Raw genomic sequence first — 288,358 nt, forward strand, 5'->3', positions numbered from 1 at the left:
ATCAAGTCACTCCGACTCTTTGCAACCCCGTGGACTGTAGCCCACCAGGCTACTCTGTCCATGGGATTTTCCAGGCACAAATACTGGAGTGGGTTGCCATTTCCTTCTCCAGGAGATCTTCCTGACCCAGGGATTGAATCTGGGGATCACGTCTCTCCTGCATTGGCAGGCAGGTTCTTTACCACTAGCACCACCTGGAAGCCTACCATCTTGGACTGGGATTGTCCAAAACAAGAGATATTTAAACTGATCGTTAAAAATAAAAAATTTCTGGATTCTCTTACAATGTGAATGCCAATGTTCCCCTTGGTGTTGGGGGTGGGGCGGGGATCTGAAGAGACAAGCCTGGGCTTTCTTTGCCATCAATCACAGCAACCCACCCCTTGCCCAGGCTGGCTCCACCATTTACACCTGCCTGGTTTCTATTTTTTCCAGTTGTACTGTGATATAATTGACAAGCAACATTGTGTATGTTTAATATTTATAGCACAATGACTTGACATACATAATATTGTGAAATGACTACCATAAAAAGTTTAGCTAGCATCCATCACCTTACATAGTTACAAAGAAAAAATCTGTTTTCCTTATGATGAAAATTTCCAGGTTTTACCCTCTTAGCAACTTTTCCTCTCAGCTATTGAGTGCGCAATTTCTGGTTGGGTGATGGTATATGATATATATCACATGTACAATATAACAAAGATGCTTACAAGGTTATCACCTGGGGGTTGTGGCCACGGAAGGTGCCTGCTGCATGTGTGAACATGCGCGCACACACATACATACAATTCAGCGGTTAAAACTGAAGGAAAATCCACCCCACCCCCCAAATCTTGTGGAACATTTTAGCTGAAGATCATCTTGCCCCATCTTGTGGCCATTTGAGAACCACACAACCCAGACCACTCCTGTACCTAATACAGTAGAATGTAGCTCTATCTGGGGATAACAATTAGCACTCCTGTACCAAATACAGTAGAACATGGCTTTGTCTGGGGATAACAATTGGATTGATATAATGTTGTGTTCAATGTGTTTCAGCAAAAATCCCAAATCAGTAGCCCATAAAATTTGATCTGATCAACTGATGCATAGCTTCAAAAAGCCTGCCACTTTACCCAGTAATGAGTCATTCTTTTAAATGGTGTCTTCTTCTCACTCCTAGAAACAGACTAATCTCTGGCTCCAGAACTTCTAACATCCTCACTAAAACCTCTGCTGATGAGCTTAACCCCATAAATTATAAAGGATGATGATCATTGTATTAGGGGGCTCATCAAGTTTCTATGGGTCATGTATCCCCAAATAAAAATCTGTTCTTTGGCATCCATTATAATAGACAGACAATTTCACTGGCCACGTGTTAACCACCTTCTCTTTCAACGTCTGGGCTGCCCGTACATTCCATTTCTTCATCTATAAAATCCAGCAACAATAGTGGGTACCTCTCAGGGTTGTTATAGAGACCTACCATGGTTTTAGATCAGGGCTAGGCTCACAGTGAGTCACCAGTACAGGTTAGGTGGTGTTATGGGCAAAGAGTGCTCAGTACAAGGTTTTGTCTTTTGGCTGAATTAGAATAACTGAGATGAGGCAGAGCTTGCTAGTGTGGATGATCACACAAACGATGGTTTGTGTATGTCTGACTGCTCAAAAGGCAGATAGAAGCAGAGAGGGGCTGTCCACATTCTTTCTAATTTTGGATATGAGAGATCTTACCTTTTAAGAACCACTTTGTACAGGGGTGTTTAGGATGGTGGATCAAAGAGGAGGGAGATAGAAGTTTTAGGGAAAAAAAAAACATATATAGCTTATACTGGCCTGAAACTGCTCACTTAATACCTATAACAAACTATGGAGCTTCTGTGCTGTGGTTTATCTCATGAAAAGTATACGTCATCTGTCAAATTTGGTATATGTTTGTCCACATTACATTTGAGAAATTCATGAAACTGTCTGGAGAGAAAACTGTGTCTTGGCTGCCACCTCGTGGTTTCTGTGCTATACTGGCCTTCAGAATGGAGCAGGATACGGTAACCCACGCCAGTCAGTGTTCTTGCCTGGAGAATCCCAGGGACCGCGGAGCCTGGTGGGCTGCCGTCTATGGGGTCGCACAGAGTCAGACACGACTGACGCGACTTAGCAGCAGCAGCAGCAGCCTTCAGAAATGAAATATTTCATATGACAACAACCAATTTCTAAGATAAACTAACAATTGGAGTATGAATTTTTCCTTAGCATTGCTAAAAATTCTCCAAGTTGCAAAGAGGACTATAAATTAATTTCTGACCTCCGTTTACTGGCTAGCTAGGGCCTGAGATTAGGTAAGAGTTCACATAAGATCTAAATCACATAAAATCTACATTGAACTAAGCAGTGTGTGTTTGTGTTCATTACAAAGTTTCTTCACAATTTTTAAAAAGAAATTCTCTCATGCTTAAATTAGTAGATATGTTAAATAACTTACAAGCTATCCATTAAATGGAATATATAATCCCATTTGAAATACAGAATTAGAGAAAAATTATGGAAGTTTTCCATGCACATAATTATATTCTATATCCTAAGTCTTTGAAGGGTAACACAGAGAAGGGGTTAGCTCAAAAGCCCTAAATTTCTGGAACCCAGGATCAAATACCTCACTCTGACTAGCAGTTAGCTACACTAACTGGGGCATATGACATAGCACCTCGGCAGCACTCTCATCTAGAGAATGTGGACAAGCTCCATAGCATATACGTCACGGGGCCTTAGTGAAGATTTATATAGCTTTAAAAGCAGTCTCTGGCATCCAGAAAAGGTGACCTTTGGCCCTGGGTAAGCAAAATTAGGACAGCATGAGTAATTTTATTGCCAGAAGTCAGCTTCCCTCCTAAAAGCACTCCCCACTTCTACCTATGCTCAGGCAGCAATTTCCTCAGCTCTCTCACTGCTGCCTCCTTCTGCTAGCACACTGTTGTCTTGGCTGCTGCTGATCCTTGAGGGGCAATTTTCTGCTGGAGCCTCTGGCTAAGAGCACTCAAACTGATGAGCAGAGGGTCAGAACTGCTGCCCACCGGGCTTTGCGATATGTCTCCCATTCTACCCTTTCCAAACAGTATATATGTTTTGTTATTGTTACTGCCCTTCTGTTATACATTGAACAGACGGGGAACAGGTAACTTTTCCTGTAAGTTCATGAGGAGGTGCCACCTGGCACTTTAGTCTGTCACCCAGTAATCCTCAACTCTGGGCATGTGGCCAGGATAAGATGGAATTCTTGGTTGTCACTCTTGACAAAGGGATGAGTGTATTTTGTGTGTAGGAATGAGAGTGACTGAAGGGTGGATCTGGGGAGTTGTTAGTACTGTTCAAAAATAGATGACTTCCCTTTCTGGCAGGTGCAACCTTGAAGTTAGGAGTAGTCGCATGACTTGCTTTGACCTGTGAAAAGTGATGTGTCCCTGCAAGGTAGAAGATCTAAGTTGTGGCACATGATTCACCAGTCTTTATCCCCTGCTTTGCTGTTCATGCAAGTGTTAGTCAAATTATGTTTCTATCAACTGGATCCCAGGGTGATATGACCCTTCAACACTGAGCAGAATCCACCAGAGGCCCAGTTTGAGCAAGAAATAACATTTGTTATTGAAATGCACTGAAATCTTGGATTGTTTTCTCATCATCTAACCCTTTATAGAAAATTATTATCATCACTGTGCTGCCCTGGGAAGTAACCCAGCTCTCCCTGTTCTTGCTCCCAACTCAAACCCAAGGAGGCCCTTCCCCCAGTTCCTAATTCACAACAGAGACCCAGGCTGTAGTTTCATGCTGGCAATGGGAGGATCGTCAGGAAAGAACACTACAAAGCCTCTGGAGCCAATCTGTCTGGCTAACTTGGGACTTCACCACTTAGTAATTATCTGAATGATTTTGGCAAGTGATATACGTGTGTGTGTGTGTGTGTGTGTGTGTGTGCACGCATGCACGTGCTCAGTCGCTTAGTTATGTAAGACTCTTTGTGGTCCCATGGATTGTAGTTCACCAGGCTCCTCTGTCCATGGGATTTTCCAGGCAAGAAAACTGGAGTGGGTTTCCATTTCCCGCTCCAGGGAATCTTCCCTACCCAGGGATCGAACCCTCCTCTCATGTCTCCTGCATTGGCAGGTGGATTCTTTACTAGTGCCACCTGGGAAGCCCCGGGGAGTGACTTAAACTTTGTCAAATAGAGATAATGGGGCTTACCTGTTCCAGCTACTGTCTGTGTAGGAAATCTTATCAAAATGTAATGGTGTCCAATCACCATTTACCAGGTTCACGGACTGATCAGTCAGGAATTTGGACAGAGCACAGCATGATTGGCTTATTTCTGCTCCCACAGCTGAGGTCTCAGCTGGCAGACTCAGACTAGGAGCTGAAATCATCTGGTGGTTCACTGACCCCACACCTGGTGATGGACTCTGACTGAGACGGTGGCTGGGACTGACAGCCCTAACTCTTACACACGGCCTCTCCATGTGGCCGGGATTGCTTACAACACACATCTAGAGAGAAAAAAGCAGAGATAAAATGCCTTGTGTGACCTAGCCTCAGAAGTCACTTACTAATCGATTCTACCAGTCAAGGCACTCATAAAATTCTGCCCAGGCTCATGACGGTGGGAAAAAGACTGCCTTTTATTTTTTTTCCTTTGCGACCCCATGGACTGTAACCTACCAGCCTCCTCTATCCATGGGATTCTCCAGGCAAGAGTACTGGAGTGGGTTGCCATTTCCTTCTCCAAGACTGCCTCTTGACAGGCACAGCAAGGCTCTGGCAGTCTGTGGGACTAGAAACACTGATGTGGCCACTTTTAGAAAATAACATCTTCCCCACTTCCTCAGAGTGAAGGTTAACTCACTGAATGAGTTAATGCAATAAAGTATCAATACTAGACCAGTTGGTAGGTATGTGCTTGATGTTGTGGTTTAGAGCTATATGGAACTGCCTCCCTGTGGCTGCCTTTTTCTCCTATGAGGACCCCACTCCAAGGACCTATCAGACTTCAGACCAAACTAAGGCAACCTCTCACATATGTATGAGAATGTATATATATATATTCTCATATATGCATACATATATACATATATGTATATATGTGTGTATATGTGTATACACACACACACACACACAGAAATCTGTATGCAGGTCAGGAGGCAACAGTTAGAACTGGACATGGAACAAGACTGATTCCAAATTGGGAAAGGAGTATGTCAAGGCTTATATTGTCACCCTGCTTATTTAACTTATATGCAGAGTACATCATGAGAAATGCTGGACTGGATGAAGCACAAGATGGAATCAAGATTGCCGGGAGAAAAATCAATAACTTCAGATGCGCAGATGACACCACCTTTATGGCAGAAAGAGAAGAGTAACTTAAGAAGCCTCTTGATGAAAGTGAAAGAGGAGAGTGAAAAATCTGGCTTAAAACTCAACATCCAGAAAACTAAGATCATGACATCTGGTCCCATCACTTCATGGCAAAAAGACGGGGAAACAATGAAAACAGTGACTGACTTTATTTTGGGGGGCTCCAAAATCACTGCAGATGGTGACTGCAGCCATGAAATTAAGAGGCTTGCTCCTTGGAAGAAAAGTTATGACCAACCTAGACAGCAAATTAAAAAGCAGAGACATTACTTTGCTAACAAAGGTCCATCTAGTCAAAGCTTTGATTTTTCCAATAGTCATGTATGGATGTGAGAGTTGTACTATAAAAAAAGCTGAGCGCCAAAGAATCGATGCTTTTGAATTGTGGTGCTGGAGAAAACTTGAGTCCCTTGGACTCCAAGATCCAACCAGACCATCCTAGAGGAAATCAGTCCTGAATATTCATTGGAAGAACTGATGCTAAAGCTGAAATTCCAATACTTTGGCTACCTGATGCAAATAACTGACTCTTTTGAAAAGACCCTGATGCTGGGAATGATTGAAGGCAGGAGAAGGGGATGACAGAGGATGAGATGGTTGGATGGCATCACTGACTGGATGAACATGAGTTTGAGTAAGCTCTGGGAGTTGGTGATGGACAAGGAAGCATGGTGTACTGCAGTCCATGGGGTCACAAAGAGTTGGACACAATTGAGCGACTGAACTGAATATTCCAGTGTACACCACATCTTTATCCATTCATCTGTTGATGGGTGTTTAGGTTGTTCCCATGTTTTGGCTATTGTAAATAGTGCTGCTCTGATCATCAGGATGCATGTATACTTTTGAGTTAAGAGTTTTCTTCAAATATATGCCCAGGAGTGGGATCACTGGATCATATGGCAACTATTTTTCATTGAAGAACCTCCATAGTGTTCTCCATAGTGGCTGTACCAATTTACATTCCCATCAACCCACCAAGAGGGTTTCCTTTCCTTCACACTCTCTCTAGCATCTGTTATTTATAGACTTTTTAATACTGGCCATTCTGACCAGTGTGAGGTGATATCTCATTGCAATTTTTATTTGCATTTCTCTAATATTTAACGGTGTTGCCCATTAGCCATCTGAATGTCCTCTTTGGAGAAATATCTATTTAGATCTTCTGCCCATTTTTCAATTGGGTTGTTATTTTGGAAATTAGGCCCTTGTCCACTGCAACATTTGCAAACATTTTCTCCCATTCCATAGGCCATCTTTTCATTTTATGGTTTTCTTTGCTGTACAAAAAAGCTTGTGTGTTTGATTTGGTCCCACTTGTTTCTTTTTGCTTTTACTTCTATTACTTTGGGAGACTGACCTAAGATGACATGGGTACAATTTATGTCAAAGTATATTTAGAGACTCTGTAAAAATAAGCAAAGGCCTATAGCTCACCTTAAACAGTGTCCAGTTTCCAACTTACCGGCTAAATTCCTGGCCTGCTCACTCTTCCCATCAATCATTCTTGTATATACCCACGCACCAGGAGTTTCCCCTTCAAAAATTTCTAGTAACTAAACTCACCTTTAAAATAGATTTCACAATCTGGTCCCTAAACAATCAATAAGCATTCAAATGAAAATTGACCTGTTCATTGTTACATTTTCTCTTCCTCCAACTGGGTTCAGAATGCTTTTCCCTTTTATGAGAAATATGTGGCTCTAGAACACAGCTTGGGAAACTGGCCTATGGGCTGAATCCAGCCCACTGCTTGTTTTTCTAAGTTTTAATAGAACACAGCCATGCCCATGTGTGTGCCTATCATGGCCTTGCCCACGAATTTCCATACCACCTGTGGCTGCTTTTACACCATAATGGCAGAGCCGAACAGCTCCAACAGAGGTCTGTAAGCCCTAAAACATTTACTGTCTAGCCCCGAAAAATCCTGCTGACTCCCAATTTACACCAACAGTTCCAGAAGAGATGTCAGATCAACAGAATAAGATGTAAATTACTATCCATGGATGAAAAATGTTGCCTGATGTGTCAGTAAATGAAGGATATTGCAGCCATTAAGCTATCAGCCACCCGCCACCCAACTGTACACCCTGAGGGGTTCAGGATTGGAGAAAAGCAGGATACTGGCCCTTGATAGCTGAGGTGCACATCAAAGGAATCATTTCAGTGAGGCCAGACTCTTGCATCTCCCCATACCTAGAAAAGTGCTAAATCCATTAACTTGAGATACCTGGATTTCTCTACTGGTCATCTGTTGACATGCCAGACTACTTGGCCTTTGTGGCAAAAACTCCTGTATATCCTACCTCTTCCCTTACTTCTTTGGAGTGGTCCCTCAGAGCCGTCTGAGAGGCTGTCTTCAGGGCTTAAGTCAGAGACTCCACCTAATAAAACACAATTCTCAACTTTTAGGCTGTGCAATTTCCAGTCAACCTATTTTACAAAACAGAGCTGTCCAAGTCTTACAAGTTACTCACCTCTCCAGAGTGTAACTAGCCAGCTGTTGGGAATGCAAAGAGAACTAAGGGAGGAAACCAGAAGACGACCGCACTCAGATGAGGCGAGGACCATAAGGATGCCCTACTGGCATGAGACCCAGAAGTCTTCTACAGGAGAGGGTGTGTGAGGTCTCCCAGCCGTCAGATGGTTTCCCCTCTCCTATCTCACTCTCTACCTTCCTGTGATACAGTAAAAGCTGTTCAGTTTCTAGCTACCTCTGGTCACGGGGCTGTATGAATATGAATGACTACAGCAATGTCTTGGACTTAAGACTTTTATTTTTTCACACCCAAGCAAGCCTGGACGGTTGGCACTTCCTGCCCTCAAGACCCCTACCCTTCACAAGGAGAGGAAATGATTACTTTGACTCCAGGCCTCAGCAAGTGCCTAAGCTTTGGCAGAGGCCTTGTAATGCGTCAGAGTGCGGGCAGAAGGGTCTGTGGCGCTGGTCCACCTGGGCATCCAGTAATGGGGCAGCCAGTCGGCACGGCCCGGGTAGTGGTGTTCAAAGATCTGACGGTAGTAATAGCCTTCTTTTGTTTTGGGGGTATTGATGGGAAATTTCTGGGCTGCGCTCGCCATCGCTGCATCATCAACCTGTAAGAGTAACAGGATAGAAGCAAAATGGCCTTTTAAATGGCACAGAAATATATGTATTTAATCTGGTTTCACAAAAACAAAAATCAAACAAACAAAAAAAAAAAAGAAAAGACATCTCTGAATACTGAGAGACTCTTTTAATCCCTTAGCAAAATATGCTAAAATACCCTAATGTACATAGCTGCAGTGACCTTTAAGGAACATTCACATGCATAGTTCTCCAACGTGGTGGCTCTAAGTGTTTGATTCTTTTGTGCATAAGTCTGGCATCCAATAGGTGCCCCAAAATGTGTAAGATAAAAGTCAGAGAGGACCAGTAAGTCTCCTCTCTATTCTAGATGCTACTTATAATCCTTCATGCTACTTAATTTTTACAGAATTCTTGAAATTTAAAAGAAGTAATATTTATAGGGAATCCCTCCTACAGTCACAAAACATTTAAATTAAATACAAAATGAACAGTGATTACAACTTTCCATCCAATTGTCTTATTCCAGAAAATATACTTTTAAAAGATATGATACCTGATGTTCAATATAGTCTTGTAAAATCTGAAACCAGGAATTTTTAACTGAAGTTATTCCATCACTGAAGGCTTCTTTTGGTCGCCAGAGAATCTCTTTAGGTATCAGATTGGAGTCCTCAAATGTCTCTCTCAGGAGATGTTTTTCTATCCCATTCTGACATGAAAATGAAAGGAGTGTCAGTAAAAGTTCTAATATCACCAGCACCAATCGGCAGTTTTTACGTTCAGTTGATTTACCCACCTTGGGAACTCTCATATCTGGTGGCAGAGACAAGTAGTAGGAAGAGAAGCGATGATCCAAGAAAGGGACTCTCAACTCAAGGCTTAAAAAGGAAAAGAAAATCTAACTCCAAAGGGATCCTCAGTGCCCAACCGTTTAGATCCCGATTTAGTTTCCTAGGAATTCACCCAGTCTCTAAATAACGTTAAGATCATAAAGTCATTTTTATAGTCCTACATAACCGCCCTACACTAAATGCATGAGTACAAAAACCTTCACACAAAATATGTACTATGTCGTCTAGGGAGTGGAACAAGCTACTGGAGAATAATTACTTTTACTTTCCCTTCTGTAATCTATTAAATATCTCAAAAAGCAGAAAAAGAATTATGAGTGATCTGAACATTAAGAATGGACTTTGCCTAGACTTCTCTAAGTCATAGTTTTTTCTAGGTGAGACTATCTATTATCCTATTAAAAACTATAATGCCAATCTGTGACTATTATCCTATCTACCTGTCCTAACCAGGGTTCAAAAAACAGATGATGTGACCTCTGATGAAACACCATGGAACACTGATTTATACTGAATATAAGTTATTAATCAATTAGTAATAAAAATGTCTGAATTCAGTTCATTCTCCAACCCCCTGTTATTTTCTAACCTAAGTGTGATTTAGTAGAAGCAACCAAAAAAGATTGCTTATCACATACAGTTGTTGTTATTATTTAGTCACTAAGTTGTGCCTGACTCTCTTGCAACCTCATGGAGTGTACCCAACCAAGCTCCTCTGTTCATGGGATTTCCCAAGCAAGAATGCTGGAGTAGTGGGTTGCCATTTCCTTCTCCAGGGGATCTTTCTGACCCAGGGATTGAACCTGCCATTCCAGCACTGGCAGGGGGATTCTTTACCACCGAGTCATCAGGGAAGCCCCATCACATACGGTTAAGTCTTTAAATGACCAGCTTTAAAAAGTGGAAACTTTCAATGATCAGAAATGATACCAAAGAAACCTATTCTATAAGCTAATCAAATCTCTTGCATCTTCACTTCCCTCTCCCCTACATGGTCCCCACAGCATCAAACAGACATGGCAAGCCCTAAAGGCTCACTAAACTACATGAAGCTGTATAAGCTTTATTTCTCTTAAAAGGACCCAAAAGAGCTGCAAGTGCCTTCCCTCTCAGCTGCCCAGAAGTGCGGAGAATGTTATGTTTTCAAGACAGAAACTCCACCTGAAGCCACCTATCCACATACTCTCACCCTGACAATAGCACTCTGATTCCGCTTACTCCCCCTGCACTAAGTGACAAGCTTCATCTTTTCTATAAAAGGCACACTTCACAGCATATACTAAAGGAAAAGAAAGCCTTTTGTTTTCTGAGGTTATTTTTATAATCACTTCCTAAAATATCAAGATACCCATGGGCTGCAGTAGTTCGATCTGCTCGGAGAACATCAAACAAGTAGAGTTCCCTTAGAAGCCGCTCACTCTCCTCCTCAGCTTTCTCCGGGGAAGGAGCCTGCGTACAAACAGAGCTGAAGTTAAAAATACACCCTTCAAGCTTTGCTTTTGGTACATGAAATTTCTTATCTCTTATTCTTGCACACAACTCCAACTCTAAAGGTGGGTAAGACAAGAGACCACCCAAGCTTAGGGGAGAAAGTAAATACTTTATAAAGCATGCCTTCCCTCACTCCAAGACAGCTAGAACCAACAGATAAAATGACAGGTTCACGTTGTCCAAAGCCCATAAGACAGCAGGGGACTAAGAAATACCAGAAATGTGATTCTTATGTTAACTAGTTTTTAAAAGACGGGTATTATCTGACACAGTTGAGACTTCTTTCTCACCCAAACAAATACAGGCACTTATTAGATTTTCTCAAATACCTCACAAAATATTCCAAGTGTTAACTGTTGTATCAAAAAAGACAATAGAAAATGGTCAAATAATTCATACTTTTCTTCCCCTAGGACCAATATCCTTCCATTTGAGAATGCGTACCTTGTGAAAATATATATAACCCTGCGTAAGTTCATCTGAACCTTCTCCAGAGAAGATCACCACGCTATCTGTGTTCTTTCGAATGTACTTAGAAATTAAGTACATACCTTAAACAAGAGACAGAAATTATTGTTAATGTCCACATAACCCTCTACCAAAAATGCTTCTTATTTAGTTTCAAATGGCGGCAAGCTTTGCTATTAGATTAGACTCTGTTATTGTGAAGTCGTTTGCAAAATAATGACCTTTTATCTATAGTGCAAACCACTTATATGTACTTAATCTAAAAGTTGTACTGCTGGGACGACATAGCCCTTTCATAATTTTATATGTAGGTTTTTAAATATTCCTGCTTTCAGACCAAGAATGTCTATCTGAAAATTTTGCTAAACAATGTTAAAAATGCTAAAAAAATTCTGCTGAACAATGACTCAAATGTCTTAAATTTGATAACTCTCACACTAGTATCACTATATGAAAATAATAAGTTGGGATTTTGGTAGCTTAATTTTAATTTGGGGCTTCTTCCCTCATACTTACTCCCCATTCAGCATATTTCAAATACAGCAAAGCATGATATATCGTTAAAAGATGTTGGTTGGTTCCTGCTCCACAGCCCTGTAAACTAGTATTTGTTCTTAACAGGTTTTTTCATTATTACCTCCCTAGTGATACTTTTCAGATCTTTTCCCCTAATCTCCTTCACCAATGAAATATTAGTACCAGAAATACTGTATGTCTAAGTACTTTGGAAAGGCAGGAACCACTGTAATATCTAAGATTTTTGCCCTTCAAGAACTCATTTTTGCCCCTTTGGGAGAGAGAGCACCCCAGTGATGTTACTGAAAAGTTTAAAGCATGAGAATGCAGGCTCTAGACTTTGCAATGGAATCCTATTGGATTCTGAGTTCCTTAAAAGAGACGTGCGTCTAAGCCAGTAGCGTTCAGAAGCTCAGGAATATTTGACCAGTCTGATTTGGAGTGTAATTATGATCTCAGTATGTATTCACGGGGCAAAGCAAGTGTTTATTCCTAGATAATAATAGTTACTGAGGGACTGTTTACCAAAATATATCTAAAACAAGGATTCCTTACAGAAACTAGTTAGAACATATAGTCCAACAAACTTTTATACAGAGAAACAGGGGGAAAGAGGCTACAGAAACTATGTATCTACTCTTTGAAGAAATATAGTGATACCAAACGTGGAAGTTTAACTATGTATTCTTAATTCTTAAGGAATTAAGGAATTCTTAAATCGTTTCGTCTTCAACAATGGCTGACACAGGAATTTTACCTGAGTTCATTCTTAAGTACTGTTCTTTAAACAACTGCTTGAAATAGTAGTTTTTAAACCTTACACTCTTTTCAATATTAAAATCTTTGGGGGATCATAAAATACCTTACCTACTGAAGCACGGACTGTTGTAATATCATAAGTTTCCAAGGAAAATATGACTTCATCCAGGACCTGAATGCCTTCCTCAGAGTTAAAGAGGACTTCATGGTGTTCGCTCCCAATATGATTTGCCACCTGATTACATAAGGAAATATGCATATGCTTGTTCTTTAAAGAAAAGGACTACTCTTTCAAGAAAAAGCTGTGGCTTTTTCGGCCATTTCATATAGTATGTGAGATCTTAGGGCCCCGACTAGGGGCCAAGCTCATGCCCCTTGCGTTGGAAGCTCAGTCTTAACTACTAGACCACAGTAGTTCATAACACATCATGAATTAACAATGGTGGGAAACAAGTAAGACAAACTAAGAGGAAATGATTTCACAGGCCGCCACAGTAAGGGGAAATGATTCTCTAGGACACTGCATACAAGCCCCATTAGTCTGGCTCCCCTGGTCCCCCAGTGTCTGCCCTTCTCACTCCAAGCCTTCACCCTAACAAGTATGCCCTCCACTCCCCTTGTGCTGATTTTATCTCCTTTTGGCCCTCCTGCAATGCCTCATTGTACATCTAGAATGCCATTCCTAAATTAAATGGCCCCTCCCCTCATTCACTTTTCTCTGGCTCTTGTGGATTCATTCAGTATCAGTGATTCAGTGGCTTTTGGACCACTCTTGATCTTTCTCATCCACTCTATGGAAGCTCTATCAGAGTGGGAACAAGGTCTGCCACACACTGAATGTGTACAATGTTCTCTCTGCCCACAGTCCTAAATACAGTATCTTATAAAAAAAATGAAAAGCAACAAGAACAGCTAACATTCTAAGTACTTACTGCATGCTAAGTTCTATCCCACACACTTTATATGAACTATGTAATTTTCACCTCAGACCTGTGCCACAGTAGATACGAGCACTCCCATTACATGAGTGTGGGATTGTGTGCTAAAGTGAAGGTTTGAAACCAGCAATCAGGCTCCAAAGCCTTCAGCCTTCACCACTCTACCATGCCCTTATTCTTCAATCTTACCCAGGATTACCATCATTGGGTTTTATGAGGATTGCATGGCCCATAGAAGATAAAAGTACCCAAAATGCAGTGTACAGCACAAGTGATTTTCAATAGGTGTTTCATTCCATTTTAATATATTTAATTCAAAACAATTACCTAAGTCAATATAGCAGCAAAGTATAGAACCATCAATTATTAACAAGTCTGTCTCAACTACCTAACAGGAAGAGGCAGTGTCTTACCTTTCTAGCAGCTAGTAAATCGGGACTGTCTTCCATGCCAATCGCAAATGTCTGGAGAGGGTACTGTACTTGGGCCTCTTTTAGCTGCTTCAACAGAGTGGCAGCAACCAAACTGGAATCCAAGCCACCTATGAGCAAGACAGAAAGTGTGGTAGTTATGGGCCTTACCTAAGAGAGGAGCAGATACGATTTACATTCCTCCTAAGCACTAAGATTAGAGTTTTGCCTTTAAACTCCCCAAGTCTTATAAACTGAAAATCAACTTGAGTAAGAAAAATCTAACAGTTAACCTGTCATAATGGTAACAGTACTTGAATTGGTTAAAAGCCACTATGACAAAGAATTGATGCTTTTGAACTGTGGTGTTGGAGAAGACTCTTGTGAGTCCGTTGGACATCAAGGAAATCAAACTAGTCAATCCTACAGGAAATCAACCCTGAATATTCATTGGAAGGACTGATGCTGAAGCTGAAGCTCTAATACTTCGGCCACCTGATGTGAAGAGCTGACTCATTTGAAAAGACCCTGATGCTGGGTAAGATTGAGGGCAGGAGGAGAAGGGGATGACAGAGGATGAGATGGTTGGATGGCATCACCGACTCAATGGACATGGGTTTGAGCAAACTCCAGGAGATAGTGAAGGACAGGGAAGCCTGGCATGCTGCAGTCCATGGGGTTGCAAAGAGTTGGACACTATTTAGTGAGTAACTGAACGACAAAAAACTCTACACATTCTAGGGCTGACATCAAGACTGTGGAGTAGGAGGACATGAACATTCTAAAACATGTTTACTAGCTCACTCATGCCAATATAATTATAGTATAACTTTAAGTTGCTGTATTATTTTGAATATTGAAAACAACTTACAGAACTTTTTCATCCTATAATGGAGGAAAGACTGAATCAATAGTAAGTATTTTGTAGTCTAAGCCTCCAGGATAGTTATAAATCATTTAAATTACATATGCATGAAATGTAATTAGATTTTTTAAGCTGACTTCACCTGATAAAAGGCAGCCAATCCTTCTGTCCGTCATCAAACGTTTCTTAACGGCATTGTCAAAAAGAATCCGGAGGTTGCTCTTCACAGTTTCTATCTCAAAACCTATTAACACATAAAGGAAATGAAACAGCTGCAGAAAGGTCTGGGTGAATTATTTATTGACACAGGTATGCAATCATCCACCTCTATCATGGTGGCATTTGCTCAACAGTGAAGCAGGCCAAATTTCAGCGTGCCGTCACCTCCAAGTTAAAAAGGAAACAGATTTGCAAACTGATGTCATTTCAATGATGCGAGAGTACAGTTTTCCTCTGGGGGCAAGAGGTGGGAACAGGTGGATGGGCATCTGCTCTCACCTGGGAAGAGTTTCTCCACGCTGTCATACAGGGCATGCAGGGGCTCATCTCTACAGTGATGGTATTTCACCATTTCCACCGATGCTACTTTGCCATTTGGCTTTAAGTCTAAAACTTCATAATGTCCTGGGAAAAAAGGCTCCACTTTTAAAAACGGAGTCATGGAGTGCTTCAGGTTAACCAGTCCTACAAAATTAAAAAGATAAATTTATTCAAACGAGGATAATACTTCATAGTAACTTTCATGTCTAAATTCCTCTTTATTTTCTCTTTTTAATACAAATACAACGTCCATTGCATAAGCAAAATAGGAAAAATATAATTACCTCAAACCCTACTAGAAAGGTAATAGTGTACAGAGATATACAGAAAAATTACACTGATTTCTAATAATTTAAGGCAATAGGAAAACCTCCAATATTCAATTTCTTCTCCCTAGCTTGAATTTCTAATTTTAAAAAATCTATTTTCTTTACTAAGCAAACAAATGATACATTTATTAAACAAAAAGATGGACTTGAAATTTAATTTTATGATATCCTGGCAGTCATTTGTCATCACTGGGGTATTTTTAAAAAAACAGCTATGGTTCTCAGTCCTTTAATAAGCAAAACGATACACTGTTAAGGTACTTTAAACTCAGATATCCCTTATGTAGTTATTATATACTGTGTGTGATTTAAACGTTATAATTTAAATTTTCTAAGTTCTCACAGGAAGTAACCAACTTGACATTACCATGATTTTGATTAAAATAAAAAACTTTTATTGTAAATAGTAACAGCCTATCTACACAGAATACTTACAATGTACAATTTGAGTTTGTTAACCCAGGAATCTACTGTGTAGTATGGAATTCAAACAGCAAATGAGACCCAGATCCTACTACCCACCAGCAGACCTCAAGTGAGGCACACAGCCCCCGTGGAAGTTGAGGAGCAATTGTAATTTAAAGCACCATGACCAAGTGAGTTTTAGACAGTCTACTCTGGAAGCACTGAGAAAGGAAAACTGCTGTAGTACCCTAGATGAGATCCTGTTGTTTAGAAAAGGGCAGTTAAACATGTAAAAAAAATTACAAGTCAAGAAATTTCAGAGGGCAAACTAGATGTGAGATTACAAGTCCGTATCAAGGTTATCAGAGACAGAGTGGAAGGAAGGAGTCTACTTTTCCCTTGTGTTTTCTTTGCTGGGCTTCCCTAATAGCACTTTGGGTAAATAATGTATGTACTCGTTCTTTCTCGTATGATCACATCAAGTGAGAAAGGATTTAAACAATGAAGCAAAAAGGCAGACAAGGAGGTAGATCACATTTTAGCATGTCATTGCTGTCTAGCTAGGACATAAATGATGAATGTCTTCCTCAATTTTATTGTCAAAAAATGATAAATATGATGCTCAAGTATTTTCTTCCACTCTGTGGGTTGAGTTTTCATGTTCCTGATGGTGTCCTTTGAAGTACAAGAATGTTTAATTTTGATGAAATCCAATTTATCTATTTTTCCCTCATTGTTTGTGCTTTTGGTGTCATATCAAAGAAATCTTTGCAAAGTCGAAGGTCATGAAGATTTACCCCTATGCTTTCTTCTATGAGTTTTATAGTTTTAGCGCTTACTAAAGTTTTAGTGCTTAGAGATCAAATTTTAGAATTTGATCCACTTTGATTTTTATAAATGGTGTGAGGTAATGAGGTAATGGTTTAACTTTTTTTTTTCCATATGTCAAGTTGTCCCAGCATCATTTGTTGGACTATTATTTGTCCACTGAATGGTCCTGATACCCTAACGGACAATCAGTTGACTACAGATGTATGAATTCACTTCTGGACTCTTAGTTCTAAGGTCTATATGTCTATTTTTCTGCCAGTACCATACTGTCCTGATTACCCCTGCTTTGTAGTACATTTTGAAGTCAAGAAGGGAGAGTCCTCCTACTTTATCCTTTTTCAAGATTGCTTTGGCTATTCTGAATCCTTTGCAATTCCCTATGGATTTCAAAGCCAGCTTGTCAATTTCTACAAAATCACCTAGGATACTGGCAGAGATCATGCTGAATCTTTTTAATGCTATTTATAAACACAGAGTAAATCATGCAATCACTCCTAGGTATATACCCAAGAAAAATGAAACCACACAAAAACTTGTACCCATATATGTAGAGAAGCATTATTCATAAAAGCCATTTGTCCATCAACTGACAAAAGGATAAACAGTGGATGAACAGAATGTGGTATATCCAGGTAATGGAATATCTTCAGGTCATAAAAAGTAAATTAAAAAAAAGTAAATATGGATAATATATTACAACATAGACAAACCTTGGAAACGTTATGCCAAGTGAAAGAAGCCAGTAATCAAAAACCAGACCACATAGGATATGACTCCACTGGTATGTAATGGCCAGAATAGGGAAATCCACATAGACTAAAAATTGACTGGTGTTTGGCTGGGACTGAGGGTGGGGAAGGAGGAAGGAAGAAGGTAGACGGGACAGGAAGTTTAATGCTTAATGAATATAAAGGGATGGGGAGTGACAGCTTCAGAGTACAAGGTTTAGTTTTGAGATGATAAAAAAATAATCCTAAATTGACTAGCATTGAACGCAGATATCTATGAACATACTAAAAACCACTGAACTGTACCCTTCAAATGGATGAACCGTATGGCATGAAAATTATACCCCAATAAAGCTGTTTAAAAAGTGCTAAACAAAAATGACTCTGTGGGACAGCCTGGCACAGTACCAGAGCCGTAACTGCAGGGCTGGCCAACCTTACCGTCACCACGTGACACAGGCAAACTGGAAAACACACATGGGATCAAACCAGATGCAGAACCTATTAGCACAACAATAATTATATGACTTTACCACAGATCTATCCTTTAAGGATTACAGGATTTTAAGTGCTAAAAAGGAGACTCCAACTCTGTGGTTTAAAAAAAAAAAAAAGGAGGCCTAGAAACTCCATGACTAACATAGTCACTTGTAAAAAATTGGGTTGCCCCATTTGTATATATGGATTGGATGAGATTTGTAAATATGGTCGAGAAGAAAACACACAATCGGGACAATAATGAAAAACCACAGAAAAATTCTATCATTACCTTTAGCTTCTGAACACACAGCCAAAAATCCATCTTCAGTCATGGCTTTAAACAAAGGTCTCACTCCATAGGTATCTCTGCCCAAGAACACTTTCTTATTGGCAGTATCCAGTAAAATAAATGCAAATACCCCATCCAACATACAAACTGTTTGTTCAATTCCTCCTTTGTCATAAAGATGAAGGATTATTTCACCATCCACTTTGGTCTGGTATTCAAATTCAAAATGGTGTTGCAGCTTAAGGAAACAATAGCAAAATGAAAATGTTAGAATCCTGTGCTTTCACTAGTTTTTTATTGCAAAGTTGCTTCAGCATTTTTGTGCTCTATAATTTCATGTACCTTAGTGATATGATTTAAAAGCATCATGGCATTATCAAAATATAGCTTGTTTGAACTCAGAATCAAATTGTAACAAAGCTAAGCCCATGAAAACTTTAGGTGCATTCTGATAAAATAGAAGAGAAAGGTAATATACCTCTGTACTATATGGAGGGATGGAAATGGATATTATATACATACTATATATGTAATATATGTGTAGTACATGTGTAGTTGTTGCTGCTTAGTCTCTAAGTCATGTCCAACTCTTCCGTGACCCCATGGACTGTAGCCCGCCAGGCTCCTCTGTCCATGGGATTTCCAAGGCAAGAATACTGGAGTGGGTTGCCACGCCCTTCTCCAGGGGATCTTCCTGTCCCGGGGATCAAATCTGCATCTCCTGCATTGGCAGCAGGATTCTTTACTGCTGAGCCACCGGGGAAGCCCAATACATGTGTATTTACATAAATATGTAAGTTGAGGAAATAGATTGTCCAGGAGTGTCATGACACTAAAAATGTGTCCTCTGCATGGTTTTGGAACATGGTATTGGCTGAAGTTCTTTCAGTTCAGCCTCACAGACTTCCTATGCAAACAGAAAGCAAAAGGACAAACATATTTGACACTAATTCCTGATGGACGAGTCCATCACAATGATGGAGACAAGTGGTCCAGAACAGAGTTGCTGGCCCTGGGGAGGCCTACAGCATCCCGTCCTTCCACACAAGGCATTAAAGCTACTTCTCAGGGATGGACAGAACGATGATGCTGAAGCTTTATTCATCCACATCCTCCTGGGGAACAACAAAGATAGCATCACACCCACCACGTGTAGAGAGTTTCCTTAAATTAGGCCCGAACTCCTGTGGCTCTCTACCATTGGTAAATTGTGAGGGTGAAAAGTTCTCAGGGTGTCCCTCTTTCTTTGTACTTACTCATATTTTTGGCTGATAATAGAGAAAAGGTTCATATAAACAAAATCAAACGGAAATGCTGGGTACGTTTGAACACTTAAAACATGTCTTTAAAATTTAAGAAGTCTCCATGCTTGTATGACCTGTAAAGCATGCTTCACAACCACACTCACTCTTTAATTTCTTAACCTTTTGCCTAAAAGCTCAGAACTGCCCAAAGATGGGCTCTGGCCACTTTCAGTGACCACGAAGTCACCTCTTGGTCACTCTCCCTGCTTTGAGAGACTGTCCATGGTGATCTCTGTCACGAGGAGGTAGGGGTTGCAAAGGGTCTTCTGCTGACCCTTCTGGGCTTAAGTACCTGCAGGATAAATGAGCCTACAACACTCGATGACTTTCAGCCAGCAACAGCTTCCAAACCTACCCTCCATGACCACCGCATCACCATGGCTCTTTGGCCTAAAGCTCACAGGTAATTTACTGGATAATGATTCACATGTACACTGCCCAGTCTCTTGAAGCCCCCAATACCCTGCCACTATCCAGAAATCACACTGCCGTTTGACTTGCTGGCTGCAGGTTTCTGAAGCACTCCCCACCGCGAGAGGGCCTTCTCTCTGCCCAGCCTGCACTCACATTCTTCTCTCTGACGGGTCTCCATCCACTCTCCACACACTGCTGGCTATATTTTGTAGTAAATTCTATTTTTATAAAATAGGGGGGACTTTGAAGCTTATGCTGAAGAATTTTACATAAGCCTAAAATGTCAGTTCTACTCTTTAGACAGATTTTAGCTGTTTGCATTGGATAACCTGAACGATGGGTAGAAGGAATGGAACTCCTCTGCTTCTGAAAATACAACATACTTGGCTAATTTAGAGGAAAAAATGTTTTCAAAATATTTAACTTTTTAACAACGTGTTCACAAAATACACAAAAGCAGCTATGTTGTTCAAGGAAAACTAGGCATTTCCTATCTCATTTAAGGGGAAAGTCAGGCCACTACTGCTATGATACAACTTAGCATTCTTACATATATGTGCTAACTTGGCTTAGAAAGGAAGTTTTTTGGTTTTTGTTTGTTTTGTTTTGTGGCCACACCTCTTGCATGTGGGATCTTAGTTCCTGGACCAGGGACTAAACCCACAGACCCTACAGTGGAAGCATGGAGTCTTCAACACTGGACCACCAGGGAATTCCCAGTAAGGACGTTTTAACTGCTTCCTTCCCCTATTCCCACTAGCTTGAAAATCCATTTTTACCTTTCCTGTTCCACCTCACTTCCAAGCACCATGAAAATGACGTCTGGTGTACAGTAGGCCTTAATGAAACACAAGAAAGGAACCTGCTACATAACTACCTGTGTGTGTGTTTGTCTGTGTAGTGGGCAATAGCCCCTGTTGTGCTCAGCTGTCCAGTTCTGTCTGACTCTGTGCAACCCCATGGACTGTAGCCTGCCAGGATCCTCTGCCCATGGAATTTTCCAGGCAAGAATACTGGAGTTGGGTGCCATTTCCTACTCCAGGAGATATTCCCGACCCAAGAATCAAAACCCACATCTCTTGCATCTCTTGCTTTGGCAGGCAGATTCTTTACCACTAGCGCCACCTGGGAAGCCCTGAATTCTTCAAATGAGAAGCATTTTCCTTGAAGTATTTCTACAAGTCAACTAAGTGGACAACAAACAATGGCTAAAGCTATTGTTCAAAGATAAACATGACCAGAGGATGACTAGAATATAAATCCCTACTCATGAATTAAAGTCCATTCTAAAGGAAATCAATTCTGAATATTCACTGGAAGGACTGATGGTGAAGCTGAAACTCCAATACTTTGGCCACCTGATGCAAAGAACTGATTCATTTGAAAAGACCCTGAGGCTGGGCATGATTGAGGGTGGGAGGAGAAGGGGATGAGAGAGGATGAGATGGTTGGATGGCATCACTGACTCAATGGACATGAGTTTGAGTAAACTCCGAAGTTGGTGATGGACAGGGAGGCCTGGAGTGCTGCAGTTCATGGGTTCACAGAGTCAGACACGACTAAACGACTGAACTGAGTGACTGATTGACTGACTCATGAATGACAGGAATATATCAAGAAGGCTCAAAAAGTACCGAGAAACATCACAACCCAATGTATGAGCCTTGAATGAAATCTGAGTCAAATCAAAACAGAGCTATAAATATCAATATGTTCTTGGAACACCTGGTGAAATTTACTATGAACTAGATATCAGAAGGTATTACGGATTCTCAGGAGTTATATAATAGTATTGGTGTAAAGTAGAAGAAATGTCCTTCTTCTTAGGAGATAAATGCTTACATATTTTAAAGTGCCACAGTATTTGTTGCTGTTGATGTTAAGTTGCTCAGTCATGCCTGAGTCTTTTGTGACCCTATGATCTGTAGTCCACCAGGTTCCTCTGTCCGTGGGGTATCCCAGGGAAGAATACTGGAGTGGGTTGCCATTCCCTTCTCCAGGGGATCTTCCTGACCCAGGGATTGAACCCACGTCACCTACATTAGCAGGCAGATTCTATACCACCTAGGTATACTCTAAAGTGATTAAGCCCAGAATTGAATGTCTGTGTAGTACAGAGAGGTAAAGCCAAAAGGGCAAAACATTAGCAGTTATTCAATCCAGGTGCTCTATATTCTGTTATTTTCTATAAATGTGAAATTTTCAAAATTAACAGTTGGGGAGGCAAGCAACAAAAAATAACTTGCCAATTTTAGATTCAAAATTTTCTTATGAAACACTAGCCCCAAAGAATTCCATACTGCAATGCTCTTAGCAAATGTGGCTTCCTCGGGTCATAATTTTCACACCCTCACCACTCTCATTCTAAGAGTACGCTTTCACCAGATTAAAAGTTGTTCCAATTTTAGTGCTTCCTTCTTGCACTCCACTACATCTGGCTACCTGTCTGTCCCTTGGTTCTGATTAAGACAATTACGCAAAAGCATTTTAAGGGCAGTCTGAAATGAAATGTTTTGTTTTATGCTCTATAGTAAACAAGCCTTTTCCACATGCAAATTTCCAAGCCCAGGTGAAACAAAGCCAGCTATTTGGGAGCCATCATGTACTTCCTCTCCAGGAAGTGCAGAGGAGCTGGGAGGATGTGTGAGTGGGCCATTGGCCGCTTTTGCCATCTCTAATGGTAAACAAGGAATTAGTACGTGAACAATAAAGCAAGCAGGATTGGCCCCAGATACTAGATGCATACTGAAGAAATGATTTCAGCAAGCCTGGATGCTTGCATCTTCCCATACCTAGGAGATCCGTAAAACTCTTCATGTGAGAGATTTTGTGTTCTCTTAACAGTAATCTTTTAATATTCAGATTACCTGCCCCTTGCTGCAAACTTTTATATAGCCTGGCTCCTCCCCACCTCCTCAGGACTGGCTCTCTAGGAGTCACCAGAGATACTGTCCTAACATCCCCACAGAATAAAACTTAACTCTCAACTTTTAGGTTGCACGTTATTTTTTTAATCAACAGCAGGATCACCCACAAGCTATTACATTCTATCCCTGCCTTAAAATCTTCAAATCTCACTGCTATTAGAATTACATTCGACTGTCTCACCAAGTCCTGCTTGCTCTGGTGCTGCCCGACCTCCCCAAGTCCACCTGGCCCAGCTGCCCCTTGCTCACTTATGAACATCCCAGGGCTCTACACATGCTGTTCCCTCTGCATGGAATGCTCTTCCCAGCCCTGCTAGTCCATCCTTGTCCATTAGGTCTGAGTTTAAACGACAGTTCCTCAAGAGGCCTTCTCTGACAAACCTGTACTCAAACTGGATCTCCCATACCCATCAACTCCAAAGTCATTTTTTCATAAAGCTTAGTATATGTATGGGGCTTTTCTGGTGGCTCAGCTGGTAAAGAACCCGCCAACCAATGCAGGAGATGTGAGATTTGGGTTTAATCCCTGGGTCAGGACAATCCCCTGGAGAAGGAAATGGCAACCTGCTCCAGTATTCCTGCCTGGAAAATTCCATGGATAGAGGAACCTGGTGGGCTATAGTCCATGGGGTCGCAAAGAGTCGGACCTGACTGAGTGCACAAAAACACAAGTAAATGCACAATGATTTTTTTTGTCTGCTCCTTAATAGAATAAACTCCAGTAGTATGCAGACCTACCTTTCATATTTATTACTGCACCCCGGGTGCCTAACACAGGTTATAATTAATATTTAAATTAATAATAGGGAAAAAAAGATTCTTAAGAGTTAAAAACCTGAAATGGAATCCTCATTTTATTTATTTTTTGGTGAGCAAGTCATTCTACCTCTTTGTGCATCTGTGCCCTGTCTATCTATATATGATTGGAGCAAGTGAGAAAGAACATGGGAAGTGGTTGAAAAGTAAAAAACATTAAACAATAATAAAATTATTATAACCAACAAGCTCTGAGGCTTAATCACATCCAGATAGCTTCTGGTTTTATTCTGTTTACCTTCTTGTGGTTGTAGATTTCACCATTGTAACAGAGCCACAAGTACGGGTATTTCTTCACTCGAATTGGCTGCATTCCAAACAGCTGGTCAACGACCGCCAACCGGTGAAATCCAAAGCAGCAATTGGTGTATCCATTAACATTTTCAAAACGGAATGCATCCGGACCCCTGTGTGCAATCTTCATAGCACTCAGACACTGAACAGAAAGGCAGTCATCGCTGCCAAAGAGCGCCCAAATGCCACACATGGTGCGATGAAGCTCTGGGTTCTCTATGGAGACAAAAGCAGGCCAGTTAAATAGTCAATATACAACCCAAGTCTTCATTCAATCTCAATGCCCAAAACTTGCATAAGCCACTTCAAAGAGTGAAATATGTTATCTTATCCACAGCAATTTACCAGTAGGTTGGCAGGCACAGAGGGTAAGAGAATGATTTAATTTACTTATAAGTATTCAGGAAAGATGAATGACCTTTACATCCAGCCAGCTATTAATACACAGCAGTTTAGCCACTAGTCAAAGCCTGCTTCCCTCTGACATGATTTGGTCAGCTAGAGCTAGCAGTGTTCAGGCCATATTCTGTCTTCTATCCTAGGTTTACACCCAAGACACAGATACACATGCAGACTGGCTCCAGCCCACCCAGAGATCCTAGTCTACTCTCTTCATCCCAGAATCCCAAAAGCTCTGAAAAATCCAAGAGATGCTCCAGCATACTATGATCGCCTCTTAGGTCTTGAGAATAAATGTATCTCTCTTTCATTTTTTATTCAGTATTTTTGGCTGTGCCACAGGCATGCAGGATCTTGGTTCCCCCACTGCAGACTGCAGCCATGAAATTAAGAGACACTTGTTCCTTCAAAGAATAGCTCATAAACCTAGAAAGCATATTAAAAAGCAGAAACATCAGTTTGCTGACAAAGGTCAGTATAATCAAAGCTATGGTTTTTCCAGAAGTCAGTACAGAGTGAGAGTTGGACCATAACAAAGGCTGAATGTCGAAAAATTGATGCTTTTGAATTGTGGTGCTGGAGAGGACTCCTGAGAGTCCCTTGGACTGCAAGGAGATCCAACCAGTCAATCCTAAAGGAAATAAGTGCTGAATATTCATTGGAAGAACTGATGCTGAAGCTGAACCTCTACTACTTTGGCCATCTGATGCAAAGAGCCAACTCACTGGAAAACACCCTGATGCTGGGAAAGTTTGACGGCAGGAGAAGAGGGCAAAAGAGGATGAGATGGCTGGATGGCATCATCAACTCAATGGACATGAGTTTGAGCAAACTCCAGGAGACAGTGTAGGACCAGGAAGTCTGGTGTGCTGCAGTCCATGGGGTCACCAAGAATTGACAGGACTGAACAACTGAACAACTAAAACCAGAGATCAAACCCACACCCTGTGCAGTAGATCTGGGAGTCTTAACTGCCAGGGACTGCCAGGCAAGTCCCCTAAATGCATCTCTTTACCTGTTCAGTTCAGTTCAGTTGCTCAGTCATGTCTGACTCTTTGTGACCCCATGGACTGCAGTACGCCAGGCTTCCCTGTCCATTACCAACTCTGGGAGCTTACTCAAACTCATGTCCATCGAGTCAGTGATGTCATCCAACCGTCGCAGCCTCTGTTGTCCCCTTCTCCTCCCACCTTCAATCTTTCCCAGCATCAGGGTCTTTTCAAATGAGTCAGTTCTTCGCATCAGGTGGCCAAAGTATTGGAGTTTCAGCTTCAGCATCAGTCTTCCAATAAATATTCATGACTGATTTCCTTTAGGATGGACTGGTTGGATCTCCTTGCAGTCCAAGGGACTCTCAAGAGTCTTCTCCGACACCACAGTTCAAAAGCATCAATTCTTCGGCACCCAGCTTTCTTTATGGTCAAACTCTCACATTCACACATGACTACTGGAAAAACCATAGCTTTGACTAGACAGACTTTTACTGGCAGAGTAATGTCTCTGCTTTTTAATATGCTGTCTAGGTTGGTCGTAACAGACATTTAATGGGTAGAAAAGATGATCGTACATATTTCCTAAGTGTAATATTAACTTTCCTAGATATTATAAACATTTCAGTACTTCTAGCTTACTGCCAAGTGATTTATACAAATATTATCAAAGAAATGTAAAAAGAGAAGAGAAAGTACTATTATCTGATATCCTAGCTTAATGACAAAAAAAAATTTAAGTTGACAGAGATAAAAATGGTCACCATCAAAATGTTCTAAAGGACCAAAATATTCTTAAATACTTCTGTATCAAAGCCACCGCGGTCAGAAAGAAAGCAAAGTAGCCTGGACAAACATAGCAGTATCTCTGCAAAACAAGGTGGCTTGTCTTTGTAGGCCAAGAAGCAAGTACTTCCTATACAAAGACAAATGATAATTACTTTTCTATTCGAATTCAGTTCTCAACTGTGAAATAAAGAGACATTTTATTTGGATGCCGTCAACTCCAAATAGTTACTTTACTTAGGTAAAAATCTAGAACTCTGGGAAATTATTTTCGTATTTTTTAAATGCAAATTTGTAGCAAATGCCTAGATAAATGGCATCAAAAAGTATATAAATATTCAAGTTACATTAATCACTTGGAACGATCCTCTGAAGACATTTCATTCCTATTTAAATGAACCAAAGTAGGTGGGACAGACAGAGCAGTATCTCGGAAAACAATGTGGTTCATCCTCGCAGGCCAAAGAACCATAGCCTTGTTAGACCTTTTCAGGAGACCAGACCAAATTAATGGAAAACTGTATTAAAACAACTTGGAAATGAAGTATCACATGTTCTATGCGGACCCTTCCAGGCATTTGACCAAATACCCATAACCAGATACAGGAACACCTTTGAGACACTGTCAGTTTGGTTATAGTAATAAAGCAAGTCACTTAAACTTTTTGGTTTCCCAGTGCATATAAAAGTTTTATTTACACTATACTGTAGTCTATTTATTAAACGTGCAATAGCAGGATGTCTAGCAATGTACATATTATAATTTTAAAATATTGCTAAAAAAATGCTAACCATCATCTGAATCTTCAGCAAGTAGCAAGCTTTTTGCAATAGAAACTTCAAAGATCACTTATCACAGATTTGGGTAATAAAATTTGAAGTTACCAAAATGCGACAGACAAGAAGAGCAAATGCTGCTGGGAAACACAGTGCCCAAGCAGACTTGCCATGCACCTTCAATTTGAAGAAAAAAAAAGCAGTACCTGCAAAGCACAACTAACTAGGTTTGCTTGGATTTACTTTGAGATTTACTGGGAAAATTCAGTGTGATTTAAGTGAGTTGACTATCAATAAGCCATCTACCTCTGACTCTATACAATGAAAAATAGGCTCTGAAACTGCTTTGAAAATCACAGGAGGTCATTAGTGAATCATTTCCCTAGGTCTTCCTAATGCTAGTGAATCCCATTAATCGTGCTATAGCAATACACTTAAGCACTCAATTGGAGGGAAAAGAGGGATGACAAATGATTGCAAAGCACACATTTCTGCAGTAGGAAAAGCAAATTAAAACTATCACCAATTATTTTTATTGGAATCAGTCTTACTTGCAAACATCCTACTTGGCAAGGCTTTTTCCCACTGCTGTTACCTGTTCCCAGTAATTTTCCATATTTTCTCATAAAAGTCTAAAGCAGTGCTATCCAATGGAAATGTGAGCCACATATGTAATACTGAATAAACTAGCAGCCCCGCTAAAAGAGAAAAAAAGTGAAATTTTAAATAGATTTTAACACAATGTACTGAAAATAGTATTACTATTACTGCAACAGGTAAAATCAGTACAAAAATATTGACAAGATATTTTACATTGCTTTTCTCTATTAAATCGTCAACACTTAAAGCAAATTTCAATCCGGATTAACCAGCATTTCCCGTTTTCAACAGTCACCTGTGGCTAACTGTTACCGAATTGGAGTGTTGTTTCAGCGCATTTAATTACTTAAAAACTTAAACATTTAATTACATCAAGTGCTATGGTGAAGTTCAAGATCTCAGCAACGAGCTCCTGCACAGCTTCAAGACCTAGGTTACCTCTAGTGAATCTTACAAGAATGCGATCAATCAATGAAAAAGCTGAGTTACTGGTGCTTTTACATTATTTGTCAAGCACCAAGGGTAACAGACGGTGAAGAAATAATGTAGGCCACAGACTGGGGGCGGAAAGTGTTCCTTCACTCAAAATAGCAACATTAATTTGAAGCCGTTCCTATAAAACAGATAACCACTGAGAAAAGCCACGCCAGTTTTTCGGGTTTTTTTTTTTTTTTTTTTTTTTGCCTTTTCCCAGACCGCGCCGCCTGTCATCCTAAACTGATCTCTTCTGGGCAGGATTTGCTCAGCAAGTCACTTGTTGAGTCTTGCAACAAGAGATGGGGGGAGGGGTAGCTCGGAAAAACCGGGTGGGAAGCCGGAGGTAAGGAGTGTCCGAGGCCGTGACAGACAGCCCAGGAGACACTCTCTCCAGGATCAGAGCCTAGGGAACGCGTGGCCCCGCGACTCCCAGCTGCACCCGGACCACGTGCGCCCTCCAGCCCATCCAGGGCAGGGCCCTCAAAATGCAAAAATTTCCGCAGGCTTCGACGCAATATAATAATAGTAACAATAATAAAATAATGAAATTTACAGGCGCCAACTTAAACCGCCGCCGCCGTCTCTCCGGAGCGGCAGGGCCGCCGCTCTGGGGGGCCACGCGGCCCCTCTCTCCCGGACCACAGCGGAGGTCTTCCCGCCCCAGTTGGCTCCCAGGTGCGCAACAATCGGCCCCGCCTCCCCGGCCTGGCTAGAGCTGCAGCGTCCTGGGATGCCGGGATCCGCGTCTGCCCACCCTTCGGGCGGGCCAGGCTGCCGCGCATCTTCCTACCTCTCTGGGGGCAGCCCTGCGGCACGCTCGCTGCAAGGACGCCGCGACCCGTGGCTGCCGAGCCTACCTGGGCTCCAGTGGGGCGGGTGGGCCGGAAGGGCCCAGCTGCGGCTTGCAGGATGGGGGCTTTCTCTCACCCCTCACGTTACACCCTCCCGGCTCCTGTAATGCTTGCGGGAAGTTTCATCACTTCTGCAAAGACCAACCAACGCGCAGGGGCGTGGCCCGCGGGGCGTGAAGGCGCTGTAGCCGGGCCAGGACAGGATGCGGAGCTAGGGAGGCGGAGGAACGGCTCTTGTTTCCAGCGTCTTAAAGTGTTAGTGCCTCTGCGGAAGGATAACCTCAGAGGTCTGGCCAGGTACCCCACAGACACGTAAGATGGCCTTACCTGCTGTTCTGACAATTCATTAAACTTTCGTACCCGGTTTGTTCTTAGAGAAATTATCAGTAATTGATTGCAGTATGCCTTCTGCAGCGTATCTTCCTCATGTCCTTAACTGCCAAATCTTTAGCACTTTATTTCTTCCTTACTATAAGAGAGCATCTGATACATAGCTGTGGATACGCATATATTTGCCATATTAATAAATCTGAGGCAGATGGCTGGAAGGGTCTCCACCTTTTATTAAACGCAGGTTAGATTTCATTAGGTTCTTCTACCTCAGACAGAGTTACATTTCCCCTTCCTCTGAGCATATGGCTCAGTGTATTTGTCTTGTGACGGATCGTCAGATGTCTTCTGTGGTTGTATTGGTGCTCAACCAGAACGTCACCTTGTGTCGACTTCTTCACCTTTTGAGTCCCAGGACCGGCTCAGTGGATACATGGACTCACTTTGATTCAATTACTCATTACATTTGGTCGTTGACAAGTTATGCTTTCTGGAAAAGGACTGAGTTCCATTCCAGCCTGAATTTTATGACTTAGATAGTAATATGATCATTAGATACGTCCTATAACCTCTTTATATTTCCATCTTTAAAATAAGCAAGTGAGAGACTACTAGGGGTCCTTCCAAATTCTGAAATTTTCAAGTACTAAAGTGATGAGAGTTCTGAAGAGTTATAGCACCCAAGGAGGGAAATCAATTTTTTCATCCCCACATTATCAACTATCTCATCAAAAAACCCCATAGCATGTCAATCTGGTTATTTTTACATTAGACCCAGCTAGAAGAATATTATCTGAATTTACACACCTAATAGTTGTGGATCCAGGATGTAAAGCCATGTTTGTCTGGATCCCCAGGCCTTTTTCTTTTCATCACATCTGCCTGTGGAACAGAATGACAAGAAAATCTGGGTTATACTGGAAATGCTGACAGAGGAGAAAAGGGCTAATATAGCCTCTCTTATTTTTGCTAAACATGAATGGTTTCTGTTCAGGACAAAATATATTTTCTAGATTTCATCCCCATTCCTATATTGGAGAATTACCCTAAAATTAGACTTTTTCCTATTTATTATCTGCATGGAGACTCACCATTTTAAAGGCATTGTTGGACTTCTACCAGTACTGCCCTCAAATTTATTATGCAGAACCGGGAAAGACCTGCCCTCAGAAAAATACATTTAAGGCCTAATATTTCTTTGTAAGATTCAAGTCATGTTGATATGTAAAACCAAAATAGATGAGTGGCCCCTAAACCTTTTAAGTACAAAGATTCCTTATAGAATTTTGTTTAAAAACGTCTTCTTGACCTGCCCCCACAAGAAGGTAGTGTACTTTGAGAGTCTCTTTGATAGAGAAAACATGCTATGATAAAAATAAACAAGGCCCCGTGACTTCATTACACTCTATGATAAATTTGTATTTTACTGGTCACATCAGCACCAAAATAAGTTAAGAAATAGTAAAACTACATGTGCAGAGACATACTGAGGTCAGACTACAGTCAATGCTTGTCAGGGATACAGGTTTGATATCCTCATGTAATACATTCCCAACTAGTTCAGTAATTGCCAAGGATATACATTCCCTAAGAACAGTGGACACTGGTTGATGACAAGGATGATAGAGGACTAAGTTCTAAGGCTCTTTATTTCCCTAAATTGTCAGCATCAAATAGACTTTGCTACATCCTATTCTGTATACTACAGGCTTCCCAGATGGCTCAGTGGTAAAGAATCCTCCTGCCAATGCAGGAGACTTAGGAGACCCAGGTTCAATACCTGGGTCGGGAAGATCCCTTGGAGTAGGAAAAGGCAACCCACTCCAGTATTCTTGCCTAGAAAATCCCATGGACAGAGGAGCCTGGCGGGTTACAGTCCATGTGGTTGCAAAGAGTCAGACATGACTGAGCAACTGAGCACACACACATCTTCTGTATGTTAGTACTATCTCAAGCCTAAGGACAATTTGGAAAGTAGGTTTTCTACCCACATTTTATAATGTAAAAATAAGAGAAACTGAGAGATTTAGCCAAACACACACTGTTTGCATTAAATCATAAAGAACTGAATCATAATAGTATAAATCCCCTTTCCCTTTCTACCTCATCTAGGTAGCGGAAGACAGATATCATTTGATATGTTACCTGGTGCGGTTGGTGGTACTGTACTGGAAGTCTTTTGCTTGTCCCTTCAGAGCCACTTTCAGTCTCATGCCCTGCCTTCCCTGCCCTCCTCTTTCACTGGGAGTGGCTAAATGGTTCCACTTCAAGGAGCTGCAGAGGCTGGGAAGGAGAAGGACATCTCTTTTCCTGGCTCACCCACCGCAAAGCTCCTTTCCTGCAGCTCCTGTCTGCTGACCCTCTTTTCCTCCTTATCTGCAGATTCCAGGCACTGCTTCCTCCTCACCTCCTCAGGCCTAGCGCTGAGGTGCCGAGCCATCCTGCTCTCCTACGCCCTGTCCACACTTCTCTGATCAGTTCTAACTGGAGTGTGCCATCTGCTTCCTGTCACAGCCTGACCCCATACATCGGTCTTAAGTTATAACACTGAGTTTGTGGTGGATTAAACTACAGTAGGAGCTTCCCAGGTGGCTCAGCTATAAAGAATCTGCCTGTCAATGCAAGGGACATGGGTTCTATCCCTGGGTGGGGAAGATCCTCTGGAGACGGAAATGGCAATCCACTCTAATATTCTGAGAAATCCCACGGACAGGGGAGCCTGGTGGGTTACAGTCCATAGGGTCACAAAGAGTTGGACATGACTTAGCAACTAAACATCAACAACAAACTAGCATGGAGAATGATTCATGTTCTCTCAATTATCCAACAGAGAAGGCAATGGCACCCCTATCCAGTACTCTTGCCTGGAAAATCCCGTGGACGGAGGTGCCTGGTAGGCTGCAGTCCATGGGGTCTCGAAAAGTTGGACACAACTGAGCGACTTCACTTTCACTTTTCACTTTCATGCATTGGAGAAGGAAATGGCAACCCACTCCAGTGTTCTTGCCTGGACAATCCCAGGGACGGCGGAGCCTGGTGGGCTGCTGTCTATGGGGTCGCACAGAGTCGGACACGACTGAAGCGACTTAGCAGCAGCAGCAATTATCCAATGCAAATGAAAACTAAATTATGTTAGCCTATTTTCCCATGTCTTATCTCATTCTGAGATAATGATCTTATCTCATTATTGAATACTGAAATCTCACGCTAAAAGCTGCCAGGGAGCATTTAAAATTATTTGACCTTCAGTCCCTGGTTCTTTAGAACCAGAATAAAAGCCTCCTCTGTCAAGTAAAACCTGTAGGCCTATTCCCCATCCCCCAAATGTAATTGATAACACAAGACTGTACTTGTTAAGCCTTGAGAGCATTAATTAAAATAAAGTCTTTAAATTTCTTCGAAATATCTACTGAATTGTTTTTCTCTCAATTTTTTTGTAGGTAGATCCATTTTCTAGAATTTAAAAACTATATAGTTGTTAAGACAGTTACATGATAGTAGCTGTCCTTGGATATTTATTGACTAAGAAAAAGTACATGATAATAAAAAGCTTCATTGATGTTAATAACACCTTAAAGTAAATACCTGTTGAATTTAGTAATGGTGAGTTGCAGTGGAATAAGTGAGAAGAATAGAACGTTCTCCACTCTCTATAATGGACTGGATGAAACTTTCCTTGTGGTCCTCAGGAAAATGAATCCTTCCTTCCTATGGCTCACACGTGACTTACAGCTGATGTTCCAACCTTATAATGTTGGTAACCGAGTCTGAGTATGAGTCTTCTAGCTAGCTGTGAGCTCCGAACAGTTCTGTCAAAGCGTGTTAATGATGCCAGGTTAGAAAACTAGAATATTGAAGTCTATTCACAAGTATACAAATAGTTTATGTCTCTTGATCTTCTTGGGTTTCCACATCTGTAAAATAATGAGGCGGAAATAAACAAACTTTGGTGTTTCTTCTAGTCTTACAATTCTGTTAAAACTAAACAGACATGAGCTATTTACAGCATTCCAGTGTAGGAGTTCAGATCAGTAAGTGTTAATTTCTCATCTAAGAAACCCTTACATTTACCTTTCAATAAGATTTCCCCTTATTTAAAGATAATCGAGAATCAGAGATAGGACAGGACTTGGGATCACATAGTTATCAGGATTTGAACTCAAAGGGATCTGAACCCAGAATCCCTTGTCCACAACCCCACATGGCCTCTTGTCTGGGAGACTGATCTATATAAGAAGATTATCCTTTTTATTTCAGGGTACAAGTGAGACCCAGGTTGTGCTGTGTTAAAATATAGCATATTATCAAGTATAATCTCTTTTCTGGTCTTGCATTTTTTATTGGAAGCTAACAAAGATGCAGAGACACTTTTAAAATTGTTTTAGTTCAGTTATTAAGGATGTAGATATAGTTCCTTCTATTCCTGTTTTGAAAAGACTCTGGTATAGGTGTCCTCATCCTTCTCCATTCCCACTTACCCATCCCCACTCTGTCACTCCCATTTTACCCAATTCTATTATGTAAAATTAATATGCCCTATATGCAGGATCCACAGCCAGAGAACAGCTCTAGCTGAGAATATTAATTAAAACAAGAGTTTCACATGAGAATAATCTTGTTGGTATGTAGTTCTAAACAAGAATGTCTTTTTTAATGTCAAAATATTGAGCGGTTTATACATATAACAGTAGTTGTATATCAGCCTCCCGTTGATTGAGAAATATGTGATAAGCCACTTAAAATTCAGTGAAGACTTTGAAACTCATTTTGTGTTCTTCAGCATGTAAGAGCGTCCACGTATATCATATGTTAATAATTCATCACATGCATTCTTGATGCCTCCGATAGGCGAGAGTGGCAAGGACAAGTATAGGGTGATGTTGTAAATAGAATGGAAAGGACAATGGAGGTGACAAGGGTCATGAGAGGTTCGTAAGTGCAATGAAATGATCAGACTGACTTTTTCAAGAGCTAACCTCAACAACTGCGGGGAGAACCAACTGCAATGGGGAATAGCTTCCTACCAGCAGGAAGTCAATGAGAAAGCAGAGGAGAATGTCAGCGACGCTAGGATGCAGAACCTGATGGATGTGGAGACAGTGGCTATTAGGGAGAGGGAGAGGGAAAATCCAGAACAGTCTAAACTTGGGGACTGGATTGAAGGAGAAACCATAATGGGAAATAAGGAATATCAGAGGAGGAAATATTAGAACAGGGGCATCTGCAGGGTAGGGAAGGGGTTGGGTGATGTTTAGGTTAGTGCCTATTAAGATAGAAATGCCTGCATTCATGCTAAGTTACTTTAGTCGTGTCCAGCTCTTTGTGACCCAATGGACTGGAGCCCGCCAGGCTCCTCTGTCCATGGGATTCTTCAGGCAAGAATACTGGAGTGGTGGCCTGAGCTATGTCCATTAAGCAGTTGGATGGATATGCCAGTTTAAAACTAGGGCAATCTGAGTTAGACTTTTAGATGACAATAAAGCATAGTAACTATAACATCTTTAGAGTCAAGACAGACAGTGAGTTCAATCAACGCTCTGCCATTTGCTAACTCCCTGGGATTAGGGCAAGATTCAGAGCCTTACTGAGCAAAAACTTCCCCATTTGAAAATGAGGATAGTAATACTCAGAGGAGTTTTTAGTGTGGGTAGAAGGCAGACAAGGCAGATAAAGAAATTAGCAAAGTGCCTGACACATAATAGTAAATTCTCAGTAAATGTTAGATGCCATTATTATTACACAGGTTATTGAACCACGAATAGAGGTAAAAACTGAAACCAAAGGATTGGAAGTGATAGTTGTGGGAGGGAGTACGTGAGAGAGAATGATCAAAGGCAAGGCCTTGGAGATGCCTGAAGAGGCAGGCAGGGCATGAGCAGGCGAAATGGACTGAGAAGGTGTAGAGGTAAGGCAAAGAAGAGTCAGGAGAGAGTGCTCGCCTGAAAGCTGATGGAAGAGTTGGAACAAGTAGGAGGATGGATCAAAATCACCGCATTAAGGAGTTATAGAGCAGAAAATTAACAATTAGCTCTCTTAATGAGGACGTTGCTGTTGACCTGAACAAACAGAGCTTTGAAGAAAGGGTAGAGGCAGTTCACTGAAATAGCATTCAGCATTCCTAGGAGTCTAAAGCTTAATTACTAAAAATAGACATATAATTATAGGAATATGTAATCCAACTTAAAACCAGGAAGGGGCTAATTAGTAGTGTTAGCACAGCTGAAATGGTTCTCTCCAGGAACTTTTCCCTCAGTGTGTGATCATGGTATTATTTCTCTCATCTTAAAAACAGCAACAAATTCTTGACTCTGTAATTCTATTTCTTCCTCTGTCTACTGCTCCATCTCTTCTTAACCTCACAGCAAAATTCTTCCAATGGCTGAAATCCCCCTTCTCCAACTTTCTTCTACACTCACTCCAAAAGGACTTCTCTCCCACAATCCACAAAAATTGCTATTGTCAGAGTCACCAGTACCCTCACATTTCAAAGTCCAGCAGTCATTTCTTAGTCCTCACCTTGGTTGACCTTTTAGCAACATTTGATAGTCAATCATTGTCCTTTAAATGCTTAGCTTTCAGGATTCATATTCTCTTCATTTTCCTCTCTTTTTCCTAGGCACTCTGTCTCCTTTGCTGGTTCTTTATCATCATCTTGATTCCTTAATACCAGAGAGCCCTACAATTTAGTCCTTGGACACCCTTATGATTATTTTCTTAATCCATGGTCATTATTCACTCAGCAATCTAATCTAGTATCATGACTTTAAAAATATTTGCATGCTGATTCCCAAATTTATATTGTAAACTTAGATCTTTCCAGAAATTCCAGAATACTATGTCCATCTTCATTTCAGCATTTCCACTTGAAATATTTTTAAAACTGTAAATTTTTGAGCTGTGTATCAACTAAATCAATGCTTGTTAACCCTTTCAAGCATGTGGAACTCTTGCTAACTTAAACTTTAAACAATTCACATGAGAGTAGTTGTAATTGGCTATCCATTGACAGCAAAATGTATAATGAAACAACCTACTATGACTTTAGTCACACATTAAGTTTCTATTTCATTCACCATTATAGTCACTTGAAAAACATTCTATAGATGTATCAATTACATTACTTGTAGACAATGAAACAGCGACATCCACATTCACTAATTTGGGGTCACAAAGAGTTGGACACAACTGAGTGACTTTCACTTAAAAGCATTACAATTCAGAATGGGAAAAACAGAAATCCTTGTGTTTAACCCTCTCATCTTCAATCTTCTCTCATGATTTCCTGAAAGTACCACCAGCATCTGCTCACATCTTAAATACAGTTCAAAGGTCAAATAGCAGAAGATAAAATTTGAAAATACCCAATACACCATTAAATTGCCATGGTTTTGCTTTGTGATATTTTGACTGGAATTTAAAACTCACTTCCCTTTGTGTAAGACAATAAAAGAATGATTAATGTAAATCATGCATACATGTAAATCCATGGCTGATTCATGTCAATGTATGACAAACACCACTACAATATTGTAAAGTAATTAGCCTCCAACTAATAAAAATAAATGAAAAAAAAAAAAGAATGATTAACATAGTAAAAGACACTTCTTAGAAAAATTAAGGAGGCAGTAAGATGTAGGATGGAACTGTAGTGTGGAGAGACTAAAAGCAAGGAGGCTAGTTTGGAGGTGACAGGACATGTAAGTAGCAGCACAGACACCTCCCAGCTAAATTCCACAGGATTTGGAGCTAAGAGCAAGGGGAATGAAGGAGCAGAAGGATTCCAGGGTGACTCCCAACTGTCTATCTTTGTGTGAATGGTGACATAGTAACAATATCTGAAATACAAGCAGGGGAGATTTGAGAGAATGTAGGTTCAGTTTTGTTCATGTCAAAGTCAAAGTTTCTGGTAGGCATCTAGGTGATGACCCAATAGAAAGTTGAACATAAGTATCAAGTTCATCATTGTATTAATGGCATGCATCAAAACCATCTACCAAGATTTTTTATTCAGTAACAGTGAAAATGGACAAAGAGCATCTCTATTTAAAATAATTTTTACTGATGTCTCTGTAGTGCCCCAAAGGTGAAAAGCCCTGGTCTCAGGTTTAAGACCAAAATTGGGGTTGCTATTATATTGGGTGGCATATGGTAAGTTTAAAACAATGGTTTGTAGTCATATCTAAGACCAAATCCCAGATCTTTCAAGCTGTGATTTGAACAAGGAATGTAACATTTTTGAGTAAAACAGGAATACTATTAAGAGCCTTTCAAGGTTGTTATAAGATTTAAGTGATATTAAAAAATATGAAGAAATAAAAACAGTTCTCAACACATACTTGCTCAAAAAATGGTACATTTTATAAGTCGTAAGAGTGCTTTAAGAACAGAATTAAGCGTCCTGGAAGGACAAAAGGCGGGAATTAAAGGGCAGGCCTTGGAAACGCCAACATTTCAGGAGTGAGAAGGATGATCAAGCGAGAGGCTAGAGGGAATCCACGGAGAGCAGTGAACTAGAAGCAGTGGGGAAAACCGCTTCAGTAGTCACGGAACAGGCCAATAGCATCAATTTCAGGAATAAGGAAGACTAAAATAGAAAGTATATCGTTGGACTGGAAGACGAGGAATTCACTGGGGACTGAACAACAATTTTGGTAGAACTGTGAATCTAGGGAGTCCTCTTGACTGTACCCTTAGGGGAGGCACCTGAGGCTGATCCCTAAACAGGCTTGTGATCAGACATTGGTTTTAGTTTCTGATTGATGAATGTCTTCCCCAAGGGCCACCATGTCCTATATCTAAAATATATTGCTGCTTTTGAGTGGATTTTTCATGCAAGGTGGTTGTCAGAGCACCTAAGGGACAGAGAACTTGAACTTTATCAAGCTAATAGAAAAGAGTGAATACATGATTTTATGTCTCCTGGTACACATGGTAGAATGTGACCTAAGGACAACTTTCATTAAAACCCAGCTCAAGGTTTATCAGAAACTATAATTTTCTACCAAAACCATTCATTAAGGTAATCTTTGGGGCTTCCCTGGTGGCTCAGATGGTAAAGAATCTGCCTGCAATGCAGGGTACCTGGGTTTGATCCCTAGGTTGAGCAGATCCCCTGGAGAAGGGGATCACTACCCACGCCACTGTTCTTGCCTGGAGAATCCCATGGACAGAGGAGCCTCACAGGCTACAGTCCATGGGGTTACAAAGAGTTGGAGACAACTGAGCAAATAACACTTTCAGACTCTCAGGGTAATCTTCAGCTTTTGCCTGCTGTGTATTCCCTCCTTTTCTGTGGTGCAATTTTGAGATGCAGCAAAAGAAGAGAAGCAAAACGCAAAGGAGAAATGGAAAGATATACCCATCTGAATGCAGAGTTGCAAAGAATAGCAAGGAGAGATAAGAAAGCCTTCCTTAGTGATCAATGCAAAGAAATAGAGGAAAACAATAGAATGGGAAAGACTAGAGATCTCTTCAAGAAAATTAGAGATACCAAGGGAACATTTCATGCAAAGATGGACACAATAAAGGACAGAAATGGTATGGACCTAAGAGAAGCAGAAGATATTTAAAAGAGGTGGCAAGAATACACAGAAGAACTACACAAAAAAGATCTTAATGACCCTGATAACCATGATGGTGTGATCACTCACCTAGAGCCAGACATCCTGGAATGTGAAGTCAAGTGGGCCTTAGGAAGCATCACTATGAACAAAGCTAGTGGAGATGATGGAATTCCAGCCGAGCTATTTCAAATCCTCAAAGATGATGCTGTGAAAGTGCTGCACTCAGATATGCCAGCACATCTGGAAAACTCAACAGTGGCCACAGGACTGGAAAAGGTCTGTTTTTATTCCAATCCCAAACAAAGGCAATGCCAAGAATGTTCGAACTACCACACAATTGCACTCATCTCACACGCTACCAAAGTGAAAGTGAAAGTGACTCAGCTATGTCTGACTCTTTGTGACCCCAGTCCATGGAATTCTCCAGGCCAGAATACTGGAGTGGCTAGCCTTTCCCTTCTCCAGCGGATCTTCCTAACCCAGGGATGAAACCCAGGTCTCGCGCATTGCAGGCACATTCTTTACAAGCTGAGCCACAAAGGAAGGCCAGGAATACTGGAGTGGGTAGCCTATCCTTTCTCCAGCAGATTTTCCTGACCCAGGAATTGAACTGGGGTCTCCTGCGTTGCAGACAGTTTCTTTACCAACTGAGCTATCAGGGAAGCGCCATGCTAGCAAAGTAATGCTCAAAGTTCTCTAAGCAAAGCTTCAATAGTATGTGAACTGAGAACTTACAGATGTTCAAGCTGGATTTACAAAAGGCAGAGGAACCAGAGATCAAATTGCCAACATCCACTGGATCATCAAAAAAGCAAGAGAATTCCAGAAAAACATCTACTTCTGCTTTATTGACTACACCAAAGCCTTTGACTGTGTGGATCAAAACAAACTATGGAAATTCTTAAAGAGATGGAAATACCAGACTACCTTACCTGCCTCTTGAGATATCTATATGCAGGTTAAGAAGCAACAGTTAGAACCAGACATGGAACAATGGACTGGTTGAAAATTGGGAAAGGAGTACATCAAGGCTGTATATTGTCACCCTGCTTATTTAACTTATATGCAGAGTACATCATGAGAAATACCAGGCTGGATGAAGCACAAGCTGGAATCAAGATTGCTGGGAGAAATATCAATAACCTCAGATATGCAGATGACACCACCTTTATAGCAGAAAGCAAAGAAGAACTAAAGAGCCTCTTGATGAAAGTTAAAGAAGAGAATGAAAAAGTTGGCGTAAAACTCAACATTCAGAAGACTAAGATCATGGCATCTGGTCCCATCACTTCATGGCAAATAGATGGGGAAACAATGGAAACAGTGACAGACTATTTTGGGGGCTCCAAAATCACCACAGAGGGTGACTGCAGCCATGAAATTAGAAGATGCTTGCCCCTAGAAGAAAAGTTATCACCAACCTAGACAGCACATTAAAAAGCAGAGACATTACTTTGCCAAGAAAGGTCCACCTAGTCAAAGCTATGGTTCTTTCAGTAGTCATGTATGGATATGAGAGTTTGACCATAAAGAAAGCTGGGTGCCGAAGAATTAATGCTTTTGAACTGTGGTGTTGGAGAAGACTCTTGAGAGTCCCTTGGACAGCAAAGAGATCCAACCAGTCCATCCTAAAGGAAATCAGTCCTGAATATTCATTGGAAGGACTGATGCTGAAGCTGAAACTCCAATACTTTGGCCACCTGATGCAAAGAACTGACTTATTGGAAAAGACTGTGATGCTAGGAAAGATTGAAGGCAGGAGGAGAAGGGGACAATAGAGGAAAAGATGGTTAGATTGCATCACCAACTGGATGGACATGAGTTTGAGCAAGCTCTGTGAGTTGGTGATGAACAGGAAGCGTGGTGTGCTGCAGTTTGTGGGGTCTCAAAGAGTCGGACACGACCGAGCAACTGAACCGGACTGAAAGTCTGACTATAAATTCTGAGTGTGTGCTTTATTTTGCATAACGTGTTAGGTCGCTTTAGTCATGCCTGACTTTTTGCAACCCCATGGGACTGTAGCCCGCCAAGCTCCTCTGTCTAGGGGATTCTCCACTGCAGTGGGTTGCTATTTCCTTCTCCAGGGTATCTTCCCAACCTAAGGATTGAACTCGCATCTCTTACATCTCCCGCATTGGCAAGTGGGTTCTTTACCACTAGGGCCACCTGGAAAGCCACAACAGTTTGGTGTAATTTGGGAGGCGATGTGAAACAAAGACCTTGAAAATGGCAAAGGTGAAGTGCAGGGCAGGGACGTGTGAGTTCAGACTTTTGGGTGCTTTACTTTAGGTTCTTCCCTGAGTCCCCTCTGCACGCCCCCTTGGCAATACTACGAGTAAACTCTATCCTTGAAGAGTTTTCTGTTCAAAAAGACTTTGTTTATAAAGCGGGGGGATGGGAGGATTATAAACTGAATCTGTCTATTTATTCTTACCGCTTCTTAGCATTGCTATATGATCCCTTCAAAATGGGTGTCTTGTTTCTTGATGTTTATCTAGCTCAATTTTCTTCAGTTTTCCTCAATCCAAGGTTTAAGAAGGGTGTCTCACCCCTCCCAGGTACATGTAAAATCATCACTGTCTTTGGGTTATAGCAGCAACTCTCAAAATACAGTCTTCAACGAGATAAAAACTATTTTCTTAGTAATACTAAGACACAATCTGACTCATTCTCTAATGAATATACAGAGTATGAACTATTTATTGATATAGTTTCAGATTCCACACTACAACCAACCTTTAGAAACGATATTTGTCAAGTCTAGTGTATTATCAAAGAATAATATCCACAATTATCTCAAAAGGCTGCTAAAATACTCCTCCCTTTCCAACTACATATCTGCATGATTCTCTTCATATACTTATGCCAAACAACATATCACAATAGATTGAAAAAAGAAGCAGATATGAGAATTCAACTGTCTTCTAAGCCAGATACAAAAGAGATTTGTAAAAATATATAAACAATGCTGCTTTTATCACTATTTTTTGGAGGTGAAATTAAAATTATCTCTCATAAAATTATTATTTATGTTAATATATAAAGTTTTATAGTTTTATTATTCTAAAATGAATCAAGAATACATTTTTAAAAAATTCTCAGTTCTAATTTTTTTATACCATAAATATTGATAGATATATTCCACCTAAAAAAAAATCACCTAAATAGATACACCTATATTTGTATCTTTGAGCCAAACTGTTAGAACACAGTTGCAAGTCAGAATTATTAAAAATACAGGGCTAGTCTGGATTTTTTTTTTTCCCCAGAGATCTGCCACACTTGTTACTTGGAGTTTGCCTGGCTTGTTGCTCTTATAAAATAGTGAGCTTCTACCTTGTTTACATCTCTTTTAGGAGGAATTATAAATTCTTGTTGTTATTTGATTTCCAATCTTCTGCCTCCCATGCTTTAACTGTATACTGTTTTTCTCTTATTTTTCCCAGATGATGTCAAATACAATACCTGAAAAAGACATCTTATTCCAGATATATCTGTTAAATTAATGATGGGTAGGATAACTTTTAATCACTCTTCAGCAGGTTCCCTAAAGCCTTCTTTTTGATTCTCAGGCAAATCCCTGCTCCCTCTGTGTACCCTAGACCAAAAGAATGTTTAAATCCTGAATTAAAAACTCTGGGTAAAGTCCAGGTATGGATAAGCTTAAAGCCTTCCTCTAGATGACTGGTATGCAGCCTGTGCTATGAATTTCTGGGAACCACTTCAGATAAAGAAAATATTTTTATTCATCATGGTACCCAGCAGTACCAGCCCAAAGTCCAGAATTAAGAAGATTCTCACTTGTATGTTCCATTCAATCCCTTCAACATTTTATTACCATTTGATTGAAGATCAATTTTCCATTACTAGGGATAGACAGTAGTAGGCTAGGAGAAGACTCCTCAGGGTCATCCCAATTATATAACAATTGTATGATGTGTCCAGTAGACCTAGCATGGCCTCTTGGTATTTTCATGTTTGCGAAATAATGGACTAGGCTAAATAAGAGTTGGGGCTCTTCCTGGTGGCTCAGCGGTAAAGAATCTGCCTGCCAATGCAGGGAAGATCACCTGGCGAAGGAAATGGCAACCCACTCCAGTATTCTGGCCTGGAAATCCCATGGAGAGAGGAGCCTGGCAGGTTACAGTCTATGGGATCACAAGAAGTCAGACACAACTTAGTGACTAAACAACAACAACAACAAATACGGGTTAAGTTTCCTCCAGCTTTCGCATTTTGAGCACTAAATGGAAGTGCACTGTTTGGGCACATGGTACCATAGAAAAAGAAATCAATATTTGTTAATTTTTTCAAGTTCAATGCTATCTTATTTAAACTCCCAATAACCTTACAAAATAGGCTTTGTTCCTGTATTGAAGGTAAGGAAACTGAGGGGCACTATTTGGTGATTTTGTATAGAATTTTTAATCCAAGTAAGTCCAAGTCCAGAGCCCAGTCTCCTCTCTCACCACCCTTTACCAACCTAGGTGATCAATACTTGTCAATTTTAGATAATGGACCTGAGTACTGAAAGTCAAAGAAAAGAGTTTTATGTTCTTTTTGTGGTTCACAGTCTTGCCTATGGATGAATATTATAAGGAAACCATAAAAGAGTAGATGCTGGGATCTTAACCCCAAAACAATGAATCCACAGTTCTAGAGAGGAGCCCAGACATGGGTAATTTCAAATTTTCTCTCCTGATACATATGGGTATTGAAGTGAGAATAACCAATCTGTGTCCAGAACATTTAGGAATAAGAACTTGCAAAGCACTACAAAAATGATGGCAGTTGCTCAATATGGTGGAGTTCTGCACATTTTTTCCCTTTCTGTTTTCATATGTTTTATTACAACATTCTTTGTATATTAAACTTGGAAAATATTAGCTATGCGTGCATGGGTGCTCAGTCGCTTCAGTCATGTCTGACTCTTTGAGACCCCATGGACTGCAGCCCGCCAGATTCCTCTGTCCATGTGATTATCCTGGCAAGAATACTGGAGTGAGTTGCCATTTCCCCCTCCAGAAATATTAACTATAATTGCTTATAAGAAAAACAAATGCCTTCTGAATGGAGCCCAAGTAGCAAGAGAGTGTGTGCCTGGACAGGCAGATGGAGAGGGAGCTGTGACGAATGTGGACAGAGAAGTATCATCACAGGGAAGCCCTTTGTCCTGTCACCGCCCCCCTCCCAACTCTGTCCAATTCCAGCCCACAACCAAGCACTCACCTTGGTACCTATGTGAGGAAGAGCAGTGGGGCTGTGAACTCGGCAAGGCCAAGTATGCCCTTGACAGACATTGGCACTCTGTGTGGTGAGAGGGAGCGAGAGGGATGGCTGCTCCCTGCTTTCCCTTTTGAAACTTCCATCTCCTTTAAGACACTCAACAACCTTACAAAGTCAATATTTATATTAAGGCAAGGATCTAGAAAAATTGGAACCCTCAGACATTTGGTGGGAATGTAAAATGGCTCAGCCACAGTGGAAAACATTTTGGTAGTTCGTCAAAAAGTTAATTATAGAGTTATCGTCTGACCCGGCTATGTACTCCCCCAAACTGATAACAGGTACTCAAAGAAGTACATATACAAGAATGTTCATAGCAACATTATTCACGAAAGCCAAAATGTAAAAATAAATCAAATGTCCTTCAATGGGTGAATGAATAAACAAACTGTGGTATATACATACAACAGAATATAGGTGCAAATTTAGGTATAAAGTGGAATGAAATACTGATACATACTACAACATGAATGAACCTCAGAAGCACTATGCATAAGTGAAAGAAGCCAGTCAAAGGTTACATACTATATCATTCCTATTATATAAAATATCCTAAATAGACAAATTCACTTAGAGAGAATGCAGATTAGTGATGGCCAGATATTCAGGAGAGGAGTGGGAACAAACTGCTTAAAGGGCAAGGGGTCTAACTTTGGAGTGATGGAAATTTTTAGAATCAGATATGTGTGGTGGTTGCAAAACACTGTAAAGAAAAATAATAAAAATAATTTAAATAAAAAAATAATGACTATGGGAAAGAAAATACAAAATATGATAGCAGTATGAAGTATAGGATATTTGATCGATTAATTTGGCTATTATGAATGTAATATAATGATTTTTTTTAAGAATCAATATTTATTTTACAAATAAAATGAGTACATTTTTATAAAGTTGAAACTGAAAATGTTATGCTCAGAGCTGCCCTGATGGCTCAGTGGTAGAGACTCCACCAGCCACTGCAGAGGACACGGCTTCAATCTCTGATTCAGGAGGATCCTGCATCCTGAGGAGCAACTGGGCCCAAGCACCACAACTAATGAGCTTAAGACTAAGACTAAGACTGGGAATCACAACTACTGAGCCCATGTGCCACAACTACTGAATCTCAAGCACCCTAGAGCTGTCCTCTGAAACAAGAGAAGCCACCGCAGTGAGAAGCCCATGCACCACAAGGAGAGTAGCCTTCACTTGCCGCGACTAGAGAAAAGCCCCTGAAGCAATAAAGACACAGCAAAGCCAAAAATAAATAAATGAATAAATAAAATCAATGTTAAAAAAATGTTATGCTCTACAGATTAAAGGAACAGAATAGAGAGCCCAGAAGTAAACAGACACATATAGATAATTAATCTTTGATAAAAGAGGGAAGAATATACAATGGGAAAAAGACAGTCTGTTCAGTACGTGGTGCTGGGAAAGTAGACAGCTGCATGTAAACCAATGAAGTTAGAACACTCCCTCAGACCATACAAAAAATAAACTCAAAATGGCCTAAAGCCTTAAATATAAACATGACACCATAAAACTCCTAGAAGAAAATATATGCAAAACATTCTCTGACATAAATTGTACCAATGTTTTCTTAGATCAGTCACCCAAGGCAATAGAAATAAAAATAAACAAATGAAACCTAAGCAGACTTACAAGTCTTTGTACAGCAAATGAAATTATAAAACAAAAAGCAGCCTACAGACTGAGATAATTTATTTGCAAATGATGTGATTGACAAGGGCTTAATTTCCAAAATATACAAACAGCTCCTACAATTCAAAAACAACAAGAAAAAACAACCCAATACAAAAATTGGCAGAAGACCTAAATAGACATTTCTCCAAAGAAGACATACAGATGACCAACAGGCCTGAAAAAATGCTCAGCATTGCTAATTATTCAGTTCAGTTCAGTCGCTCAGTCGTGTCCGACTCTTTGTGACCCCGTGAATGGAAGCATGCCAGGCCTCCCTGTCCATCACCAACTCCCGGAGTCCATCCAAACCCATGTCCATAGAGTCGGTGATGCCATCCAACCATCTCATCTTCTGTTGTCCCCTTCTCCTCCTGCCCCCAACCCCTCCCAGCATCATGGTCTTTTCCAATGAGTCAACTGTTTGCATGAGGTGGCCAAAGTACTGGAGTTTCAGTTTGAGCATCAGTCCTTCCAATGAACACCCAGGACTGATCTTCTTTAGGATGGACTGGTTGGATCTCCTTGCAGTCCAAGGGACTCTCAAGAGTCTTCTTCAATACCACAGTGCAAAAGCATCAATTTTTTGGCGCTCAGCTTTCTTCACAGTCCAACTCTCACATCCATACATGATCACTAGAAAAACCACAGCCTTGACTAGACAGACCTTTGTTGGCAAAGTAATGTCTCTGCTTTTTAATATGCTGTCTAGGTTGGTCATAACTTTCCTTCCAAGGAGTAAGCGTCTTTTAATTTCATGGCTGCAATCACCATCTGCAGTGATTTTGGAGCCCAAAAAAATAAAGTCTGACACTGTTTCCACTGTTTCCCCATCTATTTGCCATGAAGTGATGGGACCAGATGCCATGATCTTAGTTTTCTGAATGTTGAGCTTTAAACCAACTTTTTCACTCTCCTCTTTCACTTTCATCAACAGGCTTTTTAGTTCCTCTTCACTTTCTGCCATAAGAGTGGTGTCATCTGCATATCTGAGGTTATTGATATTTCTCCTGGCAATCTTGATTCCAGTTTGTGCTTCATCCAGCCCAGCGTTTCTCACAATGTACTCTGCATATAAGTTAAATAAACAGGGTGACAATATACAGCCTTGACATGCTCCTTTTCCTATTTGGAACCAGTCTGTTGTTCCATGTCCAGTTCTAACTGCTGCTTCCTGACCTGCATATAGATTTCTCAAGAGGCAGGTCAGGTGGTCTGGTATTCCTATCTCTTTCAGAATTTTCCACAGTTCATTGTGATCCACACAGTCAAAGGCTTTGGCATACTCAATAAAGTAGAAATAGATGTTTTTCTGGAACTCTCTTGGTTTTTTGATGATCCAATGGATGTTGGCAATTTGATCTCTGGCTCCTCTGTCTTTCCTAAAACCAGCTTGAACATCTGGAAGTTCACAGTTCACATATTACTGAAGCCTGACTTGGAGAATTTTGAGCATTACTTTACTAGCATGTGAGATGAGTGCAATTATGCAGTAGTCTGAGCATTTTTTGGGATTGCCTTTCTTAGGGATTGGAATGAAAAGTGACCTTTTCCAGTCCTGTGACCACTGCTGAGTTTTCCAAATTTGCTGGCATATTGAGTGCAGCACTTTCACAGCATCATCTTTTGGATTTGAAATAGCTCAACTGGAATTCCATCACCTCCACTAGCTTTGTTGTAGTGATGTTTTCTAAGGCACACTTGACTTCACATTCCAGGATGTCTGGCTGGTGATGGATTGATCACACCATCGTGATTATCTGGGTCATGAAGATCTTTTTTGTACAGTTCTTCTGTGTATTCTTGCCACCTCTTCTTAATATCTTCTGCTTCTGTTAGGTCCATACCATTTCTGTCCTTTATTGAACCCATCTTTGTAAAATGTTCCTTTGGTATCTCTAATTTTCTTGAAGAGATCTCTAGTCTTTCCCATTCTGTTGTTTTCTTCTATTTCTTTGCATTGATCACTGAGGAAGGCTTTCTTATCTCTCCTTGCTATTCTTTGGAACTCTGCATTCAAATGAGAATATCTTTCCTTTTCTCCTTTACTTTTTGCTTCTCTTCTTTTCACAGCTATTTGTAAGGTCTCCTTAGACAACCATTTTGCCTTTTTGCATTTCTTTTCCATGGGGATGGTCTTGATCCCTTTTTTCCTGTACAATGTCATGAACCTCCATCCATAGTTCATCAGGCACTCTATCAGATCTAGTCCCTTAAATCTATTTCTCACTTCCACTGAATAGTCATAAGGGATTTGATTTAGGTCATACCTGAATGGTATAGTGGTTTTCCCTACTTTCTTCAATTTAAGTCTGAATTTGGCAATAAGGAGTTCATGATCTGAGCCACAGTCAGCTCCCAGTCTTGTTTTCACTGATTGCATAGAGCTTCTCCATCTTTGACTGCAAAGAATATAATCAATCTGATTTCTCTAATTATTAGAGAAATGCAAATCAAAATGAGATACCACTTTACACCAGTTATAATGGGCATCTTAAAAAGTCTAAAAATAATAAATGCTGGAGAGGGTGTGGACAAAAGGGAACCCTCCTATAGTATTGGTGGGAGTGCAAATTGGTGCAACCACTATGGAACACAGTATGTAGGTTCCTCAAAAAATTAAAAGTAGAGCTGTCATATGATCTAACAATCTACTCCTGGGTATATATCCAGACAAAACTATAATTTGAAAAGATCTATGTACCCCTATGCTCATAGCAGCAGTATTTACAATAGCCAAGACATTAAACAACCTAAAATGTCCCATTCTTCCAGCTGGGTCACCAAATTGTAAATGGAGTTGAGTTTGGAAAAGATAGGCATGTATATACATACAGTGGAATACCACTCAGCCTTAAAAAAAAGAATGAAATAATGCCATTTGGAGAAACATGGATAGACTTCAGGATTATCATACTAAGTAAAGTAAGTCAGAGAAATACAAACATCATGACATCACTTATATGTGGAATCTAAAATATTATACAAATGAACATGTAAATCCATGGCTGATTCATGTTAATGTATGGAAAAACTACTACAATACTGTAACGCATTTAGCCTCCAACTAATAAAAATAATTGGGAAAAGAAATTATAAAATAAAATAAATTCAGAGGAATTAAGAAAACTATTGGGTTCATGTTGAGGTTTGACAGAAAACAACAAAATTCTGTAAATTAATTTTCCTTCAATTAAAAAATAAATAAATTTTTAAAAAAGAAAAAATAAAATAAAATATTATACAAATGAACTTATTTACAAAACAGAAACAGACTGACAGACATAAGACAAGCTCCAATACTTTGGCCACCTGATGTGAAGAACTGACTCATTTGAAAAGACCCTGATGCTGGGAAAGACTGAAGGCAGGAGCACTATTTTCAACAGCCAAGATATAGAAACAACTTCAATATCCATCAATAGATGAATGGGACAAAGTTACGGTTATCAAAGGGGAAGGGTGCGGGAGGTATAAATTAGGAGCTTGGGATTATCAGACACAAACTGAACTGAAGCACTTTTGCCTTCATGGATCCTTACCTTTATAAAAATATTGACATTTATATTTTCCAAATGTGTTGGTATACAGACAAGTCTATTAATACTACATGTTAAAATATTTCCTTTGGTACACCTGAACCTAACACAACATTGTAAATCAATCACCAAAAAGAAAAGAACATCTCTCCAGAAGACCTAGGATGCCTCAGTTAAGAAGTTGAACTGAAAATCAGAAAAGAATTTTTTAAAAAATATTTTCTTTGAACTCAGTGTTCACTTTTTCCTGACTTTAAAAGAAATGGAAACATTTTAATTATGGGTTCTTAGCACTGTGCCTCAAGGAGAAGGCAGGCCTGCCCAGGTATGAGCACATTCAGGTAGTGTCCATGGCAAGAACTCACAGATGATAATCATATTTTTTTTCTCACCTTTTCAATCTAGGGTCTAACAAAATTTCTTTTTTTAGTATGTGAAATGCAGGTTTGAGAATGTACACTTCTGATCCTTAATTTTCCATTCTGTCAGTTGCCTCTCAATTCCTCAGTGTACTCATTGCTTTCAACCCACTTGATGAGTTTAAAAAAAAAAAAACAAAAAAACAGGATGCAATATTCAAGAAGATACTCTCTAATTTTCAGATACAGTAGTATATTGTCATATTTAGTTTCTGTCATTTTAGACAAGTTAGGGCCGGACCTCTTGGTCTCATGTGCATCCTATATAGGTTCATAGCAGAATTATTAACACAGTCATTCACAGACGCATTGCGTTTTACTTTAAGACAAATATCTCCGGAAGCAGTAGGAAGGAGAGCTAGAGTATGAACTGTTGGGAAGTAGGGAAGAGTGAGAAGGTGGAGATGATGCTGCATCTGCGGGGATGTCCAGACATTTGCAGGGTCAGCTCTGCAGGAAGTGGTACCAACCGCACGAGAAGATGAGGGAGGGGGAGCAGGTGGGATGGTTCCCCTCGTGTGGAGCAAGTCTCACTCATGGACTCACCCTCTAACACAGCTTCCAAGTTTAGAAATACTCTCAACCATGCCCTCTGGGCTTCCCAGGTGGTGCTAGTGGTAAAGAAAGAAACTGCCTGCCAATGCGGGAGACATAAGAGACACAGGTTCAATTCCTGGGTGGGGAAGATCCCCTGGAGGAGGGCACAGTGACCCACTTCAGTATCTTTGCCTGGAAAATCCCATGGACAGAGTAGCCTGGTGAGCTACAGTCCATGAGGTTGCAGAGTCAGACACAACTGAGCAATTTAGCATGCACGCAGGCACATGCCCTCTTTGGCATAAGCCACACAAAGCTGTTCCCGAAGTCCTCTGGTGCCCAGGCCACTGTACCTGTGCATCACTGTGGCTCCTGGTGTATTCTGTCTCCTAACCAACCTTCTGCTACTAGTTTTCCCATATGCCATTTGGCTCTCTGCACTGCTTCCAAAATTATCTTTCAGAAAAAAACAAGCAATTGAACTCTACCACTTTGTTTTGAAACCTCTTTGACTCCATTTTGCCTGGAGAACAAATTCTAAATCTTCTTGTTATATCTCCAAGGCCCTTAACAATTGGTCCTACCTCCCTGGAAGTTAGCTATTTCTCACACATATATGAGTGATTATTTTTCAGATGGATATAGATACTGTTGAGGTGAAGAAAATAAAATCTCACTTCAAAGCTTTACTGAACTCACATTGGTTTTATTCATGTATTTTTCAATCAATGGAATACAAAATCATATAACTGTTATCACTTGGAGTTGCAATTTTCTGATGTTAAAAAATATCATACTTGAAAAGTTGACAGTCAACATATCTTACGTTTTTTTAAGTCATTTTCCACTTTCATCATTTATTCAACTTTTAAAGGCAGGGGCATTCCAAGGATGTAGTCTTTGAGAACAATGATATATATGGGCTAAAAAATAAATTCGGTTTTTTATTAGTGTGAGCATATGTATACATAGTGTAGGTGACAATGGCTGGTGGAAAGGAGATTAGTCTACAGCTTATATAAATAGATTAGATATTATACTTTATTTTCAATAATTCAATTAAAACAAGCCTGGCTTCCTTGGTAGGCTTCGATAAGGGAACTGGAGCAAAGGCATTTCAATTATAGTATAGTACAATTTAAGCTTCCATAATGTCCTGTCATAAAAAGTAAACATGAAAACTGTTATCCTCCCCACAAAGTCACTAGCTCTTCAGCATCATCAGGATGCCATCTTGTATTGGAGGATCTCTCATTGAGCTCAGTCATTCAGTCGTGAACAACTCTTTGTCACCCCATGGACTGCAACACACCAGGCTTCCCTGTCCATCACCAACTCCCAGAGTTTACTCAAACTTATGTCCATTGAGTCGGTGATGCCATCCAACCACCTCATCCTCTGTTGTCCCCTTCTCCTTCCCTCAATCTTTCCCAGCATCAGGGTCTTTTCCAATGAGTCAGTTCTTCACATCAGGTGGCCAAAGTATTGGAGTTTCAGCTTCAACATCAGTCCTTCCAATGAATATTCAGGACTGATCTCCTTTAGGATGGACTGGTTGGATATTCTTGTAGCCCAGGGGACTCTCAAGAGTCTTCTCCAACACTACAGTTCAAAAGCATCAATTCTTCGGTGCTCAGCTTTCTTTATGGCCCAACTCTCACATCCATACATGACTACTGGAAAAACCATAGCTTTGACCAGATGGACTTTTGTTGGCAAGGTAATGTCTCTGCTTTTTAATATGCTGTCTAGGTTGGTCATAGCTTTTCTTCCAAGGAGCAAGCATCTTTTAAATTTCATGGCTGCAGTCACCTTCTGCAGTGATTTTGGAGCTCAAAAAATAAAGTCTGTCATGGTTTCCATTGTTTCCCCATCTATTTGCCATGAAGTGATGGGACTGGATGCCATGATCTTAGTTTTCTGAATGTTGAGCTTTAAACCAACTTTTTCACTCTCCTCTTTCACTTTCATCAAGAGGCTCTTTAGTTCTTCTTCACTTTCTGCCATAAGGGTGGTATTATCTGCATGTCTGAGGTTATTGATATTTCTCCCAGCAATCTTGATTCCAGCTTGTGTTTCATCCAGCCCAGCATTTCTCATGATGTACTCTGCATATAAGTTAAATAAACAGGGTGACAATATACAGCCTTGACATACTCCTTTTCCTATTTGGAACCAGACTGCTGTTCCATGTCCAGTTCTAACTGCTGCTTCCTGACCTGCATACAGATTTCTCAGGAGGCAGGTCAGGTGGTCTGGTATTCCCATCTCTTGAAGAATTCTCCATAGTTTGCTGTGATCCACATGGTCAAAGGCTTTGGCATAGTCAGTAAAGCAGAAGTAGATGTCTTTCTGAACCTCTCTTGCTTTTTTGATGATCCAATGGATGTTGGCAATTTGATCTCTGGTTCCTTTGCCTTTTCTAAATCCAGCTTGAACATCTGGAAGTTCATGGTTCACATACTGTTGAAGCCTGGCTTGGAGAATTTTGAGTATTACTTTGCTAGCATGTGAGATGAGTGCAATTGTGCAGTAGTTTGAGCATTCTTTGGCATTGTCTTTCTTTGGGATTGGAATGAAAACTGACCTTTTCCAGTGCTGTGGCCACTGCTGAGTTTTCCAAATTTGCTGGCATATTGAGTGCAGCACTTTCACAGCATCATATTTTGGATTTGAAATAGCTCAACTGGAATTCCATCACCTCCACTAGCTTTGTTCATAGTGATGCTTCCTAAGGCCCACTTGACTTTGCATTCCAGGATATCTGGCTCTAGAATCAGAAAGTGGTGGCTAGTAGACTCTGGATTTAAACGGATTTAGCTTCAAATCCTGACAATGCTGTTGGTAGCTCCATGACCTTGAACAAGTGACTTAGAGCTCTAAGTCTAATTTCTTCCTCTATGACACAAATAACAGGTCCATTGTACAACATGATGACTTTAAATGAAATTAAGTTGTTCTTGTAGATATTAATGTCTCCTATCTTTCCCTGTTGCTAAAATTACCATACTTCCAAATATCTCATATATGTTTGAGTCTTCACCCTGTGTCTGGAAAGATCCTTAGAGCCTATTTAGACAACCTTACTTAGTTCTCAGATATGGAACCCAGGTCAAGAGGTCAAGTAAGTTTGCTGTCATAGTATCGTAAAGTGATAATATTTGGAATAATCACAAAGGTAAATAAGGATAAAGTAAATAAAAAGCTTTTGAGAATTGCTAAAGTTATCAAGGCCATCAGAAATAAAATAAACAAAAACCCCACACATGTGTATCAGGGAAAGGATTTCCTCCAAAAATACATGTCAGAACCGGGAAGGAAGAAAGCAGACACTAAACATCCCCCTACCCTTGTGCCTGCTGTTGTTGGAAACGGTTATCTCAGTGTCTCTCTCTTTCTGCAGGTATTGCAAACAGAGTCACTGACTGCCTTTACATTAGCTATCTTTTCAAAAATGCTTGTGTAGTGAACAGTCTTGGGAAAGAAAGATCGTTCCTCCCTCTAGAGCAAAGGGAGATTTTGCTTGCTAACTTCCTTCCCATTATAAAAGACTAAGGTTCTCTAAGCTTGTAGCTCCTCTCTGTAACACAACTTAATCTATGCATGCGTAGCTGGCACCTAGCCCTCTTCACTACCCAGTGGGAATTTGGGTTTAGGGCACTGCAAGAAAATGCTGATAGTTGGCTACCGCTAGTACCATAATTAAATCCTTTGTCTCTTATCCAGAGGCGTTATATCTTCTGCCAGCATCCATGAAATTATCTGGCAAACTTGTTAGTTTGCAAGTAGGGGGCAAATCGCAGACCCTTCATGGGTCTGGACATTTGCTAAGTATAAACAACAATCAATGCTGTCTTTGAGTCCTTGAAGTAGAAACTGTATAATAGGCGCCCCTGACTGCCTCATGCAGACCCCTAGCAACTAAGGCAGACCCAGAAATAGTAATAATAACCACTCTTTTGATTCCAGCTTGTGCTTCTTCCAGCCCAGCGTTTCTCATGATGTACTTTGCATATAAGTTAAATAAGCAGGGTGACAATAGACAGCCTTGACATACTCCTTTTCCTATTGGAACCAGTCTGTTGTTCCATGTCCAGTTCTGACTGTTGCTTCCTGACCTGCATACAGGTTTCTCAAGAGACAGGTCAGATGGTCTGGTATTCCCATCTCTTTAAGAATTTTCCACAGTTCATTGTGATCCACACGGTGAAAGGCTTTGGCATTGTCAATAAAGCAGAAATAGATGTTTTTCTGGAACTCTCTTGCTTTTTCTGTGATCCAGCAGATGTTGGCAATTTGATTCTGGTTCCTCTGCCTTTTCTAAAACCAGCTTGAATATCTGGAAGTTCACGGTTCACATATTGTTGAAACCTGGCTTGGAGATAAGATTGCCGGGAGAAATATCAATAACCTCAGATATGCACACGACACCACCCTTATGGCAGAAAGTGAAGAGGAACTAAAAAACCTCTTGATGAAAGGGAATGAGGAGAGTGAAAAAGTTGGTTTAAAGCTCAACATTCAGAAAACTAAGATCGTGGCATCTGGTCCCATCACTTCATGGCAAATAGATGGGGAAACAGTGGAAACAGTGTCAGACTTTATTTTTCTGGGCTCCAAAATCACTGCAGATGGTGATTGCAGCCATGAAATTAAAAGACGCTTACTCCTTGGAAGGAAAGTTATGACCAACCTGGATAGCATATTAAAAAGCAGAGACATTACTTTGCCAACAAAGGTCTGTCTAGTCAAGGCTATGGTTTTTCCAGTGGTCATGTATGGATGTGAGAGTTGGACTGTGAAGAAAGCTGAGTGCTGAAGAATTGATGCTTTTGAACTGTGGTGTTGGAGAAGACTCTTGAGAGTCCCTTGGACTGCCAGGAGATCCAGCCAGTCAATCCTAAAGGAGATCAGTCCTGGGTGTTCATTGGAAGGACTGATGCTGAAGCTGAAACTCCAATACTTTGGCCACCTCATGTGAAGAGTTGACTCATTGGAAAAGACCCTGATGCTGGGAGGGATTGGGGGCAGGAGGAAAAGGGGACGACAGAGGATGAGATGGTTGGATGGCATACCGACTCAATGGACATGAGTTTGAGTAAACTCTGGGAGTTGGTGATGGACACGGAGGCCTGGCATGCTGTGATTCAAGGGGCTGCAAAGATTCGGACACGACTGAGCGACCGAACTGAACTGAACTGTACCACTCTCTTAGTGTATGGAAACTCTTAGTGCTCACATTAAAATCCCCTTGGGATCTCTTCTAGCAGCTCTGTATTCTAATCCCCCAATTTCTGAGGATCTTGCTGCTAACAACAGGTACCCGTGACCTTCTCCAGAGGCTTGATTTGGGCACCAGAGCCACCTCGCCTGTGCAGAGCATAGTAAGTAGCTGGGCAGCATGGGGGGATTATATTTCTTCCTGGAAACCCTGAAGATAACAATTGACTGAAGAAGAAGTACGGAAATCCTGATCGTTTTCCTCACTGGTGGACAAACTCTGTGGGTATAATTTATGTTCCAAAACTCTGTGGGATCAGGAGGAGACTGATACTTGCCCTGAAATAGCATCTTTGCCTGGCTCCTTTTCCCTCCCTGTCCTGCCTCCCCTCTGCCTTCCTGGTTTCTCTTTTGAACACATCCTTTATTAAATAAATGGCAAATGCTTGGTCTGAGGTCTGCTTCTAGGATAACCATTCTAAGATAGCCAGGATTCTCAACTCTGGCTGTATATTAGAATCAATGGGGGTAATTTTTAAACCATCGATATCCTGCCCTAGACAAAGCTCCCCAAATGATTCTAAAGTTCAGCACTGATTTAGGCCAGATGATGGCCTCTGGGTAGTTTGATTTCACCCTTCGTTATATTCCCAGCATTCAAATAGGCCTAGCAGAAATCCCATCTAGGAAACTGCCCAGCCCAGGAAATCCTCCAATCTGAAAACTTGGCAGCAATAGGCCTAGTTCAGGCAGCAGAAGAATGATGTTGCTCCTTGGCAGCCCCACTGGCATCTGGGGGAGTTCTGAGATGGGAAGGGCCTAGAGGGCTTCTTGAGGAAAAGGTTACACAGCTGGCAAGCAAAAGCAGGCCACCAGTTCCTGCCACCTTGAAAAGCCCACTGCTGCCCATGTATGGCTGCAAATCCATTTTACAGGGCTACCATGACACCATAGCCATAGAGTCTCTTCTCAACAATACCCCTTGACTCTGACCAGCAGGCAGCCGAAGGGTGCTGTGGTGGTTAAATTTTATTTCTCAACTTGGCTAAACCATAACACCCAGTCATTTGATCAAACAGTCTAGAGATTGATGTGAAGCAATTTTGTAGATGTAATTAATTTCTACAATCAGTTGACTAAGTAAAGCACATTACTTTTGACAATGTATTAATAGGTGGGCCTTGTCCAGTTAGTTGAAGGCTTTAGAAGCAAAAACAGATTTCTGGAGACTTCTGCCCCAAGATTCAAGATAGAAATCTTGCCTGAGTTTCTAGCATATTAGCCTGCCCCATCAATTTTAGACTTGTCATTCTCCCACATAATTGCATGAGCCAATACTTTAAGATAAATCTCTTTACAATAAATACACAAATCTCATATTGGTTCTGTTTCTCTAGAGAACCCTGACTGATACATGTATGTTCCACCATGCTCAGTATCAAAGGCCCCAGGAAAACATGACTGTGGCCTTGATTGTAGCCAATTCTTCAGTCACATTCAACCTAGTTGAACCTGACCTAACCAAGTCAAGGATTCTACTTCCAGTTGCCAAGGATATCCCTACCATTATCTATCTCCCCAGTGCCAAGGATATCCCTACCATCATCTATCTCCCCAGTGCCCGACTGCAGCCAGGCGCCCTTCTGCATTCTCTTTACATAGGTAGCTAATTACATAGCTTGGCTACCTATCCAGCCCCCTGGAATATGCCTAGAGCCAATCTCCACCTTCCCTCACACAGAACAGCCTCTAACCCCAAACTACATTTTCCCTCTGCCATCTCCTATCACCCCTTTCCTCCTGGAACCACAGATACAATCCAGTGCTTAGCAAACTTCCAGCCACACGGAGGTGCTCAAAAAAAAAAAAATCTAATGCAGGAAAGGTGGTCATTTAGCAAGCTCAGGCGCTCCAAGAGGATTTTTGAGAACTCTACTGGTGGACCAAAGAAAGTCAGAAAATCCATCTGCTTCCTCCCACAAGTGGTGGCTCACTGGCATCTCAGTGCAATGCTGTCCTGTTGGGCTCAACTCCTCCACACCTGGGTGTGCTCACTGGAGCACAGGCCAAGATTCACCTCCAGGCAAACTGTTTCTGCTAAGGGGAGAGGTGTCTAGGGCCTCCCTGATGGCTCAGTGGTAAAGAATCTGCCTGCCAATGCAGGAGACACAGGTTCAATCCCTGGTCCAGGAAGATTCCACATGCTGAGGAGCAAATAAGCCTGGGTGCAACAACTACTGAGCCTGTGCTCTAGAGCCCTGGAGCCTCCACTACTGAAGCCAGAGTACCCTAGAATCCGTGTTCTGCAAGGACAGAAGCCACCGCAATGAGAAGCCCATGCACCGCAACTACAGAGTAGCCCCCTCACACCACAACTAGAAAAAAGCCCATGCAGCACTGAAGACCCAGGGAAGCCAAAGACAAATAAATAAATAATTTTTTTTTTTTTTTAAAGAGGAGGAGAGGAGTCTTAATCTAGAACAGGTAAGTGGGCAAGAACAATCATATCTTATCTTGGCCATCATCCCATCCACCTCCTGTCCTTGTTCTGGTCTCCTTAGACATCTTTGGTCTACATACACAAGGATTCTCACTTTTGTCTCCTGTTTGGCCAGTCTTCTCTACCCAGCTTTGTTCTCTTACAAGCTCTCGCTTTGAGATTCCTGACTCTGGAATCAGAGATATACATTTTGGAATCCTAACTTTATCACTTACAAACTAGGTGACAGTAAGCCTTGGTTCTTTCAACTGTCAGGTGGAAGCCACCTAACAACCTTCCAGGACTGCTGTAGGTTTAGAGGTGATCAAAGAACCAGTGAGATTGAGCAGAATATCTGACACAGTAAGAGCTTTTAAAATGTCAGCCATTATTATTACCACTGAAGCTTCCCAGGTGGTGCTAGTGGTAAAGAACTTGCCTGCCAATGCAGAAGACATAAGATATGGGTTCAATCCCTGGGTCTGGAAGATCTCCTAGAGGAGGGCATGGCAACCCACTCCAGTATTCTTACCTGGAGAATCCCACGGAGAGAGGAACCTGGCAGGCTGCAGTCCATAGGATCACAAAGAGTGGGATACGACTGAAGTGACTTAGCACACATTATTATCATTATTGGGCAAAAGTTAATATTTAACATCCAGGCACCACCACAATTATTTTCACAATTGTTTTTTTAAAGACATTTTACACCTGGGTCAGAATAGCCTGCCCACCCTCCAGGCTAGAGAACATAAGCAAAAGACTTTCCAACTATTCCTATAAGTTTGCACAAACTTAAGAGGGGAAATATTTTTAAAAAAATCACCACTTAAGTTCATTATATTTTAAAATTTCAATTTTCTTAGCCATTTACAATCTGTAAGCTTCACTCCGTATGTGAAAGGAGCTGGCTTTTCAGCTTCCCCTTTTGGTAGCTCACAAAAACAACATTTCATGAGAACTCTTTCTTCATAGAAAACTGAATTAATTTCTGTGACTCTCAGCTCTAAATCCACATTATAAGTAATTTGTGTACAGCTTTATAAAATGTTCCCTCACTTGATCTCCAACTCCACTCCAAGAGTTCCACATCTATGGATCTCTGTGTGGCCCAGATGATTACATCTTTTAAAAGCCCTGATGAAGATTCTTGATGACTAACTGACCTTGAACACCACTGACCTACTCTCTGATTACTGTACAGATTACTGATTACTGTACAGAGGATGTGATGCATAAATAGATGCGGGCTTGTACCAAGGGGGCTGAGGGCAGCCCTCAGCTGTTCTCAGACTGCTCTCTGCCCGCCCCTCCTGCTCCAGGTTCTGCTTGTCTGGATACCTTAGTGCTGACTGCAAGCTACCCCATTGCTGCAGGATCCTGGCAGACCTTAAAGAGGCGGAGCACCTGCTGCCGCTAGGTAGATGCTGCCTCAGACCAGCAGTCCAGAGAAAAAAGGGGCTGGGGAGGAGGGAGCTGTGTGCAGAAAAGAAGGAGCAGAGGAAAAGGGAGAGGGTGAGGGGTAAAGCTGCATCTATGCAACTGGCTGTAGGAAAAGAAACGTGACCAAACAAGACCGGTTTCCACAGACAACAAGCAGCCCCTCCCAGCCATTCAGAGGCTGCCTGGATCTCTGCACCGTACATAATGCTGCTTTTGCTTTTGTTCACATCTATTTTAGAGGAAATATTGCCTAGCATTGTCATTTCCCCTGCATCTTATACATGTCCTCACTCTGTGACTGGATATTATTAGTAGGTTCTCTCTCCTCCTGTTCTCAGATGTGGTAGCAGGACGCAGTAGTTCACTGGTGCAGATGTGTTGCTTCGCAGATCTGTGTCGCCTTAATGAATGGTGCACTGATGGACCACCCTCCCCATTTACCGCCCCCACACTCTACTTTGTCTCCAGGCAGAAATGCAGCTCTCCTTCCTCTGGGTCCGCCACACTTGGTACTTCCCTTATGGTTATTCTAGTCTAATCTGTCCTACAGATGTTGGATTATGTCTGTGTCACCGCTGCCAGGCCATGAGCACCTCAGGAAGGCTGGCTGCTTTGTCTACCAGCTCTCAGCACAGCACTGGCATTAAGCAGGCTCTTGAATACCTGCTACATTCAGCCCAATTTTCTACCTCCATCTTATTTCATTGGCATCTGGTTTCCTCATCATTTGGAATAAAATCAGTGAACGGGTAAAAATACAGATATTTCCATATCTGTTCATCAACTGGACACAGGCAGCTCCAAGGACACTTCCAGAGGCTGAAGCACTAAACATAGGAGATAGCTAGAAGCATGGCACTGAAGAAAGCAAATAGACCTGTATAAATTTCCTGCAGATCAATCCTACTTCATAGAAATCTCGCCATTGTGTATTTTATTCCCATTTGAAGAACAAAAAAGAGCATCTCAGAGCTTTGAATTGTTCAAGGTCAGAAAGCATGCTTAGGACTGGAACTCAAACACGTTTGAACCCCCAGGCCACTCTCTCCACATGCTTTCATCAGTGGGAGACTGACCACACAAGACAGAGTCTTAGGTGCATTGCTAAAGAACTATGACTTCATTAGGCTGGAAGATAGTTTTTATCCTCGCTTTTATCACAGGTGGTAATAGAAGACAGAGTTTCACAGTGTGACATTTCTCACTAAATCTTGCCCTTTTCCAACTCTGCCTTTATTCCCCTATTGGACCAGCATCATTTAAAATTTTTTATTTGAATTATTGAGAAGAAAAAAATCATTCCTTGCTTTTTATGGGCTTTAGGGCATGTATACCTCTATCATCCTAACTTACAATCTTTCCCAGTTACTCCCTCTCAATACACAGAAAAATAAATTTTTCAGTCCAAGTACACCCTTGAAATTTAGAGTCCATATCTTTCTAATAACTTAGCCTAAGAAAGTTTCTTGAAATAAACTATGAATCCTGGAAGACATATTTCATGAGAATCTTATCTAGTTGGTTTCCCAATATTTATAATACGAGAATATCTTCCCTACCAAATATAAAAATACATCTCTGCCTGATAATAGTTGTGTTTAAAGTATTCATTGATTGAGAAAACAGTCAAAATGATAAAAATTCAAAATGAATTCCGTCAAGTGGGGAAATGTTTGTATTTTCTGCACCTCTATGGCATCTATAATCCATCTGAAAAGTAATCACTTGTAGATGCGTGAAAAATAGCTGACTGCAAGATAGGCCAGGCCAATCATCAAGGGCCTTGTGTGGCATACCAAGGAGATTAAAATATGAAAATTTATTTTGCAGGCAAAATGGAATCAAAAGAAGTTTTAAAGCAAACTGACAGGACCAGATTGATTTTTTCCAGAAGATAATTTTGGCAGCAATGCATGTACATGTGTGCTTAGCTGCTTCAGTTGTGACCAACTCTTTGCAACTTTATGGACTGTAGCCCACCAGGCTCCTCTGTCCAAGGGATTTTCCAGGCAAGAATGCTGGACTGGGTTGCCATTCCCTCCTCCAGGGGCTCTTCCCAACCCAGGGATTGAACCCACGTCACCTGCTTTACAGGTGGATTCTTTACCACTGAGCCACCGGGAAGCCCTTTTGGCAGCAGTACAGACAGCCAATTATGAAATGGCAAGAACAGTGCCAGGAGTTCAGGAAGGAAGTGGAAAATTACTTTGGAGCCACAGTGAGGGGAGATGCCTCTGACCTCAACACTGGAGGACTTGGTAAGCTAGCTGTGCAGGAGATGGAGGTCTTTAGAATCAGAAACTTTGAGTTTTTTTTTTTTAACCTGGAAAATAATAAGGAATACCAGAGGAGGTGTGTACTTTTTGAATGGGGTTGGGGTTGGAATTGGTGGAATGGCACGTGAGATTGAATAGAGTTATATGTATTAAGCTTCAAATAATAGGGTACATTCAAGTAATGTCTCTCCTGCATGCCACTGGATATTAAAGTCTTATAATGAGGAGATCTGAGCTGGATCTTTAGGAAGCTGTAAATGGCAGTTGTTATGACAATAACTTATAAGTCAGATAGTCCTTGGTTCAAATCCACTTATTAACTGGCTTGAGCAAAATCTTGAACTTATGAGCCTTAGCTTCCTCACTGGAAAATTGGGATAATGCCCATATCAAGGGCTTCTTACCAGAGACTGTAGGATCATAATTTTTTAAATTAAAGAGTGTATATATTAGCAACTCTTGTAGGCTTCCCTGGTGGCTCAGAGAGTAGAGAATCCACCTACAATGCAGGAGACCTGGGTTCGATCCCTGGGTTGGGAAGATCCCCTGGAAAAGGAAATGGCTACCCACTCCAGTATTCTTGCCTGGAGAATTCCATGGACAGAGCAGGCTTCAGTCCATAGGGGTCACAAAGAATTGGACACGACTGAATGACTAACACACACACGTATTAGTAACTTGAATGCCATATGGTAGCAGCTCAACATGTAGCAAGTTCTGTTATGTAGATTGCAAGTCACCAGAGGAGTGGTACTATCTCCTGAAAGAGTGGCATTTTTCTTGCAGAGCAAAAGAGAGAAAAATAAAAGGCAGGGCCTTAGGGATGTCATGCTAGAGAAAAAACCAAAGGAAGGGCATTGACAAAAAGGCTGAGAAAGCAAGAAGGAAATCAGGAAAAGAGGGTGACTGAGCAATCATTGGAGGAAACAGCTTCAACAAGAAGGAGGTGGTCTGATTCCTGAAGATTGGGACCAAATATTCATCTTGAATTAATAAGGAAACCATAATGCCCTGAAGAGTGATGTGAAGAATGGCAACTGACTGGGACAGTATTCAAGTGCTTCTAGAACTATGAGAGGTGAATTATCAAAGCCATTACATAACTGCAAGACAGAGAACATAATCTGAATTAAAAATGAGAGCATAACTAACAGAATAGACATTGCCTATAAAATGATGCATCTATTTGACACACTGGGAGCAATTAATGTCTGCTGCTAAAGTTTCCACTATGGATGCAAGAAAAAAAGTAATTCTTGTGAATTATTATACTGTATACCTGTAATTTATATGATGTTGTATGTCAACTACACTTCAATAAAAATAAACAACTGAAAGAAGTTTCAGAAAAGAATCTTGTAAAGAGTGAAGAGCCTGTTTTACTCCAAAAAAGGAATCAAAATTTTGAGTTAAAGAAAATCGTTCCAACAAAAAATGTGCAAATAACCCCCTCACTCATCTAACAGATACAATCCATCCATAACTGCTATTAGCTCTATTTCCAAAATCAACCACGAATTCAACCCCTTCTGTGGTGGCTAACTCCTTTGCTAATTTAGCTAAATCGGAGCTGCATTTCCCAGAATTCTCTTCCCTGTGTGGTTGTGGGTTACATTTTGATCTAAGAGAAAACTGCATGAGATTTCACCGTTCAAAGCAAAACAGCATCATTGAGGTCTAAGGTCACTATAGGGTACCCTTCAGCAGTTCACTTTGTTGCTACTGACTTGTCAGTGTACCTTGTTGGAGCCTGAAGTTCCAGCTCCCTTCATTATTCCTCTTCTGTCTTCTCCATGCCCCGGACCTGGTCCTGGAGGAAGGTCACCTGCATCATAAAGTTGGAAGCACTGAGAGACAGATGTGATCCCAGTTTTTTCCCAGTCTCCCCTGCTTCACAGTCAGCTTTTGTTCCCAACTCCTGGACCTACTGACTTCAGTGGCCTCGGGCCTCCACCAGACACAAAGGCACAAGTTTTCCAGAAAGTGCTCCATCTCTTACCACAACTGCATAAGGCCTAAGTCTGGCTTCCCAGGTGGCACTAGTAGTAAAGAATCACCTCCCAAAGCAGGAGACATAAGAGACGTGGGTTTGATCCCTGGCTCAGAAGATTCCCCTGGAGAAGGGAATGGATATCCACTCCAGTATTCTTGCATGGAGAATCCCATGGACAGAGTCCATGGCTACAGTCCATGGGGTCGCAAAGAGTCAGACACAACTGAGTGGCTAACACTTTCACTTTTTCACTTTCAAATCCTATAATAGATCCAATATTTCATACTAGGCACAGTGGTTGTTTCCCTGACTGAACCCTCACTGATACAGAAATTGATACTAAAAGTGATCCCAGGGAACAGAAACTTAAGGATGGTTCTCTAAGTTAGCTGTGGGTTATCTGGAACTGATTTCCTAATGCAGTTAGGCAGGCAACAGTACAGGAGACAGAGGTAGCTTATGACATGCAAAAGAATTACCTGAAGTATCACCTGGAGACATCAAGGTGATAATGTGTAATCAACTGTTAATAGAAGGCAAGGATTTGAGTGAATTCATTGCTACCAAGGAAGATTTTTAGTGAAAGTAAAAATGTTTGTGAGTCAATGAGTGCTTCTAAGTGCACTGAAGAATGTGTGGGAAAAAAACTGATGCTCTTAAGGATTTATAACTGTCCTGAAAGATAAGGATATCCTGGACCATAAGACCAAGGTTTCCAAAACCAAACATGAAATTTAATCCTGTGGGTGGCTGAATTACAACACAAGTTGACTTTGCAGGGTTTCTTATGTTAAAGTTAGGACATCGATTGAGAAGAAATATGACTTAAAATTTGGGACAGGAATGTGGGAGCAGATTTCAATGAGTCAGGGGACCTTGGAACCCCTAAATTCCTACTGATCCTCCTTTGCCAGGAGAAGCAGCCCTTCCTTCTACCACAGTCTGAGGACATCAGTCATCCCCCATTAGAAGAACCTATGTCTTCCCCTGAGGTGGTCACCTAGCATCAAACAGTTGATCTTCTTTGAAGATCATGCCTCTCATTACTTCTAGACCAGTATCCAGACTCCAGTCCCAGCAGGGCCCAGGAAGTAAGCCATGCACTGTGATTCACAAGGAGGTCAATGCACACCTCAAGAACTGCAATATTTTGTCAGTATGCACGGAAAGAACCTCAGTAATGTGCAAGAGAATGGATTTTAAATTGTACTGGATCTTGGAAGAAGAAAGGCAGTGTTGGACCCACTGAAATTAGTTAAGTGCGCTAAGCAGAGATTCTGAAATTAGTGTGTTAGCTTGAGCAGTTACAAATGATCCTAAACCTGGAGTAAAAGGGACTTTACCGTAAATGAACTTGAAGTTTCATAAGCTTCTTGGTATAATGATCAAGGGATCCAAAGGCTTTGGAGAAAATGACATGCTTCAGTGGATTTATTATGCACTACTTGTTCAGGTATCTCTAACTATGTCCCCCAGAATGGCTCAGAGGATACTCCTTCCACTACGGCTTTGAGAAATGCACTGGGAAAGGAATTACAGCTTCCATAAAGAGTGCTCTGGTGGCTATTCTCTAAAGGTTAGAAATGAGATGGGGAAGTGCTGCTATCAAACTGGAGTCTCTGAATCCAACAGGGATAATAAGATTCTGGGGTGGTATGAGCGAACTGGTAGGATTTAATCACATCATTTATTTCAAATCCTAAAACATAATGCTGTTAAAGTGCTGCATTCAATATGTCAGCAAATGTGGAAAACTCAGCAGTGGCCACAGGACTGGAAAAGGTCAGTTTTCTTCCCAATCCCAAAGAAAGACAATGCCAAAGAATGTTCAAACTACCACACAATTGTACTCATCTCACATGCTAGCAAAGTAAGGCTCAAAATTCTCCAAGCTAGGCTTCAACAGTATGTGAACTGAGAACTTCCAGATGTTCAAGCCGGATTTAGAAAAGGGATAGGAACCAGAGATGAAATTGCTAACATCTGTTGGATCACAGAAAAAGCAAGAGAATTTCAGGAAAACATCTACTTCTGCTTCATTGACTATGCTTAAGCCTTTGACTTTAGTCAAAAGTAGTGATGTATGGATGACCTTTTTTTTTTTCCAGTAGTCATGTATGGATGTGAGAGTTGGACTATAGAGAAAGCTGAGCACTGAAGAATTAATGCTTTTGAACCCTGATGTTGGAGAAGACTCTTGAGAGTCTCTTGGACTGCAAGGAGATTCAACCAGTCACTCCTAAAGGAAATCAACCCTGAATATTCATTGGAAGGACTGATGCTGAAGCTGAAGTTCCAATACTTCGGCCACCTGATGTGAAAAACTGACTCACTAGAAAAGACCCTTATGCTGGGAAAGATTGAAGGCAGGAGGAGAAGGGGAGGACAGAGGATAAAATGGTTGAATGGCATCCCTGACTCAATGAACACGAGTTTGAGCAAGCTCTGGGAGCTGGTGGGTGATGGACAGGGAAAACTGGCATGCTGCAGTCCATGGGGTCACAAAGAGTCAGACATTACTAAGCGACTGAACTGAACTTAAAGCCTTTGACTGTGTGAATCATGACAAACTATAGAAAGTTCTTAAAGAGATGGGAATACCAGATGACCTTACCTGCCTCCTAAGAAAGCTGTATGCAGGTCAAGAAGTAACAGTTAGAACTGGACATGGAACAACAAATTGGTTCCAAATTGGGAAAGGAGTATATCAAGGCTGTATATTGTCACCCTGCTTATTTAACTTATATGCAGAGTACATCATTCGAAATGCCAGGCTGGATGAAGCACAAGCTGGAATCAAGATTGCCGGGAGAAATATCAATAACCTCAGATATGCAGATTACACCACCGTTATGGCAGAAAGTGAAGAAGAACTAAAGAGCCTCCTGATGAAAGTGAAAGAGGAAAGTGAAAAAGTTGGCTTAAAATTCAACATTAAAAAAGCTAAGATCATGGTATCCAGTCCCATCACTTCATGGCAAATAGATGTGGAAACAATGGAAACAGTGAGAGACTTTATTTTCTTGGCCTCCAAAATCATTGCAGATGATGACTGCAGCCAGGAAATTAAAAGACACTAGTTCCTTGGAAGAAAAGCTATGACCAACCTAGACAGCATATTAAAAAGCATAGACATTACTTTACCAACAAAGGCCTATCTAGTCAAAGCTATGGTTTTTCCAGTAGTCATGTATGGATGTGAGAGTTGAACCATAAAGAAGTCTGAGTGCTGAAGAATTGATGCTTTTGAACTGTGGTGTTGGAGAAGACTCCGGCCCTTGGTTAGGACCACAAAACACTGTAATATCTGTGTTTTGCCACCTCCTTGTGGACAATATCACCCTCAAGGGGTGCAGGATCTGAGGTCTTCTATTCCCTCATTTCAACCAAAGAGCTCCCAGGCCTGGTGTGTAGACCACATGCTTAGACCCTTTTCTCCAGCCTGACTCTGACAGCCCAAGTGTCAGGCAGAGAGGACACCATCTTTACAATCACACAAACGAAGTTAAACCCAGCCTCTGCTATTTACAGGTTTTGGGACCTCCAGCAAATTTTCCCCTTGCTTATCCTAAGCATCCCAACTGTTAAATGAAATTAAAATATTCACACTGAAAAATTGTTGTGAGGTATAGAGGTGAAGAGAAATGACTGAAAAGCATAAATTATAATGCACAGCACAGGGCATGTGTTTGATAAATGGTCCTAACATGATGCGGCAATTGCCCTTCATAGTTTCATTGTTGTTGTTCAGTCGCTAAGTCATGTCTGACTCTGTGCAACCCCATGGACTGCAGAACATCAGGTTTCCCTGTCCTTCACTATCTCCCAGAGCTTGCTCAAACTCATGTCCATTGAGTCGGTGATGCCATCCAACCATCTCATCCTCTGTCATCCCTTCTCCTCCTACCTTCAACCTTTCCCAGCATCAGGGTCTTTTCAAATGAGTTGGGTCTTTGATTCAGGTGGCCAAAGTACTGGAACTTCAGCATCAGTCCTTCCAATGAATATTCAGGGTTGATTTCTTTTAGAGATTGACTGGTTTGATCTCCTAGGTGTCCAAGGGACTCTCAAGAGTCTTCTCCAACACCACAGTTCAAATTCAACTCTTTTACGTTCAGCTTTCTTTATAGTCCAACTCTCACATCCATACATGACTACTGGAAAAACCATAGCCTTCACTAGATGGACCTTTGTTGACAAAGTAATGTCTCTGCTTTCTAATATGCTGTCTAGGTTGGTCATAAATTTCTTTCCAAGGAGTAAGCATCTTTTAATTTCATGGCTGCAATCACCATCTGCAGTGATTTTGGAGCCCAAAAAAATTAAGTCTGACACTGTTTCCACTGTTTCCCCATCTATTTGCCATGAAGTGATGGGACTGGATGCCATGATCTTAGTTTTCTGAATGTTGAGCTTTAAACCAACTTTTTCACTCTCCTCTTTCACTTCCATCAAGAGGCTCTTTCGTTCTTCTTCACTTTCTGCCATAAGGGTAGTGTCATCTGCACATCTGAGGTTATTGATATTTCTCCCGGCAATCTTGATTCCAGTTTGTGCTTCATCCAGCCCAGCATTTCTCATGATGCACTCTGCATATAAGTTAAATAAGCAGGGTGACAATATACAGTCTTGACGCACTCTTTTTCCTATTTGGAACCAGTCTGTTGTTCCATGTCCAGTTCTAACTGTTGCTTCCTGACCTGCATACAGGCTTCTCAAGAGGCAGGTCAGGTGGTCTGGTATTCCCATCTCTTTCAGAATTTTCCATAGTTTATTGTGATCCACACAGTCAAAGGCTTTGGCATACTCAATAAAGCAGAAGCAGATGTTTTTCTGGAACTCTCTTGCTTTTTCAATGACCCAGCGGATGTTGGCAATTTGATCTCTGGTTCCTCTGCCTTTTCTAAAACCAGCTTGAATATCTGGAAGTTCACGGTTCACATATTGCTGAAGCCTGGCTTGGAGAATTTTGAGCATTACTTTACTAGTGTGTGAAATGAGTGCAATTGTGCGGTAGTTTGAACATTCTTTGGCATTGCCTTTCTTTGGGATTGGAATGAAAACTGACCTTTTCCAGTCCTGTAGCCACTGCTGAGTCTTCCAAATTTGCTAGCATATTGAGTGTAGCACTTTAACAGCATCATTTTTTAGGATTTGAAATAGCTCAACTGGAATTCCATCATCTCCACTAGCTTTGTTCATAGTGATACTTCCTAAAGCCCACTTGACTTCACATTCCAGGATGTCTGGCTCTAGGTGAGTGATCACACCATCATGATTAACTGGGTCGTGAAGATCTTTTCTGTACAGTTCTTCTGTGTATTCTTGCCACCTCTTCTTAGTATCTTCTGCTTCTGTTAAGTCCATACCATTTCTGTCCTTTATTGAGCCCATTGCGCCTTTATAGTTTAACCATTCCAGTGATTGTCTTAATTTCCATATCCTGAACCACTCCTGAAGTTTAGCAAGTGTTTATTGGTTATTTGTGTATTTTCTTTTGAGATGTGTCAAGTATTTTTTCGAGTTGGTTTTCTACTAATTCATATATAATATGCATGTATGGAGATACATATGCATGTATGGAGATATATATAATATGGAGAATATTTTTCTTTACATCTCATTCTCTTAATGGTGACTTTTGTTGAATAGAAGTTCTTCATTTTAATAGATCTCAATTGCTGCTGTTTTGTTGCTCAGTCGTGTTTGACCCTTCATGACCCCATGGACTGCAGCATGCCTGTCCTTCACCATCTCCTGGAGCTTGCTCAAACTCTTGTGTCAAATATAAGAGATATCAAATACCAGTTGTTAACTCGTATGGATAAATAAACTGAGGTTTATTCACAGAATGAAATACTATACAAAAGTGAGAATAAATGAATCAGAACTATCTGCAGCAATATGAGTGACTCTCACACAACACTGAGGAAGAGAAGCTAAACCCAAGAGTATGTATTTAGTTGTTTTTTTTTAATTCCAAAAGCAAAATAATTCCATATGTTAGTCAGGATATTGACAACTTTGGCTGGACTGTAATAACTTTGGCTGGGGTACAAATGGCTCCCTTGAGCTGCTGGTGATAATCTGTTTCTTGATCTAAGTGCTGGTTACCCAAGTTTGGTCAGTTCATAAAAATTCACGTTTATGACATGATATGTTCACTTCAATAAAAAGTTAATAAAAATAGAGGTTCATATGCCTGAGCCCTAGGCCTAGACAGCCCAGATGTCCACGTTTCCTAGTGATTCAGGTGGCAGACAGGGCCAAGGACCTTTAATCAATACTCTGACCATAAATGGGCTTCCCAGGTAGCTCAGTGGTAAAGAATCTGCCTGCCAATGTGGGAGCTGCAGGAGACAGTGGTTCAATCCCTGGGTCAGGAAAATCCCCTGGAGTAGGAAATGGTAACCCACTCCAGTATTCTTGCCTGGAAAATCCCATGGACAGAGGAGCCTGGCGAGCTATAGTTCATGAACTCACAGAGTCAGACACGACTGAGCACACACACACACACTGATGATAAATCTCTGCAGATATAAGGACTAGAAGCCCCATTTCTTGAAAAATGTATTTACTGTACACATTTAAATGGTAGGATTATAAAGAGCATTTGAAATGCTAGTAATAGGAAAAAAATTCTTTAATATTTTGTTAATAATTTTTACATATATTTGTATCCATCCCTGGTGGCTCAGATGGGAATGCAGGAGACCTGGGTTCAATCCCTGGGTCAGGAAGAGCCCCTGGAGAAGGGAATGACAAACCATTCCAGTATTCTCGCCTGGAGAATTCCATGGGCAGAGGAGCCTGGTGGGCCACAGTATATGGGGTCGCAAAGAGTCTGAGATGACTAAGCAACTAACACTCACTATATTCATGGAACCACGTGTGACTAGTGTGACTGAAAAGCTGAATTTTAGGTTTGATGTAATCTGTATTATCTTAAATTTAGTAGCCACAGGCAGCTAGTGGTTCCTACAGCATAGATGTAGAACATTTCTTTCATCACAGTAAGCTCCACTGAACTGCCTGGTCTGGTCTGATCTCCTGCTATCTTCCTCCTTACTTCCTGGATTTCAGTGTCTTGTTGCTGGTTGATCTTCACATGGCAGCCTTGTCTCAGCTTCAATGTCACCTCTGCAGAAAGGCTTCCCCTTTCACCCAAATGAAAGATTCCCCATTATGTTGTTGTCAAACAAAGCATTTCTAGTTAGATAAAAACATTTTCCATATGATTCATTTACATCTTTGTTGCCTGCACCCCTTTTGGCGTGTTATTTCCCCAAGTGCAAGAACCTTGAACTTCCAGTGTAGGTGAAGGACTTAAGCCTTAAATAATAAGAGGCAGAAATCAACACAACAATGTAAAGAATCATCCTCCAATAAAAATAAATACATAAATAAGAGGCAAGGCTGGCAAATGTGAACCTGCTGGGGATAAAGGGATTTGAGAACCTAGGAAACCTAGGAAGAAGCTGCTAAAGAGGATTTAACTATAACTAAGGGGGCCTATGAGCCTCACTGAGGATCCATGAGGGAGTGGAAATTATCAACATTTGCAGTACAGTCTGTAGTGTGACTTTTCTCCAATAAGAGGAACAGCCCAGATAGATATGCTTATCACATGCAACCCTCACAACAACCTCTGAGGTGTGCTAAAGTGTCCCCACGTTACAAGTGATAAAACTAGAAGGCAGAGAGATTTAGTAACCTACCTAAGACTATGAAGCTAATAAGTGAAGAAGCTAGGATTTGAATGCTGGCATTCAGAACCCAGAGCCAGCGTTCTTAGCCACATCATCAAACTGCCTCCTTCCTTATTAGAGTAGCACGTAGTGGGTATTTCATTAAAAATGTGATAAATGTCCATTGCAGGGCTCCAGGATTTCCCAATTCCTTCCAAAATGGCAATCCAGGCAAAAGAAACAAGATGAGACAGATAACAGTAACATTTGAATAAACTTACATAAGTCAAACTTCTGCCCACAAGCAATACATGTCATGTAAAGAAAGAAAGTGAAATTGCTCAGTCATGTCCGACTCTTTGTGACCCCATGGACTGCAGCCTACCAAGCTCCTCTGTCCATGGGATTTTCCAGGCAAGAGTACTGGAGTGGGTTGCCATTTCCTTCTCCAGGGGATCTTCTGGACTCAGGGATTGAACCCAGGTCTCCCACATTGCAGGTAGATGCTTTACCGTTGAGCCACCAGGGAAGCCACCATATCATGTCAGAATGCATACAAAAAACAGACATTAAATACTTTAGAATGTTTAGATTTAAAAAAATTACTGAAAAACAGGGAGTAAATAAATAAAACAAGAGAAGAGCCTTGCATGGACCTATAGAATTGGGCATTCGGCCTGAGGCTGGGGAGACCAGGGGCTGCCAGGGTCATCTCTCCAGATGAGAGGACCCAGATCAGAAGCTTCCCCCTCCCCTCAGAGGTCTCCCACAATTCTGATTTCAGAGGGCTTAGGGTGACATGGGCAAGATTTCAATACATACCGAACTGCTTATAAATATATATTTTTTTATTTTTTACTATTACTAGCAGTTGTTACTCAAAAATATGAATGCATATCAGTTTTAGGTGAGGCAAAAAATAGGCCTTCAAATCAAAAGATTATAAATAAAGATACTATATTCTTGATGGTTCTCATCTTTAGAAAAACTCAAATATTCTTTCATATCTTAGGAATCCACAGCTCTGAAGCATGGCCCAGCATTCCCAAGTGTGTGTGTGTGTGTGTGTGTGTGTGTGTGTATTAATATTAAAAGCAATCCTGAGATGATCTGCGTGACCAGCCACACTTGGGAAGCACTGCACTGTGGCTGAGTAACTATGCATTTCTCAGTCAGACGTAGAAGGGAGAGACAGTCCAAGGATGAACAATGACAGTGCAGCATGGACAGTCCTGGCAGCTTCTGGAGTCATCTACTAGAGCTCCAGTTTGTGGAGATAAGTGTTGGAAGCACAGGCGATGGGGTCAGACAGCCATCAGAGGCTCTAGGAGGCAAGGCTGAGAGTGCTACACGTCACCCTGGAGACGACAGGGGAGCACAGGTTTTGAAGCAGGAGGTGGCAGGACCAGGTGTGCTGGCTGGAAGCAGGACTCTGGCAGCCATTCCAGTGGACCACAGGGTGGAGGGACTGGTGAACGTGCTGAGTAGAAGAGGGAAGGCAGGGGTTTCCCTTGTGGTCCAGTGGTTAAGAATCCACTCTGCAATGCAAGGGACACCTGTTTGATCCCTGGGGGAAGATCCCACATGCCCCGGAGCAACTAAGCCTGGCGCGGTAACTACTGAGCCTGCACTCTAGAGCCTGCGAGTTGTAACTACTGAAGCCCGAGTGCCTAGAGCCTGTGGTTTGCCACAAGAGAAGCCACTGGAATGAGCAGTCCCTGCACCACAATGAAGAGTGGTCCCCGATCTCCACAACTAGAGAAAAGCCCGTGCAAGAACGAAGAACTCGGCACCACCAAAAATAAATAAATTTTTTTTTAGAAAAGGGAAGGCAGTCACGTAGACTTGCTGTCTGGCACATCAGGGAGGTGCAGGATAGCACTAATGCTTCTGCCATTAGAGACTGGGCAGGAGGTGGTCTCAATGCACAAACTCTGCATGGATGAGACCAGGAGGGATAGGCCACTGAGCCACCCCAGAAATAAATCAAACTCTTCCTGTTTTGAATCATGTAAGCCAGAACATGGACATTTAAACTGTTGTGTTCATTTCATCCCAACTCCACTCCTAGGCTGGAAGCCTGGAAGGAAGGAATAGCAGTTGCAGCTTATTTATTCCAAATACAAACACTGTATACAAGCAGCTGGGCTTGCTCAGTGTCTTGTGTTGGATAATCTAATTTCACCTTCGGGCTCCCTGGGTCTGTCTGGTTTCTGTGTAATGGTTTAGCAAATCTGCCACCCTCTTTAAGCCCTGAATCAGCTTGGTAAATATCACTGACCCACCTTACTACATCATTGGTCATGCTGGTTTTGAGCATCTATATCCCTTTATGTCTTAGTACTTTCTCTCTTCTGCCTAGATCATTCCCTTCTCATCAGTATTTTTTGCTACCCTTTTATTTTTCTTTGCCTCAGTCTCGCTGGATATTATAAACACAACAGTTATGATTTCTTGTATAAAGTACTGTTCTAATAAGCACGTTACAGTTCAGCTCAGCACCCTCTACAGTGGTGCCTGAGGGAGCCCACTGGGAAAATGTGTAATAAAGCAGCAAAGAGATGATGAGACATTGAAGGAGGGGTCAGGAAATGAGAAAAAGGGAAGAGACCCAAGAATTCACATGGAGACTGCAAGTAAATGCATTGAGGGGACAGGCCAAAGATATTTAAAAGACTGGAGATCACTATTCAGTGATTCGGATTCCCTGGTGGCTCAAGAGTAAAAATTCTGCCTGTCAATGCAGGATATGCTGGTTCAATCCCTGGGTCTGGAAGATGCCCTGGAGGTGGAAATGGTAACCCACTCCAGTATTCTTGCCTGAGAAATCCCACGGACAGAGGAGCCTGGCAGGCTACAGTCCACAGGGTTGCAAGAGTCAGACACAACTTAGCAACTGAACAACAAATTTAGGAAAGAAGATGTGACAGAAGATTGAATAATTATCACTGGGAGCAGAGATGTAGGTCACGCAAATATTTTCACTCAATTTTAGTATGGTAGAAACAGTCAACATGGCTGAAAACCTGAAAAGATTTCAAAAGAAACAGTTACTGTAGCAATTCTGCCTGCCTTAATCACTGTACAGAATTCTCTCTGGTTCAGTAACACACCAGACTTCAGAGAAGTTGCTCCTCGCTCTTAAGTTTAGGATCCCAAACTGTCTGGCCTCCCCTGCTAAGAATCCTACTTTCTTCTGACAATAGCAGGACAAACCAATGGAGTATTTAATTTACATTATATGTAAAAAATACAGAGTCCAGGATATAGCAATGGAAGAAGGAAAATGAAATCAATGAGGGTTGATGCCATTAGGGTTAACATCAGACTCACAGAACTGTGTCCAAATCTAGCATAATTTTTTTGCTACCCTTTTATTTAAAAAGGTTTGATTTATGCACCCTTTTCCCCATCTAGGATATTGATTCACACAGGCATATACTATGTTCTATTTAATCTTTGTATCTCTAGTAACAAATGGTGTGCCTAGCACAGAAAAGGCACTGAATACATATTTGATAAAGGAATGTAGTTATTTTCTTGACAAAATAATAATCATCGAAATTCTCAACTGAGAAAAAAAAAAAATCATTCTCAGAATCATCACCTTACAGACTTAAAGACTTTGAGAGTCTGTACACTGTGTTCCTGATTCTTTAAACAGAGCAAGTCCACCCTAGTATCCTACTACACCTGGCTTATAAATTGGCTTATAAGCTTTCTCTCCAGTTGCAGAGAGAAATTATTCCAGAAAATCTCTCTGGTATACTCCCCACTTACCCCAGATCTACTGCTTCTGCTGCCTCATTTGGCTGTCCAGACTCAGAGCTCAGTACCTCTGACCTGGATAGATGCTCTGCACGCCTTCAGGTTTCATGACTGAGGACATTTCCCCTGTGGTTCATGAGACCTCTTCTTTCCACCTGGCTCTTATCCCTGCTGCTGCCCAGTGATTATGACTTTATTAGGATCCAGAAATATCCTCAGGATAATCAAAGAAACTCTCAGAGTGCCAAGTCAAAATGGCAGCAAATACAAGATGAACTGAATTAACAGAGACACTTGTGGTCACTTGGGTTTCCCTGGTGGCTCAGACAGTAAAGAATTTGCCTGCAATGCAGGAGACTCTGGTTCAATCCCTGGGCCAGGAAGATCCCTGGAGAAGGGAATGGCTACCCACTCAAGTATTCTTGCCTGGAAAATCCCATAGACAGAGGATGGTCACATGGGTAAATGTGATTCTTCAGGGGGTGGGTGGTCTCTGACATGGCTGTTCATGGCAATCCCCTGGGAAATCTATGACTCCTGACTCCTGGTTCCCACCTCCATGGATTCTGATGTGATTTCTCTGTAGTGAGGCCTGGAAGTCAGAATTTTTAAAAAAATTCCAGGTGATTTCTGTGTACGATTTTTAAATAACTGCTTTGGGTTGAAAACCAAACCAGTGCCATTTTCCCGCCACACTGCAAAGAACAGGCATTACTAAATGAAAATCAAACAAATTCTTAGCAGTGTGTCCTAGTGTCTTGACCCAGTATATCATCGCATCTATATAAGGGTTACTAAATGACTGTGCACTGGCTTAGATGACATGTTAAAAACCACCTTGCAGGACTTCCCTAATGGCCTGGTGGTTGAGAATACACCTTCCAATGCCAGTTTGATCCCTGGTCAGGGAACTAGAATACTGTGTGCCACAACTAGGACCCGATGCAGCCAAAAATAAATAAATTAATTAATATAATATAAATAAGAATTAAAAAAAAAAAAACACTTTGCCAGTAAAATGAGCTATGTTGGCTGGATAGGTTTCAGACTTGTTAAAACAAACCAAAAATTGCAAAATGTTTTTGCCATAAGGATTGATTCTTCTCTCTAGTGTGAGAACCAGGGGTGAATTTTTTTCCCTTCTTTTTATCTTATCTGAAGGCTGAACACTGTCTCCTCAGGGTGTGGGCCAGGATGCCCCACTCCCCAGAATTAAGGCTTGGCATTCTCTGATCCTTATATCTGTCGGCACTGGCTGCTTTCAGAGATGCTAATCTGGAGAGATAAGGGCTGCAGCTCAGTTAAACGCTAGCCTCTGGGTCTGACTCATGCTTGAAACATGCAGAGGGAGCCCAGAGGCATGCAGGCCTCCTTCCTCAGCTATTCTTTAAACAGCTGACAGGGAAGATCACAGACACAACAGCTGAGGAAGCATGTGGACTCAGCTTCCATTCCTAAGACTCCAGAGACGAGGGCATGGCCCAGCCCTGGGTCCGGCATCTTCTGACGTAATTCCTGTGTGATCTGTCCCTTTCTCTAAACTTGAAGGGCCAGCTCATACTTGGTGCCAAAAGCAAAAATTCAATTTCTGGGAGAAAACGGGGGGAGAGGGGATAAGGGTGGGTTATTAAACAGAGTGGTTAACCATGTGGTACAAACTATACTGTGTGCAGTTTAAATAAGCTGCATGTGTATGGTTCTCTTTCATTAAGTCCATTATTCTAGTTCTTCGGAGGCTCCTCAGAATCTTCCACCTGGGGAGTCCTGGTCTGAGGCCTGTCTCAGGGTGGAACTTGCAGAAGAATTCTCACTAACTGTCCACAACTTGAACCCTCCGTGACCTGTGATTCCAAATGGATTCTGCCACAGTGCCAGTCATACAGCCCCTATGGGGGTAGGGGTGGGGGTCTGTCATTTAAGAAGACTCCTGGCTCCTCTCCCTGGAACATTTGCAGAGATATTCTGACCACCTGTCCACCTGTTAGTGAAAGAGGAGCTGCAGCTTGAATAGAATCAGAGACAGGCCAAAAGAAGCAGGCTGGCTGGGAAAGCCGACACATTCTCTAACTTTTACAAATATTTATTTCCTTGTTTATTTGGCTGGGTTGGGTCTTGGGATCTTTCCTTACCGCCATACTGACTCTCTTAGTTGTGACTCGTAGGCTTAGTTGCTCCGAGGAACGCAGGATCTTAGTTCCCCAACCAGGGATTGAACTCACGCCCCCTGCATTGCAAGGTGTATTCTTAACCACTGGACCACCAGGGAAGTCCCACATATTCTCTATTGACAGGACTACATCACAGAAGTTTGAGAGAAAGCTCACAGTGGGGCTTGAAGGGACTTGTAAGGAGAGGGTAAGCACATGAGCAACACACTCCTCCTCTACATCTTGAACAGGCCCCCACCGGCCTGTCTGTAGAGACAGTGATGAACTGGCAACGGAACTTGGCAATGGAAAGTGCTGACTCCGCAGGGCTAAAACAGGCGCCTGCCAGCCTAGAAGGAGTTTATTGCTCCCACCTCTTGCAAATGCCCATGCCATACAGACACACGTCCTCCACTCCTCCTCATTGCTGCCATCTGCTGCCTCAGGTCTCTCTCCATCACTGAGTGAGTGAAAGCCCCTTCACTCGAAATCCTAAGGGATTTCAGCCTCTGTGAAGATAGCTAGTCAGCAACTTTACTTCCCGATACCGACTGTTCTTTGCTGCCTTGCATGTCAGTCCCCTAATAAAGAAGCCTGACCTGGATCTTAATATCCTGGAAATGCCCCAACATAGAAATTATAAACCCCAATCATTTGTTCTCAAATCACTTCCTATATCTTTTCTGCTCTCCATCTTTACACTTATCTTTTCTTTTGGAAGAAAAGTTATGACAAAAAGTTATGAAAAGTTAAGACAGCATGTTAAACAACAGAGATATCACTTTGCCAACAAAGGTCTGTCTAGTCAAAGTTATGTTTTTTCCAGTAGTCATCTATGGATGTGAGAGTTGGACCATAAAGAAGGCTGAGTGGTGAAGAATTGATGCTTTCAAACTGTGGTATTGGAGAAGACTCTTGAGAGTCCCTTGGACAGCAAGGAGATCAAACCAGTCAATCCTAAAGGGAATCATTCCTGAATATTCATTGGAAGGACTGATGCTAAAACTTAAGCACCGATACTCTGGCCACCTAATGCGAAGAGCTGACTCATTGGAAAACACCCTGATGCTGGGAAAGATTGACGGCAGGAGAAGTGGGTGACAGAGGATGAGATGATTGGATGGCATCATTGACTCAATGGACATGAATTTGAGCAAACTCCAGGAGATAGTGAAGGACAGGGAAGCCTGGCATGCTACAGTCCATGGGGTCACAAAGAGTCGGACATAACTTACTGGCTGAACAACAATCTTCACACCCTCTGGATCTGTTCACAAAACCCCTGTAATTCCTTGACCTGTTCTCTCCTTCCCATCTTGCAGGACCCTCTTGGCCTCATCTACAACTACTCAACGGAGACCCATGTGTTCTGAATTACGATCTCAAAACTCACCATGTACATTCTCTGATTCTAAGCTCTGGTGTTGCTGCTGCCATGCAGAATGGCAACAACGCGACAACACATTTATTTGTGGCTTCCAAGCTCAGCTGAGCCCTCAGCACGGTTTGTCAACTTTCAGTTGTTTTTGACCAGCTTCTTCATCCCATCTTCTCAATGACTCTTGGTTGATTGCTTCACTCCTGCTCTATCCACAAAACTGGCACCAGCAGCAACACGATCAATATCCGACTTCCTTTTACTCACACACTACAAACTTACTCTCCAGCCCTGCTCAGCTCTTGCCTTGGCTGGCATGGTCTTCCGCCCCTCACCCCCACTGAGGGCCTTGCCCTGTCTCCCTCCTGTTCCCTCTGGAAGGGGCCTCATCAGTCATTCTCCTGGTTTTCTTTACCTTCGACATCTCCTCTCTACCAACCCCTCCCCTTGTCTACTGGCCTATTGGCTTTCCTCTCAGCCTTGCCATCTGGGCAAGCTGTGGGCCACAGAAAGCCTATCTTTGCGAATAAAATCTGACTGGAATATAGCCATGCTTATTTGTTTATATATTATCTATAGCTGCTTTTGTGCTGAACAACAGAGTAGTTGAAGAGTTGTGACAGAGATCATCTGGCCAGCAAAGCCTAAAAGATCTGCTCTGTGGCCCTTTAAGGAAAAGATCCCTTGCCCCTCTATCCTCACCATGTTCCCTCCTGGCCACTCCTCAATCCATGGTAATTTCGCCTGCTTCTGTGGTTTACTTCATCTTCCCTTCCTCGGGCCACTCCGGTGACTCACAACCTACTAACTGAAAGGCAGGGGAGACTCTCTCACTCCTTAGTCACTCCTCTGCTGCAGTGGACATTTGGAGATCACACCGTTCTTGAAATTCTAGGGAAAGATCCCAGATGTAAATGCCCAGAGGAGTCAGGCAGGTCACCTCAATGAACGAAACTGCCACCTCAAGATATGAGCCTGTGGGGTCCTGGAGAGTCCCGTTGCCCCAGCAAAAGGGCTGCTGCTGTGCAGCTGTGAGGAATCTAGGCCCTACATGGCCAGACATTCCAGTGCTTCATGGGCAGCTAAAAATGCAGATTTTATGAGGCATCACTCAACCTAAGTTGCGAACTATTTTAAAAATATTACAAACCCTGAGTAGCAAAAAGTGAAACTTTTGGCCAATTTGGCCTCAAGGCTGTGGATGAGTCCCCCTGGTTCCACAACTGAACTTTCTTGTTCTCTTGGGGAATCTTGATTCTTTGCTTCTGGAGGTCCTCTGGGAGCCAGCATGCCTCTGCCCTCTCAGATGTTCATCCCCAGCCGTGCATCTTTTCTTGCTACAGAGTTTCTTGGGTGAAATTCCAAATCTATCTCTCACTCTCTATCCTACACACCTGCTTCTGACTCCCATCTCCAAATGGGAAGTGGACCACTCCACCTGGAAATCCCACAGACACTTCAAACTCCACTTTAGCCCTGCACCACTCTCAACCCCTGCCCTCTGCCAAGCCAACACATATTTGGAAATGGACTCAGGTTTCCAACAAAGCTGTCCTCCCCTCCATCTGTCCATCAGGATTGAGGTGCCACTCACTGTGTCTTCAGAATATTTTGGTAACTATATTTTCTATAAAGTATTAAAAGTATTACAATTAATACTGTCTCTGTGTCTGTCTTTTTTTTTTTTTATTAGTTGGAGGCTAATTACTTCACAACATTTCAGTGAGTTTTGTCATACATTGATATGAATCAGCCATAGAGTTACACGTATTCCCCATCCCGATCCCCATCTGTGTCTGTCTTACCTGCCTACAGTACAGCCTCTCAGTGGGCACCGGCTGCCACACTGATCTTTGTAGTCCCAGCTTCTAGCTAAGTGCTAACATATAGTAACTTCCTAATAAATGTTTATGAGATTATGTTAAAAATCCTTCAAGCTAGGTTTCAATAGTATGTGACCTGAGAACTTCCAAATGTACAAGTGGGATTTAGAAAAGGCAGAGGAAATAGACATCAAATTGCCAATATTTGTCAGATCACAGTGAAGGCAAGGGAATTCCAGAAAAACATCTACTTCTGCTTCCCTGACTACATGAAAGCCTTTGATTGTGTGAATCACAACAAACTTTGGAACATTCTTAAAGAGATGGGAATACCAAACCACCCTACCTGTCCCCTGAGAAACCTGTATGCAGATCAAAAAGCAATAGTTAGAACCTTACATGGAACAACCGACTGGTTCCAAATTGGGAAAGGAGTCCAACAAGTCTGCATATAACTTATATGCAGAGTGTGTGCATGCTCAGTCACATTAGTAGTGTCCAACTCTTTGCAACTCCATGGACTGTAGCCTGCCAGGCTCCTCTGTCCATGTCATTCTCCAGACAAGAATACTGGAGTGGGTTGCCATGCCCTCCTCCAGTATATGCAGAGTACATCATGCAAAATGCCAGGTTGGATGACTCACAAGCTGGAATCAAGATTGCTGGGAGAAATATCAACAAGTGGTATGCAGATGATACCACTCTAATGGCAGAAAGCAAAGAGGAACTAAAGAGTCTCTTGATGAAGTTGAAAGAGAAGAGTGAAAAAGCTGGCTTAAAACTCAACATTCAAAAAACTAAGATCATGGCATCCTGTCCCATCACTTTATGCCAAATAGATGGAGAAAAAGTGGAAACATTGGCAGATTTTATTTTCTTGGGCTCCAAAATCACTTCAGATGATGACTGCAGCCACAAAATTAAGATTCTTGCTCCCTGGGAAAAAAGCTATGACAAACCCAGACAGTGTATTGAAAAGCAAAGACATCACTTTACCAACAAAGGTCCATCTAGTCAAAGGTATGTTTTTTCCAGTAATCTTGTACAGATATGACAGTTGCACCATAAAGAAGGCTGAACCCCAAAGAATTGATGCTTTTGAACTGTGGTGCTGGAGAAGACTCTTGAGAGTCCCTTGGACTGCCAGGAGGTCAAACCAGCCAATCCCTAAAGGAAATCAACCCTGAATTTTCATTGGAAGGACTGATGCTGAAGCTCCAATACTTTGGCCATCCGATGTGAAGAGTCAACTCTCTGGAAAAGACCCTGATGCTGGGAGGGACTGAAGGCAAAAGAAGGGAGCAGCAGAGGATGAGATGGTCAGATAGCATCACCAACTCCATGGACATGAATCTGAGAAAACTCTGGGACACAGTGAAGGACAGGGAAGCCTGGTGTGCTCAGTCCATGAGGTCACAGAGAGTCTGACACAATTTAGTGACCGAACAACAACAACCATAAATGTTTGGCAAATTAAATACACAAACAAACAAAACACGAGAAAAAGATGCACTAAAAATTTAAACTGCCAAGTTTTCTCTGTCTTCAGAACATTTTTACTAGTGCAATTTTTCTTTTATGGTGTCTTTGATATGCAACTAGTATTACTGTTGACATGTTAGTATTTTATCAGAGAAGAATGCAATTTTCCCCTAATTATGATTTTTAAAAGCATTCGTTTTCATGCTAAGGGAAAACTTTGTTATATCCAGCAATTAAAAAAATAGTAAAATATAATAAATTGAAGTTAATAAAGTAGACTTTGCCAAATGTCTGTTAGGGAAATTAAATAAACAGTCTTGTTTAGGCTTCAGAGACAAAGCAGAACAGGCCTCTGACCTTGCTTCTAACCTGCCTGGACACTGCCCTGACTACAGCCTTACAGCACCATAGATAAGATGGTGGAACATTCTTGAAATTGTTGAGCCCCTGGAGGGGAGCTGACCAACCAAGCCCCAGGCTTAACAACACTTCAAGTTTTAAGACAAAATAAACAGCATTAACATGAAACCATCATAACAAACTATGGAAACTTCTGAAAGAGATGGGAATATCAGACCACCTGACCTGCCTCCTGAGAAATCTGTGTGCAGGTCAGGAAGCAACATGAGAACTGGACATGGAACAACAGACTGGTTCCAAATAGGAAAAGGAGTACATCAAGGCTGTATATTGTCACCCTGCTTATTTAACTTATATGCAGAGTACATCATGAGAAACGCTGGGCTGGATGAAGCACAAGCTGGAATCAATATTGCCGGAAGAAATATCAATAACCTCAGATATGCAGATGACACCACCCTTATGGCAGAAGGCAAAGAAGAACTAAAGAGCCTCTTGATGAAAGAGAAAGAGGAGAGTAGAAAAAGGTGGCTTAAAGCTCAACATTCAGAAAACTAAGACCATGGCATCTGGTCCCATCACTTCGTGGCAAATAGATGGGGAAGCAATGGAAAAAATGACAGACTATTTTTTTTGGTTCCAAAATCACTGCAGATGGTGATTGCAGCCATGAAATTAAAAGATGCTTGCTCCTTGGAAGGAAATTTATGACCAACCTAGACAGCATATTAAAAAGCAGAGACATTACTTTGCCAACAAAGGTGCGTCTAGTCAAAGCTATGGTTTTTCCAGTAGTCATGTATGGATGTGAGAATTAGACTATAAAGAAAGCTGAGAGCCAAAGAATTGATGAATTTGAACTGTGGTGTTGGAGAAGACTCTTGAGAGTCCCTTGGACCGCAAGGAGATCCAATCAGTCCATCCTAAAGGAGATCAGTCCTGGGTGTTCATTAGAGGTACTGATGTTGAAACTGAAACGCCAATACTTTGGCCACCTGATGTGAAGCACTGACTCACTTGAAAAGATCCTGATGCTGGGAAAGATTGAAGGCAGGAGGAGAAGGGGATGACAGAGAATGAGATGGTTGAATGGCATCACCGACACGATAGACTTGAGTCTGAGTAGGCTCCGGGAGTTGGTGATAGACAGAAGCCTGGCGTGCTGCAGTTCATGGGGTTGCAAAGAGTTGGACATGACTGAGCAACTGAAGTGAACTGAACATTAAACCAGAGCTGCAATTTGCTCACAGATTGCTAATGATATCAGTTTACATCCTAGGATTATAAGCAGGAACTCAATCTCTGAAGTCCCAGCCACAGAGCTGATGTACTACCTGGAACCTTTTCCCAGTTAGGACTCCAGATGTGCTGTGTCACAGACTTCTCAGCACTGTTTGAGTCTGGATGTTGGTCAAAACCCAATTTGGTGATGTATCCTCTGCTGTTTCTATTTCTTTTTTCTTTTAGTATTAGTATACTCAAAGTAAGCCAGAGAATCTTCTAATAAATACTGGTATTATTTATTTGTATATAACAAGTGGATCATTTTGTTAACAAATCTTTTGAATCTGAGACAAAAGTGAAAACTTTCAACAAAACCATATTGTAAACAAAACAGTGTAAGGACACATCTCTGCTAATAAGTGTGAGATTTACTGGGAAAATTTACTAACACACATGACAGAAAAAGTAGTTTCTTGATCTTAAAATATTGTTATATGGAATGATAGCTAACAATGGAATAAAAATTTCTCTCAAGCAAATATAGAAGGCAATGATGCCAGCTTTCTGGAGGGATTCGTAATGCCCTACCAAGTATTTGATTTTGTGACATTTAAGAATCCTATGAGCTAGACCTCTTGTGAAAGGTGGTGGGAGCAGGTCAGGGTGAAAATGTTGAATTAATACAGCTTATTTTCATCCATGGTTATATCATTACTGCTTGCAGTTAAAACATTGAGATAAAGTTCTCCTTTTCTACCAATAGGTGGCAATATTGTTTTGGGACAAAAAAAAAAAAAAAAAACAATAAAAAAGACACCTTACAGTTTTTTGTTTTTTTAAAGATTTCTAGGTCTATGCTTGATCTTTATCTTAACTCTAGGCTTCGGGGTACCCAATACAAATAGCAGCGGAGTAAACAAGGCACAAACATGACATTTGAAGGAAACAAGTTCACCAGTATCACCCCTTCATTTAGAACCAACTTGTCTTTGGAAGAAATGCACAGATTCCTCTCCCCTTTTTCATCAAGTAAACTTAGAGTGACTATTGAGGCAGAAAAATGGGCACCATGTTGCAAGTGGTCAATTTGCTTCTCTGAGAACCTCCAGACTGGGTTACATTCAAATCACTAATCTACTCCCCAGCCTGGCCAGAACCCACTCTGAATATGTATTTACATAAGTCTCTTCTTTACACTGATTGTTGGGATGGGCCTGGAGACAGGCATACAAATTTGTTGATGCTCTATTAATTTTTTAATTCATTCATGTTTATGAGCTTATGTAACCATCATACTGTGTAAGACATAGAACATTTCCAGCACATCAGAAGGTTTCCTATGCTCTCTTAGTTTTTAAAATAAGGAAGAAATTTTATTTCTCAAATACTTGAAACAAAACAAACACACACACACACACAAAAAAAAAACAACACCTCACAAGGCAGAAGAGTTGAAGGGAGGGAGGGGTTGTTCTACTTTATACATTGATCTGGGTCTCTTTGTAGCCTTGAATAGAAACTCTGTAGTAGATGCTCTTTGGAAGGTGTACTCAGTGCATGGATGGGATGGAAGATACCAAGTCACAGTAAGGATGTGGAGTAACTAGAACTCTCATGCATCAGTGGTATGTGTGTACAGTGAGGCAGTCACTTGGGAAATCTGCCTGGCAGTATCTACATATGTGCACCCATGACCCCACAACTCTACTCCTATGTTGACAGGCAACAAACACGCACACATACTTGTACCAAAAGGTGTATACTAGAATGTTCAAAATAGCAAGTAGGCTATCAACAGTAGAATGCATGACTCACTTGTTGTATATTCTTACAATGAAATACTATACAGCCACAAGAATGAATCATCCACAAATACTATAACAACATGAATGAATCTCACAAACATAATATTAGGGGAAAGATATGAAAGATATGGATATGAAAGAGTATATACTCTTAAAAAGCAGTTGTGATCCTGCTTTTATGAAGTTCAAAATCAATCTGTGCCCTGACTTGTCGACCGTTGTTACCCTTGGATGGGAGTGAGGATAGGAGAAAGGGTTTCCTAGGTGCTGGTGACATTCTGGTTCTTGGCATCACAAGTGTGTTCAGCTTATGAAACTTCATCAACCTGTACACTTACTTTTAGGAAATATTGGGTTGACTAAAAATTTCGTTCAGGTTTTTTGTACCATCTTACTGAAAATCTGAACAAACTTTTTGGCCAATACATGTAAATTATACTCTAATTAAAGCTTTAAAATATTAAACTCTAATCAAGTACAGATAAAAGGCACTTCTACCTGGAATGACAATGCAACTGGATGAAGGAAATCACATTTCAGTTAGGTCCTCAAACATGATAAGCTTTCCAAGGTAGAGATGGAGAACAGGCATTCTGGGGGGGAAAAAAGGAATCCTTTAATCAAAAACATGGAGGTTTAAAAGAGTAAGGAATATTTGCAAAATGACAAAATAGGCCAAAGAATAAGGTTGGTACGAGAAAGAAGCAGATCTTGCTTCTTTCTTGTAATAACCTGCTGGATCAGCATTTCTTCTCTCTTTTTTTCCTCTTTCTTAGTTTTTAAATTATAAAACTATGGCAAGACATTTACAGGAGACTTGAAAAATACAGAACAAGATTACATATAGTTCGACTATATATTACAATTACTTTTTAAGTAGATAAATTAAGATTTTTAGTTGGAGTTTCAATATCAAACTCTCAAAAGTTAATAGAATGAATACACAGAGAAACAGAAGGATATAGTAGATCTGAAAAGCACTATGAACCAATTCAACATGATTAAGAGTTATACAATTTTCACACAACAGTAGGATACAAATTCTATTCAAATTCCCATAGAGTATAAACTAGGAGATGCTGGAACATATCCAGGGATATAAAACAAGGTGCAAAAATTTCATGGTCTAAAGATACTGAAATATAGAGTCTGTTCTTTTACCACTATGGAATTGCATTAGAAGTCAATATCAGAAGATATTTGAAGATAATCCACATGTTCTCAAGTGCAAGCATTGCTTGACTCTTTAAGGGACTTAAACACTGAAGGATTTTTCAGGGATTCTCCCAAAGGCAAAATTCTTTGCAGGGAATTTGACATGTTCAAGTCAAAGAGGCCATGCAATCCTGTGTGTGCAAAATAAATGGCCTTGGTTAGGTCACCCTGTGGAATGTCTCCTGGAACTCCAGTGCCTTTCTGCATTGTCCTTGATTTTTTTTGTTTGTTTGTTTTTGTTTTCTGTATTCTATACTTTGCCTTTAAATAAAGAAGCAGGAAAAAAACTCTTACAACTAGACTGAGGGAGTCTAAAGAATTTGGTCTTATTGGAAAACATAGTGAAGTTTTTGTTTTGTTTTTTAAGGGAAAAGCACAATGACCAGATCTACACTTATCAGTTTCCCTAATGACTCAGATGGTAAAGAATCTGCCTGCAATGCAGGAAACCCAGGTTCATTCCCTGGGTTGGGAAGATCCCCTGGAGAGTGGAATGGCTACCCACTCCAGTATTCTTGCCTGGAAAACCCCACGAACAGAGGAGCCTGGTGGGCTATAGCCCGTGGCGTTGAAAAGACTTGGCCACGACTGAGTGACTAACACTTCACTCTTGGGGAAGCCGGCTGTGCAGGATGCAGAGGGGGAAGGCGTAATTTCAGGCTGTAGGGATGTCACTTGAGTGCATGAGACCCCTGTGCCCACCCACCTCTTCATTCTAGCCTTTCACCTAACCTTAACCTGTTACAAGCCAGTCATCCCATCACTTGGCAGCTCCTCCAACCAAATCCAGCCTCCCGGCTTTGCACCTGGGGCTCCAGCCACATGCTAGAGCCATCTCTCCTCCCAACAGCACTTCCAGAAGCTTTGTGCATGAAAGTTGCTCAGTAGTGTGTGACTCTTTGTGATCCTGTGGACTGTAGCCTGCCAGGTTCCTCTGTCCATGGAATTCTCCAGGCCAAAATACTGGAGTGGGGAGCTATTCCTTTCTCCAGGGGATCTTCCCAACCCAGTGATCGAACCCAGGTTTCCTGCACTGCAGGCAGATTCTTTACTGTCTGAGCCACCAGGGAAACCCAAAAATCATTTCGGACCAGGCAGTGCCAAACCAAGCACTGGGGAGAGACTGCTCAGCCATGTCTGACTCTTTGTGACTGCATGGACTGTAGCCCACCAGGTTCCTCTGTCCATGGAATTTTCCAGGCAAGAATACTGGAGTAGGTTGCCATACCCTTCTCCAGAGGATCTTCCTGACCCAGGAATCGAACCCAGGTCTCCTGCATTGCAGGCAGATTCTTTTATATCTGAGCCACTAGGGAAGATCCTCCAGAAGCTTTGCCATAGAACAAGTCAAAGTCTGCAAATACAAAATTTGTCTTCAGGATCAAAGAATGTGTGTAGAAACCAAATGCGGAAAATAAGATGCAAACACTTTCAATTGTCAAATCATGTACAGATTCTGAAGAAAACAAAAACCCTATTAATTTTTAAACTTAATTTTCAAACAATGAAGTTTCATTCCTGGACCTCATCACTTTCAGTAGTTCATCTGGGGTCCTGAAAAACCACAGACACTTGTAGTCATGTCCATAATGAAAAACCACCAGGGGTTACCCCAGAAGATAACCACAGCCCAATTTTGCATTGGTACACAATGTTACACAACATGCTGTCCCTCTTCCTCACCACACCACCAACCCACAAGATGCTTCCTGGTTATTGGCAAGAAATTAAAAATTGGGTATTGCATCACTGGGTCTATTTTTTACTGGCCCCAGTTGTGAAATGTTTGAAGAAAATGAATAAGGGCTAAAGAGAACCATCTGGATGTTTTCCAAGGTTCAAAAGGAAACAGGAAAACTCAAGTAATTCACATCCTTTATACCTTTTAAGCCGAACACACCATTAAGCATTAAGTGTAGTCATCTACAAGTGTAAATATTGGCCGAGGTGACATATATGCCAGGCAGTGGCAAATAAAAAACACAAATATTTGTAGAAGGGTTTCAGTGCCAGGACCCAACCCTGGTGAAGAGGAATGGAAGCCAGCTGATGGATCAGCCATGAGCCAGCAGAGTGAGATGACTGATAAGCCTGGGGTTTCCAGAGAAAGGGCAGGAAGGGGACTGCTCATCTGGAAACTCATGGGACAATGGTGCTCACTGGAATATTGGTATTTTAAAAGTTTAAAAATACAGAGGCTCTAGCCCTGTCTTCACTGGTAGATAGATTTCACTGATCTAAGAAAAGTCCCCCATGTCAGGTTTTTACATTCTAAGCTGCAGCAAAGTTTAAGAATCACTCAAAGAGCAGGAAGGCAGGGGAGTTAAACCTGTGGGGTGAGTTCAGGGTTGCAAGTGCTCTCGAGTGAGAACACATTCTCACCCCAACCCACACCTTTCCACCCCACCCACACTCACCCAACCACCACCAGCTGAGTTTCATGTCACCTGAGTCAGGCCCCTGGAAGACTCATCTTTATGCTCTCCAACCCCAACCCTCACCCCGGCACAACTCTCTAAATCAATCAATCACCAGGTTCTCTCTAGTCTGTATCTAGTCTGTAACTCTCAAATATGCCTTCTCCTTTCCATCTTCATCGCTGCTGCCTTTTTCTGGGCAATTATTGAGTGCCCACAACTCTTTAGGGGCAAGTTATATGCTCTGTATTGGTGGATAAAACAGACACAGTCTTTGCCCTGTGGGGCTTACAGCCTAACAGGGGAGAAAGACTATAACCAGGTAAGTGATCAAAATAGTTTAAGAAGAGAAATCTAAGAACTGAGAAGGAAACAGGCAGGGTGCAATGACAGGGTAGAGGAGGTAGAGGAATCTGACTAGACAGGTTGGGTTGGGAGGGACTTTCACGAGGGTCACATATAGTCTTTCTAAACCCTCACATCATAAATAACCTTCATCCCATTCCCTTTCACTCCATCTCATGGGCAACCACCAGAGCAAACGCTGTGAAAGCCCAGACACTTTAGGAGGTTTTGTAGCCTCTTCACAACCCATCTCCTACCAACCGTGCCAGGATCACACGCCCCTGAGGCTCTAACCCCCTCAATTCCACCAGCAGCCACAGGATCACCATGGTCTTTCCTTTTTTAAGCAATAATTTTATTTCTTTACTTTTGACTGTGCTGGGTCCTCACTGACGCTCAGGCTTTTCTCTAGTTGCAGTGCATGGGCTTCTCACCGTGGTGGCTTCTCTGGCTGTGCAGCACAGGCTCCAGGGCACGTGGGCTCAATAGCTGCAGCTCCCGGGCTCTAGACTACAAGCTCAATAGTTGTGGCACGTGGGCTGAGTTGCTCCGCGGCATGTGGGATCTTCCTGGGTCAGGGAATCAAACCCGTGTCTCCTGCATTGGCAGGCGGATTCTTTACCACTGAGCCACCAGGGAAGCCCACCATGGTCTTTCCAACCCACCGTGTACACCACTGCCCTGCCAAGAATGCCCTTTCCATATGGCTTGTTCCTATTTGCTTTTGAGAACATGTCTTAGGTCATCTCCTATAAGAAGCCTCACAGGACCCTCCCTGGTTTCAGGGGGGCTTCCATTTTTCTGGGGTTCCAGGGCACTCCACGTTTACATGAATCACAGCACTCTTCACTCTGTGACATGACTAAAGTTTTCCTGGTCTGCTCCTTCCCTGACTTGGAGTATTTTCAGGACAGAGACTATATTTCGTTCCTGTTTGCTGTTCCTGACACAGTACTTGGCAGTTTAAGACACAGTCAATTTGAATGTACGCATGGAACGCCCTTTGTATGCTTTTGTCCTCTTAGCTGGTCCTGCTAGGTCTCAATGGGATAGAGGGTGACCAGTTGTCCCAGTTTGCTTATTAGCACTGAAGCCAGAAGTTGGAATGTGTTTTCTATCTCCATTATGTTTTTTTCCACATAATAATAGCATAATATTCTCTACACTGTTTTTTAAATCATTGATACCATCTAAATCAAACAGCTGACAGAGGATCATGTTAGAAAACTTTGAAAAACACAGATAAACAAAAAGGAATCACTCAAATCCCGTCTCGAACTACAATCGTTATTAACATCATAGCAGGCATCCTTCCAGACATGTTCTCACACAGTCATCACATACAAATATGTCCAGGTGTGATGTGTACACAGGCATTGTACTCTCCTCTACAGTTCCACTGCCCTGACTACAGTATTTGACGCAAAAGGGACTACTTGTTTGCTGCTTAAGAGTGGTTTAAAACACAGTTGGTAAAAAACTGTGGTTTAAACAGAGTTGAGGTTTTTTACACTTCATCAGTTACTTAAATCAGAACACGTGACTTTCATTTTGGACCATGTGTTCTCTACCTCGGGCTTCCCCGGTGGCTCGGTGGTAAAAAATCCACCTGCCAGTGAAGGAGACACGGGTTCACTCCATGGGTCAGGAAGATCCCTGGGTCAGGAAGATCCCCGGGAGAAGGAAATGGTAACCCACTTCAGTATTCTTGCCTGGGAAATCCCATGGACAGAGGAGCCTGGCCTGGCAGGCTACAGTCCATGGGGTCACAAAAAGAGTCAGACATGACTGAGCGACTAAAGCACGCATGCACTCTGTACCTTTATTATACCCTCAGTATTTTCGAGCCCTCTGTGAGCTAGTCCTATACACCCTGAAGTCTTTCGAAACCATTTCTATCTGGAGTCCTCAATCTTCCTGCTCCAATGTGGGCTAGGTTCTCTGTGGGCTGCTGCCCAGCAATCATCCTGGGATTTATTTCTCTGCTTCCTGTGTCCCGCATCTTCCTTTTCCTTAGATTACTCTCTCTTATTGCTGAAATTCACCTCAAGTAACTTTTTAAGGAAAGGTGTGTTAGAGGAAAAATTATAATTCTTCAGTATTTGAAAATGCCCTCCCCCCTTCCACCCAAATTCAATCGATAGTTTGGTTAAACATAGCAATAATCTGGATTTTAAAATTTCCCCAGACAACTTTGAAAGTCTTTCTCCATATTTTCCTTAGCATCTCATGCTGCTGATAAGTTTGAAGGAGTTAATGATAATTATCCTTTGTAAGTCTTACATTTTCTCTGTCTTCCCACCCACCTCACCTCAGGTTTTAAGGTGTCTGTTGCAGTTCTCTGTGTAATTTCTAGATACAACACAGTGTATACTTTATGGAGGTTGACAGAGTAATGCTTCCCACCCCCTCCCAAAGATGTCCATGTTCTAATCCTAGAATCTGAGAATTCATTCTTTCACATAGAAAAAGGGATTTGGAAGGCATGATTAAGGTTATCTACCTAGAGATGGGGAGATTATCCTGGATTATCTGGCTGGGCCCAATTTAATTACATGTGTCCTTAAAAGTAAAGAGACTTTCCTGACTGGGTCAGAGCTGGGACAGAAGAAGGAAGAGATACGAAGTGTGAGAGGGACTTGAGCCATCACAGCTGGTTTGAGGACAGAGGATGAAGACCCTGAGCCAAAGACCACAAGTGGACTCTGGATCTGCCCTGAGCTGACAGTCAGCAAGAAAATGAAGCCCTCAGACATATCTGCAAGGAATGTGCCAGCAGTGGAGATAAACAGGAAACAGATTCTCCCTTAAAGCCTCTAGAAAGAGACACAGCCCAGAGGACACCTTGATTTTAATCCAGTGAGAGCCATACTAAACTATGACCTATAGAGTTTAAAGTAATAAATCTGTGTGTGCTTTAAATATGTATAAAGTCTCTAAAGTTTATGGTAATTTGTTATAGCAGCAACAGAAAACCAATACATTCATATTTTGGTAAGTGCTGCCAAATTTTCCTTCCAAACGGCTGACTTTATTTATACTTATGCCAATAGTTGAAGAGAAAACTCTTGTTCAAAACCTTCACTGACATAAGATATTTTCAATATCTTAATTTTTCCAAGCTGATTCTGAAAAAAATTTCATTTTTATTTGTCATCCTCTAATTTTGTAAACAAGGTTAAACATGTTTTATGTATTTGTTAAACATGTTTTGTTTTGCTTGGAATTACACTGTTCTTTTTTTAGTCACTAGATTTCTGAAATTTCAAACTGTTATGACTATGTGTACAAAAACATATTCTGTTAGGTATGTACTAGTGGAGACAGAAATGGCAACCCATTCCAATATTCTTGCCTGGATAACCCCATGGATAAAGGAGCTTGGTGGGCTACAGTCCATGAGGTCACAAAGAGTGATATGACTGAGCATGCATATAACAGGTATGTAATAGATACTTAATGATTTGCATCTCCTTTCTGCTGTGGAAATTATGCTGCCTATTAAACTAGGTGCCAGAATCGGCTAGCTGCCCAAGTCAATACCAATATCCTCTTCCTTAGTAGGAGTATCGTAATTATTACGTGATCACATTGCTGCCCAGAATAAAGGACTACCTTTCTTAGCTTTCCTTGCAGGTGGGTTTGGCAAAAGAGATGTAAGCAAAAATATGGGAAAGCTGCTTAAAGATAGCTGACACTCTAACAACCCCCACTTCTTAAAAAAAAAAAAAAAATTGGTCCTTGTTTGACCTTGATTCAGACACAATGGCTAAAGATCCAGCAGTATCTTGGACTGTGAGGTGGCCTTGAGAACAGAGAGCATCTACTAGATGGTAGAACAGGAAAGTAACACGCTAACGTTCCTGGAGACACACTGAAGTCACCAATCACCTCAGAGCTATCTACTTCTTTTATACAAGTGAGAAACTTCTATGTTGTCAATCTCTGATTTTTTAAGTGATTTTCTGTTGTATGACACAGCAAATCTGACCCTAATACATGATCCCAGCACTGATCTGCTATGTCTTTTATATTTTACCTCTTATACCTTTTACCTTTTATACCTTTTATATTTATCTTTTATATTTTACCTTTTGTTTTTGACATCTCAGAAGCTACTAACTGGAAAATCTCTCCTATTCTAAAGTGTACCTCTGTTCCCTGAATTTTTTTTTTCTTCATGTTAGTGTATCTCGGGTTTTTCTTTTCATGTTAGAGACCTTCATCTGATATCTATTGATCCTTGGTTGCTGTTCACATTAAGATTTAGGCAATAATGGGACAAACTAACAACAGATGCCTCTTGATAAGATGCACTGAGAAAAGTCTCTTCCTTCTGTGATTTGCTGCCAGTAATATAGAGCTGGAATTTAATCATAAGGAAACATTAGACAAACCTGAACTGAGTGACATTTTACAAAATAACTGAAGAGTCACCTTAAATGTCAATACCATGAAACACAAAGGCTATGAAGTTGGTCATCCCTGAAAAAGATAAAAAAAGACACAGCAACTGAATGCAATGTGATAGAAATTTCTATTGCTAACAGGGACATTTTTTTAATTGGCAAATCTGAATAAGATCAACAACTAGATAATAGTATTATGTCAATGTTAACTTTCTGATTTTTAATCAATTTCCTGTACTTATGTAAGAATATTTTAAGGAAATACACATTGGAGTATTTAATATTTTAAGGAAATATACATTAATGGAAATACACCTTAAAAATGATGCCTAATTTTTAAAAATGAGGCATCATGTCTGACTAATTGAACAGTTCAGGGAAAAAACAAAATGTTTTTATGTCTATCTACCTATTTATCAAGAAAAGAGAAAGTAAAAAGTAAACATATTAACATATTAATACCACAGGAACCTGGTTATAATGTATATGAGAATTCTTTCCTCTAACTTTTCTGTAAATCTAAAACTATGCCAAAATAAAAACTTTAAAAAAAATTACAGTAGAAAGACTCTAGGAGCTATAGATGGGCTAGTTTATGTGAGGTAAAGTTTGTGTAGGCACAAAGCCAGCTGTAGCTGTGTCCGTGCTGATTCACTTCAGTCTGTTCGACTCTGTGACCCTGTGAACTGTAGCCTGCCAGGCTTCTCTGTCCATGGAATTCTCCATGCAAGAATCCTGGAGTGGGTTGCTATACCCTCCTCCAGAAGATCTTCCCAACCGAGGGATAGAACCCACATCTCCTGCACTGCAGGCATATTCTTTAGCTGCTCAGTCCTGTAACTCTAGGAACATTTAAATGCCAGAACAAGGAGGCATTTACCCTGGGAATGTTTTCTAGTCATCTGCCCTAGTTGTTCCTAGGCAGCTTTATTAAGTTTATTTGAACCCTCCAATTTTGGGCCTGGGGTTAATGGCTGTCTACAGACCCTTTCATTCCAATTTCTCAGTCCTATCCCCTATTGTATCTGCTATGTCAAAGTCTGAGCCTGTCTGGGCTTCTTCCAGATGGTCAGCACCCTAATGTGTTCTAGGCTTTGGCCTCCTCTACTCAGCCTCATCAATCAACACTTATTAAACCATTTTACATTTTTCAGAAATTTCTTGAAATCTCTTGTCTACCAACAACTCCCTCCAGCCCATTTCTTTCATTGTGCTATTTTTGTTTTCATTTTTTAATATATTTTTCTTCCTAGGCATGTGCTTCTTCAGACATCTTGAACCAGAATTCTTTGGACAATTTAATGTTAACTTTAATCTAAAACTTATTACTCAAGGAACATACTGGGGATGAGGGATGGAGAGGAATATCTGGCAATCTCCTTTAGTTTTTCCACATCTGATATTGTTATAAGCTTTCTCTGATCACTATAGATCATGCTGAACTCTCAGCCCTTGGCATTTGCCATACTATTTACTTGGTAATTTAGTCAAGCTACATTATTTGATTATTTCATGTGAATTGTCTTCTATAACGTCATCTTATGGATTTAGGTTTGCTAAGGCCAAATACAGTTTATTCCTTTCTATATACTTTGAGTGAAATAAGGATATGCCCGGAAGAACAGGGACACCACCACATCACATGCAACCTCTCCACCTCCCAGTCGTGGCTGACTGGACCAGGTTATCAGCTCACACAATAGGCAGCCAATCCACTGGTTGATCAGAGACTTGAACAAATGACCTGGACCAATCAGATTCCCTCCATCATGAATTCAAACCACAAAACACAGAAGTGGTTGCTAGTCCATGGTGAGTACTGGACTGACAAAGCCATGGCAGCTCAGTGACTGAGGCAGCCATTTCCAAAATGGTGAGGAAGAAAATGAGAGATGAAAATGAGACAGATGTGGAGGGGAAGCTGAGACAAAGTGAGAGAGAATTTACCTCAGTTTTATACAACTTTCTAGTTTATGTGAAGCCCATTTGTGCAGAATTCTGTAACACTGTATGTTATATTTCTATAACTTACAGAAATATCTGTAACATTGACTTATATCTTTCTAATAATGAAGTTTGTTTGATTGGGAATCTCTTGTAACTAAAAAAAAAAAGGTGCTACTTTCCTGCTTTTGTTTTTTAAAACACGCTGTTCAGTCACTCAGTCATGTCTGATTCTTTGTTACCCCATGGACTGCAGCACACCAGGCTTACCTGTCCTTCACTATCTCCCAGAGTTTGCTCAAACTCATGTCCATTGAGTCAGTGAGGCCATCCAACCATGTCATCGTCTGTCACCCACTTCTCCTGCCATCAATCTTTCCCAGCATCAGGGTCTTTTCCAATGAGTCAGCTCTTTGCATCAGGTGGCCAAAGTAATGGAGCTTCAGCTTCAGCATCAGTCCTTCCAATGAATATTCAGGGTTGATTTCCTTCAGGATTAACTGGTGTGATCTCCTTGCAGTCCAAGGGACTCTCAAGAGTCTTCTCTAGCAACACAGTTTGAAAGCATCATTTCTTCAGTGCTCAGCCTTCTTTATGGTCCAACTCTCACATCCATACACGACTACTGGAGAAATTATCTTTGACTAAATGGCCTTTTGTTGGAAAAGTGAAGTCTCTGCTTTTTAATATACTGTCTAGGTTTGCTATAGTTTTTCTTCCAAGGAGAAAGCACCTTTTAATTTCATGGCTGCAGTCACCATCCACAGTGATTTGGAGCCCAGGAAAATATCTGACACTGCTTCCCCATCTATTTGCCATAAAGTGATTGGACTGGATGCCATGATCTTAGTTTTTTGAATGCTGAGCTTTAAGCCAGCTTTTTCACTCTCCTCTTTCATCAAGAGGCTCTTTAGTTCCTCTTCTCTTTCCGCCATTAGCGTGGGGGTTAAAATATAAAGAACAAGGCTATTGTTGGCTGAAAATAAATGCACAACCTAAAAGTTGGGAGCTATACTTTATCTGGCCGACAAAACTGAGAACTTAAGACCATAAGTAGCCTCTCAGATGGCTCTGATGGACTGCTCCCAAAGGGTAAGGGAGAAGCCATGATATATACGAGTTTTGCAATAGTTCAAACATCAAAAGATTACTGTTAATTAAAGAAAACCAGAGACTTCCCTGGTGGTCTAGTGGTTAAGACTCCACACTTCCACTGCCGGGGGTATGGGTTAGATCCCTGATTGGAGAATTAAGACCCTGCACACTGCAAGGCAAGGTCAAAAAAAATAAAGAAAACCAGGTATCTCAAGTTAATGAATTTAGTGTTTTTCTGTGTATATGAAGATGAGAGAGTATGGGCTCATTGAAGTCATTCCTTTGATGTGCACCTTAACTGTCTAGGGCGAGTATCTTGCTTTTCTCTATTCTGAATCCCTCAGGGCACATGCCTCTTGAGAAACCTGTATGCAGGTCAGGAAGCAACAGTTAGAAGTGGACATGGAACAGCAGTCTGGTTCCAAATAGGAAAAGAAGCATGTCAAGGCTGTATATTGTCACCCTGTTTATTTAACTTATATGCAGAGTACATCGTGAGAAACGCTGGGCTGGAAGAAGCACAAATTGGAATCAAGATTGCCGGGAGAAATATCAATAACCTCAGACATGCAGATGACACCACCCTTATGGCAGAAAGTGAAGAAGAACTAAAGAGCCTCTTGATGAAAGTGAAAGAGGAGAGTGAAAAGGTTGACTTAAAGCTCAACATTCAGAAAACTAAGATGATGGCATCCAGTCCCATCACCTCATAGCAAATAGATGGTGAAACAGTGGAAACAGTGGCTAACTTTATTTTTCTGGGCTCCAAAATCACTGCAGATGGTGATTGCAGCCATGAAATTAAAAGACACAAAGTCCTTGGAAGGAAAGTTATGACCAACCTAGACAGCATATTAAAAAGCAGAGACATTACTTTGTCAACAATGGTCCACCTAGTCTAGGCTATGGTTTTTCCAGTAGTCATGTATGGATGTGAGAGTTGGACTATAAAGAAAGCTGAGCACTAAAGAATTGATGCTTTTGAAAAAAAAAAAAAAACAATTGATGCTTTTGAACTGCGGTGTTGGAGAAGACTCTTGAGAGTCTCTTGGACTGCAAGGAGATCCAACCAGTCCATCCTAAAGGAGATCAGTCCTGGGTGTTCATTGGAAGGACTGATGTTGAAGCTGAAACTCCAATACTTTGGCCACCTGATGTGAAGAGCTGACTCATTTGAAAAGACCCTGATGCTGGGAAAGATTGACGGCAGGAGGAGAAGGGGACGACAGGATGAGATGGTTGGATGGCATCACTGACTCACTGGACCTAGGTTAGGGTGGATTCCAGGAGTTGGTGATGGACAGGGAGGCCTGGCATGCTGCAGTTCACGGGGTCGCAAAGAGTCGGACATGACTGAGCGACTGAACTGAACTGAACTGTCAGTGATAGCTAGTTTGTTGGTTGCAACATCCTTTATTTACTGATATGGCAGGCAATTTTTTAAAATCATATTATACATTAAAATTTACATCTCAATCAGTACACAAATTAAAATGTCAGAGAATTAGAAGCTTTATTTTTAAAAATCCTGATAGAATGCAGCATCTTCCTCATTAATCTTTGACTGTTTTTAGTCAATTTAATCTAATTCCACCACTGTAGTAAAAATTTCTTCTGGGAAAACTCAGTTTTAACTGTTTCAAGAGTCAAGAGAACAGGCATGAAGTTTCCATTGTAAGCTCTCCTGTAAGAGATCTTGCCAAGAACTTATTAAGGAAACCCAGTGCTTTCTCTGCTCCCTTCATCTGCCCCTCTTCATCTTTCTTCAGAGGCAGCAGGAGAAAGACCCAGTACCTTCAATATGTTCCCATATTTGCTATTGTGAAATTATTATCTTACTTCAGTACTATTCTCTATATGCATCTGACCTTTAAAGCTAAAGTTTACTCTTGTTTTTATATCACATGGATCAGATATATCATGGGCTTTCGAAAAAAAATGTACATAGTTACAGGAATACCCATTCAGAATGAAATCCTAATTTAAATCCTAATTTCATGATAGTTCTGCAAAGTGAGTTCCCAAATGCAGGGACCATGTCTTTTGATTCCTTTCTACATTCCCTCCAAAAAGAAAAAAAAAAAAAAAAAAGATTTAGAGCTGTGTAACCTTCAGCTATCCAATAAATGTTAGTCGAATTGAATCATTTCAATCACAAAAAGAAAATTTTATTAAACATCTGTGCCAAGTTTCAAGATGAAAATACATTTAAAGCAAAGTTAGGAAATGACACTAAAATTTTGAGTTGCAGAAGTCAGCAATTAAGAGTAATGTTCCAAAATAAGCACTGCCCATCTCCTGTGAATAAGCAGTTTATTTTGGCAATGGCAGAAGTTTGCCTTGGGTGGCTACATAATGATCCCATGCCACTGCTGCTCTCTTCCAGACCAGTTAGAGATTTATTTCTCAGGCAGCTATATAACTGATTGCTAAAGCTAAAACAAATGTGTTTCAATTCATTCTCAAACACCATTTTTTTCTACTTTTAAAATAGTTTACGCTCATTAAAAAAATTTTGACAAGTATGACAAAGTTGGAAAAATAATTATCCAGAGCTCCATCATCTATACAGATCCACACTCTTTTTTCATGTGTAATAAGAATTTTATTACATCTCTTATTTTCTCCCAGTTTTACTGAGATATAATTGACATAGAGCACTGTATAAGTTTAAGGTGTACAGCATAATGATTTGACTTATATACATCATGAAATGATGACTACAAAAAGTTTAGTGAACCTCCATCATCTCATATAGATGCAAAAAAAGAAAAAAATTTTTTTAATTTTCCTTGTGATGAGAACTCAAGATTTACTCTCTTAACAACTTCTGTATATAACATTGGCTTCCCTGGGGACCTGGACGGTAAAGAATCTGCCTGCAATGCAGGAGACAAAGGTTCAGTCCCTGGGCTGGGAAGATCCCCCGGAGAAGGGAATGGCAACCCACTCCAGTATTCTTGCCTGGAGATACCCATGGATAGAGGAGCCTGGCAGGCTACAGTCCATGGGGTCACAAAGAGATAGACATGACTGAATCTGGGATTTATCTGTTAAGGGTAACAACTTCTGTGTATAACACACAGTAATATTAATTATATTTATCATGTTATATATTACCAAACAGATCCACTCCTAACATGTTCTTCTTGCTACTTTCTTCTGATAGACCAAAAAACCATGAATGTTAATCGCTTTTTGCATAGAATAATAAGCTAATCTGTATAAAATATCAAAGTTAATTATGATCTAAGTGATAATACACCAGTTGTCTGTGAGTTCTCCCAGACTTTCTTTTGTGCTTTACGTAGTTCTGCTGAAGGAAATACATTACCCCCAATCACTGTGTGTCTGGGTACATCTATGTTGGAGAAGGAGGAGGAAACATTTGAATTTCACTGTGCCTAGGAACCATCTGTAGGTCTTTTTAAAATGAAGAGTCAGAATTTTATTTTTTTTTAATTGAAGTATAGTTGATTTACAATGTTGTACCCAACTCTGCTGTACAGAAAAGTGTAGAGTCAGCATTGTAAACAAGCTTCCAGGTGACTAGCAGAAGATGCTAATTCATGGACACACTTTTAGCAGCATAACCTGGGACATAAGAGAACTGATGGAAGAAGAAATTTTTGCCTTCACACATCTATCCACCATTAAGCCATTGCCACATCCCCGATCCATTTCTGGGAAAACATGGGACTATTTCTCATACCTGGAAAGTTTCCCGTAGGCTGAGGGTGGAGTAAAGACTTTTATTGCCATGCAAGTTAAGATATTGAGCAACCATAGTGAGTCCTCAGCACTGGAAGCCTTGCAGAGTTCACAAAGTATCTACTCATCTCTTTTCCTTTGGTAGTAACATATATGATATCTGGGCACAGGGCCTCCTAGAAAAAGGCTATACTTCTCAGCCTCCCTTGCAGCTGAATGTGACCACATTACCAACTTCCAGCCAATGGAATCTAAACAGAAGGGTATGTAATCCATGGTTTGAGAATGGCAACAAATCAAATGAAATTAAAAGATTTTATTGGTTCTAGTTATGATAAACTATAGCCCAGTTACAGTCAACTAAAATTTTAAAGAAAAGTGCATATTCCAGAGGTTGTTATGTTCCAACTGAAAAACCCATATCCTGGAAGTGACTACTCCAAGTGTTTCTGCCATTTAAACCTGCATCAACACCAGATTCTCTGGTAATGTTCCCCATGAATTTCAGAAATGGGGTTTTCACTTCAGTTGCTCAGCCATGTCCAACTCTTTGCGACCCCATAGACTGCAGCACACCAGGCTTCCCTGTCCATCACCAACTCCCGGAACTTGCTCAAACTCATATCCATCCAGTCAGTGATACCATCCCATCATCTCATCCTCTGTCATCCCCTTCTCCTCCTGCCTTCAATCTTTCTCAGAATCAGGGCCTTTTCCAATGAGTCAGTACTTCTCATCAGGTGGCCAAAGTATTGGAACATCAGCTTCCAATGAACATTCAGGACCAATTTCCTTTAGGATTGACTCGTTTGATCGCCTTGCAGTCCAAGGGACTCTCAAGAGTCTTCTTTAACACCACAGTTCAAAAGCATTAATTCTTCAGCGCTCAGCTTTCTTTATGGTCCAACTGTCACATCCATATTTAACCACTGGAAAAACCACACTTTGACTAGATGGACCTTTGTGGGCAAAGGAACGTTTCTGCTTTTTAGCATGCTGTCTAGGTTTGCTACAGCTTTTCTTCCAAGGAGCAAGCATCTTTTAATTTCATGGCTGCAGTCACCATCTGCAGTGATTTTGGAGGCCAAGAAGATAAAGTTTGTAACCGGTTCCATTGTTTCTCCATCTATTTGCCATGAAGTGATGGACCCGGATGCCATGATCCTCGTTTTCTGAATGTTGAGTTTTAAGCCAGCTTTTTCACTCTCCTCTTTCACCTTCATCAAGAGGCTCTTTAGTTCCTCTTCGCTTTCTGCCATAGGGTGGTGTCAACTGCATATCTGAGGTTATTGCTATTTCTCCTGACAATGTTGATTCCAGCTTGTGCTTCATCCAGTCCAGCATTTCACATGATGTTCTCTGCATATAAATTAAATAAGCAGGGTGACAATATACAGCCTTGACATACTCCTTTCCCAATTTGGAACCAGTCTGTTGTTCCATGTCCATTTCTAACTATTGTTTCTTGACCTGCATACAGGTTTCTCTGGAAGCAGGTAAGGTGGTCTGATATTCCTACCTCTTGAAGAATTTTCTGCAATTTGTTGTGATCCACACAGTAAAAGGCTTTGGTATAGTCAATAAAAGCAGAAGTAGATGTTTTTCTGGAACTCTCTTGCTTTTTCTATGATCCAACAGATGTCAGCAATTTAAAAGTTTACTAACTAGTACACTGAATGCCAGAAAGGAATTCTCATTAGTTAACTTAAAGATACTTAAAATATCAGCATGGTCTCTAAAATCTTTTAGAGACCCTCCCCACCCTTGTAATAATACAGTCAAAGAATGCAATGTTTGAACCTTTAGAAATGATGCCTAAGGCTTGATTTCTAAACAAGGTCAGGTTTTGGTTTTAAAACTGCCTAATATCAGCTATCTAGATAATAGTCCTGCTTCTGGAATGTTGTCATGCTTGCCTTGATTGTCTGGAGAAGGAAATGGCAACCCACTCCAGTACTCTTGCCTGGAAAATTCCATGGACTGAGGAGCCTCGTGGGCTACAGTCGATGGGGTCTCAAAGAGTTGGACATGACTAAGCAACTTCACTTTCACTTTGCCTTGATTGAATTTTTCACTATTGATGAGATTGGAGATTAGAGGAGATTTGAGTCCAGATTTGGTTTTATTGACTGTGCTATGTTTAGTTACTCATTTGTGTTCGACTCTTTGCAACCCCATGGACTGTAGCCTGCCTGTCCATGGGATTCTCCAGGCAGAATACTGGAGTGGGTGGCCATGCCCTCCTCCAAGGGATCTTCCCAATGCAGGGCTTGAACTCAGGTCTCCCACATTGCAGGTAGATTCTTTACCATCTGAGTCACCAGGGAAGCCTAGATAACAGAAACTATTATGCTTGTTTAAAAGTAAATGTTGTTAATAGATGTCTCCATTTGTGGCAGAATTTGTTTTGAGACTTGCTTTCATATCATCTGGTAGCAAAGTTGACAAAGCGACCATTTTTACTGATCTCTACCAAGTTACTCTACCAAAAAGCCCGTTAAGTATCATGTGGAACTCAACTAGCTTGTGTCAGTTCATGGTAAAGAGCAAGAAGGAGAGAAAGAGCTGTGTTTCCTTAAGTCCATGGAGCCACCATAGAACTCTGGACCTCTCTCCTCCAGCGGTGTTTTTATGCCAGAGAAATATATTTCCAACTTGTGTCAGTGCTAGCTATCCGCTTATGTTTTCTGCTAGTCGTGGCAGAACCTGTCCTGATAAACCTGTACATTCCAGTCACCATCCCAGGAAGACACTTCCCAGGACACCTTTTCTGATTTCACTTCCCCTCCCCCTGCCTGGTTTCTTCAGTATTTAGGATTAGCTCCACCATCACCCTCCATCCTCTACTTTCAAATACTTTGTACTCCTCTTCAAGCTCTTCTGAGAGTAACCAAGAAGGGTGCTTTGTGACACTGTTGCTTTGGTGGGGGCCTAATCCCTCACTATTACTGTTTCAAGAAAAAAAGGTTTCTAATCTTAACTATTTCCTGATGGCAGATATATCAGACATCAGGCATTTTGCCCTTAGACTTCACATCTGAGCACATATGATTTTAACACATTATTGATCAGGGGATTTTTGGAGAAACTAATACCTGTGGCCATCAATTTGTTATGCAAGTGAATATTGAAACGTCTCTGGTCAACAATGTTTGGGTAACAAAAGATATGGGCTACCCTGATGGCACAGTGGTAAAGAATTCGCCTGCCAATGCTGGAGACATGGGTTCAATCCCTGGGTAGGGAAGATCCCCCAGAGAAGGAAACGGCAACCCACTCCAATAATCTTGCCTGGGAAATCCCATGGACAGAGGAGCCTGGAGGGTTACAGCTCATGTGCTCACAAATGAATCAGACACGACTGAGCGACTAAACAACAACAAAAGATATATTAATACATCCCTGGTCAATAATGTGTTAAAAATAAAAATGATCAATTGTTCAGGATTGAATTTAACCCAAAGCTTGTGTAACACAGTATGGAAAATATTTCCTTTTTTTTTACTTATTTTTTTTAATCTCATGCTTTGTGCTTACACCACCTTTTTTTTTTTTTTAAGAGAGTAGTTTTTTAAGATTACAAATGCCTCAAGACTAAATAATATTCAAGATTATAGAATATGATTCAGACAGTCAGAATGCCTTTTGGTCCTACTATTATTATTTATCCTTCTCTTCATGCTTCTCTCCCCACTTCTCCAATAAAATCAGAAAAGGAGCTAAATAAAAGGCTTCATACTCCTAAGACCTCTTTAACTTCCTACAGAGCAGAATACCATAATTTGGATTCTTTGGAGATTTCCTCTTCATGCAAAGTCCAGTCTATGATGAAACCAGTACAACATGATGATTTAGCCCACGTTCTAGAGTCAGTGTGAGTTTAAATTCTGTCACTCATTATGTGCCCTTAGGCAGACAACTTAACCATTCTATACCTCAGTTTCCTCATCTGAAAAATGGAAATAAAAATAATGCCTCTCAAGATTAACATAAAGATTAAACAATAAAGAACTTAGCATAGTGCTTGGCAAGTAGTAAACATTTAATAGCATTTACTTCTTCAACAATTAATGTGTGCTATTTAAAATACTATTTAACATTGTATCAAATTGGAAACTGAGGCAGAGTGAGTCCCTAACATTAAGGAATTTGTAGGCTGGTGGGAGAAATAAAACATGCAGAGTACCTAACTGTAACAGGAATGGATATTAAGATAATCAGATAAATTACTTATTGTAAGCATTCATTAAAGATGGTTGCAAATCCTTTGCTATCCTGCTATTGGATCTAATTCACTTCTCCTTCAAGTCTGCACTGGTCTTAGTAATTTGCTTAAATAACAGTGGAACCAAAGCAATGCTGTAGGATCCTGCTCTGCTCTTTTAGAATGCTTGCTCCAAGGGAAGCCAGCCATCATGCAAGAAGCCCAAGTGTCTGGAATCATCAAGCTGTAAGGAAGCCCAAGATAGTGATCTGGAGCATGCACACAGACAGAGCACTAGGCCTGGCTGTTCCAGCCATCTATCAGTGAAAAATATTGCCTGCCATAGAGTAAACAAAGGATGGTGCAGCCATCAAGTCATCACATTACAGCCACTCCTGACAGTGTACCCGAGGAAACTCAAGATGAGTAAACACAGGATACCAACCCCAGATAGCTGAGGTGTGTGTCAAAGGAAAGATTTCAGTGAGCCCAGGCTTGCATCTTCCCATACATAGAAAAACAGTGGATTCATTAATTTGAGATATCTGTGTGCGTGTGTGTTAATCGCTCAGTCATGTCTGACTCTGTGACCCCATGGACGGTAACCCACCAGGCTCCTCTGTCCATGGGATTTAGTAGGCAAGAATACTGGAGTGGGCTGCCATTTCCTTCTCCATTAGACATTTGGTTTTCTTTAATTAACAGTAATTTTTTAATGTTCCAACTACCTGGTCTTTGCTGCAAAAATTCCTATATATCCTGATTCCACACCCCCTTGCCTCTTCAGAGTAGTCTCTCAGAGTGATCTGAGAGTTCTGTCTCTCAGGCTTGAAATACTCAGAGTAAAAGATAATTCTCACCTCTTCAGTTCAGTTCAGTTCAGTTCAGTCGCTCAGTCGTGTCTGACTCTTTGCAACCGCATGAACTGCAGCACGCCAGGCCTCCCTGTCCATCACCAATTCCTGGAGTCCACCCAAACCCATGTCCAGTGATTGGATGATGCTATTCAACCATCTCATCCTCTGTCGTCCCCTTCTCCTCCTGCCGTCAATCTTTCCCAGCATCAGGGTCTTTTCAAATGAGTCAGTTCTTATCAGGTGGCCAAAGTATTGGAATTTCAGCTTCAACATCAGTCCCTCCAATGAACACCCAGAACTGATCTCCTTTAGGATGGACTGGTTGGATTTCCTTGCAGTCCAAGGGACTCTCAAGAGTCTTCTCCAACCACAGTTCAAAAGCATCAATTCTTTGGTGCTCAGCCTTCTTTATAGTCCAACTCTCACATCCATACATGACTACTGGAAAAATCGTAGCTTTGACTAGATGGACTTTTGTTGGCAAGGTGATGTCTCTGCTTTTTAATATGCTGTCTAGGTTGGTCATAGCTTTTCTTCCAAGGAGCAAGAATCTTTTAATTTCATGGCTGCAGTCACCTTCTGCAGTGATTTTGCAGCCCAAAAAATAAAGTCTGTCATGGTTTCCATTGTTTCCCTATCTATTTGCCATGAAGTGACGGGACTGGATGCCATGATCTTAGTTTTCTGAATGTTGAGCCTTAAGCCAACTTTTTCACTCTCCTCTTTCACTTTCATCAAGAGGCTCTTTAGTTCTTCACTTTCTGCCATAAGGGTGGTGTCATCTGCATATCTGAGATTATTGACATTTCTCAGCTCTTAGGTTGTGCTTTTCTTTTTTCAGTCAACACATCCCAGTCCAGGAATCAGACATGAGTACAAAAAAACCTGTCCTGGCAGCATCTTGGTAGCCCCAGGAAGGTCAATAAGCAGAAGAACCCAGTACCCAGATACCACCAGCCAGATTTGAGTCCTCAGTCCTATTGCCCCAGTAAAGCCATCCAAGCCAACTAACCAGATACAAACGCTAGATAAGCCATGTAAACTCTCTTTGCTTCAGATGATTTATTTTTTATTTTTTTGAAGTGAATGTTTTCTTTTTTTCTCTTTGATTGCTCTGGGTCTTGCTGTGTACAAGCTTTCTTCAATTGTCGGGAGCAGGGGCTACTCCTCACTGCAGCGCACGGGCTTCTCATCACGGGGCTCCTCTTGCTGTGGAGCACAGGCTCTAGGGTGCGTGGGCCTCAGTAGCTGCAGCACATGGGCTCAGTACAATTCCTGGGCCCTAGTTGTTGTTCAGTTGCTAAGTCATGTTCAACTCTGTGACCCCAGGGACTGCAGCTCGCCAGGCTTCCCTGTCCTTCACTATCTCCTGGAGTTTGCTCAAACTCATGTCCATTGAGTCAGTGATACCCTCCAACCATCCCATCCTCTGTCACCCCCTTCTCCTCCTGCCCGCAATCTTTCCCAGCATCAGGGTCTTATCCAATGAGTCAGCTCTTTGCATCAGGTGGCCAAAGTACTGGAGCCCTAGAGCTCGGGCTCAGTAGTTGGGATGCACAGGCTTAGTTGCCCTGTAACATGTGGAATCTTCCCGGACCAGGGATTGAACCCATGTCTGCACTGGTAGGCAGATTCTTATCCACTGTATCACCAGGGAAGTTCAGATGACTTATTTTTAATGGGATTATAAGAGTCATCTTTTTTATGCCTCTGTACATGTTTGAATGAGGAAAATAGTGTGTGCAGAGAAGAGTTAGCATAGCAGGCCTGAGACTGTTATCCTTAGAAAGGTCTGCTTGAAAGATTGGCCCTTCTCTGGCATCTGGGAACTTAGCTAGTAAACAGTTCCCTATGCTGGTAGAAAATTTTCCCTAAATGACAAAGGCAGCTGAGTAGGTCTAGACTATGCACATTGATATGCTTTATACTAAATATCTGCCTTTATTCTGGGATCTGGAATTTGGGTATGCAGTGGGCAGAGAGTGCCTATTGACCAGCCCCCAGTAAAAACCTTGAGCACCAAGTCACTAAAGAGCTGCCCCAGATGACAACACTTTGCATGTGTGGTCACAACTCACCATTGAAGGAAGGAAGCCACTGCACTGCGAGAGGCCTAAGACGCTAATACCTGGTTTCCTCCCAACTTTATCCCAAACACTTTTTCGTTCTTGTGATTTTACTTGTATCTTTAAAAAAATTTTTGTTTTAAATTTTTAATTGGAGGAAAATTGCTTTACAATATTGTGTTGGTCTCTGCCATACATCAACATGTACCTTTTTATGGTAATGAATCTTAGTTATGAGTACACATAGGTGCTGAGTTCTGCGAGGCCAGTTGTCAAATTGCTGTGCCTGTGGGGTGATCTTGGGGTCCCCCAATACATGGCATTTTAGAAATTATGAAACACATATTGAAGAGTCATTCAACTTTTTCATAAAAGGGTAGTCATCCCTCCTAACTAGCTCATGCTCTCCTTCTCTTCTCCCTCCTTCCAAGGATACAGGTATTGAATTTTCTTCCCACCCAAGTCCATCGCAGTATGTGGGCAGAAACACACTGCCGGAGGGGATGGTTTTAGTTCTTCAGCCCTAAGAAAGGTGTTTAACTGCTATCTTGCACACAAATGTAACAGTGGTCCACCTGACTTCCCTGGTGGCTCAGACAGTTAAGTGTCTGTCTGCAATGCAGGAGACCTGGGTTCGATCCCTGGATCAGGAAGATCTCCTGGAGAAGGAAATAGCAACCCACTCCAGTACTCTTGCCTGGAAAATCCCATGGACAGAGAAGCCTGGTAGGCTGTAGTCCACAGGATCACAAAGAGTTGGACATGACTGAGCGACTTCATTTCTTCTTCTTCACCTGCCTTTTACTTGTTATCCAATTGTGTTACCTTGTGTGGGTGGAGTATAAGAGCTTTTTATCTTATTTATCTTATTGGGCTGAAGATATCATGGAAATTTCTTTTAAAATATTTACCCAAAGACTGAACTGGTGATAAAAAGCATTTTCTTTGCAGCTAGAGAGCAAGACTTCATAAATCTATAGCTAGCCACTAAAGAACTGGCATTACAGCATCAGCAAGATTTTTATCTGCCACACAAAATCTATACAGTGTATCCTGCAATGCAGCATATCCATCTCACGTTGTTATAATATGGGTGGCTTATTTTCAGATGATTTTTCTGGTAAACTTTCTGATTATATTTTGACAAGGCTGAGCACCATTTTTTTAATCACAGAGAGGGACAAGAGCTTAGCCACCATGACAACCAAAGTCATTGGATTTGGCTCTAGAAATTGACTGAGCATGGGAGAGTTGAAGAATTCAAATAAAAAGCCAGCAAATGACTGAATATTATATGATAAGCCCTTTAAATCTTGTTGTGGACACAGGACTGAGAATTAGGAGCCCAAGTTCTAATCTGCTTTCTGTTCTAAAGCTGACCTTGATAAATAATTCATCTTTACTGGACCTCTATTATACCAGCTGTAAAATGAGAGGGTTCAAGTGAAACATTTTTTCAATCCCAAACATTCTACAGTTCAATGATAATATAAAACCTGGGATATGTGCCAGATGAGAGGGCACAAATGTATTTTGTAGGAAGGAGAGGTTCCTGGAGGCTAATATAGGACATTTTAATTAGTCAGAAAAAGAGAGTCACTTCTCTTGGAGGATGGAACTGGAGTAAAGGTATAGGGACAGAATCTACTCTGAGGGATCTTAGGGAAATTTCAATGTGAAATAACAATGTTAGTAATAGTTAACCACTTTGAGTATTTACTAAAATGAAAAATATCATCTCATTTAATTCCCATAACAGTTCTAGATATGGTCATTATTCCCATTTTACAGAAAAGAAAACCAAGGCACAGGAATATTCAGAGTTTTCATGAGGTCACACAGCAAGTGGCAGAATCCAGAATGTGAAGCAACCTGGTATTTCAAAGAATAGCTTTTAATTGCTCTTATGGCAGTCACAGGTAGCAGTTGGTGACAAAACTCCCCACAGAAGCACTCAGTTTAAGTGCAATTGACTGGAAAACCAGCATAAAAAGAAAATAATAAGCCATCATCAAGAAGAATGATAATTACCTTTCCTGGAGTGCCATTTGTGTGTTGTTCATTTATTAACTCTAACCTTTCCAGGGGACTATCCTGGTGGCTCAGTGGTAAAGAATCCACCTGCAATGCAGGAGATGTGGGTTTAAACCCTGGGTCGGGAAGATCCTCTGGAGAAGGAAATGGCAACCCACTCCAGTTTGCTTGCCTGGAGAATCCTATGGACAGAGGAGCCTGGCGGGCTACAGTCCACGGGGTCACAAAAGAGTCAGAGATGACTTAACGACTAAACAACAAAAACGACGACGGCCCTAATACGTGCCTTTTGTTTTTATTTCTGTTTTAAATGTCCATTTTACAATTAAGAAATATGGGTTCATTTCAACTTGCAATAGTTAGGTAGGTGGGTTGAGATTCAACACTGAGTTTGTCTAACTTCAAGAATCCTACTTATTCCACTATGCCAGGTTGTATTACTGGCAAAAAAAAAAAAAAAAAAATTTACAAATATTAAAAACAGCTGCATCCTACTGTATGCTTTTATTTATATGAAATTCTAGAACCCAGAAAACCAGTCTACAGAGACAGAAAGCAGATCACTGGTTGCTTGGCAAGGAAAAGCAGGGGTTAACTGCAGAGACCAAAAGAAATTTTTGGAATGCTAGCAAAATTTTACATCATGATTGTGGTACTGATTACATATATACTATGTTTGTTAAAACTCATTGAACGTACACTTAAAATAAGTGCATTTTATTATATGCAGATTGTACCTCAATAAAGTTGATTTTGTAAAAAGAAACCCAAGTAAATCTAGTATTTGGTACTCCAGACAGAAGCTGGGGCCGCTGGCGTAGCCTGTCTTTTCACATGCATGGGATCACTGTGCTGCACAGGAAACCTGAGCTTTTTCTGGCTGTGCTGGGTCCTGCTGCTTTGTGTGGGCTCTTTAGTTGCAGCAAGCGGGGGGCTACTCTCTAGTTGCGGTGCACAGGCTTCTCACTGTGGTGGTGTCTCTCATGAAGTACGGGCTCTAAGGGATAAGGCTCAGTAGTTGCCATGCCCAGGCTCGAGAGCCCAGGCTCAACAGTTGTGGCACATGGGCTTAGTTGATTCTTAGCATGTGGGATCGTCCCGATTAGGGGTCAAACTGGGGTCTTATGAATTGGCTGGCAGAGTCTTCACCACTGAGCCACCAGGGAAGCCTGAAACATGAGCTCTTAACATCCATTCCAACCACCTTCTGTGATACCTTCTGGTATTGCAAAGGCTGAAAAGCTCAAAATTACATTTCTATGACTCCTTCACAGCTAATGTTCAGAGTGTGAGTTAAATATACTCAAAAGAGACTATGAAGGCAGGAGTGAGTCCAGGGCCACCTGCCTACTCTGTTTGTTTCTGCTACCGAGTAGGGTCATACAGGCATTGGTTTTTCTGCAACAGTATCTCAGTGTCCAGAGTTCAGCTTCAGGAGTGTTACAAGTTAACAGCTGCAAGGATGACAGTGTCTTCACAATCCTCAGACTGCAGCTATAGCAATGTGACCAAGAATTCAATAGCTTCCCTGAGAGACTCTTGATTTCACACATTTATAGTTCTCCTGGCAAATATTTTGATGTTTATCTCCTGGTAGTAATTTCTGGTGGTTCAGTTTAGAGGCTATTCCTCATGTTCTCCAACAATTTTGCAAGTACCTAATTACCTATATTAAGTCCCTTTCTACTTATAATTGTGGGAATGATTTCTGTTTTCCTCAAACTATACATACACTGACACTACCATGAAAGATGGTGTGGGTTTATTCATGCAACCCAATAACTTATGTAATTACCAGTATCATCAGATTGATAGCAAGTTTTACTGAGTACTGCCTTTCTGCCAGAATGAATTCAATAAAGCACAGGCTGAGGACAGCTTTATTCTTCTCCCCATTCGACTAAAAACTCCACGGATTGATCTGTCTGCTCCTCCATGAAAGAAATGAGGCACATCTCGTCACTTAAGTCATTCTTAGATCTTAAAAAGTCCTCCAATTCATTTCAGCCCCCCAAATCACCTCATTTCACTCATTAAAATGTCCAATTCAAGGTTGTTAACATGTAACCCAAGGCTTTCATCCAATTTAAAACTTGTTTATGCCCCCAGCTTGAGCTTCCTTTGGCCTGTCATTTTGAGGAAGAGAACGTGGTTGACTTCTGCTTCAATTCGCTCTAAAATGTTTCTTCACCTCCCTTCTCCTTTCTATATCCCCTCCTTTACTAGACTACCCAGGTTCCTCGGAGTTGAAATGTCATTATGTCACATGTGAGTATGACATTATGAGTATGTCATTACTTGCTCAGTCATGTCTGACTCTTTGACTCCACGGACTGTAGCCCATCAGGCTCCTCTGTCAGTGGAATTCTCCAGGCAAGAATCCTGGTGTGGGTTGCCATTTCCTTCTCCAGGGTATCTTCCTGACCCAGGGATCAAACCTGGGTCTCCTGTATTGCAGGCAGAGTCTTTACTGTCTCAGCCACCAGGGAAGCTCCCGGAATGTCACTGGGAAGAGGTGCAGTTAGTCTCTATAAGTCTAGATACAACCTGGCACTGGAGCCCTCTGGACACGGCAGATTCTCAATGCTAATTCTTTGTACTGACACAGCTCCCTCAGAGAGCCCCCAGTGCCACCTTCCAATATCCAACTAGCTTCTTTCTAGGCTGCCCAGTGAGGAATCCTCCTCAGTTTCTACACCCATAAACTTCTTTTTGCTGAGGTGCAGCTTAGCAGAAAGCCTTCTTGGACAGTCTTTCCAAATGATTCCTACATAGCTCCATCTTGCCAGCCCATGGAACACATGAGAAAATTTCCCTCTTCATTATTCTGTCAGTGGGGGAGCATCTGGGTGCCTGCAACCATAGCCTTTCACATTTAATTCCCAAAAGTGAAGTGAGTGAAGTCGTTCAGTCGTGTCCAACTTTTTGTGACACCGTGGACTGTAGCCTATCAGGCTCCTCCCTCCATGGGATTTTACAGGCAAGAATACTGGAGTGGGTTGCCATTTCTTTCTCCAGGAGATCTTCCCGACCTAGGGATCGAATCTGGGTCTCCCGCATTGTAGGCAGACACTTTACCGTCCGAGCCACCAGGGAAGCCCAGGGAAGGAAGTTGTTGCAGTGTAATTTGCCAAGATAAAGTCATATTAGACTAGGGTAGGCCTCTATTCCAATATGATTGCTGTCCCTATAAAAAGCGGGAAATCTGAACACAGAAAGGCACATGGGGAGAAAGTCATGTAAAGACAGGTTAAGCTGTCACAAGCAAAGAACTACCAGAAGCTAGGAGAGAGGTGTAGAACAGATTCTTCTTTAGCACCCTCAGAGGGAGCACGGCCTTGCTGCCACTTTGATATTGGGCTGTGGGTCTCCAGGCTAGGGGACAATAAATCTATTTTTCAAGCCATTCAGTTTGTGGCACTTTGTTACGCCAGTCCTAGAAAACTAATAATAGAAAACTATTTCCGTGGCTATGTGACTGCCACAGAAATATGACTGAGGTTCCAGCTGAAATAAGTCCTGGGAGAAAACACCTGAGCTGCTACGAGAAGGAAAGGCGTTGGAGTAGCAGAGTGCGGCCTGCTGACTTTCCGTGCTGGATGACAGAAAATTGTGTTGGTCATTAGGAACCTTTGGATGGGCTGCCAAGTAGGAAGCTCCGAAATTAATCTCACTTTCCTAACAACAGAGAAGGACCACTTTATTTACCTTAAAAAACTTTTAACCAAACAAATTTCCAACCAGAATTTTATATAACTGTTTCTGGAAAAGTTTAAGGAAATTTGGAAGGGGCCCAAATAGGACGTAATACCTGTACCTGAATGTACAGAACTAGGAATGAATGAATAGGCAGTGCATTATAAGCTTACATTGAATAGTTAATGTTCTTGCTGGCTTTGAGACATATTGAGATACTAGGACACTTTAACCAAATTCACTTATATATACATGAGGCCTTCAGATAAACAATTATAAAGATTTTCAAATTGTAATTCATGCAGAAAGTGGAGACATATTTGCATGTTCCAGACAAGACACACACAAACACACTATCATTTTAGAGATTTTAGGTATCGAGCTTTGATTTAAAAAAAAAATTGGCTCAAGTAGCATAGATATGCAATTAGATATGAATAAAAATACCTCAAAAATCTCAGTGGCTTATCACAATAAATAGTTTGTTTTTCTTTCATATCACAGTCCAATGTGGATCAGATGGCCCTCCTGCAGCTTGTAGCTATGCCATCTGGAATGCTTGGCCTCCACTGTGGGGAGGTGGGGGATAGACAGGGTACCCTGGCTCTTAATTGCCTCAGTCCAGAAGACACACACACCAACTCTGCTCATGGGTCACTGGCCAGAACAAATCTCATGGCCCAGAGGCTGGCTAATGTAGGAGAACACCTGGAATATTGGGGGAATGCTCTTTGTCTCTGCCATAAAACTACACAGGGAATGAGTATGTAAACACTAACTCCCAAGCTGCGATGTTTGTTAGATGATAAATTCAATGAGAATCTGATCTCATTAATATTAACAAGCGGGCACTCCAATGCCTTTCTATCTATATGCAAATCATTACAGCCTGGCTTGATTGCTAAAATTAGTGCTGCGCAAAGGCTCCCCATTAATCTGGTAGTTCCCAGAGGAGTACCTCATGTGTGACCCATCTACATCGAACTAAATCGCTCCACGTATAAAACGAAAAAGGAAGTAAGAGCTCTCAGGGGCAGCCTAGTGAGAGAAGAAAGTGGTGAGCAGTTCAGAACTTGGAAAAAAAGTAAAAAGATTGAGGAGAGGGTCTCAACAGAGACGGAGGCCCAGCCAGGTGGCAGCTGACAGGAGAAAATGGTGGCTAGTGATTTATCCCCTGGATCAGAACAAGGATCGCTAGTATCCAAGTTTCAGTCACTCTCAATTCTTTCCTGAGCTGCGGTCCTGGCTACATACTGCCTTGGCGCTGTTCAGTCACTCAGACGTATCTGACTCTCTGCAACCCCCTGGACTGTGGCACGCCAGGCTCCTGTCCTCCACTATCTTCTGGAGTTTGCTCAAATTCATGTCTGTTGAGTCAGTGATGTTATTTAACCGTCTCATCCTCTGCCACTACAACCTAAATGATACTACAAATCTGCTACCCTAGAGAAAGGGACAGGCCTTGGTAATTAATGAGGGCTGGAATAACTATGGAGACCCTGATCCCACATTTTCTACAGCAAACATATTTTACAAAAACTCACATCTCAGATTATATGTCCCAATTATTTTATTTTTTAAAAAAAACACTGTATTCTGTAAAGCAATTATCCTTCAATAAAAAATAAATAAATTTTAAAAAATAAAATTACAAAAAAAATACTGTCACTGTGGAAAATCAGTCCCATAGGAAAATGGAAAAGAAAGAACTTTTCTGGCGGAAAGCCCCATGGAGAGCAGCTGACAGCACAGATTTGAAAGTAGGTACAGGCAGCATGCTTTCACAGCTTTTTGCCAACATTGCTTAATAGAGAAAAAAAAATCTTTCTATATTTTCACTATATTGTATTTGCATCAGTAAATCCTAGAGGAACACCAAAGAAGCTGGGGGGGGGGGGGGGGTGGGAAACCTACCAGGGCCAGAAAAGAGGGGAAACAGGCAGACAAAGTCAGGGTAGGAGAGAGAATTTTCACTATGTACCTTCTACACTGTTTGATTTTTAAACCATCGGAATATGTTATCTATTGAAGACTGTAAAAGCAATTAGGAGAAAAAGAGAAGTCTTCCAACTGCCACAGCCCTGTGCACAACTGCTTTGGGAAAACAAAAGAACTGAAGCAGAATTCTTGAGTGAGGCAGTGTAGAAAGTGGGCAGTAGCCACAGAAGAATGTGGGCAGTAGCCACAGAAGAATGTGGGCAGTAGCCACAGAAGAATGTGGGCAGTAGCCACTGTCAGCACAAGCAGGAAATGGGAACAAGGAGACCTGGAAGCTTCTGACTCAACTCCCTTCTCTCTAAAGCTCCAGAGTTATTTGTAGAGAGAAGATGTTGGGCTTTCATATAATGTGAAATGGGAGCTGGACACTTGGGAAAACTTGGACCCAAGAGGAAACGGTGGCTCTAGAAGAATGGGAGGACTTGGGGACATCCGGGTGGCAGACACTTGGATTATACCAGCATGACATTCAAGCAAGGCCCTTGACAATGTGACCTGGTCCTTTCTGGGTCTCACTTCTCTCCTTTACTGGGGTACTCCTCTCCTTAAGAACCAGTCCTCACTAAATGTTGAGGACACTAGATGAATAAAAAATTAAGATGCTCACATTCCCTTGTGGCTCAGCTGGTAAACAATCTGCCTGTAATGTAGGAGATCTGTGTTCAATCCCTGAGTTGGGAAGATCCCCTGGAGAAGGGAAAGGCTACCCACTCCAGTATTCTGGCCTGGAGAATTCCATGGACTGTATAGTCCATGGGGTTGCAAAGAGTCGGACACGAAAGAGCGACTTTCACTTTCATTTTCAGTCTGGTTGATAAAAACTGACTTACAAACAGCAAGATGTTATACTAATACTCTACTAGGAAAGTGTACAGTTTCTGTGAAGACACAAGTGAGGAGTGATCAGTCGTGCCCAGGGAAGACCAGGGAATGAGGCTTCATGGTCAAGGTAGAGCTTGAGTCAAGTACTGGAAACGAATGGACAAGCCAGGAGGTGGGGAGGCGAGGAGGGCACTCCTGGTAAAGTGATCTGTGCACAGGCTCAGAGGGATGACACAAGATGGGATTTAAACTCTGCACTGTGCAAATGACTCCACATGGTTAAAAAGTAAAGAAAGGAGGTGTTGAGAATTGCAGCCAGAGAAGCAAAAGAAGCAAAAGACTGTGCCACAGTCTTTATCCTAGACACCAGGGCATTAATAAGGGTGAACCAGAGACCCTGCAGATATTTGCTAACAGTAGTGAGGACTGATTTGGTCTGCTGGAGGGATGTGACTCTGGAAGTTGGCGAGATGAGTTAGACCACTGCCAAAGAGAGAAGAAAGCTGGAGAATACCTGAAATGAGGCATTCACATTATACCTTACCATTCTGCTGTGACAGTGTTACCTGTGAGGCCCTGAGCAAGTTTCTTCACATCTCTGAAATTTCCATCAGCCAAATTACCTGCTTTATCATTACCATGATTACTTGATTAAAGGTAAGAAGTGTTATCCCCCAAACCCACTGTAGACTGGAACCTCAGTGCCCGTGCTTCTGGGGAGTCAAGGTGCATTGTGGATGCTTTAGTTACCTATTGCTGCATGGTGATAAACTATCCCAAAATGCAATGGCTTAAAACAGCAATCATGAATCTGTGAGTTGTCTGGGTGGTTCTCCTGGTGGTCTCACTGGGGCCCCTCTGTACAGCTGCATCAGCTGGTGGCGAGGCTGTCCTAGGAGGTGGAAGGTGGTAGTTTTATCCTCCCATCTGGGGTCTTGGCAGGGCTGATCGGAATGCTGGGACCTAAATTTCTCCACATGGACTCTCACTATTCCATTATCTAATCCAAGCTCTTGAATGTGGTGGCTGACTTCCAAGGCAGTGAAAATGGAAGCTCAGGACCTCATAAGTTCCAAGGATTTATTGCTATGAAACAAACCATCCCAAAACAACTCAACCATTTATTTGATTGATTTGCCTATGATTTTGCAATCTGGGCCGTTCAGCTCTGCTCCACATGGTACTAGTTGGTGCAGCTCAACAACAGCTACAGGACTCACGGTGGAGGTTTGGCTCCCGGGACTGACACCCCAGCCGGGGTGACTGAATCGCAGGAGACCCCCTGGGTTTCTTTCTCTCCACTCCCTCTCTCATCATTCAGTAATCTAGTCTTGGTTTCTTTACATGGAAGCCAGATCCCAAGAGGGCAGAAAAGGCTCTGCAAAGTCTTTTAAGGTTTAAGCCTGTAAGTCATGTCACAACATTGTCAGCACATTCTACTGGTCAAAGCATGTCATGAGGCTAGTCTAAACTCAGGTAAAAGGAGACACAGCCTCTGGATGGAAGGATTGGAAAAGGTGAACTATAAAACGGCATGTGAAAGGGGAAGAGTTAGCTGGCTATCTGGAAGTGATCTACCTCAGCGGGAAAGTACTAGTTTGGGAGATCTACACACAGGGCTATAGATCCTAATTCCACCACTCCTTAACTAATGCCTTGCAAATTTAGTGAACTGATATTTAGCCCAATGTCTGGACTGTCTTTCCAAGTATGGAGTACCCACCGCCCTTGCCCCCACCCTTTGAGCTCGGTTTTTTAGGATCCACCACTAGATCTGAATACCCTAATAGAAAGATTCTGTGGTAACCATCGCTCTATAAAGAATTTAGCATGATGCCGGGCATTAGTAGCAGAGGAAAGGACTCAGGAAGTATGTATGTGTGTTGAATTAGTAATAATAAATAAATAAATAATAAGCAACAACATTAGCTATTTACCGTATACCAGGGACTGTTCTAAACACTCTAGATGTATTGACGGTTCATTTAGGTCTTTCAGCCCTATGAGGCAGGCACTATTATTCCACACTTTCAGACTAGGAATCTGGGGCACAAAAGGCTAAAGAGTTTGTCCAAGATTATGGAGCTAGTATGAGCTGGTCCTAGGCTTGGAGTCACTTTATCTGGATCCAGAGCCTTGCTCTGAAACACCAGGTTTTGCTGCCTTTGTGAGAGGGCAAAATGCAGTGAAGACAGGACTGAAAACTGAATAAAACAACGAACTTGAAAAGGGATAATATCCCAAACAACAATCATATAGAAGCATCATAGTATACTGGTAGAGCTTCTTTGCTTCTATATGATTGACAGATTTTATTTTCTTGGGCTAGAAAATCACTGTGGATGGTGACTGCAGCCATGAAATTAAGTGCTTGATCCTTGAAAGAAAGGCTATAACAAACCCAGACAAGTGTATTAAAAAGCAGAGACATCACTTTGCGAACAAAGGCCTGTACAGTCAAAGCTATGGTTTTTCCAGTAGTCATGCACAGATGTGACAGCTGAACCATAAAGAACGCTGAGGGCCAAAGAATTGATGCTTTTTGAACTGTGGTGTTGGAGAAGACTCTTGAGAGTCCCTTGGACTGCAAGGAGTTCAAACCAGTCAGCCCTAAAGGAAATCAACCCTGAATATTCATTGGAAGGACTGATGCTAAAGCTGAAGCTCCAATACTTTGGCTACCTGATGCGAAGAGCTGACTCACTGGAAAAGACTCTGATGCTGGAAAAGATTGAGGGCAGGAGGAGAAGGAAGTAATAGAGGATGAGATAGTTGGATGGTTTTGTTGCAGAAACCGGTACTCAAGAAACCAAGCACCACACTCGGAGAGCTGGAGAACTCAGGTTTATTACGCCGGCGGGTCTGGAGGAGTTAACACTCTAAGCTCCGAGCCCCGAACAAAGGGATTACAGAGTTTTTATAGACAGACTATAGTAGGCAACACTAGCTGTTAGTAGACTGGTTTAAACTAACGTGTTTCGCAAGCTCGGCAACAGCAGTCAAATGGGGAGGGAGATGCCTGACCTTTACACAGACAGGCATGATTAAGCAGGTTTGCAGAGGCTGGGAAGTTGCAAAGAGCAGGACAAGGGTAAATGAGATAAGTTCCAGTTCCTAGTATTGTAAGTCCCCACTTTCTGGGACTACATGACCTACGTGATCCAGACTTTGCGAGGAGCAAGCTGAGTTACAGAGGCAGAAAGAGCAGAAGGTTATATAAAATTTTAACTTTTCCTCTTCTTCTTTCCTTCTTTCCTCTTCTTAACTTTCCTTCTTCTTGAGTATCACCAACTCAATGGACATGAAATTGAGCAAACTCCGGAAGACAGTGAAGGACAGGGAAGGCTGGTGTGCTGCAGTCCATGGGGTCACAAAGAGTTGGACACAACTGAGTGACTGAACAACAACAACAAAGAGTACAGAGTCTTGAGTCAGATAGACATTGATTTAAAGTTCAGCTCCTCCAAGTAATACTCTACCACTTTCAGTGGGATATTCTCCAAGTCTCAGTTTTCTTATCTGAAAAATAAATCTAAGAATATTACCTATCTTACAGGACTGTGGTGAGGCTTGAAAAGAGATAGGGCAAGTAGAGTCCTCATCTCAGTGTTTGTATATCATGAAGTGAAAGTCACTCAGTCATATCTGACTCTTTGCGACCCCATGGACTATACAGTCCATGGAATTCTCCAGACCAGAATACTGGAATGGGTAGCCGTTCCCTTCTCCAGGGGATCTTCCCAACCCAGGGATTGAACCCAGGTCTCACAAATTGCAGGAGGATCATGAAGGCCCAGTGAATATTCAGCATCAAGCAAAAAGATAAGGAAGAGGGAAATGGAACAGTAAGGCAATACTTAAAAAAATTAGGGAGGCTACAGGTACACTTTGATAAAATTCCACCCACCCCCCCAAAGTATTTTTTCTTTGTTTGTTTAACTTTTTATTGACACAAAAATCCTAGGAAGTCAAAAGAGGAAAAGTAATTAAAATTCATCATTAGAAAGTCAGGGGACTTCCACGGTCCAGTGGCTGACTCCAGACTCCCAGTGCAGGGGGCCCAGGTCTGATTCCTGGTCAAAGAACTACACCCCACATGCTGCAACTAAGAGTTTGCATACCGCAACTAAAGATCTTCTATGCCACAATGAAGATCAAGATCCCGCATGGCTCAACTAAGACACGGCACAGCCAAATAAATAAATTTTCTTTTCAAAAAGTCAAAAGAAATTTAAACATTAAAAATATTATTTGAGCTTAAAGACGTCATTCTTTCATCAAGAACGCTGTATTGATCTTCTGAAAGAGGTGCGTGCCAAGTCGCTTTAGTCATGTCCGATTCTTTATGACCCTATGGACCACAGCCTGTCGGGTCTGTCCATGGGACTCGCTGGGCAAGAATGCTGGAACGGGTCGCCATGCCCTCCTCCAGGGGCCCTTCCCTAGCCAAGGATCGAACCTGCATCTCTTATGTCTCCTGCACTGGCGGGCGTGTTAGGGTTCTTGACCACTAGCACCACCCGGGAAGCCCATGGAAGAGGTAGATGATATCAAAAAAGTTTTTAAGGGGAAACTACAGGGGGGAATAAAGGTTAGGCAAAATAGTAAAGCATTCTACATCTCAAGAGTCAAGAGGGCTATTCAAAAAGCAAAACACCGAAAATGACTGGTCTGTAAGAAAGGAAAAGAAAGAAAATCGCAGCATACTAAAAAGGTTAACATCCATTTTTAAATTGAGATTTAGGGACACCGTAAAGAAAATAAACACCAAGGAATGAAATGTTTGAAACCTGTTAACTCAGGTTTTATTAAAAGTTCATGTTAGCTAAGTTGAATAAACCTGTGATTGATATCTGATGAAAGAAGACACCAACGTGCTCCCTGGGGTTTTCTACATAATTTTGTTTTGCTGGGGGTTGAGGTGAGGGGCACATCAATGAAGTCTTTACTAGAAAATTAGCAAACAACTTCTGTAAAAATGGAAAATGATGCATTTTAAATTTTATTGGCAAAGATGACAGTGGAGAGAACACTCCTAGAATTCTGCTTCGTCTTTCCTTCCTCCTCTCCCTCAGGCCAGGGCAGGGGGAAGGATGAGTGACAGCAGTCTGGTGGGCAGGAGGTGACTGGAAGCTTCAGAGGGCACTGCTTCCTTGTTTCCATTGCACAGAGACGCAGTCAAAAGAGGGTTTGTTTTTCATGCAGAAATCAGAGTTTTTCCCCTTCATACTATAAATACAAATTTAAGTAGAGTATAAAACTGCACAAATCTTTCTCAAAAGGACTTTCACAAAAGAACCGGCTCTACAAGGTTCTACAAGACTAGCGACGCCACAAGGTAGGCAGCGCTCCTCTTTACTTCACATGTTCACTGTGCAGCTCTGCAGGTTATAAATGATGCAGCATTATAAGCACTTTTTGCAAAAGCAGCAGAAAAACACAATATTTTAGGTATAAAAGCCCAAGAAAGTTTAGGAAGAGGAGAAAAAAATAATATACAAAGCTACTTGACTTTCATTGACTAAAACAGTGGGGTTGATTCATTTAATCTGTCTTTCAGCAAATATTTGTGAAATACGCAGTATGTGCCAGGTGCTATTCTAGACACTGGGGAGAGAGAAGTAAACAAGACAAAGTTCCTGTTCTCTTAGGCTTTTCATTCTAATGCAGCAAAACAAACAATAAACAGAAGATACATAAAAAGTGTTTGAGTTCTATGAAGAAAGAAAATTCAGCATAAAGAAAGGGAGAAGGAGATTATGAATCTCTCTAGGTTTTATCCTCCCCCTTTAAAGGTCTACCCCCAGGCCAAGAACCTGGCTTATAGTAAGTACTCAATGAATCTTTTTTAAAAAAGATTTATTTATTATTTTTGGCTGTGCTGGGTTTTCATTACTGCATGTGGGCTTTCTCTAGTTGTGTGTGCGGGCTCCTCATTGCGGAGGCTTCTCCTGTTGTGGCACGTGAGCTCTAGGGCACGTGGACTGCAATAGATGCAGCTTGCGGGCTCAGTAGTTGTGGCACTTGGGCTGGACGGCATGAGGAATTCTCCTGAACCAGGGATCAAACACGTGTCCCCTGCACTGACTGGCGGACTCCCAACCACTGGACCACCAGGGAAGCCCTCCACATATCTTTGTTGAAGGACTACCAGAGCTGTCGGTGGGTCCTGGTGAGCACTGATCCCCAGGGTGTTTGCTGGTAAGCATTCTAGAGTGTGACAGGTCACAGGGATCAGAGCAACTGAAGAAATTTCAAAGGAAGCATAAAACTTCTAGGGCCCTTCTCGTGTGGTTCCTGCCTGGTGAAGACACCCCTCTGCCCCAAGGAGTGACCCCAGGAACACAGGGAAGGTCAGGCCTCCTCATCTGGCTACCACATGGGGTGTGAAACAATACTCTCTCACAAAAGGTGTTCTCAATGTGCACTTCCTGGGCCTCAACTAATCCCCAGAACTCCCTACCCACACTCCTTTAGGCACTTGTGCACAAAAGATCTACTTCTCTGAAAGCAGAATTACATTACCTTTGAGTAGGAGCCCAGAACTTAGAAAAACCAGTTTATCTTCCCTGGAGGGTAAAAGGGCCTGGAACTGAGAAACCCTGAAGGACAAAGACTTTCTTGATTCACCCTCAACACTGAGCGTGCTATGTGTATAAATACCTACCATGCTACCATTCCTCACCTGGTCACCTGCCCCCTTTTTTCATTGGGCCATCACCTTGCTAATCCTGTTGTTTGAACACTGGCAGAAACTGAAATGGTGCTGGAAGTCAAAGTGATATAACTGAATCGGGTTTTTACACAAACAAAAACGAAACAAGGCCAAGGCCCTAAGGAAGTGTTTAATCAATTATAAATTATATAGCTATGCCATTTGGAGAAAAGAAAAGTGAAAATGAAGTCGCTCAGTCGTGTCCGACTCTTTGTGACCCCATGGACTGTAGCCTACTAGGCTCATCCATCCATGAAATTTTCCAGGCAAGTGTACTGGAGTGGGTTGCCATTTCCTTCTCTAGGGGATCTTTCCAACCCAGGGATTGAACCCAGGTCTCCTGCATTGCAGCCAGACACTTTACCATCTGAGCCACCAGGGAGAAGGGGATGGCTACCCACTTCAGTATTCTTGCCTGGAGAGGAGCCTGGCGGGCTATGGGGTTGCAGAGACGGACATGACTAAGCAGCACACACGTATGCATACTAAATACCATAGGAGTGTATATACCTAGATGGAGGCTTATAGCCACAAATCTATACACTGATTTTTTTTAAATTTTCATGTCAGTTGAAGGCTACAACATCAACGGAATTTTTACTAATTAAAGAATCAATAATTTCTATTTTTAAAAATAGATACTATTATTAAAATGCTCATTGCACTAAAACATATTTTTAGTGATGGTTCTGAGAGAATTTTGCAGACAGAAGTACCACATGTATAATAAAGAACAAAATGAGCTGACTGAATTGTTAAAATCTGCAAAGGTGAGCCTTGGCTGACCAAGAAATAAGGGCATTTCCATGTTCAAGAACCAGTATAACTTGATTAAAGGTAATCAAATGAGCTAATGGTTATGCTAAATAATAAGTCAGAAAATGACTCAAGGTCAAGTGCATAGAAAAACATGGTTCCAAGAAAAGTAACTGCCTAAGGAGAAATTAAAAAATGGGATAACAGGGGCTTATCTACATAATAGCAATATATTATTAGTTAGAAAACTATCATCTCTGCTATTCAAATACAGAAGTAAAACAAATTTGATACTACTGTTATGCATATCTCTGGAAGGAAAGATGTAAATCTAAACCCATGCAAATTTAAATTACATAATATAGATGGGAACTAACATTTGAGGGTTTTTTAATACCAGGCATATTCATTATCCTATTTCACCCCCCTCAAAACACACTGAGATGGACATTAATTAATCCATTTTACATATACTGAAATTATCTCACAGAGAGGTTTTGTAATGGACCCAAATTATAAAACTAGCAAGTATTGGTAATGGAACTCAAATCCAGGTCTGCCCAGTTTCAAAACCCTTGTTTATTACACTTCATGTCCCAGTTGTTTTATGAGCCCAATTAAACAGGCCCTGGCATATGAGAACTCAAGCAAGGACTCTGGGAGCCTGGGGTGGAGTGGAAGAGCACTGCACTTTGGGCTGTGGAGTCAAGAGCCCAAGATATCAAACAACAACAACAATAATAGTGATAACTATACACGAGACTCCGAGACAGAATGAAGAGTCAACAAGGAAGTGCAAAAGTTTATCAAAAAGATGCCAACCAGTGTTACCAAGAGATGCTGGCCTCTTTGGACACTCTTCCTGTCAAAAACCCCCAGAAAAGGGGGATTTATAACACCCAGAGGAGTGATATGGGATAGAAGGAAAATGTATACCATACTCAATGAGTGTGTGTTGGGGTGTGTGTGTGTAGGACTTCCTCTCCAGTATAAAAACACTCCTTTTGGTATGGCAATATTAAAAACTAGTCAGATGTTCTATGATGGCACTCATCACTTTTTTTTTGACCCCTAGAAGTTATACTAACAATAATACAGCTAACATTTACAAAGGGACTGACAGATGCCAATATCTGCACTACAGTGATGTTCATTCATTATCTCATGATGTTCTCACAACCATCCTACGACTGAGGTACTCTTTTTTTTTTTTTTTTTTTAATCATAGGATAATTGCTTTACAACATTGTGTTGGATTCTGCCATATATCAACATGAATCAGCAACAGGTTTACATATGTCCCCTCCTTCTGGAACCTCCCCCAAATCCACGCCCTTAGGTCGTCACACAGCACCAGGCTGAGCTCCCAGAGCGACACAGCAGCTTCCCACCGGCCACCTACTTTACATACGGTAAAGTATATGTTTCAGTGATACTCTCAATTTGGCCCACCCTCTCCATCCCCCATCTGTGACGCTTTTGCGTCACATATACAACACCTGGCTCCAGCCCTCTGCTTACATGGTGGCCCCTGTCACCATATCTCTCAGGCATGGCTCTGGATGTGGCCCCCTAGCTCTGTTGGAGAGAGATGCCAACAATACAATACGGAGATGCCAAAATTAGATGTGGCTCCACAGAAGAGAGAGGCCAAACACATTTACCTCCAATTTACTTACCATGGCCACTTTTTCCTCAGCACTCGGCAATTCTCTCCTATGCTCATTTCCTCTCTTTTTCCCCACCCAGCGAAAACCCCATCTGATGATACTGCCTTCAGGTTTCAGGAGGTACCAAGGAGTTATCACTGATCAGTTTGGCAAGTTTAAGATTTATACCGACCAAATATAAAGGGAGAATAAATCAGAGACAGACAAAAGTTAAACTATTTATTGTATGCGCTCAGTTGTGTCTGACTTTTGTGAACCCATGGACTACAGCCCACCATGGAATTTTCCAGGCAAGGATGCTGGAGTTGGTTGCTATTTCCTTCTCCAGGGGATCTTTCTGACCTAGGGATTGTCTCTTGCATTGCAAGCGAATGCTTTACCACTGCACCACCTGGGAAGCTCTATTTATGTTAAATGACTTGAAATTATCCAATGTTCAAGAAAGTAAAATAGAAGGTAAAGATGAGGTTTTGAGTGAATTTTCCCCATTTTTCTATAAGTTATTGTAAATTTTTTAAGTTAATGAAAAACAATTGTGGCCCAGTTTTCAGTAAACATTTTACTATGGGATACAGAAAACAGGACTTGTTTATTTGGGGGGAAAAATGAATAGTGTTATTTAAACGTTATACTTTGTCAGTGAATAAGTTTTTAAAGAGCACTTCACTAAGCATGAGAAAACTCTGGATCTATTTCGCTCATCCACAGTCTATTTGGGCATCCTGGGCAAATCTGTGACACAGTTTGTTCATCTTGATCTAAAAAAAATTTCTCAGAAATAAGACTGATTTTGTATTCTTAGCTCTCCGGTAACTAGTAATACGGATGATCCTCTCCTTTTCCCTACCTGGTACATGCTAAAATTTGTAAGTTTATTCTTTAACCCATGTATCCATATATCTACCCATATGTTCAACTAAAATTTATCAGCAAGTTATTAATGTGCCTGACACTTAACTAAAGGAGCGCCTACCACGTGCTGACTGTCTGTACCTTGTTTTCTAGATAGACTTCTCAAGGAGCAATATTCCATGAGTTCTTGCATGTTCAAAACTGTTTTGTTTTCCTGTAATTTTTATAATTAAAGGCAACTTTGGGTACATATAAAAATCACTGATATTTTCTTTTCTTAATTATCTTCAATATGTTTCCCTAACTGTCCTAAGCTGTATGTATGAATATTTGATTTTATCTTTCCTTTAAAAGAGACTTTGATCTTTGTGCCTGAATGTCCAAAGGATTTTTCTTTATTGTCCAATCTTAACTGAATATGTATTGGTATTGACAATTCTGGGTTCATTTTCCAAGGTTAATGGTGTGCTCTTTCAATGTAGATGTTCATTTTTTATAATTTTAAGAAAATCTTGCACTATGGAATTTTGTATGTTTTGTTCCATTGCTTTCATTTTCCTCTTGCAATATAAATGGGACTTATGTTGGATCTTCTTTTCCTGTCTTCTGTATTCTTTTTTCTCTTGAATCTCTTTTCTTTCTTTTTAATTTCTGAGTTTCCTAATTTTATTATAATACATGCTGTTCTTTTGTAGTTTTTTTGTTTTCTTGAGTTCTTTTAGATAATTTTTATATTATTTTTTAGCTGCTTTTTGATTGTATATTTTCTGGAATGCATTATTTACTCCATTTTTAAAAAAATTAGTATATTTGTTGTTCAACAATATTCTTTTCTGTTGTTCAAGTATAAATAATTTGGGTGTGCTGGGCTTTTAGAAAATGATTCCCTCGTAGGGGATTGAGAGGTACCAAAGTACCTTTCCTATTTTTACTGCTTGAGAGATCTCTCTTTTATTGTTATCACAAAGAAATAGAAAGATAGAGAGATAGAAATACAAATATATATTCAAATAGCCTCTCTGTGTAGTTATTCCCATTTTCTGAGATCTGCCTTCTGGGTCCTACGTCTCCCCACTATATTTGATCCTTTTCTTTTCCTTTGCCCTCACAGTTCCTGTCCTGATCAATCTGAATTCTTCTCACAGGAGCATTTCCCTTGGCAAAGGAGTTTTATTAGATATTTCTGTCTTCTTCCAGCATTTCAGTAACTTCAGTATCTCCTGATCTCTTCACAGTCCCTCAGTGTAGAGCTGTGTTCCTTTTATTCCACTCATCCATAACTGGAGTCTGGAACATTCTCCTTTTCACTGCTATTCTCACAAAATTCACTTGCAGAAAATCTCATTCATGGAGGGACTCTTTCTTTCTGAGGACTTGTTGGCAATCGCTGTGTTGCAGTGTTTACAGAACCATGAAAACTCTTTCTCCTGTACTAGCTCTGCACAGTTACTAAACCTAGGCGTGTTCTGTACTGGCCCTACTTCATTTGTGGTTTGGGTGAGACAACACTTGCTGGGGTTCTGAGGTTAGTGTGGATGTTTTTGGTTGGTCTTCTGGAGGATACTGTGAATAGAATTTTTCTTTTGCTATTCTAATCATTTAGTATGTTTTTAGGAAGAGATTGCAAAAATTAAAAAATTTACATCATGATTTTGCCCTGACCTAAAGTCAAGATGGGCTTATTTTTAAATCAAGGAAATAGTTACTGATTCTGCATCACTCTGTTATCTTCACTGGCTTCTAAGAATATAGTTACTTCCAATGTAGTTTCTGTTCAACTTAGCTGAATATTTATTAGCTTCACTAAAGATATTCCTTTGAAGTATAATCAGCCTCTACCTCAGAGTTGCCCGATTCTAATATTGCTTTCCTTTTCCTCACCAACTCTCTTCAAACTATAGCTTCCTTCATTAGCTAGCTTCAGTTAGAGTATATACATATATGTTCTGAACAATTTCTTCAATCAAGGAGATTCTTTTTCCTTTAAAATTAGACTTCATTTGAGAACTTCCTTATGCTAAAATTGCCGTATTTTCCTCCCAGGCATGTTTCAAATTGTTCTTTATACTGCAGTAGCCTCAGTCAGAATGCTTCCTTTAATGTTCAGAGGACTCACCAAATTGAAAATGGTTTCCTCAAGTTAATATTGCATTAACTTTGCAGTACATTCCTTCCAAATGAAAACTGGCACATTCAAGCCTGTTACCCTCACACTGCTGGAAATGACATATTTCTCTGATGAATAGAGGAAAATTATACATTTCTCAGAGATTTTGTAGATTCTTCTCTGTTCTTTAAGAACTTATTAGAATGCCCCCTTCCTTTTCTCTAAAGAAATGAAATTAAATGGGGTGGGGGATGGCAGTGGGGAGAGTGGTCTCTAGTCTCTAAGAATCTACTGCAGGGCTCTGTACTTGACCTCCTTCAGTTAAATCCAGTCAACATCCAACCTTTCACAAGTACCTCCTGTGTGCTACATTTTGGGTTAAGTAGAAAAGATAAGAAATTATCCTCCAATGGGGCACTGGAGTCAGATGCGGGTTAGAATCCTCACCTATTGTTCACTAGCAGGTGACCTGAATTAGCTATTTGATCCCACTGAGTTCAATTTCCATATCTGAGTATAATGAGTCTTACATGATATAGCTGTCGTAAAAATTTACACATACATAAATACATACACAAATGTATACATAGGCATATATTTGTATATTTATAGACATATACATGTAAATATATAACTCTTAAAGCAGCTATAATAATGTTGGAAATAGGTATGTATGTAGTAGGCAGTACTCAATAAATGTTTCTCCCTTTTGGACAATGTGACAATGTACTTGTAATCTGAAAATATTTCTTCCCCCTTTACCTCTGCAAACACACAAAACAGCTGTTATATATATAGCTTATTGATTTTCTTAACAAAATGAATTAAAATGGACTATGTTTTAAGATACTCCTCCTATCTCAAATTGTGTGATATTTATTTGTAAAATGTATTGAGACAACCAGCAGGATTCTTGGTATGAGGTCATAGACTCCTAAAGGGTTCAGAGTTTTTGCACCTTCTAAAATTGCATGCAAATTGGGTATATTTGGTAACTTACACATTTTTGGAGGGAGGCAATTCATTACTATCACCAGATTTTTAATGGGATTGAGAAACAAAAGTCAAGAATCATGAGGGTGGTTATAAAATAATGGCTGGGATTCACAACAGACTGTATATTTTTGAAAGTCACACACAGTCTACAGTTTTGTATTAAAAAATTTTCCTTTTTTACAATGCTTGGCACAGAGCCAGAATGAGTTCAGAATGTAAACTTAAAAAAAAGATCATAATAATGACAATGTTTTCTCTACTAGGAGTGGGAGGTATAAAAATTGGGCCTGAAAAATAAGAAGCAGGCCAAGTACTGAGAGCAGTAAAAGACCAGAAAGCAAAGAAAAAGGAGAAGAGAAAAACAAAAATCCATCCCCTCACCCAAGACGAGAAGGAGGTAGGGAAGAGGAAAGATTTATATATTGGAAGAGAAATAGCAATACAAAGAAGAGAGAGAAAGGAAGTGGTCTGTTCATTGGACTTTGGTAGTATGTTCTGTCCCCTCGTGCTCCCTGCCCCAATAATCTCTTCAAGGTGATGCTCCTTAGAGATCCAGCAGAAAAACACATTTCACAGACTGAAGGAGCATGAAGTTCTAATTTTAACTAGATTTGATCATGATGCCTTTGTCAAGTCACTGTTTTACCACCAGCATTTTCTTTATCTGCAACATCTAGATGGTTAATGTTATTAATAGTAAGCCAGAAGAAGTCCCCTATCTCTGTGTGAGCTGTATTTCAAGAATTCATTCTGAGGTGATCCAACTCAAATATGGATGCATTTTCCTAAAGAAACAGTGTTTAAGCAGTATCACAACCGTTCATATAAACACACGACATACAATGGATGAAAAAGGGAACAAGCCTTTCAGTCAGCTGGGAGCTTGGTAGGCTGGAGCACAGCTCTTTTTTCATTTCCTTTCTCATACTCCAGGGAGGTCTGTACTCACTCGTGTTAATAAATTGGGGGATGTGTCTGCACTTCAAAGATAAAACCCAGCAACATCGTAAACGGCCATTTGCATATGAGAAGCAAAATGAGTTAAATTTCTTCATCTTTTTTCCATCCTTCAGCTCTTTCCTGCCTGACATGTTTGTGCTTCTTGCCACTAGTCCCACTCCACGTTTTACAGTGGTGGTGCCTAATCACTAAGTTGCGTCTGACACTTTTGAGACCCCATGGACTTTAGTCCACCAGGCTCCTCTGTCCACAGGATTTCCCAGACAAGAACACTGGACTGCGTTACCATTTGCTTCTCCAGGGGATCTTCCCAACACAGGGATCAAACCCACGTGTCCTGCATTGGCAAGTGGACTCTACCACTGAGCCACTCTACAGTTTCTATTGGGTACAAATTTCAGTCTCTTCACAAAATGGAGTTCTGGTTCTTCTGAACTCTACAAGTTTCTTTCTATTCTGTGTTTGTATACCATCCTCAATTTCCACTGAGATCTTTCAGGCTTCAACTATAAAGAGCTATCTTCCTGCTCACCAGCCTCCACTTTCCATCCTCAACCCCTTCCCCCACCATTTCCTCCCATCATTTATGTCCCTGACCAAAGTCTAATATATAAGGGAACAGGGAATGCAACCTTGACTGATAATGCTCTAATACATATATTAAGTGGCTGAAATAGAGCAGAGAGAGAGAGAGAGACAAAATACTGTGCTATTTTCTTTTGAGAAATGAGGAAAGAAAGACTCCTATTCTTAGTCAGGAAGTAGAAAGATGGATATAGAGACAGAAGGGGAGGAAAACAAAGATGGTCTTGTGTGTCTGCTAGCCTGGATCCACTCAGTAAGAGAGAATGTAAATCCAGATCAAAATTGAGGTAAGCTTGACTCTAAATTGGCTCTAAAGGATGGACTTATACATGCAACTCATTCTAGAGACGAAAAAGATGAAAAAGAGAGCATGTGTCCAAGGACACATCCAAAGATGTACAGCAGATGCAGGGATTGTATCAGAGAAATCAGTTCCTGAGAACAAGGCTAACAGATGACAGAAGGAAGGCAGAATCCTTTCCTTCTGTTTGGGCAGAATTGCCTCCATATACATACATGGCACTAATCAGAAGTAATTAATATTGAGAGAAAAATAATGAGCCACAGTATATAATCAATTTAAATACAATTTAAGCTACCATAACGTAAGGACAAAATAATGGACAGTAACTTCCATTTTTATAATAATTTAATCATTACTATTTCTGTACTGTCAGGTGTACAAACAATGTTATAATAGATTGAGTCTGAATTATTTACAAGTAGACTATTAGCCAAGAGGACTAATAGAACAAGTGTTCTGTTGACATGCACCCACTCTCAATAGAGAAAAACTCAAATTCCAAGAAATAGTTGCTCTTATTTTTGGAGGCTCATCCTAATCCATAGACTCATAAGGCTTTAAACACTGCGGGGTGTGCTGCAGGGAGGAATACTTTAGAAATCACTTCATTCTGCACCTCAATTCCAGAAAAATAAATGACCCAATCAAAAAATGGGCCAAAGATCTAAACAGACATTTCTCCAAAGAAGACTTACAGATGGCTAACAAACACATGAAAAGATGCTCAACATCACTCATCATCAGAGAAATGCAAATCAAAACCACAATGAGGTACCATTACACGCCAGTCAGGATGGCTGCTATCCAAAAGTCTACAAGCAATAAATGCTGGAGAGGGTGTGGAGAAAAGGGAACCCTCTTACACTGTTGGTGGGAATGCAAACTAGTACAGCCGCTATGGAGAACAGTGTGGAGATTTCTTAAAAAACTGGAAATAGAACTGCCATATGACCCAGCAATCCCACTTCTGGGCATACACACCTAGGAAACCAGATCTGAAAGAGACATGTGCACCCCAATGTTCATCACAGCACTGTTTATAATAGCCAGGACATGGAAGCAACCCAGATGCCCATCAGCAGATGAATGGATAAGGAAGCTGTGGTACATATACACCATGGAATATTACTCAGCCATTAAAAAGAATTCATTTGAATCAGTTCTAATGAGATGGATGAAACTGGAGCCCATTATACAGAGTGAAGTAAGCCAGAAAGATAAAGACCATTACAGGATACTAACACATATATATGGAATTTAGAAAGATAGTCATGATAACCCTATATGCAAAACAGAAAAAGAGACACAGATGTACAGAACAGACTTTGGGACTCTGTGGGAGAAGGCAAGGGTGGGATGTTTCGAGAGAACAGCATCGAAATATGTATATTATCTAGGGTGAAACAGATCACCAGCCCAGGTTAGATGCATGAGACAAGTGCTCAGGCCTGGTGCACTGGGAAGACCCAGAGGGATTGGGTAGAGAGGGAGGTGGGAGGGGGGATCAGGATGGGGAATACATGTAAATCCATGGCTGATTCATGTCAATGTATGACAAAACCCACTACAATATTGTAAAGTAATTAGCCTCCAACTAATAAAAATAAATGGAAAAAAAAAAGAAAGAAATCACTTCATTCAACTCCTCTACTTTCAAAACACTGCCTCTTGGATGAAAATCACTTACGTATATTTCAGTATAGAAATCTTTGTAGTGACTATCTTTGTTTGCTAATAAAATATGTAGCAATAAATTACAGTATTTGTTGAAAAGATATTTCCTTTCAAAAACCTTTGGTCAGTCCACTTATCATCATTATTATACTTGTTTATAAAAATAGCTAGCATTTATTGAGTACTTGAATATTGCAGGCCCTTTGCAAATATCCTCTCATTTAACCAACACAACAACAATAAAAAAATGGGTATCATTGTTTCCCTTTTACAGCGGAGGATCATGAGGCTCAGAAAGCAGCTGTGAAGTCCCAGAGCCAGCATTAAAGCACCTTTTATCTAATCTCCAGTATTTATCATGGGCTTCCCAGGCAGACTAGTGGTAAAGAACCCACTTATCAATGCAGTAGGCATAAGAGATGTGGGTTCAATCCCTGGGTCGGGAAGATCCCCTGGAAAAGAGCATGGCAACCCACTCTAGTATTCTTGCCTGGAGAATCCCATGGACAAGAAGCCTGGTGGGCTACAGTCCATAGGGTCTCAGGGTCTGACACAGCTGAGCAACTGAGCACTCAGTATCTATCAGGTTGTATCACCATGGAGACATTTTTAAAAAGATACCAGAAAGATAGGAAAACATGAATATTTTCCATACTTACTCTAATATGTGATTTTTCAAGTTTGCTTAAAAGATGTGCACAATCCCTATTCTCACTGTAGCACTATTCACAACAGTCAGGGCACGGAAGCAACCTAAATGTCTACTGACAGAGGAATGGATAAAGAAGATATATACAATATACCAATATACAACGGAATAGTACTCATCCATAAAAAAAGAAATAATTCCATTTGCAGCAACATGGATGAACCTAGAGACTGTCATACCATCATACTGAGTGAAGTAAGTCAGACAAAGACAAATATCATATGATATCCCTTATATGGAGAATTTAAAGACAGGCTACAAATGAACTTATCTACAAGACAGAAACAAAAGTTACAGATGAAGAAAATGAACTTATGGTTACTGGGGGGTATGGGGAGGTTAAATTGGAAGATTGGGATTGACATACACTACTATTAATATCTATGAAAAAGATAATAAGGACCTATTGTATAGCACAGGGAATTCAGTACTCTATAACGGTCTCTATGGGAAGAGTGGATATATGTATTAAACATATGTGTGTGTGTGTGTGTGTGTGTGTGTGTGTGTGTGTGTGTAGTGGTGGTTTAGTTGCTAAGTCACGTCTGACTCTTGTGACCCCATGGACTGCAGACTACCAAGTTCCTCTTCCCATGGGATTTCCCAGACCAGAATACTGGAGTGTGTTATGTAGATGTAGACCAGATTCATTTTTCTGTACACCTGAATTAACACAACATTGAAAAGCAACTATATCCCAATTAAAAAAAAAAAAAGATGTATGCAAATACCTTGATGTTTACCCTAAGGCAGAGACAGTTATAAAGAAGCCTGGCCCACTGAAAGTATTTCAGAATTCTACCTCTGATTAAATATAAAAAATCCAAAAGCTTCAGTAATTGTCCAAATCACCACTGAACAGCATGGTGAAATGATTATGGGTTCATTTGTGGTAACTGACAGCACTGGTTCATTGGATCTGTTTCTCTTTATTTCTTATGTGGAGCACCGATATTAATGCTTGAGGAGGTAACTCTAGGTAAACAGAAGTCACTCAGAATTGCATTATCTACGGACCAGAGACACTTAAAAAGAAGCTTGGATTTCTAGAGGGTTGAGAAATAGCTCTCCTCTTGCTTTAGGTTTTATCATAGGCTGAGTTCCCCAGTGATGAGAACGTATATAGCTTATTAGGGAGTGCTTTTGAGGTCAATGCCTGTGAAATGGAAGGTAAAGTAAGACTGAACAGAAGGAGAAACTATACCCTGAAGCTGTCTTAACAGAAGCCTTAGTCAATCTGGTGGGGAACTCTTGATGACAGAATGGCTCTAGAGAATATTATATGTTGAGGTTGGGAGGCTGGGTTTTTATACCCCTGTGCTATTCAGTCACTGGATGTGGGTGCCCTGAAAAAAGGCATGATCTTGACTTGAGGCAGGTACCTGCATCTGAGGCAATTCTCTGAGAGGGCTGATACCTGAAGGCTGTCTGTTGGCAGCACTCCCAATACCTGGGGGAATAACCCTTTCAGTCCTGAACAAAGACCAGAGCAATGCGCACTATGTCCACCTCAGGTTTGCTGCCTTTGATCACACGCACAGTATTGCTTTTATTATTTAAGATGTCTAGAGTGAAGCACAGTAAAATGCCCCAGGAATGCCCCAGCTTGGTAAGGATTAACCTTGCCTGTCAACTCTATTGGGCACTTAGGTATTTCCTTTAGATCAGAGACATTCACTAGAGGGACCGAACAGTGTCTAAGAAGTTAGAACGTAGTCAGGCTGCTGTTTTTCTGTGCGCAGGACACGAAATCATGGTAATCAGTTAAAGAAAACGACCAGATACCTGAAAGACAGCAGCCGGGTTAGGATAGAGAGACCAGGTTGTGCCCACTCATCTGTGTAAGAGGATGGCAATCCTTGTACAAGCAGAACTGGAACTAAATAAAGATCTTTTATGGGCTGGATTTAGTCAAAAGGCTGTAGTTTGCTGACACCTCATTTAAAAGATCAGCATTTAAAATATAGGTAGGGTTTGGAGGCAGAAAAATAAGAAAACAGTTCACGTGAGTTGTTAAAATTTTAAAACAATAATCAAGGGAAAAGTTATATGAGGATTCTTTGTACTATTCTTGCAAATTTGTAAAATCTGAAATCATACCAAAATAAAAATTGGAAAGACTTTGACCTACTTTGCTGGGATTATTTGGGATAGAAGTAGGCATCTAGGAGATTTGATTATTTTTATGCTGTTTAGTTTTATGTAATTCCACTCTTAATTCATCCCTTTAATTCTTCGTCTATGTTTTCTATTAGTTCTTTAGCATGTTTCAGGACAGTGGTTTTAAAATCTCTGTCCAGTAATTCCAATGTCTGGACTTCCTCAGAGATCAGTTCAATTCAGTCACTCAGTCATGTCCAACTCTTTGCGACCCCATGGACTGCAGAACACCAGTCTTACCTGTCCATCACAAACTCCTGGAGCTTGCTCAAACTCATGTCCATCGAGTGGGTGATGCCATCCAACCATCTCATCTTCTGTCACCCCGTTCTCCTCCTGCCTTCAGTCTTTCTACCAATTTATTTCATTCCTTAGAAATAGCCATACTTTCCTGTTTCTTTGTATGCTTTTTTATTTTTTTTTTAATGAAAACAGGAAATTTTACTATTGTAGTATGTACTTGGGACTTCCCTGGTGGCTAGAAGGTAAGGAATCCGCCTGCAACGCAGAAGACCTGGGTTCAATCCCTGGATTGGGAAGATACTCCGGAGAAGGCAACGGCTACCCACTCCAGTATTCTTGCCTGGAGAATTAACAGAGGAGCCTGGCAGGCTATAGTTCATGGGTCACAAAGAATTAGATACAACTGAGCAACTTTCACTCACTCACAGTATGTACTTGGAAGTAAGATTTTCTCCTTTTCACAAGACTTGCTACTTTTTGGTTGCTGAAAGGCTGAAGCAGTCAGGTTATTCAATGCTGATCCCAAACTATTACTGCAAAGTCTATATTCTTTGTCAATGTGGTCATTGAAGTCTGTTTCTTAGCTTGTGTTCAGCTAGCGTTTTGATAGAAATTTCTTTGAATGCTGGGAACCTCCAAGTCTCGGCAAACTGGCACTGATCTTCAACTTGCCAGGCTTGCACTGTGCCAAAGGATCAGCCCAAGAAAAAGCTGAGGGTCTTCTCAGGTGTTTTTTGAGCATGTGTCTTATCCTGGGCACATACATGGTTTTCTGAATTCCCCCATTTACAAAGTTGCTTTTATTTTTTAAAATGTTTAAAAAATATTTATTTTTATTTATTTGGCTGTGCTGGGTCTTAGTTATGGCATGTAGGATCTTTAACCTTGGTTGCAGTATGTGGGATTTAGTTCCCTGACCAGAGATCCAACCCAAGGCCCCTGCAGTATGAATGAGGAGCCTTAGTCCCTGGATCACCAGGGAAGTCACCATAATTGCTTTTAAATGTCCTAATTTCCCAAAGAAACTCTCCCCAGTTTTTCCCTTAGCCAATCTACTATATGTTTCAACTGTAATTTCTGCCCCAAGTGTCTGAAGATTTTTCATTTAGCTTGCACTATTTTCAAGCTGTCTCCTGAGTTCTGAGTGGAACAGCGAGCATCGTCCTTTAGGCTGCCCCCTGTATGACTCTGCTTGGGCTGCTATAACAAAACAGCACAGCCTGGATGGCTTAGATAACAGAAATTTCTCATAGTTCTGGAGGCTGGAAAGTCCAAAATCAAGGTTCCTGTCAATTCCGTTTGTCTCCTCACTGTGTCCTCACATGATGAGGAGACAGACAGAGAGCTTTGGAGTCCCTTCTTACAAAGGCACTAACTAGCACTCCTGGATGACAGTCTCACGGTATTACCTCACTTAACCTCTACCACGGGATTCCCAGGTGGTGCAATGGCAAAGAATCCACCTGACACTGCAGGATTGCGTCTCACTGCAGGAGACGCAAGAGATGCCGGTTCGATCCCTGAGTCAGGAAGGTCCCCTGGAGTAGGAAATGGCAACCCACTCCAGTATTCTTGCCTGGAAAATCTCGTGGACAGGAGAGCCTGGCGGTCTACAGTCCATGGGTTGAGAAGAGTCAGACAGGACTGTGCATGTACACATACACGCAGGGGTAGTGGAAGGACAAATAAATCACTACAAAACCTTCCTATTATTTTGAACTGCCTCTTTCTTGATTCAGTGCTCATTTGGTTGCTGTAAACGTTCAACTGTTTTCTAGAGTTGTCACAAAATTGATTGTTTCTGCTTGTTTTTCAATGTTTCTGTGGAAGAATGGGAGCGGGAAGCTTCCTACTCTGCCATTTTGCTCTTTTCATTCAAAAGACTGAAATTTTGCATGTTTTTCAAAGATTTATGTTTTCCTCAGGCCAAAGCTTTCAAAAGGCTTTTTACTTATAAATGAAAAGAATGATTCAGATCACTCTTAAATGAAGTGATAAAATATGTTTTAAAGAATGGAAAAATTATCCACTCAAACTAACTTAACAAAAAAAGTGTAACTTAATATAAGAATACAATGTAGGGATTCATGGATCTCAAGAGCAATGGGCCATTAGTGGGATGGAGGTCATGGGAAATCTGTGAGAAGCTGGAAAGTGACTCTCCTCCCTTTCTCTGTCTCTGTGACAGCACCAAAGCTCAGAGTCGTTTCTCAGATAGACTGCTTCATTTCTCCGTCTATAATGGGTTCCCCTTACCTAGCGTCCACATGTTTGGGTTACAAGCCCCTGTTTGTGTTAGAGCCTCAGTGTTCAATAGAGAGCAACTAAAACTGCTCTTCCAATTCCAAATCCTCACAGGAGAGGATCTGATTGAGTCAGATTCCTTCAAGGATCAAACTCTATCCAATCAAGAAGGGACAAGGGTCCTATAGTATATATATATAGATGGTTAGAGAGACCAAACTTCTAGATGGGAATTGGAGGAAAAAAGGGAAAGCAAGAGAGCTCTTCTCAATGGATGGTAGACAGAAAGCCAACAAAGTATCTATCCAACCCATTCCTAGATCTAAAAACCTTTAAATAAAACTTGAGAAAAAAGAAAAAAATTGTGCCACTTTACATAGCTAAAATTTGTCTGTTTTTTACACTAACAGAGGTAATGAACACATTCGTAAATAATTTACTGCTTAGGGATTCTAAAGCATCACCTACTTCATTTACAACAAATGTTTTCTGCTTTTGTTGAGTCACCAGGGAAAATAATTAAGGCATATTCTGATGCTTATTCCAGGGAACTAGAGCAACACAGGATAACCCCAGGGAGTCCAACCTTCTAAGCTGAGACTATTTCTCTGGTTCCTCAGTGCACACGTGGCAGACTCTGCTTTCAAGCTAATAACTTGTGACTCATGCTGAGTCCTCTTTCCTTGAGGTTAAAAGTATTTTTCCTAGACTTTCCTTTTTTCTTTATCTCCTCCTCTGTTCTCCACCTTTATCCCCTTCACATGTCAGTCTATTCAGACAATAACACTAGCCTTTCCGACTGTCTCAAAATCTTGGTTGATTTTGTGCACATGTAGCTGCAAGGAAAAAAAATCTGTTTGGAAAATGCTCTCTCAGGTTCCACAGAATGAAAATATTGTATCTTAGCAGGAATTTTTAACGAAATGAGAAGCTCCATTGAAAAGCATGCTGTCTCCAAAGAAGGAAGCTCTGTCTCTTTTTTCTAGGGTTCTTCTTCCTATTCAAGTTAATAAATATGGTAGCTGGTTGGGGTCATCTACAACCACAAATACTCTGATATCTAGTTGAGTCTGTAGTTTCATCTAGTTTAGAGTTACAGCTGAAGAGCAGAAAACACAACAAAACCTGGAAGTATGGACAATTCTTCCATTACATTATCAAGACTTGAATCTTACACTAAGTCTTGTCTTACTCATCCTCATATATTTACCTCTGGACCGAGCCACACCACCAAATTGTACATTGCCTGTAACTGCAGAATCTCTACTTCTGATGTTCCATATGTGCTTTCCCTTTTGTGCCCAAGTCCTCCTCTCTGAAAGAGAAAGACATGTTTTCTACTATTTATTTTCTTGCTGTGGGGTGCAATTTTGCTCTAGAATAAAAGCTTAGACTCAAATTATTGGTTAAATGTATGTTTATTACTAAGTATGTTTAACTACCGTTACCATAAAGAGGGACACACACCCAACCACAATTACAAATTAATTTTTGAAAAGAGAAAGGAGCCAGTCATAATTATTTATTCTTTTAAACAGGCAATAGAATTTCAACAGGGTAATAAAATGAGATCTGACATATAATAACTAACCATCCTGCTATACTCTTAAATCCTAACTTCTTACTATGAACAATACTAATATTTTACAAAGTGTTAGTCGTGTCCAACACTTTGCGACCCCATGGACTGTAGCCTGTCAGGCTCCTCTGTCCATGGAGTTCTCCAGGCAAGAATACTGGAGTAGGTAGCCATTCCCTTCTCCAGGGGATCTTCCTGACCCGGGGATTGAAACGCCATCTCTTGCATTACAGGTGGATTCTTTACCATCTGAGCCATCAGCAAAATTAGCTATTTGTTATCACTTCTCAAAAGAAGTTTCCATGGTACACACTCCTAAAATATTTAACTTATGAATCTAATGTAATTAAAAGGATGATATAATCCCTGTCACATATAATCCCACTGACTACCTTTTGAGGCCAGTCAGGATTACTTCCTCCAATTTATCAATAGGAAAATTGAGGTTTAGAGAGCTTTGGTAACTTGATACTCAGCTAATTATCGATAAAACTGAGATCCTTACTGAAAAAGAACAGACTGTTCCTAAACCAGAAGAGAAGGTGGCACAGAAGAAAAAGATGTCCCAGAAGAAATTGAAGAAACAAAAACGTATGGCCCAGGAATAAATGCTGCAAAAAATAAATGCAAATAAAAGTAAAAAACAAACAAACAAAAAAAAAACTGGGAGCATCATTCACATCTCAAGGGTTCCACTGTACTATTCATTATATGTTTCTTCCAGGACTGTCATTTTTCAGATTTCAGTAAGATTCACAACTCATCTCCCTATGATCATGTTAGAAAAACCTTACACAATACAGGTGTCAGGCGTCAAAAATAATACAAGCATGGTATGTTCCCCTTTAAATGAAAAAGATACTATATTGTACTTCATTCAGTTGTTCACTCATTCAAAACAACAAATAATCAAATACCTAGATTCTGCTAGGTAGGCTCCACTATATCCAGCTTTTTACTAGTTACTTTTGCTGCACAACAAATTATCCCAAAATTTAATGGCTTACAACAACAAACATTCATTATTTTACAGTTCCTGCAGACCTGAATTTGGGAGTGGCTAAGCTGACTGATTTTGGTTCATGAACTTTCTTCGGGTACAATAAAGATACTGACAAGGGATGTAGTCATCTGAAGGCTTGGCTAGGCTGAAGGATCTGCTTCCAAATTCACTCACATGGCTGTTTTCAGGAGTTCTCAGTTCCTCACTGAATGTTGGCTGGAATGTTGGCTTAGTTATTCATAACATGGGCCTCTCTCCAAGTTGCTGAGTATCCTTATGACATGACAATTACCTTTCCCCAGTGAGCAATCCCAGAGAGAACAAGAAGGAAGCTGGCATATGTTTTATAAGTTTCCACTTAGAAGTCACATTACAGTATTTCACATTACAGTATTTCTACATTCTCTTTATGAGAATAAGTCACTAAGTATAGTGCAAACTCTAGGTGAGGGGAATTAAGCTCAATTTTTGAAAGAAGTATCAAAGAACTTATGAACATATTTTAAAACTACTATACCAGTAGTTTTAATTTAATTTATAATTAAATTCATTTTATATTAAATTCTAAATAGTTTATAGTTTTAGAAGTTTAGTTGCTCAGTCGTGTCCGACTCTGCGACCCCATGGACTATAGCCTACCAGGATCCTCTGTCCATGGAACTTTCCAGGCAAAAGTACTGGAGTGGGTTGCCACTTCCTTCTCCAGAGGATCTTCCCAACCCAGGGATAGAAATCAGGTCTCCCACACTGTAGGCAGACGCTTTACATCTGAGCCACCAGGGAAGTCCATTTAATCTATACATTATTATATAAATATAATTTACAGAATTTAATCTATATTAAATTTATTACTAAAGAGTTGTTAATCTAATTGTAAATTTGGATATTTAAAGGAAAACTAAGTTTATTAGAGAGTGGTTTTTGCTTGTTTCCATTCTGTGTTCCCATTTTCATCTTACCCTGTTTATTAAAAAATTCTACCTATAGCGCTAAATAAATAATGACTTTTTCCATCTTTTTATACCAATTAGGAATTTTATTCAGTGCTTATAACAAAAACAACAAAAACCTTAAAGAGAACGGACTTATTTTCCTTCACACAACAACAAACCCCTTCATATAACAACAAACCCAGAAGTGAGGAGAACAGGGCTGATAAGCTGACCCTTCAAAGCAATCACAAACCAGTCCCTCTGGCTATGTATGCTATTATTTTGCTGCTGCTGCTGCAGCTGCTAAGTCACGGCAGTCGTGTCCAACTCTGTGTGACCCCACAGACGGCAGCCCACCAGGCTCCCATCCCTGGGATTCTCCAGGCAAGAATACTGGAGCGGGCTGCCATTTCCTTCTCCAGTGCATGATATTTTGCTACTGTGGTTGAAATAGGGCTACTCCACATCTAGCATCATATCACTGTTCCAGGTAAGATAAAGGACAGGTATAGGTCCAATGGCTAACAGGACATTTCTTCCATAAAACTCTGAGCCTCTCCTAGCAACATCTACTTTCATTCTGCAGACAGGTCACATGGGAAACCATGGCTTATAGGAGCCTGAGTAAACAAGTATTTTTAACTGGACACAGTCACCCTGAAAAAAAGTCAGAGTTCTGCAAGTAATAGAGAAAGGATTTTGGCTGAATCAACTTTCAGTCTCTATCACCTTGCTCCAAGGAGCTGTGACACACATTATTCTGCTTCAAGGAGCTTTGACACACATTACTGAAACACACTCCAGATAGATAAACATACTGTTCACGGTTAATCTGTGTTTCAAATGGGAGAATCTGGTCATTTTGCGTCTCACGTGTAAATTATATTTTTCAAAGTAACCACAGCTTTCTTTTTTTCTAGTTGATAACGAAGAAAAATTGGCTGACATTAATGTCACTTCAAGGAATTTATTCAAGAAGACAGCTGTACAGTTGTGCAAAGGTACATACATTAAGAAACTCATCACAGAGTTGTTTAAAATAGTAAACATTTGGGGAAAAAAACAGAAATGAATCAATAGAATACTGGTTAGATAAATGATGGTACATCCTCTTCACACTATGCAACTTTTAAAAATGATGTTATTCATGATATATTTTTCATGAAAAAAGAACTGTGTATATAATAAAATCCAGTTTATCATACATTGTATTACTATACCGTTATATGTTTTTATTCTTAGAGATGTCTGGAGTATAACATGAATTTTTAAAAATTGTTATCTCTGAATTATGGCATTTGGAAAATTTTTTTTATATTTGTTTGAATAAGTGTACACTGCTTTCATGAAAATAATAGTTATTTTCAATAATACCCAGAAGGGTAGGAGGGGCCTGATTCAATCTGGTAGTTCTAACAACATACCTTCTTGCCACTAAGAAAATTATCTTAGACATGCTGTAGCTGAGCTTACCCTTGGAAGGGTTTCCTATATTTGCTCACTGGAAAAAGATTATTCCTTATTCCTTACAAATTTTAATAAAATTAAAATAAGAATCCTGAGGCATTTTGTTCTATTTTGCCTTCTGTTTGGTACACTTTGACCTCGAAGGGTCTCTTTTCCCTGTCTCACAGTGGCTGTGGAAGGCAGAGGGCGTGAAGCTGGGCAATAATTACACACACGCTAGGGAAGAGAGAAGAGATGCAGGTGAGGATCCAACAGGAAGTCTGGAGGCATCGCCCAGAGAAAGAGCACTAACCTGGATATCACATACTTGCACTTCTCTTCCAAAACAGGCTTCTCGGTTTACCTTTCTGACCACAGTTTTCTCATCTGAAAAAATGAGAGGTTTGCATAAGAGTCTAGACGTTTTAAAGTTCTTCCCGAAGATTCTTTCGGACCTATTAATGATATATCCTGGTAAACTACACTAAAGCTGAATCTAAACAAATAAAAGGGAAGAGCAACAATACTTTACTTACATTGTTTACTATTCCTCTCCAGCGTGGAATCAGGATTCCAGCCCAGAGGCCAAGGCACTAAAGAACTGCCTAGGAAGCAGGGCAGTTTTCTCACCTTCAAACTAGACTTTGTAGATAACACCAATAAAGTCAAGACTTGATCCCACCTCCTGACTGCTGTGGGGCTGCCTCAATCGCTCGAGGGCGCCTCGCTCTCCAACCCAAAAACAGTTTTCCGATACAAAGTCCCTTTGCCGACCAAAGGTGAGACGGTGAGGTTTTGGAGAGCTCCGAAGAAACTTCCGGCCACCGCCTGACAGCGGTGAAGTAACGACAGAGCCAAAGCCCATGTGTGCCTTCAGGAGGCTCTGTGGTATCATTAATTGGGTTCTCAGCCCCTGCTCATTCACATACCTGGTCATCCCACACTCGTTTGCGTACCTCATCTTGCGTATTTCCTCTCATTAAGGCCAGAGAGGTACTGAGTTAAGGGAGTCGGGAGGAGGGGATAACAGGGGTGAAAAGAACGGTTTAAAAGCAGGCTAGAGGCCATAAGACTCCTGAGAGGGAAGAGCCTGTTTCTTGGACAAAGGTCCCAAGGGTATTCGCAGCCCTGTTCCCTGATGTTTCACTGCTTTGGACCCTCTCAAGGTCCGGAAGCTAGCGCAAGACGCTACAGCACCGCGAGGAAGGTGGAGGCCTCCACTGTGGTGCCGCAAGTGGGCTGCGACTACCCCTCATAGAAGATGCGACTTCCCAGACCCCTTCGCACAAGGGCGGGGCGTGCGCTCGGCCGCCAATCCCCGCGCCCGCACGTCGCCGTAGCCCCGCCCCACCCTGCCCCCTCTCGCTCCGCCCTTCCCTGGGGCTGGTGCGGCGGCGATGACGTCAGCGCTAGGAGACCCCTGGGTGGCGGCTGCGCCGTCGGCGGCCCGTGGCCGGAACGCGCTGCGGGGAGGGGCGGAGCGAGCGGGCGGGAGCGCGCGCTGGGCCCGCCTCGGCCGCCGCCGCCGCCGCCGCTGCCGGGGAATAATCTGGGCGGCAGCGGGCGGCCCCGGCCAGCAGCCACGAGCCACTTCTGCGGCTGCCGAGCAGAGCGGAGGTCGCCGGTCTCGTGTCGTCCCCCTCTCCGCCCCCCAGGAGGGGCGAGAGGGAGCCGAGGCTGATGTCAGGTACGGCCGGCGGAGGCGCCCTCAGGCTGTGGGTCCAAGGTCTCGGGTCCCCTCACCCTTCCCTCTGGGAGAGTGAATGTGGGGGGAGCGTGGAGGGTGGAACCCCACCCCTGGCGCCGCCAAACAGGTGTCTCGGAGTCGCTGCCCGGTCTGGGGACGTGCGGGCTCCTGAGGGAGGCTTGGGGCACTTCCTGCTCCCGGCGTCTCCGCGAACTGCCTCTGGGGCCGCCTGCCCGCCGGGCCGCTATTTTGTTGACTTGTAACCTCCTGTTAGTCGCAGGTCCTTCCCTTTCGCCCTCGGGTGCCCCTCGCCTCTTCGCGCGCCGCCTGCCGTCGTCGGGTGGCGACGGTGAGGCGCGGGCTGCGCTCCGGACCGCGCGGCTGGACCACTTAGCGGTCCTGCCCCGCCGGGCCCTCCCCCCGCGGAGCTGCGGGCGCTCAGGTGTGGGCACCTTCCAGGAGAGCCGCCGGGCTGCCGCGTCGCGCCAGCGCCCAGCGAGCCGGAGCCTTGCGCAAGTGCTGGGGGACTGCCTCTGAGCTCTCTGGATCATCAGGTTTGTCTGGCTGATTTGTTCTTTTTAAATTCCTCTGCCTCTGGCAGAATAAGCTAGGCAGGTGTGTTGGGGCATTGCTCCGTGAAGGACGCAGGACGAGTTTTTTCCTTCCCGCCTTCCTCTCCCACCAGGTGTGATGGGATTAGTAGGTGCTGACAAACTGACTTTACGGCTTAGAATTTGGATACATTGTCTGCTCAGAAATTGAGCGAAATGTAGGGGTGAGGATTTATTCTTGCCCAGCACTTACCCTCTCTCTTTATTCTTATTTTCAAAAGACTGGAACTTAAACATCACACGCCTTGGAAAAGTTGACTGGAGATTTATAATCTAGTTCTCTCAGTGCCTTGTAGTTATTGTGCTATATCGTTTTAGAGCATTTCAGATTGAACACTATTATCCTAACCATGAATTGGTTTCATCGTGGTTTTAAAACTTAGTTAAAAAGTTAGAATTTAATGCAATAGAGTGAGTGAGTAATTAGGCCAATGTGAAAAGGACAGAAATGTGTTCATTTACCAGAAATTGGGCACTGAATATAGATAGCTCTGCCTGGGTAAATTCTGGTGTTAGTTTAGAGGGTGGGAATCTGAGTATTTAGGAGGTAAAACTAACTTTTTACACTTTTATCAGATAAATGTCAAATGAGCCTTATGCACATGATGTGTGTTCTAAGTATTGTGTATAGTAATTGTATTTATTTCATTTTCTGCCAGCCTTAGTGTATATTAATGTACAGTTTAATTGAATGTAAAGTTTAAAGCTACCAAACAGTTAACTCTTTTTACCATATGTTAAGTAAGACAGTGATTTAGTAAGGAAAGTATGACTCAGTTAAAATTCTTCACAGGAAAAGTGTGTGGTTTTTTAGTTATGGTGAAGAACTATTAGATGTTTCTCTTAAATTTCCCTGAAATTTGTGTTTTTCTGTATCTTTTTACTTTGGGTTCAGCATTTTAAAAATATTTTGTGGGTACTACCCATTTAAAGATAGATATTCCCTTACATAGGCTTTCTGGGGGGTACTGATTGTACTAGTTTGTAATTCTGAGTAAATTCAGTATCCAGAAATTATTAGAACATCACAAAGTCATTTAGAAGTACATATCAATTATGATGGCAACCCACTCCAGTATTCTTGCCTGGAGAATCCCATGGACGGAGGAGCCTGGTAGGCTGCATTAGTCCACGGGGTCGCAAAGAGTCGGATACAACTGAGCGACTTCACTTCACTTAGTCATAGAAATAGAAAAGTGTGTCATTTAGGTATATGCAGTCCTACTATTTGTGTATTGACTTCTGCTCACTAACATAAAAATTGCATTATACAACTTATATACTTTATGGACCATGGTGATTTTAGAGTCTCAGTGTGGAAAAATCATTAATTGGAATTCTTGTGGCAGTGCACCTATAAACAAACATTAAATGGAAAATGGACAACTTGATGCTGAAATTTAATTCTGATTCACTTAAAATTTTAAGCTTCCCAATACAACCATGTTAGTTTTACAATATTTGTTGAGATTTTAGTAAAGAGGCTAGTATAAAACTATAGCAAAGTGGAAGGAATATGGCAAAATTCTTTTTAAAATAAGGGGGTTGGGTTGGGGGGAGAGATGCAGAATTCTTCCATGAAAGAGAAGTTAGCATTTTATCTTGAAATTTAAATGAGTATAGAATATGTACTTAAATTTTCATTTTACAGCTAATTCAGATGTCCTACAGGAAAATGCAGGCCAAAATCTATAATGTGTGAAAATAAGAAGCGTCCCTTGAAGAAAAAAATACAAAGCTATTATATGTGAAATAGGGTAGCCTATAGGAAGGTAGAAGAAACCAAAAAGAAAATCCGAGTAAGTGATCTAGACTCTGTAGTGTGAGCTACCTGGTACATTGAAGGGACACGTTGAGGGCAGAGAGAGGTGGTATTAAATTAGGGAGATTCTGAAACAGGAAATCTGATTAGTTTACAATGAAAGCTACATGTTAAAATATTTAAACTGGTGCAGGTTGGATAATTGGCAGATTTGAAACTATGTACAGCTTGATAGACTCATTTGCATTTTTGGTCATTGTGTTAGCTTCCTAGGGCTGCTATAACAAAGAGTACAACACACTGAGTTATTTAAAACAACAGAAATTTATCATTTCACAGTTTTAGAGGTTGCAAGTCTGAAATGAAGGTGTTGACAGGGCCGCACTCTACCTTCTGGGGAGTTATCTGTTCTGTGCCTCTTAGCTGTGTGTGTCACTGGCATTCCTTAGCTTGAAGTTATATTACACGAGCCTCTGCCTCTGTTGTCACGTGGCGTTCTCACTGTAGGTCTGTCTTAATGTGGTGTTCTCCCCTTTTTGTAAGGACTTCAGTCATACTGAATTAGAGCCCACCCTGCTGCATGCCTATTAAGTTGCTTTAATCACGTCCAACTCTTTGCAACCCTTTGGACTGATCTTCCCAACCCAGGGACTGAACTGGCACCTCTTAACATCTCCTGCGTTGGCAGGCAAGTTCTTTTACCACTAGCACCACCTGGGAAGTCTTTGGCACCATGCAGCAGACCCAATCAGAGGAGGCACTGAAAACAGAGTAAATTCACTTACCTGCCTCAGTACCTACTATGTGCCAGCTCATAGAAGTAAAACAGTGAATAGTTGGACAGAAATCTCTGTCCTCATGGAACTGACGTTCCAAAACCTTGGTTCTCAAACTGTGGTCCCTGTAACCTCCGCTTGTCAGAAATGCACATTTTTAGGCTCTATTCTGCAGACTTGTTGATTCAGAAATTATTTTAACAAGCTTTTCAGGTGATTTCTGATGTAGACTCAGGTTTGAGAACCACTGATCAAAATGGAGAAAAGAGACAATAATCAAGATGAGTAAGTAAAATATGTAATATATTAGATGTTAACAGGCACTGTCAGTAAGAGTAGGGTGGCTCGGGAAGACCCTCCCCCCCACCCCCAGCCCCAGAAGTAAAGGCCCGAAGGAGTTGAGGAGTAAGCCATGTGAGTATCTGGGTGAGTTGTGTCCCCAACAGAGAACAGCAAGTATAAGGACCCTCAGGTATTTGAGGAACAGCAGAGTCCAAAGTTAGAACACAGCAAGGAGCAGATAGTAATAGGTCGGTTTTTGAAATTTGTTTGTTCCTTTTTAACCTGCAAAAACCAAATGCTAGGAGAACAAGAGAAAAGTGTGGGGGTAGGATGCCAGGTTAAACCTAGTTGCCTATGTAAGAATAGACTAGTATATAATCTAGGTATATTTTATGCATTTATTTGGCAATATGTGAAGACATTTGAATCACAACTAGGGGGAGTGCTACTGATGTCTAGTGAGTATGGGCCTAGGATGCCGTTGAACATCTTACAGTGAACAGGGCACCCCCCACAACAGAGAATTACCCAGCTCAGACTGTAAATTATGTCAGGGTTAAGAAACATTGGCTTAATGGGATTTACAGAGGTTGGGGCATGGATAGCAGAGGAAGGGTGTTTTGTATAGATGGAAAAGACAGTGGGAATAGAGGAGCCCACTGCACTGAGGTGTTTATTGAACTGTAAATAGTTCAGAATTGCCGAAACATAAATTAAAAGTAGGGGAGAGATGGGGGGTGCATACTGTACCTATATGGTAATGCAATTCTTTGAAAGCAAAGTTATGAAACAGTAGGAAAGCTAATATACTATTAATTTTTTATTAAGCATTGTTCACCTTAAGGGTAGACTAGTATTTATATTTTATGTATTCATTATATAACTTTGTATTAATTTTTTCCAATATTTATAGCCTGCACTGTTTTTTCAAATTGCAAGTTTTTTTTCAACTTGCATCTGCAAGTTTTTTCAAATTGTCATTAATCTCCAAAGAAGTTTTCCAGTATTTTTATTGAAAAATATCTGCATAAAAGTGAACCCAGCCAGTTCAAACCCATGTTGTTCAAGGGTCAACTGTAGTTACCTTTGATGAGAACCTGGGGTAGAGATGGGAATGAAAACATACTCTTTTCTGCATGTATGTGTATGTATGTATATATGTACATGTGTGTATATATATGTTTAATCTATGTTTTCAGTTTGGGTTTGTTTTGTTTGTTTTGTTTCCTGTGCATTAGCAATACCTTACTAACAAAAAATTGTAATTGCCAAATGTGCCAAGATTTTCCTAATTAGTGCAAATCAACCATTGTTCTTAACATCTACAGCGTATTCTCTGGTGGAGATGTACCATATATATTTTTTAAACTAGCTCCTCATCAGCAAATATCTGTGGCTTATGGCTGCCATGAATATCTTTGCATGGTTCTGTGTTTGTGTCCATAAGAAAAATTTCTGATCACGAAATGATGTGTCAAGGCACACTTGAAAAAGTTTACAGATGCTGTCAAACTGCTCTTCTAAAAAGACAGTATGTGTATTCTGAGGAACAACATAGGAGCGTCAGTTTTCTCTCATGTCTGTGTCAATACTGGCTGTTACTAAGCTTAACATTTTTTGCCATTCTGATAGGTTAAGAATAGTATCTCTTCATTTGAGGTTTACATTTCTGTAATATGAGTGAAATGTGAACATCCTTGACCATTGTATTTTTTTTCATTCAAATCCTTTACTTTTTTAAACTTGTTATATTAAGTTGATTATCTTTTTTATGATAGCTTTTGTTTTTTGCTGTACAGATTTTTTTAAACATTTTATACAAAACGTACATTTGAACTAGCAGTTTCACTGCCAGTTAATTAAATGAATATCCTCATACAGTTTTACTATATTTATACCTTTTGGGATTTGAAAAAAATCTCAGTTCGTGATACAAAAATGTAAAAAGATGTTTTCTTCTAGTTTTGTTTTAATTTCATTTTTTTTAAGTATTGAAATCTTAGAAACAGTCAGAATTTGAGAGAAATAGGTGGAGATCCAGATGGTTGCCTTTTTATCTTTTCTCCCAAAGATTATTATTTCAATATCCTTTCTTGAATAAGCCATCTTTTTCTTGATTTGAAATGCTATGTGTACTGTGCATTAAATTTCCCTACGTACTTGGTTTTGTTTTTTTTTTTTTAACAGACTCTATTTCAGTCTGATAAGGACCACCAGGGATATATATCTTTAGGCTAACAAAGTGAGGTTAATTAACTTGCTGCTGAGAGGGAGATCACACACCAGAGGAACTGCCAGAAGGGATAGTGTTATTATAGGATTCTGGGGAGGGGTGGAGTTTAGACAAAATTTAAATGAAGCAATATCTGATAAGTTTAAAGCACAGCAAGACTGTGTACCGGGTTAATTAACATCAGGCCTGAGCTGAGAAACAGACTTAAGAGTCCCGTTTCCTTGGAGACTACAAAGTTAAGATAAATGTGTGGAATGTTGTGTCTGGGAAACCCTTATCTGAAGCTCCGGGTTAGAAATTGAGGTTGCTTCTGATTAATGATTCATCATCCATGCAAGAGTGGGGTGTTCCAGTCTCACTGATACACTTTCAAATAATTCTGACAGTCTGTAGAGAAAAAAGGTTTCACAGCAGTATGTCTTTAGTATGAATTAATAGAAGCATTAAAAACATTTTTTCCAATCCACAGGTACACTGATGTGCCTGTTCAGCCAGAATATCAAATTGTTTTAATTACTCTACCACATGTTATACTCACATGATTATTTTTCCAAATAACATATAAAATAATTTTTACAATGTTATTTAATTTTTAAAAATCTTGTGTCTTAAGTAGATCTGCCTAGATTTAGTCCACCCTCACACCCCTTTCCCAGGTATACGCCTCAGATTTTTTTAATGTGGACCATTTGTAAAGTCTTTATTGAAATTGTTGCAGTATTGCTTCTGCTTTATGTTTTTTGGGTTTTTGGCCACAAGGCATATGGAATCTTAGCTCCTCAACCAGGGATTGAACTTACACTCCCTGCATTGAGAAGCAAAGTCTTAACCACTGGACCACCAGGGAAGTCCTTACTCACATGTTTATTTTTCCAGACTTTTCAGTTACATTATTTAACTTTTAAATATCTTATATTTTAGTTGGGATGACATTATGTATATATAATTTACCATCTTAATCATTCTTAAGTGTACAATTCAATGATGTCAAGTACATTTAACTTGTGCCAACCATGACCACCATCTTCCAGAGTTCTCATCTTATAAAACTCAAACTTCCTACCCATTAAATAGTAGCTCCACTTTCTCCTCTCCTTCCATTCCTTGGAAATCACCATTCTACTTTCTGTCTTTATGATTTTAGCTAAGTTTCTCATGTAAGTGAGATTATTATATAGTATTTGTCTTTTTGTGACTGGCTTCTTTCATTTAGCACAATATGCTGAAGGCTCATCCATGTTGTAGCATATGTCAAAATTTCCTTACTTTAAAAGGCTGAATAATATTTCATCATGTATATATAACACATTTGGCATATCCATTCAACCATTTGGGTTGCTTCCACATATTATGACAATGCTGCTATAAAAACGGGTATACGGATATCTCCTTAAGACCCTGCTTTGAATTCTTTTGAGCATATACCCAGAAATGGAATTGTTGGATCATGTGGTAATTCTATTTTAATTTTTTCCACATGCTCTTTCCTGCAGTTGCTATATTCTATATTCCCACTAGTAGCACACAAACATTTTCATTTCTCCACATCTTCACCGAGACTTGTTATTTTCTGGGGTTTTTTTTCTTTTGATAGTAGCTGTCATTAATGGATGTGAAGCCGTATCTAATTGTGGTTTTGGTTAGCATTTCCCTAATGATAAGTGATCTTGAGCATTTTATTTCATGCTCAATGTGTTCATGCCTATTGGCATTTGTGTATCTTCTTTGGAGAAGTTATCTATTTAAGACCTTTGCCTGTTTTTGAATTGTGTTTTTGTTGTTATTGTTAAGTTTTAAGAGTCCTGTATATATTCTGGATATTAATCCCTTACCAGATACATTTGCAAATGTGTTCTCCCATTCTTTGGATTGCCTTCTTACTCTACTGATAATACCTTTTGATGCACAAATTGTTTTTATAAAGCCAAGTTTGACTGCCTTTTCTTTTGATGCATGCACTTTTGCTGTCATATCCAAAAAATAATTGCCAACTCCAGTGTTGGGAAGCTTTTGTCTTATGTTTTCTTCTAAGAGTTTTATACATTTAGGTCTTAGTTTAGGTCTTTGATCCATTTTAATTTTTGTGTATGGTGTAAAGTAGGGGTCCCGCTTCATTCTTCAATGTGTGGATATCCAGTTTTCTCAGTACCTTTTGTTTAACAGACTGTCCTTTGTCCAGTGAATGGACTTGGTCCTCTTGTCAAAAATCTTTTGACCATGAATGAGAGGGTGTATTTCTGGGCTGTCTGTTTTGTTCCACTGGGCTGTGTATCAGTGTCACCCTGTTTTGATCACTGAAGCTTTTTGGTAAGTTTTGCAATTAGAAAGTATGTGTCTTCCAGTTTTATTCTTCAAGATTGTTTTGGCTCTTTGGGGTACTTTGACATCCCATATAAATTCTATGATGGGTAATTCTGTCTCTTGAAAAAGCAACATTGGATTTTGATACAAATTGCGTTGAACTTATAGATCACTTTAAATAGTATTGATATCTTAACAATATTAAATCTTCCAATCCATGAACATGGGATGTCTTTCTGTTTGTCTCTTTAGTTTCTGCTGAAGATGCAAAAAATATTAATGTTCTCATTGAAAAGTAACAAAAAAGATATTTTCACTTTCGATCTTCTGAATCTGAAATTGGAATAGTTTTTAAAATAGAGGTGTCTTTTCACCTTGCTTATAGTTTCCTTTGTTGTGCAAAAGCTTTTACGTTTCATTAGGTCCCATTTGTTTATTTTTGCTTTTATTTCCAATATTCTGGGAGGTGGATCATAGAGGATCCTGCTGTGATTTATGTCGGAGAGGTTTTACCTATGTTCTCCTTTAGGAGTTTTATAGTTCCTGGTCTTACGTTTAGATCTTTAATCCATTTTGAGTTTATTTTTGTGTATGGTGTTAGAAAGTGTTCTAGTTATAAGCAAGGTGAAAAGACAGCCCTCAAATTGGGAGAAAATAATAGCAAACGAAGCAACAGACAAAGGACTAATCTCAAAAATATACAAGCAACTCCTGAAGCTCAATTCCAGAAAAATAAATGACCCAATCAAAAAATGGGCCAAAGAACTAAACAGACATTTCTCCAAAGAAGACATACAGATGGCTAACAAACACATGAAAAGATGCTCAACATCACTCATCATCAGAGAAATGCAAATCAAAACCACAATGAGGTACCATTACACGCCAGTCAGGATGGCTGCTATCCAAAAGTCTACAAGCAATAAATGCTGGAGAGGGTGTGGAGAAAAGGGAACCCTCTTACACTGTTGGTGGGAATGCAAACTAGTACAGCCACTATGGAGAACAGTGTGGAGATTTCTTAAAAAACTGGAAATAGAACTGCCATATGACCCAGCAATCCCACTTCTGGGCATACACACTGAGGAAACCAGATCTGAAAGAGACACATGCACCCCAATGTTCATCGCAGCACTGTTTATAATAGCCAGGACATGGAAGCAACCCAGATGCCCATCAGCAGACGAATGGATAAGGAAGCTGTGGTACATATACACCATGGAATATTACTCAGCTGTTAGAAAGAATTCATTTGAATCAGTTCTAATGAGATGGATGAAACTGGAGCCTGTTATACAGAGTGAAGCCAGAAAGATAAAGAACATTACAGCATACCAACACATATATATGGAATTTAGAAAGATGGTAATGATAACCCTATATGCAAAACAGAAAAAGAGACACAGATGTACAGAACAGACTTTGGGACTCTGGGGGAGAAGGTGAGGGTGGGATGTTTCGAGAGAACAGCATCGAAACATGTATATTATCTATGGTGAAACAGATCACCAGCCCAGGTGGGATGCATGAGACAAGTGCTCGGGCCTGGTGCACTGGGAAGACTCAGAGGGATTGGGTAGAGAGGGAGGTGGGAGAGGGGATCGGGATGGGGAATACATGTAAATCCATGGCTGATTCATGTCAATGTATGACAAAAATCACTACAATATTGTAAAGTAATTAGCCTCCAACTAATAAAAATAAATGAAAAAAAATAAAAGAGAGGTGAAGGCTATTTGTTAATATTTTCTATTTCTGTAGTTTGTTTTTTTTTTCATTTATTTTTATTAGTTGGAGGCTAATTACTTCACAGCGTTTCAGTGGGTTTTGTCATACATTGACATGAATCAGCCATGGAGTTACACGTATTCCCCATCCCGATCCCCCCTCCCACCTCCCTCTCCACCCGATTCCTCTGGGTCTTCCCAGTGCACCAGGCCCAAGCACTTGTCTCATGCATCCCACCTGGGCTGGTGATCTGTTTCACTATAGATAATATACATGCTGTTCTCTCGAAACATCCCACCCTCGCCTTCTCCCACAGAGTCCAAAAGTCTGTTCTGTAAAAATTACTAATAGAAAATATTTTAGTCTCTCTCAGATAATATGTACTTCTATTATAATTTGTATAAGCTGAATACACATCAAAGAAAATAACATATAGTTCATGCTGTATGTCTAGTTCATAAACTTTGGATTATATAAGTGTATAAAAGTGTCAAGTGATGGGACTATATGATTTTTTATTAGATTGGTGCAAAAGTAATTGCAATTTTTGCATTGTTGAAGTTTGCCATTTGATATTGGAATACATCCTGAAAAAATGAGGTTATGTTACACATCATTTTAATGTGCATTTCTCACTTTATGTTTTTTTGCTAACTTATTACTTACTGTTTATTTTATATTTATTTTGGACTATAGAAATGTTAAACAAAATGCAAATTTGAACAATTTTCTTATTTGAGTTCAAAATGGGTTGTAAAGCAGCAGAGACTACTCACAACATCAACAGCACACTTGGCCTGGGAACTGCTAACAAACGTACAGTGCAGTGGTGGCTCAGAGGTTTTGCAAAGGAGACAAGAGCCTTGAAGATGAGGAGCATAGTGACTGGCCATCGGAAGTTGACAATGACCAACTGAGAGCATCATCGAAACTGATCCTCTTTCAGCTACACGAGAAGCCGCTGAAGAACTCAATGTCAGCTATTCTATGGTTCTTTTGCATCTGAAGCAAATTGGAAAGGTGAAAAAGCTTAGTAAGTGGGTGTCTCATGGGCTGACCAAAAATCAAAAAAATTGTTGTTTTGAAGTGTTGTCTTCTCTTCTATGCAACAACAAACCATTTCTCGATTGGATTGTGATGTGTGATGAAAAATGGCTTTTATATGACACCCCGTAACAACCAACTAGTGGTTTTAACCAAGAAGAAGCTCCAAAGCATTTCCCAAAGTCAGACTTGCACCAAAAAAAAGGTCATGGTCACTGTTTGGTGGTCTGCTGCTGGTCTGATCCACTACAGATTTCTGAATCCTAGAGAAACCATTACATATGAGAAGTATGCTCAGCAAATTGATGAGAAGTACCAAAAATTGCAGTGCCTGCAGCGGGCATGGGTCAACAGAAAGTGTTCAGTTCTTCTCCACAATACCCAACTGCTCATCGCACAACCATTACTTCAAAAGTTGAACTAATTGGGCTACAAAGTTTTGCCTTATCTGCCACATTCACCTGACATCTTGCCAACCAGCTACCACTTCTTCAAGCATCTTGAGAACTTTTTGCAGGAAAAATGTTTCCACAAGCAGCAGGATGCAGAAAATGTGTTCCAAGAGTTCCTCGAATTCCAAGGCATGGATTTTTACACTATAGGAGTGAACAAACTTACTTCTTGTTGGCAAAAATGTGTTGATTGTAATGGTTCCTATTTTGATTAATAAATAATGTGTTTAAGCCTAGTTATAATGATTTAAAATTCACAGTCTGAAACTGTAATTTCATTTGCACCAACCTAGTATTTAGTAAATTAGGTAGTATAGATGAAGAATACCTATTTGGAAAAGATAATTTCAACTGCACAGGCTTCCCTGGTGACTCAGTGGTAAATAATATGCCTGCCAATGCCAGAGATGTGGGTTCAATCCCTGGGTCAGGAGGATCCTCTGGAGAAGGAAATGGCAACCCACTCCAGTATTCTTGCCTAGAAAAATCCCATGGACAGAGCCTGGCAGGCTACAGTTCATGGAGTAACAAAGAATCAGACACGACTTAGCAACTAAACAACAGTTTCAACTGGGCCTCCCACATACACTTAGAACAGACATTTGTATGCATTTTATAAGCCAGGCAGTGTATTAGATACTGAGGAGATGGGGATAAAAGAGTCATAGCTGTTGTTCTTGAAGAATGTATAGTCTCGGGGAAAGAGATGCACATACATACTATGTATGTACATACATACTATGATGCAGTGTTGAGTATATAGTAGGAAATGTGAATGAAGGAACAAGAAAACATTTGATGGAAGAGCAGTTAATTTGATCATGGCCGATGGATAAGACTGGTCATGACAAGTACTGAAACCAAGGTGACCATGAAAGATAATCTTGCATTTATCTGGTAGACATAACTGAGGCAGGCACTCCAGGCAGAAAGAATAGAATGGCCAAAGTCATCCATATGAAAGACCACGGCAGCTTGGAGAATGTCTGAATAGAGGCTTCAGGTAAACTAGAGCTAGATCTTGTTCTCCAAGTAAGCAGGATGGGCATGATCCTGTGGCACTGGGAAGCATTTTTTAAAAATAAGACTGCTATGTGAAGCCTTTATTAGTTGTTGGGAAAGAGCAATAAAAGAGCTGAGCCCAAGGGAAAATTATCAAGGAATGGAGGGAGAAAAGTGTCCACAGAGTATAAAATAGATGTGGAAATATAGTCAGGTTTGTGGACTTGGGGCATGAATAAGGACATGCCTTCTCATTTCAAATCAGCTGACATTTTTTGTACCACTGTCTTGCGAAAAGCATCGTAGTCAGCAACTCCGAGAGGTAGGAAACTATTTGTTGTCTTTTGGGAGTTTACATCCTGTAAACATGAGAAAATATACCAATGACTGAATCCTTAGTTCCTAAGATAGTATTTGATACATTGAAAGGTACGCCTCCCAAAGATTTCGTAAAACCTCACAGTCATGTTAAAAATCTCAAAAAAGTTGTGTAAATCTCAAAGTGTAATTCTACTTTTAAAAAAATATTCCCACCAATTCTAGGTTAAAAGATCAAAATGTAAAAAAAAAAAAAGATCAAAATGTGAGAATGCCTTTTGCTGTTCTATGAGTTTAACAAATATTTTTTGCATCCTCAGTGATTTCTGTAATATCCAAAGTTAGTGCTATATTATACTGCTTTATATCAAATTGAAGAAAGAGAGAAGGGGAAAGAGTGCCATACAGATTTCTTTTCACCTCTGCTCTACTTAGTGACTAATGCTCAGACTGGGATTTCCAAACCTGAGTATACCTACCAGTAATTCAAAGAGAATTAAATCTAAACCCAATGAAAAGAGCACTGAACTAAGGAAAAAGGCTTACTTTAAACATTACTCTTTGAGTCAAGAAGGAAAGTCGAATACACCATGTTCCTTTTTGAGTTTTATTCACCCAGAAATCAGAACTCTTAAGTCTCTGTTTATTTCATGATGTAGCAAGCTATCAGCCACCATTCAGTATTTTTGGAGAGAAAAAATTTGTTTCAAAATAATGCAGTAATTAATTCTCAAAGTGTGATCCAAGAAAAGTGAAGTCCTTTATATTGTTTTAGGAGGTTGATAAAGTCAGTCTGTTTATACTAATATCAATGCATTATTTGCTTTTCTTTACTCATTCTCATATAAGTTTGCAGTCAGGTTTTTTTAAGTAGCTACATAATATATGATATTGCAGCAAATTGAATGCAGAAGGAGAGATGGAGTTCCAGATCCAGGTGTCTTCTATTAAACCAGATGCTGAGATTTGCAAAATTTTAAGCAATGCTACTCTTCTCAATAAGTTTTTTAGAAAATATAATTTTTTTCCATAAAATAAGTTGTAAATAGGTAGTTGTAAACATAACTTATGAAACAATTAGTGGATTTGTCACTACTATTTATGAATTAATATATATTTTCATTTTAATTTTTAATACAAATTTAATCAATAGATGTAACCCACATAAAAGCTGTTAGATCTTCCATGATGCAAGAGTTTAAAGGGATCTTGAGACTAAATTTTTTGAGAACCACGCAAGTAATGTATGAGCTTGCCTGGTGGCTCAGACGGTAATGAATCTGCCCCCTGGTTTGGGAAGATCCCCTGGAGAAGGGAATGGCTACCACTCCAGTGTTCATATTCATTGCACTCAATTTGGAAAAATTTTGGAAAGAAAAATAGTTGCCACTAATTCCACCACTGAAATTAGAAATTAGAGTTGAAATTAGAAATGAGAAATTTTTAACATTTTGGTGTGTGTGTATATATATATATATATATATATATATATATATTTTAGTTGCTTTTTTTAGGATAGATTTTTTTTGAAGCACAGAACTATAATAATATATATAAAACTTTGCATCCTTTTTTCACTTGCATGCTAACCGTATTTCCACGTTATGTAATTTGAAAAGTTTAGTGATTCTAAAATATTCTACTTAGTGAATGTGATAGTTAATATATATTATTGATTCTAATTTTTCACTATGAATCTTTCATTTAGTAGAGAATTGAGGGCTTTTATACAGGCATTGTTTAAATGCTTTTTTATATTTTATTAAAATTATTATATAAAATCAATTATATTAAGAGTTCAGCTACTAAGCTACAGTTTGAAGACATAGAGGGGAATATGGTATAGAAAATTTTAAATTGTCTTGAGTTTTTAATGATACCAGATCAGGTCACTTGGCAAAATATCAAAAGTATCAGGAATTTATGTAACTCTTTTAGCCTGTATCATGCTAGGGAAAGATTAAATGAATGAATTTAAATCACTTAGAACAGTATTCTTTGCATTGAATCATCTTTCAGTGTTACCTATTTTTATTTGCTAGATCATATTTTATTATAGATTTGGCTGTTATTTTTAATGTTGTATTTCAGATATACAGATGACCAACTTAATGTTTCCCAGGTTCCAGACCTGCATCTCTTCACAGATGCTCTCTCATCATTTCTGCATCAGTTCCCTACTAGTGCTTTAAAATAGATACAGTGTGATTCACTGAATATTTGACCTGACCAAGCCTGTCATGTCTTTAAAATACCTTTACTTATCCTTCATTCTTATTGAATAGTTTGGCAGGGAATAAAATTGTATTTTTCTCTGAATTTTGAGGGAGTTTCTCCATTGCATTCAGCTTTCAACATTACTGTTTGAAAGTTCAAAACCGTTGAATTCCTGATCTCTTATATGTGATCTTTTGCCCCTTTCTATGAAAGTTTACAGAATGGTTTTGTTGACTCAATTGTTGTGAAATTTTATTATAATGTATCTTTATGGGTCTGTTCTTATTCACTGTGCTGGGTATTACTGGATCTTTTCAGTCTGGAAATTTCTTTGAAATGTTTGGTTGTTGGTATTGTCCTCTCTTATCTACATTTCTAATCTTTAGTTATCAGTTTTCTTGTTTTTCTATTACCTTGCCATTTTGCTCACTTTTAGGGTAATTTTCTTAACTTTTTCCTATAGCTGTTGTATTGAGGTTTTTTATTTTCTTATATCTTAATTTCTTGAAGTACTTTTCTTATTTATTTATTTATTTATGGAACAGACCATGTTGAAGTCTTTATTGTGTTTGTTACAGTATTGCTTCTGTTTTATGTTTCAGTTGTTTGGCTGAGAGGCATGTGAGATCTTAGCTTCCTGACCAGGGATCGAACCTGCACCCCCTGTATTGGAAGGCAAAGTCTCAACTGCTAGACTGCCAAGAAAATCCCTTGGACTTTTTATTGTCAGGAAGAAAATTTTTAAGGTGCTGTCTTGTTCTTATTTCAAGAATATGATGGCATGACTTTTCTTTATCTTCCAGGATATTGATGATGGTTTGGGGTTTTTTAAAGTTTTCATGTCATTATATAGTCCCTTTCAAGTTACTTTAAATTTGACTATGTTAATTTTTTTCTTTCATATTACAGGTTTTCTTTAAAATATCTGGTGACTCTTAACTGGCCATTTATATTTTAGAGTAGATACTTAAAAGATAACTGAAATCTCTATACATGTCATTTTGCAATAAGGAATTCATGCTCTGAGCCACAGTCAGCTCCCGGTTTTATTTTTGCTGACAGTATAGAGCTTCTCCATCTTTGGCTGCAAAGAATATAATCAGTCTGATTTTAGTATTGACCATCTGGTGATGTCCATGCGTAGAGCCTTCTCTTGTGTTGGTGGAAGAGGGTGTTTGCTATGACCCGGTGTGTTCTCTTGTCAAGACTCTGTTAGCCTTTCCCCTGCTTCATTTTGTACTCCAAGGCCAAATTTCCCTGTTACTCCAGGTATCTTTAGACTTACTGCTTTTGCATTCCAGCCCCGTATAATGAAAAGGACATCTTTTTTGGATGTTAGTTCTAGAAGGTCTTGTAGGTCTTCATAGAACCGTTCAGCTTCTTCAGCATTACTGGTTGGGGCACAGACTTGGATTACTATGCTATTGAATGGTTGTCTTGGAAACAAACAGAGATCATTCTGTCATTTTTGAGATTGCACCCAAGTACTGCATTTTGGACTTTTTTCTTGACTATCAGGGCTACTCCATTTCTTCTAAGGGATTCTTGCAAACAGTAGTAGATATAATGGTCTAAATTCGCCCATTCCTCCTTACTGTAAAATTCAGACTTAAATGGAAGAAAGTAGGGAAAACCACGAGACCATTCAGGTATGACCTAAATCAAATCCCTTACAATTGAGTATACAGTGGAAGTAACAAATAGATTCAAGGGATTAGATCTGACAAAGTGCCTGAAGAACTGTGGATGGAGGTTCCTGACATTATACAGGAAGCAGTGACCAAGACAATCCCCAAGAAAAAGAAATGCAAAAAGGCAAAATGGTTGTCTGAGGAGGGCTTACAAAAAGCTGAGAAAGGAAGAGAAGCTAAAGGCAAAGGAGAAAAGGAAAGATATACCCACTTGAATGCAGATTTCCAAAGAAAACCAAGGAGAGGTAAGAAAGGCTTCCTCAGTGATCAATGCAAAGAAATAGAGGAAAACAATAGAATGGGGAAAACTAGAGATCTCTTCAAGAAAATTAGAGATACCAAGGGAACATTTCAAAGATGGGCACAACAAAGGATATAATAAAATGTTAGGTCTGTCTACACCTGACAGAAGCAGAAGATGTTAAGAAAAGGTGCGAAAATACACAGAACTGTACAACAAAGACCTTCATGACAAAGGAGGCAAGTATATACAATGGGGCAAAGACAGTCTCTTCAATAAATGGTGCTGGGAAGACTGGACAGCTACATGTAAAAGAATGAAATTAGAACACTTCCTAACACCATACACAAAGATAAACTCAAAATGAATTAAAGACCTAAATGTAAGACCAGAAACTATAAAACTCTTAGAGGAAAACAGAGGCAGAACACTCGATGACATAAACCAAAGGAAGATCCTCTATGACCCACCTCCTAGAGTAACGGAAATAAAAACAAAAGTAAACTTAAAAAGCTTACTTAAAAGCTTTTAAACTTAAAAGCTTTTGCACAGCAAAGCAAACTATATACAAGGTGAAAAGACATCCCTCAGAATGTGAGAAAATAATAACAAATGGAACAACTGACACTGGATTAATTTCCAAAATATACAAGCAGCTCATACAACTCAATACCAGGAAAACAAACCGCAATCTAAGTGGGAAAAAGACCTAAACAGACATTTCTCCAAAGAAGACATACAGATGGCTAACAGACACATGAAAAGATGCTCAACATTGCTCATTATTAGAGAAATGCAAGTCCATTTAATATTTGTTGTAGAGCTGGTTTGGTGATACTGAGTTCTCTTAATTTTGCTTGTCTGAAAAGCTTTTGATTTCTCCATCAATTTTGAAAGAGATCCTTGCTGGGTACAGTAATCTTGGTTGTAGGTTTTTCCCTTTCAGTATCTACTGCCATTCCTTTCTGGCCTGCAGAGTTTCTGCTGAAAGATCAGCTGTTAAGTGTATGGGGTTTCCCTTGTATGTTACTTGTTGCTTCTCCCTTGCTGCTTTTAATATTCTTTCTTTGTGTTTAGCCTTTGTTAGTTTGATTAGTATGTGTCTCTTTGTATTTCTCCTTGGGTTTGTTCTGCATGGGACTCTGTCCTCTTGGACTTGATTGACTATTTCCTTTTCCATGTTGGGGAAATTTTCAACTGTAATCTCTTCAAAAATTTTCTCATACCCTTTCTTCTTCTCTTCTTCTTCTAGGACCCATATTATTCAAATGTTGGTGCATTTGATATTGTCCCAGAGGTCTCTGAGACTGTCCTCAGTTCTTTTCATTCTTTTTACTTTATGCTGCTCTTCAGAAGTTATTTCCACCATTTTATCTTCCAGCTCACTGATTCGTTCTTCTGCTTCAGATATTCTGCTATTGATTCCTTCTAGAGTATTTTTAATTTCAGTAATTGTGTTGTTTGAATGTATATTCTTTAATTCTTTTAGATCTTTTTAAATTGATTCCTGAATTTTATCCATTTTGCTTTCCAGGTTTTTGATCATCTTTACTATCATTATTCTGAATTCTTTTTCCAGTAGTTTGCCTATTTCCTCTTCATTTATTTGGACTTCTGTGTTTCTAGTTTGTTCCTTCATTTGTGTAGTATTTCTCTGCCTTTTCTTTTTTTTTTTTTAGCTTACTGTGTTTGAGATCTCTTTTTCCCAGGCTTCAAGGTTGAATTCTTTCTTCCTTTTGGTTTCTGACCTCTAAGATTGGTCCAGTGGTTTGTGTAAGCTTCTCACAGGATGAGATTTGTGCTGAGTTTTGTTTGTTTGTTTTTCCTCTGATGGGCAAGGCTGAGTGAGGTGGTAATCCCATCTGCTGATGATTGGGTTTGTATTTTTGTTTTGTTTGTTGTTTAGATGAGGCATCCTGCACGGGGTGCCTTTGGTGGTTGGGTGATGCCAGGTCTTGTATTACTGTGGTTTCCTTTGTGTGAGTTCTCACTATTTGATACCCCCTAGGGTTAATTCTCTGGTAATATAGGGTCTTGGACTTAGTGCTCCCACTCCAAAGATTCAGGGCTTGATCTCTGGTCAGGAACGAAGATTCCACAAGTGGTTTGTTATGGCATTAAAGTGAAGTGAAGTGAAGTGAAGTTGCTCAGCCATGTCCAACTCTTTGCAACCCCATGGACTGTAACCTACCAGGCTTCTCTGTCTATGGGATTTTCTAGGTAAGAATACTGCAGTGGGTTGCCATTTCCTTCTCTAGGAGATCTTCCCGACCCAGGGATTGAACCCAGGTTTCCCGCATTATAGGCAGACGTTCTAAGTGAGATTAAAACAAATATCCAAAAACAGGAAACCAAAGATGAATCCCAGACAAATGGCAGTTACAAAATCAGGCAAATAATATTTAAAATAATGGAATATGCACATATACATAAATACCCATGAACGAAGTCAAAACAGTTCAACAAAAATAACGTAACATAGATTGACCCAGTTAACAAAGGAAATAAAAAATTATATTTACCAGTTAAGAACAAAACTAACTAAAACACAAACTGGAAAACAAAACTAAAGCAAGGTGCCAAGTGAGGAATAAAGCAATGAAAACAAAACTAACAAATATGTTGAGAGGAACGGAAAGAAAGAAAGAATAGATACGCAAAGTTAAATAGAAGTAGATAAAGAAGATTTACATATATTAAAAATTAACTGCAAGGGGAAAAGAACAGTAGGAAAAGCAAACAAAGGAGTAAATGTAGAAAAATAATAATCGTTTAAAAAAATTAAAATTAAAAAGAAGGAGAGAAAAAAAAACCTCCCCAAAACTGCAAATGCCTGATATAGAGGCAGAGGTTTATAACAACAATAAAAAATATGACTGAGAAAAAAAGGAAAAAACTTAGATTTCCTAGTGCCAATAAAATTGACAACTACAACTGGGGCGGGGGGCGGGGGGGGCGGGGAAAAGAAAAAATCCAAAAGAATCTACAGAACATGTCAAAACAAAAGAATAATAAAAGCTTTTCTTGAGTCACTGCTGTCAGAGCCCTTTCCCAGCTGGGAGTCACAGTCCCCCTCACCTCCCTAGGATGCCCTCTAACACTGCTGATCTCTGGCCCTGCTGTGGGGGCAGCTCAGATTCTAACCTGGTCCTACTCCTGTGTGTTCTCACCTCCAGTGTTCACAGATATCAAAACTAGTGCTTTTTCTTTTGTGGGAGCTCTCAATGATCTTTTGTATATTCCACAGACACAGAGTCTGCCTGGTTGATCATGTGGATTTAATCTGCATGTGTACAGCTGGTGAGAGGGTGTTGGGTCTTCTTCCTTAGCCACACTGCCCCTGGGTTTCAATTGTGGTTTTATTTCCACCTCTGGATATGGGTCGTCCACTGGGGTTTGCTCCTGAGGCTGCCCTGGAGGACTTGGGTTTGCCCTGTGAGGGCCAGGTGTGGAGGTGAAGCCGCTGCTGGGATCGCAGGGGTTCTGGCAGCACCAGGTCCTCAGGGGGGTTGGCGGCTCGGGCAGCAGGAAATACAGTGCTCTAGAAGTGCATGGCAACCAGTATTGGCCAATATGCTCCAGCATTCTTGCCTGGGGAACCCCCTCCCTGACAGAGAAGCCTGGCAGGCCACAGTCCACACGGTCACAATGAGTCAGACACTTCGAAGCCACCCTGTGAGCATAGACTTTTTTGCCTGTGGCATCTCTGCCCCAGGAGTGTTGAGCGTGAAGGTGGCGCAGCTGCTTGACTTGAGGGGGCCCTGGTGGCGCCAAGTGTGCAGGGACACGGACTGCCTCCGTCGCAGGAGTCACGGCCCTTCCTCAAGCCTCGTGTAGCTGGCGATCAGAAGGCCCCTTTGACCAGTCTTTCTCCGTAGCTCCGCCTGTTCAGGCACTTGGAGGGCTCCCTTGCCTGGGGTGCTCCTCTGTTGTCCAGTGCATCAGGCACATAGCGGGGCCCCCGCCTGGGGTCCTTCTCTGTAGATCAGTGTCAGGCATTTGATGGGCCAGGCCCTCTGTTGTTCAGCTGCCAGTGCTGGTGTGTTGGGGGGATAGAGGCTATGGCGATGGCTCCACCCCCTGAGCATGACTCAGTGGTGTCGCTTAGCTCCCATGGCTGCCCAGCTTTCCTCCACAGGCATTTCCCACCACAGTCTCCTCCCTCACATCCCACTCTCCACAGTCAACAGCAGCCCTCCTCCTGGGATTGCTCCACAATCCCTAAACTCCAGCTCCCAGCCTCTGCACTATCTAGGGTATGTATGGCTGTGGCAAGGACTGACCGGTTCTCATTCTGTTTAGGCTGCCACAGATCAGCTGTTTCCCTCTCAGCCTTAACGGGTTTCTCCTCCGACTCAGACAGTTGCCCCAGTATGGGGATCAGACCCCTGCTTCAGTTCCCCTACCTGCCGAGGGCAGCTCCAGTCCTCCTAATACTCCTGTTTTCCCCCTAGTTCCTTCGTCCTACTGAGTTTTTCGTGGGACTATGTATTCTTTTCTGCTGGTCACGTACTCCTGTCTGCTCTCAGCTGGTGTCCTGCGTGCACTTCTGTGTCTGAAGGTATAGTCCTGATGATCCATGGAGAGAGATGTACTTCACATCCACCTACCTCTCTGCCATCTTCTTCCTCCCCCTGGATTATATCTTTAAGTAGATAATGTACCAAGGATGTGTGGATACTAAGTCCTTTGCATATTTGAGAATATCTTCCTGTTACATGGATTTTTGAATGACAACTTGCTGAATCTTTAAGTTTATGGGCATGTTTTTCCCCTCAAAAGTTTGGGAGTTTTGCCCATTTCTTTTGACATACAAGGATACAGAGGAGAAAGTTGCCTAATAATTTTTTCCTTGTATGTATGCCTATTTTTTTGCCTTTGACATGCTTTGTTTGTCCTGGATACTTAAGAGTTTTGTTTTGTTTTGTTTTTTTGTAAGTGAAGTTCAAAATCTCTCAACATTGCCGCATCTATTTATATGACATTTTTCTTGGTTGTATGTAAGACCTTTAAATATTTTGATGCATGGCCTTCATTTCAGTGCGTTTTCCTTTATATCTTTGACTTTTTTTCAGTTTCATTTATTATATTCTCTTTTGAGAAATAAGTTATTTCTCTGTTGGCTCTTCCATGCCCATCTTTCATAGCTATCAGTCTCTCCATAATTGCTTCAATCCCTTCAGTCTCTAAAAAACTATAAAATAGTCCTAGTTAGTTTAAGATTTTCTTTTTTATAGAGTAAGTAATCAGGTCTGTGCTTTTCCCTTGTCTTTTGCATCCTGTGTTTATAAACTTTTTCCCACTACAAGATTTTTATGTAGGTTATTTGTATTTTTGCTTCTTCATTTTTAAATAGAATCAATTCCAGGTAGCTTTGCTTAAAAATTATGTAGATGAAAATCTCTTATTACCTTTTGTGTGTACGTGTGTGCTCAGTTGCATCTGACTCTTTGTGACCCCATGGACTGTAGCCCGCCAGGCTCCTCTGTCCTTGTGTTTCTCCAGGCAAGAATACTGGAGTGGGTTGCCATTTCCTACTCCAGGGGATCTTCCTGACCCAGGACTTGAACCTGCATCTCCTGGATCTCCTGCATTGGCAGGCAGATTCTTTACTACTGCGCCACTTGGGAAGCCCTTTAATACCTTTTACACATAGATAATTGTTTTATTGCACCATTTGGATCTTTCCTTTAAATTTTGAGCTAGAGATCTGTGCTGCTGCTGGCTGACAGCTTCAGATTCTAGTCATTTAGTTACCTGAGAGACGTAAATTGGGGAACTGGGACCTTGGACAGCTGCAACTAGGAACTTTGTCTCTGACTTTTCAGTTTTTTGTTTTTTTAAGTCTCTAGGCCATAGAGGGGCTTCACCAGGTGGAAGGCATGTCATTCAAATTTGTTGTTGCTTTCCGTTCTGTCAGGATCAATAGTTCACCTTAAGAAGAGGCTGGGTTTATTTTATGGGTCAGAATATTTTTCTCTGCATAGTTACCTTTGATCTGTAGGGACTGGACATCATTTTACATTCTCATCAGCAATATGTAGTGATCTAGCTTTTCCACATCACCAGCGTTTGATGGTATCACTGCTTTTTATTTTAAGCATCCTTATGGGTAAGTAGAGATATCTCATTGAGGTTTTAATTTGTATTTTTCCTCCTGCTAAATGAAGTTGAACATTTTCTCATGTGCTTACTTATCATCTATACATCCTCTTCAGTGAAATATCTGTTCCTGTCTTTTGCCTGTTTTCTGACTGGATTGTTTATTTTTTTTGCTGTTTTAGGATTTTTTAATATATTCTAAATGCTAGTTCTTTGTTAGTTATGTGATTTGTAAGTATTTTCTTCCAGTTTGTAGCTTATCTTTTCATTCTTTCAGTAGGGTCTTTTACAGAGCAAAAGTTGATCAATTTTTCCCTTCTATGAATTGTGCCTTTGGAGTCAAGTCTAAGAACTCTTTGCCTAGCTCTCAATCTCAAAGATTTTTCTTCTGCAACTATAAAAATTTTTCTCATGGAATTATAAAAATTTTATAGTTGCATGTTTTACATTTAAGTCCATGTTTTACATTTGTGGTTTATTGGTGGTTTAGTTGCTAGGTCGTGTCCGACTCTTGCGACCCCATGGACTGTAGCCCACCAGTCTCTTCTGTCCGTGGAATTCACAGGTAAGAATACTGGAGTAGGTTGCCATTTCCTTCTCTAGGGGATCTTCCCGACCCAGGGATTGAACTCGGGTCTTCTGCAGTGCAGGCAAATTCTTTACCACCTGAGCTACCAGGGAAAGTTGCATATTTTACATTTAAGTCCATTTAAGCCCATAATCCATTTTGATTTAATTTTTATGTGAGATGTGAGACTTGGGTCAGGGTTTAATTTTTGCCTAGAAATATCCAGCACCATTTATCAAAAAGTTTATCTTTTCTCCATTTAGTTGCTTTTTGTATCTTTGTCGAATGGGAGTTGAGCGTATTTAGGCGTCTGCCTCTGGTTCTCTCTATTCTATTCCATTGATAGATCCATGAGTCTGCCCCTCCAGCATTACTGTAGAATTGATTTCAGTTCTTCAGTACTTGTTTTCAGTAGCTTTATGACGTCTTGAATTCAGGTTGACTGATTCCTCCTACTGTGAGAATCAGAGAAAACATGAAAGTTTCAAATATAGCACCTCACATATAGTGTATTCATAAGTACTTATAAGTGTATCGCTGTATAAGATTCATCCCAACTTTACAAGGAAAGTGGGGGAGAAAGTTTTTGAAAATCATTTTAATGTGGTTTGAAGGGAGAAATATATTTTGAATATGTAAATGACACAAGTGAACATGATAATCCAGAATAGATTTATAAATACTAGACTGACAACCTTAGCCAGATATAAAGTACTAAAACTTAAAAAACAAAAAACACTGAAAGTCTAGAATTTTAGGGACTTTATTGTGAATTTCACCGACTTTCTTAAAGCCTGAAGAACTGGAGGAAGGATTTGCTCATGTAATAAAGGGCATTGAAGTCTTGGTGAGAAGGATGTAAGTGACCAATGGAGTGACTGAAAAGCAAGCATAGGAAAAGAGGAGCATTTTTCTACTAGGATAAAAGATCAGTCTGCCCTCAGGTCTTCCAATGGGAAGACCATGAGTAATTTTTACAGAGTTTTAAGAAGAGAGACTGTACTCCTTCACGTTGTACTTCATGTATAAAGGCAGTAGTAAACATTCTCCAGCCTGCTATATTAGAATATAATATAGCACCAGTGAGCGCCATTGCAAAAATTACTTGCTGAAACCCAGCCAACAAAAATGTGACATTAATGAAGAACTCACCTTTAGAGCAGCTGTGATAAAAAGAACTATTAATGAGCATAGAATCCAATTTAAACTATATTTAAGATCAAGCAGTCATGGGGATTCCAATGTAATTTATAGAATGTAAGCTATGTAAATTTTACAGAATAAAAGTAGTTCACAGAAATTAATTGCATTCGGAAGTGTGTGTGTGTATGCTGATTTCCACATTCCCAAAGCAAGAAATCAATCTAAATTAGAAATATGTAATGAAAATAAGCCTCAGATTGCTTTGTTTTTCATAATCTTTCTCTTTAGTGAGATTGTTTAGAGGAGGGAGGTCACATGTTTAGCTGATGTTCAAAGTTAATTTAGATTCATTTAATTTTCCTTTTATTCTATAAATTCAAATCTAATTTAACATGTTAAATCTTTAAAATAACATGACTAATATAGTCCCAGTTCTGTAAAATGATAGTATGGTGGTTAAGAGTCTGAATTCTTGTTTCCGATTGCTAGTATGACCCAGGGAAGTTTACTAATCTCTCTGTGTCTGAGTTCATCTGTAAAATGGGATTAATAGTCCCTAGTTTATGGTTTGTAGGTAATCCGTGTAAAGCTGTTATCAGTACAGGGCTCAAATGTTAGGTATAATTACCTGTCCTTTCATCTCTGTTATTCATAAAGATGTTATTCATGTGTGTAAGGGTACTCAACAAGTGTTAATGGTAATTGTTTCTAAGTGATGGGATTTGGGGCAGTTTCTTTCTTCTTCAGGTAGTTCTGTGTTTGCTTGGTTTTTTTTTTTTTTTAAACCAGTGAAGAGCACAAAACTGTTCCTTAAAAAATGAAACTATGAATTTTAGTTGTTCCAGCACTTTTGTATCTGAAATCTGTATTTTTAAAATCTCCTCAAATGATTCTGATTATGCATCAGATTTGGAAAGCAGTTGGCATTGATAATTTCCCTGCACTCTGTTCTATTTAATATGTATTGAAGCCCCAAGAAAGTGCGGTGTGGGTAAGCTATGTCTTCTTCCAGTGTGGTCTACTTCAGCACTCTTGTCAAGAATCTGAAGAGACGGAGGTGATGATTTTTGCGAAAAATCTGAGTGAGGCTTGGGATATAGTCCACTGACATGAAATAGCTCTTTTATGCCAGGAACAGGAAAGAAAAGTGGAGGTATACAGAAATTTAGTCATAAGACAGGAGCACTTGAAATTGAAAGGAGATGGGCTAAAAGCAGTAGGGATAAGCCAACCCATGCTGGCTGAAAATTCTCTAGACAGGAAAGGGTAAGAACATGTCAGGCATCAAACAGCATCACAAAATATTTTAAAGTTAAAAACAAATTTTGTAAAATCAGGAAGTTAACTTTCCCTCCATTCACCCCAGAACAGGTGTCTTTCTAAAAAAGTGCCACCTCAACTAAGAAAACCCTGTCCATAACATGTCACTAGCTTTCTACAAATAATAAAACCTCCATGTTGCCAAAGTAGGCTTGTTTTGAAGCACAGAATCTTGGGAAATGGCTGGGTAACAGGTTAGTATTCATGCTTACTGGTGCTTGATCAGCACTTCAGATAGTTACTGTGATGATAGAAATAAGAGTTTTCTCTGGCCCTGCGGTCTTACTTCCTCTTCTTAGTCACAGTGGTTTCTGAGTGTTACTATTATTGAATACCTTTATAACTGTTGCTTTCCTGTACCTGGAGTGGTAGACTCTGCAGCCGTGGAAATGTCAATTGAATTTGTTCCCTTCTGAGACTGTGACGTAATTATATTTGGTGTTAAGATAAGGAAAGTCACAGCTAGTACAAAAAGAAGAAAAAGTGAAAAGTACTCTGTTAGAAGACAGAGTGTCAGTGGGAGAATCAGAAGACGTGGGGACTTGCTTGCAGTGTGACTCCTAGCTGATGTCTCGGTTTCTTAAGTGTCTGCTAACGTTTCCTCGGTAGCTTTCCTCCTGGTTCACCTCTTCCGTCTTACCCTGCCAGTCTTTCTGTATTTACCATAAGAAATTTGGAGTTATGATACCTTTCACTTACTTCTCTCAGTTTCATGTTTTCGATTCATGGTGCTTTCAAATCACTGACCTCAATTGTAGGTCAGGTGTTAATGCACACTCCACATAATAGCAAACAGAATTGAACAGACATTCTACAATGTAATCTCAGACCAAGATTCTGGCTAGAGCAAAGTCTAAAGAACAGGGCTTCAAATAATCTAGAGAATTTTAGAGCTTCAAAAAGAAGTCCTTAAAGCAGGAAAGGTATTTTTCCTGAAATAATAGATTACACCTCTAGAAATCTGAATGGAGATAAGGGCAGCAGGGGAGAATTTGAGGACCCTGGCCCTCAGGGAAAACAGCAGGAAGACTAGATAAACTTGGGGTTTTTTTTTTTTTTTTTTTTTTTCGTTTTTGGTTTTTTTTTCCGTTTTACAAATTCTTTTTTTTTTTTTTTTTCATTTATTTTTATTAGTTGGAGGCTAATTACTTTACAATATTGTAGTGGGTTTTGCCATACATTGACATGAATAAGCCATGGATTTACCTGTGTTCCCCGTCCCGATCCCCACTCCCGCCTCCCTCCCCATCCCATCCCCCTGGGTCATCCCAGTGCACCAGCCCTGAGCACTTGTCTCATGCATCCAACCTGGGCTGGTGATCTGTTTCACCCTTGATAGTATACTTGTTTCAATGCTATTCTCTCAGAACATCCCACCCTCGCCTTCTCCCACAGAGTCCCAAAGTCTGTTCTGTACATCTGTGTCTCTTTTTCTGTTTTGCATATAGGGTTATCATTACCATCTTTCTAAATTCCATATATATGCATTAGTATACTGTATTGGTCTTTATCTTTCTGGCTTACTTCACTCTGTATAATGGGCTCCAGTTTCATCCATCTCATTAGAACTGATTCAAATGAATTCTTTTTAATGGCTGAGTAATATTCCATGGTGTATATGTACCACAGCTTCCTTATCCATTCTTCTGCTGATGGGCATCTAGGTTGCTTCCATGTCCTGGCTATTATAAACAGTGCTGCGATGAACATTGGGGTGCACGTGTCTCTTTCAGATCTGGTTTCCTCGGTGTGTATGCCCAGGAGTGGGATTGCTGGGTCATATGGCAGTTCTCTTTCCAGTTTTCTAAGGAATCTCCACACTGTTCTCCATAGCGGCTGTACTAGTTTGCACTCCCACCAACAGTGTAAGAGGGTTCCCTTTTCTCCACACCCTCTCCAGCATTTATTGCTTGTAGACTTTTGGATAGCAGCCATCCTGACTGGCATGTAATGGTACCTCATTATGGTTTTTATTTTAATTTCTCTGATAATGAGTGATGTTGAGCATCTTTTCATGTGTTTGTTAGCCATCTGTATGTCTTCTTTGGAGAAATGTCTGTTTAGTTCTTTGGCCCATTTTTTGATTGGGTCATTTATTTTTCTGGAATTGAGCTTCAGGAGTTGCTTGTATATTTTTGAGATTAATCCTTTGCTGTTTCATTTGCTATTATTTTCTTCCATTCTGAGGGCTGTCTTTTCACTTTGCTTATAGTTTCCTTTGTTGTGCAAAAGCTTTTAAGTTTCATTAGGTCCCATTTGTTTATTTTTGCTTTTATTTCCAATATCCTGGGAGGTGGGTCATAGAGGATCCTGCTGTGATTTATGTCGGAGAGTGTTTTGCCTATGTTCTTCTCTAGGAGTTTTATAGTTTCTGGTCTTACGTTTAGATCTTTAATCCATTTTGAGTTTATTTTTGTGTATGGTGTTAGAAAGTGTTCTAGTTTCATTCTTTTACAAGTAGTTGACCAGTTTTCCCAGCACCACTTGTTAAAGAGGTTGTCTTTTTTCCATTGTATATTCTTGCCTCCTTTGTCGAAGATAAGGTGTCCATAGGTTCGTGGATTTATCTCTGGGCTTTCTATTCTGTTCCATTGATCTATATTTCTGTCTTTGTGCCAGTACCATACTGTCTTGATGACTATGGCTTTGTAGTAGAGCCTGAAGTCAGGCAGATTGATTCCTCCAGTTCCATTCTTTCTCAAGATTGCTTTGGCTATTCGAGGTTTTTCATATTTCCATACAAATTGTGAAATTATTTGTTCTAGTTCTGTGAAAAATACCATTGGTAGCTTGATAGGGATTGCATTGAATCTATAGATTGCTTTGGGTAGTATAGTCATTTTCACAATATTGATTCTTCCAATCCATGAACACGGTATGTTTCTCCATCTGTTTGTGTCCTCTTTGATTTCTTTCATCAATGTTTTATAGCTTTCTATATATAGGTCTTTCATTTCTTTAGGGAGATATACTCCTAAGTATTTTATTCTTTTTGTTGCAATGGTGAATGGTATTGTTTCCTTAATTTCTCTTTCTGTTTTCTTATTGTTAGTGTATAGGAATGCAAGGATTTCTGTGTGTTAATTTTATATCCTGCAACATTACTGTGTTCATTGATTAGCTCTAGTAATTTTCTGGTAGAGTCTTTAGGGTTTTCTATGTAGAGGATCATGTCGTCTGCAAACAGTGAGAGTTTTACTTCTTCTTTTCCTATCTGGATTCCTTTTACTTCTTTTTCTGCTCTGATTTCTGTGGCCAACACTTCCAAAACTATGTTGAATAGTAGTGGTGAGAGTGGGCACCCTTGTCTTGTTCCTGACTTTAAGAGGAAAACTTGTTTATGCTTTCCTCTGGGAAATTAAATGGGGGAGTTGAGCAGGACGTCTGTACTCATCTATACTTTATCATCCATGAAGGCCTCCCTTTCTGAACTTAAAGTTACAGTTAAAGCAGAAGTAAACAAGTGCCTACTAGTTTCATATTGGTAATTTCCATCTCTGATATTGAGCAACTGTGTTCTTTACTTCCCCTTAGTGTCATTCTTCTCAAATTGGAATTACTATTCAAGAGAGGGCCTGAGATACAAGATATAGAATAAGCATAGTATAGACCCAGAATCAAACTGGGGTCTCCTGCGTTACAGGCAGATTCTTTACCAAGTGAGCTATCAGAGAAGCCCCATTGGAATAAATATTTCCATATCAAACATACATATAGTAAATATGTATTAATGGGGTAAAACAAAAGATCATATGAAAGTATTTTTATGTAAAGCTTTTCCTAATAAATAATACAGAAAGGTATGTAAATCATAAATGCAGAATTTAATATCTTGAAGACACCATCATGTAGCCACTACTTATTTGTTTTATCTGATTATAAAATACTTTCTTTTTATAAGTGTTTGAATAACATCTTTTCCCATCCTTTTGCTCTTAACTTTCTGTATATATTTAATCTATGTCTCTTGTAAGCAGCATATACTTGGGTTTATTTTTCTTCTAGACTGGTAGGTAATCTTTATCTTTGAATTTGAATTTTAGTCTTTTTACAGTTAATGCCATTGCTGAAAAATGTGTTTAAGTCAGTCATATTACTATTTGTTTTCTTTCTGTCTCATTTCTTTTTATCCATTTCTTCCTTTGTTCTTCCCTTGGAAATACCTTTGATTAAACTATTAATCATTAAGTGTTATTTTAGTTTTTTCTGTTTGAGTTTTACTTACATATTTTTACTTTTTTTTAATGATTACAGCAGTCATTCTGTTATACTCTCCTAGTCTTTTAAAGTCTGATATTAGTAATTTTACACAACAAAATGATTTTAGAACACTTAAACTCTTTGTAGCCTCACAGTTTTTGTGCCAGTTTTGTCATTTATTTTAATGATAATAGTAACAATGCCTTGTGGGAACATTTTAATGTTTTATCTCGCCAATGTTCATTTGGATTTACTTCTCAGTGTATATATGGAATCCCAAGTGGCCCTAGTGGTAAAAAAAAAAAAAAAAAAAACCTACCTGCTAAAACAGGAAATGCGTAAGAGACGTAGGTCGATCCCTGCGTTGGGAAGATCCCCTGGAAAAAGGCATGGCAAGCCACTTCAGCATTCTTGCCTGGAGAATCCCATGGAGAGAGGAGCCTAGTTGGCTACAGGACATAGGATTGCCAAGCGTCACATACGCATCAGTACACACAGCAACTTTATACGGTTCCGCCTTTCTTCTTACAGTTCTGAATTCTCATCTAAGATTCTTCTCTTTCTGCCTGAGGAACACCTTTTAGTATTTCTTTTAAGAATAAAGCTGATTTTTTTTTTTTTTTTAATCTTTTCCAGGTTTATTTTTGAAGGCTATTTTTGCTAGATAGAGAATGCTTTCTTTGTCTTTGATTTTTGGCAGTTTTGCTGTGGTTTATCTTGGTATCATTTTCTTTGTAGATGTGGGTGTGTGTGTTTTATGGAGCCCCCTGAATCTGAGAGTTGGTAGTCTTTTGTCAGTTTTGGGAAATGTTCAGTCATTTGTTCCTCACGTGCTTTCTCATCAATCAGTTATCTTCTTTTCCTTTAAAGATCCCAGTTAACACATATGTGAGACCTTTTTACTCTGCTTCTTGTGTTTCTTTTGCTCAGTTCTTTACTTTCCATCTTTGTTTCTTTTTGTACTTGTCTGTGTAATTTCTTTCGACCTGGCTTTCTGGCTTATTAGGTTTTTTTCTTTATATGTGTTTTTTTATACCTTATGTCTTGTCATTTAACTTATTGACTAACTAAAAGTCATTAGTAGGAAAATCTCTTACCTAAGTCTCCTGTGGGTCTGTTTTCATTTCCTACTGTTTTCTGTCTTCATTCAAGCTTTTAATTTTGATATCTGATTTTTTTATTGGGTTGGACATTATCATTATAAAAAATTATAGTGATAATTTGAAGTTCTCTATAATTTTATACTTCCCCAGAAGACTTTATGTTTTGCAGTTAGGCTAGGGGCAGATCACCCTAATCCATCAGTGGTTAAGATGATTCCAACTTGGGCTTCAGTCCTGGTGAAGGTTGGCCTAATTTCTGCTCCGTCCTTGTTCCTAGATTGTGGCTTTTCAGGGTCCAAATAAAAGCCTGGGTGTTTTCCAGAACCTCTTCTCTTGGGCAGATGTTGGACTCTGTTTTTTTCTTACCATCGTTGCCTTAGCTCTTCTTTTCTCTATTAGAGGCAGTGGTTGTCTTGAGGAATGAAGCCATGCTAGATGTCCAGCCCTCCTTTCTGTGCTTCTTTTCTATTTCCAGATCTTGCCTCCCCCAGACCCCTGCAATTCTCACGGCCTTGATATATCTTAGCACTGTCACCAGACTTTATTTTTACATTTTGTTCACTTTTGCTGGTTGTACTTGGGTTTAGTTTTAAAAAACCTAGCTGTTCTGGAAATATAACCACATGAAGTTGTTTGTTGTTCCAGTCGTGATCATTGGTTTATTTGTTTTACAAAATATTTCAAAACAATTTTTATTTTGATGGTCATATTTCCCAGACCCCTGCCTTCACTACACACGTCCATTGTCCTGTGTTGTTAGTGGTGAGTGGGTAAAGAGTCTGAGGAACACAGTGGGAAGAGCACTGACTTTTTAAGCAGACAGACTTGGGTTCAAGTCATAGCTTTTATCGATTGTGTCAGCCTGTGCAAGTTATGTTTTTAAATTTTCTGTTTTCTTTTTTAAAGTTATTTATTCACTTTATGGCTGCTCTGGGTCTTTGTTGCTGCGTGAGGGCTTTCTCTAGTTGTGTTGAATGGGGTCTCCTATCTAGTTGCGGTGCACGGACTTCTTGTTGTGGTGGCTTCTCTTGGTGCAGAGCACAGACTCTGGGGTGTGCGGCTTCAGTAATTGCAGCACATAGGCTCAGTAGCTGTGGCATGCGGGCTTCAGTAGTTGTGGCCCATGGGCTTAGTTGCCCTGAGGCATGTGGAATCTTCCCAGAGCAGGGATGGAACTTGTGTCCTCTGCTTTGGCAAGCAGATTCATAACCACTGGACAACCAGGGAAGTCCCAAATTTTCATAGTGAGAATGAAGAGTGAAGTTAAAACTTTCTTCAAGTGAAATGAAGTGTGGACTGCATCTGGCATGTAGTCGATGCTTAGCAAACATTTAAAAAAATTTCTCGGGGAGTTGAAAACTATAGATTTAGGACCCTTCTCATAGGAATTGAACATGTAGTAACTATTAGCAAACCCTTAAAATGGACCCGTTTGGTTGTCAGGCAGTTCAGCAGGCATTGATCCAGCAGCCACTGTTCCAGGCACCCTACTTAATCCTAGTGATATGTAGAAGCTGTTCAGGGTCTTGCAGTCCAATGGGATGACAGTGAAAAGCAGTGAGCAGAGGGTGGCCGCATCCAACATTGCAGTGGACTCTGGGTATTAGGGCACAGGGGTTGACAAACTTTTTCTTGAAAGGGCTAGATGAGGGTTTGTGGGACGTACTGCCGCTGCTGCTGCTGCTGAGCTTTGCTGTTGGGGAGCAGGAGCAGCCGCTCCCCGGATCGGGCCGGGTGTGCTCCAGTTAGACTTCATTCACAAAATCAGGTGGCAGACAGGTTTGGCCTGAAGGTCCCAAATAGTGCCGGCTCTAGCCTTCACAAGCTAAGACTGTTTCTTACGTTTTTAAAGGTTGTTTAATAAAAAGGAAGAAAGATAATACACAAAAGACCATCTGTGGTCCACAAATCCTTAAGTATTTTATTTCTAATTCTTTATAGAAAAAATTTGCTGACCCCTTATTTGAGTATAGAGGGAAAAAGTATATATAAGTACTTTGATAGCAAAGAAAGAAAAAGAATGTGGCAATCTGGCTTGGCTCCATGGAGGATCTTGGTGAGAAGAATAGGTAATTCTGTGTACAAATACATATTTTCCTGTGTCCCGCCCCAACAGTGATCCTCCTAGTTGCTACTCATTTATTTTATCTAACTGTCCATAATGTGTGTTTCAGCAGCAAATAGTGGGATGAAAGCCAAATACTCTTAGAAATGTTCTCCTTATAAAGGAATTATCATTCCAAGATCAGGAAGATCTCCTGGAGAAGGAAGTGGCAACCCACTGCAGTATCCTTGCCTGGGAAATGCTATGAACAGAGGAGCCTGGTGGGTTACAGTCCTGCTGCTGCTGCTGCTGAGTCACTTCAGTTGTGTCCAACTCTTTGCAACCCCATGGACTGTAGCCCACCAGCCTCCTCTGTCCATGGGATTCTCCCGGCAAGAATACTGGGGTGGATTGTCATGCCCTTCTCCAGGGGATCTTCCCGACCCAGGGATCAAGCCTGCATGTCTTGTGTCTCCTGCATTGGCAGGCAGCTTCTTTACCACCAGCGCCACCCCAGTCCGTAGGGTTGCAGAGCGTTAGGCTTGACTTAGCAACTGAAACAACAGCAACATCAGTAATGTAGCTGACAGTTACCAGTCCTCTTGGTATGTGTGTTACTTTATAATTTATAACACCGTAATAATTTTTTCTTACAGAAATACATTTTCGGGAAATGGCCTCTAAATCTTGGCTGAATATTTTAACCTTCCTTTGTGGATCAGCAGTCGGATTCGTTTTATGCTCTCAGCTACTTAGTATTTTGTTGGAAGAACAGAAGGACATCCAGCCTAGTATTCTTCATAATGATCCTCACGCTAGGCATTCAGATGACAGTGAACAGAATCATCTAGAAGGACAGATGAACTTCGATGCAGATGCCAGCCAACATAAAGGTATGGTTTACTGTATTAAGGAGTAAATAGAAACTGTATTTTTCAATATGTTTAAGCGTTGAGAGAATTAGAAAAAGTTGCTTATATGAATCTTGTTATATCACTGTATCTTTTGATGGAAATGAGCTTAATTCCAGATATTAAATGACAATTCTTGGTTTGCCTCAGGAGAAAGAAATTACTAAAACCCAGATTTATTTAGGATGTAAGATATTAATTTTTATTTTATTTTTTAATAGAAATAGTTCAGGAAACATAACTTGGAGAAAGACAAAACTTTCAGATTAGATTTATTTAATTTTGTTTTCATTGTTCATATCTGTGTCTTTGGTTTTTGCTGTTATCTTGTTTTAGTCTTAGTTTTTGCTTAGTCTTGTTTTCCTAAAGAAATTCAAGAGGTATATGTGAATTTCAGTTTACTTTTTACCAGTGTCTGACATAACTAATCTAATCTTTTCTCCTTTTGAGAGGCATAAAACTGTTAGGGCAGTCGAAAACTAGGAATGTGTTATACTGATATGAAATGACTTCATCTCCTGGTCTTCTCCCTCTAACCAGGTGTTCTCAACCGTGTCCTCTCTGTGCCCCTTAAATGCTGCTTTTCTCTCGGTTTCTGTTCCTTGGCTCTTTCTTTGCCTGTGTGATGTCATCAGTCTTCATAATTTTAGTTTCCATCTGTTCTTTGCTGTCTTTACCTTAACCTAGTTCCACACAGTATGAGAAGACATTCACAATTCAAAGATCTCTGCAAATGGTGATTCATTTGACAGAAAATACAGCAGCTTGGAAAAAAGTTGGAATTCTGGGATGCAGCAGGTCCCACATTAAGGGGTGTTTCTCTTATCTTTTTGGCAGTAAATTGCTTCTTTCCTACCTCTCAATCTGAGATTGAGGGTGAGGTACACATCCTGGTTATTTTATGCACTAGCAAGTACATGCATCCTGTGACAGGTGTCATGTGTGTGAGTGTTCATGGGACAGCGGTTCATCTCTGAGCAGCTGTGTTCCTACCATAGAGCAGTTTGACCACTGTGCACCGGCTCTGTACCGATTCTCTAGGCTTTACTTGTTCAGTGGGAGCCAGGCTTCTCTCCTGGTAGGCTGTTCTAGATCAGCCTCACTGCAGGCGCATAAATTAGGACCTACTTGTCCGTCTACAGAAGTATGCTGAAGGTCTGTTTCTCGCAGACTTAGCATGTAAATCATACTCCTTCCTCTCCTTTCCAATCCTAAAATGTTTTCTTCCTCCTATTTTTATGTAACTCACTACTTTCTGCCTAAGTCAGAAACTGTGAAGTCATGGTAGGTGCTTTCCTCTGCTTCCCAATCAATCCTGTTTCTCGTAAATGTTAACAGTCTGCTTCTTTACTGTCTGTTAGGTTACTTCTCTCAGTCTGTAGCATACTTCCCCTAAATCAGACCTTCAGTTATATCCACGTACTTGCACTCAACCAAACTTCACCGTGTCTTTTGTCCTTTCTTCTGGTGAATTTCATTTAAAGACCTAATTTCTGCATTGTCTCTTATTTTTCCCGATACTGCCTTATATCCCCTTCTTCTCTGTTCTAGCCAACTTCCCATTTCACTATTCTGTAGTGTTTATCAGCCATTACTTTACCCCTCAGTTCATTGAAACCTTTTCACATACCTCTGTTACAACATCTCTTAATAGACAGCAAGTATTGGTTTGCATGCCAAGTTCCCATGCTAGAATGAATTCAAAACATGTGTTTTATTCATCTTTTTATCTCCTGTACCAGCGCATGCCCATCACAGAGTGATGAATGAATGAGTAATTGAAAGAACGAGAAAGGCTGTCTACCACATTCCAACTGTAGGGAGAAGGGTGTCTTGCTCTATGTGAAACATATTAAGGATTTCTGCTCCCACCACAGTCCTTCCTGCCCAGGATTTGGCATATATGTACAACTAGGAGATTGAACCCCTCCACTGTATGAAATTTGAATGCTCTCTGCCTGAAAAGAGGGCAGTTTCGTCTGGGTTTGGATTGCAAATTCTTGATATTCAGAGGGACAGTTAGACTATTTTCATGCCCTTCCCAGCATTTGTCTTTACTCGCTGTCAGTCAGTTAACCAGAAATGTATGCCTCCAGCTGTTAATTTTTCACAGGACTGAGCTTTTGTAACTGATTGACCTTTAACTTCAAGGATATTTCCTCAGGATGCTACCTAGAGCGTTGCTACACAAAGTGCAATTTTGTAGAGTCATGCTGGTCTACAACTAAAACAGTATTGACATCAGAATTAAACAGTTAGAAACTTTTATGGTAATTGGACAATAATTTTGTGTAAATCTAAACATAAAAACTTAGGGCTTGTGTTTTTGTATTTATTTTTGAAATTTTATTTTATTATTCACTTTTGACATGTTGCAAAAATGTCAACTACTAACTCTAACTACTGGAAATAAAAATTGATCGTTCACCAAGCACTGATCTGGAATCTCATAGTTGGAGTCTCTCTCTGGAGCAGTGTTACTCAAAATGTTGTCCTGGCCCAACAGCCTGTGAATTGTTTGTTAACCTGTCTGCATCCTAATTAGAAGCTTGCACCAGAATGTAACTCAGTAAATCTTACTGCTTAGAAAAATGGACTTTTTGGTAGATTGTAGCAAGACTTCCTTGATGAAAGAAGTAAGATGTTGCTTTATTATTTTTTTTTAACTGTTTGTTTTATTTTTGGCTGTGCTGGGTCTTCATTGCTGCTCATGGGCTTTCTCTGGTTGTGGCGCATGGGCTTAGTTGCCCTGAGGTATGTGGCATCTTCCTGGAGCACAGATTGAACCCATGTCCCCTGCATTGGCAGGCAGATTCTTGTCCTCTGCACCACCAGGGAAGCCCAATGTATTGCTTTATATTTTGGCATAAGCGCCCTGTTTCTTTGCAAACCAATACTGTGAAAAACGCTGCTCTTCACAATCTTGGAAATACTACCTCTGCTTGTTCTTCTGTTCTGTTTCTGGTGGATTTGCACTTTGGAATGAGGTATGTTACTATAAGAAATGATATCAAAAAAAAAGAAATGATATCAGCTTTGCATTAACTCATCTTTTTCGAACTGGGGTAGTCATGAAAAATCTTTTTAAAACCACCTCAGGGTACTTGTAGAAATTCATAACACAAGATGTGGACTCCAGGATGAACTGCTGCTTCATTAGTCTGTGTTTCCTGCTCTTCAGAAGCTTGTTCATAGCAGTGAAAAATTCCTGTCAATGTTGTGTTTCTTTCAGCTGAATCACTAACGGTAGAGAGGTATATAGAAGGGGGAGGGGGGAGTCTTTTGAAATTGTTGAAGAAAGTGTCTTCTTTGGTATAATTTATTTTGAATTTACAACTATGTAAATTAACTGTAAGCAATTTTTGTTTAATAGATGAGAACACTGACATCGCTGAAAAGCTCTATCAGAAGGTTAAAATTCTTTGCTGGGTAATGACAGGGCCTCAAAATCTAGAGAAAAAGGCTAAACATGTCAAAGCTACATGGGCCCAGCGTTGCAATAAAGTGTTGTTTATGAGTTCAGAAGAAAACAAGGACTTCCCTGCTGTGGGATTAAAAACCAGAGAAGGCAGAGACCAACTGTACTGGAAAACGATTAAAGCCTTTCAGTATGTTCATGATCATTATTTAGACGATGCTGATTGGTTTATGAAAGCAGATGATGATACTTACGTTATACTGGATAACTTGAGATGGCTTCTCTCAAAATACAACCCTGAAGAACCCATTTACTTTGGGAGAAGATTTAAGCCCTATGTAAAGCAGGGCTACATGAGTGGAGGAGCAGGATATGTACTAAGCAAAGAAGCTTTGAAGAGATTTGTTGAGGCATTTAAAACAGACAAATGTACGCACAGTTCCTCCATCGAAGATTTAGCACTGGGGAGATGCATGGAAATTATAAATGTAGAAGCAGGAGATTCCAGAGATACCACTGGAAAAGAAACTTTTCATCCTTTTGTACCAGAACACCACTTAATCAAGGGTTATCTGCCAAGAACCTTTTGGTACTGGAATTATAACTATTATCCTCCTGTAGAGGTAAGTTTAGAAATTTTATTACTGTATAGGTACTTCGACTTTTATTTTAAAAAAAAACTAATAATGTGATGTTCTTTAGTATCTCCCTTAGTCTTTTTATATCGAATGGCAGTATAACAGAGCAGATGAGAACGAAGGTGTCAGCAATAGTAATTCCAATAAATATTTGTATTGCTGCATGCCTGGCACTAAGAATATAGCAGTAAATATTGTCAAGTTCCAATTCTTATAAACCTTACATTCTTGATGAGGAGACATACAATAAACAGGCTGACAAGTTCAGTTATAAAATAATTTTAGGTAGTGCAAGTGCTCCAGAGAACAATGGAGCCAGGTAAGAAGATGGAGAGTGACCCAGAGTTGGAAGGGATACTTCAGTTTGGGCAAATAAAGAAGACTTCGCTAAAAGGGTAACTTTTGAACAGAAACCTGAGTGAGGTTAGAAAGCAGGCTATGGGAAGATCTGGGTAAAGAGCCTTCTCATCTTCAGGAGCAATGCCTGAAAAGATTTTGGGGTTCAGAAAGACCTAGGTTCAAATCCTAGCTACTAAGCTCTCCCACTTAGTAGCTGAGTGACCTTGGATGGACAGAATTTGCCTAACCCCTGAGCCTGAGTTTCCTCGTTTGTAAGATGGACCTGATCTACCTGTCTGATCCAGTGGTCATCACGATACAGGACAGTGTCTCTCATACAGGGAGTACCTGTAAGTCCTGGACCTCACTTGACACCTTAGCTGACATTCCTGAGAATTTTATCTAAAATAAATTATTAAATATTTCAAATATACAACTAAATATTTGAGGATATACTGTTTTGTACCCACCAACGACTGGGTACGCACACACAACACAACCAGCTTTACCAGATATTAGTCTTTTGCCACATTTGCTTTAGATTTTTTTTTTTAAACAAAAAGGTATAGAGATAGGTTAGGCCAGTGTCCTCTCCTCAACCCATTTCTCTTAGCTCCTTCCTGAGAATTAACCACTGTAATGAGTTTAGTATTTTTCATTACCATGTGTGTTTTTATGTTTTTCCTACATGTTTCTGTATTTGTAAATAATACATAGTATGTTGTTTTGCAGGTTTTTAAATAAGTAGAATTGTACCACAGGCATACTTGGACATATACCTTTTTCATGCAACATTAAAATTTATCAACATTAATATGTATATCTGCTTCATTAATTTTAGACTGCTGTATAATAATCTAATATATGAATATACAGTAATTTACCCATCCTCCTGCCTGTATATATTTAGTAAGCTGTTGCCAGTTTTTCACTATATGAGCATTGCACCAATAATTGACTGGAGACCAGGAATCACAGAGTCTAGCTTTTATCTTTTTTTTTTTTTTTAATTTATTTATTTTTTATTAGTTGGAGGCTAATTACTTCACAACATTTCAGTGGGTATTGTCATACATTGAGAGTCTAGCTTTTAAACTCAGTTCTGTTATTGATTAATGTCTTGAGGCAAGTCACTGGTTCTGTTTACCTTTTCTCTGGCCCTAAGATAACCAATAATACACTTTATGGTACTGTTCTCTTCATTACAAGTCATTGTTTTCAAATCACCATCTAAAACAGCTGTTCTCAGCCAGGGGCTCTTTTTGGCCTCCCAGAGGACACTTGGGAAAATCTAGAGGCCTTTTTGGTTGTTTACTTAGTGGTTGCGACTGGCATCTAATGGGTAGAAATCCACAAGGTTGTAAACTTACTAGATGCTGAATATTCCACAGTGCACAGGACAGCCCCTCACAGCGGAGCATTATCCAGCCCAAAATGTCAATAGTACTGAAGTTTCAAACCTTGACCTGGAACATCTGACCCGAGCTTTTAAGTTTTCAGCTTTAAAAGGAAATTTTAAAGCAAATTACTGCTTTTTCAGCTCTCAACCACCAGTGTGTTCCTGGTACTTACACAGAAGTGATAGCTAATCCTTAACGGTAAACCTACATTTAACAAGTGACAAAACAGACTCAAGAGAGTCACGTAACTTGACTGTCCTGATGAGTAGCCTTGGCAGTATTTGCAGTCCCTCTCTGATTTTAAAAGCTCTTATTATTTCTATCATGGCCACTGCTGTCTGATTAACGTTATATGTGCTCCCCAAAGGAGGGTAGAGTATGTTAGAATAAATATTCTTTTGTTGGGATAAATTCCACTTGAATAAACAAACATTTTAAAGTTCAGTTTTATGTAATGAGGTTCTTTGAATCCATATGCTAGCATCTTACTGCTATTATAGACGCAAGAATTTCCTAAACTGTAAAACACGTGTATTCCCAAGTCTGCATTTTGATAGTCTGTTTTGGTTTTGGTTTAGTTTTGGGATGCTTTTTCGGTGCAAAGTTTTCTTAAGCCATCCAGGATTACTTGACCTCTTCCCTTCTCAATTCTGCACCCCTACTGTACAAAAATATACCTAAACTCAAGAACATTACAAATGCATAATAATGAAAACACCTAAATGCATGTAAGATTTCACCAAGAGTTTTTGATGTTGGATACACATAACAGTAATAGCAAAGGAGCATAATAATTGTTATTATTTTTAACCAGTAAAATACCCCACTTTGCCTTTAAAAGTACTGCCAACAGTTCCCACCGGCAAATAAGGTATCCCTAACAATATAGTTTATATTAACAAATATTTACAGAGCACATATTTTATTTATTTTTAGTTGTATCGTGGATTTTTTTTATTTTGAACTTTCTGTTTGGCATTGGGATATAACTGATTAACAATGTTGTGATCATTTCAGGTGAACAGCAGAGGGACTCACCCGTACATATACATGGATCCATTCTCCCCCAAACCCTCCTCCCATCCAGGCACATATCTTATTTGAATTTTACTAGCTTTTTAAATGGGTGGGAAAATTTACATTTATTCTCTAAAAATTTATGAGTTATTTTAAAAACTGTAAAAGAGACTGGTAAGTTCCAAAATTGACCCAGCCTAATTTTGCCTCTTCTCTCTCAGAAGGTTCTATATAAACCCAAAGTGAAACCACCCTTCTGTTATTATTCATCATTTAATGAATTGTCTTCTCCCTAAGGGAGTCGCTGTTTTCAAAGCTGTCCTGAATCTCTTACATACTTGCTTTCTCTCCTTCGTAGTCACTAAAAATACAGTGCAGAAAAATTTCGTCTACAATTCAACATTATAAAGCAGTTATACTCTAATTTTTTTAAAAAAAGAAGCTCCGAAAAAGCAAATTTTATCTAGCAGGTTAGGGTGTGAAATAGTGTAGTTAATCAAAAAGTTATGTTCTTATGTTAGTCGTTCAGAACTTTTCATGCAGTTTCCTTTCACACTCCCTTCTCACTTCCTTAGAAGTGAATCTGTTCCTAGGAATGAAATCTTTTCCCTAGGGCTACAGTCTATTCCCTAGCAGTTGATTTTTTCTCACAAGAAAATTTGAAGTCAGTCTTAATACAGTGGATTTAAAATATAGTGGATTTTCAAACACTAAAAACCATTCCTCTATGTGTGAAATTGCCTTTTTTATAGGTCAGAAATGATCAGATATGGTTTTAGCATATTAATTCTTCAGTTTTATTTATATTAACTCTAATCCATTTGAAACTTACTAGTGTACATGGTTGATGTAGAGAACTCCTGATTTTTCCGAATTGTTAACTAATTATTCCAGCACCATTTATTAATAGTCCTTTTTTCACTGCTGATTTAAAAAGACCTCCATTATTATCATTCCCTATAGCATTACTTGGACTTCCCTCATAGCTCAGTTGGTGAAAGAATCTGCCTGCAGTGCGGGAGACTCGGGTTCGACTCCTGGGTCGGGCAGATCCCCTGGAGAAGGAAATGGCAATCCACTCCAGTATTTTTGCTTGGAAAATCCCACAGACAGAGAAGCCTGGCAGGCTACAGTCCATGGGGTCGCAAGAGTCGGACACAACTTAGTGACTAAACCACCACCACCACCATAGCATTACTTACAGTCGGGTCAGTATCTGAGATTTCAGTTCTGTTCCACTGTTCTATTTGGTTTTGGCTTAGCACCATATTGTTTTGAACCTTGTAGCTTTACAAAGTCTTCAAATTATTAATCTAAGACTGTGTCTTTTCTCCTTTATTGCTCCCTCTCTTTTTCTTTTAAATTGTTTTGGCAACTCTCAAATTCTATACTTGTGCATAAACTAATTACTTTAGAAATAATGGATATCTTTGCCCATTATTTTTTAAATTTCATTTTAGGTCCCTTAGTAAATTTTTGTAGTTTTCTTCAAGTAAATCTTTATTTCTTAAGTATCTCCTTAGGTTTTTAGTATTTTTGTTACTCTTCTAATTGGTTTCTTTGCTTAACACTTTTAAACGAGTGTGTATACGTGTATATATATATGAAAGCTTTTTTTTTCCCTAAGCATCTTTAAAATCTGGCTCTGTTCCTGGATTTTTTTATTTCTGATTATTTTTCACTTGACTCTTGAGTTTTGGGAGTATCCATAATCATATGCAAAGAACTAGGTACTTTGTTTCTAAGGATTATAGCTATTTTATTATATTACCTTTTATTGCTTATAAATATTAACTAAATAATAAATTAAAAACTGATATCATTAAGCAGTTATCCTGGCCATCCAGTAAAAAAAAAACCAGCACAATGGAGTGTAACATAATTACTGCAGTAAATCTAAGCAAAATATTATTATATTTCAGAGTTATATAAAATTGCTTCCAGAGAGGAGCCGGTAATTTAATATTAACCACTCTTGTTCTGGTCTTCAGTGGCCACTATGCACTGGCCACTATAGTAGCTACTAACCACATATGACTATTGAGTATTTGAAGTATGACTACTGAAATTTAGATGTGCCCAGTAATAGAAATCATACTTGATTTCAAGGACTTAGCACAAATAAAAAGAATGATTTCATCAATAATTTAGAAAATATTGATCACCTGTCTAAATATTAAAATAATATAGATTTATTCAGTTAAAACATACTCAAATTAATGTCACCTATTTCTTTCTACTTTTTAAGTATGCTGCATTTTGTGGTCACATATGTCTACTGGATAGAGCTGGTTTGATAATCACAAGTTGACTTATCTGTTTACTTTTCATATTTATTTCTATTTTTAAATTCCCTAAAAATGTAAAAAGTAGACACCAGATAATTTTTCAGTGTCTACATGTTGGTCCAAGAAACTCATCTATTCAGTTTTTGTTTCAAAGGAGAGTTTAGAGAAAAGGTCAGAGAAAATACAATGGATGATTTCTTAATGATATTTACTGCATTGTAAGCTGCATACTTCCAAACATGAATTATTACATGTTTGATTTAGTGGATCACTATGAATCTTCTCTGGGAACTTGCCTGACTGTTTTTCTCCATGAGTCATTGCAAAGACAGTAGATAGTTTTAAGTTTTCTTGCAGTTATCTGAGTGAAGCAGTCTCCAGATGCCAATTTTGACCCCAGAATGACCTTGTGACTAACTACTTAATTCTGGGACCAGTTTTTAAAATTCTGTCTTTTTTATTCTTTTCTGTTTTTGTATTTTTGTTGTTATTTTGTTTCTGTCTTCTTTAACTGCCCTCATGCCAGCTCAGAAATCTATGAGAATTATGTAACTGAACAAAAGTTTAACTGAGGGCCACCTGAATATGATTATTTTGTCAGTGTAAGCTAACATTTATTGAGCATTTACTACAGGGAAAGCATGGTACTAGCCATTTTATACACATTGTCTCCTTTAAGTAACCATCTTTTTTGCATGTGGGGAAATTGGAGCTTATAGAGATTAAGTAGCTTGCCCCAGATTATACACTAGTAGGCAAAATATGGGCTCAAACCCAGGTATGACTTAGCACTTCCTCTCTTAAATACCAGATTGTTTGGGTTGATGTATTGATGAAGTTTTAGCTTGCAGATACCCTTCTGGGCAAGGCTTTGTAACCACTGAATGTTCTAAAGGTCTTTCTGAGGCAGAGCCAAGCAAAAATTTATAATGAGAAAATTATGAAGAGAAAGCAAAACTTGGAGAAATAGAACTTTGTCCTTTGTATAGCTGACTCTTTCATTTAAAGAAGTCTCAAGGTTTTCTACGTTTGGTTTTTCTTGGAGGGGCGCTAATCTATAGGGTATGAGAGAATTTTATTTCAGGTAGATATACTTCAGCAATTTCATGTTTGAAAACACTTGGCTTCTTTCACGGGTCTAGTAAAGCTTGTGGTTCTGCTTAGTTTGCGAGCTTTAATGCTTTGATTCTGTTAAAACTAGTGTTTCCTTTTTTATCAGTATGTTAATATTGTATGTAACAATATGCCATTTATTAATAATGCCTGTTTCTGCTACTTTTTTAGGGTCCTGGTTGCTGTTCCGACCTTGCAGTTTCTTTTCACTATGTTGATCCTACAACTATGTATGAGTTAGAATACCTCGTTTATCATCTTCGTCCGTATGGTTATTTATACAGATATCAACCTGCCTTACCTGAGAAGATGCTAAAGGAAGTAAGTCAGATATACAAAAATGAAGATAAAAAAGTAAATCAGGAGCCCTTGAAAGAAAAACATAAATGAACAGAGGCAAAATGTCTAGCATTGCACTGAAGAAGAACTTCTCCATTTCTGACATAGAACACTGGAACCCCAGTGAGGAATTGTTTCCAAGTGAACATTCCATATTAGAAACCTTTCGTATGAATGACTGTAAACTGAAGCTTTAAGTGCGCTGTGAAGTCTGTTAAAATGTGTTTTGATACAGTAATATATATATGTCTAAGAAAAACTTGTGTTTTTAAAATGGTGGCCAGGCAGAGGGACTAGAAAAGAGATTCGTTGCCTATTCCTGACCACATGTATTATTTTCACTGGGAAATTAAAAGTTAAACTTGCTGAAACTACACTGCACCATGTTAGCAACTCACACACGATGCTAAACAGATCTGCCTTAAAGAAAATTTAGAAGGAAATATTGTTGCTCAGTGTTGTCTGTAGACTCAGAACATGAGTTTATATTTGCAGTATGATATAAATGAACCAACCACCCCCTGACACACACACAGTTTTTGTCTAATGAAAATTTGCTGTGACTATTTATAATTGGTAGTATGTCTTCCAGAAGAAGGTAGAATAAGAATGGCACTTGTCCTTAAGTGCATTAATAAAACCACATTTTGAAATTATCATGGGCCTTGACTGTATTATATACTTCATTCTAATTAATAGTTAATCTTCTGCGGAGTCCCCATTGTCTCTTTTCTAAATGTGCTTAACCATTCTCAAATGCCATTCTGAACTATTAATATTTATTTACTGAAAGCATTAATAGCATTAAATAAACATGCATTTTTAAGTATTTTATTCCTAGTTTTACCCATTGTTAATTATGGGTAACTAATGATAGTAAATTTAATGCTATTTGGAGATGCATTTCTTATAATAGTGCTATTCTCAGGAATCACTAAGTTACATTTTTAACTGATTATTTAAAATTCTGTCCAACTACATAATTATAGTTCCTTTCTTTCTCATTCTGTTGAGAGATGAGAACTTGTTTGTGCCTTTCATAACTTGTTTAAAGCAGAGGTTTGAGATTCATTTATAGGTTCTGAGGTGGCTGTTAGTTACACTGGCTAAATAATTTGTAAGATTTTGACCAGAGTTAATTAAAAACAGTAAAAAATGCAGAATGCTTAAACAAACTGAAATGTGTCAAATATTAAAAAACTAAATACTTAATTTATGAATAACATTGAATTTTGATGCTGACTTCCTTGAGGATGATTGTTTTTGTCAATGGACAGTTGGAACAAAGCAGAATACCCATTCAAGACTGTCATCAAAAACACATAAATGTTTCATTCTAATTTTGGTGACCCTCTATTTAAAGAATTTCTGGAAGGAAAGAAAATGTTAAAGTTTAGTTGTTTTTAGCAATTATCATCTGAGTGTATCATAACAGAATACACCTTCTATATGATTATCTTAAATGTTACAAATAATTTACATTTCTCTTATGTTTTATCATAATGCTAATTTTATGTGGCTGTTATGCCATTGATTCTGCTGCTTAGCTAAATATTTTATATTTATTGTGCCAAAATATGTCAAAACCAAGACCTCTTTGCATTGTGTATTTGAGAGGATGTTCATCCTAGTGGCTAATGATGGATTACTCTTGTCAATATAGTGAAAACTTACACTAGATTTTACCTATTAAATTTTTTTTTTTTATTTTCTTGGTGATATCAGCTGCCAAACTTTGAAGGCATTCTATTCTTTGAGCAACTCTTTACCTTGCTATGAATATGAATTTACTTGCTGTCCATATACGCTACTTTTCTGTACTAGAATTATAAATTGTTTACCATAAACATCCAAAAACCTTAAAATTGACTCGTACAAAATCAGCATTGTGATGAATCCTGGGGTCTGGAGTCAGACCACCTGCGTTTAAATTCTTGTTCCTTCACTAGTTTTGTAGCCTTGAGCAGTTTACTTAATCCTAACTCTGTGCCTCAATTTCCTCATCTGTAGACTAGGGACAGGAATACTACCTACCTCACAGGATTTTTATGAGGATTAAATGAGTGAATATGTGTATGACTTTTAAGAACACTGTTTGTCCCAGAGTATGGAATGCTAAGTGTGAAGTTTTCTTATTATTCTTTACCTTGGAGTATAAATATTTATTTTAAATGAATGAGAAATCTGCTTTAATCAAATCAGATATTAAGGGAAATATTTCATACATTTCTTATAATAAGTAATAGCTAGTTTTTATTTGATGCCTACTATACACCAGGTAATGTGCTTAGATACTCTGTGTTAATCCTCACAAATTAGGGGTTACTCCCATATTATAGATGAGAAAACTGAGGCTCAGAGAACTACAGTCATTTTTCCACTGTCAGAAAGTTAGTAAGTAACAGGGCTAAGATTTATACTCAGAGCCTGTGTGTTCTTGGTACCATGTCAGCCTTGAGGTTAATCATGTAACATTATTTCCATTTTTACTTAATGACATGTGACATCTGATACATTGGCCAGTAGTTATCAAATTAACCAGCCAAAATTGTCATAATGATCCGTAAATTGTGCTTCATATACTCTTGCCTGGGAACTTGTTAAAATGGAGGTTTCAAGACCCCAATTCCAGAAATTTTGATTCTTTCTTGGGAACTAGAAGTATGCATTCTTCCCAGATACCCTTGGGCACCAGTTCTCCAAGTGTGGTCCCAATCCGCAGTGTCAGCATCACCTGGGAATTTGTCAGTAATGAGTCCTGTGTCTCACCCCAGACCTACTGAATCCCGAAACTCTAGTGGTAGAAGCAAATAATTATGTTTAAACAAGCCCTCCAGTTCCCCCCTAAACCTGGTGATCATATGCAAATCATCCTTATAACACACTGAGGATTACTTCCCCGTAAGTGTGGTTATCTTTCAAAATTTAGATACAGCATAATATAATGTAGTTCTATACTATGGATCTAATATAGAATCACACTATATTAGTAAAAGACTAAAGATAATATAAATATATTTAGTAAGAGACTAAAGAGAATATAAAAAGGTCAGTGAATCATTCATTTGACAGAATCCTTTAGCTTCTTCAGGGTGACTAATATCAGGGCCCACAGTAAAATACAAAGTTTAGTAGTTTCATATTAGGGCAGAAAATGTTCAGTAATTACTAGTAAGTACACATTAATTCATTAAAAGCATACCAAAATGAATGTCATCAAAAATGTCCACAATTGGTGGTAAAAAAATTTTTCAATAGAGACAGTAAAGTACTATTATATAATATGCAGAATGTTTTTCTGCTAATTTTATCAAAATTTCATCACTTTCAAGGATCAGTTGACTGTCCTATAGGACGTAGTAAAGCAAAAAACTCTCCAAGTATTTAATAGAGCACATAAAAGCAGATTTGATGCGGATAACGACTTACTGTCTTTTACATGAAGATTTTTGTCCTCTGGGTAAATGACTTTAGTATGGTCTTAAACAGGCTTCGCTGTCTTTTGTTCTCCAATAACAGTATACTTGTATTTCAAGTGGGAGGCTTGTAGATGATATAAAGCAGATTTTTTCCCAGAGTTCAGTTGTTTTCAAATACCTTAAACTTCAGAGGAGTTTCTGTTACATGTAAGAAGATTTGGAAATAAATGACTGACCAGGTTTTAATATTTTTAAAAGTATGGTGATTGAATTTGAGCATTAAATTTGCTAATTGGTTATTTTCATAATTGTTTGAGTATTAATTTTTCTGTATTATTACCAGATTGAGGCTTGAAAAATCCCTCATTTGATAGATTCGATGAAGTCTACCCTTTTATTCATTTAAATTTTCATTTCTTTAGAATATTTCACTTCTTTAGAGTTTTGACAATTTCTATTTCTTTGTATTTATTGCCCATCTTTATTTCCTTGATAACTAACTTCCGCTTTCTAACTACTCCTAATGCTGCCCTCACAAGATTAATTCAGCTATTCTTTGTGATTAGAGTTTGTATATATCACTTACATAATTTTATACCTATTGATATTGTTTCCCTATGAGATTGTAAGTAAAAGTTTGTCTAAGAATAATGCCTGCTGGCTCTCAGGATACTTGACCTACTTAAAAGTCTGCAATTTTAAACTAATTTTAGATATTCAATTAAATGAAGTAAAACTATTTAAAATTATTTGGATTCTTCCACTCCCCAACTTCACTTTTTCTCAAGAAAAAACACCCTCATTTGCCTCATTTCACTGCTTATTTATAGTAGCCTTGACAGAAGCGTACTTAAGAAATCTGGGGGACAACCTGTGGCTTATGTTGTACTAAATATAACCTCTATTGATTAAAAAGATGGCTTATGTTTATATATTGGAGTTGAAATAGAAATTTTAGTTCAGATTAGAATGAGAAATTTTATAAATTCTCTTTAGAGAAACCAATTCTAAAACTAGTTTCAACTCCTTTACCTCTCTAGTTTTTAGTTTATATCAGTGAAGTTTAAATAACTTTACAGGGCCCTGCAGCGATCCATATATAAAGTATACTATTAGAGGGGAACTAATCTTACTGCTAAGCAGTGTGTTATATTGCCCAGAGGATGTTTGTGTTTTGGAATTTAAAAATTATGTAACGTAATAGTATCATGAATGATTTTAAAATGTCTGGTGACTTGCTTATTTTAAGTGATCACCAAAAAGTCAGAAAAAATGTATTTTTAAATGTTTTTTAAAGTGCCTTTTGAACATTTTTAAACAATGGATTTAAACAACTGCATAAAATAAATTACCATTTTAAAGCTGCTTTATCTGATTATTTTTAACTGATGTAAAAGTTGTGGGAGAAACATTCTTTAATGGGTAGTTTTGGGGTTATTTTACCAAAAATATTAAACAGTTTTCCCATCAAAGTTATGCAATTTAAATAGGCTTAAATAATTTTTACTGCAACATGTTATTTTTCTTTAAAGCAACAAAATATTCCACCTCTGATTTTGAATAATCTACATTGAAAAAACAGAAACACCTATGCTTTTGTCCAGGTAAGTGTGTATCTGTGTATCTATGTTTATAGGTATACATATATGTTATAGAAAGAACATACTGAAAAGAACATACGAAAAGAAAAGATTGCTTTCCTATTTCTTGGTATACTTTTATCTGTCATGTACACTTGAGAAATTTATTTATTCAGCTAATTATTTATTTGAATAATTGTGCCCAGAATCTACTAGAAATACAGAGGTGAACCATGTATATAAGGTTTCTGTTCTCCTAGGGCCTTAATTCTACAGCTAGGCAATAAACAAGGTAGTAGATGAAGGAACACCGTGTTTCAGAGTGGTGTTAGGGAAAAAAAAGTGTGATATGGTAGATATGGGTGGGGTGTCAGGGAACACCTCTGAGGAGGTAATATTTGAGCTGACCTGAATGACAGACATTTTATATACTTCAAAGATATTTATATCTATGAAGTTCTTTGCTCCTACTAAGTAAAAAAAATAGTAATAATATTGTTTCCCACGTCTGCTTAATCATGCTTTGGGCGTATGTGAAGGCTCACTGCCTTGTCTTTCCTCCTCCTATTCCTGTAGCACTGGAATCATACTCCTGGTAACATTTAGGTTGAATTTCACTTTCCATTGTTGTTGTCAGATTGTAGAGCAATGGTAAAATCTAGACAGGAGTTTGAAAGAGAACTGATGATTCCGTTTTTTTCTTTAGTTTTATGCAAGGATATCATCCTTGTAACTGTACTGTTCAGTGGACATGTGTGTGAGAGATAAGACTAGAAAGGTCTGATTATTTTAATAGTTGAATTTTTTCTTTAAAGTATTATTTGTTACTTTTTCATGATGGTAAGATTTATGTAGTAATTTTATTTGACGAGATGAAGGTATATGCTTAGAGTAATTAGGAATAGAAATGATTTGTTGTTCATAAAAATTAATTTTTACAACCTACTCACCTGGCTGAATTTTCCCTCACTTCCTGCCTTTGAATTTCTGGCTCTTTGAACCTTTCCCTATTCTTTGCTTCTCTCATCCCATGTCTTTGCTTTTTTCTCTTCTTCCCATTGGCAGCAGTACTTTTGTTTCTTTAGGCTTTTTTGTTTTTGTTTTTGCCCCCATTTCCTATCAGCAGATGTGTTTTAAAGATTTTTTTTTTTAGATCACGTGTTTTTGGTGAATTTCAGTTCCCTCTCACCAGCTAAAGAAACTTTCCTAGAATCAACAGAAAGGAGAAGGAAGAGAAAATTTCCTAGAACTAATAGAAAGGACGCAGAGAATACATGTCATTGGAATCCTAGAATTTTCTCTTTTGTATGGAACTGTTTCCTGCTAGAACCTACCCCTCCAAAAATATGGGTGCATTTTTTTTTTTTTTTCCCGGTACTTGAAAACCAGTGAGAATCTGCCTTACTGTTTTTAACCCCAAATTGGTATCATCTCGTCTGGCAAAAGTGGTGTGCGAGGCTTTGAGTGCTCTTCGTGGCACCCTTGTGGCACCGAGGGCTTCCTTTGTGGCTCAACTGATAAAGAATCTGCCTGCGGTGTGGGAGACCTGGGTTGGCAAGATCCCCTGGAGAAGGGAAAGGCTACCCACTCCAGTATTCTAGCCTGGAGACGAGTATAGTCCATGGGGTCACAAAGAGTCGGACACGACTGGCGACTTTCACTTTCATCGTGGTAGAAGTATCTCTCCGGAGCAGAATCACAGGTATTTTTCTATTTTATTTGAAACAGTGAGGTGGAGAATTCTCCTCTGGTTGGCTGTCCCTGGCTTCTCTGAGTGCTGTCGTCTTGTGCTGTGACTTCCACCTACCGCTGTGTTTGGTCCTGAGGAAGGAACTTGTCCTCTCCCTTATGCAGCAGAGCAGAGACCAGATGTTCCTGGATGTTCCAGAATATCAGAAGAAAAAGTGCAGAGAATAATTTATGAGAGCTGCCTAGAAGGATTGGGATCCTCTCAGCGCTCACCAGACCGTCTTTCCCTTGCCTTTTTTCCAAAGCACCAGCAGTAGCTGAACCACCCCCACTAGAAGCATTCCAGATACCGCTACATTTTTATAGAGTGTCCACCAAATTGACATCTACCCTGTGTTAAATAAAGAAGCTCTTCCTTCACCCCAGGTTACAGCTCTCACACTTCACTTCCTGCTGGAGAACTGACTCCTCCCCTGGGAAACTGACAGGGAAAACATTCACTGTCTTCAGAGGAAATCCCATCTTTACCCAGAGGAGTGTGGTCTGGATTTGTGGTCCCCATGTGGAAATACCAAGTCATCTGTGAAAGTGAAAGTCACTCAGTCACGTCCAACGCTTTGCGACCCCATGGGATTCTCCAGGTCAGAATACTGGAGTGGGTAGCTTTTCCCTTCTCCAGGGGATCTTCCCAACCCAGGGATTGAACCCAGGTCTCCTGCATTGCAGGCAAATTCTTTACCAGCTGGGCCACCAGGGAAGCCCAAGTCTTCAGAGGAAATCCCATCTTTACCCGGAGGACTGTGTCTGGATTTGTGATCCTCATGTGGAAATACCCAGTAATCCAACTTCAGTGTATCTGGTGAAGTCTGTATTGTTCATTCTTAAATAAATCCCATTGGAGCAGCAGCAGCCAAAGCCAGGTGAAGGCTGCTGAAGCCAGGTGAAGGTGCAGGCTCAGACCTGTACCTGTTCTGTCTCACCTCATTAAGGGTTTTAAACAGGTCTTAGGATCCAATTCCAGCTATATGGTCACTTCACTATAACAGTCATCAACCTTGAAACGTAACAGAAGTTACTTGATAACTTCATTTACATCATTTTCCTCTTTAAAAATTAGCCACTTTCAAATCTTCATCTTCTTTAAAGTGTCAAAATTTTAGAAGTGGAAGCAGAACAAAAGAACTGGGAAATAATGAGTGAATCACCTGTGTTTTCTTAGTGATCCTAAATTAGACATGTGCCCTGCTATTTCTGCAATCTGTAAGTAATAATGACATTTAGTGTTATTTTCCATCTGAGAGTCTCATTATTTTACCGTTAGACTTTCTTTTCATGTTTTATTGTCCTTACACTCTTCAGCTACTGAATCCTCAGATTTACCAAATGGAAAGCTGTTCAGAAGTCAAGTGACTCAACAAGTGAAGCAGAACTGAGTGGTAAAATTTAACCTGAGTCTGAAGTTTCAAAAAACACCAAGACCCACTTTCCTTTACTGACTTAAAAGTGGGACGAAATGAAAAATTACTTGGTGCTCACGAATTTTAAGATCACAAATGACCTCATTTAGGGCTAATTGATTATCTCATAATAATGTAAATAAATTTGCTCTCTATTAACTCTAGATCACTGCATAGATTATTTGAAACTCACTTATCAGAATATCTTTTCAAGGGTTTTCTTTTTTAATTGTTTGCATCTAGAACTTTTGATGCAGAATTACCCAGACTTCTTGCCATTACTGAAATTCAAATAAGCGAAGCAAGGAAAATAGAAGGTGTGAAAATATAAGGCAGTGATTGTACCCAAAAGCACGATTATTATCATCAGTGAGTTTGTTTGTTTGTTTTTTTAATAAAATTAAAGTAGATTGGTCTACTTTGACACTATTTTCTCCATATTCCACCTTATGTGATAGAATGGAAGGATGTTAGTGATTTCCTCTCTAAAAGTGACTGTACTTCTCACACCTAAGAATTAAAAATCAACCTCACTCCATAGCATATCATGTTAAAATTAGGAGCTGTCATGGTTACCTCTTTCATCTCTCCACAGGTAATTCTTCCCAAGGTTCAGCCCAAGCTATTCTGTGTACAGAAGGTCAGCAAACATTTGATTTATTTTGTTAGATTAATATAAGTCAAAATCACACCCAGGAAGCTGGGGTGTGGTAATAGAGACTTCAGATCTCCTAATACCCTAATTCTAAGCCCGTCAGTCAGTATTCTCTTCCACGCAAGAAAGAATGACAACTTGACAAGAAACAATCCGGCTTCTAGAGTCAAGGCACACTAGGCTATAAGAAAAACTGGCATAACAGGATGGCTTGCTTTAGGGCTGGAGGAGTGTTCGGGGGTAAACCTAGCCCAAACCCCTTGGATTATAACCACAGCAGACAGGGGTGTTACAGTTATAAGGTGTATGTCATGAAGTCACACTCTTAGATCCTTTTAGTTGAGCAAATATTTATAGATAACCTACTCTCTACAAACCTCTGTGGGAGATAAAAAGATAAATGAGACGTAATTCTTGCTTTCTCAATCTTCAATGTCTTTCTAATTTTCAACTAAATACGTAATTCAATTTTCCCCCAATACTCTTTTTATTCTTACAGTTCTTGGTGTACGATTGTCTCCTGGACATCATTTAATGCTCATACAATTCCAACTAGTAATTTTATTTTTTGCTCTCAATTCATCTCCCCACTCTAAGATCAAGACCAGGGTGGTGAATGGGAGTGTTGGTGAATAATTCCAGTCAACTGTGCTGTCAAGCTGAAATCACATCAGGCATGTGACTTGAACATACAAAGTCAAAATATATTCACAATTTCTGTGTCTCTGGATTTTTCACCTTTTCATTGTTAGCTTTCAGTACCATTTTTGGTAGGTGAAATTGAGGCTTTAAAAAAGCAAAATCAAAGCTCATAATGCAATTTTAAAGTACAACAAAAGTTATATGTTAAACTGCCAGATCATTTGCCCGTTCTTTCTTGAATTAAGCACAGCACCCACTTGCGTGCATGTACACACACACACACACACACACACACACACTTTGGAGACCTCTGGTGAACAGTCTATTGTCAGGGTTAACGGGACTTGTGAGGATCTGCTGCTGACCTGAGCGCAGCATGCAGAAAGTTAGGTGGTAAGTGGCCTTGAGAGTCTCTCCTGGGGAGAGGGGACAGGGAAACTCTCCAGGAAGATCCCCTGGAGGAGGGTGGGCCCTTCAGTCTTTCTTATTCTGTATACTTGGGGCAAGGCTGCCTGGCCCTTAGACACCAATACGGGTAGCCCCCGCTTTAAAAGTTGCTCTCCTCCACTTTGCTTTTACAAAACACCTATATTAGTACCTGTTTCCCAACAGCTCAGTTGGTAAAGAATCCAACTGCAATGCAGAAGACCCCGGTTTGATGCCTGGGTCGGGAAGATCTGCTGGAGAAGGGATAGGCTACCCACTCCAGTATTCTTGGGCTTCCCTTGTGGCTTAGCTGGTAAAGAATCCGCCTGCAATGTGGGAGACCTGGGTTCGATCCCTGGGTTGGGAAGATCCCCTGGAGAAGGGAAAGGCTCCCCACTCCAGTATTCTGGCCTGGAGAATTCTATGGACTGTAGAGCCCATGGGGACGCAAAGAGTTGGACACGACTGAGTGACTTTCACTTGTTAACCCAAAAAAATCCAAAGAAGACTTTTGCTTTTATGGAGAAGGTAGGAAAAGTGAAAATACTATTCCACAGCATTGATTTTGCTGTGATGGAGCCGTTAACAGAGACAGAGCACACCCTCCCGAGAGCGGGGAGAGAGGCACCACCAAGCCCTTCCCCAGGGACTACACTCAGCATCTCAGCATCACACCACCCTCGTTTTGAACTGTGTCTGTGAGCATCTGTGCTCCATCTCAGTTTATTTTGTGCATCTGTTCGCAAGATGTGTCCTAAGGTAACTGCTTCTTTGCTTTATGACATTTCAGCTTATGAAAGCTTTCATAGGAACGCTCCACTTTCGGAGAGCCAGGAAACCTGTATTTAGCTGATCACTGGATAAGGACTGCCCAAGGAGACGGCATGATTTTGGACAAGGTAGCTCTCTTCAGTTGAGGGTAATTCTTGGAACTTGATTGAGAACCATCAGCTGCCCACACTCCCAGCAGCTGGGGAATAACAGATGCCTCAGACATGCAGGGGAGACCGGACCCCACCTCACCACAGATCCACTGTAATGGGATCCACGACAGAATCTCAGTAAAAATCTGGCCATGAAAGCTCACCTGTGGCTTCTGTCTTCAGTCCTTTATCGTTTTGTTTTCTTTTGGCTCTTCAAGAGTATCCAGACCTTCCCACTCTTTCACCCTTTGTGCTTTGATTTTTCAATGCTTTAAAACATTCCCAGTTTAAAGATTGAGAGTGAGGCTAAAACAATACTTGCCCGAGAACTCCTTAGATTGCTCTGAATAACTCCCAGGTATGCTTTGCTCAAAAGAGGACTGTTGTGAACCAATCTGGGCTTCTGAGAAAAGTCAAATTGAATTGAGTAGGCAGGAAAGTTGGGAGCTGCCTGTGCAGTGTGGCTAGGATGGTCATGGAGGTGCCCGGGGCCACTTGGTTCTGAAATTGTTTTCTTTCATAACCACCTCTGAAACCCTGGTGTTGCTCACCCGTCAGTGTCCTTCACTTTGCCCTTGGGCTGAACTATTTCGTTTCGTTTTGTTTATCACGTTGTGTCTGATTGGAATTTCCAGGCTTGACTGCCTGACACCTCTGACACCTCAGGTCAGGTCAGCCTGCTGTTCCTCTGTGTCCATGAAAGGGCATACATGTGAAGCTGACATCATTCCTGCCCTGGTTTTTACCTAATACGCGAGCTAGATTATACCTGTTGGAGCTGTAGTAAAAGACATGAGAGGTACTAGCACATACCTGAGGATTGCCGAATACCCGCTGATAACACGACTGAAGAATGGGTGAGGGCCTCTGAGGTAAGGGAGTCCTCAACTGGGAAGTAGATGGGCAGTTACAGTAGATAGAGTTTGTAAAACAGCCTCCCCTCTCCAAAAGTGTCCCAGCCTAACCCCAGAACCTGTGAATCTGAGGAAATAGCACTTCGTGATTCTGTTGTGCTAAAGTATAGTTTGCCGTGCTGTGCTGTCTGACCCTTTGCAACCCCATGGACTGTACCCTGCTAGGCTCCTCTGTCCATGGGATTCTCCAGGCAAGAATACTGGAGTGGGTTGCCATGCCCTCCTCCAGGGGATCTTCCCAACCCAGGGATCCAACCCACGTCGCCTGCACTGGCAGGCAGAGTCTTTATCACTGAGCCGCCTGCGAAGCCCAAATCATAGTTTACTTTCTTAAAGCAAGGAGATTATCTGGCATTATACAGATGAACACAGTGTCATCACAAGAGCCTTTAGGAATGGAGAGCTTTCTCCAACCAGAGTAGAAAAGGACGTCTAGCAGCAGAGCGAACCCCAGCTGACATCCAGCAAGAAAAGCGGGGTCTCAGTCCTCAGCTGCGAGGGCCTGAGTTGTGCTATCATCCTCAGTGAGCCTAAAGTGTATTTTTTACCCAAGCCGCCAGATAGGAGACCCCGAGCATGGAGCCTGTCTGGATTTCTGACCTATAGAACTGTGAGATTATAGATCGGTGGTGTTTTAAGCTGACAAATGTGTGGTAATTTGTTACTGCAGCACTAGAGAGCTAGTACAGTAGCCAAAATCAACAAGTTTACTCCTCACTATTTTGTAAAGCCCTGCTGCTTTGGAGAAAATTAGCATCTGCCTCTAAAACCAGTCTGTCGGAAGGGGAGGGTAGCCTGAGATCCAAAACATACGCATCATTATGTGCTGACTTGAGCTGGAGCTTTATGTACCTGCACTCCAAACACCTATCCTATGTGGCAAATGCTGTTAGCATGCTAATACCATCATAGACTGCTGACTGGTGTTCACAGAAACTAAGAGATGAGTCCAGGGAGCTCTTCATCCTGGTGCACACCAGAATCACCTCATGAGCTTTTGAAATTCCTGTGGCACAGTCCTGAGTCACTGCAGTCCAGGCCTCTGGCACTTTTAATTGTCTTTTTTTTTTAAACTTAGTTTTAGTAACAGGGCTTATTTATTTACTGTTTGTTTTTCTTCCAATTTTATTGAGATGTAATTTAAATATAGCCCTGTATAAGTTTAAGGACTTATATACATCATGAAACGATGACCAAAGTAAATTTAGTGAACATCCATCATCTCACGTTGACTCAACATTAAAGAAATAGAAAAAAAAAATTGTTTTTCTTGTGTGAAAACTCTTAGGACTTTAACTTTCAGTTATGACATATAGCAATGGTATCTTTATCATGTTGTACCTACTGTCTGCATGTCTTGTAACTGGAGGTTTGTGCCTTTGGACTGCCTTCCTCCAATTCCCCCTCCCCAACACCTACTACCTCTGGTATCAGCTACTTGTTCTCTTTTTCTATGAGTTTACATGTTTTTGAATATTGCTGATCTATTGTACTCTCTTAGTTCTTGGTATACAACATAATGATTCACTATTTCTCTGCATTGCAAAATGGTCACCGTGATAGGTCTAGTTACCATCTGTCACCATACAAATATACTACATGGTTATTGATTCTACTCACCACATTATTACACGTTTCATACACAGAACTCATATTTTTGTAGCTGGAAATTTGTTACCTCTTAATCTCCTGCACCTATTTCCCTCATCCCCCACCTTCTGCTCTGGCAACCATCTGTTCATTCTCTTTTATCTGTGGCTATTTCTGTTTGTTCATTTGCTTTGGTTTTTTAGATTCCCACTGTAAGAGAATCATATGATATTTGTCTTTGTCTGACTTATTTCACTTAATACCATCTAGTCAATCTATGTTGCCACAAATGGCAAGATTTCTTTTTTTTTTTTTTTTTGGATGAGTAGTAGTCCATTGTGTATATATACTGCATCTTCTTTATTCATCTATTGATGAGCACTTAGGTTGCCTTCATACCTTGGCTGTTGTAAACAATGTGGCAGTGAGCATAGAAATGCACCCCTAGCACTTTTTAAACCTCCTTGGATGGATTCTGATGTAACCAGGTGATGTTTGAGAACCCCTGGTTTAAATCGTGGTCCCTGCACACCTGTGTCAGAGTCCACCCAGGGCTGGGGCAGGCACAGTTGTTGTCTCTGTGACAACCATCCACTACTTCTTCATTTACAACAGAGTCCCAGTTCTGTTCCAGTAGCTATGTGCCTTACCTTAGGGGATAAATCATAGTCATCTCAATTTTATACTCTAGCCACGCTATCCCATTACACTTCCTCAAAAACCGTCCTATCTCCTTGCAGCTAGAGGCAACCAGTAACACAGTTCTGGCCAGACACATATAAGGAGACTCTACCATGGTGTGGAGTTTCTAGGAAAGATTTTTCTCCCAGAAAACAAAGACGAGGCACCAGGAGAGCTATCTGGTGCCATTCTTAAATGTGATGGTGAGAGGATGTGCTCCAGGGAACAGCATTGGTCATGGCCATGAGCTCTAAGGTACGAAGCTGATGTGCTGAGACAGTAGGATAGAAAGAAAGCAAGCCTGGGACCCTGATGACCTCTGAACTGTGCCAGCCCTGGAACTGTTATTAGTAGACTTGTTACGTGAGATAATTAGATTACTAGTGTATCTTCTGTTGCTTGCACCTTAAAGCATTTCTAACTGTACACAAGGCAATATTAAGTAAAGAGATAAACTGGAGAAAACACGTCTACAACTTTCTAATTGAAAAACAACTTTGTCTGTAAAATGTGTATTTGCATATAAATTGGGAAGTAATGGGTCTGTTGGAAGAAAAGCTATGACAAACCTAGACAGTGTATTAAAAAGCAGAGACATCACTTTGCTGACAAAGGTCCATTTAGTCAAGGCTATGGTTTTTCCAGCAATCATGTATGGATGTGAGAGTTGGACTATAAAGAAGGCTGAGCGCCGAAGAATTGATGGCTTTTGAACTGTGATATTGGAGAAGATTCTTGAGAGTCCCTTGGACTGCAAGGAGATCACACCAGTCAGTCCTAAAGGAAATCCTGAATATTCATTGGAAGGACTGATGCTGAAGCTGAAGTTCCAATACTTGGGCCACCTGATGCAAAGAGCTGACTCACTGGAAAAGACACTAATGCTGGGAACGATTGAGAGCAGGAGAAGGGAGCACAGGATGAGATGGTTGTATGGCATCACCAACTAAATGGACGTGAGTTTGAGCAAACTCTGGGAGATAGTGAAGGACAGGGAAGCCTGGCGTATTGCAGTCCATGAGGTACCAGACAGTCGGACACGACTGGGTGACTGAACAACAACAATGAGTCTGTGAGGAGGGATGAGGGAAGAGAGAGAGTAGTCAAAATAGCACTCACTTTTTACAAAAATTGCAGAGGATCTGATGAAGGATACAGCTCCCAGGGTCTCTGAAAATGCTTAGAATTTTCACACAGCTTAAAAGTTCACACAACTTTTAATAAATATGCTAACTCCACATATCAGAACACACACCCTAGTTATCTAGAGCTATATAGACACAAGATCTCTTTGTTTAAAAATCTTACAGACTTACCATTTGGAGTGTCGTAACTTCATCCCCAGAACCCTCTTCACTTAACCAATTTAGAAGTGATTCAATACACAGAAAATTGTATGTGAGCTCCCTGAAAAAAGCAGCCATCTCCCTTTTGTTTGTTGTCCTATCCGTAGTTTAAAGCGCAGCGCTTTGAACAAAGTAGAAGGCATTCACCCAAAGTCAACTGCAAAGTCCCAAACACCCAGAGAGCAAGTGCCTTCTCGGGAACTGGTGTTTTGTGAAGCACCGGGAATGTGTCATTTGTTCATTCTCTCAGATAGAGCCCAAGCACTGAAGAACAAAGTACTTTCTAAAGGTCACGGAGCTAAACAGTTGCAGAGCCAGTTCTGTCCCTATTTATTCCCTGCTCTTCCTCCCAGATTCATTTCCCACAATGCCCAATTCACCCTTCTTTATTTTTTTGGTGGTTTAATTTTGTTGAAGTATAGTTGATTTACAGTGTTGTATTAGTTTCAGGGGTACAGCCCAGTGATTCAGTTGTACAGATAAACATATTCAATCTGTTTTGGATTCTTTTCCTTGTATAGGCTGTCACAGAATGTCGAGCAGCGTCACCTGTGCTGTACATAGACCCTCACTGGTTATCTTATACTAACATATGGTGGTCTGTTTGTGTTCATCCCAAGCTCCTGGGTGGCCCCCCGCCATGTTTCCCCTTTGATCACTGTCAGGTTTTACTTTCAGCATCTGTACTTCTGTGTCTGTTTTGTAAACAAGTTCATCCGTATCTTGCTTTAATTAGTTTCCACATATGAGTGATTTCATATATTTGTCTTTCTCAGCCTCTTACGTCACTTAGTATGGTAATCTCTAGGGGCATCCACATGGCTACAAATGGCGTTATTTCATTCTTTTTTATGGCTGAGTGAACACGACTTGGTGACTACACGACAGCGAAGTATTCCACTGTATATGTGTACCACACCTCCCTTGTCCATTCCTCTGCCAATGGACATCTAGGTTGCTTCCATGTCTTGGCTATTGTAAATAGAGCCACAGTGAACTTTGGGGTGCATGTATATTTTTGGGTTATAGTTTTCTCCAGACATATGCCCAGGAGTGGGATTGCTGGATCACATGGTGGTTTTTTAAGGTACTGTCGTACTGTTCTCCACAGTGGTTGTACCAACTGACATTCCCACCAACCGTGTAGGAGGCTCTCCTTTTATCTACACCCTCTCCAGCATTTATTATTTATAGACTTTTTTTTTTTTTTGATGATGCCTTTTTTGACTGGTATGAGATGATGCCTCACTGTAATTTTGATTTATGTTTCTCTGGTAATTAGTGATGTTGAGCACTTTTTATTGTGTTTTATGTCTTCTTTGGAGACATGTCTATTTAGATCTTCTTCCCACTTTTTAGAATTGGGTTGTTGTTTATTTTTAACATAGAGCTGAATGAGCTCTTTGTATATTTTGGAGATTAATCCCTTGTGCATCACTTTATTTGCAAATATTTTCTCCCATTTTGTGGATTGTCTTTCCATTTTGTTTATGGTTTCCTTTGCTGTGCAGAAACTTTTAAGTTTAATTCGGTCCCACTTGTTTATTTTTTGTTTTTTATTTTCATTACTTGAGGAGGTGAATCCAAAAAGATACTGCTGCAATTTATGTCAAAGAGTGTTCTGCCTATGTTTTCCTCTAAGAGTTCTAGAGTGTCTGGCTTTACATTTAGGTCTTTGATCCATTTTGAGTTTATTTTTGTGTATGGTATTAGAGAATGTTCTTTTATATACAGCTGTCCAGTTTTCCCAGGACCACTTACTGTAGAGAATGTCTTTTCTCCATTTTATATCTTGCTTCTCTGGTTGTTCATGGTTGTGTGGGCTTATTTTTCTGGGCTTTCTACGCTGTTCCATTGATCTGTGTTTCCATTTTTGTGCCAGCACCATACTGTTTTGATTACTATAGTTTTGTAATGTAGTCTGAAGCCAACGCCATTCAAATCACCCTCCTTTAAAACTAACTTCCAGCATACCTTCTCTATGAAGATTACGTGGAACAGAGAGGAAATTCTTTACCCTTAGCGAATAACATTCTGCCATTTAAAAGAAAAAGTGTACATCGTAACAGGGATTCTGGTCCATGATGGCTAAACATCAAGAGAAAGACTTGCCTAAATATCCTTAAAATGTGGATGAAATCAGGCTTAGTCAGGAGGAGCTACTGTTTTCCTAGTGCAGGCAGTTCTAGCTATCCCCTTCCAGGACATCACTTAAGAGCCCCATTGATCAGTGTGGGATTTCTGCTGTGTGAGAGCAAGAAGACCTCCTCCCCAATTCAGGCAGATAGGATCTCAAAGATAGTACTCAGGCCCTACAGATCACCTTCAAGAGTTCCCAAATGAGTAAGTCCATTCCAAACCTGAGAGGACTTATTTGAGGACAGAACAAACCAACAAGGAAACAAATCTTACATAATAAATAGAAATAGGTTAAAATTACTGTTTCTGGTAGATTGTATGGGTCAAAGAATAAAATGCTCTTAAAAATAAATTTAGGAAACTTTTTTTAATGAAAAGCTTGTTTTCCCCAGATTCACCAAAGAGATGTTTCTTACCTTTTGGCAAAGTTTTTATAAACTGGAAAACAAACGACAATAAACAGAGGACTCAGAATTCAAGTTTCTTAATTGCTCCAACATCAAAAGAATTAGTGGATCATCTGAGAGGGAAGTAAACCTTTTCCAATGAATTGAAGACATATATCTTGGTTGTGGGTTGGTCTGCTGTCCAGTAATAAAACTGACACACTTTCCCTGTTGAATTGTAATTGACAACTCATTTTTGGAGGAATATGTGGGGAAATAACAACATATCACCCTAGTTTCTCACCTCCCGTGTTGTTTAACCCTTACACTGTGTAAATGGAGACACTGAATCTCAAGGAACTGGGGGAGTTCCTTCACTTGATGGAGAGAACCTGTGCTTCCTGCCAACGTTGCTGACAGCCTCTTACTTCTCAGTGACCCTGCGGTGCTTGCAGAACACACCTCCCTCCTGCCTGTGTTCGCTGTCTTTGCACATGTCTCCAACTGCCCAAGTCCTCCTTGTCTCCCCATGCTCAGTTCAGTTGCTCCCACCACGTCTTCCTGTCCCTCCCATGGTACTTGTTAGAACCGTTTAGTGTATGCCTCTTATCTTCTATTAAATTGATTGGCACTTCTTAGACTGGAGGGACTCGGTCTGTGTCTTTCCATGTCCTACAGTGTCCAGGACAAGGCCTTGGACCTAAAGTGAAAGTGAAAATGAAAGTCATTCAGTCACGTCCGACTCTTTGCGACCCCATGGACTATATAGTCCATGAAATTCTCCAGGCCAGAATACTGGAGTGGGTAGCCTTTCCCTTCTCCAGGGGATCTTCCCAACCCAGGGATCAAACCCAGGTCTCCTGCATTGCAGGTGGATTCTTTACCAGCTGAGCCACAAGGGAAGCCCTTGGACCTAAGATACAGTCAATAAATGTTGGTTGTCTGAATGGTTCTCCTGGGACCCCCCATGGGAAAGAGCCCCTTCACACAGGGAGAAGGCTATTCTGACCAATCTGGACCTGTATCTTAGGTCCAATAAATGTTGGTTGTCTGAATGGTTATCTGCTCCAAACTGATCAGAACAGCCTTCTCCCTGTCTGAAGGGGCTCTTTCCCATGGGGTGCCAGGAGAAGCACAGTGAAGCCGATTGCAATGGCAGAGGCAAAGCCATCTACAGGCTCCTGCCTTTCCTGTTCCTCGGCAACTCCCAGGCACCCCAACTGCCCCAACCACCCAGGCCCTTGTGTTTAATATTGCTGCTGGCCAAAGTCTTGGTTTTCTCTGACCACCAGATAAAATATGTGGAGACAGAGTTTGGAGGAAATAGAAAGATGGCTTTAATTCTCAGCTGATGGAGAGGGGAACACAGTAGGCTCATGCCTCGAGAACTGTGAGAAGTCTAGGGGCTTATATAAGATAAGAGCTCACAGTTAGGAGTCAGTAATGAGAGCAAAGGTCTGAGGATCTTAATTTCTTCCTCTTGGATTGTTTTAAAGACAGTCATAGGCTGACGTCAGTAACCCAGTAATTGAGTCTGGCAGTTTGGTGGCTCTGTGGCCTTCTTTCTGATATGTAACTACAAGGGAAAGGGTGTTGTAATGCTGAACACCAGATGCAGGATGCATTTAGCATAGAGTCAAAGGAAAATAGATGTGAAGTGTAGCTCCTGCAAAGTTAAGGGGGCAGAGTAGCAAACGTAGTTACAGGCATGCAGAGTTAGAAGCAGTTAAAGTAAAAAGCTAGGATCAGGCTTGTTCACTGTCCTCTTCATCTTTGTTCTCAGGAAAGGGAAAGAAAAAAAAAAAAAAAACACTCATTCCTCTTTTTTTCCTTTTCACTGCAGCAATATTACTTACTAGTTTCCTTTTTCAAAAGATTAATACAGCGGGAATGGTTAAAGTTGGTTTTATCCACTCCTTGAGTTTTAAATTATATTTACAGTGAGTGAGGGCCTACTGGCCCAAAACTATGAGATTACATCATTTGTTGAATAAATGAGTTTGATGGGGTTCAGGGGAGACCACACCAAGATGTGCCGCTCTGGCATGTGGATTATTTTGAGCTGAAAACAAGCAAGCCTCAAAGACTCAGGGAGAATGGTTGAACTTCCCCTTTACTGCTTAAAGAATTTAAAATAGAAGGCTTATGCCAGGAAGTAGCTATCACCATAGATGACTATAGGAAAGCATGCATGCAGTGTCACAGGGAAGAAGCCCTTTTGATCAAAGTCTTCTCTGTGTCACATTATCTTTAGATGACTCAGCAAACATTTGTTTACAAAGCATTAATCCTTCTCGTCTTCTTCTGAATTGCCTTATTAACACTCACGGAGGGAAACACTTAGGAATGTGTACTCCAGGATCCTTGGTGGATAACTGTGTGCTCAGTCGTGTCTGACTCTGTGACCCCATGGACTACACCTGCCAGGCTCCTCCATCCATAGGAGTTTCCTGGGCACAAATACTGGAGTGGGTTGCCATTTCCTTCTCCAGGGGATTTTCCCAATCCAGGGATCAAACCCGCGTCTCTTGTGTCTTCTGTATTGGCAGGCAGGTCCCTTACCACTGAGCCACCTGGGACTTCCCCTCAAGGTCCCAAACCCCAGCCTCCCCTTCTGGAGTTCAGAATGGTATGTATATGTATATACACACTTTATCTTGCCTTGTTATCTTTGAATTCTTTGTGCTCTTGTGGTTTCCCTGTACACAAGTAATAAATTTAATTTTCTCCTGTTAATCTGCCTTATGTCATTTTCACTGCCAGCCAGAAGAACTGAGGAGGGGAAAGGGCAAAATTCTCCTCCCCCGCAAGTTCACTGAGTACTGATTTCAGGCGAGCGTTGCATGGAGATTGAGCCATCAGGAAGTTTAGAGAAATTGAAGGGCATCCAAACAGGTAACATGAGATCTGATTCTATGTCAAATTAAAATTGTCGGTTATATGTGTATATGGTCTTTAAACCCTAACTCTCAACAGGCCTGGATCTGCAGTTGGCCCCACCAGGAAGAAGAGACACACCCAGAGCCGGCCTACCTGGATGGCTAGAAACCTTTCTCATAGCTAAGGCCTGAGAAATGCTGAGACCCTCAGAGACAGTGGTGGTTTTCCAAAGAAGAGAGTTCCTGAAACAATAGTGTTAGCTTTTGATGGACAGGTGTGAAAGTTTTGTTTAAACATGAATCAACAATGTCCTGATTGAGGAAAGAAGTTTATCTATGACAAATAGCAAGTCTTCCTCTCGGGTCTGGGTGTCTACTGTTTGGGACTTCTGCAGTGCCTCTCCAGAGAGATTTAGGTATTGGTGATACTCTATCACATAAACACTTTCTGGATGAAAATATATCTCCTTAAGTAAGTACTAGATACGTCAAAATATTAGCTTAACTGCTAAAGAATTTGCCAGTCCTAAAATATGTGCATTTCAAGGAAGGCATTCCCTTTAGAAATGTGACACAGAAATCATGTAACTGATGAGGTATAGTAGGCAAGTATGTTGCAATATGCCTTAAGTGAATTTTAAAATGCTTGTTACTTTATAAGGAGTTAATACATATGCGGGGTAAAACATTTTTTTTTTAAGAAAAGAGTGTAAGAAAAAGACACCTCTCTTTTATCTTGCTTCGATTTAAAAAATGATGTGATAGGAAGAGGTCCAGGGCAATAGGCAGTACACACTCAAGTAGTTAAAAAGGAGAAGCAAACAGAATGAATTTGGATACTAAATGAGTTTTAATCCATAGTTTGGAAAAGATGAAATGGACAGAAGCTGTAACTTAGTCTGCAGAGAAGACATTTAGGAGAAGCAAAAGTTAATAGTAGATTTTCAATGTGTGTCTCAATACCTAGTACTAGACATCAGATAACTGCCACATATTTACTTATTTGTTGCATAATCACTCTGCATGGTAAATTATTTGTCCCAGTTTACTAATGAGTCTGAGATTAAGCAATTTTCTTGGGTGTGAATCCCAGCTGTGCATCTTACCAAGTGGCGTGTCTTAAATTTATGAAAAGTTTTGAAACTTACTTTCCTCATCTATAAAGTAGTTGTTGTTTAGGCTAAGTCATGTCTAACTTTTTTGTGACCCCATGGACCATAGCCTGCTAGATTGCTCTGTCCATGGGATTTCCTAAGTAAGAATACTGGAATGGGTTGCCATTTCCTTCTCCAGGGGATCTTCCTGACCCAGGGATCGAACCCACATCACATACATTGACAGACAGACTCTACCACTGAGCCCCCAGGGAAGCCCCATCTATAAGATAGAGGTAAGCAATGTCATGAGCATGTGTGTAAGTTCCTTAGCATAGTGCCTTGGACATGCAGTGGAGTGAAAGGTGCTCAGTCATGTCTGACTCTAAGCGACCCCGCGAACTATACCGTTTGTGGAATTCTCCAGGCAAGAATACTGGAGTGCATAGCCTTTCCCTTCTCCAGGGGCTCTTCCCCCGGTTCAACCCAGGGATCAAATCCCGGTTTCCTGCATTGTAGGCGGATTCTTGGACAGGCAAGAACTTAGCAATTCTTTTACTATTATTGCTGTGTGCTTGAACCTCTCAGATCTATGCTGGAAAACAGTAAAACAGAAGGAGCCCCACTCTGGTTTCCTGTAATCTTGCTCTCAAGACCTAATTCTAAGCTAAGGCATGTCAGTCATCATCCTACATGACTGGAGTTTTATTTCTTAAGAGAGAAAATGGGTCCCAAGGATCTCATTTGCCAACAGAAGTGATTATAAGTCATTAACATTTTGCTCAGCCTCTGTGAATCGTGATCAGGTTACAAAGATATCTGATTATATTACAGAAAAAGGAAAGAAAAAAAGAAGAAAGAATGATGTCTTCTATTTCCATTTCGTACTTGTGATTGCCTGAACCTCACATTCCCCCATTCTGTCCACAGTCCCATGGAATATCAGTTACAAGGACTTCTAGGTTTCTGTAAGGCAGATCACTACTTTTTTTTTTTTTTTCCTTAATAAACTCAATATTAACATGTGGCCACCCAGATAGAGGAGAAAACTTTCTGGGGTCTAGATGTTTTCAAAGCTAGATTAGGTAGAAGGTCAGTGAGACAGCTGGCAGAGGCACTAGTTGGTCAGGGGCAGCAGAACATTTCTGGAGACATAATAAGATTAAGAAAACTGTGTTGGGCAGAACTCACTTCAGGGAGAGTACATGTAGGAAAGGCTTTGTTAGATAGATGAAGATGAGAGCGCAGGACGCCGGCATCATTTGGAGTCACCCAGATATTCCTTGAAACACTGAGTATAGGTTCAGTTAACCGAAGTCTTACTGCTTTGCTCCTGGGGTATGAAGGATTGGAACCTGAGCTGGGTCCCACATTCTCCACCCTTTTTCCATGAGAAGCGGGACTTCACCTCTAAAGAAGTATTGAACAGATATAGGGAGATAAAATTTAATATGGTAACCAGAAAATCCTAGGTCTTGGTTTATGAAATATTTCCAAATGTCACCTGGGATGATGCTCATAGAACTTACACTGTATCTTTATGTTGTGTGTTACATTTCAGTCTTTTACAACAGAGGTGTTTTGTTTTTTTTTTTTAACTGGAGCTCTTCCCTTTCTGGAGGGGGGAGACATGCCTGATGTCACCATCAAGAACAGAAATTAGCAGACATGTTGGGATTCCCTGATCCCACATCTTGCCAGTGCCCAATTCACCAATGTATGTAACTGAGTCTGGCACAACTCTCTGCTATTAATTAAAATGTAAAACTAAATGCCACTAATAATGGGTGCAGTGGTGAGTTAACTTACTTATATAAAGCTGTTCTGTTGTGGCTTCGTCTGTCTTGCCGTGTTGTGGGATATTTCTTGATGTGAGATAATGACATGCTGGTGACAAAGAGAGATTTGCTTGAAGAGTTAACCATTAGTTAGTATGCTGATTGCAGTTTATTCCGTAGCAAAATTCCATATCTTTGTTCATTTTTTGTGCCACCTTATATAGACACAAATAGGACTGGAACTGAAAGTCTCACTCAGCTTTACTTGGATATAGAGAGGGACGGAACTCAACAATTGCAATGTGTTCTGTGCACCCTGTTATTTCAAACAGTGAAACTGTCTGGCCGTAAAAAATTTTTTAATGTGAGAAGGTACACCTGGTTATCAACCATGTGCAAGGGAATGATTTGATCATAGCAAAATCTAGAGGACATGTGAGTTCGGGAAACTCTGGATTCAAACATCCTAGTAAGTGGCAAGTTCATATGCCAAGGAAAAGAGGCTCCTGTAATGGGTAAATTTCTGTGCATTGTATTGAGAGGGAATGGACCAGAGAAGCTTCAACATGTTCCCTTGCATAATGATGAGATTTGTTTCAAAATTTATGTAAAACGTCAGGATATCTGGGAACAAGTTATAGAGGATGCAGAACCTATCCTTCTAAAAAGAGGTCTTAGTTTGACAAGCCGCATGGCTGCAGTCAGCTGTTGGTATTTTTACAGTATGTAAGGGAGAGAGTGTAGATGAAGACCCCTTTTTTTTGTGTACTGTTTCAGTTAACTATGAGAGGAATCCATGTGTTCTATCTCATCTAAGATTTCTTTTTCAGCCATAAGCCAACACTTCACGGGTGTGGATAAATTTGTACTAATAGTAACCCCTGCTATGCTTGGTAAAATGTCAAGCTTTGCTCCCTATATACAGAAAGGAGTAGCTATTTGTTTAATGCACAGTCATGCACTTGGTGCAAGAAATGTGTCTGCAAAAAAGAAGAATGTTCTGGCTTCTATATACAGTAATGAAAACCCCACTGAGCAGTAAAAACCAAATCTTTGAATCTGTGATTTTTGTTAAGGAATTGGTAGGTGGCAGAGCATCCATCTCTATGTAGAAGTGAGGTGACTTCTCATGGCAGCATATTTATTTTGCAAGGGGGAAAATGATGAAAGTGAGTCAAGTGCTTCTTTCTTTTCCCTCTCTGAGAGGGTGGCCTTCACCAGTTGACCTGAATATCCATCTAATTGAAGGTTGTGGGGGTGCACAGTCTTGGAGACTGGGATCTATAGTAAGAAGAAATGTTAAAAAAAAAAAAAACAAGCAAAAAACCAAAAAGCAGTTCATTTTGTCTTGTTCAGATTCTAGCATAAGAAATAAGATTATGCAGGAATAAATTTTTTAAAAGACTTCCAAGTCAGGCTGTTGAGATCTGAGAGAGGATTTTTCAGATGGTCTCTGTCCTCTTTAACGGACAGCAGCACCAGCCTGGAGGAGCCAGCTTACGGAGTTCTCCTATGGGCTAGAGAAGAAACCTGTGCTAACTATGACAGCAAAGTTCCAGCACCTGCTGCCACATGGAAGAAGGTGTATCATAAGGCCAGACAGCCCATCCATTGTTCTTCCCAGGGGATGATGGGAAGGGACAAGCTGGGTAGAGAAGGAGGACTAAGAAAGCAAAAGTACCAGGATGATGTGTTCACACTCCCCCTCACCTGCCCCACGCCCGAGCTTAGGTGAGCAAGGAAATCGCAGAAGTAGAGAAGACAAAGATGTTCTTAACAACCTTACAGGCTGCTCTGCACCGTCCTGGGGAGAACCCACATCACTTGGCCATGCAGGAGGGCGGGAGGAGGTTATGGCCAACTGGTCTTGGTTCCCATGGGGTGTATCTGTAGGATACAGATGTCCCTATCTTTGAAAATCTTCGCACAAAAACTGTAAGAGAAGAATATATTGTTTTATATGGCTATACGTTTAATGTATTCCTATTAATTCAGGCATCACCGATACCATGAACATGAACTTGGGGTGGACTTCAGGGAGGTCTGGCATGCTGCAGTCCATGAGGTTGCAGAGTCAGACATGACTGGGCAACTTAACAACAACATTAGTTCAGGATTATGGTAGACATTGAGTATATTTCATTGATAATTATAATTATCTAAAAAGTTATTCCCTTTAAGGGTTTTGTAATATATGGTGTCAGTCAGTCAGTCAGTCAGTTATGTGGTATAAGAACATAATTTGAGGACAAATATACAAACTGCCTTTCAAAGATCTGGTACTTATGTTCCAATGGCAACATAAGTCAACACAAAGCCCTGATCTAAAAATGACTGAAACATGATGAAGGCATGTATTTGCCTTTCATTTTAGACCAGGTCTTACAGGATTTGATAAAATATAATGTGTGTTTTGAGGAGCAATTCAAAAAGCTAGGCATTACCTAATCACTCTTGTTGCTATAAAACAAATATTATAACTATGTCTAAATTGTCAGAGTACATGGTGAATAAAAAATCTTCTCAAATAAACACTCTTATCATGAGCTCTTGGATCTTGAAGGCTCAGCGTGTCTGTCCAGTGTCTTAGCAAAGCATCGTGCTTCCTTCCTGCCAGTGTTTTTCCAGCTGACACTCCCTGTCTGTCCATTTGTCAAGGACAACAACTTTCCTTTCTTCAGTGGCAACTGGTCTTATTTGAAAATATTGGTGCCTGCTCTCCCAGCCTCTCTCTCTAATCCTCTCTCTCTTTACCATCCTCTTTTTTTTTTTTTTTCTAGTTATTACACCTTCTCATTTTTCAAAGGTGAAGCAGATCCATTGGCAAGGTCTTTACCGTGAGAAGATGTAGGCAGTGTGTAAAATTATCATGCATGTAGTATTTCATGAAAGTGTACATTGGTTAGAGTGGTGTAATTAGAAAGATTATCTAAATTCAAGGTCAGTTTTGCTGCCAAAAAACAGCAAAAGAACAGTTTTGCTGCTTCTCCCAAGAGAGAAGTCTGTCTTGGTCACATCCTTAGGTCCCAAACTGTCCAGTTGAGATGGATGAGTTTGCTTCTTGGGAGGCAAGTTGTTTGAAATTCTCCCAGACCACCCCAGCTGCTGTCTGCAGCTATGAGGTTCTTACCTTCCGACTTTACATTTTCTTTTCTGTACATATCTGGGTGCATCTGATGGCCCACTTCAGCATCTCAGCCAACCACCCCTGCCTACCCCCAGCATGTGCTCAAAGTAGATTCAGTATTTCATGTGTATACTCTCTTTTCACAATGTCATCAATAATTCAGCAAGGCATTGCAGCATGTCTACAAATGCTGCAAAGGCAAACATTTTCCGGTCTCCACCCTGCCGTGCTCCTACCAGTCTGAGGCTCTACACTCAGGGTTGGTTGTGACTAAGACTCTGCCTTTTGGCCCAAGGATATAACCCCAATCAATAGCCAAACACCTACTTGAGTGCTGTCCCGCTCCCCGCCCCCGCCGCCCTTGTTGGCCAGCTTATGCTCATTTTACAAATACAAAAATATCTGACTAATGCCTGATGTTTAATGAGACACTTAGAAGAGGATACACACGAAATTATTTCTGGGTGTGTTTTGATTAACAAAAGAATTTTGGATCCGGAGCAGCTTGTTAGAGGTACCTAGAACAAAAGTGGGGGAAAAAAGTGAAGTAATAGGCATGGACCAAAGGAGGCAGAGTTGGCAGGAAAAGAGAAGAGATTTTTTTTTCAGTGAAATACTGGAAAGATAAAAGAAGATAATTGAAAGTAAGCCAGGGCCTATGAGCCACAGTCTGTGGGAGGGTATGAGCAGAGAGAGGTACTGAAGAGCTGAGGAGATGGGAAGCAGGAGGTAGAGATCATTAGCTCCAGAGTTCCACATTCAGAAAGAGATTTGTAGCAAATATCACTGGTGATCAATGGGGTTTCCCCCTTCTTCCAAATTAATAAAATGCTTGTTTGTTTAGAGCAGAAATACCATTGGTTAAAAACTCTAGTTTTCCTACAGATAAAGACTCACAGACTTAGAGAATGAACTTATGGTTGCTGGGGTTGGAGTGAGGGAAAGAAAAGGGGAAAGGGATAATTAGGGAGTTTGAGATGGACATGTACACACTGCTATATTTAAAATGGGTAACCAACAAGGACCTACTGTATAGCATATGGGGCTCTGTTCAGTGTTATGTGGCAGACTGGGTGAGAAAGGAGTTTGGGAGAGAGTAATTACATGTCTCTGTAGGTCTAAGTCCCTTCACTGTGCATCTGAAACTATCACAACATTGTTGTGATATTGGCTATACCCCAATGCAAAATAAAAAGTTTAAAAAAATAAAAAACAGAAAAAAAAACCCAACTCTAGTCTTCCTAGATTCTCTTTCAACTGTGGGTGTGATGTGACACCAATGAGACATAAGTGAAAATCCCTGGGAATTCCCTGGCAGCCCAGTGGTTAGGACTCTGACCTTTCATGGCAGAGGGCTCGAGTTCAATCCCTGTTCAGGGAACTAAAATCCCACAAGCCACATGCTGAGGCAAAAAAAAAAAAAGAAAAGAAAAGAAAATCCCTACGGACTTTGGTTCTCCAATAAATGACAAAGCCTCCGGAAAGGAAGAGTATTGCTATTCCCCTTTGGCCTTCCTCCTTCCTGCCTTGTGAGCGGTCCTGATGCTGCAAAAACAGCAGTCATCCTGCAACCACGAGGAAGAAAACTAGATGACCAAGGATAGAAGTGAAAAGATAGAAGTGGAAAAGATAGAAGTGGAAAGACTGTGATCGTTGATGAAAACCTGGAGCCACCGCATTTTTGGTTCTCTGAAGCAACTCTGCATTTCTAACAGAGTAAGGCTCAACAGATAAAAATCCACCTGTCAATGCAGGAGATGCAAGTCTGATTTCTGGGTCAGGAAGATCCCCTACAGAAGGAAATGGCAACCCACTCCAGTATTCTTGCCTGGAGAATCCCATGGACAGAGGAGCTTGGTGAGCTACAATCCGTGGGGTCCCAAAACAGTCGGACATGACTGAACGACTAAGCAATGGCAGCAAGGTAAGAAGAGAGCTGCCAAGAGGAGAAAAAATACTTCTCTATGTTCTCTTGAATATATTATCTGTGACAAAATTAAACACTTTTGTGTTTAATATTCCTGAAATGGTGAAAATGGATCAATCAAATTTCCAGATATACAATTAAATGAAGTAAAATTATTTGGATGCTATCACTCCCCAACTTCCCCTTTTCTCATATTCTCTTTGTTGTTGTATTTTAGTACACCTAAAAATATTAGAGTTTTCCTAAATCGATGTATAGCTGGTTCTACCAAGTTTTCTTATTTTTTCTGTATAAGGGTTTAAGTTCTTCCACTTCAAGTAGTATTTCCTTGGGTATTTTTTTGTTTCTTTAGATTTTTGTTTTATTTTTGGCCACCACAAGGCATGCAGGAATCAAATCTTTGCCTCCTACAGTGGAAGCACAGCGTCTTAGCCACGGGACAGCCAGGGAAATCCCTTCCTTGGGTGTTTTTAAGGAACATTATGTCTACATGGAGAACTACTGTGTGCTAATCCTCTAGGACTTGGAGCCCAAGGCTACACTCATGCCAACAATTATAGCCTTAGAGGCACAGGTTCTATTCTTCATGAAGCTTTTGGAGTTTGGGTGTAACCTCTCAGAAACTAAGTACTTAGCTGGCTAAGAAATGAATTCCTCCATCAATGTTAGTTACCCTGAGGGTTCCTTAAACTCTTTGCTGTCCAGACAAATCCTAGAGATATACACCCTCAGTGAGTTGTGGAGAATTAATTACAGACTCCTGAGAATGGAAGAATAGGGTGACATCCCAGTTGTTCTGATCCCTGAATCATACTGTTGCATAGATTCAGAGCACCTTGGATAAACCTAGTATTTATTTTTTATAATGGAACAAGTATGAACACATTTCTAAGAGACTTCCTTTAGGAAATTTGATTATATATTTGTTACCCTAATATATAGTGAAAAAGTCTGCCTTTAAATTTTAGACAAATTGAAAAAATGACATTTCTTTGAATAAAAAATAAATGTATTTAAAGTATGCATATAATGTAAAGTGGGTAAAAGAAATTAATCGGAAGGAAAAAATGATCTATTTAAACTACCTTTTTTAGAATTATATTCATTTCTTATTTCAAAATGCCTAAGTACTATTTATTACATCAGAACAGCCAACACTGTTGTTACCCAGTTTGGAAGAAAGAACAAGGTCAATTCTACCTTAAATAAAGTCATTTCCTTCCATTTTAATAGTTGACATTTAAGAAAGAAAATGGGCCCGATGGGGATTTGATCCCACAAAGAGGAGATGAACACTCTCCAAATGGCCATGTAGTTCCAAGGAGACCTTCAGGTTTTTTGTTCCAAGGACTGGCTCAATACTTCATTACACAGCAAGTAGCTTGATCAGGCAAGACCTTCAAATCTGAGCTCTTCTGTGGTCAGGGGAATGCTAATGACTGTCTGACAGCTCAACGCTGACTTTGGATATTTTCCCTAGAAACACTGGCCAGTTTTCCTTTTGTCTAGCAGTTGGTGTGGTACAGACGGGCAGGAGGTACGATGCCCACTATCTTCAGAGGATGCTGTTTCTAGCAAGCCTTCCTTTTCCGTCATCTCTATATTGAATCTCTGTTCCAGATCTCTGTAGAATGTATAGCCATTCGACTTTAATTTACATTTGTTTGCAATATTGCTTTACATAACTCTTTTTGCTACTTCACGAATCTATGTTTGATCTCTCCAAGGACATCAAAGTGCCTGGAAGACCTGATTCTCTTTGACAGAAAGAAGCACCCCAGGGGCCATGCTTTTGATTTAGTTTTTAGTTCTCCAGGACAGTATTTGCACCTCAAGACTCTCCTACAGACTAGTAAGTGACTTATATTATTGAGTGGGAAGGAGTGAGAGCCAAGACAATTCTCAATGCTGCTGCTGCTGCTAAGTCACTTCAGTCGTGTCCAACTCTGTGCAACCCCATAGACGGCAGCCCACCAGGCTCCTCCATCCCAATACCTGTCCCCAAAGAGGGGGAGGGTGCTAGACAAGGACCCTTTCCCTTTCAGTTATTACCATCTCTTAGAAAGCATTACAGGGAGCTGGTCATCAACCAACATCAACCAATTACTCTTACCTTGGGGTAATATTCTCTTGCATATCTTGTAAGATATGCAATCATTATCAATAGTGACATATCCTCAGTTGGTAATAGGCTTCCCAGGTGGCTGCTGATGCAGGAGACACAGGTTTGATCCCTGAGTCAGTAAGATCCCTTGGAGTAGGAAAAGGCAATTTGCTCCAGTATTCTTGCCTGGAAAATTCCATGTGAAGGGGAGCCTGGTGGGCTACAGTCCATGGGGTCGCAGAGTCAGACATGACTGAGCAACAGAGAATGCACACAGATGGTAACCTGGTAATGTTCTGGCTCAAAGCACAATCCTGAGCCTGTCCAGTCAGTGCATGCCCAAATTCAGGGGCTGGGGTTTTGCTTCCTCTCCTCTACCCTCCTTGGAGTGTCCAGGCCCAAGTCTCAGAGAGCTGGTTACTCTGATTTTTAAAGAAGACAGTGGCCCAGAAAAATAGTTCCAATAGTGCTGAGTGATGCCTTGGGGTATGGCAGTGGGCATCACCCCCACTGGGGCCTGCGAATGGGGCACAGCCTACTGTACATGGGAAGGATGGTGGGTGTCATGCTTTCTCAGCACAAGTATGTGCGGTGGTCACCAGAGTGGTGAGTCTGCTGGGAGTTATCTCTTGGTTGGTTGTGATAGTCAGCAGAGAAGAGTATCTACACAAGGCAGCACTGGGAGGGATGCATTTAAAAGCTGAGCGCTTAAAAAAAATAAAATAAAATAAAAGCTGAGCGCTTGTAGCTAAACAAAGGCCAAGTGGGTGGTATGCTGTACCAGGAAGTCCATCAAGGTGTAATGTGGGAAGTGGACTCAGGACTCGGGGTTTGACTGAATCCTAAAATCTGCTCATGGTGCTCCTGTTGCAGACAAGGCATAGGAGTGAACCGGGCAGATAGTGAGACCATGAGGATGAATAAGAAGAGTGAAAACAGCGTGACTGAGCCGAGTATAGGAGGAGTCAAGAATGTGTGGCTTGTGGTTATGACAGTGGTTCCCTGTAGATAGAGCAAGTGGATGAGAGGCCAGGGACGTGCAAACAAGTGAAATGATGAAGACTTGGGTCAAGGGCACTGGGAAGATCAGTGCTACCAGGATGCTGGTTTTTTTCACTCTTTAGAATGTCTATCCCCCACCCCAACCCAGAAGGTGAGCTCCTTGACTTGTTCACCACAGCTCCTGGAACAGGTGATACATGGCCCGTGTGCAATAAATATTTGTTGAATGCCTGATTAGTTAAACTAACTGATATTCCTTCTCACTCTCATTATTGGAGAGAGGAAGAGTCAGCCAGCCCAAAAACCTTTTCTGGATTTAGAAGCAATAGGAAGCCATGCATGCATTCTACTTGGTCACTCAGTTGTGGCCAACTCTTTTGAGACTCCATGGACTAGCTTGCCAGTCTCCTCTGTCTATGGGATTTCCCAGGCAAGAATACTGAAGCTGGTTGCCATGTCCTTCTCCAGGGATAAGAAGCCATGTATTCCAGAAAGCAGAGGAACAAACTTGTATATCTTCCCTTCTCTACCTTCCCTGTCCCCAGCACTACTCCCCTCTCCCACACCCAGGCCTGCAAAAGATTTGGTCATGTTGAGTCCCAACACAGACCCTCAACATGATCCCACCTCCCACCCCACCCCCAACTCTATTGTATCACATGATGAGCCATCATCAGCTCCTCCTTATAGGGAGCTTTTCTCAGCTTCACTGATTCCTGGTAACTGCACGTGATTCTTCTCAATACAGATGAAACCTAGATGGAAAGCAGAGACACAGGACAGAAGTGGATGGGACCTTTCAGGAGGATGCTTTCTACCTTCAGGAATTTCATCTGTTATTAAACCATGAACCAGTCTTATTGATTTAATGCCTTGGCTTGGTACACAACTCCATTCATCAAAGCTTCAGAAAGGCAGAGTGACTTCCTGCGATAATAGTCAGTTTTCTCCCCTGGGCAGATGTACTGTTGGTGGGTCACCTGGTTTTGTAGGGTTCCTTATTATACTTGTGCTCAGTTGTGTCCGACTCTTTGCGACCCCATGGACTGTAGCCTGCCAAGCTCCTCTGTCCATGGAATTCTGCAGCCCAGAGTACTGCAGTGGGTAGCCTATTGCTTCTCGAGTAGATCTTCTTGACCCAGGAGTCAAACCAGGGTCTTCCGCATTGCAGGCGGATCCTTTACCAGCAGAGCTACCAGGGAAGCCCATTGTACTTGTGCAGCCCTCCTTTATTCAACTCATGCCTGGGACCTTTAGCACCTGGCTCACAGTCTTTTCTAAATTAAGGAGTGATAAATAACCCACTGTAGATTGCTTTATCCAAAAACATAGATTTAGCAAATATGGAGAATCCACAGTATATATGTCTTTGGTTTCCTGAGATCCCTTAGATAATATGGAATTCTTGAAAATGTGAAGAGATTCTGATAACCTCAAAATCAAGGTTTTATTAAATTACTAGTATCCAGCAGACTGTAAATTTTCCAAACTACTCTGCTCTCCCCAAGCCCCAGGCCTCACCCAAACCTGCACCCAGGAATGAAAGAGTTCATCAGTCAGTGTGACAGAAAGAATTTGAATAAATAGTTCTTATTTCCCTCAGTCTAGTAAAAGGAAACTAGCCTGATAAATATATGTGTAAGTTTGATAGAATCTGTGATCTTGAGTATTTGGAAATCTGTGATTTCATTTCCCAGATACGCAGAGTATATTATGGTTTAGCATCAAACTTTTTGCACAGATAGGAACTTCTGCTCATTTTCTTTGTTAATCAGTTTGGCATCCTACAGTACTTCGACTGTAGTATCCATGAATCCTATTAATAAAAAACAGAAAGCAGAGGAACTGGGTCAGCCCCACAATCAGGCTGGGGACTGTGGTGTGAATGGAGGGAAGGAAGGATTAATAGATACGACTACACACATTTTGCCTTTTCATACTGTTCATGGGGTTCTCAAGGCAAGAACGCTGAAGTGGTTTGCCATTCCCTTCTCCAATGGACCACATTTTGTCAGAACGCTCCACCATGACCTGTCCATCTTGGGTGGCCCTACATGGCATGGTTCATAGTTTCACTGAGTTAGACAAGGCTGTGGTCCACCCTATGGCAGAAAGTGAAGAAGAACTAAAGAGCCTCTTGATGAAAGTGAAAGAGGAGAGTGAAAAAGTTGGTTTAAAGCTCAACATTCAGAGAACTAAGATCATGGCATCCAGCCCCATCACTTCATGGCAAATAGATGGGGAAACAGTAGAAATGGTGGCAGACTTTATTTTGGGGGGCTCCAAAATCACTGCAGATGGTGATTGCAGCCATGAAATTAAAAGACCCTTGTTCCTTGGAAGGAAAGTTATGACCAACCTAGATAGCATATTAAAAAGCAGAGACATTACTTTGCCAACAAAGGTCCGTCTAGTCAAGGCTGTGGTTTTTCCAGTGGTCATGTATGGATGTGAGAGTTGGACTATAAAGAAAGCTGAGCACCGAAGAATCGATGCTTTTGAACTGTGATGTTGGAGAAGACTCTTGAGAGTCCCTTGGACTGCAAGGAGATCCAACCAGTCCATCCAAAAGGAAATCAGTCCTGAATATTCATTGGAAGGACTGATACTGAGGCTGAAACTCCAACACTTTGGCCCCCTGATGCAAAGTGCTGACTCATTTGAAAAGACCCTGATGCTGGGAAAGAGTGAAGGTGAGAGGAGAAGGGGACAACAGGATGAGATGGTTGGAAGTTTTCACCGACTCAGTGGACGTGAGTTTGGGTTAACTCCGGAAGTTGGTGATGGACAGGAAGGCCTGGTGTGCTGCGGTTCATGGGGTCACAAAGAGTTAGACATGACTGAACGACTGAACTGAACTGATACATGTTTTGATTTGCAAGAGGGCTCTTGCATGTGAGTATCTCTCCTCTACTTGGGCCATCTTCTGTTGGTGGAAGGTGTTCCGAACAATATGCCCATGGAAAGTTCAAAGATAAATGCATCTTTGAACTAGAAGAAAAGATTCACTTGGTGTTGCTTTTTCACTTTCTCAGTTGAGGAGATAATCCTGTGGTGCTTTGCTTGGTCCTATCCCACTTTTTCTGGAGCTGTGGTTGAGGACTTGCCCCTAATTATAAGATACTGGCTGTTGAAGCTGCTGTTTATGCCTGAACAACTGCTCAGAATACCACTGTAATTGTATGTCTGCCTTTCTAACTTCTTCAAAAATAGGGGTATGACTTAGATGTTTGGAAAAGGTTAGAAAAGTGCTAAGTACTAAAAGGAAAAAATTAAAAGGGCTGAAAACTAGCCAGTATCTTATTATAGGTTTATATTTTAAGATTATCATTACTGAATTTATCAAATTCTATAGTGGTTTTAGCCCTTATCATGCACATTTTCCCCCTACCCATCTCCCTTGGAAATATGATATAGATATGATGGTTATCACTATAGCCCATTTGTAGATGAAAAAATAGAAGGGAAATGACTTGTCTTGCTCTGTCTTCTCCCTGTGTTGGCCATCTCTGTGGGAACTCTTCATCACCATGAATCCTATTGCCTCTTACTTGTGGGTAGAATACTGCAAATCATTATCTTCAGTTCAGACCTCTCTTTAGAGCTCACTCCCCATGTATCCTACCACACATTGTCCACAGATGTCTCGCAAATACCTAGAAACAAGTATTTGAAATCTGAGCCCCTCCTCTTCACTCCATGCTTGACCTTCATTTGTCCTGGTAAATGGCCCTACTACAAAGCCAGTTAGGCTCCCAGATGGTTCAGTGGTAAAGGGTCCACGTGCCAATGCAGGAGACAAAAAAGACGTGGGTCAAATCCCTGGGTCGGAAAGATTCCCTGGAGAAGGAAACAGAAACCCAATCCAGTATTCTTGCCTGAAAGATCCCGTAGACAGAGGAGCCTGGCAGGCTATAGTCCATGGGGTCGCAAAAGAGTCAGACACGAATGAGCAACTAGAAAAACTACAACTCAGCCAGTCATCCAAGCCAGAGTCCTGGACTTGATCCTCTGCATAAATACTTTCTCTTCAATATTTTTGTCCTGTGTTTCCTCCTCCTCTTCCTGCCCGTGCTTAGTTCAGCTCTTTGGAGTCTCTTCCATGGACTACTGACATTAGATTCTGATTGCTCTTCCTGCTTCCAGCCTAGACCAATCCAGTACGTGGTTGACAGAGTGAGCTCTTTAAATGACACATCTGAAGTTGTCACCCTCCTAATTAAAATCCTTACACAGCTTTCCATGGCCTTCAGGATAACATTCAAATTACTTCATATGGCACATATGATCTGGCCCTTGTCTATCTCTCTGGCATTGTAACCTTCAAGCCTCTTCATATACCCCATACTCATATTTATAGTTCACTGAAAAAGCATATATACTTTGACTCATACCTAGTGTAGACTGAAGCAACAAGAAAGCCTTATTACTCCATTTATATAACATTCATGAAATGACAAAATTATAGAAATGGAGAACAGGGTTAGTGCTTGCCAGGGTTAAGGATGAGGAAGAAGCAAGAAGGAAATGGAAATGGCTATAAAGTGGCAAATGAAGGCACCTTCAGGCCATGGAAATATTTTGTGGCTTGACAGTATCAAGGTGGATGTACTGGTTGTGATAATATAGTTTTGCAAGATGTTATTATTGGGAGAAAATGGGTTAAGGGTTAATGGGATCTCTCTTGCTCTCTGTATTATTTCTTACAACTGCATATGAATTACAGCTTCAAAATAAAAAGTTTAACAAGAAATAACTTCCATAAATATTGAACATGTTGGTTTGACTAAATAGTGAGAGGATTACTGCTGACTAAATCTCAGCACCACTGTTTACTAGCAACAGCCCCAGTCCTTATTAGGTACTGATGAGTTATGTGGCCTTCACTTTCTCAAGCCTCGTTTTTTCTCCCATAGATGGTGCATGCCTGTTAAGTTGCTTCAGTGGTGTCCAACTTTTTGTGACCCTATGGACTGTAGCCCTCCAGGCTCCTCTGTCCATGGAACTCTCCAGGCAAGAATACTGAAGTGGGTTGCCATTTCCTCCTCCAGGGGATCTTCCTGACCCAGGGATCTAACCTGCATCTCTTACAGTCTCCTGCATTGGCAGGCAGGTTCTTTACCACTAGCACCATCTGGTAAGCCCATAACATACTGCGGGGGACAATAATATACCAAAAGTTTCAACTGATGTTCTGAGGCACCCTGGTATCCTAAATGCACTGCTGCTGCTAAGTCGCTTCAGTCGTGTCCGACTCTGTGTGACCCCATAGATGGCAGCCCACCAGGCTCCCCCGTCCCTGGGATTCTCCAGGCAAGAACAGTGGATGAAAGTGAAAAGTGAAAGTGACGTCGCTCAGTCATGTCTGACTCTTAGCGACCCCATGGACTGCAGCCTACCAGGCTCCTCCATCCATGGGATTTTCCAGGCAAGAGTACTGGAGCGGGGTGCCTAAATGCACAGGGGAGGAAAAATAATTTTCTTTTTGTTTTTCTATGTTCTTGGCTGACCACCCCCAACTTTTAATAAAAGACATTAACAGAAGAAAAAAATTTTAATTAAGTATGTAAATTAAATTAATTAGGTACTTAATTAAGTTAATTAAATTGGTTAATTTAAATTTTTCATTTTTAAAATTAGGTCGGAAATTAATGTATTTAATTAATTGGTTATGGGGCCCCCACAAAGATATGAGACTCAAAAGACAGCCAGATATTGAGGCTTATAGACCATCCTGAGCTAAAGAAAGGAAGAGGGTTCTGGCAACTCATCAAAAGGTGAGAAGAGGAAATGTTAGGTAAGCAAAAGTTGCTTGGCTATGCAGATAACTCTCAGGTGAAAAAGTTATTTCTGATAATAACTCTCTTTCTGGCACAGGCTCCCTTTCTAATGTAAATTTCCCCTACAAAACAGAAAACAGTGACATCTACTCCCTTTTCAGAGCTCCTGTGTCTGCAGTTTCTAAAAAGAATCAGCTTAAAATAATCCTGATGCTAAAGAGGCATGTTTTGAGTGGCACATTCTGCCCCCATCACAAATGTGTGACAAGGATGCCAAGATCTCAGCTATAACCCCAGGGTTGCTTTCCTCTTGCTTTGGGCAGCCTCACCAGTTAACCTCTGAGGACTGCGGCAATTACCATTTTGCATGTGGTAAAATTTTTCATGACCTGGAAAAGGTCTTATGTATCTCAGGTGGTGCAGTGGTAAAGAATCTGCCTGCCGATACAAGAGATGCAAATTCAATCCATGGGTCGGGAAGATCCCCTGAGCAGGAAATGGTGACCCATTCCAGTACTCCTGCCTGAAAAATTCCATGGACAGGGGAGACTGGTGGGCTACAGTCCATAGGGTCCCAAAGAGCTGGACATGACTGAGCGACTGAACACACACATGCAGAAAGCCAGCATGGAGTCTGGACTACAGGAGACATTAAAAAGTATGTTGGCTACTGTTGTATAAGTGGATACTTCCTTTTTCTCAAAGGAAGATGATAATATCTCATATTTATCAGGCATCTACTATGCATCAGGCAATTTATATACCTTGGCACCTTATCTCCTGTAAACTTCACAATGATTTTATCGACAAAACAAAACAAAAAAAGGCATAACCTAAAGTTGAGAATAATGGTTTATTCGGTGACCTAACTGAGGACTATACCCTGGATACAGGCTATCAGTTAGTTCTGAGGAACTGTTTCAAAGAGGTAAAGTCGGAGGCAAGATACATAGGAATTTTTGTCAGGAAAAAAAAGTGTAGTCGAACATCAAAAGATTACTGCTAATCACAAAAAAACAGACCTCTCAAGTTGATGATTTCAGTGCTTTTCTAAATATGAGAAGACACAAGAGTCTGGGCTCACTGAACTTACTCCTTTGATGTGCATCTTCTCTCTCGGGGGCCAGGATCCGCTGCTCTCCAGCCTGAACTCCGCTCAGAGTGCCCCACTGGGGCTGGCTGCAGTGGTTGGTGGCCGGCAACGTTCCTTGCTGACTGAAATGACAGGCAACGTTTTTTGTCCATGGTTTTATGAGCTAAATAGTATTATATGGAAAGAAGCAAAGCTCAGCTTATGAACTTGTTCACTATCTCACAGTCAGCGAATGGTTGTTAACCCAGGAGTTTTCTTGTCAGAGCCCAAGTTCCTAACATGGAGTAATCTCCTCTTGCTTGAGAGCCTCCATATTCTGCAAAGTCTAGCACTCGTGTGAGTGAGGAGTTGGTTTTGATACCTACAGGAGGATCTAAAGGAGTGACTCCGGGTAAGTCAGAGACAGACAAGGTCTCATTTCTATTGTCAAATAAATACAGTGCAAACAGTTGTATGAAGTTAACACTTTAGAAACTATTAGTAACTAGTCTTTGAAAGTGTTAGTCGCTCAGTTGTGTCCAACTCTTTGGTGACCCCATGGACTGTAGCCTGCCAGGCTCCTCTGTCCACAGAATTCTCCAGGCAAGAATACTGGAGTGGATTGCCATTTCCTTCTCCAGGGAATCTTCCTGACCCAGGGATCAAACCCGGGTCTCCTGCATTGCAGGCAGATTCTTACCATCTGAGCCACAAGAGAATCCCAACTAGTCTTTGGTATGAGGTAGTTTTTCATACTCTCTGGAGAAGAAACTCAAAGTTACCTCGGCTCTGGGACCTCTGGCAGTCTGGCAGTCTGGCAGACCCTGGCAGTCTGATGCTTTTTGCAGCCTCACAGCAGACAGAAACAAGCAGAGGTGCAAAGACAGAACTCAGAGAGAGGAAATCTGGTGCTGTAGTGTTCCTTCACTATTTTTGCTAGCAGACAGAATTCTCTTTTCAGATAGAATAGGACCAGGAAGCTGTGAGAACTTCATAAATATTTAGTCAAAGCAATTACGATTTCTCTCCATCCCTTTCAACAATCCTCAGTGCCTGAAATAGACTAACTGGCAGTTTTTGAGAAATGACAGAGACTATTCTAGCTAAGTTAACAAGGCATTCCACCAAAAGGGAACCCTGCACAGTCTTAAAGTGGTAACAGCGACATAAAATATAATCATCAACTTAATGATGAGGACTCTCTGGAATCGCCGCATTACGTTATGTGAGCAATTTCCGTATAACTAATGGTTGCTTTGGATAGAGACTGTTGAAGTCAGCAGGCTTCTGGTTTCCCTGTAGGTAGAAAACATATTGCCAGACAGCTGTTTCACTAGCTATTGGTGATTTGATTCTCAATACATTAGTTCTTTTCTGTGGCAGTGAATTCAGTGCAATCTACTTTAAAACAACGAGTGATTTATTGAGCACTTACTTTGTGCAAAGCAATCTGTTAGGCCTGAGGAGAGAAACAAAAGTAAGTCTCAACACTTTCAACAAGACAATAAAGAGAAATTATATCCATGCACACATTAAGATAATCTATGGTAGAAAAGATAAATGAGCCAACACCTCTAGCCCAAGTGGAAAGCTTTGACTTGCATTGGAGATAACACTGGAAGGCAGGCAAGATTCAAAAGACAGGGGAAGGAATTTCCAAGGAAAGGGAACAGTCAGGAAAGAATGAATATGGTTGACAGAAATTTAAGGGATCAGGAACTGGTAGGGCTAGTCTTTCCAAAATAGCTGCCACTAGCCACCTGCAGCTGCTGAACTCTGAGCTCTTGACTAGTCCAAACAGAAATGTGCTCTATATGTAATATATACACCAGATATTGAACACTTAATTAAAAAAAAATCTCATTAATATTTTTGTAACACATCAACTGAAAGATATATAAAAGTTGTGGGTCAAGTTTTATTCAGGGACCTTATTGAGGACGAGAGTCTGAGAGACCGCCTCTCAGATCACTCTGAGGAACTGCTCTGAAGGGATAAGGGAGGAGCCAGGATCTATATGAATTTCTTGCTGGGAAAATTATGTAGTCAAGTATCAAAAGGTTACTGCTAATCACAAAGAACAGGCATCTCAAGTTTTATTGCTTTTCTGTGTTTGGGAAGATGCAAGAATCTGGAGTCTTTGGAAATTTTTCTTAGGTACATATCTTAACTATCTAAGGGCCAGTATATCCAAAGCATGAGGGCTTCCCAGGGGGCTCAGTGGTAAAGAATCTGCTTGCCAACACAGGAGACTCTAGTTCAATCCCTAGGTCGGGAAGATCCCCTGCAGAAGGGAATAGCTACCCACTCCAGTATTCTTGCCTAGAAAATTCCATGGACAGAGGAGCCTGGTGGGCTACAGTCCATAGGGTTGCAAAGAGTTGGACATGACTTAGAGATTCAACAACAACAACATATCCAAAGCATAGAATGGTTCCTATTTTTCTGAACTCCCTCAGGGCACACTGTTGGTAGGTAACTACAGTGGCTAATGGGTTGATCCCTCTAGGATTGGAATGGAAGGCAACATTTTTTTCTTTACAATTGTTTATATGTTGAAATAATATTTATATATTTCCTTTTTCCTCTAGCCACCTTAAGTTCACTAACTTGGGCCCTGAAAATTAGATAAAAGACAGATTAACAAGAGAAAAATGGAATTTTATTAACTTGCGCACCCCTCATATACACAGGAGTACTCGGTGATGAGTAAATCAAAGGGGTGGTTAGAACACGGGCTTATATCACATCTTAACAAAGAACAGTCAGCTTGTAGAGAAGTGACAAAGGGAAGGAGCTTTGAGCTTGTGTGTGTGCTATTGCTTCAGCTGTGTCCAGCTCTCTACTACCCCATGGGCTGTAGCCCACCAGGCTCCTCTGTCCATGGGATTCTCCAGGCAAGAACACTGGAGTGAGTTGCCACTTCCTCCTCCAGGGGATCTTCCCGACCCAGGGATTGAACCCGGGTCTTTTATGTCTCCATTGGCAGGTGGGTTCTTTACCATTAGTGCCACCTGGAAAGCCCTGGGTTGAGCTTCTAGGGGTGGCAAATTGTGGGAAGACAAAAGTGTGGATAAACTAATGGACGATAAGATGTTTGTGTAGATTCCTCTAGTGCCATCTCTGGGTTCATAAAATCCTAGAGTTTTCTAAGGAAAGGGATGAAAAAATGTTCTATTCTTTCTAGGAGAATTGTGGGAAGAGGAGGGAGAGTTTTTCTTGCATCTGCTTTTTCCAAATGCGCTCAGTCAACATAATCCTTAGGCCAGAGTGGCATATTTGAGGATGGCATACTCTGAACCCCTTCAACATACATTGGATTGGATAAAATGTATTATTAAAATTAGCTTCACTTTTTTAAAATGATTTTTTTGATGTTCAGTTCAGTTCAGTTGCTAAGTCATGTCCGACTCTTTGCGACCCCATGAACCGCAGCACACCAGGCCTCCCTGTCCATCACCAACTCCCAGAGTCTACCCAAACCCATGTCCATTGAGTCAGTGATGCCATCCAGCCATCTCATCCTCTGTTGTCCCCTTCTCCTCCTGCCCTCAATCTTTCCCAGCATCAGGGTCTTTTCCAATGAGTCAGCTCTTTGCATCAGGTGGCCAAAGTATTGAAGATTCAGCTTGAACATCAGTCCTTCCAATGAACACCCAGGACTGATGTCCTTTAGGATGGACTGGTTGGATCTCCTTGCAGTCCAAGGGACTCTCAAGAGTCTTCTCCAACACCACAGTTCAAAACCATCAATTCTTCGGTGCTCAGCTTTCTTCACAGTCCAACTCTCACATCCATACATGACCACTGGGAAAACGATAGCCTTGACTAGATGGACCTTTGTTGAACAAAGTAATGTCTCTGCTTTTTAATATGTTGTCTAGGTTGGTCATAACTTTCCTTCCAAGGAGCAAGGGTCTTTTAATTTCATGGCTGCAGTCACCATCTGCAGTGCTTTTGGAGCCCCCCAAAATAAAGTCAGCCACTGTTTCCACTGTTTCCCCATCTATTTGCCACAAAGTGATGAGACTGGATGCCATGATCTTAGTTTTCTGAATGTCGAGCTTTAAGCCAACTTTTTCACTCTCCTCTTTCACTTTCATCAGAGGCTCTTTAGTTCTTCTTCACTTTCTGCCATAAGGGTGGTGTCATCTCCATATCTGTGGTTATTGCTGTTTCTCCCAGCAATCTTGATTCCAGCTTGTGCTTCCTCCAGCCCAGCATTTTTCATGATGTACTCTGCATATAAGTTAAATAAGTAAGGTGACAATATACAGCCCTGATGTACTCCTTTTCTTTTTTCTTTTTTGATGTGGACCATTTTAAAAGTCTTTATTGAATTTGTTACAATTTTGTGGGGTTTTTTTTGGGGGGTGGGGCCTGCAAAGCATGTGGGATTTTAGCTCCCTGTTCAGGGATTAAACCAGCATCCCCTGTATTGGAAAGTGACGTCTTAACCACTGGACCACCAGGGAAGTCCCTCCACTTTTTAAAAAAAACTTTTTAAATGTGACTATTAAAAAGTTTAAGTTATATTTGCGGCTAATATTATTTTCTACAGGATAGTGCTGGGTCAGATTATGGCACATTTTGAATATCAAAGTGTTTGAAAGGCACTTCTTGGCATTGTATTTTGGCAATGGGAGGTGGATATGACACCATCAAGAAGGGACGGCATATGCTACTGTTGTGGTAAGATTATAATTGGGAATTGGGACCAGGGTTTTGAAAATGGCTGGAAAACAGCTGCTGTGTTTGCTTGTTTGAGTGGGTGGTTGGGATTTTACTCATAATCAAAATAAATTACAGAGGCACTAATGATAGTGTTTCTGTGGTAAGTGAGAAAAAAAAAAAAGGCAGTAACTCAAGAAAAACTTGAGATGATTTAGTATTACATTTTCTCAATTGAGATTTGATAGTGATCGACTATTAAAGAAAATATTTTATTATTGACATTTTGTAGGAAAAATAGCTATTACTACTAGTCTGACTTTCTCTAGCCTGTAACTCCCATCTTACCCTTGAAAGGATAGTTTTTTAATGAAATTGTTAGAAACTGAAGTTTACTTAGGAACACAGTTATTGTGTTTTTTATATACAGTCTGAAATTTAAGTGCTTCAGAATATGTGATATGTAGGTATATGTTTAAATTAGTTTTGATCATAAAGCATTCTAACCATAAATCCACATTGAAAAGTGGGTTACCCACGAAAGATGCTATACCCTGGATGACATTTCTACAAGAGCTTCGAAAATTTCTCCCTGAATCTGCACTTAAGGGGATTTAAAGGGATAGTGTAACAGTGAAATGAATGAGGATTCTGGCAGCCTAAAGCCTTGGGGAAAATTCCCAGGTTCAGAACTCTATCCTGCCTTCCTTCTCTTAATGGAGGTTTCTCTTGTCTGATCTGATTAGGAAGCTAGCTGATCTTCAGTCAGAATGTTTTCTCATTTTGCCTGGGAATTAACCTTTCATGCAAGGTGTTTGCTGGTGTTCCTAGGCGATCAAGGAGCTAGAATTTCATGGAGCTTACAAAGCAAGTGTGTGTGTCTGGGAGTCGATCTGTAATAGATGTTTGCACATGTGTCTTGGTCTGAGATGTATCTTCATGAGCAGTTATGGGAAGACCAGTGGCTCAGTGACCAGACATAGGGGTTTGACCAGGAGAGTCCCAGTTTACACTTGCTGTCCAACCCTGATTATTAATAGCACCACTTTTCACTGTTAAAAATGTCTGAGTTTGAATGATAAATTACGTGGTCACTCTTTTGCAGGTGGTTTTAAAATATGTCTACAGATTCTTTGTAGTTCCTCCCATCAAGAGGTAGAGTCTATTTCTCCACTCTTTGACCATGGACTGGATTAGTGACTGGCTTTAAAGAAATAGAGTAAGGCAGACGTGATGGTGTGTTACTGGTGGCGGCCACAAAAGGCACTTAGTACGTGTTGCCCTTGGGTCACTTACTCTGGGGGAAGCTAGCCGCTATGCTGTAGTGAGCATTTTGTAGAAGAAGGAATGTGAGATTCAGGTAAAGCAACTTGCCGAAATTCCCACAGCCAGCTGGTGGTAGAGCCAGCTCTCCATCTGTATCTGCCTCACTGCAAACCCACACTCTTAAAAGAACAAAATTATGCTCTACTGCCTTGTGAAAAAGAATCCAGAAAAATAAAATAATAGGAAATTTGACAATAGGCCATGAGCAAATGCGAAAGACTTTGTATGAGATAGATAGTAAACCTAAGGTTTTAAATGCTGGTTTTTTTTATTTTAAATTTATTTATTTTTTAATTGAAGGATAATTGCTTTATAGAATTGGGTTGGTTTCTGCCAAACATCAATGTGAATCAGCCGTAGGTATACATATATCCCCTCTCTTTTGAACCTCCCTCTCACCTCCCTTCTCATCCCATTAAATGCTGCTTTTAAATCATTTTTTTCAGAATGTACAATACATTCACATGGTTCAAAAGATATGAATGTATTTCAGTGAAGTCTCTCTCTCTCAACTCTGCTCCCAGCTGCCTAGTGCCCTTCTCGACATTGCTAGTTTCTTGCATGTCTTTCCAGAAATAACTCTAAAATTGTACAAGGCCATATATGTGTGTGTATATATGTATACTCAGTATCACCATATTTTAACACAAATGATAGCACAGAATAGCACACATTTTTTGGGTTTTTGTTGTTGTTGTTTGTTTTTTAACCTGACAATGAAGTATGGGTGTCATTAAAGTACATTAAAAAGTACTGTTTTAAGTATACTATCAAGGGTGAAACAGATCACCAGCCCAGGTTGGATGCATGAGACAAGTGCTCAGCGCTGTGCACTGGGAAGACCCAGAGGGATGGGATGGAGAGGGAGGCGGGAGGGGGGATCTGGATGGGGAACACATGTAAATCCATGGCTGATTCATGTCAATGTATGGCAAAAACCACTACAAAATTGTAAAGTAATTAGCCTCCAACTAATAAAAATAAATGGAAAAAAAATTAAATGTACTGTTTTTATAGTTGCATGGTATTCCAGTGAGTTGTGTAACATAACATGTAACAAATATCTTTTTGATGTTATTTTAGTTATTCTCAATCCTTTTTTTATTTCAACAAAATGCCGTGATGAATAACCATGTAAACATTGTCGCCTGTAGATACAGGTTCTCAGCACCATAGCCCAGCCCACTGCTCTGATGTGATGAAGGGCTACTGAGGGCATTATAGACCAAACTATTCACTAACTCTGTGATGGGGTTCTGAAACTATTGGCTTCCTTTCTGTTACCACTCCAGTATTCATGCCTGGAAAATCCCATGGACTGAGGAGCCTGTGGGGCTACAGTCCATGGGGTTGCAAAAAGTCAGACACGACTGAGCGACTTCACTTTCACTTTCTCTCACTTTCAGGAGTGGGATGACAACAGAAGGGCAGAGTTAGTTTCTTTAAAAAAAAATTCTGTTAAATTCATAGACATGTACTTTCTAACTTGCTGTATCAGAAAGTAGCTGATGAAGGAATTCCCCAGCGGTCATGGTTAGCACTCTGAACTTTCACTGCCTAGGGTGGGGGTTTGATCCCTGGATGGAGAACCAAGATCCTGCAATCCGCACAGCGCAGACCAAAAAGGAGAGAAAGAAAAACAGCTGATGAAATGATTTAAACTTGGCAGGATATTAATTCTCATGTGTGTCCTAAGGAAATAGTGGGCGCCTTTTAATGTAAATGGGCTTCCCTAGTGGCTCAGTAGTGAAGAATCTGCCTGCAAAGCAGGAGACACAGGCTCGATCCCTAAGTCAGGAAGACCCCCTGGAGGAGGAAATGGCAACCCACTTCAGTATTCTTGCCTGGAGAATCCCATGGACAGAGGAACCTAGCGGGCTACAGTCCACGGGTCACAAAGAGTCATGCACGATTGATTGAGTGACTAAACCACCATTTAATATAAATACCTTTAAATCTCTTCCTGAAACTTCCCTGTTCCTCTTCATCTCTTTCTGCCCCTCCCTTCCTCCACCTCCTTTAGATGCCCAGCTACCCAGGCCAAAAATCTGTCTTGCATGACAGGTCACGGATGAGAACCCAGAGCCTCCAAATCCTCTAATAATAGCTGGCTTATTGAATGTACTGGGCTTGGTAGGTACAAGCAGAGTACGGTGTTTTTCCTTCTCATCTCTCCTCCTGTAACCTGCACTGTAGATCCATTCTAGGGCCGCTCTGGAAGAAATCTCAGGCAAGTTTTGTCACCTTTCTGGTCCCTGTCATGTAATAAAAAGTCCAGTTCTGCTGACCTGGCTGCAGGGCAAGGGGGGCGTAATGGAAGTCCGCCTCCCCACCCTCAACAGTCCTCTCCCCGACTGTGACTGATCTCACGGCAGCATCCTACCAAAATCCCAGCAATAATAGAAAGATACAAGGGTGGGAAGCAGCTTCCTGTACTGGATGAAGCCAGGTTCCTCGGACCGGATCATGTTAACATGAGTAATTAATCAGAATAATTCCACGGGCGTACAGCTGAATGCTAATCAAGCCTTCTTCCTGTTGCTGAAGGGACACAAACGGAGGGTGTTTCCATGGCAATTTGTAAACCAAGAGGAGGTGAGAAGGATGGAGATGAACTCCTGTACGTGATGTATGCCTCTCAGGCGGCACTTAGAATGAAAACGCTAGTGCAAGACTCATAAAAGGCATCTATTCTAGAGTGTTTTAAACCCTTACCAAAGATGAGTGGGATGTTACCAACCATGACTGATCAATTCACCAGTCACAGGTCATCAAAGAGGAGTGTTCCCACTGAGGAGTTTTAAGAAGTCGCTTTTGTTTTTCAAGTAGAAAACCTGAGCTCCGAATGAGCCCATTAATGCTTTGGAAAAGCTACATTATTTAACCTAGGCTCTCTTGTTTTCAAATTTTAGCAGGTTAAAAGTAAGTTGCTAATGAGACAGACATTGGAGTTACTTTAATGCTCAAAAGGAACTTGCAATTCGAGCTCTAACTTAAAGGCACATAGAGATATAACTGGCTTTACGTTCACAAAACTGCTGACTTTTAATAGAAGATTTTCTATTCAACTAGAGAAATCTCTATAGAGGACATTTAAAATCCCGCCTCCCACTGCTTTCCATTGGGTAACCACAGTTTGTTTTCTATGCTTGTGAATCTGTCTCTGTTTCAAAAATAAGTTTATTTCTGTCATATAGACATTATCATAGTATGATAATTTCTAGGTCTGCCCATGTTGCTGCAAATGACGTTATTTCATTTTTTTTATAGCTGAGCAATATTCCATTGTATATATGTACCACGTCTTCTTTATCCATTCATCTGTCAGTGGACATTTAGGTTACTTCCATGTCTTGGCTATTGTAAATAGTGCTATGAACACTGGAGTGCATGTATCTTTTCCAATCAGAACTTTCATATTTTCCAGGTATGTGCCCAAGAGTGGGATTGCTGAATCATATGGTAACTCTATTTTGAATTTTTTAAGGAGCCTCCATACTGTTCTCTGTAGTTGCTACACTAGTTGACACTCCTACCAACAATACAGAAGGGTTCCCTTTTCTCTACACCCTCTCTAGCATTTATTATTTGTAGACTTTTTGATGATGGCCACTCCTTGTAGTTTTGACTTGCATTTCTCTAATAATTAGTGAGACTGAGCATCATTTCGTGTGCCTTTTGGCCATCTATATGTCTTCTTTGGAGAAATGTCTATTTAGGTCTTCTGCCTATTTTGTTCAAGTTGTTTGTTTTTTTATATATTGAGCTGTGTGAGCTGTGTGTATAATTTAGAAATTAAGCCCTTATCAGTCATATCATTTGCAGACATTTTCTCCATAATGTGTGTGAAAGTTGTTCAGTTGCGTCCTACTCTTTGCTACCCCATGGACTGTAGAGTCCATGGAATTCTCCAGGCCAGAATACTGGGGTGGGTAGCCTTTCCCTTCTCCAGGGATCTTCCCAATCCAAGGATCAAACCAAGGTCTACTGCATTGCAGGCAGATTCTTTACCAGTTGAGTCATAAGGGAAGCCCATTTTCTCCACAGAGGATCTTTAAACAAAAGTTTTTAAGCATAACCACCCCCCTTAAACCCATTTGCCATAGCAAGTTGGCAAAAAGCAGGATACATAGGGATGTATAAAAAAAAAAAAACCTCTGACTCTGAATGGCTGTTCAGGATTTCCTTATAGGAAATACACCTTAAGCTAACTCTCTGGCAGCATTAGCAAATTTTTACTTTGTTTGGACAGTTACACACAGAAAAACCCCACTAATTAATATAAACCTTAAAAATGTATAAATTTGGTCTAGCTTCTCACATTTTTAAGAGTACCTCGGTTATCACTGTTAGATGAAACAACCATCCAAACTCCCTTATTCTGAGTGTGTGACAATCATGAAATCAGTGTAGTAAAAGGAGACATATGCTCTTTACAATATTAGTGTCAAGAGTTAGATGTCTTCTAAGTTTTAACATACAAGAAACAACTTGATGCTTCCCTGCTTCTTGCCTGGGGTTTACTCTTGACTATTTTCATGAGAGTATGACAGAAAATTCACAGTAATGTTACCTTAGACTGTGTACATACTGGATCAAAACTCACCCTGTGTATATAGAATACCTGCATCTGTGCTACATGCTCAGTAGTGTCCGACTCTCTGCGACCCCAAGGACTGTAGCCCACCAGACTCCTCTATCCACATGTTTCTCCAGGCAAGAATACTGAGTGGCTTGCCATGCCCTCCTCCAGGGGAATCTTCCCAACCCAGGGATGGAACCCGCATCTCTTGCATCTCCTGCATTGGCAGGCAGATTCTTTGCTGCTGCATCACCTGGGAAATACTGCTTAATAAATAAAAGCATGCTGAGAAGGTGACCTGTATTCCACATTAGCAAGTGGTTACTTTAGTTATAGGATCTTTCAAACACTTTCAATGAACTAAGGTGAAAGAAGGCACTACTAAAATCTGTCCAAAAAAGGATAAAAATCCAGCCCAGGGTTGTAGTGAAACTGAAAAGACCCTTCCAGTTTAAAACCTCTCCCCTTGCCTGAGTCAGGCTGAGAAATGTGCCATAAGGAGGATAATTTAGTTTTATGATTCTTCTCTAGTGTTGACTTTTTTTTTTTCACCATTTGGATACTGTTTGGGGCCCCTCTGGGGATAGGGCTTCCCTTATGGCTCAGCTAGTAAAGAATCTGCCTACAATGCAGGAGACCTGGGTTCAATCCCTGGGTTGGGAAGATCCCCCGGAGAAGGGAAAGGCTACCCACTCCAGTACTCTGGCCTGGAGAATTCCATTCAGTCCATGGGGTCACAAAGAGTCGGACACAACTGAGGGACTTTTACTCAGTTCACAGGGGTAGAGTACTAGAAGGCTGGTGATGAGAGGGAACAGGCGCAGCATATTTACCTTGACAGCTGTGATCTTCGTCAGCATCCCTGGAGCCGGATGAAAGTCAGAGCCAACTCTGAGCCTCATTGGTGCTCTGGGGGGATGTTTGGAGAGCCCCTGTCACCCCTAACAAGGATGAGTCTCTCTCATGTTGATTTTTGGGGTTAAGCACTACCTTTTCTTTCTTCTTCTCCTTCTTTTTTTAAAAAATTAATTTATATTTGGCTGCACTGGGTCTTCGTTGCTGCTCGTGGGCTTTCCCTAGTTGTGGCGCCCGGGTTTCTCATGTCAGCGGCTTCCCTTACTGTGGAGCGTGGCTCTAGACGTGCAGGTTTCAGTAGTCGTGCGGCATGGGTTTAGTTGCCCTGCTGCATGTGCAATCTTCCTGGGCCAGGGATGGAATAAACCCCTGTACCCTGCATTGGCAGGTGGATTCTCAGTCCCTGGACTACCAGGGAAATCGCACATGCTACCTTTTCTAGGTATCTGCTGTGTGCTCATTTAGTTGTTAGAATCACTCTCCCCATCCCAGCCTCCTAGCAGGTTGCCTATCTGGATGGGGGTTGCTCTCCAAAGGGCCCTATCCAGCTGCCTCCCCGTGGTCCCCAGCCCACAGAACACCCTGAGTCATTTTTGCTCTGCCATCTGCAAGAGCACCGGCCATTCCTAAGCAACCATCGCTCCTCCTGCAGCTGCTGCCAGGCAAACCCAGCTCCTACCCCTGCCTCTTGGCTTTCGCTCCACAATGACTCTCAAATGTCAAGGCAACAAGTTCGGGCTCTCCAAATGTGGTTTTCTCTAAGCTCCTCTCATTGGCTTCAAGTGTGTTGGAAGCGCGTCCTGCCTCCACTCCCCTGTTCCAGGAGCACACCACACAGACACCTGTCTGCAAAGCACTCCTCACTGGAGGATCCTCAGCCCCCCAGTGATCCTTCGCCTTCTCTTCTACTGTCTGGAGGTGGCTCATGGGCTGATGCCGGCAAAACCATTTCACAATCTCTTCACACGCTCTGTGTAGGCAAGGCACTGCCTTGCATTAGCACCAGGGAATGCTTGGCACTTACTGTTTTGTCCTTGAATCTTGGAGCCTCTGCTGAGGTTTCAAGACTGAAAGAAGAGCCCATTTTAGCACCCTGTTACATGTTATAGGGAACTTCCCTGGTGACCCGGTGGTAAAGGATCCACCTGCCAATACGGGGACTCTGGTTCCATCCCTGGGTCGGGAAGATCCCCTGGAGAAGGCAATGGCAACTCACTCCAGTTTTCTTGCCTAGAGAATCCTATGGACAGAGGAGCCTGGTGTGCCACAGTCCATGGGGTCACAAAGAGTTGGACAGAACTTAGTGACTAAACAACAACACACATTACAGACTCAATTCTTAGGTGCGGCCTTTATTACACCATCTGTGCAGTAGGAGTTTTTAGGTGGGTAGAAAGGAGTGTGATTGACAAGGCGATGTGCCTCCTCTCCAGAGTAGCAGAGGCTGAAAGGGAATCATCTACCCTTGAACACAGGTAATACAGATCACTTACATCTCTCTACTTCTTTCCATCCTTATGGCCCGAACTGCATTTAGACCTCATTGTCTCTTGCCCGTGTGTGAGGTAATCTCTCTAATTAGTGATCACAGTGACTTGATAGTTAGTCCTTTCACTGCTCTCCTAAAATTGTCTCCAGTACATCACTGTATTCATTTCCTAGGGTTACAACAAATGACCACACACTCAGTGGCTTACCACAATAGAGCTTCACAGTCTCACAGCCCTAGAGGCCAGACATCCAAAAATCAAGGTGTTGGCAGCTTGGTTCTTTTTGGAGGCGCTGAGGGGAAATGTCCTGGGCCTTTCTTCTAGCTCCTGGTATTCCTACAAGACAGTCCTTGGCATTCCTCAGCTTGTAGATGCATCATTCCAACCTCTGTCTCCACGTTCACATGGCCTTCTTCCCTGTGCATCTCTGCATCTCAAACCTCCTTCCTTTTTTCTCTCTAAGGGTGCCACTCATTGGAATTGGGTCCACCCTAAACCCAATCAGTCTCATTTCAAGATCCTCATAATTACATCTGCAAAGACCCTATTTCCAAGGAAAGGCACAGTCACAGGTACAGAGGGTTAGGACTTGGACACATCTCAAGGGGGCACATTCAGCCTCTGGCATCACAAGGGCTCCTCCCAAGCCGCTGCCTCCCTCCGTTGAGTGCTCCCCATCTGAGCTCCAAACCGGAAGGCCAAGAATGCTTCTGAGAAACTCAAATAAGCTGCTGGACTGTTTTGTTTTGTTTTGTTTTGTTTTGTTTTTTAATAGACTAGGGCAATTAGAATGAAAACTGGAGCTTGGAGGACAGGAATGCCAACCCTGGAAGGAGGAGCCATACAGAGGCAGACTCCCCAAGAGCTAAAAGCCACGCACAGGCAACTCTTCCCTGAGGAAGGAGCCTTGGAGCTAATGCTCGTCCATCCCCTGGAGACCCTGCCCAGCACGCACACACATACGCTGACCACACCTTGCCTGTCCATACATACCACATACCAGTGGCTAAGGTGAAATTCACCCCCATGTGACCTGACAACTGCCACAAAGCCACCTCCTGCCTCCACTCCTAGCCTCCACTCATCATCCTGCAGTGACTTCCCTCTAAATCAGACCTGATCTAAATGTCACTCTGGTTTAAATGCCAAGGTGGCTTCCTAGAGATCCTCAGAAGAGATCCCACCCTCCCAACCTCTAACGACACATCCCACTTTCAGTTTCCCTAAACAACCTCCTTTGCCACCATACCCCTGCACATGTTGCTCCTTCAGCCTTGGGGTTGCTTCCATTTTCTCCACCTCTCAGCAGCCCTGAGCCCATATCTACCCATCCTGAGCAGCTTTGCCCTGCAGGTGTTGAGAGAGACACCTGGACAACACGGGTGAGCAGCAGAGCCTAGGTAGACTGATCATCTCCGTGCAGTGAGGTGCAGCCTGCCAGGCCCGATGGTACATGTTCCGGGAAGCCTTCCCACACTTCGGGCTGGTTTCCTTGCAGCTGCCATGTACACGCGTGAGCACAACACCCCGTGCACATTGCTTCCAGCCCTTGTCACACTATTCTGAAACTAACTGTCTCCTCCTCAAGGCTGTGGCTCCTCCTTGAGGGCCGTGACCTGGACGTAATTTGTCATTGTAATCACAGTGCCTGGGACAGAGTCAGGTTTCTTTTCTTTTCTTTTTTTTAAAAAAATATATTTATTTACTTGGCTACACTGGCTCTTGGTTGCAGCATGCAGGATCTAGTTGCCTGACCAGGGATCAAACCCAGGCCGCCTGCATTGGTAACTCAGAGTCTTAGCCACTGGACCACCAGGGAAGTTGCCAGAGTCAGTGTTTCTGCTGGCGGATGCCTGGAAAGGGAAAGGTCACCTCCCAGCTGCTTCCATATTCTCCACCACAGGCCCTGTGGAGGTGGAGAGAGGAGGTGGAGAGCATAGGAAAGAGAATTGAGGATGGTCCCTGTGCCCCTAGTTCCTTGATGTTCAACCATGGAGAGTGAGTCAGCATACCAACCTCCTGTGGCCTTGATCCAACTTAAGACACCATTGTCTTAAACCCACGACTCTGGGTGATTGCTTCCCTTAAGATAATTATGATGTTCTTTTTCATTATAGAGATAATAATTGTTTATCACAGAAAATTCACAAAACATACAAAAGCTGGAAAGGCTACTCCTAGCCTCACCACTGTTTAACATTTTGGTGTATTTATCTCCAGACTTGGAAAGGAAATTCTATTTCTGTTTGCTTAGGCTTGCTACTTCAGGGAGGACCAGTAAAACAAAGATGATACTATGTTTGTAATTTTGCATCTTTTTTTTTTTGATATAACATCTTAATTTAAACAGTTTTCCTTCATGGATATAAACTCTTGGTAAACATTTAGGGGCTGATATTTAACTTTCTCTATACTTATTGCCAAATTCAGACTTAAATTGAAGAAAGTAGGGAAAACCACTAGACCATTCAGGTACAACCTAAATCAAATCCCTTACGATTATACAGTGGAAGTGACAAATAAATTCAAAGGATTAGATCTGATAGAGTGTCTGAAGAACTATACACGGAGGTTCATGACATTGTACAAGAGGCAGTGATCAAGACCATCCCCAAGAAAAAGAAATGGAAAAAGGCAAAATGGTTGTCTGACAAGGCCTTACAAATAGATGAGAAAAGAAGAGAAGCTAAAGGCAAAGGAGAAAAAGAAAGACGTACACATTTGAATGCAGAGTTCCAAAGACTAGCAAGGAGAGATAAGAAAGACTTCCTCAGTGATCAGTGCAAAGAAATAGAGGAAAATAATGGGAAAGACTGGGAAAGACTGGAGATCTTTTCAAGAAAATTAGAGATACCAAGGGAACATTTCATGCAAATGGGCACAATCAAGTGGGCACAATAAAGGGCAAAAATGGTGTGGACCTAACAGAAGGAGAAGATATTAAGAAGGAGTGGCAAGAATACACAGAACTACTTGGCGCAGATCTTCATGACCCAGATAACCATAATGGTGTGATCACTCACCTAGAGCCAGACATCCTGGAATGTGAAATCAAGTGGGCCTTAGGAAGCATCACTACGAACAAAGCTAGTGGAAGTGATGGAATCCCAGTTGAGCTATGTCAAATTCTAAAAGATGATGCTGTGAAAGTGCTGCACTCAATATACCAGCAAATTTGGAAAACTCAGCAGTAGCCACAGGACTGGAAAAGGTCAGTTTTCATTTCAATCCCAAAGAAAGACAATGCCAAAGAATGTTCAAACTACCACACAATTGCACTCGTCTCACACACTAGTAAAGTAATGCTCAAAATTCTCCAAGCCAGGCTTCAACAATACATAAACCGAAAACTTCCAGATGTTCAAGCTGGATTTAGAAAAGGCAGAGAAACCAGAGATCAAATTGCCAACATCTGCTGGATCATTGAAAAAGCAAGAGAATTCCAGAAAAACATTTATTTCTTCCTTATGGACTATGCCAAAGCCTATGACTGTGTGGATCACACAAACTGTGGAAAATTCTGAAAGAGATGAGAATACCTCCTGAGAGATCTGTATGCAGGTCAGGAAGCAACAGTTAAAACTGGACATGGAACAACAGACTGGTTCCAAATTGGGAAAGGGGTATGTCAAAGCTGTATATTGTCACCCTACTTATTTAACTTATATGCAGAATACATCATGTGAAATGCCGGGCCGGATGAAGTACAAGCTGGAATCAAGATTGCCGGGAGAAATATCAATAATCTCAGATATGCAGATGACACCACCCTTATGGCAGAAAGCGAAGAAGAACTAAAGAGCCTCTTGATGAAAGTGAAAGAGGAGAGTGAAAAAGTTGGCTTAAAGCTCAACATTCAGAAAACTAAGATCATGGCATCTGGTCCCATCACTTCATGGCAAATAGATGGGGAAACAATGGAAACAGTGAGAGACTTTCTTTTTGGGCTCCAAAAGCACTGCAGATGGTGACTGCAGCCATGAAAATAAAAGACGCTTACTCTTTGAAAAGAAAGTTATGACCTACCTAGACAGCATATTAAAAAGCAGAAACATTACTTTGCCAACAAAAGTCCGTCTAGTCAAAGCTATGGTTTTTCCCATGGTCATGTATGGATGTGAGAGTTGGACTATAAAGAGAGTGTGGAAGAACTGATGCTTTTGAACTGTGGTGTTGGAGAAAACTCCTGAAAGTCCCTTGAACTGCAAGGCGATCCAACCAGTCCTAGAATCCTAAAGGAGATCAGTCCTAAATATTCATTGGAAGAATTGATGCTGAAGCTGAAACTCCAATACTTTGGCCATTTGATTCGAAGAACTGAATCATTGGAAAAGACCCTGATGCTGGGAAAGACTGAAGGAGGGAGGAGAAGGGGATGACAGAGGATGAGATGGTTGGGTGACATCACGGACTCGATGGGCATGAGTTTGAGTGAACTCTGGGAGTTGGTGATGGACAGGGAAGCCTGGCGTCGTGCAGTCCATGGGGTTGCAAAGAGTTGGATACAACTGAGCGACTGAACTGAGTGACTGATCCCAAGGCTGCACTGCCTTTTTTTTTTTTTTTTTTCCTGTAACCTCCTGTTCTCTTATAAAGGAAATAAGCTGATGAAAATAAAAAGTTCCAAATGATATTGGTCTCCCAGTATTTCCTGCTCAACTAGAAATTCAAATACTGGAAATCTCCACTGACCTACGACTCTTTGAGACTACCTGGCTCTTGGTCTTAAATGCAGGGGTTCTAGAGAAGGGGAGAAACCTACCAAATTTGAGACCAACTGTCTGCAGAAATACGTAGGAATTTACCACGGTCAGTGGTTAAACGAGGGGCCCTCCCACCCCAAAAGATCACTTAGGTCCACATTCTCACTTGTCCAATCAAAGCCCTGTTCAGAGCTCCAGGGCTTCGGAGAGCCACAGCACCAGAACCCACCTTGCTGACTTCCAAATTTTTCCCTTGGCATTTAAATTTAAAATAAAATGAGTTTACCAGCCATTAAAATGAGCTTCCCAGGTGGCACTAGTGGTTAAGAACCTGCCTGCCAGTGCAGGAGACCTAAGAGAAGTGATTCAATATCTGAGTCAGGAAGATCCCCTGGAGGAGGGCATGTCAACTCACTCCAGTATTCTTGCCTGGAGAATCCCATGAACAGAGGAGCCTGGCGGGCTATAGTCCATGGAGTCTCAAAGAGCCAGACTCGACTGAAGCGAGTAACACACACACACACTAGCGGCAGGAAAGTTTGGAGTGACCTGTTCTGTGGCAGCTGTGGGAGAGATGGGAGAGGGGAGACCCAGGCTGACAGTGAAAAGTACAGTCCTTGACCAAGTCATTCTGGCCTATTCCAGGCCCTGTACCAGCTTCCTTTTCATGCCTTTGTGAGATTGATGGAATAGATAACCAGCAATCACAGTGTCTAAGCCGAGCTGCATGTCCATCCAGGGATTGGCTTTGTATCCAGGACTCCAGGATACAAACAGAAAGGCATTTTGTGCCTCCTAGACAGGCCTGGGTCACCTTAGAAGACAATTGACTTGTTCCTGGCCTCCTGTGGGTAGTTATCACTCTTTCAGAGAGGTACAGAAGGAGACTCCTCCCACTGCCTGAGGCTGGATTCCACTTGAGAGTCCAGCGCATCCAGAGGGACAGATACTGGGAGGCCGAACCCTGAACTGGAGTCACCACAGCTCTCCAGCCTCTGTCCTCTTGCCTCTAAAAGGAAGATCTGGGACACTTTCATCTTAGCTCCTGCAGTTGTGAAGAACAAATTGTTAAAGCAGTTGCCTTAATTGGAGAGGATTAATATAGCACTGTTGTTGTTTAGTTGCTCAGTTGTGTATGACTCTTTGCAACCCCATGGACCACAGCACACCAGGCTTCCCTGTCCTTCACGATCTCCTGGAGTTTGCTTAAACTCATGCCCATTGAGTCGATGTTGCCCCCCAAGCATCTCATCCTTTGTGCCCCCTTCTCCCCCTCAAGCCTCCTGCCCTCAAGCTTTCCCATCATTAAGGTCTATTCCAGTGAGTTGGCTCTTCGCATCACATGGCCAAAGTATCAGAGCTTACCTTCAGCATCAGTCCTTCCAGTGAATATAGTGTTAGAGGGGGCCTGGAAGTGAGAGTCAAGCGTGCTGGACAGATTCAGAGCCATCCTGAGCATCCTGGGGCCCCTGTGTGGCTCTTCCTGTCTCCTCCCTCTGCCTTCAGCTCCCTGGCTTCTGCCTCAAGGCTCTTCTGCTTGCACGTGACTTTCAGCTGCCAAGGCCCTGATTCAAGCTCACCACATCATTCCTCTTTGAACTTCACTCTCAACTCTTCCGTTCTGTGTCTCTCTTAGTTCACATTCCAAAGAGAAAATCTTTGAATGATCCAATATTTGAAGGTTGAAGTAGCTCCCCCAAAAGGACATATTCAAGTCCAAGTCCTACCCCACCCCCATCTCCAGCCCCAGGACCTGCTAATGTGACCTTATTTGGAAATAACATCTTTCCAGATATGATCAAGTTCAGATGAAATCATCCTGTACTTCAATAGGTCCTGAGTCCAAAATGATGGGTGTCCTTAAAAGAAGAGGTCAACTTAGAACACAGAAAAAAAAGAAAAGACTCAGAGAAAACAGTACGTGACAACAGAGAAAGATGCATCTAGAAGCCAAAGAGCAACCAGGATTGTTGGCAACCACCAGCAACTGCAAGAAGGCATCTTCCCTAGACCCTTTGGAGCTTGATTGCAGACCTCCAGCCTTAGAACAGTAAGATAATACATCTCTGCAGTTTTAAGCCTCCCAGTATGTGGTCATTTGTTACAGCAACCTAGGAAACATATATGCTCAGCTTGTCTTTTGGTGCCAGGCCAACCTTGGATTGTGGCCGCTTTGGGTGGGATAGTCACTTCTTTCCTAGTCTTCTGAGGCCAAGAGTGTCAGGGCAATGTCACCCCACTGTGGCCACTTAGGCAGCAAGGCAGGAGGCAGAGCAATTTTCTGTAGAAGGAGGCATGAGCGTGGAAAGCGGTTTTAGTGTGACCTCTCCATTACTGATTTTGTTGTTGTTCAGTTGCTAAGTTGTACCCGATTCTTTGCAACCCCTTAGACTATAGCCTGCCAGGCTCCTGTGTCCATGGAATTCTCCAGGCAAGAATACTGAAGTAGGTAGCCATTCCCTTCTTCAGAGCATCTTCACGACCCAGGGATTGAACAGGGGTTTCTTGCATTGCATGCAGATTCTTTACTGTTTAAGCCACCAGGGAAGCCTGAAATTTGCTCAAATTCATGTCCCTTGAGTCCGTCATGTTATCTAACCATCTTATCCTCTATTGCCCCTCCCCCTTTTGCCTTCAATCTTTCCCAGCATCAGGGTTTTTTCCAATGAGTTGGCTGTTTGCCTCAGGTGGCTAAAGTATTGGAGCTTCAGCCACAGTCCTTCCAATGAATATTCAGGGTTGAATTCCTTTAGAGGATTGACTGGTCTGATCTCCTTGCTGTCCAAGGGACTCTCAAGAGTCTTCTCCAGCAGCACAGTTTGAAAGCATCAATTCTTCGGCACTCAGCCTTCTTTATGGTCCTACTCTCACATCCCCATGTGACTAATGAAAAAACCATAGGTTTGACACTGCGGACGTTTGTTGGCAAAGTGATGTCTCTGCTTGTTAATATGCCATCCAGGTTTGTCCAAACTACCATTACTAACTAGTGGGCTTTTAAATAAGCTTTCTAAAAACACACATTGTCCAGGATTGCAGGCCATCTTTGGCTGTATCCCTGCCCAAGGGAGATTTTTTTTTACTGTTTTTATTTGCCAAAGCAGTATTTTTGGATTATAAGTTATTTTCCAATCTGCCATTCCTGAAGAAGAGTTTCTTCAAATGAAAGGTATGTTGGTTGCTGTCCAGACCAGCTCTTGTTCGTGGGTGAGCCGTGTGGTGGCGCCCTCACAGTGGCCAGTGCCGAGGTAGACCAGCTTCGGGCCAACCTTGAAGGCATGTTAACCTGGCATCCTCTTAAGGAGAACTAATGATCTCATGCAGGAAATGAACAGAGTTAACAGTGATGTCAGGTAAGATAAAGGGAAAAAAGAAGCAACGTTCATGGCCAAAGCGCTTGAAAGCATGATAGACCAAGGCGATGAGAATGTTAGGAAGAGAACAGTTTAAAACTGAGACTGTGAATAATTAGTGTATAGGATCTTCTCTTTCCTGTCCAAATTGTGTGGGCTTCTAGGGTGATGGCATCAGCTCAGGGCAGAGAGTCTAGGGACTCCTATACACAGGCTTTTGTGTATGTTGTGGGGGTGGCGGGGATTAACTTTGTCTTAATGAACAAACCACTTTGATATATTAGCACTTGGTATTTATGATGATAGCCCTGAACATTTGTTCAAAATCTGACTCTTAATTTAGGAACAAAAATCAGACTGTAAGTTACTGGCAGGCTTGGCTTGGTAATGGTTTAGCTTCGCCACTTATCTAGACAAAATCAGCTTTCTTGTATGTTTTAAATTTGTTTTCATGAAGATAAAAGTTATGTCTGTTCCCCATAGAGGTTTAGGAAAGAAACTTGTGCTAAAATCTTTTTAGGGTCTGATACCAATGGCTGTAGTCCATGGGGTCACAGAGAATCAGACATGACTTAGCTACTAAACAGCAACCACCACCAATGGTAGTTTTGTAAATGGTTCTTTCAATTAGATCTCCACTTAAGGTCTGTCCCCCTTAGTCCATTTCTTTCTTTCCAGTCCCTGAAACTCTTTGTTCTAACCTATAATTTTCACCTTTCCAGGGAAGCGTTGTTTTCACTCTGCCTGATTCCCCTACTTAGACAACTGTGTGTACAATGTGTCAACTTATAGGAATATCTGACATTACCTGCATGTGCACTCTTGGGAAAAACCTTAGGTCAGATCCTTGTGTGGAGCTGGAGACTCCTTGACTCCCACTGTCAACAGGGCTTCCTTTTTTCTGGGAAGTAGATGGCATCAGCCGACTCTGATTATTGTCTGTGCTTGGTAAGCAGGGTACAGAGAGACCACTGCAGCCCGTCAGGGACACCTGCATTGCTACAAAACACAGGGCGTGCCATGTCTGCAGATATCCTGTCAAAAGTCCCTCTTCATTAGAAATGATATTTGCTTCCTTTTAATATTTTCATGTTAAGAACAGGGAAAACTGTCTGAAGTGCCTCATGTGAGATTTGTCTTAACAGCCCTGGGGAAGGTGATAGAAAAGGTTGCAGCTTTTTTTGCTTCAACTTTTACCTCCCATGTCAATGTCAGTGGTCACTTGGTTACACCTGCAGAGGCATGGCTGGGGCAGGACAAGCGTGGCTCTTGGGATCATGAAAATCCATCGCTGGCCCTGGGCCTTGAGCCACTTGTGGGCGCCCACAGCCAGGCTCCTGTCCATCAGTGTTCTTACTGTGATTCTGCCTGCAGCCTGTAATATCCGAGGCTGGGAGGTGGTGCAGGGATCCTTTTCCTGGGTGTCTTCCACCACTGCGCCCAGGGAATTCACCCCAGACCTTCCACAGCCTCAGTACCCGCTGTCAGTCAGCCCTAGGGATTTTTGCAGTGGTCTGCTCTGAAGCCCTCTGAGACCACTGCCCATGATACTGATGGGTCCTCTGATCAAGTTCCTTTTCCCCTTCCATTTCAGGAAAATGGGATCATTCACAATATGTAGTTGCTTGTGTCTGGCTGCTTTACCTTAGCACGTTTTTAAGCTTCTTGCATCTTACTCTAAGTGTGTATGAGTGCTCAGTCATGTCTTGACTCTTTGGTGACCCCATGGACTGTAGCACACCAGGCTCCTCTATTCATGGAATTTTCCAGGCAAGAATACTGGAGTGGGTTGTGTTCCATGTAAGGATAGGCCATAGTTTCTTTATTTATTTATTCATCAGATGCTAGGATGTTTGGTTGCTTCCAATTCGAGGATATTATGAAAAATGCTATTATCAACCTTCATGTACAAGTTTTTGTGTAAGTGTATATTTTCATTTCCCTTGAGTCAAAGCTAAGAATGGAACTGCAGAGTCATCAGGTATGTCTATGTTTAACTTTTTAAGAAACTGTTAGACTATTTCCTAAAGTGACTATACTGTTTTATATTCTAGCCAGTTGCACTTTCTCCACATCTTCAGCCACATTTGGTATTGAAAGCCTTTTTTGCTATGGCAAATCTAATAGGTGTGAAGTGGCATCTCCTGATTTTAATTTGCATTAGCTAATGACTAACAGTGTTGAGAATATCTTCTTGTGCTTATTGTCCTTATGTGTGTTTTCTTTGGTGAAATGTCTTTTCCAATGTTTTGTTAATTTAAAAAATTAGATTGTCTTCCTATTATTAAGTTATAACATTCGTTATAGTAGAAACAAATTCTTTATCAGAAATTGCTTTATTATATATGGTTTATATATACTTCTCCCAGTCTGTGGCTATCATTTAACTCTCATAATGTTCTCATTTAAAAAGCAAAAGTTTTCCACTTTAATTTAACCCAATTTATCAGTTTTTATCTTTTATAGATCATGTTTTCAGTATCTAAGAAATCTTTGTCTATGCCAAGATCACAAGATCATAACGGTTTTTCCCTGTTGTCATTTAGAAATTTTCTAGAAATTTTTTAGCTCTCAAAATTTAGATCTGTGGTGCATGGTGAGTTGATTTTTGTGTATGGTGTGTCATAAGGATCTAAGGTTTGATTTCTCTGCATATGTATATCCAATTGTATAGCGCAGAGAGCCTTATTACCCTTTCAACACTGAATTGCCTAGCACCATTGTCAATTATCAACTTACCGTAAATGTGCAGGATTATTTCTGAGCTCTATTATATGTCTTTAGTCTATCTAATTGCCTACAATTAGACTCTGTTATCTGTCTATAATCTAATATGTCTATAATCTAATATGTCTGTCTTTATGCCAATATCACACTGTCTTATTACTGCAGCTTGACAATAAGTTTGAAACTTGTTCTTTTTAAAAAATATTTTGGTTAATCTAGACTCGTTGCATTATATATTTTAAGGTTACCTTGTCAATTTCTCCAAGAAAATAGGATTTCAACTGGGGTTGTGTTGAATCTATAGATCAGCTTGGGAAGAACTGCAATCTTAACAGTATGACGTCTTCTATTCCGTGAGTGTACTATATCTTTCCATTTATGTAGATCTTTTAAATTTTAGATCTTTTACATTTTTTTTCAGCAATGCTATATTGCTTTCATTGTATAGGTCTTGCATTTCTTTTGTTAAATTTATTCTTAAGTATTTTATTCCTTTTGATGCTATTATGACTATATTTGTTTTCTTAACTTCATTTTCAGGTTGTTAGTTGCTAGTGTACAGAAATACAACTGGTTTGTATACACTAATTTTTCATCCTGTGGTACTGCTAAACTCAGTGATTCTAATAGATCTCATAGGTTCCTTGGGATTTTCTACACAGAAGATTGTATCATCTATAAATAAATCTATAAATACACTTGTACCTCTTTTTTTTTTTGACAACCTGTATGCTTTTCCATTCCAATGTATTCCATATCCAATGCCTTTACATTATTTTGATTGCCTTGTTGCACTGGCTAGGATCTCTAGTCCACTGGTGAATAGAGTGATGTATATTAGCCAGGGTTCTCCAGAGAAACAGATTATGTGTGTGTGTGTTGACATATACAATTAACCATGAAAACTGGTTGGAGTGGAAGTCTCTGTCTCATTCCTGATCTCAGAGGAAAGGAACTTAGTCTTTCAAATTAAGGATGATGTTAACTGTAGAGTTTTTATAGAAACCCTTTTACAGATTGAGGAAATTTCCTTCTAGTGTGTTAAAATTTTTTAATCATAAATGAGCATTGGAATTCATTAAATGCTTTTTTCTGTTTCATTGGGATGATCACATTTTTTCTCCTTTCTTCTATTAATATAATTAATATAAATTTGGCGAGTTGGCAAAGGGGAAAGGAAGAAAGTGGAGAAGAAGAGGGGGAGAAAGAGGAGGGGAGAAGAAAGAGGAGGAGTCAGAGGAGAGCAACCCACAGAGGCAGGACAGCAGAACCTATAAAATGTCAAGAGATAACTTCTGAGTCCGACACAGTAGCAGCAGCAGGTCAAAGTTCGGCAGAAAGGACAAACAACAGCCAGAGGGGACCTGGGGACCATGCAAACATTCCTCATTGATTTCCTGAGATTGCACTGGGAGGTAAACTCAGGGGCAAAAAAAAAAAAGGAAAAGGTTAGACTATGTCGGTAACAAATAAATCCAACACTTTCACTGGCTTAAGGCCACAGAGATACTTTTTGACTCATACTGCATTTTCACTGTGTGTTGGTGGGAGGGCTCTCACTCAAGTCACCCTCCCTCTGGGTTAAGGTTGAAAAAAAGGTAGAGTTCCTAGAATCTAAGGGATGAAGATTCTGTGTCTTTGAATTATGGATACTTTTTAAAAGGTGGCCTTATTGATTGTAGCAGTCACGTCAAGGCTGGGGACATATTAGTTACACCCCATTTTCCCAGTAATCATGGTCTATATTCCCAAGAGCATCAGTGGAGACAGGGTATTTGTTGCTCCTTTTAAATTAAAAGCAATCAGATAAATTCAAATCACATAAAAGTGTTCTTTTTTCCAAGGTTAATAATTGCATTTTTAAAAATAATTGCATTTTTAAAAGGACACCTTATCTATCCTAGAGACATTACTTATTACAAAGAAATAAATGGTTAATGAGTAAAATTTCAGACAGCAATGACAGGTTGATAGAGATGGCTCTATTCAGGGGTGAAAACTTTTGAACCCCTTAGATTGCACAAACAGATGATGGTATAACTTGCCTATTCATAAATAGTAGAAGTCCTATCCTGAACCAGGAATGGCAGCTAGTCAGGCAAGCCAAAAAGAAGATGTAGAAAGAGAACTGAAACCCCATTAGCTGTGCATTTGAACCATCTACTCTTGTCCAGTTATTTTACTACTAAATGTCTATGAATTCAATCCAAGTGAAAGCTTCAAAGTAGACAAATTAGTAGATTATTTCACAGACTTCAGGAGTAAGTTCAGTTCAGTTCAGTCGTTCAGTCGTGTCTGACTCTTTGCGACCCCATGAACCACAGCACGCCAGGCCTCCCTGTCCATCACCAGCTCCCGGAGTTTAACCAAACTCATGTCCATTGAGTTGGTGATGCCATCCAACCATTTCATCCCCTGTTGTCCCCTTCTCCTCCTGCCCTCAATCTTTCCCAGCATCAGGGTCTTTTCAAATGAGTCACCTCTTTGTATCAGGTGGCCAAAGTATTGGAGATTCAGCTTCAATATCAGTCCTTCCAATGAACACCCAGGACTGATGTCCTTTAGGATGGACTGGTTGGATCTCCTTGCAGTCCAAGGGACTCTCAAGAGTCTTCTCCAACACCACAGTTCAAAACCATCAATTCTTCAGCACTCAGCTTTCTTTATAGTCCAACTCTCACATCCACACATGATACTGGAAAAACCATAGCCTTGACTAGACGGACCTTTGTTGAACAAAGTAATGTCTCTGCTTTTTAATATGCTGTCTAGGTTGGTCATAACTTTCCTTCCAAGGAGTAAGTGTCTTTTAATTTCATGGCTGCAGTCACCATCTGCAGTGATTTTGGAGCCCCCAGCCACTGTTTCCACTGTTTCCCCATCTATTTGCCATGAAGTGATGGGACTGGATGCTATGATCTTAGTTTTCTGAATGTTGAGCTTTAAGCCAACTTTTTCACTCTCCTCTTTCACTTTCATCAAGAGGCTCTAAGTTCTTCTTCACTTTCTGCATAAGGATGGTGTCATCTGCATATCTGAGGTTATTGATATTTCTCCTGGCAATCTTGATTCAAGCTTGTGCTTCTTCCAGCCCAGCGTTTCTCATGATGTTCTCTGCATATAAGTTAAATAAGCAGGGTGACAATATACACCTTGATGTACTCGTTTTCCTATTTGGAACCAGTCTGTGGTTCCTTGTCAATTTCGAACTATTGCTTCCTGACCTGCATGCAGGTTTCTCAAGAGGCAGGTCAGGTGGTCTGGTATTCCCGTCTCCTTCAGAATTTTCCACAGTTTATTGTGATCCACACAGTCAAAGGCTTGGGCATAGTCAATAAAGCAGAAATGTTGTGTTAGTTTCTGCTATATGGCAGAGTGAATCCACTATATGTATACATATATCCCCTCTTCAGGGAATTTCCTTCCCATTTCGGTTAGCACAGAGCACTGAGTAAAGTTCCTTGTGGTATACATCAGGTTCTCAATCATTATCTATTTTATAATTATCTATTTTATACATAGTAGTGTATATAAGTCACTCCCACCCTCCCAATTCATCCCACCCCCTAAGTTTAAGCTTTTAAGATCTAAGTTTCAAAATAAAAATCACTTAAAAGATCTTCACCATAGTGGGTAGGATTTTCCAACCTCCTGTTTCACTGAGAGGAGGTTTCCTTGGAAAGGAAGCCTCATCCAGAGGGTTCAGAGGTGGACCTCCTACCCCTGAGGCTGATGTGGTGGTGATGGGGCCATTAGGGAAGGGGTCAGGCTTTACCTAGGCCTCGCAGAGTGGTGGCTGTCGCGACGAAGCCCCAGACACGGGTCTCGGTAGAAAAATCGAATGACACATATCCACTGGAGAGCTGACTCTGGTCTTCACCCCGTTTATGAAAACCAAGGCCAACCAGCGTTAGAGAAGGAGCTGGCAACAACCAACAGAAAGGGACAAGCTTGGCCTGAGCAGAAACATTCCCTCCTACCTCCTTAGCAATCGGAGCAGAGGTCACGGAGCAGGGGTGTGTGAGAGAGCCGATCACCCCCTCCATTTCCAGTTACCATTCAGCCTGTGCTGGAGGGCGCTGGGTGGATTGCATATGCTATTGAAGCTTTACAAATTAAGATTTCCATTGCTTAGGAGGCTGAACCTTTACAAGTGAACATGACTAAGAATAAAAGAACTAGAATGAGAACTAGAATAGAAGAACTAGAATGAGATTGTTTGAAAGACTGAAAATGTACAGAGTTAGGTTCAGATGTTGCTAAGTTTTTCTATTAACACATGTGGATAGGGGACAAGGGAAGTGGGGGATGTGACTCAAGACCATACAGTTCAGGAAAATAATCTGAAAAAAAAAAATGTGTATATTTATATATGCTGTTGTTTAGTCACTAAGTCGTGTTCCACTCTTTTGCCACCTCATGGTCTGTGGCCTGCCAGGCTCTTCTGTCCATGGGATTCTCCAAGCAAGAATAATGGAGTGGGTTGCCATTTCCTTCACCAGGGGATCTTCCTGACTGAGGAATTGAACCTGCACCTCCTGCATTGCAGGTGATCTCCTCATTGCAGGCAGATTCTTTACTGACTAAGCCAGAAGGGAAGCCCAATCTATTTATCTGTCTATACAAAACTGAATCACTTTGCTCTTTACCTGAAACTAACACAATACTGTAAATCAACAATACTTCAATTTAAAAAAAAGACAGTACAGTTCACAGGAGCTTTTGGAAAAATAAAAATTGTATTTTTGTTTATGCCCCAGTGAGTTGAGCTTGCTTATTCAAAATGATTATGCTTATAAGCAATCTAATTACTTTTTTGTCATTGGGCTATTTGCTTTAACTATTGATTAATTGTGGGATTTTATATACCAAGGAGGGCTTCCCTGGTGGCTCAGATGGTAAAGCGTCTGCCTGTAGTGTGGGAGACCTGGGTTTGATCCCTGGGTTGGGAAGATCCCCTGGAGATGGAAATGGCAACCCACTCTAATACTCTTGCCTGGAAAATGCCATGGACTGAGGAGCCTGGTAGGCTATAGTCCATGGGGTTGCAAAGAGTCAGACATGACTGAGCAACTTCACAGGCATATACCAAGGAAATTCACACTTGGTCATACATTAGACAAGTATTTTTTTCCAGTTTGTTACCTGTGTTCTAATTTTTTATAAATTTTTTCTATAGCATTTTTTACATCATTAGTCATTATTTTCCTTTGTTGATTCTGGGATTAGTGTCTACTAAGATACATTCCTCACTGTAAAAAAAATTGTTCATGGTGTTTTCTAGTGCTTTCTTTCATGTTTATACACACGATCTTAAGAAATGTGAACTAGCCTTTAAGAAAAAGTATCTGCCATTGCTTTAACAACAATGAATCTTTTGTAACTTTCTCTTCCAGCACTTTCCCACTCCTGCTAGGGTATTTTTTCCATTATTATTGAGGTCCTGACTTGCTATGGTCACTGACCTTTCTGGAACCATTACCATCATGCTAACTGCACTTACTTCTCACTTTTCCACATGTATACTGATTCCTACTCTACATTCGTACCTTCTTACACATACCTTGAGTCTCTGTTCAAAAAGCACAGCTTGGTCAGAAAGCCCATGCTTTCCTTACCCCTCCTGCTACAGAGAGTTTAATGTCAGGAACCCAGTCCGTTCCTAAAATTCAAGGTTAGCAACAGCCTATGTAAATTAGAACATAACACTTTGTCTCATGTTTCTTGGGCTTACACTTGGGTTATATTTTCAGTGCCATTTGGAAGAGAAAGCAAAACCTTTCCATCCCACTTTCTAGAATTTCCATCGCCTGCATAGGGATTATATTGTTGAAAGTTAGCAGGCTTATTGTAAGATGGAAGGAATTAGTATTAACATAAATAGAGCATATTATGTCTTTCATCAGAGGATTCCTTTTAGATTATGGCCAGCTTGATACACCTGTCTCTTGGGATTTCTGCGTAGGCTAAAGAATAAAGTTCTAAAGCCCTATAAGCTTCCCTAGGAAAAACTTAAAATCCTATCATGGTTTGTGTCTCCTAAAGTGTTTTTTTTTTCCTCTTATGGATTCACTCTCTCAGTCAACAAATTTTTATTGAGTGCTATGACTTAGTTTGGGATTCTATAACAAATTACCATCGACTGGGTATTTAAACAACAAACATTTATTTCTTACCGCTTTGGAGGCTAGCAGTCTGAGATCAGGGTACGAATGTGATGAGGTTCGAGTGAAAGCCTGCTTCTGGTTCACAGACCGCTGCCTTCTTGTTATATCCTGCCTGGCAGAAAGAGGGTGAGGGAGCTCTCTGGGGTCCCTTCATTAAGGGCACCAATGTCATTCACAAGACCTTCCCCCTCATGACCTAATTCTGTCAGAGCAGAAGAAAATTTCTTCTACCCTTCCACCCTCCTGACTGGTCTTAGAATTAAATGACATGAGACAGATTAACAGGAAAAAAGCAAAGTTTAATAACATGTGTACACAGGTGAGGCCCAGGAAAACTAAGGAGTTTGCCAATATAGTTGAAGCCCTCACCTAAATACAGTCTTCAGCTAAAGACAAAAGAAGGTGCTGTAGGTAGTGGTCTGGGAACTCAAAGCGGAGGAAAGCAATTCACAGGGAGATGGAAAGGCAACTGTTTGATAAACAGGTATTTGCTGAGCCCTGCAGAGACAATAGGACCCAGAGAGGGATTTTGACATACAGACTTTGCTAGGTTCTTCCCTGTCTACACACTTAGTTCATACTAGTTACCTCTGGTGGTAGCTCCTTGCCTAGAACAAGTCCTCTATCTACAGGTGATGGCATTAGGAAGAAGGTCAAAGTTTCTTCCTAAGTCTTTTGGGCTTTGATTGTTTTTAGCTCAAAATAATCCACAGGCCAAAGAGTTATTTTAGGGTAGCAAATTTGCTCCCCTCTACTTCTGAAAGGTCTCACCTCCTAATACCATTACATTGGGCATTAGGGCTTTCCCATGTGAATTTGGCAGGGGAGACATTAATATTGAATCCATCGCAACTGACTACGTAACCAGGCACTGGGGATAAAGTATTGCTGAACAAACCAAAATCCCTGCTTTTCATGGAATAAACATTCTCATGGGGAAGACAAATAAGGAAATCGACATATACCATCATATTATGTAGTGATATGTGTTATGAAAATAAAATAAGGCAGAGTAAGAGGATGAAGAATGATAAGATCAGCCAGCAGGAAAGACTTCCTGGAAGAGACAGCATAGGAGCAGAGACCTGAGTCACCGGGGGTGACGAGCAATGTGGAGCTCTGAGGGCAGAGCACTATAGGAATGGGGAACAGCAGGGACGAAGGCTTTGTGGCAGGAATATGCTTGGTGTGTGTAAGAAACAGCAAGCAGATCAGGGTAGCTGTAGGAACACGAGTGAGGGAAAGAACAGAGATGCAGCCAGAGAAGATAATGAACATCCCATAAGCCACTGGCTACTTTTGAGCAAAAGGGCAGAACCTGATTTACATTTTAAAAATCTCTCTCTGGCCGTAGCGTGAAGAATTGACTATAGGAGAGAAGGAATAAAGCAAAGTGAAGGAGTCTGGGTTCTTCAAGGAAAAAGAACCAATAGAAGGAGTGAATGAACGAGTGAATTTATTTGTCTGTTTGTTTGGGAATTGGGTCACGCTGTTATGGAAGCTGTAGTCACAAGCTGGCGATCCCAAGTCTGAGTCCAAAGTTGAGAGAAGACCAAAGACCCGGGCTGAAAACAGGCTGAGAGAGCAGATTCTCTCCTGCTCAGGTTTTTTTCTTCTATTAAGGTCTCCAGTGAATTGTATGAGGCCCACTCACGATGCGGAGGGAGATCTGCTGTGTTCAGTCTACTGACTCGAATATTAATCTCACCCAGAAGTAACCTCACAGTCACACCCAGAAACATGTGTAACCAAAGATGTGGACACCCCGTGACCTAGTCAAGTGGACACAAAAAACTGACTAACACACACAGAAACCAGTTAAGAGGCAGTTGCGTACACCTGCTGAGAGATGGTGTGATGGTGGCTTGGACCAGGATGTGGCTCTGAACTTGGTGAGAGGTTGCTAGATGCACTTTGAAGGTCTGGCACTGGGGTGGGAGAAGTTGAGAATAACACTGAGGCTTTGGGCTTGAGCATGTGAATGGTGGTGTGCTTCTGCAGGCGGAGAACCTTGGGGAGAAATCAGTTTAGGGGCCTGCATACAGACTTTGGCTTTTGACCTGTTCGTATTGAGAGGCCTGTGAGACCTAAGGGGAGATTTCAGTCACAGATAGACTAGAAGATAAAGGGCAAAACTAGAGATAAAAACTGGGGAGTCTTTGTTATATAAAGGTTATATAAAGTCAAGGGCTGGATGAGACCTCCACGGAGAGGACTAGATTGAGAAGCCACCCGAAGCCTGAGCCCTGGGTCTGCCCAGTGTGAGGGGTCAGGAGGGAAAGAGGACCTAGCCAAGACACTGAGAAGAAACTTGGATATGGTTTCCCGAAGCCAAAGGAAAAGTAGGGGCTCAGTAAGGAGGGAGGGATCAGTGTTTGAAAGACTAAAAGTGCTTAAGTAAAATGAGGCCTGAGGGTTTTCCATGGGATTTGACTGCTTCCTCTGTATTTTTTCCCATGTGATAGAATAGGATTGGCCCCTGGTGGCACCCAGAGCCCACCCTTCTCATCAGGGAGACTGCTAGTTGACTGATGAAAATGTTTTCTCCTTGCTTACTCATGGAACCCGAATTTTATCCAGGGCAGTAATGTATCTACCTCCTCTGAAGCTAGACATGATTATAGCTTATAGCAATTAAGGGCAAACAGAAGGCATGGAATGGGGATTTGGGGGAAAGTTCTTTAGAGTGGACTAACTAAGCTGGCTTGAGTGCCTATTTCTTTTAGTTCATCCCTTCTTGCCTGACACATAGATATAATGGATGAAAATCTGGAAGTCACCCTGACAAGTGGACAGGGGACACTCCCTAAGGAAGGTGGGTAGGGAAGCTGGAAGGAGCCTGGATGGCCCAGTGATATTATTGAGTCTTCATGCCAGGCTTGGACTATTTAACTTTTTATTTCTTTTTTTGTAGGGGTGTGTGTGTGTGTGTGTGTGTGTGTGTGTGTTTTAGTCATGTAGTCATGTCCAACTCTTTGCGACCCCATGGACTGTAGCCCACCAGGCTCTTCTGTCCATGGCATTCTCCAGGCAGGAATACTGGAGTGGGTTGCCATTCCCTTCTCCAGGGCATCTTCCCAACCTGGGTATCAAACCTGGGTCTCCTGCATTGCAAGCAAACTCTTTACTAGCTGAGCCACCAGGGAAACCCATATAATACATACATATATATATACATATATATATATATATATATATATATATATATATATATATATATATACACGAGTGAGAAGCAGTCCTTCTAACTCTGTACCGTGAAAATAAGAATAATGTGGGGCTGGGAGGCACAGGTTCTAGGACCATCTCTGGTAGTTTTATATATAGTGGTGGATTTTTGGCCAAATCTCTGGAGCTGTCTTTAAACTGCTTTTTTCATCTGTAAAAAGGGCCCTCTCCTGTCCTTCTTTTATGACCTGATTTTTTTTTTCTTCAGCATTAATTTTTCTTAGTGATCAGTGAGCTGCTTTGGCTATGCTGCTTGTAGTAAATGTGAATGCAGTACACCTCTGGGACCTGGATTAGGTCAAGGCTGCGGGGGAGAATTCATGAGCCACAATAAAAACCAACTGTTACAGAGCTTTAGCTAATAAATAGAAAGCTTCCTGTCTTTTGCGTGTGCGCATGCTCAGTTGCTCAGTCATGTCCGACTCTTTGTGACCTGGTGGACTGTAGCCAGACTCCTCTGTCCATGGATTTCCCAGCAATGATACTAAAGTGGGTTGCCATTTCCTTCTCCAAGGGGTCTTCCCCACCCAGGGATCGAATCCATGTCTCCTGCATTGCTGGCGGATTCTTTACCACTGAGCCATCTAGGAAGCCCCCTTAGTCTTTTAGGGGCTTGCAAGCCAAGCCCAGGGAAGCAAGAAAACCAATAGCAAAAATTTCAGGTTTAAGTGAAAACACTTGATGAGTTTAACGGTCTGGATTTGCATTACCAAGTCAAAACACCTGTGTTAGCGAGCTGGGCGATTTGCGCAAGCGCCAACGCGGTTTACGGAAGACTTCCGTAGTACCCGCTAGAGATGCTGACCGAACCTCCGTGAACCCCAGGGTCATAGGTCGACCTCGATGGAAACGGGCTTCCTGCTCAAGACTGATGCTTCTTCAGGTCGGTAGGACTTACTTTTGGACCCCCTCTCTCAGAGAAAGAGAGCGTATGTGTTGTCCCTGTGTGGGAGCGGGGGTGGGGCAAGGAGAACTCAGAACCCCAAGAGCAGGCCCGGGAATCGTGTTCCCACTCAAAGAGAATGAGTTTCAGAATGTCATCCACAAGCCCTGGTAGTTAGACCTAAAACGTCAGCATCCATTGTGCTGGTTCTGAGCGGTGTCCGCCGGGGTCTGTGTTTTTCTCTTGTTGGAGACCCCTGAATAATTGGAGAGGTAGGGAGAGGCACAGCCCGGGGCTGAACTCCCCAAGTCCTTGTCAGCGCTTATATTTGCACAACTCAGAGCGGATTACAGCGTTCATCATATCCATCTCCATAATTGCCTCGTGAGGCAAGTTGGACAGGTTCAGGGCTATTAACTGGTCCAATCCTGTTATTCTTAAGTTTGTGGAGGAGGAGGCCTCCGGGAGAAGTTCAGGTCAGTTCCGTTCAGTCGCTCAGTCCTGTCCGACTCTCTGCGACGCCGTGAATCGCAGCACTCCAGGCCTCCCTGTCGGTAGAAGTTAGATGAGGCTAAATCCTCCAAGCCTGCGGCTGGCTGGTGTGTGAGGGGAGTGCTGTGGCTGGCCAGGCTCAGGGGAAGCTGAGAGGGCCCTGCGCTTCATCGGGCTTCCCTTGGTTTCTCTTCACCACTTGCTCCAGACGTTTTGTTTGTAAAGCTGAGTTTGTGGGACTTCTTGGCGGTCCGGTGGTAAGGACTCCATGCCTCCACTGCAGGGAGCACTGGTTCGAACCCTGGTGGGGGAACTAGATCCCACCTGACCCTGGTGCCAACAAAATAAAGAAAAGGGTTCTATAAACAAGAACTTATTGTTATAAATTACTTGGAAAGGGAATGCTATTATAATAATATGTTAATAAATTTGTTTTGTTAATAAACCAAAATTTTTTTTTTTTTTAGATGATTTTGTACCTTGTCAGGGTAGGAGTGGTGGCCTCCTGGGACTTTCTGTATCTGGCAAAGGGGAGCCGCTGAGTTCTGCTTCAGTTCCAGGGAGGATCCACCTCTGTGTGTTTAATGGCAGGGATCTGGGACAACTTTTTGTGGTACTCTGCCCAGTTTACATTTGAGGGGAAAAAAAGAGGACCCAGGAGGCAATGTCTTAGCAGATAGGCAAACTTGTAATGCTAATAGAAGAATTTCAGATGTGATGCCAACTACATCTAAATTAAAAAAAAAAAAAAGATGGCCTGGCAAGTAGGTGGTATGGATATATTAGAGTCAGAGAGCTCTTGCCAGCCTCTTCATGCCATGGCACCTTGGAACCTACTCCATCTATGCTTGAAGGCTGTGCTGGCTGCTGCCACCCTTCCCAGTCCCTCAGTTGGATAAGATAACAGGAAAAGGGCCTGGAGCCAACCAGAGAGACAGAGGGAAGGCCCCCATCCCAGGGATGAAGAGTGATGAGGTAATGGTTCAGAATGCCTTCAACACAGCGTTGTCCTGCTCGTTCCTCTCCCGCTGTGCTAGCCCCACCTCCTAACTGAGAATTCTTCCATTCATTGAACTTAGAATGAAACAAACTTATCAGAGTGCCCGCTATGTATTCACTGAGATGTTATGAGCAAGACATGTAAGATCCTTGCTCTTAGAAGAGTTAATACAGAATGAACCTTGTGAGGAGGTGGATGAATGTAATGAAAAGACCCTGAGGGGAGGTTGGCTATGTAGGGAGGTCACGTGAGCTGAGCCCTGGGAGATGGAGGCACAGCTAGCCCCGGAAAAGGCCAGAGGAAGAACCTTCCTGGTTGAGGGATCAGGAAGGAAAGTTCCTCTGGGATGGGAAAGAACTCTGTCCATGGAGGGACAGAAAGGCTGCCAGTGTGGCTGCGGGGCAAGAGAAGTGAGCAGGAAGAAATGTGAATGACTCCGCCAGGCAGGCAGGAGCTGGTGAAGGCTGGACCCTGTGGTGTGGGTCGTGAGAACCACTGAGTGATTCCTTGCAGGAGAGTGGCTCGGCAGAATTTATATGAACAAGGGCCACAGAGACAGACGTGGGAGAAGGTGTTGCATGTCGGAGCTGGAAGGGAGAGAGTGGAGAGTGACTGTGGAGACAGAGGGATTCTTCCCCAGCCTCCGCTATAGGACTGCGCCTGGGGAAGCGGGTATCGCCTTTATCCCACCCTGCTCCCCAGCGTGTCTTCTTGTTCCTGAATCTGTTCCACTGCTTGCTGCTTACAAAAGCAAACTCATAAATGTTGGGAGAAAGGGAAGTTGCCTTTAATCAGAATGCCGGTGGACTCAGTAGTGCCAAAAAACAACCTCCAGAGATTCTGCTTGGCCATGAAGGTTTTAAAGGTAAGAAGGGAAGTCATCTTAGTTACTCACTGCTACAGGAGGTGAGGGTCATCACCATCTTCCGCTGTGTGCAGGCTTGTGAACTTCTCTTGACTGTCCTATAGATGCTGTCAACTTTTTAAAAATGCACAACATAAGAGTTGTGAGATAAGTTTTATTGGAGGCAGTATGAGGACTACAGCCCAGGAGACAGCATGTCAGATAGCTCTGAGAAACTGTTCCAAAGAGGCAGTGAGGGAAGGACAGTATATACATGATTTTGGTAAAGAGGGAGTACATGCAATCAAGCACGTGTAATTCTTTTTTAAAGAAAGTTTCTGCTGTTCTCATGAAACTTCCGCTAGTCATGAGAAGTAGTTGTCACCATGAAGGATTTTAGTGACTTTATAGATTTAAGATAGGTATAAGAATTGGACTCATAAGATCAACTCCTAAGAATATCTAACTATCTGAACCCGTGTCTCACCAGTTTTCCCAGTGCACAGACTGCCTCATTTCTGCTCTCCATCCTGAGCTCCTTCAGGAGGCGTTGGAGGTCAGCAGCTGCAGCAGGACATGGTTTAATCCTTGTAGAAGTAGATGGCTGGTGTCCACGGCAACGGCCAATTTGTGGTTGACAATGCTGTCTTGTTCACACAGTTTGGGAGATTACTGAAGCTAGGGAAGAGATCTGTTCATCTGTTAATTACCTATTCTTCATTTCTACTTCTTTGATCTATGAAAGAACTACCAAGTTAGGCAAGTTGTTGTGTGATTAAAAGACTTGAAAGGTGTGCTTGAGCGGAAGATGAGTAGACATGGGGGTGACTCATTAGAAGTTACTTAAAATAGAGTTTTGCTACAGTGTTGAGCAAAGGGGCGTCCTACTGAGAGCAGCTTCTGGCTAAGAGTCACATACGGTTTTAGGAGCTGTTGTGTCTGGCGACAGGTAGCCACATTCCTGTCTGTCTGTTGACCACCTGCCAACACCCACTGCCATCGATATACTCATATAGCCTCTCCTCTGTGGCTGCCACTTCTCTCCAGTTACTCCAAAGACTATCCAGGCCCTGGGAGTGCTGGGGACTTTGCCTCATGATTAGACACATGCCACTTGGCAAGGATGTCCTAGAAATTAGGCCAGAAGACATTTAAAGGTTATTGCCAGTGCAGCACAGAACAGACGTTTCACTGTTGCTGCTACTGGGCTGTCCTGCCTCTGGTTCTTCGAGTGGCTCTAGTTCAGTTCAGTTGCTCAGTTGTGTCCAACTCTTTGCAACCCCATGGACTGCAGCACACCAGGCTTCCCTGTCCGTCACCAACTCCCGGAGCCTACTCAAACTCATGTCCATTGCGTCAGTGATGCCATCCAATCATCTCATCCTCTGTCGTTCCCTTCTTCTAATGCCTTCAACCTTTCCCAGTATCAGGGACTTTTCCAGTGGGTCAGTTCTTCGCATCAGGTGGCCAAAGTATTGGAGTTTCAGCTTCAGCATCAGTTCTTCCAATGGATATTCAGGACTGATTTCCTTTAGGATGGACTGGTTGGATCTCCTTGCAGTCCAAGGGACTCTCAAGAGTCTTCTCCAACACCACAGTTCAAAAGCATCAATTCTTTGGTGCTCAGCTTTCTTTATAGTCCAACTCTCACATCCATACATGACTACTGGAAAAACCATAGCTTTGACTAGACAGACCTTTGTTGGCAAAGTAATGTCTCTGCTTTTTAATATGCTGTCTAATTTGGTCATAGCTTTTCTTCCAAAGAGCAAGCATCTTTTAACTTCATGGCTGCAGTCATCATCTGCAGTGATTTTCGAGCCCCCCAAAATAAAGTCTGTCACTGTTTCCTTTGTTTCCCATCTATTTGCCATGAAGTGATGGGACCAGATGCCATGATCTTAGTTTTCTGAATGTTGAGTTTTAAGCCAACTTTTCCCCTCTCCTCTTTCACTTTCATCAAGAGGCTCCTCTTCCCTTTCTGCCATAAGGGTGATGTCATCTGCATATTTGAGATTACTGATATTTCTCCTGGCACTCTTGATTCCAGCTTGTGCTTCTTCCAGCCCAGCGTTTCTCGTGATGTACTCTGCATATAAGTTAAATAAGCAGGCTGACAATATACAGTCTTGACGCACTCTTTTTCCTATTTGGAACCAGTCTGTTGTTCCATGTCCAGTTCTAACTGTTGCTTCCTGACCTACACACAGATCTCTCAGGAGGCAGGTCAGGTGGTCTGGTATTCCCATCTCTTTCAGAATTTTCCACAATTTGTTGTGATCCACACAGTCAAAGGCTTTGGCCTAGTCAATAAAGCAGAAACAGATGTTTTTCTGTAACTCTCTTGCTTTTTCAGTGATCCAGTGGATGTTGGCAATTTGATCTCTGGTTCCTCTGCCTTTTCTAAAGCTAGCTTGAACATCTGGAAGTTCACGGTTCTCATACTGTTGAAGCCTGGCTTGGAGAATTTTGAGCATTACTTTCCTAGTGTGTGAGATGAGTGTAATTGTGCAGTAGTTTGAGTTTTCTTTGGCATTGCCTTTCTTTGGGATTGGAATGAAAACTGAGCTCTTCCAGTCCTGTGGCCACTGCTGAGTTTTCCAAATTTGCTGGTATATTGAGTGCAGCACTTTCACAGCATCATCTTTTAGGATTTTAAATAGCTCAATTGGAATTCCACCACCTCCACTAGCTTTGTTCATAGTGATGCTTTCTAAGGCGCACTTGATTTCGCATTCCAGGATGTCTGGCTCTAGATGAGTGGTCACACCATTGTGGTTATCTGGGTCATGAAGATCTTTTATGTATAATTCTTCTGTGTATTCTTGCCACCTCTTCTTAATATCTTCTGCTTCTGTTAGGTCCAGACCATTTCTGTTCTTTATTGTGCTCATCTTTGCATGAAATATTCTTTTTTTATCTCTAATTTTCTTGAAGAGACTTCAAGTCTTTCCCATTCTATTGTTTTCCTCTATTTCTTTGCATTGATCACTGAAGAAGGCTTTCTTATTTTTCCTTGCTGTTCTTTGGAACTCTGCATTCAAATGGGTATATCTTTCCTTTTCTCCTTTGCCTTTAGCTTCTCTTCTCAGCTATTTGTAAGGCCTCATCAGACAACCATTTTGCCTGTTTGCATTTCTTTTTCTTGGGGATGGTCTCAATCTCTGCCTCCTGTACAGTGTCACAAACCTCCATCCATAGTTCTTCAGGCACTCTGTCTATCAGATCTAATCCCTTGAATCTACTTGTCACTTCCACTGTATAATTGTAAGGGATTTGACTTAGGTCATACCTGAATGGTCTAGTGGTTTTCCCTGCTTTCTTCAATTTAAGTCTGAATTTTGGCAATAAGGAGTTCATGATCTGAGTCACAGTCAGCTTCCAGTCTTGTTTTTGCTGACTGTATAGAGCTTGTCCGTCTTTGGGTGCAAAGAATATAAACAATCTGATTTAGGTGTTGACCATCTGGTGATGTCCATGTGTAGAGCCTTCTCTTGTGTTGTTGGAAGAGGGTGTTTGCTATGACCAGTGCGTTCTCTTGGCAAAACTCTATTAGCCTTTCCCCTGCTTTGTTTTGTACTCCAAGGCCAAATCTGCCTGTTACTCCAGGTAGCTCTTGACTTCCTACTTTTGCATTCCAGCCCCCTATAATGAAAAGGACATCCTTTGGGGCATTAGTTCTAGAAGGCCTTGTAGGTCTTCATAGAACCGTTCAACTCCAGCTTCTTCAGCATTACTGGTTGGGGCATAGACTTGCATTACTGTGATATTGATGGTTTGCCTTGGAAACGAACAGAGATCATTCTGTCGTTTTTGAGATTGCATCCAAGTACTGCATTTGGGACTCTTATCGACTCTGATGGTTACTCCATTTCTACACTGTGGGCAGGAGTCCGTTGAGTGGCTCTAACAAGCCCCTTTCTCTCCAGCTACCAACCAACACCCGGCGTCAGCATCTATCTTGTTTCCCTCACTTATTCCTGTCCTGCTCTCAATCTGACCTAGTGTGATTCTAACCCTAGACTCTGTGTCTATTTTCCTTCATAATGACCATCATGGATAGTATTTCCAGCTTTCGACCCTCAGCTTTTCCTAATGACCTCAGACTAGGTTTGTTCTTCCCCATCTTCACCACTGCAGAACCACAGGCAGCCACAGTTGCTTCAGAGTCACAGTGTTAGTTGCTCAGGTGTATCCGTCTCTTTGGGACCCCATAGACTGTAGCCTGCCAGGCTCCTCTGTCTATGGAATTCTCCAGGCAAGAATACTGGAGTGGGTTGCCATTCCCTTCTCCAGGGGATCTTCCCAGCCCAGGAATCAAAACTGGGTCTCCTGCATTGCAAGCGGATTCTTTATTGCCTGAGCCACCAGGCGACGAAGACTTGTGCCTCTTTAGACACATCTTCTGCTCAGTCAAGTTATCCTATCTGAGGAATCCAACCGTCAGATCTGAAATAGCTTTTGCCTTTTCTCCCAGGAGTATGAATATGTCCTTGTGCAAATTGGCCTCACAGTTGGCCCTGATATTCCAGGATTTCCAAGGCATGTATGAAAATTAGATCTAAGTTCGGACCTACATGTCACATGTACAAAAGAATGTGTGAGTACCTGTGGATTGTGGAAGCAACCTTCTTTCTTCATAATCATTTCCCCCAAACCACTAATTGCTTTATGCTGTCTTGAACAAAGAACATTCTCAAATAGCCACTGGAACAGATGAGTAGATGGTGCCACACATCTGAATCACCAGCGCTGCTTCTGAATCGTGATTGGCAAGGTTTCTGTTCTCCCTCTGGCTCTCTGGACATCCTCATCTCAGAAGCCCTGAGATGGGAGCAGACCACACTGAGAGGTGACCTTCTCAGCATCTGCCTTCCCTGTGGATGCTGTCTACTAAATAACATTGATGAGCTTCTTCCTTGCTCTCTGACAGAGTCTCGCTACTAACATGATTAAAAGGAAACAGATTCAGCAGAAACAAGCATGACTGTGTTGCTCTTTAGGAGGCTAGGAACCAAGCCACCCAATTGCTGATCAGTCATTTCCATATATATGGAGAGAGGAAGGAAAGTATGACTCAAAGTGGTTAATTCTTTTCTAAAGCGTACAAGGGGCTTCCCAGGTGGCTCAGTGTTAAAGAATCCACCTGCCAAGCAGGAGATGCAGGTTCGATCCCTGGATTGGGAAGATCCCCTGAAGGAGGAAGTGACAACCCACTCCAGTATTCTTGCCTGGAGAATTCCTTGGATGGCGGAGCCTGGCAGGCTATAGTCCAGGGGGTCAGAAAAGAGTCAGACATGACTTAGCGACTAAACAACAACAACAACATCAAAAGATAGAAGAGGAAGCAGGGATTCCAAGCTGGTGGGGTTTTGGTTTTGGTTTTTGGTTTTTCTGAGAAGGGTTGAAGAATGCTCAAGTTTATGCTCATGTATATAATTGAAGGAGATGTGAGGGAATCAATTGAAAGGCACATGGATAAAAATTTTTTAAATCAGAATCCATTTTAGAAATGTAAATGTCCTTTTCCCATGAGAAGGTTGACGTAATAAGTGTTTCAGTGCATTGCCTGTGTATGATGTTGAACAGACTTTCTAATATCTGTTAGGAGCCATTCTATTCTCGTGGGGTCACGGAAGTAACTTCATGGCAGCATGGTGCAGAGAGGCAGTGTGGACAGGGCACCAGGCTGAGAACAAAGAGAACTGGATTCTGTATCGTGTGAGAACAGAAGGCCAGCATTGTTCTCTGTGTGATAAAGACCCAGGGGCTGGTCAGGCCCTGAGCAGTGAGTTAATGAGTGCAGTTAGTGTTTGAATCCCTTAAAGACCAAGCTGCACTCCCAGTAGAGATGAGCACTGGTCATGAATTTGGTGCACAGGGAACTAAACCTGGTCTGTTGTACGTAACCCCTTGCCTCTTGTAGGACATGTCTTCTTGGAGACACCCACCCTACCCCTGCACAAAGCAAGCTCTTGGCCCCTCATTCTGTAGCATGGCAGGAGCTATGAGATACTTAGTGGACCACCAGTGCCCACCCTCACCAACTGTATTCATGTCTACTGAAACCCTTGGGCTCCCATCTGAGATGTATCAGTTTCCCTCCCTAGTGTTGGAGTGAGAACCTCAAAACAGATTGTTAAGGGGTCTGGAGTGACTGCTGAATAGAACACATTGTATTGTGAAAGTTGCAGAGGAGATTGAGTATCAGTGTGAAGAGGAATCAGTGTTTTACAAATGATTGTCAGTGGTCATGGTAAAACAATCCCTACAGCATCATATGGGTTTCCCAGGAAGCTCAGTGGTACAGAATCTACCTGCCAAGCAGGAGATGCAGGTTTGATCTCTGGGTCAGGAAGATCCCCTGGAGAAGGAAATGGCAACACACTCCAGTATTTTTGCCTGGGAAATCCCATGGACAGAGGAGTCTGGGGTCACAAAGAGTCAGACACAATTTAGCAACTGAACCACCACCACCACAGCATCATGTGTGGAATTAAGTATTAATCCCAATGAAATTGGATCCCCCTTAAATTATAATCTGCTTCCAGAGCACAGAGGACTAAACAGGGCCTCTTTGGTCCTGATACTGTGAAGAAGGGAGACAGGATTTTGATTAAGTGTAGATGTAAAATTAAAGAGCTGTGGGTTTTGAATTCCTTGAACAGCTCTTCAATTTCAGCTCAGCTTGAAGAGACACTCTATGAATAGTCCACAGCAGTTTGGCAAGAGCTGCTGCTCTCTGAATCATGTTTCTAAAGCAGTTCCTTGTGCAGAAAAGAATAAAAGCTGAGTTTCTGTGACAGTAGCTGGGCTGCCCAGTTTCAACCAAACCCACATGTCTAACTCATAACTCATCCTCCTGAATAGACGTAACCCAGAAATGACCTGGATCCAGGAAGGCTGGAAATGACCATTTCTTCAGTATCTGACTCTGAAGTCTTATCCAGCCTCAGGCTGGACAGTGGCCTGAGTCTGGACCAGAACTGGCCTAGCCTTTGGGAGTGGGCCATGTGTGACGGGCTCCCCACGGACCAGTTACCCTGTTTCTAGACAGCTGGGGACAGGTAAATTAACAGCTGTGGACAAGAAAAGCAAGAGCAACACATTCCTTGGAGTTAGAACTGGTTTGGAGTAGTAACATTGCTATATAACTAGCTGTAGGACTAACTAGCTGTAGGTGAACTAGCTAAAGTAGCTAGCTAAGGGACAGAGCAGATCACTCCAACTCCAGGAACTGAGGCTGGCATTTGTAAAATGAAAGTTTTAGACTCAGTAATGAGTAGCAAAAGATAAACTAAGACCTACTAAGATTTATGACAAGAAACATGAACTTTGTGTCAGTTAGGATGTTTTAAGAGGAAAAGTATAGATCTGATTTGTCCATAACTCCCTAAGGTATTTCCCAAATGATTCAGTTAAGTCAACCTTGGAGTTATAAATAAAGATTCTCAACTAGTATAGCAGCATTTTTGGATTTCCTTACTAATGGATGATAGGTACACTTTATAGAAACCTCCAGTGTTGTTTTTCTCTTTAAGTTGGAATACATTTTTGGTATGGAGTGAAAAAATTCATGGAAATGAATTTTTCTTTGGTTAGAAGAAAAATTCTTTGGGTAGCACCTGTCATTCCCTAACAAGATGGTTCTCTGAAATATTATTGTACTTGATTTGCTGTCAACACATGGACTTAAATGTGCTCCGTCAGTGTGTAGGCTCAACACAGGTACAGTTTTTTAACTTCTTTTTCACTCTCAACAGCATCTAGTTCAGTACTCTAAATATAGTCAGCACTCAACAAAAACTTAATTATTAACTGAATCGAGGCTGCCGGGAGAAAAGGGACATTGATTCTTGTTTGGACATGCTCTTCTGATTAAATGCCACTTTTGCCTTTCTAGCTAATCAGTCAGTAAACTAACCATGGTGCACATTTGACCTAAAAGAAGGTCGGTGGCTGAAAATGAGATCTAGCCTGATCACATTAGAAGCCTTCTCATGTATAGTCCCTGAGGGAGAATAATGGCTGAGTACCACCCACATTTTCCCTCAGAACTTGTTCTCAGAGTCTCAGCCTTTCAAAAGCAGCGCCAGCACACTCATTTTAATTTGCAGTTATGAACTCCAAAGGTAACTGTTACATCAGTCAGGGTCCTCCAGAGAGACAGAGCCAATAGGATATATTTGTGTCCGGGACTGGTTCACTGACTGTGAGGGTTGCTGGTAAGTTCAAAATATGCAGGGCAGACCAGCCAACCCAGGGAAGAACTGATGTTGCAGGTCAAGTCTAGAGGCAAATTCCTTCCTCTTCAGGGATCCTCGGTCTTCTCTCTTAAGGTCTTCAGCTGATTGGATGAGGCCCACCCACACTCTGGAGAGTATTCTACTTTACTCAAAGTCTATTAATGTAAATATTAATCGCATCTCAAAAAATACCGTCACAGTAAAGCATATGGTGTTTGACCATACATCCGGGCACCAAAGCCCAGCCAAGTTAATATATAAAATTAGTCATCACACATACCAAAGCAGAAAAAAAGGATTTTGACCCAATAGAGTTATCTTCTGAAAGTTCTCTAAGTTATTTGATTACTTAAAATATTTCGCAGATAGCAAATAATTCTTAATTGCTGGTTTTTCTAATTTCAGAGAGAAAAACATTTTTCTGGTCTTTCACTGGCCCCTTCCATTGAATCCTGCTTCTAATGGAGTTCATTCCCTGTATAACTATTAGAGTATATCTCTATACTCAGGATGAAGTGAAGTGAAAGTGGCTCAGCTGTGTCCAGTTCTTTGAGACCCCAGAGGAGCCCACCAGGCTCCTCTGACCGTGGAATTCTCCAGGCATGAATATTGGAGTGAGTTGCCATTCCCTTCTCCAGGGGATCTTTCCAACTGAGGGATCGAACCCAGGTCTCCCACACTGCAGGCAGATTCTTTATCATCTGAGCGACCAGAAGCTTGGCTTCAACCCTCTAGGGTTGAAGGAAAGGGAAGAGTGTGCAGACTATTACCAGGCTCCATGCTTGCTTTTCTAAGTTGCACAAATACAACAGGAAGTAAACATTTAATAAAGTAACTTAGCTTATTGGTGACACTTGCATACACAAATCTCTGTGGTACACACATCCTCTTGGTAAAATGGCTAGAAATTCGATGTCCCCTGGAGCTGAGTCTGTGGGTGCATGAGCTAAAAAGATTTATAAACTCATCATCCACCCCTACATCCCCAGCACTCACTCAGCTAAATAAATGTAGTCTCCCAGTAAAACTTGCTGCCTGAGAAGACAAAACCACCTTGAAGGCAGTTTCTCTTAACTTTCTCTTGCAAATTTACATCTCACTTTCAAATATGTGTTAATTAAGCTTCAGAGACTTTTTTCTTTCTTTCTTTCTTTAAATTGTGTTAAAATACACATAACGTAGAATTTACCATCTTAACCATTTTGAAGTGTATGGTTCAGTGATAGTATTTTCATGTTGTGCAGCTACCTCCACCATCCATCCCCATAACTCTTTTCCTCTTGTAAAAATCTGAAACTCTGTACTCTTTAAACAATGTCTCACCCCACCCCACCCCCAGCCCCTGGCAACTGCCATTATACTTTCTGTCTTTGTGGTTTCCACCACTCTTAAGTTGATCAGATAAGTGGACTCCTATGGTATTTGTCTTTCTGTAACTAGAATTAGCTGCAGATTTCTAAATAGATTCCATAGCTACAGCCATCGCTGATGACATGCCAGCCTGTGTCACCAAGGCCAAAGCAAACCTCCTTTTTATGGTGATGCTGGGATTGGTCATGCTGCTCTGGCACCGGCTCCCCAGAGCAGCAAGCTGTTAAACGAGCCCAAACGTTCATCTGAGCCTTTACCCTCCAGGCACTACGAAACGCCTGCCAACAGGAAGTGTATTAGAGGAAATGGCATTGCCAGCAAGCATAGCTCCTGGCGTTAATGAGAGTTTGACCGTGGCTCTGTCCGTGACCAGTGAGGGTCCCCTTATTGATTCTAGTGGCAGGGGAGGGACAGATGGGCTCATGAACAGAGACCAGGGACTTTCAGAGATGTCCAGCTGCTAGACCCCAGAAAGCACCTTTTGTTCTCTCATCCCTGTCAAGGGAAGAGAGACTATCGGTTTCACCCCTTCGAGCTGGGAAGGTTCTGCCCTGTTGCAATTCAAAAGCCTCCCATCGTCTCTCTTTTTATTTATGTTTTTCTTTGCTCCAAGGGAAAAGCCCAGTTCGTTGCCTCTGGCCAGGACACGTAGGTTAAGCAATCCTGCATTTTACATGGTGCCACTCTTGTCTGGGATTGCTTTCTGAAGTACTGAGGGAAGCAAACAGAACCTTAGTTTCTCAGACATCCTCATCACATTCTTCAGATTCTGGTGTATCATTAGATCCTAGAGTGGTTCAGAGTGAGAATTCCAGGGGAAATGGAATTAGTAAAGAACAGAGCCTGAGGCATACACCACTTAATAGAGCTACAAAGCAACCTCAGATTCTGCCAGCAGGAGACGATCATTAGTATAAGACTTATACTCTAGCTTTTTAAGTAAGTCTTCATACATTCTTTACATAGTCTGAAATTCAGTATTTTATTCCATTTAGATGACTTCTCCCCACTAACCATCAGCTTGAAATGTGACTCCAGGGCAAATCCTTGGTGCTTCTTTCCCTATGTTTTCTTCTTCTAGTTCTTCAGAGAAATGACACTAGCTTGAATCTTTTAAAAATATTACTGAAATTAAGAAATTTCAGTCTCTCCTTTTCTGTACTTGGCAAATAAGAAATGCACGACTAGTACTGTCTCTCCACAAAGGTGTATCTCATGGGAATCATAATAAGCAAGACGCTTCAGGAGCCTGGAACCCGAGCAGGGGCCCTTGATGGGATGAGGCACGTGTCTGCTAACATCAGTCCATGCCAGCCGAGTGCATCTGTCCACAGCAGGAGCGAATTTGGGCAGCAGGCAGGACTCTGAACTGGCTTACTCCCTCTTCCTCTTCAGGGACAGGTTGTGTGCCAGCCACAGGCACTTTTAAGATGCATTTAAACTAATTTTGTTTGGCAGATATGTTGAGATTTGTGAACTGTCTCTCGAATTGAGATAATTTCAGAGACACGGCAAGTAGGATTAATGGTTGCCGTACAAGCACTTCTCGCTGGTCCCAGATCAGGTCATTTCCTAAGTGCCGCTTGATACTGATGAGAGAGGCAGCATTTCCATAGGCTGGGGGGAGATGCCGAAGGGGTCTCATGTACAGGTAGGTCTAAACCACAGGAAGAAGACAAAGCTGAAGTGGGAGAAGTTGACATGGGAAACAGAATTAGAAGAGGTAAGAGAGAGACAGGAAAGGGAAGAAAAAACGCTTTTTAAGAGGATCTGTTTTGTTGGAGGTATAAATTGCTTCCAGAAACCGCTTCAGTGATCAGAGGTTTCCCTTGGCAGCTGGATGCATGAGTGTCTGAGCTGAGGAATGGGCCGTTCCTAATCCTTGATCGATCTAACAATAATGCCCTTGGCAAGTTGCTACCTTTCTGTGTCTTTCTCATCCAAAATCGCTAGACAACTAATATTTGCGAAGTAGAATGAAAATAAAGACAGAGCATGACTAGCCATGATGGGAACCGGCCAGAACTACCAGTTGTTTTGTTCTCAGCTCTAACCTTCTTTCTCCATTTCCTCTGCCCTTAGGTACTGACATTCATCTATTTTCTTTCCTTAGTGAGACTCAGATGAGAGACACCTCCCAAACAACCAAGAATTAACACACTAAACACATCTCCATTGCTCAGAACGTAGTATGCCAGAAAGCTCAACTGTAAATTTCTTCAGGTCTAAGCATTTTTGTCAAGGGATTAGGAGATAAAATAACATTATTCAGCACTATGTGTTAGATGATATACACATGGTACTTATTGTGTTTTGTCCAAACTTGCTAGAGAGGTATTCCTCTTCTCATTTTACACATAAAGAAACATTGCAGAGAGCTTAATTGTCTATATTCTGACTGCTAGTGGGGGCTTCTCAGGTGATTCACTGGTAAAGAATCCACCTGCCAAGCAGGAGATGGGGGTTCAATTCCTGGGTCAGGAAGATCCCCTGGAGGAGGGCATGGCACCCCACTCCAGTATTCTTGCCTGGAGAATTCCATGGACAGAGGAGCCTGGCGATCTACAGGTCATAGAAGTCACAAAGAGTCAGACACAGACATGACTGACTACACAGCAAAACACAGCAGTTACTGCTAATGAACATTGGAATGATGATTCAAATCCATGTTTCTCTTATTTGAACCTTCCTCTGTTAATTCCTAATACCAATTCCCAGTGTGGGGGAATATTCTTTGAAAAAAATCAATTCAGAGACTTCCTTAGAAACACATAGTAACTTCTAGTAAACTTGCTTTTTTTTTTTCCTTTTCTTCCTTTGCTATATTTATTCTGTATACGATCTGACTGTGACCAGACAAGGAAAGAAAAATACACTTCATTTTTTTCAACTAAAAGAAAGATTTGAAATGTATTTACAGGTTATTTCCAGGGTAATTTTCCTTTTATTTTAAATAATAAATTTTCTGAGACTCAGAATCAACATCCAGTCCATATGTCATAAATTTTCGAATGATGAAGGAGCCACACTACTACCCTTGTAGGCAGTGAATGATGAATGTGAGGATAAAGAAAGGAAGGATTCATATCAAGATTCCAAAACTTGGAATCTTGGCTATGGGCTGTGGCTTGGGGTGATGGGAATTAGAGGGAAAGGCAGATGTTTTACTGCTGTGAGCATCAGGCACCTTGCACTGCTCGCGTGTCTCCCATTATGCTTGTAGCCCTGAGATTTATGGAAAAAGCAAGAGGAAGTAAGGCTTCTCTTGATACAATCCATCTCGTTGCCATCACAGAACAAGTCAAACTTGCTCTTAAGATACACATATAATTAACAAGCACTCATAAGTTATGTGAACTAGGGCCCAAATTTCCTTAACTTTCCTGTGCTTAAGTTTCCTCCTGTGTAAAATTAGGTTAACAATGGTAACAAGACAACAATAAATACAGCAATAGAACAGAATAGAGAATCCAGAAACATGTCACCCATGTCTGCTTGCCTAATTTATGAAAAAGATGACTCTGCAAGGCAGTGGGGAAAGAATGGTCACTTCAATGCAGGGGACTTAGTTAACTGGATAGAAGTATTGGGAAAATTTTTTGATATCTACCTTACACCATTGACTCAAAACCAATTCAAAATGGATTAGAGAGTTAAGTATGAAATGTTAAACAGTATCACTTTTAGAATAATTATAGAACATCTTCATTACCTCAAAATAAGCAAAAATTTCTTAAGCAGAGCAGGAAGGCTGTTACAAACCAAGGGAAAATGATTCATTATAGTCCTAATGAATAGCACTGTCAGACTGAGAACACGAAAGCCACTATTAAGAGAGTGAACAGGATGTCCACAGAATGGAAGAAATATTTTACGATATATATGGCTTGAAGTGAAAGTCGCTCAGTCGTGTCTGACTCTTGGCGACCCCATGGACTAAAAGTCCATGGAATTCTCCAGGCCAGAATACTGGAGTGGGTAGCCTTTCCCTTCTTCAGGGGATCTTCCCAACCCAGGGGCCAAACCTAGGTCTCTCGCATTGCAGGCAGATTCTTTACCAGCTGAGCCACAAGGGAAGCCCAAGAATGCTAGAGTGGGTAGCCTATCCCTTCTCCAGCAGATCTTCCCAACCCAGGAATCAAACTGGGGTCTCCTGCATCTGAGCTGTGAGGGCTTACTCAAATATAAAATGTAAAGTGTCCAAGAGTCAATTTTAAAAGGCAGGTTGTTATGAAGATTAAATAACACAGTTTTAGAATAGGATTTGACATATACTGTGCATTCCCTTCATATGTGCTATTATTATTATTACTAATCAGAACAGGTCCAGGATTCTCCCACTTTGAATTTCTGTTTTATAGCCAGCCTACAGGTTAGATTTTGGTTTGGAAAGCGCAGTAACCATAATAAGAGGTGCTAGAAAGCTTAAATCCATGGAATAAGATTCAAAATACATGACGCAACAACGTGGAAAGTAGCATTCATTCTCCCAATATTTCAGTATTTATTCATGTTTTCTGCTGCTGTGTGCTGATAGGAAAGTCAGGAGTGATGTTACAATCTAAATTCAGCTCAAGGAGCAAAGCATGAGGGCCTCATGCCCACTCTGCCATCCCTTCCAGCCATCACACCGTCTCACAGACTCCTCATTCTGGAATGCCTCCCCTCCATCCAGGAGTCCCATGCTCAAGGCTTCTGCTCGGAGTCCTCACACTTGAGCGAGTCGGTCTGAAGTTGCGGAGGGACCAGGGTCTCCTCGTCCACTCTGTATCTTACCCTCTGGAAGGAGGGCCTCGGTGTGCCTACACCCACCAAAGGGCTCAAGGACAAATTCTCTCACAGTCTTATGGTCCCCCTAACTTACACCCCAGTTACCAGTACCCTCCACCGCAAGCCCTGCCTCACCCTTAACCGACTTCCATGTTCATGTGTAAAAACCCTCGAGAATCCTGGCGTCCTGAGTTCATGACCACTCTTTGCTCTTCAGCTACCCACCCTCATGGCCTTGTCTTGAATTTTGTTGTAACACGATATCTCTGAAGTAATAAATTCAGGTATTCCAACCCTTAAAAAGATGTTAATTGGAGTATAGTTGATTTACAGTGTTAGTTTCAGGTGTACAACAGAGTGAATCAATGACACATATACACAAATCCATTCTTTCTAAAATTCTTTCTCCATGAAGGCCACTACAGAGTATTGAGTGGAGTTCCCTGTGCTACGCAGCAGGTTCTTATTAGTTACCTATTTTATATATAGTAGTATGTACATGTCCATCCCAGTCTCCAGTTTATCCTTCCCCTCCCCCAGGCATTTCACTCTTTAATCACAAAATGGTGTTCTTCCACTTGTTCTTTGACACCAATAAAGCCACTGGTCACTGAATCCCTTTACTTCCCAGTTATCACTGCTGTCTTCAGCTGAGTTATGTTCCTCCAAAATTCATATGTTGAAGTCCTAATCTCCAGTATCTTAGAATGTAACTGTGTTTGGGGACAGGGCCTTCAAACAGATAAATTAAGGTAAAATAAGGTCATCTGGGTGGACTCTAGCTCCACATGACTGGTGACCTGATAAGCAGAGGGGCCTGGGATGCAGATTTGTGTGTGCCTAGAGGGAAGACCATATGAGGACCCAGGGAGAAGGCGGCCAGCTGCAAGCCAAAGGGACAGGTCTCAGAAGAAAACAAGTCTGCTGACACCTTGATCATGGACTTCTAGCTTCCAGAACTATGAGAAAATAGTTTCTGCTATTTACACCACCCAGACTGTGGTATTGTTATGGCAGCACTAGCAAGCAGATCTGGCTACCCTCCACACCTGCTTCCATCTGCCTTGTCTTCCCTTAGTCATCCACCACTCTCTCTGCGTTCCTGCCCCACTGTCCTTCCGGTCAATGGTCTAGCCAAGTCGAAACCCTGAATGAGCTTAGCAGTCTGTCTCCTCCCTGCCTGCACCTAGCCACCTTAATGTGGTTGGAGAAAACCACAACCATGCTAACTGGGTGAAACTTTATAGTCATGGTCTCAAATCTCAACCTGGCCCACTATTAACCCTAGTTGGGCCTTTTTCCATAGATATGCAACCCTTCTACCTCTCCTCTCTTGACAAATTATTATTGCATCCTTCTACTGAACCGTGAACTTCCAGATGTTCAACCTGGTTTTAGAAAAGGCAGAGGAACCAGAGATCAAATTGCCAACATCCACTGGATCATCAAAAAAGCAAGAGAGTTCCAGAAAAACATCTATTTCTGCTTTATTGACTATGCCAAAGCCTTTGACTGTGTAGATCACAATAAACTGTGGAAAATTCTGAAGAGATGGGCGTACCAGAGCACCTGACCTGCCTCTTGAAAAACCTATATGCATCAGGAAGCAACAGTTAGAACTGAACATGGACCAACAGACTGGTTCCAAATAGGAAAAGGAGTACGACAAGGCTGTCTATTGTCACCCTGCTTATTTAACTTATATGCACAGTACATCGTGAGAAATGCTGGGCTGGAAGAAGCACAAGCTGGAATCAAGATTGCCAGGAGGAATATCAATAACCTCAGATATGCAGATGACACAACCCTTATGGCAGAAAGTGAAGAGGAACTAAAAAGCCTCTTGATGAAAGTGAAAGAGGAGAGTGAAAAAGTTGGCTTAAAGCTCAACATTCAGAAAACTAAGATCATGGCATCTGGTCCCATCACTTCATGGGAAATAGATGGGGAAACAGTAGAAACAGTGATAGACTTTATTTTGGGGGGCTCCAAAATCACTGCAGATGGTGACTGCAGCCATGAAATTAAAGACGCTTACTACTTGGAAGGAAAGTTATGACCAACCTAGATAGCATGTTAAAAAGCAGAGACATTACTTTGCCAACAAAGGTCCATCTGGTCAAGGCTATGGTTTATCCAGTGGTCATATATGGATGTGAGAGTTGGGCTGTGAAGAAAGCTGAGTGCCGAAGAATTGATGCTTTTGAACTGTGGTGTTGGAGAAGACCCTTGAGAGTCCCTTGGACTGCAAGGAGATCCAACCAGCCCATCCTAAAGGAGATCAGTCCTGGGTGTTCATTGGAAGGACTGATGCTGAAGCTGAAACTCCAATACTTTGGTCACCTCATGCGAAGAGTTGACTCATTTGAAAAGACCCTGATGCTGGGAGGGATTGGTGGCAGGAGGAGAAGGGAACGACAGAGGATGAGATGGACCAACTCGATGGACATGAGTTTGAGTGAACTCCGGGAGTTGGTGATGGACAGGGAGGCCTGGCGTGCTGCGATTCATGGGGTCACAAAGGGTTGGACACGACTGAGTGACTGAACTGAACTGAACTCGGAGAAGAGGAGCCATCAGGCAATCAATTCACTCTGCTTCCTACCACCAGGTCAACACCATGCTCTGTCTGCACTAATCTTTCCCTCCCTCCCTACTGTCATAATGGAACTGGTATCTTGGCTGATCCTTTCACATGTGCTGGATCGTATGCTCTCCCTCAGCCCCAGGAACTTCATTTTTTCAGTGATCTCTTCTCACGTTTTAAAACCTCTCCCTCTGTGTAACTCCTTTCCAACATCATTTAAATATAATCAAGTCTGTTCCATTAAAAACAAAGTGTTAGTCAGTCAATCGTGTCTGACTCTTTGCGACCCCATGGACTGTAGGCCCACTAGGCTCCTCTATCCATGGATTTCCCAGGCAAGAATACTGGAGTGGGTTGCCATGCCCTTCTACAGGGGATCTTCCTGACCCAGGGATCAAACCAAGGTCTTCTGCATTGCAGGCAGGTTCTTTACCATCTGAGCCAATGTTAATAGCAAAGTAAATATAAAAACCAGCCTTCATCTCATGAAGGAGGATTGGTTGCAAAAATTCGTCACCCTTATCAGCCTGCTTCACAGCAAGACTTTGTACCTCCTCCCATTAAGTGGTACATGTCACTCCCTATGCCTTGAATCTTGACTGACTTTGTCACTCACTTTGGGCAGTAGGGTGTGGCAGAATGGTGTGCCAACTCATAATTCGGCCTCAAGAGACCTCGCACACTTTTGCTCTCTCTTAGAACCCTGCTACAGTACATGAGCTAGCATGCTGAATGATGAGAGAACCGTGGCCCAGTCACCTCCATCACCCCGGTCTAGAAAAACATCAAATTTTAAAACCGTAAGCCCATCTTAGATCAGCCAGCTTTCAGATCAGCAGAAGCATGCAACTCACCTTTAGACACAGGAGTGATAAATAAATACATCTTTTTTTTCATTTTATTATTGGAGTATAGTTGATTTACAGTGTCATGTTAGTTTCTGGTATACAGCAAAGTGATTCAGTTTTATATTTTGTTGATGTTGTTCAGTCACTAAGTTGTGTCCGATTCTTTGCGACCCCATGAACTGCAGCACGGCAGGCTGCCAGGCTTCCCTATCCATCGCTATCTCCCTGAGTTTCCTCAAATTCATGCCCATTGAATCTTGAGTCAGTGATGCCATCCAACCATTTCATCCTCTGTCTCCCCCTTCTCCTCCTGCCCTCAATTTTTCCCAACATCAGAGTCTTTTCCAAGGAGTCAGCTCTTCGTATCAAGTGGCCAAAGTATTGGAGCTCCAGCTTCAGCATCAGTCCTTCCAATGAATATTCAGGTTTATTTCCTTTAGGATTGACTGGTTTGATCTCCTTTCTGTCCAAGGGACTCTCAAGAGTCTTCTCCAACACCACAGTTTGAAAGTGTCAATTCTTTGGCACTCAGACTTCTTTATGGTACATCTTTCACATCCATACATGACTACTGGAAAAACCATAGCTTTGATGAAATGGACTTTTGTTGGCAAAGTGATGTCTCTGCTTTTTAAAACACTGTCTAGGTTTGACATAGCTATTCTTCCAAGGAGTAAGTGTCTTAATTTCATGGCTGCAGTCACTGTCCACATTGATTTTGGAGCCCAAAATGTTGTGTGTGTGTATATATACACACACATATTATTTTTCATAGTCTCTCCCATTGTGGTTTATTTCAGGGTATTAAATATAATTCCCTGTGCTATATAGTAGGATTTTGTTGTTTATTCATTTTATATGTAGTACTTTGTATCTGCTAATCCCAAACTCCTAATTTATCTCCCCCCACCTTTTTCCCTTTGGTAACCGTTAAGTTTGTTTTCTATGCCTGTGAGTCTGGTTCTGTTTTGAAAATAAGTTTGTGTCATATTTTAGATTCCACATATAAGTGGTATTGTGTGGTATTTGTTTTTCTCTTTTTGACTTACTTCACTTCATATGATAATTTCTAGGACCATCCCTTTTGCTGCAAATGTCATTACTTCATTCTTTTTTATGACTGAGTAATATTCCATTGTATATGTATACCACATATTCTTTATTCTTCTGTCAATGGACATTTAGGTTGCTTCCATGTCTTGGCTGTTTTAAATAGTGCAGGGGTGACCATTGGGGTGCATGTACTTTTCAAATTAGAATTTTTGTCTTTTCTGGATATGTGCCCAGGAATGGGATTGTTAGATCATATGGCAACTCTGTTTTTAGCTTTTTAAGGAAACCCCAAACTGTTTTCCATAATGGCTGCACTAATTTACTTTCCTACTAATTTACTTTCCAAAGGTGTAGGAGAGTTCCCTTTCCTCCACACCCTCTCATCATTTGTTATTTATAGACTTTTTAATGATGGCCATTGTGACTGGCATGAGGTGATAGCTCATTGATTTTCTTTATTTGCATTTCTCTAATAATTAATGTTGAGCACCTTTTCATGTACCTATTGGCCATCTGTATGTCTTTGAAGAAATGTGTAGGTTTCTGCTCATTTTTTGATTGAGTTGTTTCTTGTTGTTGTTGAGTTGTATGAGCTGTTTGTATCAATATATTTTGAAACTTAAACCCTTGTTGGTCACATCATTTGCAAATATTTTCTCCCAGTCTGTCCGTTGTCTTTTCATTTTGTTTATGGTTTCCTGTGCTATGCCAAAGATTGAAAGTTTGCTTAAGTTCCATTTGTTTATTTTTGTTCTTATTTGTATTACCTTGGGAGACTGACCTAAGAAAACATTGGTGCAGTTTATGTCAGAGAATCCTTTGCTTAGGTTCTCTTCTAGGAGTTTCATGGTGTCATGTCTTCCATTTAAGTCTTTAAGCCATTTTGAGTGTACCTTTGTGCATGGTGTGAGAGTGTGTTCTAATTTTGTTGATTTACATGCAGCTATCCTGCTTTCCCAACATCACTTGCTAAAAGAGACTTTTTCTCCTTTGCATGTTCTTACCTCCTTTGTCAAAAACTGTAATTTGCTTTGTCAACTGTAGTTGACCGTAGGTGTGTGGGTTTATTTCTGGGGTGTTTCTCATTTTAAGACACTGAGGTTTAGGGTTGTTTGTTAAACAGCAATGACTAACTGATACACTCCATATTCCTTTCAGCTATCATCTAGTCTTTTCTTCTTAATTCCCACTGTATTTCTTGAAAGACCACACTACCTTTCTTGTCTCCGCATCCTTACTTCCCATTCTCTCCTTTAGGCATCTCAGTCTTGCTCCAGTGCTAACGTTCACTCTTCGAGGAGTGTTTTTGCCAAGATATCCACAACTATCCTGTTCAATTCATTGGATTTACTTTGGTGTAAATCTTGCCAAACTTCTCAGTGGCATTTATCATCACTGACTCTCCTGCTTTGGCTTGTAAAAAATATTATTTATTTAGTTTTTTGGCTGTGGTGGTTGCTACACACAGGCTTTCTCTCGTTGCAGTGAGCAGGGTCTGCTCTCTAGTTGGGGTGTCTGGGCTTCTCATTGCAGTGGCGTCTCTCATTGCTGAGCACAGGCTCGAGGCACGCAGGCTTCAATAATTGCAGTGCGTGGACTGACTCAGTAGATGCGGCTCTCAGGCTCTAGAGCACAGGCTCAGTAGTTGGGGCCCACAGACTTAGCTGCCTGGGAGTATCTGGGATCCTTCCAGACCAGGGATCAAACTGGCATCCCTTGTCTGGCAAGGCAGCTTCCTCACCATTGGACCATTAGGAGATCCCCCTCCTTTTGGGCTTTTGGGCTTAGATACCAGAGGTGTTTCCCTGTGGAGATCCTGGGCAGCCTTCTTTTTAATTTCCAGCCCTCTAACATTGCTGTTACTTGGGAAACATTTCCTAGAGCTCTACTCTTCCCAGCTGATAATCCTTCCTGGGAAATTTCATTACTTGTTTTCTTTCATAAAACTACTATTTCTTTTATAATTTGATTTCTGTTAAAAAAGGAAAAAGGTATTTAATTACCTTTTTAATTATTTAATTACCACATGAGAATTACTGTGCTATTTTGTTGACCAAATTTAGCCACTTTATAGGTGGTTAAGAAGCAGCGCATATTGTATAAGAAAACATTAGAAAAATAAAATTTTCTTGGTTTGTTGAAGTTAGGTATATTTTTAACGTTGTAGATTGTTTCTATTACATGCATATTCACAGATGTTTTCTTTTAGCACATTGAAAATGTGACAGTCTCCTGATCTACATTGTTTTTATTGAGAAGTTGGTCGTTAATCATATTGTTGTTCCCTTATGTGTAATGTCATATTTTTCTTTGTTGCTTTCAAGATTTTCCTTCCATTGTTGGCTTTTAATTATTTGACTATATTGTGGCTGGGTGTTTTTTTGTTTTGGGTTTTTTTTTTTTTTTTGGTATTCATCCTGCTTGGAACCTGTTAGCTTCTTGCATCTGTGAGTTAATTTTTTTTTCACTTAATCTGAGATTACCACTACATCTTCAAATATAGAATATTTTCATCACCCTTAAAACTACTTCATTCCTTTTGCAGTCATTATCCCCTTCCCATTAAACACCCCATATCATGTAGTTCAGAGTTTTAAATTTTGTTCCTTTCATCCTCAGAAGCTACCAAAGCTAAGACACTCTGAAATCCTGTGTGTTACATGACAAAACCAGCTCCAGTGTTGCACTAACATCTCTAATTTCCCATTTCCCCTTAGATTTTAGCTTTGTGTCTTAGTCACTCAGTTGTGTCCAACTCTTTGCGATCCCATGGACTGTAGCCCTCCAGGTTTCCTCTGTCCATGAAATTCTCCAGGCAAGAATACTGGAGTGGGTTGCCATTTCCTTCTCCAAATTTTAGCTTTGTTATTCCTCAATATCTCATTGGCAGTTTGGTGCTTTTAAGACATTTATTCTACTTTTTTAAAATAAGTTCGTTGTTTCCAGCAGGGAGGTTTGTCCAGCTAATGTAGTCTTGCCTGTTACTAGGAACAGAAGTCTCTAATTTTAAATAGTTTTAAATTTTTAAAATAAGAGTATATGTATACTAAAGAACTCTTCCGAAAAGGTACACATTCTTTCTAAAATGATGAGAATCAAAAAATCCTCCCTCTTAAAGGCTGTACAATATTTTACTTAGAAAGAAAGCAAGATTTTCCATTGTGGAAGAGGAAACTAATGAAAGCTTACAGAAAGTAACCAGAAACCTACTCAAGGATTTTAACATGTTCGTGACTATTTTATATTTGATGTTTCAGGAAATCAAATGACACTATCCAGTATGCTATAGTAAGGCTTTTCTCAAAACAAAGTAATAGAAAGTTCATTCATTTCAGAAGCTCATTTAAGCTTTATATAAAACAAATGACTTGAGAAAGGACAGGATTTGTACTGGGAAAAGAGGTTTAAGAGAGATACTCGTTAATTTGAAACTAACAGTTCTAGGAAAGTGTAGATGACAAATATGTCATGGGAAAGCTTCCCACCTCTTTGTGCCAAAATTCCACTTAAAAATTACTTGCCAGAGCCTTTTGATAGTGGAAACATAAATATTATCTATAGTGTTAAGTTTAAAAGCATCATTATTTTAAGATATTTTAAATTGTTTGTCTTTATCAAACAAACCAGATAAATCAGTTGCAAATATTTTTAGCAGAGCTGAATTAGGAAACTTGTCTCCTGGCTTTGGCTTCTATTCCAGGTTGCTTCTGCCACAGTGATGGATGTTTATTTCAGTGGATTGTAATGTCTACACTGACAAAAAAGAATGTACATGGGCTTTTGATTAGCTTTTGGCCACACTGGCCTGTGAAGGGAAGTGACCAGCTTCGTTCTTGTCCCTGGGGCATGAGCCTTGGCTGTCTTCTCCATTGCAATGACACAAGTCTCTCTGTCAGTAAGCTAGATAGATAATGGCAGACATCTAAATTCCCAAAACACAGCTCTTTTTTCTTCTAGTGTCTACTCTAGGAAAAAGAGTTGTTCTTTGTGGTTTTGGGGAGGCTATATTTCTGAAAATATTCTAATTTAATGTTCTTATGTTTTTAGTCTTTAAGTGGCTCCAAGAAAGGTGGTACGGCAACCTCTGATGTATGCAGTCCCTCTCTCTTCCTGCCACTTCCTCTTTACACTGGCATTTCTGTGACTTCTCCAGCCCAAACTAATGTAGGAGACAAGTTCATGGGCCAGGTTGCAGTTAGTAATCGTGTTTCTTGAACCCTATGAACTGTAGTGTGTAGCCTGCCAGGCTCCTCTGTCCACAGAATTCTCGAGGCAAGAATGCTGTAGTGGCTTGCCATTCCCTTCTGCAGAGGGATCAAACCCGGGTCTCCTGCATTGCAGACAGATTCTTTACTGTCTGGGCCACTACTGACATGGAATAAACTGTATCTATTTGAAGTATGCAATTTGTTAAGTTTTCAAATATGTATATACCCATTTATTTTCTGCATTCTATTTCATTAGTTTCTACTCTGCTCGTTGTTATTTTGTGTACTTACTTTAGGTTTAATTTGTTATTCCTTCCTGATTTCTTTTTTTTTTTTAATTTTTAATTGGAGGATAATTGCTTTACTCTGTTGTGTGGGTTTCTTCGGTACAATGACATGAATCAGCCATAAGTATACATATATCCCCTTCCTCTTGAGCCTCACTCCCAGCCCAGGCCCCATCCCACCCCTCTGCTTAAGTCATTGATTTGGGACTTCTCTGGTCGTCATTGTTGTTCAGTTGCCCAGTCATGTCCGACTCTTGGTGATCCCATGGACGCCAGGCCACCATCTCCCGAAGTTTGCCCAAGTGCATGTCCATTGCATCGGTGATGCCATCCAGCGATTTTATCCTCTGACACCCTCTGCTCATTCAGTGTTAAAAAATTTCCCCCTCATACTGCTTTAGTAGCATCCCACAAATTTTGATATATCATATAGTTAATTTTCATTCACGTTAGAATACTTTCTAATTTTCCTCTTTAGTTTCTTCATTGACCTGAGGATCTAGAAGTATTTTATAGAGTTTGAAAATAATTGAGGTTTTTTCAAATATATTTTTGCTATTGGCTTATAATTGAATTTCAT

At 40.9% G+C, this 288,358-nt stretch overlaps 2 protein-coding genes and 1 long non-coding RNA gene across 13 annotated transcripts; 2 read left to right on the plus strand and 1 right to left on the minus strand.

The window, feature by feature from the left end:
• Positions 1–8,148: 8,148 nt before the first annotated feature.
• ASNS (asparagine synthetase (glutamine-hydrolyzing)) lies at positions 8,149–144,322 on the minus strand. 5 transcript variants are annotated; one of them, XM_061164941.1, is made up of 17 exons: positions 144,119–144,322; positions 143,503–143,576; positions 85,940–86,034; positions 63,513–63,598; positions 32,911–33,239; positions 30,133–30,207; positions 24,061–24,332; positions 18,362–18,599; positions 15,258–15,443; positions 14,902–15,003; positions 13,898–14,025; positions 12,655–12,781; positions 11,248–11,354; positions 10,661–10,761; positions 9,258–9,339; positions 9,015–9,170; positions 8,149–8,487 (listed from the first exon to the last, which is right to left on the minus strand). In XM_061164941.1, exons 7-17 carry the CDS (start codon positions 24,307–24,309, stop codon positions 8,278–8,280), a joined length of 1,686 nt encoding a protein of 561 aa, XP_061020924.1. In that variant the 5' UTR covers positions 24,310–24,332; positions 30,133–30,207; positions 32,911–33,239; positions 63,513–63,598; positions 85,940–86,034; positions 143,503–143,576; positions 144,119–144,322; the 3' UTR covers positions 8,149–8,277. The 5 variants fall into 5 exon arrangements, with proteins under 5 accessions (XP_061020924.1, XP_061020928.1, XP_061020927.1 ...); XM_061164945.1 differs by lacking the exon at positions 85,940–86,034; XM_061164944.1 differs by lacking the exon at positions 32,911–33,239.
• Positions 144,323–144,695: 373 nt separating this feature from the next.
• On the plus strand, positions 144,696–206,128 carry C1GALT1 (core 1 synthase, glycoprotein-N-acetylgalactosamine 3-beta-galactosyltransferase 1). Of its 7 annotated transcripts, XR_009696630.1 has the most exons (7): positions 144,696–144,876; positions 178,671–178,907; positions 182,299–182,966; positions 189,310–189,459; positions 194,429–194,500; positions 196,205–196,806; positions 196,892–197,991. XR_009696630.1 is itself a non-coding variant. In XM_061164951.1 (6 exons), exons 1-5 carry the CDS (start codon positions 144,870–144,872, stop codon positions 194,468–194,470), a joined length of 1,104 nt encoding a protein of 367 aa, XP_061020934.1. In that variant the 5' UTR covers positions 144,696–144,869; the 3' UTR covers positions 194,471–194,500; positions 196,205–206,128. The 7 variants fall into 7 exon arrangements, 6 of the variants coding, with proteins under 6 accessions (XP_061020934.1, XP_061020932.1, XP_061020936.1 ...); XM_061164951.1 differs by having other exon boundaries at positions 196,205–206,128; XM_061164949.1 differs by lacking the exons at positions 194,429–194,500; positions 196,205–196,806; positions 196,892–197,991 and adding exons at positions 145,336–145,430; positions 160,205–160,348 and having other exon boundaries at positions 144,697–144,876; positions 189,310–194,262.
• A 2,306-nt stretch (positions 206,129–208,434) lies between these two features.
• On the plus strand, positions 208,435–215,682 carry LOC133072093 (uncharacterized). The gene is made up of 3 exons (XR_009696631.1): positions 208,435–209,953; positions 210,088–210,219; positions 210,301–215,682. It is a non-coding gene; the product is annotated as an uncharacterized LOC133072093 (long non-coding RNA).
• The last annotated feature ends 72,676 nt before the right edge of the window (positions 215,683–288,358 follow it).

This window comes from Dama dama, chromosome 18 (genome assembly GCF_033118175.1).
Source record: "Dama dama isolate Ldn47 chromosome 18, ASM3311817v1, whole genome shotgun sequence".
NCBI lineage: Eukaryota > Metazoa > Chordata > Mammalia > Artiodactyla > Cervidae > Dama > Dama dama.

What these genes read in the sequence shown, in the direction of transcription:
- ASNS (XM_061164946.1), bottom strand. Translation starts at nt 24,309, where the DNA reads ATGTGTGGCATTTGGGCGCTCTTTGGCAGCGATGACTGCCTTTCTGTT. An exon ending in TGTGTGTTCAGAAGCTAAAG is followed by an intron (nt 15,444 to 18,361) that starts GTAATGATAGAA and finishes TTAATTTTGTAG; the next exon opens with GACTGGTTAACCTGAAGCAC. An exon ending in ATTTACTAGCTGCTAGAAAG is followed by an intron (nt 12,782 to 13,897) that starts GTAAGACACTGC and finishes TTATGTAATCAG; the next exon opens with GTGGCAAATCATATTGGGAG.
- C1GALT1 (XM_061164947.1), top strand. An exon ending in AGATGCCAGCCAACATAAAG is followed by an intron (nt 178,908 to 182,298) that starts GTATGGTTTACT and finishes TTTGTTTAATAG; the next exon opens with ATGAGAACACTGACATCGCT. An exon ending in ACTATTATCCTCCTGTAGAG is followed by an intron (nt 182,967 to 189,309) that starts GTAAGTTTAGAA and finishes CTACTTTTTTAG; the next exon opens with GGTCCTGGTTGCTGTTCCGA.